General features: G+C 39.1%; 2 protein-coding genes across 7 annotated transcripts; one reads left to right on the forward strand and one right to left on the reverse strand.

The window, feature by feature from the left end:
• The first annotated feature begins 49,027 nt into the window (after positions 1–49,027).
• On the forward strand, positions 49,028–150,940 carry RAP1GDS1 (Rap1 GTPase-GDP dissociation stimulator 1). 5 transcript variants are annotated; one of them, XM_061477657.1, is made up of 16 exons: positions 49,029–49,295; positions 53,141–53,511; positions 82,666–82,773; positions 100,577–100,699; positions 105,213–105,338; positions 124,147–124,293; positions 132,508–132,636; positions 135,057–135,182; positions 137,740–137,883; positions 138,140–138,271; positions 138,682–138,816; positions 140,375–140,500; positions 141,436–141,575; positions 144,662–144,788; positions 146,591–146,719; positions 150,278–150,940. In XM_061477657.1, exons 4-16 carry the CDS (start codon positions 100,579–100,581, stop codon positions 150,403–150,405), a joined length of 1,710 nt encoding a protein of 569 aa, XP_061333641.1. In that variant the 5' UTR covers positions 49,029–49,295; positions 53,141–53,511; positions 82,666–82,773; positions 100,577–100,578; the 3' UTR covers positions 150,406–150,940. The 5 variants fall into 5 exon arrangements, with proteins under 5 accessions (XP_061333623.1, XP_061333641.1, XP_061333632.1 ...); XM_061477639.1 differs by lacking the exon at positions 53,141–53,511 and having other exon boundaries at positions 49,028–49,295; positions 82,663–82,773; XM_061477648.1 differs by lacking the exon at positions 53,141–53,511.
• A 3,175-nt stretch (positions 150,941–154,115) lies between these two features.
• TSPAN5 (tetraspanin 5) lies at positions 154,116–243,457 on the reverse strand. Of its 2 annotated transcripts, XM_061477796.1 has the most exons (8): positions 242,966–243,456; positions 179,619–179,669; positions 167,396–167,542; positions 165,399–165,569; positions 163,331–163,456; positions 160,204–160,251; positions 159,978–160,094; positions 154,116–159,400 (listed from the first exon to the last, which is right to left on the reverse strand). In XM_061477796.1, the coding sequence occupies exons 1-8, from the start codon at positions 243,044–243,046 to the stop codon at positions 159,335–159,337; spliced, it is 807 nt and encodes a 268-aa protein (XP_061333780.1). In that variant the 5' UTR covers positions 243,047–243,456; the 3' UTR covers positions 154,116–159,334. The 2 variants fall into 2 exon arrangements, with proteins under 2 accessions (XP_061333780.1, XP_061333784.1); XM_061477800.1 differs by lacking the exon at positions 179,619–179,669 and having other exon boundaries at positions 242,966–243,457.
• Positions 243,458–243,793: the final 336 nt, after the last annotated feature.

Genomic DNA, 243,793 nt, shown 5'->3' on the forward strand with positions numbered 1-243,793 from the left:
ATTTAAATGTATAATTCTGAAGTAAAACATGTAGATATTCTAAAAAAGCAGACTGGTAAAAAGGTATAATGTACAAAACTTCCAAAACATGACATCACACATCATCTGAAAAGAAGAGATGGTTCAAAGGACACAGCTAGTCATCAGCAAGTTGATCATACGATGGGAGAGAACAAAATGCTCCTTCCAAACCTTGCTTCATTTCCTTACATTCTAACTTCAAGTCACATAGAAGAAGTTGTTAAATATTTCCTACCCTCCTTTCACAAAAGATGCCCATCTTCACAGATCTGGAGGAATATAGCAGATCATTAACTTGTGTCACAAACAGTAACATAGTACATCCACAAGCTACTACTTTCTTTAACTATTTTATTTTGAGAAAATTAATCTTATATTTACCAGACTGGCAAAAGATATATCTCCAACACAGAGTCAGTAGTGGGTGACTTGTCACAGTGGCAAGTGAATATATTTTTAACCCCAGGATGCCCTGAATTTCATAGGACTCTACATATGTTGCATATTCAATACATACATATGTGTAAACACAGTAATGAAAGGGGAACCAAACTGACAACAAGTTTCAAGTGCTTTTGTCAGTGTTTAATCATTTCCCATTAGGACACTAGAGCTAATCAAATACAGTCATAATTTGCTTTTTGTTTTACAACTGACATACTGTGATTATGTCCCTCATCGTCTGAAATGCTCTTTTTCTCAAACATAAGGGAATCTATTCCAGAAATCTGAGTCTGAAAAAATCCAGCCAAAATCTGCATGGGAGAACAGAAGTTGATCAAATTTACCAGCCTCTGAGAACAACTCTTTTAAAAGAAGCACATTTAAACAAACCTGTTCTAGATCAAAGCTTTTCCCTTTTCATCTTGATTATAGATGGATTTAGAAATCACATTATATACTTTCTTTAGCAAGCTTTTGCATAGTTGCAAATTATGGTAATTTTCCCTTTGTTCTTTACATTAACTGATACAGCTCATTTATTTTCTCTGTTTAGGAACATTCTCTAAGTCTCTCATCAGACTCATTATTTTCCTCTAAACTGGCTCTGATTGTTTCCCCTTTTTTTTTTTACTTGAATTATGCTACAGGTGACACCATATGCAAGATAAAGTCTGCTCTGTGTAGCACAGCTAGCGAGAATAATTTCACATGCCTTGCAGGCTATGTTTCCATGTACATAACCTTATCTGGCATCTGCTATTTCCCTTTTTCATAACAATGTCACAATTTTGACACACATTCAGCTTTGAGATTGTTGTTCCTCGGCATTCTTCAAGTTATTCAGAACAAAGCTACCTAAAAGTCATCAGTATTAAGGAAGAAATGAGAAACTGACAGCACTTCTCCAAGCTGTGGTCATTTTTGTGGATACCATATTAGTAGTACTACCAACTAAAATCTGGGTCTCCAGTTCTTTCTCTGAAACTACTCAAAAAATAGTATTTTGCAGTTGCTCAGTAGAAGTTACTACAAGAAGCATCTTTAAAAGTCTAATTTCCTTAAGAAAAAGGTATCCTCATGATATTAATACAACTGAAGAAACAGTTGTATCAAGTTTTTGCCACAAAATGTGAACATAGTAAATTTTAAAAAGTATCCACATCAACGCTTTACCTTTTTTTTTATCAACTCCTCCTCTTTTAGGAAATAGTATGAGTCCTTTATTTCCTTTCCGACTTCCCAGTTTAAGAACAACCTACACATGCTTTTGAATTTATAAGCTACTTCATGAATTTCAAGGTCATAGTACTTTATACTAAGCATATACGCAACAATACAAAAAATTGACAGTGGGATCAGCAAACCATTAAGTACCCACAATAAACATGTACATACCTTACTTCATGCAAAGCCACCAATTATACCTCACAAAATGCCAAAAGTTACCCACTGAAGTTTTATTTAAACTTTATATATAGCTTGGGTTTCTCTGCTCTCTCAATCCTGCATGTGGTTTCAGTGACCAAAGTCTGCAACCATCACTCATTCTTCTGTCTGGGGCACTAACTGTTTATGGGGAAGGGCTCTGTAGAACGCAGGTATCTTTGGTATGATACTGAAGCCTGAAGCTAGCAGCAAGCAAGCAGCTTGTTCAACAGTTTCTGCAGCAGCTTAATGAAAAGCACTAACCTGATATTTTTTACCACTCTCAGACACATCAGACGGGGCCTTCGCTGGGACAGCACATCTGCCATGCTGAACTCTAGGCTTTGAAGCATGGTAGTGGACTTCAAAGAAACAGTATTTAATTAAGGTAAACAACCTGTATCTGACGTATTTTCTAAGAATTATGTAGTTAGTTCAATTGAAGCTTAAAAAAAGGCAAGGCAACTATTTCACCTTAAAGAACTGGTCAGGCTGTTACTACCAGCCAGCAATTTCTCCTAAGATGCTACCAATTCTGTCATATACTACAATGGAATGCAGTTTGTTCCCTTAAATTTCTGTTGTTTTCCTATACTAGGTCACAAGACCCTGTTTCATGACATTATGCAGCCTCACATTTCTTTATGTAATCATGATGCACAACTGCAATTAACTTGAGGGTAAGTACCAGAATTGCAAGTTTTCATAAACGGAGAAAATAAACATTTTGTGTGTAAGGATTATACGTATTCTTAGAACTGCAAAATACAATAAAGTATATTCATAAACAATTTTTTAAGACCATTTTGTATTGGGGATATATTAAAGAAAAAATATGTCTGTTCTTTTTAAACACATCTAATTTTCTGTTCAGGACAGTATTCTGAGCACAGAACACTAAACGCAAGAAGATGAGTGGGTAAAATGTGGGTAGAACACAGTAAAGCTTCCTATAGTTTGTGTTTGTACTTGCTTTATATTTAAAATGAAAAGTTAATAAAGCAAAATTAAATTTATAAGTCCCTCCATAATTTCAGAGATTTTTCCTGCACTTCCAGCAAGACTGCTACAATTTTACCTGTTGATAACTTTTTCCCTTCACATCAGTCCTGTTTTATTTTGCATCTGGTTTTGGTAAGAGATTCAGTTCCTTAGAAAATTTGGTTTCCCCACACACACCTTAAAAAAGTTGGGGAGGGTGGGAGAGGATCAGTGCATGATGAAACAGGATTATCGTATAGAGTAACAGTAATCCCATTCTAAAATCAGAGATCAATCCCATAAACTTCATTGCCTCCTCTAATTTCTCACTAATAAAACTATTTCTACAAATTTCTACATCAAAACAAGGAGGCAGGGGAGAATAACTGCTGACTGTAAATATAAAAAAAACCATTATATCCATTAAAATGCGTCATACAGACATTATGCAAAACCCCAAACATTCTCACCTCTAAAATCCTAACTAAAGTGCAGCTTGGGGAAAAAAAAAAAAAATCCAAATATTTTAAGACATGAAAACTCTCAATAAGGTCATTTAGAAAACTTTCCTTTTTCCCACAATGGACACTATGACAAATACACAATTATAGCTGAATGTTATAATATTTGTGAATTTAAATTAGAATGAACTGATGATTAAAAACACTGAGATTCCCAGCCTGGTTTTTAGATTAAAAAAAATGGACATGGTAATACTTTCAGGTATGTGAGTCAATTCATCTTGTCATGATAATTTTGAACCTATTAGTCATTAAACCAAATCTGACTCAGAACTTGCATATTCATTGACATTAAATTCTCACCTGCTTTGTGAAAAAGTACTGTGAAAGATACTGCTCTGATAGGCTGCATTGTAAGCTCAAGTTTTATCAGAAATCTGTGGATCCACAGGAAAGTATTATGCATGCCTTTACAATAGAAAAAGCATAAATTAGCATGCAATCTTTCCAGGACACCAGCAAATCAAATCAGGGTTAAGTTTGGTTGCAAGAACAAAGTTTCCAGTTACCGCATTCAATCCCAAAGCACAGAGTTGAGTTCCTCAAACTGTTCACGTGACTATTTCCCACACACCCCCTTTAACTGTGCGTATCATCCCAGCTAAAGACAAAAAGATGGTTTTCACCTGGTCAGTTATGCTTCCCATACCCTGAAGAACTGAACTCTCTTTAAGCTAATTACAACACACTGTTCATCAGCTCTAATTACTGGGGTGTACCCTCAACTTTCATTCTCACTTTTATCTGATAATTTTATTTCCATAATAAATTTTTATGCCTTAGTGCTTAACAGAAACCCCAAGAGAATGTTGCCATTAGGTATTTTGTGTAATTTGAAAATCTGAAGCAACATTCATTCCTCAATTCCTTACTGAACTTTGAAGCCAGATAGAGGAAATCAAACAAAGACATTTTCTGCCACTACCAACATGCAAAACCAGTCCTCTTTTCCCTTTTTACCACTTTCTGCCTACAAACACCAGTTTTCCCCTCCCTCCTCACCCTACCTAGTTTTCTGCATTGCTTCTTCCTCAGTGAAAAGAAGTACTAGATACTCTCAACTCTTATACACCTTTCCGTGCATCCCGTTCTGTCATCGTTTCTGTCAAGGGCAGCTTTACACACCCTAGAAAGACTGAGCTAGTTTATTAGGAGTTAAGGGATGAAGCATAAAAGATCTAAGAAGGTATAGCCTCACATTTAGACTTCCTAGCACGGCATGTGCCTGATCATATGCCAAGAGAACAGCTGCCTCCCACTAATGCAGTTCCACCCATTCATGTCACTGCTTGGTCTTTTGGCCTTACATGAGAGAATGTATTAACTTCCTCATTAATTATCACCTGAGAATATTCCAAATAAGAAACTGTGGTTCACAGTAAATATCCACACAACAACCTAATTATTTCAAGAGACCTCATCAGGCAGCTTTTGCAAGTTTATGCTATACTAATACAAAGTTTCAGGTTTCTTTGTATAATGATACAACAGTCATAGTATAATAGCCCTCAGTAGAAAGGCTGTGTGCTAAACCAGTATTTTTTTTCTCAGCTTTTCACCTACGTACAAAGACTTTCAAAATTCAGAAGTTGCTACAGAATTCGGCTATACTTAAACTTCAGTTCCTTGAATTTTAACAAAACTCTTCACATGCACAAAATGAATTATTTTATGTTTTCTCTCAAAACTACAAATGTTTCTGTCCTTCAATCCATCAGTGGCAGTTCCTTATTTAATAAGAATCCAGTGAGTTACTTCAAGTTGTCACAACTTTGAAAAATGCTGGTGGTGTTCTATCACTTAATCACCTCTAACTGGTAGTATCTATCCCACTCACTTTACAATTCTTTACAGTGACACTGAGTGAAAGTAGTAAAACTAAAAATGTACAGTAACACCTCAAACAGATTTTGCTGGAGACATGGAAAACTCAGCCAAAACAGAAATTGTGGTTGGATCTAGTGAAGCACTGATTTTATTTTAAACTGCAAACTCTAGGAATATAAATATATAAAGCAAATGTAAAACTACAGCATTTATACTGAAGAAAAAATAACATATGTAAGTTAAAGCAACTTCCTCTAGCTTAAGCCTTCTCTCTGCATGCATACCTAAAGGCTTCAAAATTCTGCCATTTCATATAAACCATTTGAAATATTCCATTTATTGAGTTTAAAACACACTTTAGACCAAAATATTAGCACAGATAATTTATTCTAAATATATATTTATATACATTTACTGAATCGATGAATTCTAAAAGGAGTTATGAGTCATTTGATTTCAATTTTGACATACCATTCCAAAAGTATGTGAAAATAGTCAGCTTCACAATTTCTACAAAGCTTATAAAAAGCTTATACTCTTAAATTATTTCACAGGATTTACAGAGAAGAAGGGGAAAAAAAAGCAGCTCATGAATTTTCATGCTTAACTAGTTGGGTTCTTTCCATTTTCAACATAAAGTGCAGTTTCGTGTTCTGGGTTTTTTTTTTTAAAACCTGCATATAAAGGCCTACACCTGAAATCCAGGTATATATTAGTTTTCCAATAGCAGGAAAAAGCTGAAGTGCCATTACCTCCTCTTCTTCCTGTAATTTTATTACTTCACAGTACTGTGGGATGAAAAGGTCCTATTTTTTCTTGCCCTTTTTTTTTTGTTGACATTTTCATAATGCAGTGCAATTTCACTTTAGAAAGTTAAAGGAAAGATTTATGAGTCTTCATTTTTTAATATTTATCTAAATACATTTAGTGAAAACCTATTCACCTATTACAAACAGCTGCTGTTTGCAATAACTAACAAAAGCTAAGATTGGTTGCTAATGGGAGGGGTCCCACAGTACCATACAATTGAGCTGCAAACCCAAGGAAGGAATATAAATCATGTTTCAAATGGCAAAAATTGTGTAGTTACTATCACAGTCTGAACTCAACTACACAATGGAGAAAAATAAAAAGCATACAGAAAAGACAGCATGCAATTTTACCCTAACACATATAAAACAAAGCTTTGAGTGATGATACTCTAACTGATATGAGACTTAACAGTGAAATTAGACAAAACAGACCTATCTATCACAAATTTTGAAAACACTTGGTAGAAGCAACTCTCTAGAGTGAACTTTTATGATTAATTTTAGGAAAAAGACTTCAAAGGAAATTACTTTAAATACACAAATAGTTGTTATAGCCACTCCTAATTACATTCCAACTAGTCTAGCCAAGACAACACAAAGAATTTAACCATGACAGATGCTTGCACAGCAAATACAGACCAAGTGGCCTAGAGATAATGCATGCTGAAATTTATTCCTAAAATATCTCTCTCCAACTTCTAATGGATTTACAGCTGTAGTCTGAAAACTTAGGACCCTAATCAGTTGATTACTTAAATATATGAACATAAGTAATCTTTGTGTTTAATTTTGTTCAAAAGTTCCACAGACTCAGGCCTCTGAAATACATGAAACCCCTCTATTCAGGCAAAACCATCAACATTTTACTAATATTACATAAAAGAAAGCACGTACAAGGCTTAAGAGCCTATACCAGGTGATCTAGGTATTTGTCATAACTACAGAGACGCAAACTGGCAATGCTCTGCAGTCATAGGCTTGGAACACAGTTCAGAGTTAATCTTATAACAAACAGAGTGTTACTTGCCTACAAACACCACTGACATTAGGCAGCATATTGATCATATTGCTTCTTAAGCCAGCCAGAAAAGTCCCTTAAAGAGATTCTAAAGTCTTCTTTAACAAACTTTTGATAATACCTTCCTATTTCACTTGAAGTTTGAGAATAGGATGCACAATCTGAAAGATTAAGTTTTTTTTTCTTGGGCGGGGGGCTGTTTTTTTTTTAATTAGAAGAAGTTATTTATATTCCTAAGACACACAGAGGAGGAAACAATGGTCATACTCACATTTTCTCGGATCTTAATGAGCACTCATACAGTAGTGAAATAGATAGCCTACAGTACCTTAATGAGCACCTCTACAGGAAGTTGCAGACACAAATGAGATGCCTTCCTCTTAACACAGGGCATTAAGCTCAACTAGGAAAAATACTTCCTTACATCCTTCTTGATGATAAACCGTTTGGAAGTCAAAAGAAGGGGCTAAATTAAGGATTCATTTGACTATTTGCCTTGCAACATTCAGCATCTTAAATTCCACCATCACTTTGACCTTCATGGCCCCAGTGAATTTGTCCTTTTTCCATCTGTAACAAGCCCAGCAGAGCACCTCTCCTACCTTTGACTTGCTCAGGAATCTGCTTGACTTCATCCCATTGGGAATGGCTTTCAATGGCCAAGGGGTTCAGGAGAGCTGGGTTGATTGATATTCAAGAACACTCTCCTCAAAGCACACTGTAATGGGCAAAAGGCTATCAAGTGTGGCAAAAGACCAGCCTGGATGCGTCAAAAGCTCAACTGTGTTACTGAAAGTAGATCACATTTTTTACAAGCCATCAAGTATAAAGTAAATTGGCTTTCAGTAAAATAAACCTTTCAAAATGTGTTCACTGCTCTGAAACCACAGCAAAATTAATAACTGTACGGATTATGTTTCCAGTGAAACAAGCAGTAATGTCTGCATATGTGAAAGCCTTCAAGAAGTATAAGAGCTCAGAAGCAGCAAATGAACCTGAGTGCTGCAAACAAAGGCTTCAAACATGAGACAAAACATTGGCACGATACAAATAAAACCAAAAAATAAACCCATTTTAAAGAATAGACATAAAAAAATAAGAACAGATTAAAAATATATATATATATCCTGGCATACTGTTATTTACTGAGTTATATCGTATTGCCCAGATCTAGCCCTTCCTGAGGTTTAAACTCACAGCTTTTACCATTTAAATTACACAAATGTATTCCTTTATATTTCTTGGCAGAGTAAGTAGCATCCTAATGTAAAGGAAAAGAAAATTAAAATAAGTCAAAGAATTTTCCAACTTTTGCCCACAATTTTGCCTTATTTACAAAGAACAACTAAAATAAATAATAGCTACCAGCCAAAATAAAGTATAAACATTACCTACTTGCCTGTAGGAAATCTTGTATGTAGGAGTTTTTTTGCTAGTTATACCACAGTTATAATATAAACCATGCAGCGGTTCAATTTTATTACATTACAAAGGCCTCCAAGCAGGTTTCACTTCATTTCTTCACTCACACAATCGCCACTCTCCACCCTCTTAGTCTCACTATTCTCTACAAATAGCAGTTGTGAAACTAACAATTCCCTAATAACATCAGTTTGTTTCACTAACAACACTGTGATGGGTAATGTTGAAGCTACAGAGAATAACCACCTTGGTTACCAGCTAAAGAGCTTCAAGGATTTACAGCTCTCATGCAGTCCAGCAGGTAGGCAGCTTGTGATTCCAGACAGTATATTCCACTGTAGAAAAAAAAAAATTGGTTCTGTTTTCTCACTTATTCAAGTTAGGTTTTTCATTTTAATTCCTGTACTTCTGGAGCTGCTTCCTAAATCATACTCAACACATCAAATGGAGCACAGATATTTCTGTGCATCCAGAGATGCAGTGATGACTGCCACAGAAAAAAGAAAGTGCTGACTGACAATTTAGCTTCAAACCATATAGACCAGCATGCATAAAAATCGCAAACGTAACAAAATTCAGGTTATCATTGTCCGCATCAGGCTGTTACAGACCTCAGCACTACAACCCTGCTCAATGGACCACTCATCTGTCCAATTCCACTTTCTGCATACATCTACATACTCATCTTTCAAGCTGTCAAACACACATACAGTCATGTTCTATTCAGCAGATTTTATAGAAGTTAGACCAGAAGCAACAGTTCCATTTAATGTGAGGTATATAAAAAAATTTCAAGTTCTATGTTCATATAATGTCATTTTGTTCTACTATGTGCTTGTTCATATCTCCCTCCCCAAGTTGGGGACTATATTGCTGGTTTCCAACATGAATACATTTATATAGTAGTCATGAATTGTAAATGGCTCAGGTAAATGTACTAAGCTGGACAGAACACATCTACTTTGACTCACAAAGGTCTGCACAAATATTTGCTTTCACTTCATTACTAACTTTTCAGCTTCATGTTCAACTCTATGCATATATATAAAATTCAGCCTAGCCTATCAAAGGTCACCCTGCATTACTTAAAATCATGCAAAACACAAACATTAAGCTATTGGAATTCATAGTAGAGCTTACAGGATTTAGCATGAAAATCAATAGGTAAAGCTCTTCAACCCAGAAAGTCCAGTGCAGATCCTCAACCAAAAATATTTTTATGATGAGAAAAGTGAAAATGATGAAGAACTACTCAGGATATGCATACACCCCAGCAAAAGCTGCTTCTATTAGATAGTACAGAGAAATATCAATGAAAAGTACCTCACAAAAATAATATTAACTCAAAATTACTCTCCCAGTTTCAATATTACTTGCTAAAAGAATCAATTTAGCATGCTCAATACACATCACACACAAACTGAATTAATATGCCCTGTAGGCTGAACATCTTTAGAGATCAGAAAACAAAACAGTTTACCAAATACATTATATATCTAAATTTCACTCACTAATTCTAAACCCATCAACATAATTCACAGCAATTTTTACATGATTTCTAACAAATCGATATGTTGACTGAGAACATTCTCAGAAACAAACTGGGGATAAGACTGGCTATCCACACTCAGCTTCTGTTCAAAGCACATCTGCCTAGTATTTTTGAAAAAATAAAAAAATAGAAAACCCCACCAAACTTTGCTACCATTTACAGAATCTGCATCCATGATGAGCATGCACTCGTAATTTTTGCACTGAAGTCAGTCTCATCTTAGAAAAACAACTTAGTCACATTTTTCCTTCATTATGCACAAATAAACTCAGAATCCAGAAAATATCTTTGTCTTCTTCAGATAGAATTCCTTTTTTTACACGTGTATCATCTCTATAGCCACTGTATACATTCTCACAATAAATATTTATAGGCTTACAGATTTCTTTCTTAACATGTTACCTTTTCCTGGCAAGAAAGGAAAAAGAAAAGAAAAAGAAAGGAAAACCAAAATCTCTTCCTTGCTTGTACAATTCCTCCTCCTTCACAATTTAAGCCATATAAGATGATCATTATTATAAAAGCATGAGAGCTAATCTGAATTTTCAGAGTAATAGGGTGACAGCACCATCAAGTGGTGCTACAAGGCACTATTTACTAGTGGTTTAATACAGGATATAAGAAAACATATTATTGTCCAGATAAATACAAAATGGACTTCTTAAAATTAGTTTAAATTGTGACATATTAGATCCTGCAGAACTCTAACTTATTTTGAAGTCTGCAATAGGGGTAAGCATATTGGAATTTTTTATATGGTTAATTTTGTGAAATTACCTACATTTTATAATGATACAAAGAAAGGAATAGCATTACATTATTATTATTAACAGAACAGAACCTTCTCATGGCAGGAAAAGTCTTGTAGATTCTGACCACACTGGTGGGGGGCTTGAAGAGCTGGACAGCTGTGATTTCCAACACAGCCTCTATGATCTGGGAAAATGTTGAGCAGATAACAGTGTCACAGCAACTACAGACAATTTCTCTGACAGCTAAAAAGTAAAATGAACTCCAAAGTGAATCCTACTCAGAGGGACGTAGCTCTAAAAAAGATAAAACAGCTTGTGTGTCTAGGGGAATGGGATTAAATTGCTAACAATAAACTGTAAAACTATAAAGGCCTGTTAAGGAGAATAATATGTGCAGATTGTCATCTTCTCATGAGATTACCTAATCTGTACATTTTTGCTTCTCTTTTCTGGGGCCAACACTTGACAACGAAATAAACTTTACTCAGAACAAGAGTTTGGAAACATTATATTAATGGAATTTGGAAACATTATATTAATGATATTAAACATTTTTAATACCATAATATTAGTTTCTGTGATAAAAAGTATATATTTCCAAGAGGTGTACATACCTCGTCTTCCATGTTCTGTAAATCCAAAATTAAAATCAAAACAAGTCATAGTTGCTCTCTCTTTTTATGCACATGCTGCTTTTTTTGTACACGTTCCCTACTTAGAGGGTAGTGATTATATTAAAATTATTATATTAAAAATAATATAATTTCACAATTATAAACAACTTCAAATACAACAGCTACTGCACGGAAGAGTGAAGAAAAACTCTGAACAGAATATCAGAAGTGATCTCTGCTTTTGTAACAGTAGTCATACTATGTAATCTTAGTGAATATAATTTATTAGAACCCCTTGCCAATTCAAACAAACATGTGCTTCCAATAAAAGTAATATGAAACAAAACTGATATAGAAATACATCATCCAATCAGATCACTGGCATTTCTAGCCATATTCTAGCATCTACAGAAGAAAGCTTAGCACAATTTACTCGATTTACTGTAAAACTGAAAAGCAATTTTAAAAGGAAATTTTAATACAGAGATAATAATAATTTATATACTTAAGTTTATGTATATGATTATCTTGACCTGAAACCTGTGCTTGCTGTTCCCTAGGAAGCTCTATATATGCACTATTATTCAACATTTCAAAAGATCCTAGGCACCTCAAAATCTCTAGATTGAACAGCCCGAAGCCAGTATGATATTTTATTAGGCATGATGCAGAAACTGAGAACAGAGATTTAGAGTTAAGAAAGAAATGAATTACAGTAATTAGATCATATGGTTACTCAGTTACAGTATATGCACATAATGATGACTCCATTAAAGTCAATTTTTATGGCATAGTAACTCAATTCTTAAAGGCAAAAACAAAAGGATTATATTCCTAAAAGATCTGCTTGAGGAAAGATGATATTTTGATCACTTTTTTTTTTTTTCCCAATGGCATGCAGCAAGTAATATTTATAGCAAAGGAACAATATCCTTCATAAGTAAAATATACTACAATTTAAACGCATCAAATCAGATGGTGAAACTTAACATAGAGCATTTTTGAAAGTAGTGGTATCTATGTCCTTCTACACTCACTAAGGTTCTTGAGCGCAGGTATAATTTAATATAAAAATGTGAGGAAACAGGAATTAATGATCACTCCCAGCAAATAAGGTGCATGAACTGGCGGTGTGATTATGTATGTATGTGGACTAAGACAGCATGCAATATTATCTTCCAAAAGGAGAAATATGATAAAAAAAAACCTGACAAGTTAGAATTATTTTTAGTGACAAAAAAAGACAGTTCATTACTGCACTCAATTTGTGCTAAATACCGTGCTTGAACTAAAATCTTCAAGCTAGCCCACTATAAATTACATTAAAATGCAAAGGGGTTTCATGTTTTTACTGAACCATAACTATGATGTTCTAAGCATTTCTAAACCACACAACTGTAATTTTGTTATACATCTTCATTTTAGATTATCAAGAAGCATTCATAAAGAATTAACATCTTATTCTGTTCAATCATACTAGCACCCTTTTTAACATACAGTGAAATAAATTTGACCATGATGAAGTGTAACTTCTGAAAGTTAAATTCAGTATCTAAATATTTATAAATGTATTTATATAAGTGACTTACAGCCAACAGAAATGTGACAGTAATAAATTGCATTCATATAATTAAAGCTACTCAATCGTAAAGACAACACAGTTCAGTATATTTTTTCAAACTCAAAGACAATAAAAGTGTTGTCTTATATATACATCTTTAAAATCTGAAGTTAAAACAATATAAATGGACTGTTACTTAACTTACTAGCATGTACATTATTCAGGTAAAGTACCCTATCTGTAATGGAATTAAGAAGCTTTCTAAAAATACTGACAAAGACTAAAGAATAAATTGATGTACTCTTAATAACTCTAAATCATCTAGCTCTTTATGCCAAGAAGTGTTGACAATACCAACTTCAAGGTCACTGTCAACTTGGTAAGTCATTAGCAAATAAAATATGGCTTAATTGGAGCAAACTCAGCAAGGAGCTGCATTATTTTAAGTGAACACTGCAATATAACTTGAAGAAGAATTACTAATCACCACTCCCGTTGACAACGAAATGGATGAAGAAGGTGCTTTGTAACTTTTCCTATGACTTTCCCGTAATTAAATATGGAAATAGATTCTGTGAAGAATTAAAAGGCCCCGAGTGCATTAATTCAGGCACTAATGGACTGCCTTCCAGTGTTACAGCACACAGGTAGTTCACAGCATGTTACCAACATTAGCTAATGTATCAGTGTCAGACTCCAGCAGTACCCTTTTGTTTGAATAACCAACTCTGTAAAGCAGATTTAGGCTGATTACACATATTTGACATTCTGAAATACTACCTGAAACCTTACATGCATTGACGAAATGGCTTGAGTAAGATATAGTCAGATGCGTTACATACATACATCCAATGCTTATCCAGCCTCACTAACCTCTAGCACAATAACTGTCAATGGTTTGGTTTACATTTTTCTTAAATATAACACCTTTCAAAAATAACCTCATTTCATACTTTTTTCTTTCCCAGCATAGTGTATCACAATCTCCCTAACACTATTATACCATTGAGGGTTATAACATTGAGACTAAGGGAGCTCCTCTCAGCAGAGACCTCTTAGTACCGCTGCCTTGTTCAAACACTTTTTTCTCACTTCATGCCACATACTTATTCACTTCCTCCAGCTCTCCCTCAAAAACATATTTTATAGGCAAGCAGCCCTAAATCTGCAGGGCTCCTAGGTCCCAGGCTGATATGCCAGTCCTTACACATATTTAAAGCAACTGCCAATCTATCAAAGCATGGTAATACTCAATATAAGAGCAAGTGAAAATGAACAGCTGTTTTTTTAAGCTAACTCTGTGATACTTATAGTATATAGCTAAAATATTTGTGTTATAAAATAGGATTTTAATTACTTTTATTTTTTAATTGAAGACTTCGGAGATCTCTATCAGTAGCAGAGGGCCTAGTTCAGTACCACAATGCAAACCTGCTGCTCTCCCTTGACTTTACATGCGGGCATCAATCCACTAAAGCACTTTAGTATGTCCATAGCTTAAAGTATGTAAGCAGTTCTACTGCAGGCAAATGCATCAGCTACATGTTAATAGTTAAATACACAGTTAAGTGCTTTGCTGGACTGAGGCCTATATTTGTTTAACAGTGAAGATGTGCTTTGGGGATTCATTGCTTATCCGAAATATGTAGCCACAGTAAGAAAAATCAGCAGCTTGAGGAACCTTAGATGAGTAGATTGGGCTTTGGAGGCACAATAAGGGAGATCTGACCTAAAAACAGTTATTCCATAAAATAAAAATAAAGATACAACCCAACAATTACTACACATACTCTGCCACTTCCCTAGAGAAAAGGCCAAAACAGCTGTTGAAATTGCTGAAAGAACCCAAAATACTTTCTTCCTCACTTAAAAACTGATATATTTTATCTGTTGTTTCTTGCAGTGTTATTATATTTTAATTGTGAAAACTCATTAAAGCTTATGTACTGCTTTTTTTAAAAACAAATTTATCATAGAATTAACTACATCTGAAAAGATCATCAGATTCAACCATTACCCCAGGACTGCCAAGTCCACCACTAAACGATGTCACTGAGGGCCCTGTCTACACAGTTTGCGAACACTTCCAGGGACGGTGACTCCACCACTTCCCTGGGCAGCCTGTTCCAATGCCTGATCACCCTCTCGGTCAAGAATTTTTCACAAGAGGCCGTTACCTCTTGTCCTGTCATTTGTTACTTGGGAGAAGAAACCAGACACCTCCTCCCTCCATCGTCCTTTCAGGTAGAGAGCAGTAAGGTCCCCACTGAGCCTCCTCTTCTCCAGACTACTAAACAATGCCTGTTCTCACAGCTGTTCCTCACCAGACTTGTGCTCCATGCCCTTCACCAGCTTCTCTGGACCCACTCCAGCACCTCAATGTCTCTATTGTAATGACGGGCCCAGAACCCATGCTGGCTCACGCTTGCTTTGTGATGTCACTTAGGATCACCTGCTCCATGACCTTCCCTGGCACTGAGGTCAGGCTGACAGGCATGTAGTTTCCACGGTCCTCCTTCCTGCCCTTTTTGCAGAGAGGCATCACGCTGGCCAGACTCCAATCCTCTGGGACCTGCCCACTAGACCAGGACTGCTGACAAATCATGGGAGAGTGGCTTAGCAAGCTCCTCTGCCAGCTCCTTCATTACACTTAGGTGGAATTCACCCAGCCCCCTTGACATGGGTATGTCGAAATGAAGCAGGAGGTCACTAACCATTTCCTCCTGGATTATGAGGACTTCAATCAGTTCCCCATCTCTGTCATCCAACTCAGGGGACTGAGAACTCTGAGGATGGCTAGTCTGACTACTAAAGACTGCAGCAAAGGCAGCACTAAGCACCTCAGCCTTTTTTCTTATCCTTGGTCACCAGGTTTCCTCCAATATTCAGTAAAGGATTAAAGGATTAAGAGTATATAATCAGGTATGTTTTCCTAAAAATAAATTATTGTCAAAAAAAAAAAAAAAAAAACAAAAGACAGAATTGTTTTCAGACTATTAGAAAGCTCTTTCCCTCCTGAGGATCATAATTCTTTAGTTTTATGTTGTTGGTATGTGTCTATGATACACTGGATAGCGATTATCACTCATATGTATCCAAACACAGTAACACACACGAAGTATTAACTGATCCCATTGATCCTGTAATAAGTATGAAGAAAAATGTGCATCTGTAGCAGGTTTTCAGCTATGAAGTGTAACCTTGCAAACAAATCCTTAGAACTAATGGAAAATTGTCTAATTCTAAGAGAAACAGGACAATGACAAGATTCAGGCACTATTCTCTCTACCCATGGCAGAATCAGAAACATATCAGGAAAATAAAATATGTTATGAAAACCAACATATAGAGCAAAAGGTTCAACCTATGAATGGCCTTCAACAAATCACTCTTTTTTCCCTCTAATCCTTAGTTTTGAGTACTTTCAAAGTATGATTTCAAAGAGTGACCAGTACTTCTATGCTGTACCCAACTCCAAAACTAACTAAAACAAGCCAATTGATCTGAAATAGAATTTAAAAAACCCCAAACTATGAACAGAATAGAGGAGTCCAGAGGAACTAAACAAGAAACGGACAAATCAAAACCAAACAGGGCCATCCAACATTTCTATAAGCTATTCATAAGAAAGAACAGTAGTTAGACATAGAGCCATGACTGCTAAAATAATCTACAGTAAGAACTTGACTTAGAAAAGCACTGAGCCACTTAAACATTTTGTTCTAATTATGGGTCAGTTCCTTTAATAGAAACTAGTAATTATACTCTTGAAAGATGCTCGTTATTTCCCCTAACAGACAGAAACAAAGCTCCTCTTTGTGCACAAATATCATTTTTCCTATGAAATTCAATATTTAGTAAGCAAATTAACAAAGTCCTTAAAGAGCTTTATGATTTTATTTATCCTTTCATGTAAAATAACTACCTCAGAAATAGGCACTCTTCTTTAAACACCACTGGCCTTGAAAATAAATGAAAGCTGTAATGGTGAAAGATCAAGGTATCTTAAGAGTATCTAGGATCCCAGATCTGACAGAAGTTTCTTACTTTTCTTACACAGTTTTTTAAGCTCTATTATACCAGTATTTGTTAATGTCTTCTGTAACAGCAGCAGTAGTTGGTATTTTACAAAGGAATTTGCATCCATACAAAACTCTCCACCTAAGAGTTATGAAATTCTTGTGCACTCACACACACCAGAATACAGAACAAAATGTTCAAGTTGTTAGATTTTTAACACTGATTAAATAGTCAACATTCCTTAAAACACAGAAGTGTTTCAAATGCTCATGTATTTTACCACCATCAATTAAATCTAGATTTCAAAAATTGTTTCTGAATAAATTACCTAAAAGAAATACAAATTTTTAATAAAAACTTCAGGTGCACATTCTGTGAGTTCTCTTGACTTTTTGTCTCTCTCTTCCTAAAAGATAATGTAGCTAAAATACTACCTGAAATCATCCAAATCTAGAAATCAGAGGCTTACTACAGATTGAAATGAGCACATTCCCAAACTTTTCAGTACACCTTTTAATCACCTTGCTTTAGTTCTCCATTTGTACAACTACAATAATTAGAGGTAGCTACACAGATTCTACATATGATTACTTAAAGACTATTCATTTTGCTCCTTCAGTGTTGAAAAACCTTGATGCATTCGCAGAAAAAAAAAAAGGAATTCTTAACAAAAACGCTGAACACTGAAGTGCTAACATGAAATACCTAGAAATGCTTGCAGCCTGGATCACTACATGACTCTGCTGCCCTCTAATGAATTTCTTGGAAAAAATAATTAAATGGGAAAACAGTAACCAAAAAGCAGTAATTCATTATCCTCTTTCTTATGTTGGTTAATTAGTTAATTATGAAATATAATTCACTTTATGCAATTAGTACTGTTCAAGTATCCCTTTTGTCACAAATGTTATATACAGCTGATGTTGCTGCTTGAGAATCATCTGTAATAAGGGACAGTGAACAGTACCTATTGAGGCCTTTTAAATGGAAGACATTTTTCATCTGCAATTTGTTTGAGAATATGTGACAGAAATATTGAAGAACTATTTATCACAATACTGTAAAAATTCACATCTTGTAACAGAACATAAGAGTTATAACGCACATCTCACAGGACTGGAATCTGTCATGTCTCAGAATGCTTATAAAGTAGAATTGCTAATCTGTAAAAGTTCTGATAATTGAAAGAATATCTTTTTTGTAGTGTAGATTTGATAGTAGATTTACAGCCTTTCAACTCTAAAAGTGATTTAGCAGTCTGAGAATTTTTAAAAATATAATTAATTCTTTGAGTGAGCAGTAATTTGAGCTAGAACTAAAAAATACACACAGTAAAAAGAGACTTCAGAAAAAAAAAGAAAGTGGTAATTCACAGAATTTTAAATTAGCATTTTTTTTTTGCCACAGAGTGATGTAAATCTGTCAACTATTCTGTTAGCAGGAGTCACACAATTAAATCCCAAGTACATTTTGAAAAAGACATTAATACAACACTATCCTGACCTACAATGATACACTTTCAATTAAAGACAAAACTGTCAAGAATGATGAGGAGATAAACATTATAAACAGGAAATGGAAATACCACAGCCAAAAACCTATCAGTGATAACAGCTACACAGCAGGCAGATTTCTTTGCAAGATAACTTTTCAGATATAGCTTACTCTCACATTGTGACACATTATCTATGCAGTATTATTGCAGGTGTGATGGAAAACAGTGTAGCACAAGAATAAATTAACAGAAGTATATAACATATCTCCTTTGAAACATGAAGAAAGGATGCCACTCCACAATGTCTGCCACCTGTGAATTTTTGTAGCATATTGTTCTCTCCACTACAATTTCAGAAAACACAATGGACAACCAATAATCAGATACAAGTGCCAAAATGAGTGTCTTCTACATTTACATTGCTAATTTCAAACTCTTACATCTAAAGCCAAAGTAAAGGTTCTCATATGTAACATCACTGCTTAATGAGGTATTCCATTACAATTTAAGATGGAGGAAGATTCAGGAAAAAGAAGATAAATACAGATGAACAATGAAGACACTTTATGATACACTGTATGACTGTGATTTTGTCATTCTAGTACAAAATTTAATGCCAGCAACTTTATCAACTTTTCCAGCTTGGGAATGTATATAGCAGTCAGCCTGTCTTATATGATTGGATTGTAAGAAAAAAAAACAAAACTAAAAATAAGTACACTATATGACATACACAACTATGTATTTTTTGTTGTCAGTTACCCCATGCTTTAGACAGTCTAAGTATTTCTGTAGTTGCATTGTTTTATGTATTTAGTAGCTATTGGCTCTGATACTACTTCAGTCATGCTATGGTCTTTTTCCATGAAGTTTATTCCACATATTAAAGCTTAAAAAGCTGAATTTACAGTTTTCTTCTTGACACATGGACTTAACTATACATCTAAAGATGAGTTCCATTTAAAGTTATAAGCATTATTCTTCTTTGAGAGTAATAAGAAGTATGGCCTCAGACAACCAGCATCCCTGCTCAGCTTCCAGCAGCGAGACACACTGTTCCCACACATTTGTCTTTGCTAGCAGATGTGGGGAGGGAGGGGATATCTCTCTACAATGCCCAGAGTAGGCAGGAAAGCATTAGGAAGACTTCTGCATTCGAAGAACAGGACCACATCACGCAAACACCTGCTGCAATCTCTGCCACATTTTGTCCCCATCACACAAAAACACAAGAATGACAGTACTGGATCAAACTAAAAGTCGACCTTGCCCTGTATTACCATCTTTCTTGCTAATTTGCTGTAGAAGGGCAAGCATGCAGCAATATTTCTCCTAAGACTGCCAGATTCTAGCAATCTGTACACCCAAAGAACCTCCTACTAAAAAAAATACGTTTAATATCTCTTCAGAGTTTCTTTTTCCACCAATTTGTCTAATCTTTGATCATGTAACTATGTACTCTTTTGTTCTGAACATTTCACTAGATTATTTCACATGATATCCCTCTTTTTTTGCATTAGGAAGAAAAAAGAAACCATAAACAGTCACTTCTCATCCATCTGTTCCATAAAACTCAACACTACACAGACTTTATAATCTCAATTGCAACTCTTCCAGGATTAAGAACCACAATATATCTAATGACTCTTTAACAAAGTGTCTTTTCATATCTATGATCATCCTTCTTTTCCTTCTCTGTATATATTTTAATTTTACAATACACTTTCTGAAGGGTAAACAAAACTTCAGGTAACAATGAATCTGCAGGCAAACTATGGTGTTTATGCAAGAGCACAATAAGGTTTTATGGTTTGTTTTCCACCCCTTTTATAATAATTTCCGATAGTCTAGTTGCACCCCCATGACAGATGCATGGACATAGCAAATCTCCCACTCTACCCTTGCCTATCGTTTACCCGTAAAATAACTATGGAACTTAAATATTTTAAACTGGGATCATTATGACCCTAATAAATATGGTAAGTAGAAAGTGTTAGATCAATAAAAGCACACTGAAAACAACTTTAAGATTGAATCTGGTTTTAAGAATAAAGGAATGCCAAACTGCAAACTTCTTTTCAGCTGAGATTTTGTTGTGCTCTACTGCGCTACTGCCTTCGGGGTCACTGGAGTAGTTTTCAATCTATTTGTTGCTATTTCTAAACTTCAGCAAAGTAAAGGCAAAAGAAACCAAGAAAGTGATAAATCATTATTTTATGTATTTCTGCCCATTTTCTTTCAGTAAATTTTTATATACATTCTTTCAGTGTATATATATATATATGTACCAGTGTGTACATATGTATCATTATTTCAGTAAATCAAAAGTAAAAAGCTTTTTAAACTTTTTTAAAACAGAACATTTCTCAACCTTAAGTATTCATCTTACGGATTTAAGTGGTTTGTGCTTATAAGCTGTACCTTTAATGCCCCTATTACCAGAAAACAAAGAATGTTGTACTTTCAAAACAGCTTTATGAGTAATCTGCTATAAAGGGCTTTTTAAGCCAAATAAAAAAAAGTGTATGTGCTACAAATATATACATCATCACTGAAAAGTTCTCAAGTCATTTTAAGGCTTAGTGGAGATGGAAAAATTGAACTGGCTTCATAATATTGTATTATTTCCATATTAAATGTACACAGTAAATTACATCAACGTAGTCGTTTCAACAACAAAAAAAAAAAGAAAACCTTGTTCCAAATAAACATTCACAGTCAAACATTTACCCCTCGCCGTGCACTAACTTCTATTTGAAGTTCACTTCTACTACAGGCTGTGCTGGAACTTCTCAAACCATTTGTAACCTCAACGAAAAGGCGTTATTAACTCGCTACGGAACAAGCTCACACCCGCTTCACACGAGTGGAGGCTCGGGGATGGGGGCAACATGCTTCTTAGGCAAAGCACGGTGCCCTCCAAGCCGAGACAAATACCTGAGGCACTGTCGCTGATGAACGGAGTAAGGCAAGCACGCTGCCGACAAAGCGTGTATGCCAGCGCATACACACGCAGGCGGTCACCAACGCGCGGACCGCCATGCCGGCCCCTCTCAGGTGAGCCCCGGCTCCGCAGTGCCGTAACACACCTCCCGCCCGCGGGCATTTAACGGAACGCGTTACTGTTCCTCCACCTGTACTTTTATGACGTTGAGCTCGACATAAGGGAGCGTGTCCCGTCCCCCCGCCCTGCGCAGCGCAGGCGCCGGTAACGCAGCTCAGAGGCGGCCGCCTCCCTCAGCGTTGTGGCGGCCTCAACGTGCGGCGGCCTCAACGTGCGGATGACTCGAGCCGAGGGGCCGCCGCGTAGGGCCGCAGGCACTGCGGCGGTGAGCGGGAGGAGGGCGGCTGCCCGCTGAGCTGAGGGCTCAACCCTCAGCCGAGAGGTGGGGCAGCTGCCCGGCACCTGCCCTTCGCCATGGCGGCTCCAGCCCTAGCTCCCCGCAATGTCTCCCGGCAGTCGCAGCGAGGGCTGGCGGCGGCCTTCGGCAGATCTCTTCTACCCTAAGCCTCCGCGTGGTCGGCACTGACGGCTTTCACAGCGGAGGGGTCGCGGGCCGGGCACCCGCGGCCTGCCCCATGCACCCAGTTACCTCCAAGCAGACAATCATTCCCATCCTATCATTTCCACCAACTACCCCTTTTATTAAAATTGTATTTACATTGCATATTAAGGTTTGAGCCGCCTGTTTACACACACCTCAGCCTTGCTGGGAACATCTTTCTTCCATTCACAGAGAGCATGTGTATAAATTTGGCACAGATGCCTCATGAACACAGCTGGCTTTGCAGGCAGTGCATTTAGCCCCCAGCCTGAAAAACTAAACATTCAATAAAAATACTTAAACTCAGAGGGATTTAATTCTCAATGGATTTTTTTTTCCTTAATGTTAGACCTGGATACGTGAAAAAATGGCAATATACACAAAGTTAAAAATATTTACTCCCCTTCACTGGTACTAACAGACAGAATTTCTTGATATGATTCTATATGGTTTTCACTAATACCTGTGTAGAAAACACATTAAAAAACAACCCAAAACATAGCCACAAGATACATGCTCCTGAGATAGCTGTAGATGGCGTATTTCCCCAATTTTCATCAGGTTATATGCGGTATAACCGAACTCTGCCCATTTCATTGCAAACATGATGCAGCAGAAAGCTTTCCCATTTCAAGTGCTTTCACCAAAAATAAGTATTTATAAATAACATCTTAAGGCTACTACAGCTCTGAAATTAAACGCATCCATCCTGTACTATCTACCCACATGAAGAAATCATGCTTCATCAACATCCATCCCAGAATTACATGCAATAATTATCACTTTAAAAAGCCACAAGTGGAAATCAATAATGGAATTCTCCTACCATAAGCGATATTCTTCCTTTTTATGTAAAGTATTCATTATTCAGGTTATGCATGTGAAATGCTAATGGAGATCTCGCATAAGCAAAGACTTTAAATATGCACAATGAGGATCATAGTTCACCTGAGTATGGGCCTCTGGTCCAGGACTGACAGTGACCCCTGTGCCAATAACTGCATTCAGAAATCTCTGCTCCTCTAATATTTTCTGGAAAAAGCTTCGTGCAGCAGAAACTTCGAGGTTTCTGCTCTTCTCTCTTTCTGGTATCATCCCTATTTGTATTGGATGTAGTTGTATATTTGTATCTGAGGTTGGAAAGAAATTGCTGTAGTATAAAATCTTGCAAGGAGAGAAAGCCAATAAAAGTAGATGTATTTTACATATTTAGAAGAATATTTAGAAGAATAATTAGAAGACTCACAGGCATCCCCATAAAAAAGAAAACAATTTCACAACATGAAACAAGCAGATAAGCAGTTTGTCAAAATACCATAATTTTTAAAAGTATTTTGGGATGGTTCAGATGGGCAGTCCCAGGCTTGAAATGCAGCCTGGGAGACGGAGCCATTAGACATGAAGGAAAGCTTCCTAGTGAAGATTATTTCATGACACTTGTAGAAAGTAAATAACGTAAATAGATATTTTTAAAAAAAAAAATGCAAGTACTCAAAATGCAAAGCATTAAATGTATAAGAGGTGCCCAAGCAATGTGAAAAGGTGCTTTAAAAATGCTGTGCTCCTATTATGTTTTACCAGAGATCAGAGTGCGAAATTTAGCCACTGGGAATTACTCTATAAAAAGATGCTCATTAAAGACAATGTAGCAGTGAGAGAGGACTACATTTTAGCAAAAAAAAAAAAAGAGGGAAAAAAGGAGGCAGGGGAGGGAAACAGGAAAAAAGGGCTGATTACAAAAGAAATAGTGAAAGGGAAGCTGAAGATGACCAGGAGGATAAATTATACATTTTAAATGGCAGAGGAGTTGGAAAGGACCTTAAGATCATATAGTTCCAACCCTAACTATTCTATACTAACTCAGTTTAAATAGTTCAGATTTATAATCCTAGGCCAGGTGTCTTTCTGCTAGGATTATTCCCAGGAGATGATTCTCCTTAGTCTAGCATTTCTTTCTATATCCTGCTACAAATTTGTATCTGTTTCATTTTTCAAGCCTGTCATGTGAAAATATCTAACCATAGTTTTCCACCAGGGTTCCTTCTGCAGCTCAAACCTCACACTGCTTGCATTATTGTCTTCCAATCTGCTGTGAGATTGTTGATTCATTTCCATTTCCAAATACGTATAAAGGCAGCAAGTTGAAGCTGAAACTACTGCTACCATTTGGGTTACCACCTTGACAAATTGCATGTACAGTGTTTTCTGGAGAAAAGGAGACCCTGGTCTGGCTGAGGACAGCTCTGACAGAGACAGACTTGTTCCAGTTGTTTTCCCTAGTTCCAATACCATCCTCTAATTCTTCATGCATGTTTTCTATTTATCATTATTTGTATCTATCCCAGTTGCATCCAAAACACCAAATCCAGGACTGAATTCTCAATGCATTAAGTACAGTTCATACACATGAAAACAAAGACTTCTGCAGATACAGAAACACCAATGCCATCACCAGCATAACTTTAAAAGCTGCATTGATAAACATGGTCCAACTTTTGCACTTCATACTGCTACAGTGTGTTAGAAACAATTGCACAACATCCAATACTTGCTGTAGGTTGGGAAAGGCAGCATGTTGCATTACTTAACTGAAACTGAATACTGGTTTTCTATACAGTGAAAAAAGCCAAATGTGGATTTTGGGGTAGTTTTGTTTACTTGTTTTAAGGAGAAAATATTATAAACAAAACACTATATTACAGCTGTGATTCAGAAGTTCTGATCTTTTATACCAGGTAATACAAATACATTATATATTGTAATTCTTCTTCCAAAGGGGTGATTATTACACATTAAATACATTGGAACACATAAAGTTGCCTTTACTCTAACCACTTCATATTTTCTGTCAACACCTGTAGTGTGTGTTTAATAATGCATCAATCTATCTTTGCTATCAATCAAAATGTCTCTTGACAGGAGCTAGTTAAAAGCTGGCTTCATGAAGAACAGTCATCACCTGCTACAGAGCATCATTATAGCAGGCTTGGTCCTTTGGAAACAAACTCCATCAGCTATCTCAAGCAGCAGAACAGTGAACACTAAGGACCATGGATACATCTTTAGTAGTTCAAAGTTTCTAGTTCTCTGTATTCAACCATGCACATGAAAGAAAGAATTGAAGGGCTTTTTGCTATTATGTCATCACATGAGCATTATTAGAAAATCACAATCTGTGGCTATAAACCATGGAGCCTCTGATAAAGAGTACTGGACCTGGAGTTGTATTTAGTAGGGAAATACATTTTTTTTTTTTTTTATGTTTAGTGGTGTCCAAAACTGTGGCAAGCAGACACTTCTCAAATAAAACTACTTAAACAGTATAATCTACAGAGCCAGATGAATTTACTGTGTTCTGTTGCTTTCATTAGATACTGGATAAGTGAACACATACTGCCAATATAAGTACAGAACCAGAGTTATGGCATCTGTAACATATCTTCCTTTGTTAATAAAGTGGTGGTATTTTTTCGCTTGGCAGCTGGGAAATTTATCTTTCAAGTTGAGTTCCTCAGTCTTACAAATCAGCTAAAATATATTTTTTAAGTGGTTTTTAAAATATCACTGTATTTAGTACATTAAAATTTATTAATTTTTTTTCTTTATTATGTTAAAAACAGTAATTCCAAAATAAAATATATCTATTCTGGCAAATACAACTAGCACTAAGTTTTATTAGGAACAAAGAGGTTGAATAAGACCACTGAAGTGTACGATGGAGGCTACACAAAATTTAAGAATTCAGTAAGGTGAAGTAGGAAGTCAGCTGTCTCATTTATAATGCAATTAAGTGAAAAGCAAGTGTGATGAAATCAATGCATAACTCCAAATTAATTGCTATAAATGAGACCAGGATCTAGCATCAGCAGTTGCAAAGGACTGGTAACTGGATACAAAGTTGTTCCGTATTCAAATGCAGTCAGGAAAAGTAATTAATAGAAGTTAGCTTCCCCTTGACAACTGTTCAGCAGGCTGTGGGAACTGAGACAGCAGTGTTCTTACTCCAGTTGCCAGTGAACAGCTGCCTGGCTCCATGAAAAGCAGCTTCACAAACTGGCAAGAGACAAATCAGCAGATTCAACAGCTTTGTCCATATTCCACACTGGCCAAAGCCACCAGCCCTGAGCTAATAAGCCCTCCTGAAATTCCAGTGTTAGCCTCAGCTCAAGACCATAGTCACACAAGTGGTAGTTGGCTTTAAGAGGAATTTGTGCTTGCCCATGTCAGCCTGCAACATACATTGTATGTATGGGCCATTCTTGCCTTTCATCACCTTCCATCAAGAAAACAGTGAAGCACATAGACCATTTTGTTCATTAACCCTTCTGCTACATGGGCATCCCCAAAGTCCTGGGTAACTAGGTCTATCTGCTGTTAAACCTTGAAGTTACCAAACTGAGTCTTCAATACATCCAGCAAAATAGGCCTTTTTCTAGTAACTTCTTACCACTGCAGAAACTTAAACCTGAGAGCAAGACAGGAGACAGAAGGAAAAAGATGCAAGCTTCCAGCTCCTCAGTGTTCTGGGTGGTATCGCTCCAATGCCACCCAAAATCCCACCCACGTTCAGAAGCAAAACGATTGCTGAGGCTGAGCTTGGATGTCAGCTGAGTTTCTGCAACATTCACCAGCTACATTCTGCTACATTCACCAGGTTTGCCAGGCTGCAGCTTTCATCAGCCTGTGTCTTTTGACTCACACAGTATGTGATCAGTCACACCATCTCTATAGATTGCTATTAGAGCAGCCTACCTGTGCTCAACATTCACATTCACCAGCTGAAAGCAGTAACCCAGACTCTAAAGCTGCAGAAAAATTAGCATCACCTCTTTTCAGAGGAAAAAGTATGGATTTTGTCTCAGAATTGAAGCAAACTGAATTCAAGCTAGTTCACGAGGCCAAAAATTTCTCATGTATAAGCCTGTGCAAATGCAAAGGAGAGCAAGAGTTTCCCCTATTAAAGCAAGATCAAAGCATCCTACACCCTTTCCATTTAAACTGTTGTGACTCTGAGGTGTTTTCTGACATAGGAGCTTTATCAGCTTCCATAACAGCTTGCCCAGACACAGAGACACAGATCAGTTTGGGAACATGACTCCCCCCCCCCAGCAGTGTGAGAACAGCTGGGCTGGAGCAATGCATAATGCATATGTTTATATGTTTCTTTGAATAATACATATTATTTGAATGCTACTGTACAGCACCTCCAGAATTCACACTTCCTGCATATGCATCCTGAACAGTTAGATTTGTTCTCAGCCCTAGACTTATGCTATTTTAGGAACTAAAAATCTTATCCCTTCCTCCTTGTCTCATCAGTGGCTTTATGCAGTCCGCGGCCAGTTTCTATGGTAACTATAAGGACAGCTGGAAACATACAGATGTCATGCAGGACTGCACTTCCAGAAGCAGTCAGGAATGGGTCAAGGTGCAAGGACTTAATAGATATATATTTCTCAGCTTTTAGAAGTTAGATCAGCGCTTTGAGGGTGAAGGGGGGAAGGACGGTCAACAGCTATATACAAAGTGATTAAAAGAAGAAAAAGAAGACAAAAATGTTGGAAAACTCGGACCACAAAACTGAAAAACTAATTGGAGTAGTAAGGTGGGAAGATGTGAATTATCTCTCTAGGAAAAATATTTGCATCAGTAAAGCCTACTATTTATTCTTTGCCCTGCAAAGATGCATCCATACTGAAATAAGAGAAATACTTGCACAATTGAGTGCAAGTTCCTTTCCACTTACTGATGGATTAAGTCGGGTTGGTTTTGGGCGTTTTTGTCATTTTGGTTTGTTTTTATTTTTTTTTTTTTTAAAGCACTGGTTATTAAATGCAGAGGCTTTTACTAAAATCCCTCTGCTAATACCCTTGGGGATACTTGATAGCATGCCAGCTGTATTGTGACCTCAGAGGCAAGCAATGTAGGCATTTTAAACAGCAGGCGCCATAGGCTCCAGAGCAGCATCCACTAACTTCCCACCCCCCCCCCCCAACAAACAGCACTTTAGGAGACTCCTTTTCCTGTTGATGGACCCCCCTACCCTTCATTTGTAAATGCTGAGCTTCTCAGTCCCATTTGTTAATGTATAACAACATTTGTTAATTCAGCCCCTAAATGCAGGCACAAGTTACATTAGAAATTATTTTTCAGGAAAAGTGACAGCAAAGAAAAAGCAAGCCAGCACAACTTGCCTGTTCACTTGTGAGGCTATGAAAGCTTTTGGAGCATTCCAGCTAGCAGCCGCATGCACATGTAATGGTAAAAGTCTCTATTAGAGCTGACAGGAAAGTGAAAATACATTGGGGTGAATCTAGTGGAAGGGCAAAAGGCTGCCATCATTCCTTTCAGCTTCCAGGTGTTGTCCTGCCCACACTTACTTCCATCCCTCCCATTCCCCTGGAAAGTGTAAATCCTCCTTTTGTCTTTCAGTTTAGTTCAGCTCCTTCCCAAACTCAAACAAAATTTCAACATTAAAAAATACACTGTGGATTTTATTGGAACACTTGCTGAATAATACACTTTTCTATTCCACTAACATATATACACACATAAAATGCATGTAAACATGTTATATCCTCCCTTCCACCTCTAGAAATGTAAATTCTTCAGGGAGTAGAATATTACAACATATTTGTGCAATATCTACCATCTTGATCTTAGCTAAGGTCTATATACGTTGCTAAAACACCTGCTTTGTAAACAAACTAGTAACACAGAACTTAATACCTAACCTACATGCCTGAAGGCTACTGGTGAAAAGGGTAATGAGCATTTCTTTTGCTTTAAGCACACTTATACAGACAGTTCAAGTCTGAGGAATAACTGATTACTTCTGGAAAGTGCTGACTGGAGTTCAGGTTATTCCCAAAATGCTAAGCAGCATTGTGCACTTCTGTTGTTTTGCTTTGAAAAATGTAATATGTAAATATTTCCTCTGACATAAGAGTAAACTTCTACAAATATTTTCTGACTTATGAATGCTTTCTAAAACACGTATTTGTTTTGCAATGTGTCTGTATGATAAAAGGTTTTTTGGATTCTTCCAATTTTGATCTTATATCTATAGATACTGGATTTGTTTCACTTATTTAGTTTTCAGTGTATGGATTTCTACAGACACCTTCACAAACATATCCAGATTAGTTCTACTTCATTATATTATTAAAAAGTTGTTGGTTTTGTTTTTTATTGTTGTTTTGGGTGTTGTGTTTTTTTTTGGGGGGGTGTGGCTTAGGCATAAAAAGTGCAATTTTAAACATTGAGTGAAAAGGAAAGGTCACATTAATTCTGGGATATCAGAGCAATGAAATATGCATTTACACTCATTAGTTCTTCTCTATTTCTCATTTGAATCTTCTGATTTCTGGTTACTTTCTGCGTCTAACTTACCATGGATAACCACAGCTACAATTAGCCTTTCCCAGAGTCTGTTTTCTTCTTGAATTAAATTTCACTTCCTCCCACACATGCATTCATGGCACAGGATACCAGGCAAAGACTTTTGAGTTTTTAGCTATCTTATTCAATAAAGTAATTTGACTCTGTCTTCCATTTAGCTTTTAGGAAGGATGACTAGTCCATGCACTATCTTGAATTAAGTCCACAATTGCTTCTGAATGCCTGTTCCCACATAATGCTGTTTCATCCTCTGCCTTGCAATTCTAGCCCATAACTACCAAATCAGTTAGTGAAGTACATGCTATTGCAATCCATTTGGCCTTTTGCAAAACCCTGGAAACTGAAAGGTTATTGTATTAACCATTGTATTGTATCACAATCCATTAAATGTTACTTACTGCTTGCCCTAAACCCTTAGAAACCATTTGACAGGCATCCAATCGATTGTGTACAATATATGTGTTCAAACAAAACAGTTGTACGCTTTGACCTTAGACACAGTGAATCAGGGAGCCCTCAGACTCTGCAACACCTTCTAGCTTCCTCCCCCATACGGCTCTTTCCTTTTCCTAATTACCAGACTAGATGCAAGCTTCCAGCAGCTCCTTATACAATCCTACATTATCATCTTATCAGTGAAGTGAAAGCAGTCTTCAGCCTGCTCCCAGATAAATACTGAGCTCCAGAAAGTGTGGTTTTCTGGGTTGGCATGCACTTAGCAGAATGATCATGGAATAAGAGCTTTTAAGTCTGGCTTTGCCCAAGTTAATTTCTTGTTGCATACGTAGGTGGCATGCTTCTAAGGGCTTTCTACTGTATAAAAGCCTCTACACATCAGGTGCAGTGCAGTGCGGATGCAGGCAGTCACCTTGGACCCAGTGCAGCAACCAGGCTAATAAGCTCTTTTTAATAATCTATTTAATAGGGAAGTCTGGTATTAATGCAGCTGAGTCATCTGATAACAGACAAAACGGAGACCTGGGCAAGGCTTCAAGCTTTGGCTCTTTGCCAATCTGCAACATTCTTAGATCTCTATGTTGTAATCCTCAATACCTGAGTTTGCCAAGTTTTTCATTCATAAAGTCATATTAGTTCTTTACTGCTCTCAGACGTTGAGACCAGACTGTATAAGAGTATATTCTGGCATGCTGTTTACAGTTGAGCATGTCATCAAAAGAAATAGTAGTTAACAGTTTCATATCCTTTTATTTCTCTGATGAAAGTGTCAGAATGGCCGATACTTATTTTTCATTTTAAACCTACTCAGAATTAAATATTTGTAATTCAAAACCTCCAGGGCAATGAAAAATTTAGTCAACAGAACACCTTAAGTACTGTTATAACATTTTGGATTCCTTTTGGCTAGACCACAAAGTAGTCTATAAATTACTAGCCCAAGTGTTAAAGAACACTGACTGCCAGACTCTCTCAAGCAAGGCCACATTGCATCAGTATTCACACAGACAGAGCGCTCTCCTTTAGTATTCTCACTAGCAGTTGTTTTGTCTTCTGCTGGGGCTTTTCATCTTAAGCTTTACATTCCAGTGAACAAGAAACTGGCCTGCTACCAGTCTACTCTAGCGTGCATCAAGTGCTTTTGGATATGCAAGGAACAAATACCACCTCGTACCTTTAATAGTTCAGATAAAATTTCTTTTTTCTTTTCTTCTAGTGCTCAAGTGTCTCTTGGCAAACCAAGATGGATGGGTAGTTCTAAGGTGCACATTACAGGTTCGTTTAAGCTTTGGAAGATGAGATTTCTTTTCCTGCGGGTAAATTTCACAGCAACACTCAGAGGTAGGTCACATAAGCTGTCTACTGATATCCCTCTTTTTGTCCATTACAGTCAAATAATCATCTCTTTTCAACAATAACACCATTTAAACTGACGCAATCCCATTTCTTGTCTCTGCCTTCTGCAGATAATGAATAGGGTGTAAAATAGGAGCAGGGCGCCAAAACATCCTTTCTTACCTAAGCCCTTGGGATGTTCAAAACATCTTACCCAGAAAACTATCTCCCTAATACAGCCCAGAATCTTTTTCTTTCTTTGTGATCTAGTTATTTAGTTCCATCACTACTTTCAGCATCTTATCTCAACATTTTCCAAGTTGGACAGTTAATTCCATGTCTCCTCCATTTCCTGGAAAACTGTGCCAGGTCACTGAGCACCTCATCAATCTGTCTTGCTTTTATAGACAGAGAGCTCTGATTTGGCTTCTACAGTCACTCATACACTTTCAACTGCATGGCTAACAGTTTTTATCTCCTCTGAAAAAGTATTGGAGGCCTCCCAGAACTGACTGGGAGATGATATCTTAGTTCAGTTTGCAAAAAAAACCTCTAATTCTTATGTTTCACTTCTTGGACTTCCTTTTATCATCTTTCGGTTCCCTCCCAATGCTGCCAGCATCTCTGTAACAGTTCTGTTTGGGCTTACTGGGCATATCACTTTACAAATTTCCTTCCTGGAAACTATCACTTTGGCACCGGCACACCAAAATTTAGTCTACATCTAATGGAGAAAATCATAAGGTCGCTAAGTAGGTTCAATGCCTTCAGTAGCACTTTTATTGTTTCACATATTACAGCCCTTAACAAAGAACAAGGTTAGCAAGATCCACTACTGTCCAAGTGTTAAATGCCTGTCTTCTGTCTCTCATTAACATAGAATCCGAGCAGCAGGCTAGCTATAGAGGGCCTCAGTAGATTGAGCTAATAGCCCAAAGTTACTATGCTAAATCCATGCCTTTTTTTACCTGCCAATACCCTCTGTTCTGGTTGCTGAGGAATGTAAGTCATTACATGAGCTCTGCATCATGCCTATGCTGTGATGCTACTGTTAAGACAACTGTAGGGCACAAAGCAGTGGCTGCTCATCTGCAGAGCAGCATTTCTGTTGAGTGTCAGACAGATCATAAAAAACAAACAAAAAAACACAAAAAAAAAACAAAAACAAGCATCACAACTGCACAACACTGAACTGACAGTATGCCCAGATAGGAATGAAGACTGCACTATCCAAGGACTAGCTCTTGTCCAGATGAGTCTGGATCAGTGCCAAAAAATATTATTAAATGTTGAAACAGACCAACTGAATTCTAGTTGCTTATTAGTATTATAAGACTACAAACTTCAAAGCACTCAAAACCTGAGTATCTCACCTTTCTGATGCTGATGAATAGTTGTGTCTAAAATAGTCATGGATTCAATGACCACAGTTCAAAATTTAATTATGTGTTCGCTAACTGGCACCTATACACAATGGTGTGGAGATATATAATTTAGATATTACCAAATTGGCTAATGAAGCTTTAAGGTTTAGGGACTGATTGCAAATTGAGGAAAGCTATAAACTTCCACATGATTTTGTAGCACAGTCATGCTTACAAGGCCACCCACCTCCATCTTAAAACCAGTCAGGTACTTCAACTATTCAGAAGGCTGCTCCAGAATCTTTTTTTTTTAATAGCTTCTTCTTCTTCTGTCTTACCTAAATTAATTAATGAACAAGCTAAGCTCCTATGTCCCTATGCCATCCCTGGTTCTGCTTTTCTTCCTCTCTGATTTTAATCTCACCTCAGTATGATCATAGGGAACAAACATGGTCTTTCAGCCTATGCTCTCAGGACATGGAGCAGATCATACTCCACTTTTATGTGTTCCATTTTCCTGTAAAGCTAATTTGAATTTGCTTTTCCTGAACATGGGGAATCATAATTATACAGAGATCCTAATCAAGATCTAACCACTAAGAGACACCTTACATCTTGAAGTTTCATGTTGAAAACAGCTCAAGAGACCTATGAGATGCTGAAAAGGTGGCACTATTAAGGATATGTATACTTGACCACCTACCAGGAGATGAAGCCCTGGATTAATGCACATGCTCCTCTTACTTAAAGTCTCTTAAACCCCATGCTATTTCTTGCAAAAGAAATAGAGTGTGGGGAGGAGAGGAAAAGAAAAAAAAAAAAAGAAATAGAAGCAGCAGATCCTTGATTACAGCCTAGAATGAAAGAAGTGCAAGGGGGTTTTTATACTTGTTTTTCATTTTTTGTTTGTCCATACAAATTTTGTGTTGCGTTAACTAAGGACCAATTGCAGCTAGAGATAAAATCCTCCTATGTGTATGTTTTTGTACTTATGCCAGGGCAACATCCAGGTCTAATGCCCTTAATCAAAATTAATGTTGGCAGAAAACTTACACTGAACTAGTAAATAATAAACTGTACTTAGTATTGACGCAACTGAAGTGTTATTACACAATTCTTTAACTTGCAACCATTGTTTGTACCATAATAAATACTTGATTTCACCAATTACCTTCTAAGTATTCTGAAAATTGTCTTCATTATCATTAGGATCAGAGTGCCTGGTATCTTTTAGATAATTTTCCTTCTCAGTCCTAGCTGTAGCATCCAATGCTTTTCCTCAGCGCTGAGTGCAATTACCCTCTACCTGTGCCTAAACCCTCATGCCAAGTCCATTTAATTTCTCTGACAATCTCCCATGAGATATAAGCGTAATTCCCTCACCGAACTCATTAGTATCTATTCCTGCTCCAGCAGGTAGATCTTGGACTTCCAGGCTCATTTACTTGAAAGACTATTTTATTGGCAACTGTATACAGAGAAACGGATTATTATGAATAAAAGATTAAAGGAAATCAGTGGCTATCAACTGTTAAATAAAAGTAACAACATCTATGCCAGCATAACTTTGTAGTGCAGATCAGACCTAAATGACTACTTGAACCAAATTCCAGAAAGAAAACTGGCGTTACATACTAGGATGTAATTGATATACTTACCTATATTACTAACACACTGATAGTCTATGTAAAGGTGATTTCTACTGCTAGCTATATATGTTTAAAATATATCTTTCACATAAAATTGCTTCCACACTAGGGATTTTACGAGTACCCAAGTTTTACACTAGCTCCTCCTCCCTGCCTTCCTTCATGCCATCTCCCCCCCCCCCCCCAAAGAAAAATCATATCTTTATTTACTAGACCAGAGTAACTACTCATAGCACCACATGATGTTAGAATCTGCTCTATCATGGTTTTGGGCAAGATATAACTTAAATGAAGCACCTAGAAGGAACAGGACAAACCCCTTTTCCCTCAGCTACAGAACACTTTCTATTTAGATGCTTCGATAGCTATTGTGTCTCTGACCAGAAAAATGTCAATTTCTTCTAAAAAATACACTTGCATCTCAGTACATATATATCCTTGATTACACTTAAGCTTTTAGTGACTTTTCTTAAATGAGATAAAATTCTATGTATTTCTCAAAATCATGCCGTACTCTTACATTTAAGAGCTTGTTAGGTAGCACAATATAAATATATACAGATCCATCTCTGAATTGTAAAGCATTACAAAAAGAACTCGCAGAGGAAGGGAAAATTCAGATACTGATTACGGAAATGATTCTAATTCATAGAGAGAGAGGAATGACTCATCTTTTGTGAAAAATTATCTGAATGCACTCAGCCAATACCAGCTTCATATCTGTCAGACTTAGGATATTTCTGGGAATCTAAAGAGCCTGACATTCCTGTCAGCTCTGGTAATGTGTACCCTTAATTAAGATATGCATACATACATTGATGAAACATCAGTCCTGTCAACTGATTTGAGGGCTTGTCTGCAGAGGGAAGCTATTCTGGAATACGCAAGAGTGTGAATGTAACCTGTCCACACCAGGAGCTTGCATTGAACTGGTATCCTGTGGCAGCTGTTTTATCCTATTCCCCCTTTAGCCAAGGACAAATATTAAAACAACTAGCACTTCACTGAGTTTTGTGAACTTGTAGTCATATCTCATGTCTCATTTATGTCCAACTGTCAATTTTGAAAAGATACTGTGTATGGGACATCAGGAAAGCATATTACTTACATAAAAGCAAAAGAAAAAAAACAACAAAAACCACATGTTCTCATTAAAAGACTCAATAGATTTAGAACCCTAATGGAAGAAGTGAGAACATGAACATATGTTTAATTGCAAACACATATTACCTGTGGTATTAACTTAAAAACAAAACTTGCAGAAGTAAAGAAGTCTATAAATCAGTTACTGAAATAAAAAATTGGGAAATTTTACTAAGGGTTTACATACAAAAAGTTTGCTAAATCTGTTGCTAGCTATGTTGGAGAGCTTGCAAGCTACTAATATTTGAAAAGAGGTCATCCTTGGGACAGTTTACAGACTAGCCTCCTATACAGCTTTTGCAACCATTTGTTTTTTGGGTTTTTTAGGTAGTTGAAAAAAAAATAGATAATTTACAGAAGAAAAATCTTATGTTTGTTTCCTAGAATATTTCTTATTAGTTAAACTCTATTATCTTTCATGTTCCATTTCTCAATTTGATAACCTGAATCTATAGGTCTGGATTTTCCTCCTCTGAATAAAATTACATGGAAATAGAGTATTGGGTTCATCCCTCCCGGTCTGGATACTTCTACCTGTGGTGCACATTCATTCCAAAATAGAAGCAGACAGCTTAATATGCCTGAAACGCAGCCGTCTGTTCTTTTTCTCATTGTGATTATTTTCTTGCACTGTCTGTGAAAGACGGTCTCAGTTTCAATCTGGAATTTCACTTTGGAAAGCCCAAGCATGACATGTTAATTCTATTATACAGAACATCTGCTGAACAGTTTGCAGAACTATGCTAACTGCTCAAAATAGCATCTTTGATGTGTTCCTTAGCATGACAACCAGGCAATAGCCACCCCTTGCAAGGGAATTACATTCAAGACCACCAAGAGCACTAGAACTGACCAAATACATAGAATAGACGTTGCTTTGATAAGTTACAGTTTTTCTATGGCTAACATAATTTACAAAAATTTAAAATGCGATTATGAAAGATGGTCACATTTCTTACTAAACAATTTATGCAGATGAAACAACCATAATTCAACATCTGCAATGAAGAATTGGAGGTAAAATTATGAGTTTTTATAAAAACATCTGCTCAAAGGCACAGTAATCACAAGTAACAAGACAGTGACTGTACCACATTGCATGTACCCACATGCACCATCATAAATGCCGTCACTAGGCAATTACAAGTTTCAATCTTCAGTAATGACTTTAAACCACTGCTACATGAGATACAAAACCAACTCTACGAGTCCGCTCTTCCCCGAGCACATTAGTTAAACCACTCAGGATCATACAGACCAGCTGTACCAGAAGATTTAAAAAAATAACAAAAAGACATTTCTTTTACATGGCTTAAATCAGGAGCTGAGAAAGGGGAGGGAAAAAAAAAAAAAAAGGGAAACCAGGAGCTGATGATTCTGAACAGCATGGAAGCTAAGTAAATTACCATCTTTTCCTCATAACCACGAGATAACACGCCCCACCGTCAAGGTACAGAGAAATTCCTTTTAAATAGGACTAAAAGGAGATGCACAACCTCTGGTTGCAGGCCTTGGCAACTGTGACAGAGTAAAATGTTACAGGGGAGGACTGCAGCGGAGCAGCATGAAAGAGATGACTGAAAATGTAGGAGTGTTGATAAGGTTGATAGAAGAAACAATCTACAGTTTAACGTATTTAGAATTTAAAGTATACACTTTGTAACATTTCATAAATGTAACATGTCATAAATGCTAATAGAAATATTTTAACATAGCATATTAGTTTTGTACACTTCAGGTTAGATTCTTGCATCCAGGCTTTTTCCAGCCTGTGTGTAAATAAAAGGTAACCTTGCCAACTTTACAGTAGAAACCAGCATGAAAGCAAATGCAAAAAAAAAGCAAGCTCCATTTTAGTCTTTAGCACATCCTATCTGTTGGGATTATCTCCTTTGATTTAATTGGAATTGTATCGTTTTCACTGAAAAAAAAGAATACTGAAGAGCACGGCTAATTATCTTTTGATTCTCTGGTTTTTATGGTGATGTCTCGTAAACCCAAAATCAATGTATGCAAACCTGGAAATTATTAGAAGCATTCATTCTTTTTCCAGACAAGATAATCCTGAATCAGTAGAAATGCATGGAAAGTTACAGTAGGTTATAAGGACTTCACAAAGGGGTTACTTAAGCTCATTTCCAGTATAGAAAACGATCATTTTTCACATCACTGGCCAATTAAATGAGTTCAAACAAACCTCTCATATCCAGGGCAATGCAAATTTGCAAGAAAAAAATACAGCACTCAGTCTTAGAAATCCAAAGTAGGAGATCAAAGGAAAACACATAACAATTCCACAATGCAAATTAGGTTTTACTTGGGAAATAGAAAGCTCTGCAAAAATGTCCACAACAGCAGAATTCCTAGAGCTCAGAGTTTTATATAGCCAGTTAGCAGGGTTTGACTCATCTTTTTGGTAACAGAAGCCAGACCCTTATGTATCTCTGCTGTTGGAGAGGCAGTCCCAGCTCCCCAGAGTTTGAAGATTGGTAAATATTTAATTTCTGCTAAATATTATAACTGTTTTGTTGTTGTTGTTCATTTTGAAGTTGTTAATTCCTACCTGCCCTGCACAACGCAGTATTTCCATTAAAGTAAGTAGCTTAAGGAACAGTAAAATTTTTCAGTCTGAGAGTATAAAGAGCTGGGTCCAAAAGCCTACAAGGAACCAATAGTGCAGTAGTCCCTTATTTTAGGCTCTCTCTCTGACAAGCAGATATCATCCATTTTAATAATGCTTCTAATTTGGTAGAGTAACATATCAGGGGAACGCGGCTCAAATATTGCAGTGAAACTCTGAGGCAGGAATTACAGTTGTTGAAGGCTCCAGTTATTTATGTTTGTTCCCTCCAGTAAAATTACTCATGGACTTTTTATTTTCAAGCCTTTCAATTTATCAGGGTAATATGCTATCACTATGCCATTCAGTAGTTATTGTTTGCTCTCACTTCCAGATATTTTATGTAGAGAAGCCATTTGTAATGCTGAACTTTGATAGCATTGAATCACACAGGCATCTGCGTGTGAGCCCATATGGAGTCTAGGAGGCTTGTCTTAGACTTCAGTGTGCATTGATGTTGTCAGCATAGCTGCTTCGATTAAGCCACAGATCTTATTGTTAGTCCAAGGGGAGAGGCAGAGGTCACCTGGAGTTAGACAACCACAAAGAGAAAAGGGAAGAGGCTTCCCTACAAACTACACATATAGCCGTACAGAATCTCTCTATAGGAGATGAACTAGGAAAAGTACAATATATAGGGGATAGTATGAGAAACAAACAAACAAACAAACAAGATGAGGTCTTCTCTCTATGCAGTGAGGCAGGCATAGCTCTCTGACCAATTTTAAGCAAGTGTTTTGCCTTAGAGCAGTTTCCAAACTTTTCAGACCTACATCTCTGTCTAATCTGCAGGTACAAAGCATACAATTTGTACATATTTCATTGTACCTGTGAATTACACTTTCAAGTCCACTATTTTCATATAATTAGCATTAATACACAGATGCCTCCATAGGCCCAAGCCCAGCTAATCCCTGAACTATTTCTGGCACATCACCAAGCACCAACGACTATACTGAATGACAACAGCAAAGAAATTATAGCCTTATCTTTCTCTTCAGGAAACTCATCATCACTGATGCAAACCCAAGAAAGAAGGGAAATGTGCTTTCACTAAGCAGCATTCTCACTGGGGCCTCCATTTAGGATAACACTCACAGAAGCGTAGAAAACTTCCTATAATAGAACAGTCAGTAAAAGATTCATGCAGGACAAACGTATCAAACAGGGAAGCAAACATTTTAACTATACTGGCTCATGACTTTTTATTATTTTTCAATTTCTGTTTCCTGGTAGTCGTTTATTCATTAGGTTTTTGAAAATAAAACTATCTGGGTGACTGTAATTTGAGGATGCCAGAGATTTTTAGCTTATTTAAAATATTTTAAAAACTTGGGCAATTTTATGCCAAAAGAAAAAGGACCTAACCTCAAATGCAACATCTAAAAAAAAATTAAAAAATATCTAAATTAAGCAATATGAAGCAGCACCGAGTCTACTTGAAAACTCTTCTTCCTCTAATACCCCTGGAGCCCTTGCCATCAGGAAGTTTGGAAAGTGCAGCTGTGGTCAGCCCTGCAGCAAGATGTTTAAGACTTCAAAGCTAATTTTTCAGAGGCCTCTCAGTTTCTTGTTGACAATAGTGTTTTGATTTCAATTCCAGAGGTCCTTATAACTAAAAATACTGATAAGACCACATATGTGGGTGTCCTTGAATGCAGACTAACATGAAGTGGGAGACATTTTTATATAAAAATTATCAACATGCACACCACAATACAATTTGGTGTGATGGGGAGGTCAGGGCCATATCATAGAGCTAGGAATAGCAATAGTAGAGAGTACTGGAAATCTGCTATTTAAATCAGAAGTACTTTTATAAGGCTAAATCATAACAAACCTCTCATAAAATTTGCATTTTAAAACCTTCTTCTTTATATGTTCTCCCCCCCCCATCACCTCTCCCCAAGCTTCAGCTCGTGCCCCATATGTTGTTGAAGGACTGTATTTCCTCTTACAAATTGCAGGTCCTATGCCTCTGCTGCAGCCCTCCTTACCATGCCAAAAACCGTTCAGAGTGCACCAAGTCAGCACTGCAGGCTCCAACTCCTTCCTTCCCCATTCTCCCCCAAGGGAAATCACTCCTAAATGCAATCTCCATTGCCTGAAGATCAAGACACATGGTAATTACCTTTGTTTCAATTTCCACTCCTACTTGCACTGCTATGGATAAAGTTTTCAGACATGACAAGTGCCTGCAGGTCTTGCAGTCTGTCATAATGCCTGACAGGCTAAATTAACAGCCATGGTGGGGAAAAAATGCTAACATTCATATGCAGTGCTAAAATAGGGTGATTCCCAATCAGTTCTAAGCTTCAAAATTAGAAAGCCTGATAAGTAAAACCAGTATATTAATACCCATTATGAGGAAAAGTGTGGATCTGGCAGCTTTTAGAAAGAGCTGTGACTGTGAACACAGGCGCATGCAGTACTTGTACGATAAACAGGCTACATCTATGCTGCTAAATGGTCGTGCTCAGTATACTCAGGAGTGTCCCCAAACATCAGAAGCACACCTGTACAGTTGCAGGAAAATCAGGTCTGAGTTTCATTACGTGGACTTAGAACGTGAGCCTGTCACAGACTCATGTCTGTCCTACAGTATTTGTCTCCATAAGGAAAAGAGCAGTGAAACTTTCCACTCTTGCACCTTCTTGTGTTATGCCAATTCAGAGACTTCCACACAATTGGGAATAACCCAGACTGCAGCCTAAAATGCTGATGGAAATAATCAAATAATTCAACAGTCTGTATTTAATTTCTTTTTTTTTATTTTTAATTTTTTTTGTGTGTGTGACAGTAGCCTGTTCAGTAGATAATGAAAACATGGAAATGTTAAAGGATCTCTGCATTTCTAATTGCATTGGCATTCAATTCTGCCTATAATCTGATCCTTTCTTGCTGCTGGTATAGCCTGGATGTCTTCTGGCTTGGCAGCTCTCCCTACCTGTCAGGACACTACTGCTGACCACAAATCTTTTCCATCATGCAATATAAGCATCAGATTTTTTTAAATCTTTCTATTGCCTCCTTTTCTCCTGATGCATCAGATCAGCCTTCCCTTAGTGCTTGGAGTATAATAGATAATGATACTATTTCTGTATCACAAGAGTAATTTAACAATACAAGTGCAACCTCCTCGCAGTCCTCTCATCATACTCCTTAGACCTTTCCTGGTGCAACTGCTGCATCAGCTACCAAGCTGGCTGCCCTATACTTGGAATCTTCATCCACCAAGCCCAAACACCCTCCTAGCCTTTTGAAGCATCATCTTAAAGATTCTAGACTAAGGAACATCTTTTTCACATTAATCAACAGCACTCATACCCTGTATTACTCAGTTGTCTAAAACCTAAATCATTTGCAAGGGAGGCACAAGTCTTACACACAGCCCGAGGAGCTTAGAGGCAACTGAACCTGTCCTCAAAGTCAAGATTATTTCTTTTAAACACTAATTTGCATTTCCACTGGGGAAAGTAAATAAATTTGTTTGGGCCTGGAATATCATTATGTTTGCTTTTTTACACAGACCAAACTTACAAATGTAAACAGTAAGAAGTGGGGAACCTGCCTCAATGAAGTTGTTTTAATAGTATTTTGTGGGAGACAATTAAAATTAGCACATTTCAGAATTTCTGAGCTCTCCTGATACAGTATGCAGGATTAGTGCCCTTTTTGGGGAAAGGGCATTAAGGAGGGAGAAACTGACACAAACATTTTGAGATATCAAGGCTTCTGTGGATGCAAATCCCAAGAAATCTGAAGAATCAAACATCCAGATTTAACTTAAGTATTTACAGATAATGAAATGATTTGACGTCCTGAAAGTAACTGTTGTGGGCATTTGAATGTCTCAGGATTGCCTCTCTGAAATTCTCAACCTCTGTGAACAGGCAAGCTTGCCAAGAGCTCACTACAGTAACAGCCTCACTGCTGGGACTTAGGTGCAGATTTCCCCTAATTCTAGTTTTGGAAGACACCATCGTACTATAAAATGTCTACAGTTTATTTTTGATGCTATCATAGATGTGATTTTACTGATAAAGTTATGGGTAGCAAGATTTCAACATAAAAAAAATATTTTAAAAAATATGAAATTCACACTAACAAAACTGAGACACTTGCTGATCCCTTCGTGAACACCACCAACACCTTTATTGCCTGAAGCAGCACTTACAGTTAATTGCTCCATCATGTGCCTTTTACACACAGACACACACCCTGCCTTTGCTGTTAGGCATTAATCACTTTAACAGCATAAATTGCTCTTCCACCCCAACCTCCAGAGCTGCACTGGTAGAAGGAAATACAAGGAAAAGAAGCTTGAGGGTGAACAGAGCAGACCAGAGCTCTACATCTATCTGAAAATTCTGTTTTCTCCTCAAATTTGTCCACCTGCATGCTTTCAGCTATAGAAAGTACTAAGTATCTTGCTAAGTATCTTGCAGCATCTCTAATACAGTATGAGTTTTGAGAGCTTGTCTGGGAAAAATAACAATCCAAAATATTACTTCAGATCATCAGGTTGTATCTGTAACTGCTTGGTTGCAAAGTGAGCTCTACTTCCGAGACCCAGGACAAGGGGGTACAATTAATTATTTATGTTGTGGAATTCAATCATAGAAATATGGGTTGCAGTTACTGAAGGGCTAGAAAGAAAAAGAGGTTTGAGAAAAGAGGGGGAGGGAGGAGAGCTCCAGCAAAATGGTAATTTCAACAGGAATGTGAAGACTAACATATTTAAGAAAAAGACAAATTCTGTAACATTGAAAAATTAATGTCTAAGGATTTTGTCTGTTATATTCAGAGTTATTATTTCTGACTTCCACAAGTGCAGAAAGACTTTTTAGTTTATATCCAGTTTATACTTAAGGCATCCCAAAATGTCTATGCATGTATACATATTTGTGTGTACATATACATATTAAATATACATGAATATATATATATGCAAATATATTTAGTGAAAGTCCTGTTTCTGAAATTCAGTGAAACCTGGAGCCAGTTTTACAGTCAAGACACTACAAAACATACAGGGTCCTGCATAGATAAACACTAAAGAATTTCTGATACTTTAAGATATAGGCTGGATTCCTGTACTAATAAAACAAAAATTAAATAATCCACATAGCTCATATTTCATATGCTTGAACTAAAGACAGGTTTAAAAAGGACACAGTTCAGACAGCTGGATATTCCCTTCTCCAAATAAATGTAACACTAGCACGCTGTGGGCAATAACACAGCAAGACACTGCCTCAGAGTTGCAAATTCCTCTGAAGGCATAGCTAGTAACTTGCTAATGTCAACCAGAATTAGTTCAGTTGTCAAATATGACAAAATAATTTCCTGACAGGGACAAAGCAAATGGAGTCAAAATAAAGAAAGAGTTAGAGTACTGGGGAAGCCAAGGCTCACTGGATTTGCAAGGTTGAAAAAGGGAAGGAAGATTTAAAGAGGAAAACATGGTGTGCACATCTCGTATTTAAATTCTGAGAGCTTACTGATGTTATTAAAGCACTGCAGTGTCAAACCTGGCACTGAGGGATGCACTGTGTGCTACAACATAGTGGAGTTTTTCCTTGGACTTTTGTTATTTGATTTTATTAGAATACATACAATGAACAATAGATCAGTTCTTATCAATCAGTTGTTGAAAGGCTGTCCTCATGGACATATGATCACAGACCAAAGTGACTTGTCTACATCACCTAGAAAGTGTAAAAGGAAGGGATTTCACTTTTGTAACTTTACTTCAAAATATCATTTTCTTTGTATTGCAATGTTTTAGTTTATGCATCACTAACAGTTGAATACAGTGGCCTTACTTAGCTATAACTTCACTCTTGCAATTATTACTGTCTAGGTAGAATTTAAATTATCTTCATTAGTATTATCAAGTCATAAGCTATTTTTACAATTAGGAGATTTTTATGGGCCTTATTTTTATTTGCACCAAAGCAAAGAAACTGTTGGAAGCAGAGAAATAAGTAGGACAGGACATAACTGTCCCACGAGAAATGTAACATTAATTATGTAGTAATAAATTATAGCACTTAAATATTAAATGCTTCAAAACAATTAAACACTGTAGCAACTCTGCCAAAGATGCATGCATTTCATCTGATTGAGTCCAAAAACATGTGATTTACACAAATGAAAATATACTAAAGGTACACAATAAAAGAGCATTGTATAACTGCTTTGTACATGTAACAACTACAAAATAAACATTTACCCAAGAACATGACTGTGTATTAGAAATAGCAGTATAAATCTATAAAAAGGGGGTTTCCCAATTTATTTCACATTCCTCCAAGTTAAGGAGGAAAATAACTAAAATTACATGATGAAAGCCAGTCAATCCTGGGAAGAATATACTTACAGAACAGCTTAGAGATGTCTACAGACAAAGCCCCACTGTGGTGAATATTTTAACCTCTTATTCTATAGCATTTGAGTTGACTGAGGAAAGTTGAGTTCCCACTTGCCTTTGAAGGATATAAACTACAATGCTAGCTAATCCTTTTCTACTTTTTTATTCCCAGCCCTCTCAGCTGTCTTGAATCACTTCCTTAAGCATAAAATGCCAGCAGGGACTATTAAATCATCTGGGTATCAGAGGCAAATAAATTTAACCTAGATGTTCCGTAGACTAGTCTGACTTTACTCAGCTGACCCCTAATGGGATTTAGTCAAATTTGACTGAGTGCCACCACTGAGGAATAGGAACCACCAAGTTCTCATACCAAAGACAGCTGCATGTCTAGGTGCTAATTAGGTGAGATTTACAAAACCAGTCCAGCTGGCAAACCACCTCCCACAGTGAAGGGAAAGGCAACTAGAGATAAGGCCCCTACCAGTCTCACCTGGAAGCAAAATCTTTACCAAGCCCAGATCTTCTGACTAGATCATCCAAGCAGATTTTATAAACACTAAATAATCTTGGAGCAATTCTTTCCCTCCACTTGGTCTCCTATCTCTTCTTGACAGCTGTAGGAAAGACAATAAACACAAAACCCTAGCAAGCAAACAAAATACAGTACAACTGCCCAGTTACATTTGAGTGGAAGACGGGAGCAATTCCTTCCCAACTATACAGGAAACCTCCTTCAGCTCTAAAATGTAAGACTGGCCTACAGCTACTGTCTTCATATGTTGTTAACATACCAAGCATGATATCCCATTTCACTCTCCTCAATGTAATAAAAAAGCAGGAGAGTAATACTGGGCATTCAGAAAGTCCCAGATTTTCAGGACAGAAAGTTACTGCAATAGCATAGCATGACACACAATGCATACGCACTTACACATAAAACACAGAGATTTCTCCTTCAAGCCAGATTAAAACTTCGCTTTTGCAAGCTGGGGACTGAGAGATACAAAACAAACATGAGTTTCTCAGATTTCCCTTTCCCAGGTCAGCCATTCTGATATTTAAATTGAACTCACAGCTAGAAACTTCTACCTTATGTCAAGATTGGAGTTTTCTAATTACAACTTCCCAGCACTTCCCAGCAAGGCTTTATCATGAATACTTAACACATGGGAACACGAATGAGTTATCATAGAACAAGGTTGGGTGTTAACTCTTGTATTAAGAACTGGTCTTATCCCATGGGAAATATGAGGCAGTTTACTTTCAGAGAGAAGGACATCGAGTCATCCCTGGCAAAACTATCCCTGTACACGCTTTATTGCCTTCCCATTCACATATGACAGGATGATCTCAAGAGACATAGCTTGTCCTGTTTTCCATGTGCAAGATAGCCCTGCACTATTTCCACCTCTGGTTTTATAAGAACTTGGGTTTCTCAATGTGCCAGGGCTTGGAGGTTTGTCTGTGCTACTAATAAGGAAACAAGGGGTAAAGCGCTGCCCACACTTCTGCTTTCTCTGACCTTCATTACTTAAGGAACAAGTTATGGTGACCTATTCCCATCAGGACCCAAATTCCAGTAAAAGTACTATATCATATCTCCCTATGTATTCTAGCATCCCAACAGCCTCCTGATGCTCATGTAGGTTTTCTAACATCAGTACAGATGCAATTAAAAATATATCCCTTAATGCAACTTTGTGCCAAATTAAATAACATAATGTATGCAAGAAGATTTTCACGGAATTGCTATGTCAGGGGTGAGGAGATGTGCCGAGAATATGAAACTGATGCAAGACAGGAAACAGAAAATTCATGAAGTAGTAAGCACTGGAAGGTCACTCTGACCTGATTTTCCATTTTCTTGCGGGACATCAGGCATAGTGTTTGGGAGTGCAGAGATAGCATTTGTTAATAACTTCATAATTTCTGTAGTCACAGCTGCATTACAAGTGCAGAAACAAGCACTGATCTGATAAGCTGTTCTAAAGCTTATTTTTATGGAAGAATCTTTCATTCTCTTCCATGCCGCTGAAATTAAATATCCCCTGAAATACATAGAATGGGCTTGTACAGGTTTCTTCCCAATTTCTATTGCAAACCTCATTGGTAACTTAATACATTGATTCTAGTTCCCAGTTTTCCTCAAAAACTTGCTTTTTCATTGTTTTTTATCTTGATGAATACATCCAAAAAAAAATTGGTTTTAATGAGATATTCTCACAGGTGCTCCTCAGCACACTGATTTTGCATACCATCTTCTGTAGATATGGTATCTAAGCCTAATGGCCCAAAGCTCTTCTGCATAGTCTCTTGGAGATGAAAATGCCCTCAAGACTCCTCTCCCTTTTGCACTATACCATGAGTAGCCACATATACAGGATCTTGCACTCAACTGCAAGAATGGTAGGGCTTTATTGGGATTTTTTTTGTAACACAATTTTTGCTCTGTGCAGACTCGTACCCACTTAAGAGATTGACAAGAAATGAAGTCCTCAGCTCCTCTGGAGGTTTCTCTTTCTCTCCTAGAATTAATAAGTATTCAGTCCAAAGATCAAAAAGTCTCCCTACTTTTTCACAGGGTTTTTGGATCCACTAAAACCAATTATAACCAAAGATGCTCTGTAGTGTCAGGCCTCTTCCTGGCAAATTTTTTTTGAAAGCAGAAGCCTTTAGAAGTCACTGGCCTCAAAATCCTCTCAGAGCATGTAAGAGTCTTATCTTTCTGGGTCCTGCAAAGATATACGTGTGCACTTCGGTTAGGACATGCGAGTAAACTTGTGAAACCCATGCATTTTACAGAATGCTCTGATTTATCCCAAATATCCAAGTGGGAAATAATGTGGAATAACATGTGAAATATCTCCTCTATGACCCCTCAGAGATGGATCAGGAAGAACAGAATTTCACTGCCTTTTTCCCCAGACAAATAGAGGAAACATTTGGGACAGTTACAAAACCAAAACAAAATCTATTGCTGAGCAAAAGAAATAAGGAGGCAAAAACATAGGACAAAGACGAATTTCAGGTAAGATTTTTAAATAGTTGAAAGCAGAAAAATAGAAGTTTTCACCACTTCGATTCATTTAAGAATCCCTATATTTTATCAAGTACTGAATTAGACAAACCCTGCAGTTAAAAAAACCGGACATGTTCTAGCTTGAGTTTTCTGCAGTTGTAGTGCAATGGAAGCTGTAACAAAAGTGTCTAGCAATTGTAAAAACTACTAATTTTCAGTACAAGCTGATAATAAAATCACGTATCTCCAGTGTCAAGCTCTGCATACTGGGACAGTGACTAACCCCGCTGAGGTGAACTGCAAAATTCTGCTGATGTCCTAAGGCAACTGCTGGTGAATCAAATAAAATAAATAGACAGACCCAAACATGTTCAGTCTGTACTTCACATGAGGACTGATGAATTATTCTTTGCTTGTCATATCACACTGCCCTTTTACAGGCATGAAAGCTCCTGGGGCTTCTTCCAGGGAACGCCCCAGCAGCTGCTGACTGCTGGTGTCACTTGTGAAGCCACTGCGGAGACTGGCTCATCTGCAACTTCCTTTTTGCATTGCCCATCTGAATTGTCCCTGGCTTATCCATTTCTATAGAGCAAGCAAGACCCTCTCTCATACTGTTTGATCCTATTCTATTTAACCACACTTTAGGAGCGACTCTGGTAAACCTGTGAAGAGGTATACATGGAAAGATTTGGGAAAAAGTGAAAAAGCTACAAAACCTACTCAATCTCACACCCACCCACTCAAAATGATTCCCAGTGAAAGCACTATAGTGAGGGCTGCACCAGCAAACAGTTCTTCTTTGTTCCCTGCATTATCAGGACTGAGTAGTCCACAGCTGAAAGGCAGGGGGAATGCTGAACAGTAATTTTCTTGTTAAAAATGCCTTCCACACAACTGCCTTCTGCATAAGCCTCTCAGTTCTGGGTGTAGAAGTCACGTTGGTTCAGCAATTGAGATTCACCTGGAGGTTTTCTCCACTGATCCACAGCCCACCTAAGCTTTTCCATCCAGCTTAACACTCCCCCCTGCTGCCCCCGCAAAATGCTCCCCCTTGGGTCCACATTCTTAAATATAAATCCAAACACCCATTTTAAACCACCCCACCTCCTCTTGGTAAGTCCAGCTTGCCCTCGACGAGGCCGCGGGCAGGAACTTTGAAAAGGTGTCCGGCTGCCTGCCCAGCGAGGCACCCGTTGCCCCACCACCTAACCCGGTCCTAGGCCCGCTCCTTCCCCGCAGCAGCCCCAACAGCACGCTGCGGCAGCCCACCTTCTACAGAACGCTTAGGGGTGACCAACACTGCAGAAAAATCCCTCTAATCGGTACAACCTCAGCCACTTCTCCCCAGACCTGGGCAGGTGCGAGGCGGCGGGAGAAAGGGAATACAGGCTCAGACACCCACAGCTAGAGATGTGTGTGAGCTTTATCCCTCCAATCGCAGTCATTATTTCACGGCCTCACCGGCGCCCCTCACTCGCTAACCGCCATGCCACCCCCATGGCCTCGCTGGCAGCCCCACCCCAGCCCCTCTAACAAAGGAGGCCCGTGGCTGCGGAGAGGGGTGGGAGTTATCGTTCTCCACAGGGACCCGCCCTCTCAGCTCCCTCCTTCCCAGCTGAGAGGGTGCTGCCCGCCCCGCACAGCCTCCTTCCTCCGTGGCTGCCCGCCCTATCTCCGGCGGCAGCAGCGGCAGCAGCACAAGGGTGCTGGCGGGCGGGCGGTGTCTCCCAGGCGGCCTTGCCCGGATGTGCTACCCTGACTCATAGTCGCGCCGCACGCAGGCTCCGCGCCGCTGCTGTGCTCGCCCGCCGCGCTTCGCGCACACGCCTCCCGCACCTCCCTCCGCGCCAGCGGAGAGGCGGTGGCTGCAGCAGCGGCAGGAGGGGAAGGAGGAGGAGGCCGCGGCGGCACCATGGGTAAGTCGCCCCAGCTCTGCGCTGTGTAGCCCCTGCCGCCGCCCCTTTGGCCCCAGAGGCCGCCGAGCGCTCGTCTCCTTTGGCGGGTGACTGGTGCAACTTCCTCGTCGGCTGCATTCCTCTCCTCAGCCCGGGCGGAGGACTGGGGTGCCAGCGGGGCTCCGCCGAGCTCCCCACCGGCGCTGCCGTGGCCACTGCCCGGCCCCTGCGGCGCAAAGTTTCCGCGGCTCCTGCGCTGCTGCTGCTGCCTGCTCTGCCCCAGCCCGGCTCCCGGCTGGTCAGTCCCGCGGTGCGCCCCGCACGGCGCTCGCGGTCCTAAGTGCGAATTCAAGTGGGGTACAGGAAAGATAAATTCCCCGAATGCGAAGGGGGCTTCCGAGCAAGGAGTTATATAAGGTACCCCCAGGACGCTTTCCTAGTGACTGTTTGCATAATGGAGACAGTTGGGGCAATACGTGTAGAAGATTATTTTATAATCTCCGTTAACTGTTTGCGGAAGACACAAGGATCCTCGTATTTCTCCAGCTTTTAGACTGAGCATTACTCATGCTTACAAATGCAGCCATATTATCTCTGCCTTTTTTTCTCTTAAGGTTGTAAATTAAGTAGTTTCACACTGGTCGCCACTTGTATGGGGCTTCCAACAGATGCCGTGTGAATCTAGGAAGTATGGCATTTGATTTTTTTCTACAGAGCACTCGGTGAATTTCTCTTTCTTTCTCCACCTTGTCCTCTTGCACAAACTATAGCTCTCCCGCTGTTAAAACAGTCACTGTAACACAGATTATCCGGTTGTAACGTAGATCCCAGGGATGGGTAGGGAGTGTCCACACTGAGCTGCCAAAGACCCATCCAGCTTGGCAGATTTAATGGGAGCAAGGTTGCAGATCCTGAGAGCAGGGAGCTATGGTTCGCAACCAGGGTAAGGAGGTGGCAGTTCCTGAATTCGGCTCAGGGGTTTGGCAGCGCTTCCTGTGGTCTTAGGTAGATCAGTAGTTTCTTTGCAGATCGCACGTATCTTTCACTTTTAACTAGAAGTTTCCATGAAAAGAAACAGTTGCAGTGCCTCAGTTTTGCTGGTTGTGAAATGGCAATAAATACTTACTTAACTCTTTTAAAGCAATGGAGAACTTTTGGAGAATGGTTCAAATTAGAAGCTGACAGGGTCAGGCTTGAGGAATAACTGTCAGGTTTCATCAGAATTAGGTAAAACTATAATGGTGTAGTGAAGGTCTCTCTTTTCATGTGGGTTGACCAGACAAGACACCAGGATTTAGTTTGTATGTTTCCTGTCTCTATTCACAAAATAGGACTATTAATCTTGTAATTCTGGTCAAAGTCTAGGTTTAGCTAACTCTGTTTTAGCTTCCAAAAATAAAAAGGACACCAGCTAAAATCTGTTCAGAAAAGCTGGTGTAGAGTGAGCGCAGCGCTCCTTTTTAAATGAGACTACTCTTCAGTTGCAGGCAAGTTTGTAAACAGCTTGAAAATCTGCTACATCTTGCTACATAAGTCAGAGTAGTTACAATTATTTTCAGGAAGACTGAAATAATTTTCCTGTAGAATCCGTCAGTACCCATCCACACTTACACAGAAAGAATGGTTGTGAAAATACAGAGGAACCTCCACACACACACACTTCACATATCAGGGCCAGATTCCACTGTCTTTAAAAATCAAGGCAAACTCCAAGTAGCCTCTGCAGCAGATCTTGTGAGTGGCAAAGGCTGAAAGCATTTTTGTCTCAGCTAGCAACTAATAACAACTTTCCATGTTGGAGATCTATGTTTAAGCTCATGAACTAGCTTCCCTCATTCAGCTTATAGTATTCTTTTTGGTAATGCATTGCATAAAAGCTGAAAATCCTTAGAATTGAATCAAGGATGAATGTGTTCTTCGTATAGCTTTTGTATCTTTCCATAAAGATACAAGCATTTATTTGTGGCAGAGTGCAGTAATGTCTAACGGTTAACCATATGGTCTATTCTGATTTATGAAGTTTGGTATGGTATTAGCTGGTTTCTATACCAGTGATATAAAACAGAAGCCCAAGCAGGTATAATGTAGCTCCAGTCATAAGGTTTTTGATGTTAAAAATACTTGTTTTGTGTGCATGGATCTACATTATCTTTACTGTGTAGAAATATCTTTGCTGCCACTGTTTCCAGGTGTGTATTCCTCTGAAGACCTTATGGCAGTTGTTTCCTCCTAGGGATAGTGATTTTCTCTCGTTAATATTAGTTATTTCCAAAGTTATAATTTTTGTTGCTTGCATTTGTAGTTTTTAAAGTTGTGCCTGTGTACAGTTTAAACAATACTCAACTTTTGGCTTTGACAGGCAAGTTGTCTGAAGTACTCCTGGCAGTAGAGTGTTTTGAATACTTTACATGTGCACCACCAGTACTTTACTTCTGGTTTTATAAAGAACTGTTTGCAAGAGCTAATGTAATGCTGCAGTTTCACAATGAGTAGCCCCTTCCCCAGTCAATTCTTATTTTTAACCTTGAAAAACACAACTGCTATACTCATGCAAATACACTGTATCCAAGAAAATCTATTTTAGAGCAGCGGCCCGTGGAAGTTACTGTAAGCAGGCTGCAGTTATTCTACTTACATAAATTAATAAAATGAAAATCAGGAACTTAGTTACATGTTGACCACTCAACTGTAATCCATTGGCCTGGAAAGATGGAGAAACACCACGTATGAGAGTTTCTATACAGAATACAAAACCAGATCACATTTATTTATTTTATTTTATTTTTGTTGGCACACATCACTTTGTTTCAGGTGCTGACATTGTGGTCTGCAATAGTGAAAGCTCATAAAAATATTCTTCCATTTTGACAGTACTGGTTTTGTTAGCAGGAAATAGATGGCAGCCTCTGCTCTGATGAAGCTTAATACATATTTAAGTGCTTAGTTGGGCAACAAACTGTGAAAGCAACCTACTAGACTCTTTGTACAATACGTAGCAGTGATAGCACGATTACAAGATATATAAGGTAAACAGGCTGTAATGTAGGTGGATTTATTTAAGTAGCGTCCACTTAGCTACACTGTTGTCAGAATGAAGATTTATATTGTCTCTCTCCTCCCACTATACTCTATTTTCTCTCCCAGTTTTCCTGAAAAATTACCACATGCAACTATGTATCAAGTCTTGGGGTCAGCCTGGTGGTTGTGGAACACCAAATTCAAACCTAACCACAGATCAGGGTGTAACAAGACACTGCCTGTCTTCAGGACATTGGTTCAGGAAATAAAGGAGTCAGGAGGATGTGAATCTTCAGGCGTGGCTGTGTGCAATATTGCTTTTGGGAAGATAGGGATAAACCTGCTTTTTATTAAAAAAATGTAATCAGTAGCCTCAGACACAAGGAGAAATGAAAGCTAATGAAAAAATTTCTTCCATCTTTAAAGCTCTTTTACTAGTTTTTATTACAAGCGATGCAAGTCAGACTAATAAACTGCTTGGCAAAGAGATAAATCAGTTGCACAAAAAGGTAATTTTTAATTATTTTGGTTTTGGTTTTCGTTGTGTTTTTTTTTTAATTAAAACAGTGATACTTCTAACAACACCAGTAAATTCTAGCCAGCCAGAATACACCAATTTAAGCCAGTATAAAATGTTGTATTAGCCTTTCCTAAAAACACAACTGATTTTGGCAAAAGTCTTGTCTTTGAGCACAAACACATAGGAAACTGCTTTTAGACTGCATCTCTCTTGCTTCAATAATGTTCCTTCAGGTAATGTTCCTATAATGAATATCTGCTCCCATGTTCAGGCCAATATTTATGTTCTTTTGTTATGTGAGACTGAAATCAACTGATTTTGTCTTTAGCTTTAGGTTAAAGGCTTCATTCACAATGTTTCATGAAAACAGAATATTCAGAGGTGGTTTCGGAAGTCTGTGAGGAATATCTGGCTTTCTACAGCATCAAACTAGAAGTGGAAAGAGAAAGGGCAAAAGAACAGCTGAAACCTGAGGGAAACGAAGCTTAATAATGGAAATGAGAAAGGTACCGAGACAAGAATAGAAGGCAACGAAAATCCCCTGAGGGAAATGTATCAAGGGAGAGAAATACTAGAAGCAGAGGAAAAACAGGGACAATAGATGGATGAATGGAACAACAGAGGACAGAAACAGGAGACAGAAATGAGGAAGGAGCTCTATTCTGCAGCCCATTGGGGTATAAACGTAAATAAAATGAGGTAATTTTTACCTTCTGTTTTTGTAACATCATTTGGCTGCTGACAGTCCTTGAGAAGACTCATTATAATTTTCCTCAGGTAAAGCTGATTTATTTATGAAAGTTCTGAGAATTTAATTATTTATAAATACGTAACCACCTACCACCCCCGAGATTAACATAAACTAACATTTGTTCAACGAATGGGAAAATGTCATCACCATTTGACAGGAGAGAAGGCTATGGAGATTCATCTACGGCAGCTGTCAAAGAGGTTGGTTGTCCCTTTTTAACTCCCTCTTAGGTTGTAGTTCATGTTTTAGGATCATAAAGGGACATTAGACAGTGACCCAGTTACTTACATAAGAGAAAACCCACTTTCCACTGTTGACTAGCCCACCTGGGTCTGCTCACTTGCTGTGTGTTCAAGAAAAACGAGCATCCCTGCTGTCTTGATACTGTTGAAGGCATTACATTTCATATTCTTACTTGTTTCCAGGTTAAAATAGATTAGGAACTGCACCTAAACTTCTGTATATTGGGAGTCTTAAAATGTGGATATCTGTTCTCCAGCTAATGGAGAAATTTTTTTTTAATGACAGTTTGAATTTTAATTAGACAAGGGTTTTTTCCAAGTAAGGGATTTTATAAGTAGCAGATTTCACTGCAAGGACAATCTCCCAGGTCCTCTTTTTGTTAAATACAGTCTAGAAAATTATTTCTGTTTACAAATTTGAATATAATCAAAACTAAACAAAATCTGTTTTGGTAGGGTAAGATGATAGTTAGAAGCTGCAGATTTCAGAATGTTGAAGTTCCTTTTAGTAAAAAAAAATAATTGTGGTATATTAGAATTTATCTGTACTCCAGATATGCCTAATAGAATTTGTAAATTCTCTGAAACAAATGGCTGTGTTTCAAAGAGTCTTAAAGCTGTGCACACAGCCTGGTGAGATTTGTTCGGCTTGAGAGTTGTGTGATTCTCGTTTAGGAAGCTTTGAAGTTATACAGAAACCCTGGTGACCTTAATACCATTCTTCAGCTGTAGCCCAAGTAGTTTACAAAGTGAGCAGATATTCAGAAGAATTTGTCCAATTTATAAATCAGATAACTGCTGTTCATTTTACTCCAGATAGAGGACAGAATTTAGTGCAGAATGCTTTGGAACCTGCAAATAAAGACAGCATACCTTACCTGTACAAGTGTGTGCTGGCAAGGCATGTGTCTTAGAAGTTTCTCAGATTTGAAACACTTTCAAATACATCTTCTTCACAAATTCTGATAAGAAATTTCTGGGAATAAGTGTGTGTCTCAAGTGGCTGGAATTCAACATACGCATAAATAGAGACAATGTAGATGCCTCAACAAAATTGTGTTAAAATTTGCAGTTTTAAATAATGAAGTGCTTTCATTTCATCCTTTCCATTTCTATGTTAGACACAAACTTCTTATAAAAATCACATTTACACATTTAAAAATCAGAGAAAATATATAAAAAAGAACCCCACACTTTTGCAAAGGAGATATTTTAAGTGGTTTGTTTCAATACTGAATCCCATTTTCTTCATATTTCACAGCTCTTACAAGCTTACTGCTTCCCAGTCATGTATTATAGGAACATCTGAGGCATAAGTAAATTCTGAGCTTTTATTAAAACACTGAGCTGTTCATTTACATTAGTGATAGCTCAGGAAAATTCATGAAAGGTAATCCATGTTATTTAAATTCATCCATTGGTTCTGATACTTGCCAGCCTGATGGACACAATAATTTTGAAGAAATAGGCAAAATTTGTGTAGGATTTTAAATTTTTGTTGACCCTTCTTATAAGTTGACTCAGATTTGACAAATCATTTCTGTATCTAGTTAAATCCAGTTAAGCAGGTGCTTAATTTCACCTGGTGAATAGCAGCCTTTCTTTCAGGCTTGTTCCCTGTACTCTGCAAATGTACTTCACTTGGGAGTAAGACTGGACAGAGAGATGGAGATTGAGTGAGAAGGCTGAGATTCATGGAGGAGAGCAGCTAAGCAGTATAGGATGGATGACATGATGAGGATTGAACAAAACCTTGGAGAAATTTGTCAGGGCTGCTAATGAGCCTGTGGGGAGCAGGCCTATGTTCAGGAGATCTGGAGAGATGACAGCTCAGCGTCTCTTGGCAGTCTCAAATTGTATATTCATGGTCAGTGCCTATGTGTTTTTTATGGCCTTCTTGATATACTAATATGGGAGCATCAAGGCACAAAAGCTGCAGTTGAAAACCCTATCCTTACAGCATTCTTCACCTTTCAGTAAGTGCCTATCTCTAGAATACAGCAGTCCAAGAACACCCTAACCCCAGATATAACAGAATACTTGTGCTTCTCCCATCCTATCCTCTGTACAGTAGAGGTCTATAGTAGCTTGGAAGTCTCTTGTAAGAGGGCTCTGTCATACCCAGAACTTCACTGTTCTAACCCTTTTGCCCTTAATTTATACCCAGGCTGGAAACTAAAATTGTGTTGTACCATATTAGGTTAATTCTGTGACAACATTTTGTGGATGGAAGCTGAAAAATTCTGCTAGCCTAGCTATTTAATGTGAATATCAAAAAAGCATAAAGTGTGACCACCTGCAAGCCTTCATGGTCTCTAGAGTGGTGTGTTTGCCTGGGGAGGTCTGCATGTTGCTGAGGTTGGCCTGTTCTCTGGCAGCTAGGAACTCCTTTTGGGAGCATATTTAAAAACACCTCTTGTCTTTGATGTTGGACGTGACAGTCCAGTGACTTAGATTAATGGGACTATTTTAATGTTTCTAGCCTGAAATGCAACCTTACAAGCACATGCTACTATTTAAAGGGGCAGTAGCACATCTTTTCCCTTCTCTAGCCTTGCTAAGTTTGTTCCTGTATGCCTTCTTTATGGGAGAAATCCCATCATGCTCTCAGTCAACAGCACCCAGTACCCTGCAGGCAAAACTTGAGTTGAGTTCAGTACTGCCAAATAGCTGCTTGTGCTACATGAAGGCTTTGGAACAATTCCTTAAATCAAAATGCTGTTTTATTTTGACAGTAGGAACAAAGCATAGGAAAAGAAAAGGGTTTTAAAACCAAAGCAGGATTCTGCACATCTCTCTTATCTAAATCTTCCGCCTCTACAGAATGTTTGACTTGCCTCTCCTGGGCCTCAGGAGGAGCCGACTGAAGTTAGTCTTCTGAGTCCAGTGTGCTTGGTAATAGCATCTTCATATCTCTTGGCTGCTTCCTTCAGCAATCTTCCAGTGTGCACAGCAATCTTCCAGTGAAAGTCACTGGATTGCTGGTATGTTAGGACCCATTTGTACAAATATTTAAGACACCCCCTCTGAACTTCAGTGAGCAATTTAAGAGACAATGCAGTGAGTGAACGTGACCATCAAGAGAAGTGGCAGCAGCAATGAACAGTTGTGAGGTATTTCCACACTTTTTCTCTTTTTTTTTCACTCTTCCTTAAGTAACTAGTAGCCATTATTTTCCCCTTTCTTCTCCTGTGTTTATGTATTGAAATGATTTTAGAATCAGGATGTTGTTCTATAACGGGGAAAAAAAAAAGCCAATCACAACAGAACACTGGTTTGTGAATACACTCATTGTAAAAATGTCTGGTATGATTAAATGAATTTAGAAATCCATTAATATGCTTTATAGGAATGCATTTGCTCTCATCCTGCAAAAATTGTTGGACAGTCCACTTTCTTACCTGATTCTCCACAAAGCTCAGGCAAAATATACAGACATGCTGGCTTCTGCCCTATGGAATTAGGGGGAAAGTGGGGAAATGTTGGCAGGTGGTTGAAAGAGATGGAACGTATACATAAGGGACTGCTGACAGGAACCAAGCAGGTTCAGTGTTTGGTTATTTTGGGGTTGTTTTTTTGTTTGTTTGGTTGTTTTTTTGTCTTTTTTAGTTTTCTTGCAAATTCCGTCACCCATTCACAGCAAGATAGTGCTTCAGTCCAGTCAAAGATACTAATCAATACCTTTATGTGCAGCAGTGCCCAAAATACAGTGTGCGCTTTCCAGGCAAAAAAACAGTCTTCTGTATCTAATATTACAATGTAATTACTGTCTTTAAAGTTTTTTCTATTTTACAAAAGAATCCTTTCTTACTCTTCACATTCTCTTCCACAGCCATCTAAATCCTTCAGGCTTCTCTATTTCATTGCCCATTTTTCTGTAATGTCTTCCTTGTCACTATCTCCTCCAATTATCTGTTCTTTTCTGGTGTTCATCCATCTCCCCCTCTGTCTTCTCCTCTGGTCTGTATTAATTATGTGACAGCTTCTTCCATTACCTACACTTTCTACTATCCTTTTTAGGAAAAGAATTAAAAAAGCCTGGTGCTCAGCTTTCTAATTTCAAGAGGCTAAGTGATTTTTTTCTTCTCTTCAGTTATGTATCAGTTGTTTACAATCAGTTCAAAATCATGCTTCAGTTTTGCCTAGTGTATGTATACAATAAGTGAGAATACATGAAAGAATGTATCTGGTAGGAAAGAAATGTACAGAATTGAGCCCTGTTCATGTAAATGCTATTTATACAGCATTCTTGTACCCACACAAAGCCCACACTGAGTACCACTGAAGTCATCAGGATCCTGCTTTTCTAACTCAGCTGTAGTAGAGTTTAAACAGTTTTGGTGAAACTGTGTAAAATGGCATGCATCACTCCATCCTTTCAAGAAGTAGTAAGACTGGCTCTCCAGTTTATACAGCTAGAGGAAAAATGGCAGACACTGGACCGATTTTTTGACCATAGAACAGAATAGAATCACAAAACAGTTTGGGTTGGAAGGGACCTTCAAAGTCATCTAGTCCAAAACCCCTGCAATGAGCAGGTGCATCTTCAACTAGATCAGGTTGCCCAGAACTGCATCCAGCCTGGCCTTGGATGTCTCCAGGAGTGGCGGATCCATCACCTCTCTGGCCAGCCTGTGCCAGTATTTTACCATCCTCGTAAAAACCTTTCTTTCCCATGTCTAGTCTGAATCTCCCCTCTCTTGGTTTAAAACCATTACCCCTCCAATCACAACAGGCCCTGCTAAAAAGTCTCTCCCCATCTTTCTTATGGGTCCCTTTTAAGAACTGAAAGGCTTCAATAAGATCTCCCTGGAGTCTTGTCTTCTCCCGGCTGAACAACCCCAAGTCTCTCAGCCTTTCCTCATAAGAGAGGTGTTCCATTCCTCTAATCATTTTTGTGACCCTCCTCTGGACCCTCTCCAACAGGTCCATATCTTTCTTATACTGAGGACTCCAGAGCTGGACACAGTACTCCAGGTGGGGTCTCACCAGAGCAGAGGGGTGGAATCACCTCCCTTGTCCTGCTGGCCACGCTCCTTTGGATGCAGCCCAAGATATGACTGGCCTTCTGGGCTACAAGTGCACATTGCCCGCTCATGTCCAGTCTTTCATTCACCAGTATCCCCCAAGTCCTTCTCCTCAATGGTACTCTCAATCCCTTCACCCTCCAGCCAGTATTGATACCAGGGGTGGCCCAACCTAGGTGCAGGACCTTGCACATGACCTTGCTGAATCTTGTGAGGTTTGCATGGGCATACTTATTGAGCTTGTCCAAGTTCCTCTGGATGGCATCCCATCCCTCGGGTGTCTCAGCTGCACCTCTCATCTGCAGACGTGCTCCATCCCACTATGTCACTGGTCATTGATTAAGATATTCAACAGTACTGGCGTATTTTATTCATAGGTATGATGCTTTAGTTACATAGCATCTGAGAGTACTTGCCAAATTAAGAAAGAACCATACCCTATGATAAAGAAAATGATTTGGTGAACTTGATTTTTCTTAAAAATTTGTGGAATGATACAGTTCATGTATTTTTTTTTTTAATATCAAAGAAGGAACCAATTTAACATGAACATAATCATATTAGAACACCCTCCTGTAAATGGAATAATAAGCACAGTGTTATAAGCTATTAATATACATACAGTGACCTTTGTTCTCTGGTAGCAACATAGTGAAAAAGAAAAAATGTTTTCAGAAATCCGTTTCAGAAACTCACTTTGTACCCATTAGATGATGGCTTTCAGTGCTTTCTGATATTCTCCAAAAGCGTTAAGAATCCCTCTTTGCAAAACTGCTACATATTGTGCTTCTAATGACACATACATTAGAGTGTGGACACTTAATGCTCCAAAGGCAAGATTGCTGGAGAGAAACAGAAAGCAATTTAATACACTTCTTCAGAATGCATCTTCATCCCAGAAATGATCTGAAGTGCTTGTTTATCTTTATGAAGGCCATAACTTCTCCCTTTATGAGGAGGGTGAAGGCATCAGAGTTCTTTTTTTGGCTGCTGAGAACAAGGCAGAATTTAAGACTTCTCATACAGTCTCTGGAAGAGACTGGAAGAGTTCTCTCATGAATGTAAAATTTAAGTGTATGCACCTGGTTTGAAATAGGTGGCCGGAGAGAGAAATGTCTTACATAATACAGCACTTCATGTTAGCAAGGCAGGGGGGACTGTTTTACTTTTGTTTTGGGGTTTTTTTGTTAAGTTGATATTAAATAGGCTTTCTGATAAAAAGCAGCAGCTGTGGACTACTGGATTGTTTTCAGCCTACCTAACTCTTCCAGTTCTGAACAGTTTTTGCACTTTGGTGATTACAACAGCAAGGTGTCACTTGGAAGCCAGCACACTTAGCAGCTATTGAAATTAAACTGCTTTCTTTTTTCTAAAGTCTGAAGACCTTTCTAAAGAAATGGTCATCAACCAAAGAGTGTTCTTGGCTGTACATAATGAACTTGCTGCATTTTTTTTAAAGCTGATTAATAGGCATATTTTACAAAATTACTTAATCTTTGGCAGGTTTTTTGGAACACAGGCTTTTCTGTTTGACCCTTTTCATGTCTCAAAAAGTAAATAGATAAGCCTATTAATTTTTTATTCCCCATTACCATAAATTTATTTCTTGCATTTAGGAATATGCTGAGGAGTCTGCCTGCAGATTAAGATTAGACTCTGTTTGGGCAGAGTTGTAGCTCTGAGATCAAGGATTAGATATCAAACTTGAAAATTCAGGAATTCTTGCAAGCTCGTGGCTTTTTCTCCTTCTTCCTCTTCCCCAGAGTCATGTACTACTTGCAAAAGCAGCCATTGTAACAAAACAGGCCTCTTCTGATTTTTGTCACATTTCGGAAATTCAGATATTTTTTTGCTTATCGGTTTTTGTTTTAACACTTAATTGTTGGCCTCTCAGAGAACAATCAGAATAGATTTTTGATGGCCACTATGGTTATTGTATTTATGTAGCAGTAAAAGATTCTGTATTTACTTAGGTTTTAATCATGTAGCCTGTGTTGGACTTCAGTGTTAATTTTTAACACCTTCAGGGGGTCAGTGCAAGTTTAGAAGCCAAATTCTGCTTGTTTACATGAGCATACTATTCTGCTCTGTATCTGTGGATGTCCTGAGAATTCAGCATATCATTTAATCTTTCCATTCTAGAGTTTTCTGCTGCTTCATCTACTGCAATCTAAAGGTAACATAAAACCATCAGACAAGAAAGTCTGGTTGATTTGACATGAAAGGTCTGCATGCTCAGCACAGCTTATAAAGAGTTATTAATATAATGAAAGTAAACCTTTTTATTCAGTACTGAGACATGACTTCTTTAAACTGAATACAGCAAACTCTAGTGAATGACAGGTTTAAGCATATGTTATAGTTTTAAATGCCGCTGTATTGCAGTCCTGTAAGTGACCTGGTTGCAGAGCTTTTAGAAAAGGTAATCTGTTGAAACCAGCTTTGCTGCTGAAGCCCCTGTGAAGTCAGATTATGGCCTCAGTCCCCATTGCCCTGTATTATGCATAAAGTGACTGCAAATTTGATTTAAGATGGTAATTGGGCCCAAATTGTAGCTTTTATATTCTGCCTGTGCATAAATGACCATAGGATAATGGGTTATAAAGTGATGGGTAATAAAGTGATGCCCAGGGTGCCTTCATATTTGAGATGACTTGTAGAAGTCTTGTTTTTAAATACTCATCATGGTTTAGTAGAATTAATGGTTATAAGATTGGTGTACAGTTTTGAGGCTGCAGTGACTCACAGCTGTAGAAGACAGAAAAAAGCTGCAGATGTTTGGTACACTGAAGAATTTGTCATACAAGGGAATTAGGCGTTCTATTCTCAAAAGACTAATCGGATCAGTTTATCATATTGTCAGACACAGATAAGGAGATCAGACTTGTGCATTAGAGAGAAAAGGTAGATGTGCTAGCCATGGGTGACAAACTTACTTGTTACTGAAAAGGTGAGAGCACTGACCTCTGTCATTTAAAAAAGTCCTCTTCAGAGGGGGTCTGTAAACATTAATTCATCTAAATAGCCTTTTAAGTGAGAGAGTGAAGATAATACTATGTTTAACTACATGAAAAGTGAATCATGAAAATAAAACCAAATTTAGCCCCTCCAATCTGTTTCTTTAAAAAAGCAAAAAGAAAGCCAAGACAGTAGATTGTAAGAAGGTGTCTTCATCCCTACTGTTTTCATGCAGGATTTAAACTTAAGATATTGGAGAAGGCTGCTATTGACCCAGATAGGGTTATAGGAAATAAATGAAAGCTAGTTTTTTGCCTTGAACTCTGAAATGTGAAAGTAAACAAGTAGCCTAATGAATGAAAAACACACTGTGCAAAAGAGATATTGGTTCAATATATGTGAAAACATTTGCTCCTAAAGTCTAGTTTTCTAGTGTAACATTTCATCATTAAAAGAGATACCAAGGTAGAAAATGTGTCCTAATGGCAACCAGCATTTTCAAAGGCCCATGTTTAGACCACAGCTCCTTACCTCAAAATGTGAAGTTCCTGGGTATTTTTATAATTTCATTTTATACATGTCATCTTGTAACAATTGATAGGCTGGGAAGTTCCTAATCACTTGTTTTAATAGGACCATGAAGATTTAATATACTCTTGTAGTTTTACTAGTAAACAGTTCACAAAATCACATTTATGGTACTTGTGCTCTATTTGTGTCATGTACACTGTAATCTCACAAATGTTGAGATTTTTGAACTGAATTCATGTTTTTAGTACTTTTCAGATAGAAATAATAATCTTTTCTTGGCATTAAAATATTGCTACAGAAAATGAGCCTCATTCAAGCTCTTTTTGTTTGCCTTTGCAACTGAAGACCACAGTGAAAAGGAGTCTGTCTTCTCTGGTCTTCAAAGTTTTGCTGAGATCTTCTTGGAATAATATGAAGGACTTACCAAATCAAGATAATTTTGCATCATACTCAACAATTGCCTTTACCCGATAGTAAGACTTAGCCTCCATCATATTTTACAATCACTCTGTCTTATATGTAGGAATTCAAGCAGTAACAAAAATAAATACAGCATTGAGTAAATGAAAGATGAGAATCTCACAATAAAACTTAACAGTATTTAGCAAGAAAAAAGAAATAATTTTATTCATGCAAAGGAATGCTCTCTTGCCAGTGTTTGAGGATTTTTCTTGAGCCCTAAATGTTTTGTAGAACAGAAGGATATTTACCTGTTTGGAAAGAAAAGGAAAAGATTTGTTACGTGAGAGTTAGACAGTAGGAATAGTCAGATCAGGGTTTTTCCAATCTGTGTTCCACTTATTTTTAGTAAGGCCAAGCAGTTGCATTTCTGTCACACAGCAGGACTAAGACGTACCTGTAAGAAGCATGTCCTGCCTGGAAGCACTGTAATAAGCCCTGTGGTGGAAACAGTGAAGGCGTCTTGAGCTGAATTTTGAACAGACTCATGGAATAATAGAAAAAATACAGAGCTGTCATTTAGAAAGATTTTGAAGCAGGACTGTTGCCAACACTAGAACTAGGTTAACTATGACTCTAGGTACTACTTGAAGCTTCTGTAGTCTTTGTAATGTCCCTTCAGGTAGCTGCAGGCTCCCCTTAGCCTCCTCTTTGACAGACTAAAGAAGCCCCCAGCCTCCCCTTTCATGTCATGTGTTGTCTTATAGGTAACACTGTCCCAGACTTTCTCCAGTTTTTCAGTATCCTTGTGATTTGGGACACCCAGAACCAGACAAAGAATTTTAAGACACACAAATCCTTGCCAGGCATCAAGCAGAGCCTTGATCTGCTGGCTGTGTTCCCAATATAACCAATATACTGTTTGCTTTATTTACCTTGAGAGCATGCTGCTGCCTCATGTTTTACTTGGCATCCACTGTAACCCCTGGGTCTTTTCAATAGTTTATTCCCAGCCTGCGTGGATGCTTGGGGTTATTTTCCTTAGCTGCAGAACTTGAGGTTTATTCTTGATGAACTTCAGGAGACTTTTGTTGATCGCGTTCACAGGTTTCTTCTGAAAGGTGCCTCTGGATTCCTATTTGGTGTGCCAGACATTCCCCCAAATTCAGTGTTGTCTGCAAAAGATTACAAATGCGTATCTGCCTTCAGGCTATAGTGGTTTCAAACACAAACTGCATACTCAAAATGTGCTATTTAACCAGTCCATACAGGGCTGTGTACACTCACATTTTACTTTGTGATACTAAGTAAAGCAGTGATAAACACTTAGTATGTGTGACTGCAGGAAAACTGAAAAAGTCAGTATACTTGAAAAAATCTCTAGGAGTATTTGTTAGACTAGCATTTGCAGTTTCAAGCGAACATGAGTTACTGGCAATCATTTAATGACAGTAACTGCAATAGAAGTTAATAGAGGATGGCAAACCTTAATTTGTAGACCTCCAACAGACTTAATTCTGCAGAATCACACTTACAATGAAACATGAATTCTCAGGTCTAGCATAAACAGGATCTCAGCTTTATCTGTGCAGCATTACTTAGCTGATGAGGAATGCGTTGAGACTGACGTGCAGGACCAATTAATGGGAAACCATTGCGTCCAGATCTCCCAATCATTCTCATGAGAGCCATACTGAACCCCTTCCTAGCTAAGCAGGGGACAGTGCATATGTTGAGCTTTCTCTGATATGGAATAAAATGGGCCAGGATGTGTATTTAGAAGCTCTCCTGAGTCCCCCAGTTTAGTCATAGCCACAGTCTGTCTGCCATGGCCCATATCTGACTTAACTATAGAGGTAAAAGCCCATATATAAGTTAGGTTCATTTATCCCAACAGTTTGCTTTTATTTGTGCATTTTATTTTGTTTTTTTTTTCTTCAGCAATAAATTTTTATCAACCTGGAGCAAAAGGAAGCTTTTCCAAGATAGATGAGTTTACACTAGTAGAGTTTTTTGTAGCATCTGCCATTATTTTTATCCCTTTACAGCAGCTATGGTGTAGACCTGAAATAGGACAATCAAAACTTCTCCTCAGCTAGAATAATTCCTTTTGACAGAGGCATTTAGTACTTCTCTAATGGGACATAACTGCACTGTCTTTCAAGGGCTTATCACAGTAGATCCTACTCACAGGATCATGGGGAGAACCAACTTCAGTATAAAATCTGGGCAATGAAGAGACATGCATATTCTGGGATGTGTTAGATTCTTCAGTGCTAACAGGGTTTTTAGTTCTCTCCCTCTGGGCCTTCCTGTAATCTTTTTCTTAGAGGAGTCCAGCTCTGATTACATGTGGGAAGTGCTGACATAGAATAGAGGAGGGCTTAGTCTGAGAAGGCCTAATGTCTAGATGAGATACAGGAGCTATGCATGTCCTGTCATCTGCTGGATTTATAGGGGATTTGAAATCGCCAGCAATTGCCAAACTGCTACTCATTGTGCCTAGCTGCCTATTTCAATGGGACATGAGGAAGGAGAAAGACATCTTTTTGTCTTGTGCTTATAGCCGAACATTAGCAATTTTCCTGATAAACATTGCTTTAAGGATCAGTTGCTGGCTGTATTAATTAATATTACCTCAGTAAAATTCCACAAGGCTTTTGTGTGTCAATAAAATGGGGAGGAAGGCTATTAAACCTGATAGTGCTTTTAAAGGAAGTTTTTATTCCTATATGCAGCTTCTGGAGGTAAATGGAGTATGGGCAGCAACAAAACTGCACTGATCTGTGCTTGCTGATACAGAAGGATGCTGGTCTTTTCCTCATCTCATGAAAACCTCAGTATATCAACAGTAGTTAAAACTGGCAGCAGCTCTTTCCCCCTGTAATGTGTGACAAATTCTGAACTCTTCTTTTCTCCGCTTCCCCTTCCTTCCACTTTTAAGGGACCAATTATAATTGAGAAAATAAAGTGTCAGAAGTAAAACAGAATTGGAAAACTTAATAGGAGAGATTCTTTCCTCAGTTGTGGCCCCTTTGTGGCTGGCATCTGTGGGAGTTATAAATTCCTTGAGAGGAATTTCCTTGGAGCAAACACTATAAACATGCAATATAAAGAAGACTGCTGTTCCTTAATGTCAGTGGAAAGATGCCTACTGGAGGATGGGCTAGGGCACGTTGTTGGAGTTTTTCAGATTATTGACAGACTGTTGGAAAGATTCTTAGTGTGCTAAAGGCTGCAGCATCCTCCTTACATGCAGGAGCTGGCCAGGAAATCACCTCTCAGAAAATCATGCTAGGTTTTGACTTCTCTGCCTTCTGAAATATCACTGCATCTTTCAGCCCTAATGGCGAAAGGACTGGCAGTCAATCAGTAGCTCAATCCTTCTACGAATCTATGTTGTCAGTAGTTCACTGACATTATAGACCAGAGTAACAGCGCAACTGCAGTTAACAGTGATACAGTTCTCTGAGACAATGATTGAAAGTGGCATAAAATAAATAACATGAATATCCTGAAATACTTCCTGACTTACTGCAGTGGAAGTTTCTCTGTAGATGCGTGGTTGTGACAGACTACATTACACATATGCTCTGGGTTTTAGGTGCTTCTTCCCAGTGTGGCATTCACAAACCTTAGCCAGGAGTTTTGGCTGTCTAAATAGTGCCTGGAGAGTTCAGAGTAGGATCAGCTACTGAGCTGAGCAGGAAACCACCTATAATTAATATGCATGCAGTTTTCTGTTCAGCACAGTTTCTGGCTTAAGCCCAGGGCCTGGAATTATTTCTTAAGGGTGGATGCCTGCACCTTTTCTATAAAAGTTTGAAACTTAATTCATTCTTTTCAAATGCAAATGGAGGAAGAGGCACATCTGGGTTACTACCTTCATCCTCCTTGGGATAGTCATACACTTATGCAGGAAAGTGAATAATCCAGGCTTTTTCTCTGTCTGAAATTGAAGCTGTGCCCTCAAACAGACCAGAAAACTAGGCCCAATAGTAGCATGCATTCATAGCATGTTAGTCAAGGCATATTTTTTAAAAGGTGGAGGTGTTTAGTTCCAGCACTTTTTCCTGTGACTGCTCATTTGTTTTATGCAATGACTGCTTAATATAAAATATATCTCAACAGAAGAGGTAGGAGATGTTTCAGTCATCACATGGAAAACATAATCTGATGTATGTTTCTGGGAAATGGTGTTTAAATCCTTTCAGGTAGAGGATAGCATTTGGTTAATTTTTGTATTTAGGCTAACATGAAAAAGGCATTTTCACATTTTTACCATTTGCTTTCTGCTGGATGCTAGTGCCTGTCTCCGAGAATTCCTGTATTGTCTGCGTGTATGGGGCACATTTGATAAAGGGCCAAGAAGTATTTCTTTCAGAAATCCTGATAAGGCTGATACATGAATTTGGTTATTAAGCTACCTGAGAGGACTAGGAGAGTTTCAGATTTGGGCTTAAGCTGAATGCATGTGGAACTTTAAATTAAATTTCTCCAAAATTTGGTGGCAAGTAAATGGGACCCTGAGAGGCAGGCTGTACAAACCTGAGTTGTTTTGTTTTTCTTCTCTCCCTGTGATTCAAGGATCAGTCAAGATCTGCTTGATTATCAGAGGTATAAGTGTCTTAAAGTACAGTGGACATTCTTGATTTCGGGGCCATAACATTTGCACCTGTATCCATTTGTGAAAGAACCTTGCATCCCTTGTGAAACACATCCCAAAGACTTTTTTGTCTTCCCCTCTGCTATTAGCTCTGCCCTTCATCCTTGAGACCTGCAGATTGTATGCAGAGCCTGACCCCTTTCAGTTTCTGTCAATATGACTCTTTACTTAGTCTGAGAGATGGTTATTAAGCAGTGAAAGCAAAACACTCCTCCACTTTGCAACACACTCAGATCCTGCTTGCGGGGGAAACAAATTACTTGCAATTTAATGTGGCAAGTGGCATTTTGCAGAAATATTTTGCCTTTTAAAATATATTTCTTTTTGGAGAAAAATACTCTAGGTTGCCTTTTTTATTGAGTTTCCTACAAATATGTGTGTCTTGGGAGCATTTTATTTGTTTTTGTGATGTTGTCCAAACACATCTGGTTGCAGAATGAGGGATTAATAGTTTAATTTAAAGTCATGTGGTACACGACATACAAAGCCTTTTCTTTTGAAGATTCCCCCACCCTGATTTGCACTGATTTTCAGTGGATACATGTCACATCTTCTTACTCATTCAAATGTTCATTGTAGTTGTCTCAAGTAATACTTGGGGCCTATAACATTTGCATTGTGATTTAGCCAGCTGTGCATACATACTGTAATGTGCTGCCTCAGTACGTCAGTATCATGTTTACTGCATTGTCACTGTTGTATAATTTTTACTTAATAAAGCTTTTAAATGGTGTGCAGAGGTAAATGATCACTTGTAACTGCAGCAGTCATGCAGAATACTAGTGGAAATCTTTCTTTAAAATAGGATTATATTCAGCATTTTCTGCACCATTTTGATTTTGCTATCTATTATGCAGTTTTATGTTAGTTTTAAATAAAAACTCAGTTGAATCCTTTAGAGAACGTCTGAGCTGATCCTATCACTGCAGAGTTTTTACTGATGCTCTACATCTTGTGCATTCCTAAATGAGAGCAAATAACTGCATTAATAGGTAAATATTAATAGAGGGATTAATGCCTACTAATCTTAGTAACACCAGGTTTAAGGCAGTACATGATATCTGTAAAAACAAGCTCTAGAGTACATTTTGGCCCTAAAAGCTTACAGACAAATGATACTGACAAACCAGTCTTCAAGTTACAGTATGTAGGCACCACAATCTGTCTCCAAAGTGCATATTGTTGATTTGGGGCCATTTTAGTAATTTGTGCTAAACTGCTATATTGAAGGATTAGTGGCATCAGACAGTCTCACCAGCCAAGCAGTGCTTTCCAGGATTGACTCAATTTTCTTCGTATCCATTAGAGAATATTAAAAGCCTTTTTCTCCAAGGCATGAGGAGACTGTCAAGCTTCTATCAGTCCTTCTATGATTAAAGGAGATTTTTGAATTACAGGTTTTAACACTTACGTTTTCATGAGGAAAGGCACATTGGTATGTGATAGTCTTTCCATCCCTTCCTTGGGACAAAAATGTTTTGCCCAGAGTAACTTTAGTAGGAGAATACAGGCAAATAAGTGCTTACCACCATATGAATTTTTAATTTTAAGACATTTGTAAATAAAGGAGTTTAGAGTCACGCATTAGATATGCAATCGATCTCTTTCAAACAAACTTGCCCTGAAAACCAAACAATAGAACAAATGGTAGGTCACTTCCATTATGAACTTGTTTGCACACACTCATCAAATTCAAACGGTGTATTTGCAGGGCTGAAGGCTTTCATGCATAGTTTGTAATTATCATGTAGCTTGTAATTAGAAGCCATGATTTTTTTTCCTTGTAATTTTGAAGGAAATTAAAAGCAAATTTTAAAAGTTCTCTAGAGAGCAACATAAAACACCATTAAAACTTCAAATCTAAGGAATATGTGCCCTTCAAGACATCATTGGGAAGACCCCCAGCCTGACAAGATGCAGAGGCTAAAACTCTCGGTCTTCTGCAGAAAATTGGTAAAAAAACCTGCCTGTTTACATAAAAAGATAACTGTGGGGACAACTATAGTAGATCAGCTGGTTTTAGATATGTGTTTTGTGTTGTCAAGAAGGAAAATGGAACTTGCACGAGTGTTGCATTACAGAATGTATTACACCTTTTTAATTCGTTTTAGCTAAGTTGTTTTATTTATGACCTTTTTTTAATTTGTTTTTTAGCTTTATTTTACCAGTCATAGATTTATAATTTTATATTGAGATCTCTGTATGAAATGTGCCCATAGAAGTTGTGGATACCCCATCCCTGGCAGCATTCAAGGCCAGGTTGAATGGGCTTTGAACAACCTGATCTAGGGGAAGGTGTCCCAGCCTGTGGTAGGGGGCTTGGAACTAGAAGATCATTAGGGTCCCTTCCAACCGAAACCATTTTATGTTTTTATGTAAAGGAACAGAATATAAAGTGACCTTTATAATTATAGCAGGATAAATATTTACTCTCCTTGCAGAGGTTTCATTGAAGTGTGCTGTGTGAGCCCTCAGTCTTTCGATGTCTAGTGTTAGGATTTGTGTCAGGTGTCAGAGAGGTTTCTCACAGAGCTAACGTGCTAAAGGAACTATATCAACACAGGATACCATGGTAGCAACTGCCTTGGAGAAACTCAAGTCAGCAGCTGGACCAGGAGAAAATGGGTTGCTAGAATCCTCTGATCAGCCTTGAGTTTAAAACTAGCTGCTTCAAGATCCAGCAAAATAAACAATTTCTTATCTTGGAAAAGGACTGGGAAATTCAAGCCTCTGTATTTTAACAGTTTTTAAAGGGCATACCATTCAGAAAGATGCTCAAGGTCCAGACTTCCTTCTAGAATGGCATGAACTTGCAGGCAGGTACAACAATTTATATCCCGTAATCACATGCAAAAAGACAGTAGGAAAACAAAGAAAAGTTATTAACTGACAAAAATGGAAGATTTTGGACCAGGAGCAGATTACATAAATTGTTTGTTTTCAATTAAAACTTTAAGGTGCGAAGATACCTTTAAAAATGTAGCACTAAGTAATTTGTAGAAAGATTATGTTCTGTTATTAGGTCTTTTATAGCCTTTCCTTAAAGCTTCACAGCTTTTCCTAGATTAGTCTATTTTCCACAACTGAGACCTATTTTATTTTTTGTAGTAGATTGCATTTTGGGTCCTAATAATATATGTTAGGGCTTTGAAGATTGGAGTAAATAGTTTTAATTAAGTCCACAGCCAAGAGTTGAAAAGAGAATTTCAAAGCAAAGATCTTTCTATTCAAATCTTTTCCAAAACTCCATTTTGTTGAATTGCCCACAAATTAATTAAAACAACAATTAAAAAAAAAAAAGTCTGTATTTTTGCAGTTTTATTCCCTTTAGTATCTCATTACATGTCAGGGCCTCCAACTGTTTATGCGCATATGGGAAGAGTACTTAAAAAATAATCCAGTAACAATGAAAAAGTTGCTCACATAAGTGGTGACAGAATCAGGCACTTACCTGTCTTCTGAGTGCTTATCCTACAGAGAAATAGGTGTAAATGAATCCCATTAATTTACAGGTTTTACACTTGATTCAGTTAAAAGGTCTGGAGAGATAGGAGTGAGGAGGGAGTGTTACTAAACCACTTTTTATAACTGAAATGGCATTTTTGTCTCACTGTATTTCTCACATCCCAGACCATTGATCTTCTAGCTGAGAGTCTGGCGGAGCATTCAGTATAGTTTTACCTCTCTTTTGATTCAACAGAAGTGGATCACCTAGATTACCTCTGCCAGTCTTGAATCCTCCCTGATAATTTGGTTATTGCTGTGATTATTTTAGGAGTTGTTTTCCATTGGAGGCTATAGACCAAGCCAAGATTATGATGTATACAGCCTTACAAGATAGATTCATAGCATCACAAAAAATGGGGACTTTGGGGACATCAGATGTTACCTAATACAGCCCTCTCTACCAAGCTAGGCTAACTTTGAAGCTAGATCGGGTCGCTCAGATTTATTTTTTTTTTTAACTGGGGGTAGATTTTCTTTTTTTCAAACCAATTTTGGTTTTCCTAGGCAAATTTGAATATAAATTACAGTGTAAAATTAATTTCTTTTCTATTACGTATTTTTTAAGCACAGTGTCTAGAGAATAAATCTATGACTGATTTTGGCAGTAAAAAAATATATACTGCATGTATACTGAGTGTAGTACCCATCTGTTCCTGAAATCTCTCTCACTGCTCAGAGCAGTTCTTGAGATTTGTTTCCCCTGTGAAGATTTTTGTCACTGAACATTTCTCTAACTTGCTGTCTACTAAGGCTGTAACTCCCCGTACCTACTCCTATTCTGTTGGCTCTGATCAGGTTGAACAGATTCTTGCTATATTTGCAGGTTTAGAACTACTAGGTTTTCACTTTCACTTTGTATTTGCCTAATAAGGAACTTGAAGCAGCAGCAGATTGAACAATCCTAAATGTTAGAAAAAATATATAAACCCAAGCAACAACCCAAAGCAAAACCTCAGCAGTTTACTTTCAAGGTTAGCTTCAAGTTTACATGCAAGTAAACTTGTTAGAACCTAGCCATCTGTACACTATTAGGTACATATTTGACAACAACAACAAAAAAAGGTAAATAAAAAAAGCTGTCAAATGACTCCTGAACATTCAAACAGCCCAAAGGCTCTTTGTGTGGTAATTTTGGCACAGCTCCTAAGTGACCAGATGGAATTTTATTAACACTCAACAGGACAAGGGCTGAGGTTTTATTTCTTAACTTACTATATTTGAAATGCTTGTAGAGAATGTGTCAGGAAGCTTGATATTTTCTCCTACTACGCAAAATTACACATACACCGTCCCTTAATGCAGAGATGTTGGCTGCTTCAGAAGTTGTCATTTCTGTAAGGTGGGTAAGAAAAGAGATATGAGATGTGTGGTAATTTAAATATCACAACTTTTTAGCGGATTTTTAAAAAGTGGTTTAAATACACAGTTGTGGTCATATTAAAAGCAGAATTTATCAACAGGCTTTTTAATAAACAGACTTAAAGAATGTATTTTTATGAGAGAGAACAAAAATATCTAAATATTAAAATAACCTTGTTTTCTGTCATCAATAACCACTGACAGTAGTGATGTCAGATTTCCATTTAAGGACTCTGGCAAACATACAAAACAATGTGAATTTATGTGAATCCTCCTTTTCTGGCTTCGTCATGGATTATCAGTAAGAAATACTTGAAAACTGAGAATCTCCCTTGTCTCTGGTAAATCGTAGGGTGATCCTCAAACCAGAGAGCTGTAGCAGCAAAGGAACAAAATCTGTTAACACTGGATTCATCATTTGCCCTTTGCCTTTAAAGTGCTTCCTTTCTGTATTCAAGATTTTCAGGAAACTCATAATAGCTAGAAACGTGCTGTGGTACAGATTTGTATTTCATAACATCTAATGGAAAAATATTGATGTGACATATAATTAAGAGTTATTAGTACTAATTTTGAGCCTAGGTGTCTTATTCAGGCAAAATTCTCACTTCTACTGGTAGAATATGAGCCTAAGGACTTTGCACAGAATTAGATCCTGGTAGCGTACGTATAGTTAGACAGGTGTTGTACCGTGTACTTACACTGTGTAATTTATATGTACTCACTTGCATAGTGTAGGCCAAAGACCAGATTCAGAGGTTGTTGAAGTCATTGAGAGTTTTTCTCAGCTGTTTCTTCAGTACTGTTGCCAGATCAGGAACTTTTTATTCTTACCCTTGTGTTGCCTGATTTTAATTAAATTTATCTATTGATTTTATTTTTATTAAAGCCTTATTTATTTTATGTATTAAAAAATCTATTTATTTTATTAATATATAAATTATTATTTTATTTAAAATACTTTATTACTAACGTATTGAAAAAGCTAACAGTAAATTAACCATGTTATATAGATTAAGAATGTATATATCAAATCTAAATTATTGTCCCACATTGTAGCATCTTGCAAATGTCTATTCAGACTAACTTTGGCATTACATTTGTGTTACTTTGTTGCTTAACAAGCCATATTTTATATAGAACTTGGAAAAAGTATGGAGAACTGGGAGCCCTAATAAATTATGCAAGGGAGGAAAACATCAGGTTTTGTTCTAATATGTATCAATTAAATCAGTTTATTCTAATATAATAAGGGAATAATTTAAAGGAAAATTAAAAAATAGTTTAGGAAAGTGTTATCCTCCTTATTTGAGTAATGCCTAGATTAGCATTTGCCATCTGTAGTCAGTTAACTTGAATCATGTTAGGATCAAGACTTTTACAGTAGGTATGGTCAGAAAAGGTTGCATGCAGTACCACAGGCAAAGATCATCCCAAAGGAAAGATCAATCTGAGAGCTCACAGTTTTAAATGTGCCGTTTCTAGACTGTACTATTTCTGTACATTAATTTTCTTGTGTTTGTTTTCTATCACCTGTTCTCTGTTCTTGCTGTCTTGACTTGACAAAGTGTCTCTTGCTTGCTAGATTAAAAGTACTTCAGGCAGAAATTATCTGGAGGGGCAGAAGAGGAAGAGGAAAGAAAGAAGACAAAAGAACATAATAAAACGGTTAATGCAAATGAAAAAAAGAGGCAGTAAAGAAATGCAAGCCCTACTAGTTGGCATGCATACATAAGCTTTTCTTTTCTAATATTCCTGCTCTTTATGGTTGTCTATTTATAAGTAATATAGCATTGTAGGGAATGATAGCATTGATTTACTATTAAGGTTACCTCTTTATTTACAAGATCCTGTTTCACTTGTTTACTGACTCTTCAGGAAGAGCTATATTCTATGCCAAGTATCTGCTTTAGGCTGTCCATTTTCATTTGGTTGGTGGGTGTTCTGTTTTAGTAGCAGCAAGAAACAGGTCTGGACTATTGTCTGAAGTATCAATAATCATTTTTTTCATTCTGTGCTTAGAGTGGGGAGTAATCCAGGATAATCAGTGACAGAGACCTTCTGTTGCTTCAAAGATCCTATGTTGGGTTGGAAATTGATGCTCTTAAGGTGCTTTCCAACCCTAACTATTTTATGATTGTATGATTCTGTGTTGCTTTAAACCCTCTTATGTTGCAGTACTTGGAAGCCTTGTCATAAATTAAGGAGGAGTGGGCATGTATAGGGAATAACTGGTCTGACAGTTAATAGTTGAATGTTCCCACGAAGAACTGACACACGGTTCCTGTAGGAAAATATGGTAGGCATTTTTTTAAAACAAATATATCTCTGGCAGTCTCTTATCATATCTCATGCTTTCTTGATACCTACCCATGATATGTTGCAGTCTGCTTGATGGAAATTCTGGGGATGATTCGTATCTGCATCTGAAGACTCCAAGGGAATCCAGAATGTGCAGTATCACTGGAACCTGAAAATCAGAAGCTATCTCATGTTGGAACCCTCAAATTCCCACACAAATATTTTTGACCTTAAATTTTCCAAGTTTCAGTTCTGCCATTCACTCACATAGTATATTGATTCCATCTTACCTTACAAATACTCAGTTAAAACCAGCACATTAATACCTTTGCAAAACTATGACGTAATGATACTAACTTCATAATTGCCAATGAGAAAGGAAATAATCCTTCAGAACAGGATTTTGTAACAGTATCTGCTAAAAAGACTAAAACCACATACTAAGGAGGAGGATAAGACATGAAGTAAATGTTCTTTGACAGAGCATTTGTCCTGTAAGAGATGGGCGTCCCTTGGAAAAAAAAAACCTCCTTATTCATCATGTGCTTGGCATGCACTGTACTATATGGCAGATATTTTACGTGGTTGAATACATGTGGGTTGATTGAATTCTGGAATTTTCTGTGTTTTTTAATACCCAACTATGCTCCCCAGCATTTTTCACATCAGCTGTCACATTATATTGCTGCAGATCAGCCTGAGGCAGGAGGAGGAAGTGTAATACCCATCACACTCAGCAAGCAGAGGTGTACAATAGTGCTCTTAAACAATGTGCTTTCAAATCCTTACTTGTGTTCCCCTTCTTTTTTCTAAACAACCTGTTCAGTGCTTTTGTCTAGAGATAGCCTTGCTTCTGGTCTCAGTGCTTCTACACAGTGTGGCCAGTAGCATAGGTTTAGACACAGTCTGTCAGTGTGAGAATATTTTATCTATTAAATAATACTATGTTTTTGTTAGCCAGTTAAACAGAGTAAGAAAAATCCATATACACCATGATCCACAGATGTTTGTCTTTTTATAATTTTCTTTTGGTTTTGACATACATCTATGCCTAAGATATTATTTCTAACGAGAGTGTGATCTCTTGACCAGGGAGAAGAGTTGGTAATTTCATCATGTAAATACAGTAGGAAGGGTAGGAAGACTGCTACTGGTCTGCTACAATACCTGCACAGATTTCCTTGGAAGAGGTTTAGAGACTCCACATAACCCTAAGTGGATGGATAAGAACTACGCAAGCTCCCGAGGTGCTAAAAAGTTAGGCTTTTGACTATCTTGCACCTTTTTTGTCTCTAAAACGTTTTCTAGAAAGTAAGGGTAAAGGGTAAGATCTATTCCGTAGGGTGAATCTGAAGAAATTAACTGTGATATGTATGAATTTATGAAATTAATATGTTTATTAAAAGTCATATGAGCATGTGAGAATTAAAGCAGACGACACAGAGAAAAATTATGTATTACCTGGGGTTGAAACAATAAGACCTTCTTCCATTTAGCACCCAATTTTTCTGTGAAATTTGGCTCTCTGAAATCTTGATACAACACTTCACGTAAGTTAGGTTAAACAGGCATCTTACTTTCTTTGTTATCAGTTTTATAACAGAACATTAAATAAAGCCACTGAAGTGGATTCAATTTCTGTTGCTGAAGATGTGTATCTTTACTGCTCACTAAGGACCCAATGAGAATTTTAAAGGCTTTTGTCTATTAGAAGTCCAAATTAGTATTTTCTATTACACTCTGCATGTCTCTTGGACCAGAAAAGATCTTTCCGTAAACTGAGACCCATATGTCTTGTTTAGTCAAAATAATTGCTTTTTCTATCATTATGTGATTTTTAAATGAAATTAATCCAGTACAGATTCTCTTTATCAAAAAATGCATTTCTTTTTTTTTTGATTATGAAGAAAATCTATTTAATCCTTCTTTTAGGACCTGTTTTAAACAAGATTTTTAGGGGCTTGTTGTGAATCAGTAGAAGTTGTTATGTTGGTTTCACTGAATTTTGATCAGTTTGGACATTAAGATAATTCCAGATCTTCAGTGTTTAATTATGAAATATAAAGATACCTAAATCTGTACAAAATTTTCCTAGGGAAGTGATACAAGTCTTCCAAGATTCTGCAAAATAATCTGAAATGTCTTTCTTGCACCTCATCCTTTGCAAATCAAGAGTTAAATTCTGGGGAAAGGATCATTAGCATGCAGAAACCAATTACAGCAGCTACAGATCAATATACCTTACAATAGTGTAAACATCTTTGTATTAATATATGTTATTTATTTATAGCTACAGTAAATAATAAACAAAATTATTTTCAAATATCTCAAATTTCTCCCAAGGCAAAAAAAACCAACAAAACAGAAAACAAGAAAAAAGTAATTTTAGCTTATCTCTGTTTCCGTTTATCTTTAGGATTGATCTGTTTAATTCTATTTATGGGCATATTAGTGAAGGAGTTCAGAAGTAGAAACCCCAGTACTACACCACTATTTTTGCTTAAAATTAACATGAATTTTATAACTAACTGGAAATTTTGCATTGGCAAGAGATTCCAGGTGAACTGAATGCTGGCTGATACTGCTTTGTTGACGTTTCTATCCTGATTTTGAATACAAACTAGGTAGTTGTTAGCATGTATAGTCTGACCTGATAATTACAAAAAAATAATTAGGTAGTTTACTGCTCAGGTGGCAATGAGTCATAGTGTGTCAGTATTTTCAGGTAATAAAGAAGAAACTCCATGAGAGATTGAGGTGTCAGAAGAACAGATGTGGAAGCAAATGGATAAATGAAAGAGTAACAAGTCTCTAAGACCAGATGGTATATATCTAAGATTTAGAAAGTGTTTAAGAATGAAGCAGCTGAACTGTTGACAAAAATAGGCACTCTCATTAAAATTAGTTACTATGCTAGAAAAGTAGAGCAAATGTACCTAAGTTAAAAACAGGTTGCAGCAGGAGCCCTGCAGTTAACGATCAGTATTTCCCTAGAACTAGTAGGATTAGTTGGAAAAGCAAGCAAACAAAAAAAAAAACCCACCTGAATGAACATGGTAGGGCAGAAACAAAGCAGGATTGCTGTTAAAAATCCCTGATTAAGATGTCTGGATTCATGGATTTAAGTGTTAATCTGGTTAGAGCCAGTATCAGCCTGAGGACCGGTTCAGTACTAAAGATGCAGCTAAGACAGGAATTACCTTACCAGCTGTGGAGAGATCACAGAACCCAAATCTTTTCCAGCTTGCTGGTTCCAAACATATGGCCAAACGTATACAGGGAAATTTATTTGTCCATCTTCTTTTCTTGGTCAATGAGATCACTGAGGTGCAATGTGACAGTGCAAATGCTGTATGTCCCACTTGCAGCCAAAAGACTGCACCAAATTGTCCCATTTCTGACAGTGAATAACCAGTAGCTGATGTCTGGGAAAACAGTTGGCAGGGCAGAAACAGGAGGTGGGCAAGTACGGGGTGGTCGTCTCCCAATTTTCAGTAATTTGATGTTTAGGAATTTCCTCATTCAGAAATTTTACACATATCATAATATTAATAGCCATGCATGGACTCTAGCTTCCTCATAATTTTTTTTTCTAATTGAATATATTAAAAGACTCTGTTTATAGTTCCAACCTCTTAACAGTTCCACAGTTAAATTATGTGTGGTGTGAAAATATAGTTTCTCCTCTGCAGAACCAGCACCAGGCTCATGCTACACCCATGCACCCTGAAGACATGTTGTGTCTCTCCAGAGAGTCAAGGGAGCAGGAAGCATACAAGAGCACTGGTGCAGCCAAAAGCATCTTATTCAAATGATGCTAAGTGAGAAGACCCACCTGCAGATAAAACCAGCATGGCCACAGCACCTATGCTTGTTTGTCAGCTTTCTGAGATGTGTTTCTCTGTGCCTGGCGATCCTACTTTGTACATTGCTGACTGAGCAGTGCCTGCAGAACAGAGTCAGTAATTCTCTGGCAGGCTAAATTTCCAGATGTAAGAGGGCCTGGTAAGGAAAAGGGACAATTGAGTGCTTTGATTGCCAGCACCTCCATCTCCCAGCTCTGACCTGGTACACCATTATGTAGCAGAGAAGCACGGTGGAGCAGAGGTTCACATAGCACACACAGATCCATTTTCTGTCTGTGTCAGGCAGTTACTAATCCAGTTTGTGAGTATGTCTGATGGGTTGACCCCGCTGTGTTCTGGCACCATGTAAAACTGCATTCGCAAGGACCCTCTTTCATCTGTTTGCCATCCCTGAGGCGTAAAATTCTGTGGGAATCCATTGAGTCACAGTGGACTTTGCTTTTTGAGAAGCACTGTTACTTCTATCACTTTTAGGAGGAAATAGCCAGCTAAGTTTCTTCTGGCATTACCTATCAAAAACTAATTCTTTACCACTGGCATCTGACAGAATATATCTACCTCCTGATTAGACGCCAAATTAAAAAACTTCCTGGATGGGATAAGAACAGCGAGTTGTTTCTAATGGTGGATTTGGGTGGTTTGACAGAATACACGGAACACTTGGGGAGCGCTTGAGGGCAGCTACTGCAAAGAAAGTGGGGGAGTACTTTTTGGCAGTGGCCTAAGGACGAGGACAAAGTTCTTTTGACCCAGTAAACTGTGTGTTCAGGGTATTTTGCATGTCTAGGTAGATAAACTGTTGTATGGGACTAGGTATCTTCTGACAAGGTATCCAATGGGAAGAGTCTTAGCTTTTTCTTATATGCATTTAAGGACTCATACTGTGCATACCTGACAGCACCTCCTACAAAGTAATGGGCTGTGATAATTTTAGGCCAGGCTTCGATGCTTTCTTTGAGGAAGGGATGTCTGAGGTCATTAAAGACCAAAGGCATGCTACAGACCTCACCAGCTGCTGGGCTTCCTACTGCAAAAAGTAATTCAAGCCAAATATGTCTACTCTTTAGGCAGTCAGCTTCAGGACCCGTATAGGTTAGTTTGTACTGAAATTCTAGGGAGTTAAAGTCCATACAAGTTCATGTAGGTGTATAGACTTAAATTTTTAAGACATTTATGCCTTTATAACACAAAGAGGCTCACAAAACAGCGTCATTCCTTTTGCTCAGTCTGGCGTCTGTTTCCTGAGGGACAGTGAAACAGCTCTGAGGCTAATAGAGCCACTACCCCTGTAATAGCAGAACTGCTTGAACTTCGTATCTGATCAGTCTGATTCAGTATTTCTCACTTCAGTATCTTTTAATTCCTTATCTGTTTATTTGCACATACAACTTAATAGTTCCTGTAATAACAACAGTATATTGTCTATCAAATGGTCTACAGTATTCCTACTTATGTTCTCTTTTGCACAAAAGAGTAGGTTTGAGGCTGCAGTAAGTTTAGAGTTGTAGGCTTGTTAGAAAGCCAAGGATAGCAGGAATTTATTTTAGAAACAGTTCATACGTATGGTTTCTAATTTAAGTTTTATTGTTTGAAAAGTATAGTATCCGATCATATCTAATGAAATAGCAATTTGACACATATTGCAACATAGTTTCATAAGAAAGTTTAAAAGTAACATGGCATACCACTGCTACAGGTGTCCATTGTTTCTTGAAGGCTGCCTAAAGTTGATGTTAAATGTCCTTGTATGTCAGTAGGATGTACACAGGCTTGGTACCATGTAAAACTGAGCTGGTTGTCCTAGGGAATGAAATACTTGGGTAGTTGCATTTGAAAATTTTGCCCAAAATGCGCAATTCTGCATATCATATGTAACTGTAGACTATTAAAATAGTGGGCTTTCCCCAGAAAAGTTTAAGATGACATTAAGCAGAAAGGGGCGGTAGAAAAAAAGACTGGGGAGACCTTCCTAATTCTATTGCAGGTCTGATGTGACATGAAGTAGAAGAAATTACAAGTATTTGAGGTAAACCACTTGTCCTTTTCACAGTAAAATAATAAGTGAGAACTTGTGATTTATTTGGCACATGTAAGGTAGAAGAGGCTGTAAGAGAGAAATAAGGGCTGGGTGTGCTCTCCCAAAACAATAGCCTCTCCCCCTATTGTCTGAAAAATCTGGTGTGAAAGTGAATTCCTTATCTGTGCATTTTCTTCTTCCCTAGACTGTGGGAACCCCTGGTTTTTTAGTCTTTCTACTATAAATGGTTGCTGCAGTTTCAAAGCTAAGTGTGTGTGTTTACAGGGAGATGAGATGCCTGTAGGATGGAAGAGAATTAGTGCTATATTAGTGGAAAACTGAAGAGAAGAATATGAGAGGGCTGTGGGTGAGGTAAGTATAAGAGGTCGAGCACACAATGTTAAATTGTAGAACTGGGTCTAGTCATTGGGTACCCTATACTGGTGTCTTCTGACAAATTCCAGTGATATTTCCTGAATAATTTATTTAAACAATGAGACTTTGCAGTGCCTGTTCAGCTCTGCTGTTAGTTATGCATCATTCAGTGAATGTGCTGCTGTAAGCCTGCTAGAGAGGAACGTAAGTCAGTACAAGGGAAAATTATAAATCTTTTTCTTCTTCTTTTTCTTCCAGGAGTTGTCAGTTCAGCATAGCAAGGAGAGATGGTAATGGGCAGGTTTAAGATCCCAAAGAGCACAACCAAGTGCAGCTGCCCCAAAGACTTTGACAGAGTTGCTTGCACACTGCTGGCTCTTTGTATTTAGGAGGAAAGGGATTCCTGGCTATAGTGTAGCTAAGAGCATGTTTGTTACTGAATAGACAAACTAACTGCCTGATAAGCAATTTTATTATAAATTTCATACCTAAATAATGAGCATACAGGATACTGAGCTACAAAAGCATATGCTAATAAAAAAATGGAGCTGGGACAAAGCCACAGCTTTGACTGAGAAGCAGAGCACCTCCAGGAGGAATGAGATTCTACCATCTTTGTGGGATGCCTGCTGTGTCTCCACTGAGCGGGCAGTGCCTCAAAGACCACAGGAAGTTCTTGCTATGCCTCCTTTCCTTTGCACCATCCCATATGTGGGCAAGTGAAGAGGAGACAAGGCACAGCAGCTACCAACTCGCCTGTGAAGGGGGCTTCCTACATCGGTGTGAAGCACTAAGCTGCTGTTCACACAAAGAAGATACCAATGATGTGCTGCAAAGAGACTGTACCTACGGTTCTGTAGGACTTGGATCAAGGCTTTTTGGTTAGTTACTGAGGAGCAAGAGACAGCTAGACACTATTTAACATTATTTGTTTTGAGTAACACTTTCTGCTTACTGACAGAGTTGGCATGGAAACTGAATCAGCACTCATTTTTTAAAAGGGTAGTCCATTCAGAGTGAGGTTAGTCATCAGCAGGCAAACCAAAGAGACTCAGGCTGCAGCTGCTAACACTTATACCTTGCTGATGAATAGGCAGAATATTCAATATGGTAGCAGTCATATTACCCTAACTTTTATGAGAAAAAATGTACATCTGTTGAGAATTATATTTTGTGATTTGCATTTGGGTGTTCATATTTTCAAGTGGGGAGAGTTATTTATCTAAAATCCACAACAGAACTTTTATGTTTCTAGAAGGTGCCTTATGTTTTCATGGATCAGTTGAATTTAAAGAGTTAACAGAGTTCATACAAACAGTGCTGCTTGTAACATTGTGGTGGAAAATGGCATAATACTTATAAGACTAAAAGCTTAACACTATGCATCTGTGAATGTATAGCCTAAATGGAAGCCTACACAGCGTGAAGAAAACAGCATTTTTGATTACTTTGACTTTATTGATGAAAAAAAATCAAGATGTGTTCGTTTCCATGCTATTTCCCCCCCCCACACACACAAGGACAGAAGCACAGAATCGGCTGCTGGTTTTCTGCTCGAACTAGGCTGAGAAAATATTGATGGCTAAATTGCTGTTCAGTGGCATTTTGTAAAGTGCCTGCTGGCATCCTGTTCTCAGATACAGAATGATAAATGTATATTTAAATTTGACAAGTTTAATTTCATCTATAACCTTTGACTCCTGGCTTTTTGTATCCTCAGGATAGAGACCATAAATGCCTTCTTCATTGATAAAGGATCTTGTTTACTTCACAGTAACTATTTACATTCAAGGCTATAATGCTGTTACCACATTGAGAAGACTGATTTCTCTTTTCTTTGTGTTTACCAAGCAGATAATCTAAGTGATGCCCTGAAAAAGCTGAAGATAACAACCACTGACAGCACAGCAGATAGCTTGGAGGGATGCTTGGACTGTCTGCTTCAAGCTCTGGCACAAAATAGTAAGTTGTATGAACCTTTCAATTTTTAAATCATATAATCAGTGAATTAAAGTGGAGGTAATAAAATGTGGCAGAAAACTGACACACAAGCAGTAGGCTGCTGGTTTGGCTGTTCTGGATTTTATTGTGGGGTTTTTTTTAATCCATATATCTGTAACATTCAAGTAACAATGAAGACAGTGGCAGGTATTTGGAACAGCTGTAGTCCAGTCCTTTTTCCAATATGACGAAGTAGCATAATTGCTTTTCCAGTTGATCACTCAAGAAACAAAGAACAGGGATGAACAAAAAAGCCTGATATGTTGGGGGCAGAATATGGAAGCTGCTGGCGAATTCTGGTTAGAAGAGCATAGTTTCTTATTTGTCATGTATTTTTCCTCATACTTCTGATTAAATATTTCTTGCTTATCAGTAGTTTCAATTAGAAGAGGTAGGCTGGATATCCAAATTTGACATGTGTTATAATAACAAAAATAACTTAATAATGGAATGAGATGTCTTTTTCACCAAACACTGGAATGTATGTCCCCACTCACAGTAGGCGGAAAGGTGTATGGTAAATGAAGATAACAATTTATAAGACTTTTCCGAGTTTAACTTTCTTAGCACTTCAGTTGGTGGCAGAAGAAAAATCTCTGTAACATCTCAGGTTAAAAAACTTGTCAGGATAGATACAAGCTATGATTAGAAATTCTTGATTTAAAAAAAGTGTTAGTCCTTTGTAAATATCAGTACACACAAAAGTACATACTGTTAATAAGACTTGTTTCTTTCCCAGTGATATTCTATAAATCACAGCCTTTTGGCTTAGTTGGTGTAAAATACGTCATGAGATTTTTGCACAACAGAATATAAGCACCATCCACGTCAAATCAAATATGAATTATAAGAGTCTGTGTATTTAATGGTAGTGGGGTTTTAATTCTGGTAATTTTGCAAGGAGATGCCAGCCAGGAAATAATAAATATTTGCTTATTAAATCAGTCTTTTTTTTTTTTTTTAATTTTTTTGAAGATGCTGAATCATTTTTCTTATGGATTTATTTAAAAGGTGTATCTGATACTTTAATCCAGCTTCCAGTTGGATTTGATATCTCCGGTACTATTAAGTCAAAGAAATGCTTAAATGATAAGTGCTAAAAAGAAGATGGTATGAAAAGTGTCAAAATACTTAGCGTAAATAACAGAGTTTACCATTTTGCCTGTGAAGGTCACATAGCTGTGTCACAGAACAAGTTTGGCAGATGCAAAATAATTTTGACTAATGTACATCAAACTTACCAAAGTTTACTTGCAGCCAGATGACACTTCCATTTCAGTCTAGGGATTTGCTCTTTCTTCCAAAATCTTTTCTCTTCTAGTCTCATATCTGCCATATCAGATAAACAGTTTGTTACAATTTTGACCTCTCTCTTTCGGGTAGTTTTGCAAAATATAGCTAGAATCCTTACATCATTTACCGTGTTCTTTGCATGTAAGTTAGTAACATGAGTATACGCCTGCTGAGCTGCCATATGATATACATCTCCACGTACTTTCAGTTGCCAAAGATGGGGGCAACTAAAATAACTTGCTGAAAATTAGATGGGTTAGATGAGACAGCTCCTTTAACAGCTTGCTGGTGATTTAGGAACCTGTATATCAATTCCCTTTCAAGTGAATTAGAAGCGTCAATACCTGAGTTTTGCTGAGTCTCTTTGGACAACAGGCTTTAGTTCTCAAGACAGTCTGAAGATTTTTGGGGAAAAAAAATCCTCATAGAATAGAGATTTCTGGTTTGGAATAAAATTGTGAGAACAGCAGTAAATTCAAAAGACTTCAGAGATTAATAGATAAATCCAAGAAACAATATAGAATCAGCTTTCTGAACACTACAGTCTCTGAGCTATTATTGGGCTAGAAATATATTATGACTGTCCTTACTTTGACCAACCAACCAATGGATGTCCTTTCTCACAGTTCTTGTCTGTCATTTAACATCTTAATATGAATTTTATTTGATTGACTTTTAGTTACAGTATATGGTAAATATATATATGTTAACATATAAATGTTAATATACATATTAACATACATATGTGTTAACATATGTAAATATATATATGTTAACATATAGATATACAATAGACACTGTACCTGTGCTGTGTATAAATTATTTTACAATAATAATTACAAATCAGATTGTTCATGTAAATCTACATGTTAATTGTAATGCAGAAATAACTTAAACAAGATTTCTCAAAAAATTCTGTTCTCCTTTAGTATATTCCCATGTGTATTATTATAGTAATAAAGTATTCATTCTGATTACAGTTCAGTAAATCATACAGAGTAACACTAGAAAAATAAGCCATGCAAGAAACAGAGTTTATTTTAAAAGAATTCTATAGCACTATGATTTCATTGTGACTTCGTGGTGGTATCTTTAAGTTAAAGAACTTAAAGTTTTATTCACTTCATTAAGACTTGGCTGTAAAAGTATAATTCTATCTCATATAAAATTTAGTATATTACAATAGATTAATGCAACCCACTCCCTTTTATTGCAAGCCAAAACCAGCAGTTAAACCCAGTGTTAACACAACACTGAGATTTTTTTAAAAAGGAAATAATTACCACAACTTCAATTTGGGCATATTGCATGTATATGTGAATATTTCAGAGACCATTACACTGCTTTTAATTGATAACTGCAGCATAGTGTTGTGGTTGCTGCAGAAACAGAAGTTAAATTCCTTAGTCTGTAACAATACAGTGCCAGTTGTAGTTCCATTTACTTTGCATACAATCTTTTAACTATTCATTGCATTAAAGCACTACAAATCTCTTCTCTTATTGTCTACCATATAGAAAGAAATGGCAAAGTTATGATGAATATTGTAGTTTTCATTTCTTTTTCTTTTGGTTTTTTTTTTCACACTCCTCCTGACAGCTGATCTTTTGATAATCCCAGGCTATAGTGCCTTGGAACATGGTACCTCCTGTCTGGTTTTACCAGCTATTCTGCCATTTGTCACATGAATCAAATTAAGGTGTATGCACACACATGCTATATTATGCAATGGTGAATCAAATAGTTTTTCTGAATGTGGTAACTGCTGGTAAATATTTGGCAAGCCAAATTCAAATGGCTTTAGCTACTGTTTGTCTAGGGCAATAGTTGTATAGCCCTTTGCATCTGAGACGCAGGTCTAAAAGTCCTGCACAGATGGTTTCTTTATGAGAAATTGTTTGGAAAGATCTATATTCCTGTTTATGCAGATATTTTAGTTCTTACCTGTCAGCAGCACTTCTGGATGATGCCAGTCATATATGGCCTGTCCTGGGGCACTAGATAAAGTTGAGGAATCCTGGATGAAAGAGGCAACAATGACAGAGGAATAAGAGATAAGCATTCGTTAGGAGTGCTTTAGAATAATAAGAACATACCTTATTTTGTGTGGACTTCTTCCTCCATTCCCAGTGAAGTCAACTGGCCTGCAGTAGTGATAGTGACCGGCACCATGAGACATGCAGTAACGTTAGTCTAAATTCCCAGCTAATGTAAATCAACACTGCTCCTTTGACCTAATCTGCCTCATTCATGTAACCTGAGATTCTTTCCACCTTACTTCTGAAAGGAAAACATGATTGCTTGATCTCTCTCTCTCCTCACCAGTGTTCACTGTCTATATTGCTAAACTTTATGTAATTTAGATTTTTAAAGAAGGCAGTGGTGCATGATCCATAAGAAGTTGTCGTGGTTTAAACCCAGTCAGGTAATTCGTTCGCTCACTTCCCCCCCCTCCTTTCTTGCCCTCCCCCTGCTCTCGGAGGGACGGAGAGGAGAATCAAAAGAATGCAACTCCCACGGGTTGAGATAAGAACAGTTTAGTAACTACGGTATAACACAAATCACTACTGCTACCACCAATGATAATAATGATAAAGGAAATAACAAGGGAACAGAATACAACACCTCACTACCCGCTGACCGATAACTCGCCCCCCAGGCCCGACCAAGCTCCGACCGATACCTCCTCCAACCCTGCAGTCTCCCAGCCCTTCCGGCTCACTCCCAGTTACATCCTGGGCATGACGTGCTGTGGTATGGAATACCTCTTTGGTCAGTTTGGGTCAGGTGTCCTGTCTCTGCTTCCTCACAGCTTCCCCTCCTCCCTGGCAGAGCATGAGGCTCACAAAGTCCTTGGCCAAACCAAAACATCTCTATCAGCTCTGTTCCCGAGCCGAAAGTCAAAACACTGCACTGCACCAGCTACCAAGGAGGAGAAACATGACTGCTACTGCTGAACCCAGGACAGAAGTGTTGCAGCAATGAAATAGTCATTCACTGAATGAAATACTTGCTCCTACTGAATAAGGAAGTAAAGTTCATATATCATGTGTATTTTCTTTTTAAAGCTATATATTAAAAAAAAGTACTCCATTGTCTGCTCTGTGGAATTTGTATTCTTTTTATAGAGTTATGGTTTAATGTTTTATAGTCAAGAAAGAATTTTGCTGATCTGGAAGCAGACTTTTAGAGTAATATGGAGCATAGAATGATCATAATCAGAAAACAAAAAAACAATGAATTACTTTGTCAGAGAATATGATTCAGCATAAAAAAACCCTAACACTCTGAGACTAACTGTTCATTGCAAAATGCAACTTGAGGCTTTTTACAAACAGGGGTCGTTTTCTCCTCACCCTTAATGGGCTAGAGTAGTAAACAGCTTGTCTAGCTTTACACACATAATAACATCCATAAAGAAGAAAAGAATTGAAGTCTGCAGAAAAATCCATAGGAGGAAACGGGGGGAAATAGAGCTATGGTAGGTGAACCCAGATGCATTTTTCTCATAGAAATGCAGTTGTGTCACTTCCCTGTGCTCACTGGAGAAGTCTGAACAAGTTCTGGCCCCCTCGGCTTCAGGCTGCCCTCTGACCAACACACAGATGTTGCGTACTTGTCTGCAGCCCACAGCCATCTCACTCAAGGTCTTAGACACAGTTATGAAAGCTGTATATTTGCTCTGGTATTTTTGCCAAGTTTCTGTCATATTTAGCAGCTTTGGAATTTAAGGGTATTTTGTTGTGTGTTTGGTTGTGTTTTTTTAATGACAACTTACAGAGGAGCGTTCTCTGAAATATCGCTGTTCTTCTAAGTACAAGTGGTACTGAAAGTTACACTAAAGATGGAAGGGAGGCATATTTGCTTTCCTGACCAACCAAAATTCTCAGTGCAAATACTGTAGAAAATTGACAGCATTAAACATCAGCTCCAGAGGCATCACTAGACTTGGTATATTAATGAATTCTATTGTTTTTTTGAATAATAGAAAGCAGCTGAATGTTACAAGCTCAAGTTACTTTCTATGTTGCAAGCAAAACCTATCTTATGAAAAGAAAAAATAGTGGTTTCAAGAGTTCTGTTCTAAAAGCACAATGTTACATGTTTTACTATCATAATTCAAAGAACATAGTAGTTAGAACTGAACTAGTCATATGTAGAAAAAGATCTGAGACAGTGGATACGTATTCATCCATTTATGATTTTACTGGCTCAGATATTTTCAACTGAAGCCTTAATCAATGGCAGGCTAAACTAACAGATAAAAATGTGATAGCTTAACATATGCTTTGCAGCTTGGAATCTCTTTCAAAAAGACTTTGTCAAAAGAATGAGTAAAGCGCTTATGCACTGGAGAAAAGATTGTGCACATACATTTCTGGGAAGAAGTAAATGCTTGATTTCTCATCTCACACCCAAAGAAAAATACAGGCGGCATGTTCTATAGGATTTTGGGAACAATAGGTAAATTGTATTGTATAGGGAAATACAACAGAAAACAATATTTGCCATCGTTTTGTATTAACATACACAAATTTATACCTATTAAGAGCTGTCTCAAACATTGTGCCTATCAAAAAAGCTTAGTTATCCAAAGATCTTTGAACAGAAGTCCACAAAAAAGGACTACCTGAGAAAAAGAAAACAAGAACAAAATAAAACCACAGGCCTTCTGGGGCCTAAGTTTTGCAGTAACAACTTCCCCCCCCAGTGTTATTGCTAGTCCAGACATGCTGTGTCTCATATACCAGAGGTTATAGCAGACATAAATAACCTGGCTTTGATAAATGAGAAATCTGAAAATCTGCTGAGAATATTATTTTGGGCTCTGATATACTCAGTCTAAGAGGCTGAAAATGCCCACTAATCCCAGCCTTCAGCACCTGGCTCTGAAAAATGTCTTAACATGTAATTGAAGCGCAAAAGTTAGAATAGGCATCTGAAGCATTTTTTTACATACACTTTTGGGGAGGCTGAGTATGCGTTTACAAGTTTGTGTGTAAAAATGGTTTAGCAAAATCATACAAATAAAGGTAAGTGAGAGGTCAGGTCTCCAATTTTGAAAAGGATTTAAAAATCTTGGAAAGCTCTTACAGTGCAAGTAAGGTTAAAAATAATGCACCTTGAAGATGTGGTTGGCTATGATGACCAATTTTCTATTTATTGAGGTATGCTGATACCATCAAATGACACATGAAAATTTTAAATTCAGTTTGAAACTGGAAATTTCAGCGTTATTCTAAGGCTTCTCTGGCATGCCATTTTTCTCCCCAGAATGAGCATATTTTCTTTATACTGCTTTTTGAATGTAACTCAGTGTTTTATCAGAGAAAATAACATTGTTTCAAACTTTCTGAGCAACTGATAGCCAGCCTTTGCCATTGCTTCCTGCTGTTTCAGCTTTATGGTGTTGAGATCATGAGCTCAGCCCTCCTACCTAAGGCTTCTGTTCAGGTTTTCTTTTGAAAGTCACCAGTGGGTTTTCTGAAATGCGTTGGTTCCTATTTGATGGCATCACAGAGGAGGATGTGTTAGCATCTGGAGTGCTTACAGAAATGTTGGATTTCTGCAGAGATTGCAGATCTCTCACATTCCTTCACTGGTGATGAAACTTTCCATCCAATGCCCTGAATCTTCTGTAGGCACTTGCTTTCAAAGGCATGTAGTTTCCTGTCTTTAATGTTTTGGTGGATTTCCAGTTCTCACAACCATATGTTACCACAGAGGTTATATTTAAGCTGGAAATTCTGAGTTTCATTCTGCTCTTTATAGCTGTGGCTTCCATATGTTGTTGAATTTAGTTAGTACTCATGCTCTTCCTATACTTGATGTTCCTTTTTCTGATCTTTGCTGGCCATAGACGATGGAACAATTCCTTCACTAGAGCAGAACAATAATGGAGAATTTAGAGATACCGTTTTGTAATTGTTAATTTCAGGGCTCAACTAAAAAAAAATATAAATAAATCTTTTTAATGTTTTGTTGTTATTAATGCCTTTGATTTGTGAAAAATATGAGAGCTTTACCTACTCCTGTCGATTTCCTTCTTAGACATTTTTGACAGTTCAGTGTGCATACTCTAATTTATTCATTGCAGAGTTAGGTAAGCAGCTATCTGCTTAACTTTTAGTACATGAGAGTGCTGTCTGATTTCAGTGAAATCTTGTACCTGTTTAGTATGCACCTGATTAAGCAATAATCACTTAACCTTTTTTCTCCTGTGATCCTCTCACACATTGGTATGAAAGTAAAAGATGTGCTACTCTCCCACCCCAACAGAAAAAAATAAGTTGTAGAACATTTTGTCCTAGCAGAGTTATTCTAACGTATAAATATTATCTGAAATCACTTTCATTTTTTTCCCATTGGCTAGACATTTTAAGCTTACTCCTTTCCCTTTCTGAAGCATAGAGAAAAAAACCTTCACATTTCACAGCTTGCTCCAGCAAACCTGTCTTTCAAAAATCACCAAACTAACAGTTATCTGTTTGAAGACTGTTTGGGCAGAATAAGAGTAAAATGAGGTGTAAGAGTAAAATGAGGTGACAATCATTTCATGTGGATTGTGACCAGTAACAATACTTTCATGACTGTGAATGCTTGCACAGCATTATAGTTTAAAACAAAACAATAACCATCTATAAGTCCCTGTTCTGACCCTCGCATATGGCATTAGCTTTTGGCTACTGTTGTTTCCTATCAATAAAAAAGATCACTCAGCATCCCCACGGATTAAATACACATTACTAACAAATAAGCTGTAACAACACAAGCCTGTGAACAAGCACATCAAGGTAGCATAGCACAAGCAAGTGGACATACAATGGCACCAGTTGGATCAGAGGCCAACCAATCAGTTGTTAAACCAGCTGATAAGTAGACGCATTAAGTCCAATGACAAATAGCGTCTCCCTGCTCTCTTATTCCTTCTTACCTTGGAGGACATAGGTCTTTATGTTCTGGTAGTCCCACCAAGCTCAAGAAATATATTTGTATGTATAAAGCTATATACATGGCAAAGCATCTGCATGTTCAGAGCCAAAATATGTACAGCTTCTTCTAGCAATTCCTTTGTTTTGGGTCACCATCAATCTTGATTATTCTATGACAGTAGATGTCAAGGAAAGTGTTCTGCTTAGGTATATTTTCAGTTTATTTCTTAATAGATTATCTCTGCTGAGCTTCAGATAGATTAATCAATAGATTATCTCTGCTGAGTTTTCTTGATGAAGAGTATAACTCTATAAAATTAAAGGAAAAAGTATGACTTAAACATTTAGCTTTTGCCATTGAATTACATTTTATACCACCTATATTAGTAGAAATTAATATAACATTTAACATAATTGGGAATATTTTGCATGACCAAAGACCATTCTGATTGGTGTGTGCATAAAGACTTGTGGTGATAACGGATTACAGGGGAATAAGTTTTTTACAGGAGCATTTTCACAGAGATAATTTGGTAAGAAAAGAAGATAGCACATAAAACTTGAGGAAGGTTTTATATCTGCTGATAGGGAAGGCTCAGGCCTGTTGTTGCATGAGCAAGGATGGAAACTGTCTTAATACAGATGCAGTTCCTATTGGCTAAAACATTCCTTTGCTACAACACCTTAAACTACATCCCTTAGAAAGTAACTAACAGACTTAGTATTTTTGTAGCTTTTGGCAGTATAGCTGCATCAGCAGTAAGGGTTTGCTGGTAGGAAGCTGTCAAACCAAAAACTCGCATCTTAGACCAGCTTACTCACACAAGCAAGAATTTATATTTTGCCTCCAATGCAGAAAATTTCTTGTAGCAGGGACAGACGTTCAGGTTGAACTGGGCCAGCTCAGACAATTAGGCTCATTGTAGACCATTAAGTTTACTTGAGAAGATTTCTAGTCAAATGCCTTTCTGAAAGTTGGGGATCCTGATGAATACTTTGTAAGAGGGAATTTTGGCTCAAATGTTGTGTTATAAAGCATTCCTTCTTTTTGCTGTTTGTTGCATTTTAGCTCATGAAACTGATGCCTTTTCATGGCACTGTATGCACATAATCCAGAAATGTTTCATCCTAAGTGTTGTATATAATGTATTATTACAGTATACCTATTTAATTGGAATGTACTAAATCAAGGTGACTGCTTTTTATTGGACTATTTCCCAGTAAACTGGCATACCCTAATGATACTGAATGGTAATCACCACTGCTTAGTGGGATTATATGTTACATAAATTCCTCTTAATAGTAATGTATTTAGTTAGTGCCAGATAGTTAAATGATGTTTATCCAAGTGTTAAATTCCAAGTGCTATTCATTGAATACACAATGTGCCAAATAAAGATTAAATATTGTGTATTTTTTCTTCACAGAAGGCATCAGTGAATAGCAGTTCCAGATAATGGAATTGACAAATTTCTTTTTAGATTGCATTTCAAAAATGCAGTACTGAAACAAAGGAAAAGGCCTGCCATTTTTAAATACAATACAGAAGCAAAGGAAAAGGCCTGATTTTTTACATAAGAATTGTATTTAGAGATCATGTAATTCACAATTTCAGATCTGAAATGTTGTTCTTAGTTTTGTCCTAGTCCATTATAACTTATAGATGTGATCTTTTTTAGATTAACTTTTCATTAAGGTACTTCGACAGCAAAGCTTTTAAAAACTTCAGTAGCTAAAACATTCCTTTGTATGTAAATGTACTTTTCCAATAAACACTGGGCAGAATTTTACGGCAGGCATTTCAGCTTGCTTGAGAGCATTCTTAAGAGATGGGTTAAAAGGAATATGAAGCATTTCCTGCATATATAATATTCAGCTTTCAAATCTGATTGTTTTTTTAAACTAAATTGATTTTGGAGAAGGGATTTTACACTATGGCCATAGTATTTCTGTTATACTGATTGAAAAACGAAAGCATGAGGATACTTAAGGCTTTACCCAGGGTCCTGTACTAAGTCCAATTAGTACAAGTAACAGAGAGGGCAGATTCAAGTGTCTGCACAGGCTGAATATAAAACGTGAAGATGCTAGTGAATGACATTTGTACTAAGATGCCAGAGAACGAATTTGGCAGTTGAGGCACTAATATCAAACTCCTTCAGCAACTGTGCTACCAAAGTGGTTACCTCCTGCAGAGGGTGAGTCAGAAAGGGGGAGTGGGGGAACTAACAGCTCAGATAAATCTGCCAAACTATGCGTCAGGGCTCTAAACTAGACCCAGTTCAGGAACTCAGGGGTTCCAGGCTGCGTAACTTTCATATTCTGCTTTGTGCTGTGACATGTCCATGCAAGTACTGATGTGCACGTTTCTTTGTTGAAGGCAAAGTTGGCATGTATTTTTATTGAATTACTTCATTGGTACCTGCAGCAGGCTATTCCAGGGGTGGGTCTCATCCTGAAATTCACTTTTATTCTTTGGGTATAGCTTTTGGAGAATTTAATCAGAGGGAATCATGCAGCTAGTTGGTTGATGAATCTGTCTCTCCATCTGTCCTTCCTTCCTTGTTAGAGCTGAGATTTTAATTACAAACATCTGTGTACTATCTCTGTTTCTTCATTAAAAATAGGAATTGAGGTTGCCCTGTTGTTGCTGGCAGAGACAGAGCAGAGCAAATACCATGATGGAAATATTTGCACAGCTAAGGCAGAATCCTCCCTCCCTGACTCCTAGGGGTCTAGTTTGAAGACTAGGTGAGCAAGCAGATTGCATTTGTGGGGATTTCTCCATGTGAGGAGGAGCATGCCTAAAGAAAATTGTATTTACATATTTATTTCTATCTATAAATTATTGTTAGAGTATTTTTTTTTTTTACTCTAAAAACAGCTCTTGATAGTGGCAACAGTCTTTTTGGTTAAAGTATGTTAAACAAAAGCCTCCTTATCAGTGGTGCATTCTTTGTTGCGTGAGAGCACATAATTTGTTTCATTGAGATTCTTTACAACCCACTTTTTGTGCTCTTGTAATCAAACTTGAAATCTCCAGTTTATGGTTTGGAAAATACAGTAGGAGGCTGTGGAGAGAGGGAGAGAGTGCTTCTTGAGGGAGGCTGTATATGGAGAAAACATCAATACTTACTCTCAGTTATGTGAACCTTTTTTACTGTGGTGGTTAGGAGGATGTGCCAATTAGAATAATATCACTTGCTTCCTTCATTCTCCTCCCTTCTGCCTTCTGAAAGAGCAGATGGAAGGTTCCTTTCATGATATACGTGTCTCATCATTATTTATTCATATGTTCATCTTTCTCTTTCTGATGAGAGTACATGTAGGAGGAACATTAAAAAGCCAAGGTAATTTTCTGCAGTAGTTTGAGGAGGTTTATAAAACATCTTTGCAGCTTGAAATACATACATTTTTCAAAAGAGTACATTGCAAACACAGTTGGCTTAATAAAGAGGACACTCACGAAGCTGCTTATTTACAATTCTGTGGTGTGCCTCATTTCTCATGTAAAGCTCCACAACATGGGCATTATTGCAGTGCTAGCCTTCGCTGCTGTTGGGTTACATCTAATAGTGTAACTTAAACTCATTGTTTAGAGAGCACGGGATTGGTGAACCCATAGTTTTCTTCTGCTAGCAAGGGAAAAGTAGTAGCACTCTGACAGATAATGCCTTTCTATTCCCTTCCCTTTCCGCTCCCTGCCTTTTCTTTCACTTGAAGGTGGATGAAATGATGCAGCGAGGAGAGAGTGAGTACAGAGGAGTGAAATTTCACAGGAAATAGACCTGAGAAGCGAATATAGAATTTCGTTTGAGACACTCAGTAGATTTTTTTCTTTTCCTATAGTGATTTCTGCTGCTTAAAGCAGTCTGATAGCCACCATGCTTCAGCTCTCCAGCTCTGATCTATGGCATTAAAGAATTTCCTGCCCAAACCCTTTATTATTCTGACTTTAGGCACTGCAAAATAACATGAAAAGCAAGAATATTGACATTTTAATCAGCCAGCTATGACATTAATCAGATTTTGGCACTATGTGATCTAACATATCCTTTGTCTTGATATCTAGTGATATAAAGAGACATCTAAAGCTGTAGGTTTAACCTTAGAGGTTTTTTCTCCCATTTATGCTGTCATGGCACATCACTGTATTATAATGTGTGCAAAAGGGCTGTTTCTAAAGCAGCATTATTACAGTCCTACAGTTTCTTTGCTCTTAGATAGGGGCATCAGGTGCTTTATGGAGGGTTGGTGCATGCAGACTCAGAATCAGGCTTTAAAAGAAAGCATTGGAAATCTAGATATCACATATTGCAAAAGGATTTTGAGGTGTGGACCTTAACGTCAGGCTACCTATATTATTAGGTTTGCTTAAAAGACAAATTGGACAGATTTGAAAGGGGTTGCAATTCTGCTAAAGGAGTTAAAATTGTAAGTATAAACCAACTTTTAAGCATGTGATTAATGTTGGCTATAATTTTCTCCATTATAGAAAGCATGGAAGATTGATTATGTGAGGGAGATCTTGCCTAAGTCTTTCTTACTCCTAGAGAAACTAAGTTTTACTTGCTCCAACTACAATTGACAATACCTTGAAATAGCAATTCAAAAGATGACAACTGAAATAAGTTATAAAAATAATTTAGCCTTTAATAATTTACTAGGAAGCCCAGAATGAAACTAGCATGCAGCAGATTCATACCCTTAACAAACAATACCTCTTTAGTGCATATAACACAGACAGGAAGCCAGGAAGGCTTTCTCCAGCCTCTGAAGGGAACAAATAAAGTCAAGAATTGAGGGTTGCCTATGCCAAAGGCATTAGCAATTCCTAATTCTCAGCAAACCCCAAACTTTTTCCTAGGCCTAGGAAGTGGTATGGGTACCAGCCCTTTGGCAACATTGGGAAGTGATCTTCCAGTCTTAGGTTAACATAGAAGTGCATGGGCCTTAATGGGTGGGCAGTCTAAATCCCTGCTTCTTAAAGCCCCTGCCCTAACAACCATGCCACTCTAGTTGCAAGTGAAAAAATCAAAGAAGAAAAGCTTGGCTTGTTTTAGGGTAGTTAGTTGCTTTTCAGTGCTGTCTGCAGCTGCAGTCCCCTCCTACCACAGTTTATACCTTCAGTGCATCCTGCAGAATGGGTCTAGAACTGCACGTATACATATGCACAAGACACACAACACTTAGCTCATGTTTTTCAAGTAGCAATGAAGTAATTGTCCAATTTGGGCACTTCGGAGAAACAGCCAAACTGCTTATATACCTACAGCTGTGCTGAAATCATCTTCAAAACCTCCAACTCTTGTGTTTTCTTCTACACCCATGAATTTCAATGCTTACTGCCTGCACTGAGTGTACACTTGACTCCTCAGACAAATGAAGGCTGAATGAAGATCTTCATTTGGACTTCCCAGTTTTCACAGGGCAACCCTGCGCATCATTTGCCTGTTAAGCCATCCACCTTTAAAAGAATTAAAAAAAAACCCTCAAAACAAACTAAGCAGAAATCCTAGATTTAACAAGGCAATTTTAGTTTTATATGTAAGGCATCTTGTTCCAATTAAGATGTGCTTCCTTGCATTTCAAAAGCCCACTAAAGATTGATTTTCTATAACTAAAATGTCTGCCAATTACATATGGCTTAAGAAATTAGTTTGTATATTGCAACACATTATTCTTCCCCCTCCCTTCTTTATTAGAACTTTAATGCAGTAAACACAGAATCCCAAGGCAGGGGAGGGAGGGAGGAAGGGGAAGGATTTATTCTGCAGATACAGACCAGGAAATTTAGAGTAATGTGTTTGAGGATGTAACGGTAATTTTATTGGCACATTCCTTTAGGATGCCTTATATGGAAGATGTACTATAAACTACCTGCAAGGATTTAATGTCATACTGTCATATCTCTGTTTTGACACTGGATTAATTTGTATATTGCACCAAGTGTGAATTAATTTGTATATTGCACCAAGTGTGAATGTTCTGCAGAGGAAGAGGAGGGCTTAGGTAGACTTGCAGTAGACAAGCAGAAGTGCTCCATGGCATTTTTTACACCCAAGGCAATTACTGGCAAGAACACCTAAGAGAGCCCAGCGGGCTGCATAGTTAGTAGCTATTCATCTGCCTGGTGCCAGAGCAGTGTGCTTTCTCCCCACAAACAGTTGTGCATGAGCACTCACTCAGGGTAGAGATGTCCCTGCCCAGCACAGGAGAGGTATACTTGCTGCTGGTCATATTAATCAGTCTTCCCTCTTTTGTGACTAGCAAAATTTTGACATTGGTGCTCAGCCTGGGTAACAAGAATCAGTGGGAATTTGGTTTGAGGGGGAGAGTATATGTAGCTGTGCCTCCTGTACTGCTCAAGAGCAAGAAATGTCAGTGGTTCGTTTTCATCTATGTGATCCAAGCTAGGCATTTTCCCTATTTCCCACAGGTCTGTTACGCCCTGTGCTTTTACTGGTGCTCACTTGCTTATCTTAATAATATAAATCAGTGCATATCTGCTATACACAACTGGCCTGGAGAAGCATTTAATTTTATTTTCTCACTTCTTGCAGGATATATTTTGTTCTATTTATGTGATTTATGCCTTGCACAGTAATGAGCCCATCAAACTACAGATCATAAAACTGAGACTGGATACTGTATATCTTGGCAGTGTGGCAGGAGAAAATGTCCCCTGCCTACTAATACAGGTTCACAGATATCTACATTTTGAATTCTGTACTTTCAGTTCTGAATTTAGGGGACAAGGAGGGTATCTTCTTTACTAGACAGCTATTTGGACCGGTCATTAGTCCTGATATGATTTTCTCTGAATTCAAGCTTTTTTTTCATCTGTAAAAATCCATAGAAAAATGTATCTGTTAAGTGTATGCTGTATGTCAGAACTTATGAAAGCTTCCAGATAATCCATAAGCTCCTTTACATTATATTTCACTGCATTTCAAAAATTGCATTTAACAAGATTGCAAACAGGTTAATGATAATTAGCACTTATATTTGGGGGTCCCTAATAGAATGCACCCACAAATGCTGAGGGAGCTGGCAGACATCATTGCTAGGCCATTCTCGATCCTCTTTGAAAGGTCATGGCAGTCAGGAGAGGACTGGAAGAAACCAAGTATCAATCATCCCAGTCTTCAAAAAGGGCAAGAAGGAGGACCCTGGGAACTACAGGCCAGTAAGACTCATCTCCATCTCTGAAAAGGTGGTGGAACCATCCTGGAGGCCAGCTGTAGGCACACTGAAGGCAAGGTGGTGGTCAGAAGTAGTAAGTATGGATTCTCTAAAGGAAAATCATGCTTAACCCACCTCTTTGTCTTCTATGATGGGACAGCTGGCTGGATTAGTGAGGGGAAAGCAGTGGATGTTGTCTACCTGGGCTTCAGCAAGGCTTTTGACACTGTCTCCTGTGACATCATCATAGGCAAGCTTAGGGCTAAGGAAAGGCTGAAAGAGCTGGGCCTGTTCAGCCTAAAGAAGAGAAGGCTCAGAGGGGAAGTAGGAGATTGTGGAGTCTCTTTCCCTAGAGCTACTCAAGAGCTGTCTGGACACAATTCTGAGTAATGTGCTCTAGGTGAAACTGCTTGAGCGGGCAGGTTGGACTAGATGACCTCTGGTGGTCCCTTTCAGCCTCAACCATTCTGTGATGATGCACAATGTGTTGAAATTAATCAATCTTCATTTTATGCCTAATGTTTGTAGTCAGATGTCATCACTGACATACTATCGATGAGTTGTCCTAGCCAAAGACCAACATCCCAAGATGGAATTAAATGCAGAAATAGATAGTCTCCAATACAGACTTGAAGTTCTCTCCCTTTAGTCCATTTTCTATCACCTAGACAGAAAATGGCTCCCAGCCACTGAATCATGTACTTACTGGATGTGAGTGACAAAATCCATGTGAGTTACCTCTGGCTTGTGCTGGCTTCTGTTCAGGGTCAGCTCAAGTGGCTCTCTTCTGTGCTCAGAGGCAGCAGGGGTTCTCCTGAAGCTGTCACAAGTAAAAAATCAGTTACAGCCCTGAGAATGGGGAAAGAGAGGAGGAGGTGAGCCCTGTGACATGTCATGACCAATTCACAGGTGGAGCACAGCTAAGAGAGAATGCAAACTGATGCTCTAGAAGACTAGCTAGTTGTGTACAAAATATGCATTTACTTGCTTAGAGAGAAAACAGAGAATGTTGTCTTGAAAAAAATGAAACTTGGATTAACTTAAGGCTTCTCCTTTGCTGTTCAAGAGTATATAATGTCCCTCTCTTTTCTTCCAGGTGCGAAACACACTATATAAACCCCAAATCTATTGATTACTACTATTGCTGCCCAGCCTGACTGTCTTAATAGCTCTTATACCAATGGGAGGGTGATTCTAAGAAATTGCAGAAAGTGGTTCTCAGAGGCTTGTCTTTTCAAATCTGAAGTATCTACATCTGTTTCTCACCATTACTGGCAAGCTGTGGTGATTTTTTAAATGTTAACATGCACTTTACAGTAAAGCTTTTAAATGATGTGAGGGGGTTTGCGCATGTTGTAGCACTTAAAAATGCCCCTGCAAGACAGGGTTGTCGAAAAATGGACTTGCATTCTGGTGGATTTGTCTTCTTTGTAAAAGTCATCAATTAGAGCATCTCACAGCCGTCCTTGGGGAATGCAACCGACTTCCATTATGAATGGCTTAAGGAGTCATGCTGCTTTATAAAGTGATAGCTGCCATCTAATCATATTGTATGTCACACTAATAATTGTCTCAAATATGCCATTATTTGAAAACTTTAGCAAAATGTTTTAGTATCTATTACCTCACAGTATCTATTACCTCACTAATCAATGTTAGTTTTCAGTTTGTTACAGAGCTGTTGGCCAGTCATGCTAGGTGGGGCCCCGTTACAGAGCAGCTGCACAATTCCTCACTATTACAGGCAGAAATGGAAGATTTTGTCCCAAATCTCTGATCTCTACTACAAGAAAAGCTCAGTGTTATTTGTGCCTTTCCCTTCTACTGAGACTATACTAAAGCTACTGTAGCTTAGCAGTGTAACACAGAAGATACTCAAGCTGAGTGTAAAAGGAGCCTAGACCAGTTTCTGACTCCTGTACTGCACTAAGCTGTGCCCTCAGCTGTAAGGACTTCCGTCATCATTCCTTGAACATTTCAAATAATTCATCACTTCAGAGTACTGTTCCTTGATTTTTACATAATGCTTTTAGGCTGCTGCACATCACTCCAAGACCTTTAGTGTTTCTACCATTCTCTTCAGTAGTTTCCCTGTATATGCATGAGTATGCAACTATATTTACTATATAACACAGAGTTACCTTATAAAGATAATTGATTAGGAATGGAAAAGTATTAAGTTCTGTGAGCACATCATATGAAATAAATACAATCATTGAAATAGCAGTTGGCTTCTTATATGTGAAAATAATTACTTAATAATTACCTTTGAGAAGACTTACCCTCCCTTTTCTTTCTTTTCTTCCTCAATGCAAGCTGATTCACAAGTCATTTTTGTGTGATGTGTTTTTCAGATATGGAGACAAGTGAAAAAATCCAGAAAAGTGGAGTTCTTCAGGTGTTCGGGAGTCTGTTGACGCCACAATCTTCCTGCACAGCAAAAGTAGCTAACGTCATAGCAGAAGTAGCCAGAAATGGTGAGGTTTTCTACAAGAACTTTTCTGCTGGAACATCTTCAGTTTTTCACCTCACTTGTCAGTATGTTTTACTTCATTTATGTTTTCATTTTGTAGATTAGACACCTTTCATATCCTTCCCTTTCACTCTTTTTGTTTTGTCAAATTTTATTTCTCTATTTTTTAATAAAATCTAAACAACATTTGGCTGATAATTTTTTTTTTAATCTTTTCAGGCTATTCAGTTTTCAAGACAGTAGAATTTATTGGGCAGAAGTAGCACACCACCAGCATATGAAATGCCTATAGAAAAACAGGATGTGCATCATTTGTGCATCCAGTAACATATAGTGCACATAGTTACAACACTAGTGAGTATACAGGTAGTTAAGGGGGTAGTAGATGTTTCTTCAGTCTGAGATTTGTGACAACATTATTATTATTATGAGGCATTTGATACCACAACAAAACCTCCTACCTAAGGAGCATTATATGCCTAGAATAAGAGCCCAAGATCCCAAATGAGAATCTGGTATGTTTTGGTATATATTATATACATACAGTCATATAATGTAAAAGATAATCTAAAACTTTTTTTTTTTCTTTAGAAAGAATAATCTTAAAGCTCTTAAAACCCAATACCCTGTATACCTTGAGCTCAAAAAATGGCCTCATATCTGCAGGCAGGCATGACTGGCACACCCTATGATGAGAGCTGAGGAGGTTTGTGGTTGACTGTCTTCAGTCCTTGACTTGCTGCTGTCCCAGTGAAAGAGGCACGAATTGCATTTTGCACTTTCCCAGAGGCCAGCAGAGAACAGTAGGATGCCGCTTAACTGCTGTCCACATGCATGCCTGGCAGCCATACTTCTCTTCCTCTATAAAATCTCATGCTGATGCCTCTTCAGAGAAGGTGCTAAATTATTGCTGACTATTTCACATCCCTTCTCCATATTTTCTTTGGAATCACAATACTACAGCTTCTTACTGATAGCCCCTGTGTGACTTCCTCTACCCAATTCACTGATTTTCAGACAATGTTGTATATGGATATTCAGAAACTACATTAACAAGAAAAGAAGATATACGTGGTTAGTTTTTAAGGTTTAAAATTATTTAGGTAAATAACCAGTTAAAAATTTAAACACAGAAATCTGAACTTAGAAACGTTTCAGAATGAGATTCATGCAACCATACCATATGCTTTTATGTACTTAATAAATTCATGAGTATATTTAGAATGTTGCTGTGAACAGTGTATCCCCACAGTAAGTCCTTTTAGCTCCTATCTCAGAAAGAGGAAAGTTAAGAATAAAAACAATGTTCACAATAGATTAACTGATTACTATGCATTGTTTTCTGCAAGATTCTCTTACAGAGCATTTTAGCTGGTATCTTTCAAATCTGAACTAATACACAAAATCTCTGAATAGTATCCTTTTCCCTGCCTTCTTTTAAATTGCTGTCATAAGTGCATTCTTCAGAAGAGCTGGCGTTTTACCTGGTTCATCATACAAAATAGCTTTTGTCTTTTTCTTAGAGTTATTAGCAGGTGTAACTGGACCTCTGTCAGCCAAGGTTAAAGTGAAGGTGTTCAGAAGTTATTTAAGGTGCCCAGTGCTTTCAAGACTGAGATGAGCAAGGGACACCTCATTTGAGTTTTGCTGTTTTATTTGTCCCCTTACATAACAATACAAGTATTTAACGTTTATATTGCATCTCTTTTCAACAAGCTTCTGGGCACTTTTTGAAATTTTGTGTTATCAACATCCTACAGATGGGCTTTAAACCCAGGCAACTGAACTGATTTCCCTGTGGTCATACCATGCAGCACTGGCAGAGCTGGGAGTAGTGCCTTTGAATCTGGGCTTTACTGATAAAAGAGCATCTTTTTTCTTCCCTGCTTCTTGTTTTTCTTTCTCATTCTCCTCATCTGGTCCTAGACACACGTACACACACGCACTCTGGTCACATCAAATTCCTTTACATGCCTCAGTGGTGTTGTCATGTTTCATCTCCTTTTCACCTCTTTGTGCTCTTGCTCTGTTTCACCTCTCCAGCTCACATGATTCTTCCTCCTCACAACATGAGCTCATGTTAGTCTCTCCCATTTTAAATATCCAAATACACAAAACTCCTTTCGGTCCCTCTTGTCTCTCCAGCTACAACTATTTCCCTTTCAAATGTGAGCATATTGAAGGCTCAGATGCATTTGCTGTGTGGAGTTTCTCTCCCCACTGTGGACCTTTTAAAACCTTTTCCAAGGTCTTTAGTCTCCTCTTCTTTGCCAGGTATAGGAGTGAGAACATCATCTTCACAATCTGTAATAATACAACACAATTGCATTTCTCTTTTGAAATCTTGTCCTCCTTTGGTTTTTGTTACTGTGTCCTCAGTGGTTCTCCTCCTAACTTCTTACTTCACTGTTTCCTTCAAGGATCTGCTTCATTTTCCTGCCAGGTTAGTGAAAACCTTCTAAATGCCTCTGTACTTGATTTACCTTCTCTTTCTTCTATTACTTCTGTCTAGTCATCACCTGCAAATATAGTTGTAATTGCCACATTTTTGTTGGTATCTCTCAGATCTATCTTGCTATATATGGCATCATTTCTTTTACTTCATGCCCTTACATGACCTTGACAAATAAAAGTTTGCTCAGCATAAGGCTTAATTATTTTGTTGCTGAATGGAAGACTGAAAGCTTCTGCTCACTCTAGAGGGAGGGAGGGAGGGAGGGTGGAGAAAGGGGTTCTTACTCCTTTTTACCACATGACCAAGAACCTGAAAAAACAAAAGAACAGGCTGAGACCTCTCAGTCATTTAGGAGAGAACATTTCCTGTGACAGGCTAAGATGATGTAGGGACTAGGGTAAACTAGTGGGTGTAAAAGAGATGCAGGGAGAAGCTGAGGTACAGAGCAGTTTTTGCAGTCAATTAAGAGAGGAAGAGACTGAGGGGACAGAGAAGATAGAGAGAGGAACATAAAACATTCAGTAAATAAACATTGAGATGAATATGAAAGTGGGTCATAAAGAAAGAAATAGACGAAAAGTTACAAGGACATGGCAAGACCAAGTTTAAAGAACAGATGTATCTGATATTTGTTCTGTTCATTAATATGGATGCCGTCACCATTTATCACAATATAGCATCTGTCTACAGTTTTAAAATGTGCTATTTTCTGTTGAACCTGTGCAAGTGTATAGATATTGCTGATTCTACTTCATCTGCTTGTTTATGTATCAAAGTTCATCATCATGTGAGGACTGCTTGCCTCTATGACAATTAATTCTTTAGCTAAAATAAAACTCCAAGGTTAACTACAAAAGAGAAAAGATTTTCTGTCTACAGAAACGTTAAAGAACATTGTAATAGGTGAACCAAAGGGAGCATTTAAGACGATGTATATGTACTTCAAGCATTATATGAAATGTTTGACTATTGGCATGAGGGTTTCTGTTGGTCCAGAATCAGAAAAACTGTGTCATATCTTTATGGGGTCATACACCCTGGTTCATTCTGTCTCATAACTGACTAAGTAACACAAAGGTAAATTGATTTTGGAAGATCCAACATTGTCTAGAATAAGGAAGAGATAATTTGCAATTCACAAATCAAAAATGTATTGACCTTTTGCCTATTACAGTGCTACCTCTCTGAAGGGTGCTCAGTAGTAAACTATTAACACTACGGGTGTTTCAGGTGGTTGCTTCTGTAATCTTCCCTTGTAAAATGTGCGTGACAGTGCCTGCCTAACTATAGCTTTGTCTGGAAACTAGTCCTTTATCTCCCTGACACCATGATAATTATCTGCCCATGACTATTGCACGGATGTGAAATAGTACTTTGGTTCTCTGTGGCTGGGGGACATAGCAGAAAGAAAGGACAGAAAGGCAGAAAGCTTCCCAGTGGATGGATTCTCTAGCTTTCCTCCCCTGGAGGGCATCAGTTAGAATGTGGAAAGGTACAGGCCTTTGGGCTCACTTAATGTCTCTTGTGTTTCTCATTCTTTCTTTTACTTTTCCATTCCTTACCTTCCAAATAAAAAGCCTGTTACTTAGTTTTAATGCCTTTTTTTTTTAGAGCAAAAGCTTTTAAAAAGTTCTAATTAAGGGAATAGAGGGTAAAAAAATGCTGCTCATTTTGGAGTATGATTACTAGTTTTAAGTAATCTTGTGTTATTTAGTAATTTTATGTTGAACTTGCTGGGATGAAGAAAAAGGTTGTGAATTTGTTGTTCTTTTCAGCAGTTCTTTATGATGCTAAAAATATGCTCGATCTGAGCTATGTTAAATTAGTTTCCGTGAAGGTCAATTAAATACTCTTAATTCCTTCTAAATTAACAACTAATGGAAAGAACATAAGCCCAAATCCTGACTTGGGCTTATTCTTTTGAAACCCACAGAAGAACTTACAGCGTTTGTCTATGCATATGTTTATTCTAACAAAAGTCCCATTTGCAATGCCAGTGTAACTAGAACGGATGAAACTGACAATAGCCAGCTTGCTTTAACAGGCTTTGCACTATTTGCAGAATTTATGCGAAACCCATGTGTGGATGCCGGGTTGATCCCTCCTTTGGTGCAGCTGTTAAACTGCAAAGACCAGGAAGTATTGCTTCAAACAGGACGTGCCCTGGGCAATATATGCTACGATAGCCGTGAGTGTTGAAATATGCCATATCTTGTAGCTGCTCTTGTAGGAGGGGGGGAATGTTTTAGTGTTTTGTACGTTATGTACCAGAGGGGTAGTTTTTGCCTTTTCTTGCTTTTTATTTACCATGTGACTTTCTGAGTGTATGGCACAATTGGATGTCACATTTGCATTGTGCTTTTGTGACATAGAGACTAAAAAAACCTGTTTGGATATGGTGATACAACTGAATGTAAAAACAGAAAAGAGTTGTGATCCTGGGTTTGTTTTTAATTGAACATAATGAATGAGGTTTTCAGAAAGCAGGTGCTACATACACAGAGGCCTGAATACTTAATTCTTCCTCAAAGAGAATATCTCAGAAGGGAACAGAGTCAGAAGCAAATATTCATATTCCACCAGTCTCAAAGCTGTGCAGAGCTACACATATGGCCGAAATGATGCCTGAGCTGTGTTGCTGATTCTCAAATGCTTGTGTGGACAGTCAACTGCTCCAATATTACATATTGGTATTTTTGGTTGCCAGGGGTTATGGGGCAGGGAGGAGGTTGGTAAGGTTTTTTTTTAGCTTTTTGTGGGCACAGTAATGTACTGCCAACCGAGTTTTGAAATGCGATTGTGACTCCATGCGCTGATTACGTGCATGGATTTGTCATTTGCAAAACCAAAGCCATGGCTGCAGTGATTTGAAAATGCAGCCTCATTATCCATTATTTTTATAAAAGCCAGGGCACAATAAATATGGTACAAAAGCAGAGACACCAGGAACATCTTTCTATGTACATGAAGGAATTAGAAGCCTATGGGTGTCTGCAGATGGGAAGTGTAAAAGCATTTTGTTATCTTCAGATTTAGTACCTTATTTCATATGGCAAGAATTTTTCTTTGTACTATGTGTTGCATTTACTGAAGTTGTGGTGTTAAGAAAACTGTTGAAAAAAATGGATTATTGGTAGCCTTTCTCTTTGCTACTTTTTTAATCCAAATTTGTAAATTTACATTTTATATTGTTTTAAATCACCTTGCCTTTGACCTCAGGGAAGTTAATCAGATTTTCCATGCTGGCATTTCTATTTACAGACAACTACTGCTTGAGGATGTTAATGTATAATTCTTTCATTTAGGATTTTCTTTAAGGTGACTAATCAACTGAACAGCTGCTTCCCCATGGAAACTTCAAGTAGAAGCTGTTGAGCTTTATATAACATAATTTATTTACTGTATTTTATTTCAGGATCATACATGATATAAAGGTTTTTATTTCATATAAGCAAAATGTACAGAACTATTCGTGTCATTGTTGTTCAACCCACATTTTTTCATGAAATAAAATAAGGAAACACAAAAAGTATTTTTGTAGTATCAGGCGTTATAGACTGCTGCAGGCTGTTATAGTTCAGGATTCATCCAGTACAGAAGATCTGTATTACATGCCCAGGATTGCCCTTCTGTGGAGCAAAGCTGGCACTGATCAAATCTACAGTAGGCAGTGGAGTGTTCTATATGCTATGTGTTGCTGTGCTCCTGTGGGAGGACAGTCACTAGCTTCCCTGTGTATTTGAATAAGATTAATGTAAAGTGTAATAAAATGTCACAAAAATCAAGATTAGCATCTTGGATTTGAGTAGAAGAGGCTATTTACAGTGTTTTATCACATCCTCCCTATCTGACTTTATATTATCTTAATGTGCAATGATTATGTAGTTACATACCCTATCCTAAATTCTTATTTAGGACAAATACTTACAAAATGCTTATCACTATGAAATTTAATACATTTTCATTTATGACTATTATTTTTTCCTAACAAAAAGCTTTCAAGTAAAACAAAGGTATGGAGGCCAATAGTTCTAGTAAAAAATGTTGTGTATTCACAGTCTTTTTCTTTTCAATTGAGATAAAAGCATACCTCTTCTGACAATTGGGACTCATATAGGAACTTGAAATACATCAGTAACTATGTTTTACCATATATATGAGTGTTTTTTCACTCCTACTGCCCATGTAAATATAACATGCTGTAAAGAAAAAGGTCTTTAAGTTCTAAATTGATGTTAAGCTGAAACTCTGAAATCAAGACCATACTGAATGGCTCATAGCAACATTTCTATTTATTGAAAGCCCCAATTATCCTGTATTTCATCCCAGCAAGCGTGCATCACCTCGTTTAGAGAGAGTGTGTGTGAAAAGCTGTTAATCAGGTCTCTATTTTTGAGAGAAGTCTGCATGGTTCAGGATGAAAGCTGTGGGACAAATGGCTTTTCCTCCAGGGAAAGCCCCTTAAAAGTGCTATGGCAGAGGAAAAGGATGGTCTGAATTTTTTTCTTCATGAAAATGGCAGTGGTTTCTTGGTATTCACAGATTCCAGAGCTGCTGCATGAAGGCAAGACTATTGCCACATAAGTTCAGGAGGGCATACTCCTGGAACACAGCTGCCATGGAAAGATAATTCATGGCTAAGTCATAGTGCTGGAAGAGGATTAGTACCTTCCATGAGGTAAAAGGGCAATTACACACTTGCTGGCCAGAGACCTTACTGAACAGACTTATCTTCTCACAGAAAACAGGAAATGAAAACCTCCTGAGTTACTGATAGATTTTCAGTTCTCTATTGAGTTTGAGGTACATATGCACAGTCTTATTGTCTGGGTCCTCATCAGTGTTGGCCCCCTGAAATAATACTGGATTGCCTGTTTGAGCATAGAAGAAAATAGAGAGAATTAAATGCATTTCCTAAACAGCTGAAGAGTTAAAAATAGGTCAAATTTGTCCCAAGCAGCCTTGAGAGCATCCTTTTTGAAACATTTATGTTATGAAGAGATCTGCTTTAGGAGTCTCTGAGCATCAAGAATACAGGCAAATACAATTGCAAAGCAGAGTATAAGGAACCTTTGTTAGTACTGATGGGGCTTTTAGTTCCCCCATCCTTCCTCTTGTATGCAAAGATGAAAGAAACAATTGAGGCAGCCAAAAAGATTTTAAGTCAGAAGCAATGAATTTAACTAACCAACAGCATGCAGACTGCTCAGTGCTGCCGTACAACTTGAGAACAGATACATTACTGCATGTTCCTGTACAGCCTCTAATTGTTCTACACACTTTAGTAAATGCCACATACACCTCAGCCCCCAAATCTTCGTCAAAGCAGAAAGTGCAAAGCAAGGAAATGGAGACGTGATCTCTCCTGCTCTTCCTCCTGCATTCTCCCCCACTATATCTACAGTGTCGTGGTTTAAACCCAGTCAGGTAACTTGTTCACTCACTCCCAGTGAGTGGTGCCGAGCTGACAACAATCGAGGTCCGTGTCCGTCTCCCCCCCCCCCGCACCGGGGCTCTCCCCTTCCCCGCTCCCGGAGGAACAAGGAGGAGGATCGAGAGAGTGCAACTCCTACGGGTTGAGACAAGAACAGTCCAGCAACAAATCACCACCGCTACTATCAACTGCAACAATGATAAGGGAAAATAACAAGGGAAGAGAATACGATACCACCGGCCAAGAAAGCGAGTTCCACCCGGAAGCCCCGTGTCCTTCCGGGTAACTCCCAGTTACCCCTCACCCCGGGCATGACGTGCTGTGGTATGGAATACCTCCCCGGCCAGCCTGGGTCAGGTGCCCCGTCTCTGCTTCCTCACAGCTTCCCCTCCTCCCTGGCAGAGCATGAGCCTCACAGAGTCCTTGGTCAGGGTAAACATCACTTAGCAACAACCGACAACATCGGCTTCACCAACACTGTTCTCAAACTAGAAGTCAAAACACAGCACTGCACCAGTTAACACAAAGGAAAAACATGACTGCTACTGCTGAACCCAGGACATTATCCACCCCTTATTCCATACAATTCACGTCATGCTCAGATCCCACATTTTCAATACACCATCGCTCTCCCACATATATACATCCATATACATACAGACCAAGAGGAAAAGATCATTTTCTTAGTGCATGGACCAATCCCTATAATGCTGCCGAGTCCATTCGGTCCATGATGTTCCAAGTTCATTCTCTGTTGGGATGATGGCTGGAGGGAAGTCAGGGCCAGTCCCTGGTGACCTGGAGACATCTAGTTGATGGGCTATAAAAGTATTACACAGCAGGCAACAGTATACAATTGAGTTCACTGGCTGTTTTCCCTAAAATCAAATCCCCTTGAGGTATACATCGGACTTCCCCATCTTCCCGCATTACCCACCAAGTATATCCAGGTCCCTGAGCAAAAGCAATCCCACGAGTGGGTTTGCCTTTACCTGATGCAGGAATAACCCAGACTGTCTTCCCCAGCAAATTCTTCATATGCACCACGGGAAGTTTGTCCCCCTCTACAATATGTAAAAGTTCTGACTGGGCTGGGCCAGCCCTGTTGGCAGATCCTCTGGTGTTGACCAACCAGGTGGCCTTTGGTAAGTGTGTATCCCAATGCTTGAAAGTTCCCCCACCCATCGCTCTCAGTGTAGTTTTTAACAGCCCATTGTACCGTTTGATTTTCCCAGAGGCTGGTGCATGGTAGGGGATGTGATATACCCACTCAATGCCATGCTCTTTGGCCCAAATATCTATAAGGTTATTCCGGAAATGAGTCCCATTGTCTGACTCGGTTCTCTCTGGGGTGCCGTGTCGCCACAAAATCTGTTTCTCAAGGCCCAGGATGGTGTTCCGGGCAGTGGCATGGGGCACAGCATGTGTTTCCAGCCACCCGGTGGTTGCTTCCACCATGGTAAGCACATGGCGCTTGCCTTGGTGGGTTGGTGGCCGTGTGATATAGTCAATCTGCCAGGCCTCCCCATATTTATACTTCAACCATCATCCTCCATACCAAAGAGGCTTTAACCGCTTGGCTTGTTTAATTGCAGCACATGTTTCACACTCATGAATAACCTGGGCAATAGTGTCCATTGTTAAGTCCACCCCTCGGTCACGGGCCCATCTATATGTTGCATCTCTGCCCTGATGGCCTGAAGTGTCATGGGCCCACCGGGCCAAAAATAATTCACCTTTATGTTGCCAATCTAAGTCCATCTGAGCCACTTCAATCTTAGCCGCTTTATCCGCTTGTTGGTTGTTCTGGTGTTCCTCAGTGGCCCGACTCTTGGGTACATGGGCATGTACATGACGTACCTTCACCACCAGGTTCTGCACCCGGGCAGCAATATCTTTCCACAGTGCAGCAGCCCAGATGGGTTTACCTCTGCGTTGCCAGTTGCTCTGCTTCCATTGCTTCAACCACCCCCACAGGGCATTTGCCACCATCCATGAGTCAGTATAGAGATAAAGTACTGGCCACTTTTCTCGTTCAGCAATGTCCAGGGCCAGCTGGATGGCTTTCACCTCGGCAAATTGACTCGATTCACCCTCTCCTTCAGCAGTTTCTGCAACTTGTCGTCCAGGACTCCATACAGCTGCCTTCCATCTCCGATGCTTTCCCACAATACGGCAAGAGCCATCAGTAAACAAGGCATACTGCTTTTCACTTTCTGACAGTTTATTATATGGTGGGGCCTCTTCAGCGCGCACCACCTCCTCCTCTGGTGACATTCCGAAATCTTTGCCCTCTGGCCAGTCCATGATGACTTCTAGAATGCCTGGACGACTGGGATTTCCTATTCGAGTTCGTTGTGTAATTAGTGCAGCCCATTTACTCCATGTAGCATCAGTTGCATGATGTGTAGAGGAGACCCTGCCTTTGAACATCCAGCCCAGCACGGGCAGCCGGGGTGCCAGGAGGAGCTGTGCTTCAGTGCCAATCACTTCCGAAGCAGCTCGAACCCCTTCATAGGCTGCCAGTATCTCTTTCTCAGTTGGGGTATAGCTGGCCTCAGATCCTTTATATCCCCGACTCCAAAAGCCGAGGGGTCAACCTTGAGTCTCCCCTGGAGCTTTCTGCCAGAGGCTCCAGGTAGGACCGTTCTCCCCAGCTGCAGTGTACAGCACATTTTTTACATCTGGCCCGGTCCGGACTGGTCCAAGGGCTACTGCATGAACTATCTCGCGTTTAATTTGCTCAAAGGCTTGTTGCTGCTCAGGGCCCCATTTAAAATCATTCTTCTTCCGGGTCACGTGATAGAGAGGGCTTACAATCGAACTGTAATTTGGGATGTGCATTCTCCAGAACCCCACTGCACCCAAGAAAGCTTGCGTTTCTTTCTTATTAGTTGGTGGAGACATTGCTGTTATCTTGTTGATCACATCTGTGGGGATCTGTCTACGTCCATCTTGCCATTTTATTCCCAAAAACTGAAACTCCTGTGCAGGTCCCTTGACCTTACTCCGTTTTATGGCAAAACCGGCTTTCAGCAGGATTTGGATTATTTTCCTCCCTTTCTCAAAGACTTCTTCCGCTGTATCGCCCCACACAATAATGTCATCAATGTATTGCAGGTGTTCTGGAGCTTGCCCCTGTTCCAGTGCAGTCTGGATCAGTCAATGGCAAATGGTAGGGCTGTGTTTCCACCCCTGGGGCAGTCGGTTCCAAGTGAACTGGACACCCCTCCAAGTAAAAGCAAACTGTGGCCTGCACTCTGCTGCCAAAGGAATTGAGAAAAATGCATTGGCAATATCAATTGTGGCATACCACTTGGCTGCCTTTGACTCTAGTTCATACTGAAGTTCTAGCATGTCCGGTACGGCAGCACTCAATGGTGGTGTGACTTCATTCAGGCCACGATAGTCTACTGTTAGTCTCCATTCTCAAGCTAGAAATCAAAACACAGCACTGCACCAGTTAACACAAAGGAAAAACATGACTGCTACTGCTGAACCCAGGACATACAGCCTGTACCAAATACAGCTGCTTGTACTTCCGTATCCCCAGACAACGGATTCCTCAGCCTCACTCAGGACAGAATTTTGTCTGAACTGTGTTACTAGATGCGAAGCTCCTAGCCCACTCATTCCTTTTAACCACCACTTATGTTCTTACAATCAAAGCTAAATTCTTAGGCATTGTCCAGTCAGAGCATAAGAACGATCCTTCTGGCTGCTCCACCACTCATTATCCAGGAATCAAACTATAGCTACTCTTCTACTTTCTTTCCAATCATGTTGCCTCCTCTCCCCCTGACCCCCTCCCTGCCATCCTCCCGAGTGCTGTTTCTTTAGTGAGTTTGTTCATTTACAGATGTTACAGACTAATAGGACATACCTCCAAAACTGTTCTAAGTTTCCCCTGCATCTTGGTTCCACATACAAATTTCTATTGTTCAGGAAAGGTTATGTTTAACATAACATGGCTCTTGCTACAAAAAACAATGTCTTAAACCAGACCAGATTGGTTAATTCTGCTGTAGATAAAGCCTTAAAATTATTTGCTACTATCAGCTCAGGTAGTTGGGATATTAAGTTAAAGAACAACATTATACAAATTGCAGCTTGCAATCACTTCATGAGCAACCTGATGGTTAGTACATGCCTCAGCTCTCTGCTGGCTTCTTTCCCAGTAGACTGGGAAGACGGTGGTGACTTGAATCGTGGCAGATTGGGTGCTAGGGGGACAGGGAAACTCAGACCACAGTTTTCAAATCAGGCCTGCCTTCTTGCAAGACCAACATGAGAATGAAGGAGAAAGACAAAACCTGTCTGTAGCTAGGTCTCTGTCCTGCTCTGACACCTCACACACTAATGTGGTTTGTCGAGATGAAAGATCGGGCCAACCAGATAAATTTCAGTCGAAAAAAATTAATGGAAGATGATGCTGTATTAAAATAGTAGTATTTTCGTAACAGATAATAGTGTCACAATATTTTTTATCATTAAGTTTGTGGTGTGCATCCTATCTTAATCTCAGTGATCTTTCCACAGGTAGTTTTTTACGTACTTCAGTTTTGAACTTACAACTATTTTCCTGTAGTTTTACATAGCATCGGGCACACTGCAGAAGCTGCCATAATTATGCTATAAAAGTGATACTTGTAAGAGGAAGCAAAAGGCTAGGACATTTAGATCCTGATTCAGTAGCCATTCAGATTAGAGGGAGTAATAATCCTCCTTGACTTCAGCTGAGATTAGGTTACACTCTTACCTCTTAGATAATAATTCCTTCTTGTTGTTCAGAGCATCCACATATTCTGAAAGCCATCAAATGAAAATAAGGTCTCCATATATGTTGTGAGAGAAATGAAAAATTTCCCATTCTGCCCCTCCATAATACTCATATTAATGGTAGTTCTTAGAGACCTCCTTGGGAATCTCAAAGCTATTGCTTTTTGTACCCATCCACAACCTTGTTTCTTCATGAAACCACCAAACCAGCTACATGTTCTTGCCAATTATACTTGATGAAATAAACAGCTATAGAATTGGGAAGAAACTGAAACTGCCAACTCATTCTGTAAAAGCTCTCCTCTGACAGATGCTTATCTTCCTTTTTCTGCAGGAAATTCACTGGATCCTTTTCCGATTTCCCAAACTGTACATTTCTTTCTTATCTACCCAGTCTTACTTGTATTGATGGTAAGACCTCCTTGCTGAATTTCAGCAATATGGCCTTTCATATAGACCCAGATCTTTCTTGATCCCAGCCTTAACACCATACCATGAACATTGTAGCACTTCTGTATATTCAGCTGCCCATCCTATAACGATGTACGGATCTCTTACAGAGGTCTGCTAAGAAAGGCTAAGTACAAGGATAAGAAACAACTCAATTGTACAGTTATATACATCTCCTCTGAGGAGATGAGATGAATTTCAGAATTTAAACCAGAAAACCAGATGCTTAAGAATTAAACATACTGGAAAGAAATCAAATTCAGTTTTCTTAAGAAAAAATAATGTCATAACCTTTATCAGTACTGTATAGAAAACCTTCAGAATCCTAGAACACAACTGGTGTTGATAATGGCATGCTATTGACTAATCATTGTTACGTAGGTCACCCTGACTCAAGCAGCATCTTACTACAGTCTTTCACTTTTCTTGGTACTAGATGCTACCAAACGCAAATGCCACCTACTAATCTGTTTCCCAAGCAATATAATGAAATTGAGATGAGAGGCTTTAACTTGTTGCTTTAATGCTGCTTAGAACAGCTTGCAGACAATTAAAAGTCTAGTTTTTAATTGTATAGTAATAATGTTTCACCCTTAGATCTTTCCTTTCCAAGGCATGTCAGAGTCTTAGAAAACTACAGCATTTTTAAGTTAGAAGACCCTGATAATGCAGTAATTTTTCCAAGCCTCTGCAGCAGAAGTATTGCATCAGCTAGAAACTGAGCATACCATATGCATGCTAGCACATACTTTCACAGTAATATTTAGTACTTATCAGCAATTAATCATGAATGTTCTTAGGAAGCTGTTCAACAATATTCTTCTAATTTACTGATTTAATAGCTGGCCTAACTGGAATCAAAATGATGAGGAAATCTTCCTAGAGCATCAAAAAGAGCCATTTGAGAGGTGATACGAAAAACATGAATTCTCAGTCTCAGGCTATGACTCTTTTAAAAAGTTTCATTCCATATATTAACTCTACTAACACAAGTTGCAAAACTCTCTTGACTTAAGCCAAAACTTTAAAAAAGCCCACATGGGGGTGAAAAAAATAATTTAAACCAAAACAAAACCAAATTACTTATTTTGTGCAGTTCAAAGATTTTTCCTCTTCCTTGTTTTTCCAGGAAGATTATTTGAATATTCGGAATAAATAGATCAGAATTCTGTACAAAGACAATAAAATCTAAGAAACAAAGCAAATTTTTTTCTGATGCCTCACACTTTCTGCCCCTCCAGCTTTTCATTCACAGTCTGTAAAATTTGTGTATTGCTCATATTCCAACAGGCTCAGAGACAGCTTAATTTACAGTCAAAATAGAAGCCACAGGAAACAAGGAAATCAGGAAAGAAAAAAGAAAAAGGATAAGAAATGGAAGGTGTTTTCTTAAAGAAAGTCATGAGCAGACTTGGAAAGAAATCCTGCATTATTTACTAGATCTTGCTGCCACCCTAACAGCAAGTTAAGGCTCAAACTTTTATTTAGGACTGATCTATTTCTTCATCCTTCAAAGCTAAATAAAATAGAATAGCAAAAATTTGGAATTCCCTGTTTATTTATGAAGACTTGGGGGAAAAAAAATCCTTATCAGGAAGAAAAGCTGTTAGAATTTCAGTAGCAATAATGAACAACACAAGATTTGTAACTCAGTCTTATCCTTTCAGTTCAAGCTCCCTTTTCATGTCTTTTTTTCACTTTGCCTTTTAAGATACTTGACAGCCCTTATATTTTATAGATAACTGCACAGTCACATGGTTTTGCTTTTAAGACCCACAGAAAACAGCTTGTTGACATGGCCAGCGTGTCTAGCTTAGTCCACTTTATTTAGAAAAATAGACATGATGTTAATAGAAATATCAATTGTCATGAAATCAACAATGGTGGAAAACAACTGGATTACCATGGAAAACTGAAGAAGGAGTCTGCTAGGGTCTTGCTAAGCATTGCTTATGTATAACTGGGAAGTAAGCATTTATTAACATTTTTTTATAAGCTCACAGCCATTATTCTTCTTTAAAATTTGTGGATTTGTGGCTTTAATGCATTCTAATTATATAATGATAGCTTCTTAAGTAATAACCTGGAATATAGTCTTGTACTCTCAGATCCACTTCTGCAGATTTTTGCAACGCTGCACCATGCATATCTTGCACAGGCCAAGCCTTTAGTTGTTTACATGATAGATATATAGGCATCTGGTTTTACACAGCATTTCATACGGTGTAGTAACAGCACGAAGTTAACATGCAAATCACCTAAATTCAGTTACATTTGTTTTGTTCATATCTAAGGAATAGTGCATAACTCTCAGAAACAGAAACTGGACATTATTGGCAGAGGACTATATTAGTAAGATGTATCCCTTAATGCAGTGAAGTTCTTGAATGTCTCAGCCAAGGGTTCAGAACTGTTTAGTTAGAGGGATTCTGTAATACTGTTTGCACACTAATATAATCAGGAGATAGTATCTACCAGAGGAAGCTGCAGCCTAAGTACTTGTTAAAAATGGTGAGCAAGTTATATAAACCTAAAGATAATAGCAAGATAGTTAGCATTAGCAATAACAAAGCCGTGTTCTTGTTGCACAAAGTGCCAGTGTGTATGAAGAAAGTCCCTAAGCCTCCTTGATCCTGAGACTGCTGTGTATCTTGTTAGCTGTCCAGCCGGCAGAATGGCCTGAGGAGTCAGGGTGGATCTATACAGCATTCACATTTCTCTAAGAAAAGAATCACTTACCTGAAACAATGTCCAGTTTATCAAGTGCATCTTGCCACCTCCTGGCTTCTTGAGCATAGGCTGTTCTGCAGTCACAGGCTAATTGCCCTTTGGTCAAATCAGTGGATTGCCTTCTGCTAAGGAGGTAAAAGATTTCCTATCAGATACAAGAATCTTCTGCAGGTTTGCACCTCCATGCAGACTGCACACTGCTACTTGGAGTTGCTTGAGAAGGCCATGTCCTCTTACTCCCCCTAGGCTTCATGAGTTGGCTCAAGGATAGCACTGACCTCAACCCCAAGAGTCACCGCAGCTTGTCCTAGATCCCAGGGCCACTTTGTTACTTTTTCACTTCTGTGAATAGTTTTCTTTGCTCCCAGGGTCTTGTAGGATCTGCAAATAGGCTTTATGGAGGATTTTGTTTGTTTCATTTTTTGCTTCTTGGACTTTTCCCAACCTCCAAATCTCCAAGGGTTACACACTTTCTGAGGCTGTTCCTCTGGCTGCTTTGGTGGGCACTCACAGCTGCAGCTAGCTGTACCACTCTCACATAATACCAGGCAAAGCTTTTTGCCAAGCTGCCTTCAGCAGCATCCAGCAGAATGCCCCTGTTCTGCCGCAGACTGTAACTATGCTATGCTTGGTTCACAGTCTTGGTGGGTTTGAAGCCAAGAGACAACATTGCACTCAAGACCTGGGAGTAAAAATTCTAAATTAATTGCTTTGTGCAGGTTTGTTTTATTAATAGCATGAGATGCTATAAATGCCTATTTACCAGTGTAGAAAAACTGCCTGGTGTTTTACTCTGTAATTGGATTCCATGATTTATTTCATGCTGTATAAAATAATAAGCATAGGCTGGCTTCAGCTCTGACTTATGCTCTCGTAAACCTAGAGTAATTTGTTTGACTGCAATGGAATTACCATGGAATAGGAATAGAGTTATAAAATCAACCAAAGAATCTGCTGTAAGCATATTGCTCAAGAAAAGGAAGGCAGAGGGAGGGAAGTGCTACATTCAACTCTGAGGGCCTTTAACAGACTTTCATATATATAGAACTTCCTATAGAATATATAGAATATATTCTATAGAATATATATAGAATTCTTATAGAATTCAGTAGTGGAAATTACACTTGAAAAGTAAAATCTCCTTCTAATCCATAACAAATCACCTCACAGTGCTGAGACTAGTAGTATTGTATATGTTGTTGCTGATAAAAATGTTTCTGCTGTTATATTGAAATCTCAGGTCCACTAGTAGAGTTTGACTGGAAGTAAAGTATTAAGAAGTCTTGAACAGTAAACTTGTCGCTATTCTTCGCTTATCTTTTGTCTGAAATCAGAAACATCTGATTTTTCTCATATATACCTGACATATGAGGAATATCAAAATAAGCATCAGGTGTCATTAGCCAGCAAATAAGGTGGCAACAGTTTTCTCAAAAAAGATTGATGCTACATATTTCCAGTTCTTGAAAGCACTGTATTAAAAGACAGCATTCTGTTCGCATTTCTAGTTTACTGTTTACATATCCATTATTTTAACAACAATTTCTAAAATAATAACTTATGAGACAATACCCTCAATGCAGCTGGAGTTAGGGCTAAAAATAGTTGCCAGCAATTTAAGATGAACTGATTAAAAGACTGTTCTGTTTATTTCTGAAACAAGCAGGACTAATTCAAGATTTTTTTTTTTCTTCATAAAGCAAAGACTTTAAGACTATATTCATTGATTTTAATCAATAAGCAAATAAAACAAACAAAACTACTTCTGGTACTCAGAGTCTTATAATTCCTGAAGGATTTAAATAAAGGGAAAGGAAATTTCAGTACAAGATCGACAGAGCAGTCTCCAAAATTATCTTTCAAATTATTAAAACATGAATTTCAAAACACAGTATTGCTGTGTTCTATCCCTTTTATGAATAAAAGACATGGAAAAAACAGCAAACAATAATAGTGCAATATAATTACATGAAGCTTACTTTCCTTGAAAACAAAAAAATAATGCAGTGCTTCTGTGTGTCCTGCAACAGGGTTGTAGTCTGGAGTCGTGCAGTCAAAGAATTGACAGGATCCAGAATCCAGTGATTTAAAAGCATGCAGAGATTGAACATAAAAAGTAGAGTAAAGTGCTAAAACTGAACGACAGCACTGTATTAAAAGTTTTATCTTTACAGTGTTCAGATGGGGAGAGTAAAGGTAAACTCACAGTTTATGTAAGTGGCAATGCTTTTCCTAACATCTTCATGGATAACATGGTTTACACTAGCTAAGGTTTGCCCCTAACAGTGGGTTTTTAATATTTTCTCTATTTTCCTAGTAAGAAGAGAGGAAAACATGTAAGCACGACCTTTCTTCCTTTGGAGTTCTACTCCTGCTGGTTTTTCCCCATGCACAGTCATAATTTTCTGTGTGTCACATTGTCACATCATAATTTCCTCTGCGGTAGCCAGTTTGATATCACAGGTGGTTATGACTTGAGGTGAAGGGGTAAGCAGCAGAAGCAGATGAATGCCTCAGTACAAAACCATGCAAAGAGGACCTAATTGAAAAAACAGTGGTAAATAAAAACAGAACGTGTAGAAAGAACTTTTTCCACCCCCAACTTGGGCTACTGTAAATCAGTTCATCAAGTTACCCACAGAGCACCTAGGTGAAAAAGAATGCAGGTTTGTATCCAAATGAAATAAAGATGAAGAGCTTAAAAGTAAACCGGCAGTGTATAATTTAAATCATTTCATTGTTTTACCCAATTGCAGAGTAAAAGAATGCTAAAACAAATACTTTTTTTTTTTTCATGTCACCAAAAGCTGCTGTCTTGGCAGCTCTGTTTGTGCAAATCAGGGACCTTGATCATATAAATCATCCTTTCCCTCACTGACTTGCACCATTTATGTCAGTGCAACTATGTACACCAATAAACCTGTGTAGAACATGAACTGGCAAAAGAATACGGAATGAATTAGAGCAATTTGAGTGCCCCTACTGAGAAATGCCAGTACATATGACATTTTATTGTGAAAAACAAAATTCGTATTTTAGAATGAAGATTCGGTAACAAAGATTTAGTAAAGAATTGTTGGGGAGAGTGGGCAGAGACACTATGGCCATCATGATGTAAGATATGATAGGCAAAGTTAATACAGAGTGTTCATACCTTACCTTTTTTGGTGAAAAAACAAAACAAAACAAAACTGGACAGGCTTTCAAACAACCATACAGTATATGACTCTCCCAAACATAATTTTCTGTGCTTTTACTCAGTCATTATTTAAGTAGCTGTGTTATCGTCATTACCAAAATTGGAGACACCTACCTAATTTTTACTAGCTGGTGGGTTTACTCACCATATACACATTTAAATAACGGTGTGCATTTTTGCAGGCCCAGGGACATTTCTGAAATGACTTCTGAACTCTAGTTTAAGCATTAAAGTTCAGAATAACAGAGGAACCAGACTGCTATATTTTAAAACTTAACTAAAATTGGGTAAAACATGAGTGTTTCGAACTGTCTAAAACTGTAGTTTGTTTGTTTTTTTCCTTGTGAAGACACAGCTCTATATCCTAACAGAACATGGATAAGAAACATTTTTGTCCTTATCTTTATGAGATGCATATGCTTCTTTAATATCACTGGGATTGACAGAGTTAAAATTTTATATTAAGAAAAGGGCCCAGTATGAAAACAACAAAGCTAATTTAAGGTTTGGATTAAAGATCACAAGGTGAGCTGTTTGCAAAAATGTTTTCTCTTATCTGCTCTGTTATGGCACGGCTCTTTGCCTGATATATTTCCAGATAATAAGCTTACAGTCGTGACAAAAATCAAAGTATTGGTACATATTGTTTAGAAATAACTCACTGGCTGTATATAACTTACACTTTGCTTTCATACTTAAAGTTGTTGCTTTAATCCTTTTTTCTTGTTAACCTTTTAGGACAGAGTGGTTTGGTTAAGGAATTAGTAAACTGGGAAGAAAACTCAAAGGAAAACTATGCAAATACATCTTGGGAAAAGCAGATTGAAACTACTCTAAGTGCTGCATTTTGAAGACCTGCCAGTCATATACACTAAAAAAATTGATCTTTGACTTGGGCTTCCATTGGAGTAGGCATGGCTGAGCCACAGGGAAATATGATGAGACTGTTGATAGGGAGAATATGAGCAGTCAAAGTAATTTGATGATCCACATTAAAACACAGCCTTGCATAAAACTCCTGTGAGCAACTCAGGATAGAAAAAGAGACTGTACTATTTCTTAGAGATGGTTGCATTGCATCCCAGCTAAAGAAAGAACATTGTGGAAGTAATAACTCATTCTGTAATAAATCTTACCGTACATTTTGTAGGGGGAAAAGAACAGTCCCTGCAGTCTTGGGTTGTCATTCTGGCATCTTTAAACACTATTATGTGTTCTGAAAGAAAAGAAAAAAAAGCTATACAACAGCATTGCCCTTTGTGAGCTGCTGGGAAGCATTTTTAATAGAAATGTGAATGCTCTCATTAAACTGTTCAATCACTGATCTCTTAGGAATAGCAAATGTTTATTTAAAAAGGTCACACGAAAAAACCTCAACATGGCTTCTGGGAGGCTGGAAGCACGTTAAGTGTGGGAGTTCACAGAGCTGCTGAACTGGAAGGTAATGCTTGGATTGAGTACAAGAAACAGCAACATGCTGTGGTCTTGTTTTGACTGTAAATGATTTGGAGTTTGGTGAGTATTCTTGTGTGCAAGATCTGTTTCTTAGCGACAGAGCAGGGAGAAGCGAGTCAGTAACAAGTACATGGAGCGTTCTGAGTCAGAAGTACACTTTTTGCTTGGGGATGCAACAGAGTGTCATAGCCTCAGCTTGGAGCAGGTAGTCAAGCTCTTCAGAATTTTCCTCCTACATCTGGTACAGGATTCTTTGTGGCCCTGCGCTAATGAGCTGAGTTAATCCTCTTGGGCATAAGAAGGCAGCAACCGGAGATCCTAATTACAGTTCTAGCCCAGGTCTGTTCTTCACCCAGCTTCCTAGGGCAGAGAACAGCTACACAGGGTGAGCTGTAGCATGGGAAAGAGGTAGAGCAACAAACTCAATTTTACGAATTTACATCAAAGTCTGGCACTTACAGCCTGCCACCTACTTGGGAGGGATGATGAAGTTCATTTAACCCTAACTTTTTGAGCATACTACAGAGACAGAGAGACATATCTTGAAATGAGATTTGTTTCTGAGTCTTTCTGCCTTACTTTTGCTGTCTGTACAGTGGAAGCTGATTATCAATCTAACAAAAATACTGTGTGGATAAGAATTTTGTCATGTATTTGAAGTGAGAGACTATTCTGTACCTAAGATACAGCAGGTTTTGATATGTAACTTCTTTGACAAACCAGAGAAAGGAAGTAAAAGGATGTACAAGTTAGTATCTTACAACAAATGAAAATCACACAATTATTTTCAGTGGAGTTGTGCCAAATTCGATGCAGGTAAGGAATGTGGCTTGTAATTGGCTTTTAGTTTTTTTTAAACCTTGCTCCCAAACCCTCACCCAACTCTACCATTGTACTATCCTTTGCTTACTTATTTTATATGCAATTCCATACCAAGACATAGGATCAAGCTCAACACCTGAATTCTTATCTTAAGCTTAATTTTATCATGGGTTTAGTTTGTTGATTTGAATTGCATTATCTAATTTGAGGACCAGATTCAGTCCGTTGGATCCAGAATTAGTGACTCACTTGTTTTGCACACCTGTTTTGACTCACAAAGCAGGTGAGACAAATACAAACCCATTATTTGCATAACTTTTGAAATTAAAAAAAATGCAAGAGAAGGATGCATAAAACAGGATACTGGAATATTCCAGCCAAGTTTATTGTTTTCTCTGCTGACTGGTAAACATAAGCACTGAATCTGAACACCTGACTATATTGTCTCACTATATTTTGGTGTAGGACTTACTTTCATGTCAGCATTATACCTACATTTGTCACTGAATCAAGAATGCGAGAGATTTATTTCTTTTATATTTCTCCTTTTTTAGTAGTTCCTCCTTGACACAGAATCTTAGCTTGATTTTTTTTGACCGTAAACAGATTTCAGTTTCTCCTTTTTCAAAATGGAATATACATACCTGCAGTGAAACACGGTCCCCTGATGTCACAGTCATGCCCAAGGCAGAGACAGTCATGGCAGAGATGGTTTTCCTCTGCTGCATATATCTATCTCAGTTATTCTGCAAAACACTAAACTATTAAATTTTTTACCAAAACAGTAAGATCCACCAAGAATTAGCCTTCCTCCTTCAGCTCCACTCAGCAAATTATCTGAAGTCCCTATATAAACCCCTTATATATGTGTATTTTTCTATTTATGAATATATACAATGTAGGTTTATATACAGTATTTGTAATCATTTTGTATATCTGTAGTAGGTAAAGGGTATATATGCCTCATAAATAGTATTAACAAGAATTGGAAGATTTAGAAACTTCTTTGTGGAGAGCTCTTGAACACTTTTAAGTGAAAGATCATATTATAAATGTGGGAAACCTTGGTTCTCATACTGAACACATTGCAGAAAACTTGGTAACTTGACCTGTATGTGATGGAGAGAGAGAGGAGTGACGACAGAGTAGTGAATAACAAAGGAAAGATGAGATTTGCTTTGGGGCCATTAAGAAATTGAGGAGAGGAGGTGGGTTTTTTTCTTCTTATTTTGCTAAACTTTTGCTTTAATCATATTTTTCCCCCAAGGTTTGTTTTCGTCCAGATTTTCCAGTTGATTCCCACTGTAACTCACTTGGAAATATCTCGTTTTGCAAGCCCTGGAATTTATGTTATTGACTGTTTTCTGTTGCTGATTACCTGCTGAGAAAGGAAGCAGTATTGTCGATTATTGTAATAGAAGACCAATTTTTCCTTTATTCCTAAACCAATATATCAAATCTGATTTGTTATACAGAAAGAGTTCCATATAAAGATTACGGTGTGTTATTTACGACACCTCAGAACGACACCTTAGAGATGCAGAGCAAATTTTTCTTTTAGCTATACAAAATAAGCTGATAGAGGTATTAAATTTCAGGTATAGAAGTACAAGGAACATGCAGTATGGCAGAACAAGTGCTTGAACAGAGTTTGTGACTGAAAATTAGTACCTGTTTACTTTGTCTATCACCCATTTTGGTTTTAAGTAACTTAAGCAGTCGGGTTTTTTATATTTCAATTTCTCGACCTGCATAACGGCACTTTACCTGGTCCACACGGGTGTATGGACTAGGCTTTGTAAAGTGCTGAGAACCTCCCTCTGGCAAAACCCAATATATCTTCAGAGTATTATTTATCAGCTCCAGTAGCTCTGCCTCAAACACAGAACTTCCTTACAAAGGTATTAGTGCCAGGTGGTTAATCCCTTTTCTTGTAGGTGTTTTCACTTTCCTAGCTCTATTGCACTAAAAGCTGGACCTCAAGCATCTCTCTAGGTGAATTTGACAACATTGGAGAATGACTTCACTCTGTTTAAAACCTTTGTTTTATATGATTACTGTTGTGTTCGGGACTCTACAATGGGTTTTGGTTTCATTTTTTTTTTAATGTAACTCTTTGTTTTACAGATGAGGGCAGGAACGCAGTTGACCATGCAGGTGGTGCACATATTGTAGTAGACCATATAAGGTCACTGTGCAGTAAAACAGATCCAGCCAGTGAGAAGCTCTTGACTGTCTTTTGTGGCATGCTGATGAACTATAGCAATGAGAATGGTAAACAACACCAAAAATTTGCTTTATGTCTACCAGGAGAACAACCCCATCAAAGAAAGAGATAAAATAAAAGTTAAAGTCAACTGTAGGTTTACACTGTGGATACTAACACTAAGTTATTCTGAAAAGATCAAGTACCTCAATTCATGTATGCAATTTTCTGTTCAATTAAAATTATATTCCCCTAAATACTAGATATCTTCCTGATGGAATTCCATATAACGTATTGTATAAAGTTCTAAAGTCAACATCTGAAATGTATTGCTTTGTCTAAAAACAATACAGGGAGATGTATCACACGCCTTAGGAAGAAACAGATTTACAGAAGTAAACTAGAAGGCTACATTAAGTCCTTTCTTTTTCATTTAGTATTAAGCACAACCATAAGGTTAATTTGCTGCAGGCATACAGCGTTGTCTTGATGATTTGGGGGTATGTATGCCAAGCAGTTTTCCTTAGTCATTTTTCTCCATGTGAAATGTATATAAAACCACATCACTTTTTCTTAGACAAATGAGGAATAATTTATGTGTATGTTCAACAGTGTTCTGTGTCTACAAATTACAAGTTTGTGTTCTTTATCCCATGAAATGGAGATGTTTAGAGACTGGGACAAAAACACAAGATAGTATTTTAAATGAGAAGTCCTTGACCATTGAGGGTAAAAAAAGGGAGTTCTACACCAGTTGTACAAATATATTGATATTTTAGTATACAGTTGGCTTCTGTACACAAGCGTTGTAATATGCCAAGGCATATTTTACAGTGTTCACACATTTCTGAGTTTTTCAAAATTTGAATCTCTGAGAAAATTGGGATAAATGAGGAAAGCTAAATAGAGGCTGTTCTCCTGACTTGAAACGGCACAGATTGCAAATGTAGTTAGCTAATTACATTCTTTCTTCAGTCATGCCCATTTCCTGAATTGTAGTGTTATCTTAGGAAGAAATAGCTTCTTTATTAGCTGCTCACCATTTTCTTAAAGTAACCGCTTTCTGTAATTCACTTTCCAAACCTGTGTCCCCCAAACTCTTCTACTTTTCAGGATGGTCTGTAGGCTTAACTTTTTGTTGGTTTTACCTTTACTGTATACATTTTTATCTGCTTTATAATCTCTTCTAGCATATTTTCCTTGTGTGTTTTCTGTGGCAATTCTCTGGAGCTCTCAGCTTTTAGTGTTACTTACCCACTTCCAAATACCACTGTTGCATGTGTTTCATCTCTTGTTCCTACATTCCTTTTTTCTCCTCTTTCACTGGTATTATTTAAGAATACTTCTTTACAGCACTTCTTCCTTCTCCTCCAAATAGCAGCTTTCTAGTGCCTTTATTTCATATGGTTTTCAGGAACTGTTTTGCTTGATGTCTGCATGAGTGTCACATTTTATCATATTTCATAGTGTTAACTCCCTGTTTTCTTTATTCATTAAAGCATTTGGAGCAAATAGATATTCTCACCTTTACACTTTCAGAATCATCTGGATTAATTAGAACTAGTAAGCATCCAGTATATTTGGTAGCTCAAGACACAAGAGTCCAAAAATGCTGTGTAGAGGTAGTGAATCAGTTTTGCTTCGGTGACCAAACTCCCCACAGATCTTCCCTATGAAAACAATTATGAGATAAATCTCCCAAACAAGCAGTTTCTGAACAGTATAAGTGTTATGAACATTGAATATATGACTTATTCCATCTAGCAAGACAGCTTATTCTGATGCAATCAATAAAGCAGTTGTGTAGTTCAGTGACAACTAGGAGGATTCACTAGCTGCTCTCTGCTCTGCTAAACAACATCTTTCATCTCACACAAACTAATGAACTGATGCAATATTCACAGGAGCCACTGAATAAGTGTCAGAAGTGAGAAATGCTGAAGTATTTCCAACTCCTGGGCCTGGGAAGACACAGGACACTACCCTGTCCTACCACCATGTCAGGGAGGAATACTGGGGGCTTACCAAACCTTTCCCTACCCCACATATTTGGTGTTCTCCATCCATCAAAAAGGGCCTTTTGGTGGGGACTCAGCTCCTCTTTGGCCAAGCACCCATGGGTATGCTGTGTAAGACTTGTGTCCTCTAGTTTCATTGTAAACTGGGTCACTGACTGGACAACCACTGAATTAAACCCTAAATAATCTGCCAAATCAAAAAAAAAATAAATAAATAAATAGTGAGTCAGAGGCTTAAATTTTTGGAAGAGATCTCAGTGGCCGTACCTGCAGCATGTGAATGGCAACACGGGCAGGTGACCTATCTTGCCAGCTTTGTCATAAGAGCTGCAAGTACAATTGGACCATAGTTGTGATCTGCTCTAAAAATATCACCTGTGGACCATTGTAAACTTCCAAGACAACAGTCAGTGTCACATGTGAGCCCAGGACAACCACTTGCTTCCATGCATTGCAGCATCAGATGGATAATATTCTGAGTAAATGCAATTCATTACTGACTTAAACTCAGATTGCCCCGACAGTTACCTGTGCTCCAGGTTAGCAGATTCACTTAAAAGACTTCATCCCATGTTACTTACAAAGAAGGTAAACACTGCCTTGGTTTTGCTGAAGGATGAGGAGTATGGGATGGCAGCCCAGTGTCCCAGATTGCTTTGTCTGTAGTTATGGAAACAAATTAGACAGAAGAAAAAATATTAGAAATGTAAGGTGGAAGTTTTAGCCTTTGAAATAGCACTTCTACCTTCTTTTCTTGTTTCTGTAATCTTTCCCCGCTTAGCATGCTATGTTACAAAATTACAAGCGGGGACTTTGAAGGTTTCTTTACCACTTTTAATGACTCGTGCTCTTATTAGTTGCACTAGCTATCCAGATAAGGACAATTAAAGCACATTGGGTTCTTAGTTGCATCTAGTTACCTTTGAACACCGCAAGTCCTTAGCATTTTACAATCAAGGAGTATCTAAGTTGTTTTATTTCATTCTAAACAGTTCATCATTCCCAGTCAGCTAATTGCCCACTTTTTCCAATAGCTAATACTTTATAATAGCTATCAACTACCTAATTTTTTTAACATTGAGACACTCTGTTTTGAGTACTTTTAAGTTTTTCAATTTTCATAGGGATTTGTCGCACAAGTTTTTACAAAACCAGCAACTAAAGAGCAGCTTTTCCTAAACTGAGCAAGTTAATGGAGCATTCTTGTATCTTGTCCCTATTCTGGACACTCAGCTTGAATTGTAACTACATTTATGATGCTGTTATCTGAGCTTTAAAACTAAGATTCTCTTGACAAGGTTCTTATGCCATCTGCTGTGTTCAGGAATTATTTTTGCCTGCTGTCTCTCTGTTCTCCCTTTGCCTCCTTGGTATTTTATTTCATTAGCGGCTACACAATGTGAACAGAACAAACTTGGCTTTGGCATCTCTCGCAGTTCTTTTAAGCCTAAAAAAAAAGGAAGTGTCAATTTTTAATTGCATTGCTAAAAATCAGAGGGTTTTATTGGATGGGATGCGTCCCTTTGTCTTCAGCCGGGATTATCTTTACCCTCTCTGTGATAATCATATTTTACTATCCAAATTCAATCTGGCACAAGTAGCTCATTCCTGCTGTCCATTAGTTCTTAAAATTCAAAGTTGCAGGTATGGGTAGGAATGAAACACACATGTCACACGCGTTTATGCATGGTTTTGCTCATAGCTTAATCCCAACAGAAGCAAACTAAAGCAAAACCAAAAGAAGGTTTTGACAAAACCCTAGAATAATTCCTTCTTTGACAAGCTATGCAAACTTTATTTGGCTTAAAGCTGCTGTTTCGACACCTTTAAGGGGGTTTAGTACATTGTCGTGCTTCTCCCATTCTGAAGACTGTTATGTATAGTCTGTGTGTAGCTATGAATCTGCTTAAGAGCAAGAGGCAAAGCAGACTTGGATAAAAGAATGAAAAGCTAATCTAATAAATAATCTAATAAAACTAACAATCATATGCAAATACTCATGTGAAAGAGCAACATGAATAGTTATTTTAGTGGGAGGTGTCCCTGCCCATGGCAGGGGGGTTGGAACTAGATGATCTTAAGGTCCTTCCAACCCTAACTGTTCTATGATTCTGCAGATCTCATAATCCTGTGAGCCAAGACTATTTACAGGTTAATGGTTTCAGTCTATAAGGTAACTAATTGTCTCTTGAGATTTATAAAAGAAACCACAAAAGCATTTTTAAAGAAATGCAGAAATAATGGAAGAACTAAGCCAGTTGGTTTATTAGGTAGTCAAATTGGAGATCAGAAGTTTACTGGATACAGCATGCATGTGTGAAAGTATGCATATGTTTATACATGGGTGCATATATGTAGATAAAAATAATTATGTTTATAATTGCTTCCTCATCTCATTTCATATTAAACTTCAGTCTGTCAAGGTCGTCTTTTGTTCGGTGCCTTTGTGAGATGTAACATTCTGATGTCAAATCGTACAACTGCCAAGCCCTTCTTATTCTCACAAAGCTGTTAGTGACTGGAATGAATGTTGGGGACTGATTTGCACTGTTTAGTATTTGCAGAAGCTATGTAAATGCAAAAGAAATGAAAGGGAGATTTATGGCACCATTATTATGGTCTAACAGCAATATTTCAGTAAAGCTTCTTTCTAAGACTTCTCTTTGCTGATTTTCATGCTTGCCATGGTTTTTGTTTCATTTACACCAAAGCTAAAGATGTCTAGCATGCTTTCAAGACCTAAGTATACTTAAATGCAAAGGAACCTAAAGCATGTAAGACCAAATAAAAAGTATGTTTTTTATGATAGTAAGATAATCAAAACAATTACTTATGCTATATGATGATTTAACATAGATGTGGGGATCACAAGCAGGTTTCTCTAGGGTATGAAATTATGCCACCAATTTGTACAAAATAAATTTTCCTTTAGCATTATAATCACAGTTACTGATGAAACACAAAATGACTTTTGTTTTCTGAAATTCTGTCCAAAATCATGAACTAGCCTAAATCGGCATTTTAAACTCAAATGCCCCCAATAAAGTTCTCAATTTGGGATATTCTCCCCAGATCTTACTCTTTGGAGCTTCCATGTGTGTCACCGAAGGACATGGAGCCATTGAAATTCAAGTTTTCGGTAGGTAATTCTTTGTGCTGGCGCATGTATTGATTGCCTTTTATCTACCTGTTTATGCATCTGTACAGCATCACTGTCAGTGCTTTTCACCCAGAGAGAACACAGAGGCATCTTACTAGTGCAACGTGTGATAGCGATGTAAAATTTGTGAGAGTTTCTTTTGTGGCTTTCAGTCATAAATTCAGAAGAGGCATTTGGTTTTCATGCTTCCTGCTCACTATGCATAAAGTTCTGCTTAGGAAGCTCATAGAAATGCTTGTTTCATCCCGAGACATGATGTTGCCTGGCTTCATGGCTCACTTTAGTCCTGTGCCAGGCAACTGCTTGTAGGATGGATGCATGTGGCCCCTGAATTTGTCTCATGCTCTAGTAGGGCCTTAACACTTCCTGCAGAGAAAGACTGAGGCACGCAGTTATTCCAAGTTACCCAGTCTGCGGTCTTTCACAGGACAGCCAGAGAACCGCTGGCAGTCCCTTCAGCTAAGACTGAACCACTTAGATGGTTTTAATTTCTCTGAACTAAAAAGTTCTGTAGGTCTCCATACCAGTGAGAAGCCTAACATTTTCCTCTTATTTGACTTTGCTTTTGTATTTACTAGAGAAAGAGCCTCTTACTGGTGGTAATGACAGATGAAAATGACAACCACAGAATTCGTATGGCCAAGCCAGTGTTTAGGAATAAACATCGCAAGTAGCCCCTGGCAGCCTTTTATTTTTGAAGGTTTTGCCTCTTGTGCAGCTTTGTGACTAGGAGACTGGTCCTGACCTAGGCAAAAGAGAAAATCTATCCTTTCACTTACTGCTGTTAAAGCATCGATATTTACCTTATTGGCAGTTCCTATAATCCCGTTCTTACCACTGTAGACCATTCCTGTGCTTAGGTGCCATCTTTTTACAGTCCAGGCAAATGAGAGGTACAGAGTCAGGTATAATACCTGACTTTTGACCCAGTACAATTGATCTTTCTTGCTCTGTTTTCTTTTTCCTTTTCTCCTACTTGGGAATTCTAGAGGCCCTTTAATCAGTGCGCTCATGCGCTCTTGAACAACAATATATCCTTCTACTTGCCTCTGAAAATTCCTATTATATTTCAAAGATGGATATGGTTTCCCTTTTTCTACTTGTCTTCTCCTCTGCTCTTTTCATATATTTTGTACTCAGAAAGAGACAGCAGAAAAAAAATGAAACCTGCTCAAAATAGAGTTTATGCTTCTGATGTCAGAACGTTTTGCCAAATGAAGCCCATAGAGATTGTTTCTTTGTCCATTACAGTTGGACAAAGTGATTTTAGAGTGACTAAAGGCATAATCTAGTAACAAAGCAGTTTCTTTCCACATCATTTTCTATGGCATTTGTGGTTTGTGTCTTTGTTCTCCTACTCTCCATGACTACCATTTTTCCTTCAAAATTTTTAAGTGCCTGCAGGGGACAATCACAAACCGAGGGCAAAACCAGATTATTTACCAGTAACTCGAGTTCTCCTACATGATCATTTTCTCCACAGAACCATTCCATCTACCCCCTCCCTGATTTTCCTATTCAGAGAGAGCTTTTTACAGTCAGTTGGGAACAAAGTAGGAGGGTGTGGTAGTGACTCACACATCTGCTGGAGGTAAAATGGCATTCAATGCATGCGCTAGTGCAATTTGTACTTACCTGAAATTTGACAACTTCAACAGCTCTTTGATGTCTGACATGGCGTTCTCATAAATTTCTCTAAAGACCACGAATCTGTGGAAGAGGTAACCCCTCCCCCCCCCCCAAAAAAAAAAAAAGAAATTCAGTTACTGGTAAGTAATACAGTTTTATTAACAATGTGAAGCTATAAGGATTCCTGCTTATCCCCGGTAACCTGTAGTAACCATGCCAGTTACTTATTTAGTGTACCAAACTGATCATCATTACTAAAGTATTTAACACTGAATATAAATGAACTAAACATTCCAGAATCTCTTCATAATTTTTATTATATGAAAATTTCAAAGCATTCTTGACAGAATCTTGAAGGCAAAGATTTTTCCGAGAGCATGAGATGATACTAAATTTGCTAGACTTAAGATGTAAAATGCTTTTATCTCCCTGTAAAATTTGCAACTTTTATGGCTCTGATTCCAGAAATACAAAATCTCCACCTGATTTCAGTTGCTCAGAATGAATTCCTTTAAAAGTAATACTAAATTCCCCTGTAGGCCTTCACCCAAAGCTAAATGAAGTAATTCCGTTCTCTTGAATTCACTGGGCTTTGGATCCTTCATTGAAGTCTGTAACATTTAAACATAGTTAAAGTGCTTAGAAACAAAGGAAAAAAGATGCTTAGGGAAATTACTAAACAACATCTGGTGTGTTCATGTCTGCTTCATTCTATTCAACTGTGAAACAATGTTTTTCTTCTTTGCTGTGTTATAGGTAAAATGTGTAAGAGAAAATATCATTATAAATAATCTTTTAAAACAATCATGTCTCTGCCTAACCATCAAAGCATCTTTCTATTTGCAGACATCTAGGAGCAATAACTTTCTTACTTGTAAATACTATAAGCTTTCATCCTATGCAAGAAATTATCAGAATGGCTTCTAAAGACTCTTCTTAAACCTTCCATTTTTTGTCCTTATTAAACTTTCTTTTTTCTCAAGCTCCTCATAATCTACATTGTGACTTCCTGTGTTTATAAAACTTTTCATGTTTATTTCAGTGCGAGTTTATATTCATTCTAATTTTAATTTTCCAGTTTTGATCTTTAAGGGAAAACAGTATATAGGAGCAAGCTCTCAAATAATTATTTCATTGACATAGTTTTGTTTGATTTCAGTCAGCTAGTCTCAGTGAGCTCAGAATGAAACCCAACCTGATAACCAAAAAATTATCAGTAGCTGCATAATTCACTATACCCTATGACCAGATTAGGAGGGAATATTTCTGGGAACACATCCATTGCGAGAGGCAGGGGAAATTATGAGTCTATAGCTCAAGTCTGGACCAAATTCTGCTGTAGAATAGTAGAGGAGACAGACATTGTAATGCTGCTTAGCCTAGAAGTTGCATTGTGTGAAAAATGCTTTTTTGGTTTAAAGAATGGTACTACGAACAGAAATGCTAACTCACTGTTGTATTTTCTTTTTATGTAGATACCCTGCAGTCACAGCTTATCAATATGGGTGTTATACCTACATTAGTGAAATTGTTGGGTATTCATTGCCAAAATGCAGCTCTGACAGAGATGTGCCTTGTTGCATTTGGCAATTTAGCAGAACTTGGTAAGTCTATAATATTAATCTCAAATTTATATCCAGTTTTCATAAAGTTAAATATTAAGACTAATAAAAGCCTTGCACTGATGCTTTTTGTGAATTCAAAATGTAAAGCAAACAGTTTCTGCTTATTGTCTCTAAAATCTATAGTTGTCTCCCCTCCCCCCCCCCCAACTGAAATTTATTTGGGTACTTAGAGCAACCTTATGGTTTACGTTAACATTTTTCAATGCAACTAAGCACACTTTAAATCATCTAAACAGTATTTCCTGAGCACAGCTACTTACTGTGAATTATTTATTAATAATATAAATAATGTATCCCAGTGTAGCTCCACGAAGTTATATCAAGATTAAATTTGGCTCATGGAAACCACTGAATGAAACTGAGACAGGCACAGTTCATAAATCTGCCTGTACAATATTGGTTCAGATGTAGAGTTTTAGCATGTTCCAGTCTAAATATTTGCATGTATAAGCCATGAATACTACTACTAAGCTGTAGATGTTATTTTTAGCAAGTTCAGTTACAGCTTCATGTAAATTGAAGTTTGTGGTCTTGCTTTGATCCAATGTCTTCTCAAGTGTAGTTTTCATTGGAATTCCACCAAGTGTAAACCAACAGGTTGTTAGGGCCTGTGTTTTATCATCACTTGTGTTGTACATTGCTGTTCTTTTGCTAAACAATTCTATGAAATTTTATTATACAAGGGTTTTTTTTTTTTGCACTGGAGTACAGTAATAGAGCAGTTATGATAACATCCTGTATTTCTAAGATAATTCAGCAGTTCAAAACATGAAAAATATATCTGTGAGTTTGTACTATTTGGTAGCCAAGTTACTCACAATTGAAGTTACTCAATTGTCCTAAATTCATAGATTTCAAGGCCAAAGAGAATATAACATTCTCCAGTGCAGTCTAATTACATGTATAGTACCTTTGCTTATAGCAGGCAAGTCTTCTTAACAAATCTGCAATAGAAAGAGCCATCAAAAAAGCACCAAAGAAATTAATAGTTGAAAGATCTTCAAGATGGGCACTATGTATTGTGTTTGCACAGCAGAAAATATAATGAGTTGTATACTGGAAATTCTAGTGCTTAAATGCAGCTAAAGCCATAAGGATATTAAATATAATAAATGCAGTCTTTACGGAGAACTGTATTTCCTTTCCCTGTTTAGAAAGATCCAGTTGGATAATAAGAACCATGGGAAAGAAGCTTAGTGGCAGCTGCTTGCCTTCCTGTTCCCATACACAGATAAAGATGCTTGTTCTTTAAGATTGGCACAAAATTAATTTAGCTTGTAATACTTTAATCTCCCTTAAGGAATAGCTTAGTCAATCACATCATAACTGTAATATTTTATTTTTGCCTTGTAACTTCAGGGAATTTTATTCTGAGGTTGTCAGTTTTCATCACTTAAGAGACAACTGCATTGCACAGATCCCTTGAGAAGCATTATATGAAACTTATTCTGTGTCAAAGCAGGGCAAGAGCCCAATAAATAGAGTGATGGTTCTGCTTTTAAATATACTGGAAAGGTCAAAAATCCACTTATAATATGCTATGCAGTCTTCATATTGAGAGAAAACAATAATGGGATGTGCACAAAAGGGTCTAGGTCTGCACTTTATGGTTTTCCCCAGTCCTTTGGGTCACTTCTACATTAAAATAATCCCAAGGCACTCATTAGAGCAGTAGCAAAGGTGCTGGAAGGTTTTCTAACTACAGATGGCTCTCAGGAGGTGGCAACTGAAGAATACAGAACACCAGCCCTACCACCTGCATCCCCTGTAATACTGCCAATGAGGAGGAATAAGATACAGGCAATGGAACAAGGGATGCTTTTGTTGAATCCATGTATGAAGAACTGTTATCTACTGGCTGACCTCCTAGTATTAAGCTAGCCCATCTGTAAAGCTGCTTTATGCTATCTGTTTAGCATGAAATGACCCTGCAACAGCCATGCACAGATTTCAAAGGAAGTGTCACTATCGTGAAACCATGTAAATGTTAAAGCATTCAGTATAACTCTTCCTCTGTCCCAGAAAAATGCAGTACAGAATCTGCTAGTTTTCCTGTTAAACTGAGGGCAATTAAGGACTATATATGTATTTTTGTAATGTTCCTGTTTCTATAGCTACCTTTACGTGCTGTTGGGCAGAAACAGCCCCAACAGCATTGACCATGTATTTATGTACTTTTAAAAGCCTTGATTATCATCAGTTCAGGTCAGTGCATTTAACTGAAGTGCTAGACATTTTTCTTTTCATTTAATGACAAGCCCAAGTCTATTGTTCTTGTCTGTGAAGAGCACTATTAGTCATCTTACTGAATAAACCTGATAACAAAGAGAATAAAATGAGTCCTTCCTTTTGATGTGGTTTGTTTACTTGATACTGATTTTTTTCCTTTTGCTTCACAGAGTCAAGTAAAGAGCAGTTTGCCTACACAAACATTGCTGAAGAGCTTGTTAAGCTGTTCAAGAAGCAAATAGAGCATGATAAAAGAGAGATGATTTTTGAAGTTTTGGCTCCCCTGGCAGAAAATGGTGAGAATTGGATTTTTCTTTTTCCTTGTGCTATTTTTTATTCATTCCCTTATATATAATTTGGTATAGTGGTGTCTTTTTCAGGGACTAAATGCAGAGTAACTGGCTGCCTTGTCCAGAAGCCACCACAGCTGATCCTTTTGATGATATTTTTATATAAAGTGAATAGGTCTTAATTGTCTGAGCATGTGACAGGAGCCAGCAAATTGTTCTTGGCTCCTGTCAATAACAATCAGCCACCTCTGATTCACTCTGTAGATTATATTTTATTTCCCTGAACCTGCAGTGGGAATATCAAAAGCCACTTTTTAGAGGGCTTTACAACACTTGTTTGCAAAACACTGGCTCAAGTGTCCATAGTCTGTTATAGCACCAGGACATCAGTCATTGCATCATTTCCTGGGATCATTGAGCCACTGGCAGTTCCATTACCCATGGACATTATTTTTTGCAGGGGGCACATTAATTGCAGAGCTAAGAGCTCAGCACTCTTCCCTCATTGTTCATTGAGAGATCATACAAATTTAATATGGGTGTTTGGTGGCATAAATTACGGTAACCCCAGGAGACTTGAGTTTCATTCACTGCTCAGGCTGGAGCGGAAAGTGGTATGTGCCCAGTCACCCCTCCAGGATGTACTTCCACAAGGAGTTGTATTTGATGGCTCTATAATCTTGTTTTAATCATCTCAGCATTAAAGTGTGTTTGAATGTAATAAATTATTAGGATTGTAAACTCTAAAGGTTTCGATTTCATCCTACTCTGTTGTACACATACACTCTGCCTGGGTCTGGTTTACGTAGTATAAATCAAGACAAATTTTTACTTCAGTCTAAAATTTATTTTAAGTGGTATATGAAAACAGGTTTCATTTTTTTAGTTCTAACAATGCACATTTTGCCAAAACATACTCATTTTTTATATCATAACTAGCAAGTTGCTCAGAAATAGTTCCATCCTTGGAGACTGACACTGAATTGGGTTGAACCTTTTGCAAGTTTGACATATTTCAGTTCAAATGCTTAATTTTTCTTAGACTGTGTTTTATGATTGCTACACAATTTGATAAGTTTACTGATGCTGAACATAACTCAGGAGCTTGAATGTCAGAGGTAGTCAGCCAAACTTTTCCATCCTAGATTCAAGGCATGCTTAAAACAAGCTCACTGTGTGGGTACTGTCTAGGTGCTTTTGATTATAGATAATAGACAATAGGTCAAGAAGTAAAACCATCTAAATGAAGTACTTACAGAATCTGGATTTTGGTGGTTGGAGTTTTTTGAGGGTTGGGTTTTGTTGCTGTTGAAGCACACTGCTGTAGCAATTTATATTTCATATCACAGAACATCTGCAACCTGGTGTTCTGTAACTAAGGGAACTCTGTTTTTTAAAGCACCTCCGTGCAAGCGTGCCTATATAAAAAATCTCAGCTGGATATTTTGCATTCCCTAACAAAGTTCATGGGAAGGTCAGGCACTCTTAGAGGAACAATGAATTTCACTCAGGCAAAAAGCCTTGTGATAACAGGAAATTGGGAGTCAGACACATCCTTCACCAGAGATTAAACACTTCCGCACATCCAGCAAGCTTTGGCCTTGGAAAATATTTGATGTTAGTTAAACTCCTCATTGTTGAAACACCATTCCAAGCAGAAAGCTGAGAGAATCCCATTTGTTTGCATATTTCTGCAGAGATTTGTGACTCTGCTGTCTAAAAATCAGCATGGAAAACCCACCAGAATCACTTCCACATAATTAAAAGACATCACACAGTGTCAACCAACCTGCCATTCCCACTTAACAGAAAGGGAAGTTAGGCATGTAAAGGAGATTGCTAGCTTCAAGTTCACAGGAAAATGTCTGTTAAAGATTGTGTTGTAGAAATAACAAAAAATACTGCTCCCAAGTCCTGTTTCACCACCTAAAAGACATGTTTATCACTTTATCTGTTGAGCCCTGTTGCAAATAACAACTAAGAAATTAGCTTGTCTCACAGTCCAGCCTTTTGGATTTGGCCTTGCAGTACTCCTCCTGCAGTCTTTCCAACAAATGGCAGAAATCTTGGCTCAGCTAAACAAAATGGGTGATTACTTGCTTAGATTTCATCCAGAAGTTTTGTATTTGATACACGTATGTCTCCCTGAAGTCGGTAGCTCTTCTGCATGTGAAATAGAGTAAGAAACCCTAACTTTATTCTGCCACACAGTCCAAAGTCTTTGGAAAGGCCAAACACAGCACAGTCCTAATGAGTCTGCTGCATGATGACTGAGATGACAGAAGTTTGATGTAAAGAAATATCCTCATTTTTGAGAGGGGAAGAGCGGCTCCGTACAGTGTCCAGTGGCGCTCTAAAGGTGGTCCAGAGCTGGGGAATGCCTGGTAGATGAACAATGGCAGAAGCTGGCCCTGAGAACTTAAATTAGTCACAGTTTTATCTACACAATCTGTCAGTGGCACCATTGACATCACTACTTCGTTTCATGGTCTGTCTTGTATGTATGTACAGTAGATGTATTTAAAATCATGATTCTGAGCCCATTATCCATGCTGTTCTTCAGATGTCATTAAACTGCAGCTGGTTGAAGCTGGCTTGGTGGAGTGCCTACTTGAGATTGTCCAGAAGACTGTGGACAGCGACAAAGAGGATGATGTTGCAGAGCTTAAAACAGCTTCTGATCTTATGGTTTTATTATTGCTTGGAGGTGAGTTCGCTGTGTCGCTATCTTCTACAAAGCAACAGCAGATACTTGGAATGCCATTTGGCTGCTGAATTTGACTGTTTATTAATTTTCTACCTGCTCCTTGCCAGTTAACGTTTAATAGGTCAGATTTTGTCTCCTATCCCACTGCAGGACTGAGTCAATTGTAGTGAAGCCAGCAGAGCTTCACAAAAATAAAGAAAATCATTTTCCCTAACAAACACTTTGGCTTGCTGACTGTCTATGCTTTTCACCCCAGATGAATCCATGCAAAAGTTATTTGAAGGAGGAAAAGGCAGCGTATTCCAAAGAGTACTCTTGTGGATTCCTTCCAACAGCCATCAGCTACAGCTTGCAGGAGCATTGGCTATTGCAAATTTTGCCAGAAATGGTAAGAATATGCCATAATAGCTTATGTAAATTTATCTGTGCCATTCTATTATTCTCTGTTTGTACAGCTACAAACAAAAACTGGGTGTCATGGTAAAAAGATGGCATTGAGCTATACAGCAACATCAGTAATTTTATATTTTACAATCCTGAAAAGCACCAAGCCTACATTAAAAATACTGTTTCACATTTGCAGAGAGGTACAGGGGATTTCTGCCTTCTTCAGCATTCCTTATATCACTCATCTAAATTTGTCATGAGCACTGCAACTGCCATTGATGATGGTGGTCAGATTCTCAAAAATGAAATCTTAAAAGGAGCAAGGAAATAATCCTCCTATTTTTAAAAAGATCCTGTAAAAATCTTATTAATAATCTTCTGCTCCCAAGTAACTTGCCTTCTCTTGTACAGATGGAAACTGCATCCATATGGTGGATAATGGCATAGTTCAAAAGCTGATGGATCTGCTAGACAGACATGTGGAGGACGGAAATGTAACTGTGCAGCACGCCGCACTGAGTGCTCTCAGAAACCTGGCTATTCCTGGTAAGCCTCACTTTGCATTGCTGCTTACCCGAAGGTGAAATTCTGTTCTCCCACTGCACCCGTCTAGGGGATGATGGTGGGAGAACTGACTGGCAGTCTAGAGGCAGGTCAGGCTGCTGCTTTTCATTCAGGCCCATCACTGCTTTCATGTCTTTCGCACAGCAGTGGTGACAAGCAGTTTTAAATACATCACAGGCCTACTGACTGTCATTTGCTACTTTAATCCCACAGTATTATCCCCACCAAGGAAAGGGCAGCTTTGTAAGAGGCAGAGAGCTGAGGAGGCCTCAGATATGATATCTCAGTCCTTCCTGTCCAAAGCACTGCATTTTTTTGGTTGTGGTTGTTCCATTTGGGATCTCTCTCAGAGCTGAGAGTCCCACCAAAAAGCAGTGGCCAACTTGCTGAAATACTGCATCTTACTGTAACTTCCTGAGGCTTTGGCAGTTCCTAAATTAGAGCAGGGCGTACACTGTTAGAATAGCCAGCCCACTGCAATTAGTTACTATTTGTAGGCGATGAACTGAATGCTAATTCTGTCATTTTTAGTAACTTAATTTGTATAAATTTTGATTACCCAAGCATAAAAGGCAGAGCACATGCACACAGTAACAAAGCAAGTCTAATACTTGTGTATGCTGTCTCATGCCAAGCCAAAAAATAAGTCTTTCATCCATTTTACCTTATTTTACTATTTTCAGTTTTGACAAATCATAAGCTTCTAAAACCAATCGTTCATACCTACCTAAACCCATACAGCTGAAGTGGTATGTTACTTGCTTACCTTACTCAGTTGAGTAATTCTATTAACTTGCATCAGTCAGCAAGCCTTCCTGTAGCCTATGCTCAGGGATGTCTGCCAGAGACCTACATAAAATTTCATGCCTATTATTAAAGAAAAATGAGCAAGTAGGAACAGGCCTCAGTGATTAACTGCTTGTTAAACACCACTGACTGTGAAATAAGTACTTTTGTCTAAGTACAATATTGGACCAAGTTTGTGCCTTACATACATTTCAGAGAGCTCTATGAAACTGGAGAACATAGATGAAGGAGTTGGGGGGAGAAGGGGGCAGTACAAGGACTACAGGCTCCAGACATGTCAGGCTACAATGTTGGAGCTGGGGGAGAGGTTATTTTGCCGATTGGATGCTTTAGTTCCTTTGCCTATGTGAAATAGAAAAGTGTTGTTGGGAATCAGAGAAGTTTTGTCATTTTGGGGTGCAAGTACTAGCCTGGGCTTCTACTTGAAGACTGCTCTGTAAGACCACTTTCCTAGGCCAAGAGGGAAAAGTCCAACCTTCAGTTTACGTTCAGGCTGAACACTGAAAATCAGATGCACATGGTAGGAGAAGGCACTTAACTTCACACCTGTGTCTTAGCAACTGTGACATCTTTCCACAACACAGTTCTGTCAGCGCTCACTCACATTCCTGGGGTCTGTGTTCCAAAGCTAGGTTTCAAACCATGCCTGAAAACTTGCTTCAAAACCACCTTGGAAATAAACTGCATCTTCCAGAAGTGCTCTTGAGATCATCCCTGTTCTTTATTCATGCAGTTGTAAATAAGGCTAAGATGCTATCAGCTGGTGTTGCAGAAGCTGTATTGAAATTTCTCAGATCGGAGATGCCCCCTGTTCAGTTCAAGCTGCTGGGAACATTAAGAATGTTAATAGATGCACAAGGTAAAAATAAACTGTTCTCTATGTTAAGTGATTCTCTTTGGTTCAGTCTGTCATATGCTGCCAAGATTCTTAAAAGGAAGAAGCAGAGGGGTTTTTAAGATTTTACTCCTGAAGTCTTGGAATAACTCTAATGCATATGGAAAGGGAGAGGAATGTGGGTTGATTTTTTTCCAGAACTCCTGAATTGACTACCAGGGACCCTCGGGATAGGTGTCAAATGCTTATTTACTTTTGTACATCAGAACTCTCCTACACTGTCACTTCACAACGGTGTATTGAGGCGTGTTTCAAGCTACCACTCCTGTTTTGCCGTTCACTTTCTGCACTTCCTGGGTGTACCTACCTCCCCAGAACAGACTAAAGCACTACTTAATTGATAAACTGTGATTTCAAAATGATCAAGCACCTTGAGCAGCTTGTTCCAGGATGAGGATTTATAAAATCAGAAGTATTTATTTTCAACCCAGCCCTGCAGATTTTCTCCAAAGATCCATTCTAGTTCTAGCAAAGGATTAGATGTGAAAGAGAAATTCACTCAAGAATCTAATGTGACATAGCCCATAAAACCAAATCTAACCAACCACAGCGCTCCCTCCTGGTTTTACGTTTTTGAGTTAGCTCACCTGGGAGTGACATCACCTCTGTCTTCCCTAATCAATGCACAAGCCTCAGTAACTGGCTGTGTTACTGTTGTGCCAGTAACAGTAACTGATAGACTGTTCCCAAAAACTCGATTATGACTGATTTTCTGTATTTTGTGTCCATTCTGACTGGCTGCATTTGCTTCCATTCAACCTAGACTCCTCCCACTGTTAGCACAAATTAGTAGAGTTCCACTAATTCCTTCTAATTAGTAACTTTCAGCTTATTTTTCTAGCGCTTGCTTTGAAAAGTGACAACTTTTTTGTTGTGTTGTTGGCTCTGGCATCATACAGCAGAAGCAGCCGAACAGCTGGGCAAAAATGTCAAACTGGTGGAACGATTGGTGGAATGGTGTGAAGCCAAGGATCACGCAGGTGTGATGGGGGAATCCAACAGACTACTTTCCGCACTTATACGACACAGCAAATCAAAAGTAAGTTAGTGGTGAAAAAAGGTCAGCTTGTAAGAACAAAGAGTTACCTTTGTACTCTGCATCGGTAGCTGAGCCCTCCAGTATGTAATCCTTCTGGAGAGCCAGGCTGGTTAATTCATGTGTTACATCTCCTCTGCCTCTGGGACCTGCCAGTCAGACATGACAGGTTTAAGTGCTCGCTGGAACTATGTAGTTAAAGAAAAACATAAAATAATGAAATGAAGCAGAACAGTTTCAGGGTGGCAGCAGGCCAGCTGAAGCAATGCTGTTAGGGTTCACATGGCTATGTCCTGATTCATTTTTATTTGCATTGTATCCTGTAGAAATTCAGCATGATGTTTTCTACATTTTAATGTAGAAAATCTTTACTCTTATATATGAAGAATCGTTGCACTCAATTGTTATGATCCTCCTATATATTTATATAAAATTTAGTTCCAGATAAAGTCCGTCCCCCTTTGCTCATTGAGCACATTTCAGAGCTTTAAGATTCTAACAGATTAGAAACAATCATTTATTCCAAATTCTAACAAAAGTTTGCTTGCACATAGCAAAAGGTACGATATTAAAAGAAACTCTGGGACAGATGATTTCTGACCCTTCCATCACATCTGCATCAGCCAAACACCTTTACATAAGCAGTCCAAGTCCACTGTTCTTGCTCAGGAGAGTATTGGACAACCACAGCCTGAGAAAGGACAAAAGCATCTCTTCTGGAAACAAGCTATTTCAGGCTCAGACTTCATTTCTCGCATTCACCCATATGAACACAGGCTGCATGACTGAACGTAAATAGCAAGTGGGATGTTGAGAACTCAGCCTTTAACAGTGACCTCTTCATTCATGCATGGCATTTGTGAAGTGAAAAACATATCATTGGCTTGATCTATACTGAGCCTGTCCCAAAACAAATCAACAGGTCTTACAGAGATGTGGGTCTGCTCATTTCTAATATTACTGTCTCTTTCTAATTTTATTCAGCCTCCAGAACTGATCAGGTTTCTTTTTTTCTGAGTTCTCATTTTCTATACACCCCCCCCACAGTCCCCAGGTGTCACGGTTTAAGTGCTGAACCCAGGACATGCATAAATGGCAAATGCTGCCACAGCATCAATACTCTCTACAGGAAAACAGAATTCATATCTAAAGAGAGGGACGCTATTGATAGCATCAAATACATATTAATGCAGAAGTTAACAGAATTATCACATATGAACTTTTGTGTGGTTTCCGTAGTCACAGAGGAAACTTGACTGGAAGAGGGAAAGAGCTGAGATGGTGGCGTTTTTAATGCTTTTACCGCCCTCTAGGTTTGAATACGAGTACAACTACTGTTCTTGCAGTACACCGGATTTGAATTGGCTTTAATTCTAAAGGATTTGGGGTAATATTTACAGAGGCAACAGTAGTTTAGAAAAATTATGTCTCATTCTAAAAAATGAAGGGAGTACTTGTGAGTTAAGTGTCTCACTTAACACCAAACCTGACTGTTGTCACCACTTCTGTCTATTGGGTACTGCCTTTGAGAGGGTAATGTTCGCCTACAAAATAAAAGATATTATGTCAAAGGTGGTGATCAATTCCCAAAGTTTATACAGCTAAAATTGTACACCAATCCTAACAGAAATTAGCAGTTCCCATATTACTCAGTGAAGTCTCAAAACTACCTTGGAGTTCAACCAGAAAATCACAAACAATAAAACACATCACTGCAAATAAGGAAGAGTATAAAAATAGTTACATGCATGCGCACATTATGTCATTCAGACAAAAAAAAAGGTTTTAAATGTGAAATTCTTGAGTCATTAGGCTGTGACCTGTGTCACCTTCAGTATGGTTATCTAAAACTATTTCCATTTTCAAGGATGATGATCATACTGTGTCTGCTTCCTTGCATGAAGGACGTCACTGCATAGTCTGTGCAAGCACTGAAATAGAAATCATTCTAAGCACATGTATCACTTCATGACTCTGGCTTTTGGCTGGTGTTAGAAAGGGATGTGTGCCTTAAATGGGAATTCACCACATTGATTAAAACTTTAAATCAGATTCTTATTTCAAGAAATAGCTACTATTGAAAAACTTTGTGCACCCACAGAACAAAAAAATAATAAAAGCCAAACCACATTTCCTTGAACAGTTTCCCTTCGGCATGCCAATACTTGATTTTCAGTCCAACATTTCTGCGAGCATTTTGGGAACATATAATTGTGAAAGTATTAGGTGCAAACTCACTTTATAATGATAATTTACAAGTAATCAAAGGCCTGCTAACACCAGAAATCTTTGCTCATCCTTTGTCGTATATGTAAGCTGGATCAAATTTTGGACTGTTTTTAAACTGCTTTAAAGCCATTTAACCAGTCAGCATTTTCATTGGGCAAGAGTTCATTTTAATTGCTGGCTTTAGAACAGAAACCAGTACATTGCAATCCCGTAACTATCCATCCCTAACCTGCTTTGTATTTGAAGGAAAATTCCACAGTGCTTCAAAAGAATGCTCTTCTTTTTAATGCCCACTTCCAAAACCATTTCTACAGCAGAGTAAGGTGTAACATTTGTGATCTCACACCTCTGAACATTTTAAAGAAACTGAAAGCTCATGGAGAGAAATTAAGGATTTTATAACTTTGTTAAAACTACTTATCCCAAAAGTATCTCCTTATCCCAAATATGTTGTTTATTGGGTGCTTTGGATAAGCTGCTCTGAACAGCAGAACATTAGTAAGCGAAAACTAATCCTTGTACCCAGCTGAGTTCAAAGATGACAAAAAGCGTTCCTTAGGTAACTGATGGCACAACATGGATATTTGAGTTAAACAGTGTAACTTGGAAAAGAGTTAGTTATGTGTGTCTTGGTTATGTGGTTAACTGCTTTGCTTTAACAGGTTGTATCTTAAAATTGCAGAGCAATGGCAGATCATTTATAGGCCCAAATGCATGTACGTTCATGTATAAAGTGTTTATATGTGCATAAAGCCAAGGAGTATCCTTACCCAAAGATAACACAGCATCCGCAACAATTTCATTGTTTAATACAGCCTGTATGCAACACAGATTTGTTTTTCCATTTCTGTTTATTTTAGGATGTAATTAGGACCATTGTACAGAGTGGAGGCATAAAGCATTTAGTAACCATGGCAACCAGTGAACACGTAATAATGCAAAACGAAGCTCTCGTTGCACTGGCATTAATAGCGGCTTTAGAGTTAGGTGAGTATCCCATCGGTGAACTGTTTTCTTTCCAGTCTGTGCCCAAGAGAGTTTGCAGCAGGAAAGCTGTGTGAGTTTGTTTTGCAATGTAGAACAGCCTCCTCCTTCCCCTTGCCTTTCAGTAGCACAGATATATAGTTCATGCAGACATAGGCAGGCAATCAGGTCATGCAGAAAACTGGAGTTTGCTGGTAATACAATGTCTATTCCATCATGGAAGTTCAGATTGGATATAAGGAAGAAGTTCTTTACTGTAAGGGTAGTGATGCACTGGAATGGGTTGCCCAGGGAATTTGTGAATGCTCCATCCCTGGCAGTGTTCAAGGCCAGGTTGGACAGAGCCTTGGGTGAGATGGTTTAGTGTGAGGTGTCCCTGCCCATGGCAGGGGGGTTGGAACTTGATGATCATAAGCTCCTTTCCAACCCTAACTATTCTATGATTCTATGATCACTCTGGTGACCACATGATCTAGAAACCACTACTGCTACCACCAATAATAATAATGATGATAATGGAAATAACAAGGGAAGAGAATACAACCGCTCACCAGCTGCCAACCGATACCCAGCCCAACCTGAGCAGTGATCTAGCATGTCCGGTACGGCAGCACTCAGTGGTGGTGTGACTTCATTCAGGCCACAGTAGTCTAGCATTAGTGTCCACTCTCCATTAGACTTTCACACTGGCCAAATGGGGCTGTAAAAGGGTGAGCGGGTCCTGCTGATCACTCCTTGGCTCTCCAGGCCTTCAACATAACTTTCAAATTTTGGGTAAAACCCAGAAGGCTAACAGGGAAGAAAATCGTATGTTAAGAGTGAAGACTACATGACCTGACCTTCACATTCCTACACTGGGACTGGTTAATCCCCTTTGAGAGAGCTTACCAAAGCAAAGCTTTCACCTACCTAATTGAGAGCCAGAGAATACACACAGAGATGGATAATGCCCCCAAAATGTCTTTATGATGTTCCACAGAAAAGGGTGCAAGAGTTGCCAAATGAAGGCTTTTGTCATACCTCAGCTTAACAAGAAGGCAAATGCCCACCAGAGGTTTTGTATATCCTATTTGCTTGCTTATTAACTAATGTAAGGAACTAAACAAGCAATATTATGTATTTTTGCTCTCGATTTCATCTCTTAGTATCGCATACTGCAGGAGTGCTATGTTCAGCTTCCAAATCACTGACAATACATCAAGGAATTGTTTTAATTAAAAAAGAAAAATGTTCCCGTTCAGGTGAACTCTCTAATCCTTCTTTGTCTTGTCTTCAGACATTTAAAGGTTTTGAGCCTGAATTCAGTATATAATGTTTCTTAACACTACAGAGGAAACAACTTGCACTCTGATCTTGAGAAGTTTTTCACAGCTTTTATAATGAGCCCTGAGCTCCCTCTGCCATGGAATTAAGAATTAAACCACCTGTATTTACTCAGGCAGAATTCCCAAAAACAAGTTCAGGCAGTGGAAGTCTTGAAAGCTGGAATGTTGTAGGTGTTGGCCTAAACAGCTGGAAAGCCTGATGGCTTTTCCATCAGCTCACTGCACATTTAAGATTGGATTTTATCACTAAACTCTTGTGATTGTCCTTTCAAGTGGTTAGGCCGTTTTACATTTTTTAGCAAGAGCTGTGATTCCTATCATCATACGTCTAATACACGCTTCAGTTTTCTGCCAGTGAGTCATGTACCACAAAAGCACTTTCACTACAGTGAGAAAGCCGTGTTTCAATAAACGGCTCATGCACAGAAGCATGAAAGCAAGCAGCACTTCCAGATTTACAAACCTTCACTTGTATTTCAGTCACCGCTGAAAAGGATCTCGAAAATGCTCAGCTTGTTCAGATTCTACACAGATTGCTCTCAGACGACAGGAGTGCTCCAGAAATAAAATACAACTCCATGGTGTTGATCTGTGCCCTTATAGGATCTGGTGAGTATTCAGCAGAGGCTGCTTTCTTAAGAGATATATGTATTTAAACTTAGCTCTCCCTTTTAGCCTGAACATAGAGAGCGTGCAACCACACTCAGAGACTGGTTCTCTGTTCACAATGAATGTACACAGAAGGATTCAATTTACTATGACACTTCATTTATAGTGTTTATTTATAGTGTCAAGAAAAAGACTCTTAACTCGGTTTTGGATACAAACTGCAGAAACTGGACTCTGGCTTCTGCTCAAACTTCAACTGACAGAAGAGAAATTAAAGGCATTTAAAACCATACTGCATCAGGCTCTCTGCAAAGATGCAGCTAGCGAGAACTTTATTTTCACCTTCAGCTGCAAGTTTCCATAATTGATGGTCAAGTAAAATTCAGCTGAATCTTACAGGGAGCCTCCTCACTCATAGTTTTAAATTCCTATGAGACTAGTAGGAAACAAAGATACAGGTAATAATGCAAGGACACAAGTGCACACAAATGGAGAGATCTCACGCTTACTCACACTAGTAGAGTCCCTCCCCTCAGCAGCACTCACAGGCTCAGCCCACCGGACTCAACTGTTCATGGGTGCTTTGAAAGACAAGCAGGCCATGCTCTAACACACATCAATGCTGGACACTGTGAACTCTAATCTTTCTGAGCCAACACTCTGCTAAAGGTCAGACTGTTTTGAGGATGGTGTAAGTGGGCCACAGTTTGATATTGCAACTTCTTACCTCTGCGTGGGCAAGCAAAAACCCTCACAAACAAAATGCCACCAAAACCCCCGTAAAACACAGAAGAGCAAGGTATCATGGGGAAACTTGATTTCCAGCTGAGGTTTCCAATGGTGGCTGTGTTTCTTTCATTTAGCTCTTTGAGAAGTATTTACTCTGTGAAAGGAGAACAAATTTAATTCCATAAAGGCTTCAGAAATTCACAGACAACTAAGATAAAGAACTGGATTGAGTCAGAAAGGTGGAAACTCAGGGCCTGTCTGCACATGACTCGCCAAGTGTGAAGCATCTGAAGGTTCTCAAGAGATGAGTTTACAGCAATTCAATTGAATTAATTAAAAGTTATGGCCAAGTCTGTGCTGCCTCTGTAAACAAAGCTGTTCGGTTTTTTTTCTCCTTAAACAGAGTTCACCATGCCTACTAAATGTAACTGCTGCCCTGTACACCCATGCAAGTGAATGCTGTATTACAGCCATCTTAAAGGAACAAGTATTTAGTTTTAGAGCAGTCTGTGCATCTCTGTGTACAAAGATTGTGCTCAGAAATTGCCTCAGCTCTCAGAAAGCATTCACTTTAATGTTATGATATGTAATTGAGTTGGTACTCACAACTTTCTTGAGCCATTTTGTGCTTGGGATTATCTGTCCATTTTAGAGCAGAAGCCTTGCTGCAGAGGTTCCTCCTCAGCCTTACCATGATGTTCTTATGTGTATTCCCACTGCTTCCAACTAAAATAATCATCCTCGGAAATCCTACCTGACACTTGCATTTTCCCCTCTTTGAAAATGAGGCCTGTCAGTCTTGCAGGTCTCTGTCACCTGCACAACTGACAGTTATTTGAAGTCAAATACCCTTGTGTCTATTCCACCAGAGTAAAGAGCACTCTTAGGAGTTTTTTCAAGGTTATCCAACTGGCAGAGTTCAGTCTGCCACCACACTATAAGCCTAGACATAAGGCATCTTAGCCTGCTCCAGGCTCATGGGAGCAGACAGCACATCATCACAGTACACAGCTGTACAGTTAAGGTCCAGCACTAGCTGACCCAGTCTTCAGCCCCGCTTCCTGATGGATAGACCTGTGTAAAATTGGTGACTACATGAGAGGAGCAACTAAGCAACTCTGGTATTAACTTTTTTACTATTTCAACCAAGGAGCGGGGCTCAAAAAGCCACGTCTGCTCTTTACATGTGAAAATAAATACACCTCTCCCAGTTTTGCCTCTAACTTCCTTTCACCACTGTCTCCACTCCACATTCACGTTTCCATATTGTAGTATAGACACAAATGCATAGTGATTTTAAAGTAACTGACCCCAGTACAGTTCAATAAAGACTAGAAATGGTTGCACTGGCTTAATTATTGCTATGTTTAATTCTCCAGTGACTGCTGCTGTTACTACCCTTTCTTACAGGGTATCTGGCATCACTTTTAACTTGATAGTGCCAACAGCTGTGTGTTAAACAGTAAATGGATGTCTGTTTACACACAATTTTTGCCATCTGGAAGTTGCTCTTGCAGCTGAGTGAATGGATGGAAAGAGGGAAAAATGAGAACAATGGAAAATAGAAACATTTAAATCATAATGTAAAGAATCAGCAAAAGCAAGAGCATTCATCGCTAGCACAGTCACTTCTGTGTTCGAGGGTCTCCAGGCTCACAGGAAGCTACACATTAAGCAGAACTATTCAGCTACTGCAAAAGACAGCAAATTCCTGAAATTCAGTTCAGTAACATCTGCTTAAACATGACGATATCTCAGGAGACAGAGAGCAGAAAGTGCTTACACAGCATAACCACCCCAACAGCTTTGCTGATACTGCTCCATACCTGCGGGTTCCCAGGGCACAGCAGCATCAGAGTTCCCAGCTCTGTATGGTAGGGGTTAAACTGCAAGAAAACTGAAAACATGCAAACAAGAAAGTATGTAGGGGAAAAAATGTCAACATTTGCTATTAAAAAATGTAGCAAATGTGCATAGCATACAGCACAGCTCTCTGAAACAGATGGTTGGGATTTCTCCTGGGCAGCTCACGGATAAGGGCCCCAGCAGCACCTGGAAAGCAAAAATATATGTAGGTATTTGTTGTTGAGTGGGAGTTCACTAGAGTGGTTTGAACAGGGCATGAAGCAAACAAGTTGGATCTTAACTGTGAGATGTCTGGAGTCCAGGGCTTTGTGAAAACTCATTACTTCTTAAAAATTGCTCAATTTTATGGGTTGTTTCCAACCTTTCCTTATTAATACAAAGCACAGAGCAATCAGGATCAGAAGCATGAAACAGTGTCGCATAGTTTCAAGGAAAACTGTACGTGCAATATACCTATGCACAATACTGGGCTATGCACCACATGATGTTTAAGAGCCAAACTGTAAGTGGACAGCTAACAGTGACCAAGTGGTGCCACATCCCTCAAAGAACCACCTCGCCCACTTCACACTCAACACAAGCAACCAGAGCTGTTCAATACAAACACCAGTGAACCTTTCCAGGCAAGCTCACTTGGCCAGGCTAGTTGAAAGGAATAAATCAAAAAACCATTTTCACTAGGAACACTTCCTCCGCATCTGCTTTGGCAGGCAATCCAGGTGGATTTTCTTAACTGCTGTGCAGCAGCTTTGTCATTCACCTCTACCTGAAATCCAGGGAGTCTGTGCATGCCCCTGACCCTGCAGTTTTCTCTCCATCCTCAAAACCAATCCATAAAAGTAAATACAAAGGTTATGGGTGTGTATGGGGTTCAGTAGAATAGTTTCTCACGCTCACCACGCTTTTCTGTTCTCTTGCCCACCTCATACAAAGCGCTGTTTCTTTTACTATTTCCTTTTCCAGAGCCTCTTCAAAAGGAAGTGCAGAGCATGGCGTTTCTAGAAGTCATATCAAAACTCCGCAGCCATGAGAACAAAACTGTTGCCCAGCAGGCCTCACTAACAGAGCAGAGACTTGCTGTAGAAAGCTGAGGAAGGTCTTGTTTCCAGTGCATCCCATCACAGATTTCACCTTTGTCCTCCGTCCTGCTGCCGCTCCTGCTGTGTTTTCCACTGTATCACTGTGCATGCGTGTAATGTTCCCACACAAATTGATGAACTGCTGTAGGTACCCATCCAAAAAGGTTTCTACAAATTCATAGGTGGTGTTAACATGAACCTGTCTCCACCTGTAACTGTTCTACTTGTATTCTTGTTGCTTGGGCCACATAATAGAATGTGCATGTTGTAGTCCTATGATGACGTAGAAGTGGTACTACACAATGACTCTTTCCTCACGCCCCCTAACTGCGTAACAATGTACTACTAAATTAGGGATGATACAAGATGCAGCAAGTCCAGACTAGTGTGCTGACTGTAGGATTAAGCAGTAAACCTAGCTCAATTTTTGGTGCTTTGGAGGTTCAGGTTTGAATGCAATGTACTGCTCATTCACTGGTCTTGCCTATTAATGTCAAACTCGTGGTACCCAGAGGTAACAAATAAAAATTTCAGTGCCCTCACTTTATCCTGTGGTTTGTCCTTTTTTGTAATCACATGTGGAAGCTGTGACTGACCTCGCACTGGCGAGGAGCCCTTGTCATTCCTGCCTCTGGCCCTGACACAATCACTGCCTTTCAGCTGGGCGAATACAAAGGAAACTATTCCAATCTCTTTCACTGTGTATGCTCACACAGCAGCACTGTGTGCTTTAACAATAGTGCGTTTTAACAGGAATACTCTGTACAATCCGAGTGCTCTCGAGCTTGCTTGATGTTGGGGTTTTGTGTGTTGGGGAATTTTATACATGGATTTTAAAGGTGCATCTTGCAGCTGCTTTTCAACAGAACTCCATCAAGTGATCCTTTTTTCCTGTCCTAGGTAAAGGAGTTGGGAAGTAGCCAGTTTAAGCATCTTATCTCATAGCTGCTCATTTTAGGTTTTTACCATGCCAGCAGGCAAGCCAACAGACAACTCTTTTGCAACACAAGGAGCAGTTGGGACAACAGTTTCCAGCAAGCCTGTGCATGTTGTTTTTGACTGTGTGGTGCCATTGTCTAGTTTGTTCAAGCCTACAGTGCAAACAGATCATAAGATCTTTAACACTTGAAGGTGAATTCAGCACTTCCAGGACTGAAGTGCCAGCCTCAGAAGTTCCAAGCTCCTTTTTTATCATCAGAGGTTAGCAATTCCAGAGTCCAAGCACCCATGTGATCCCATGCCGTGTGGTTGCAAAAATGCTGTTGAAACCTTCTCAAATCCATGAAACCACTGGCTATCCCACCAACACTGTGATGGGAAGAAGGCCAGCCATGATGGGAAAGGGATTACACAAGCTGGGTATGGAAAGAAACTTGCCTCAGTCAGTTTAAGCTGAGACACTACCAAAACACAGTTGATGCTACAGGAATATTTACACAGCAGAGATTCCCCATTCATTTAATCCAGTGCCAGAAACACAGGGAAAAAGCTGCTAATATTAAACCATACTAAAGCCTCTTATTAAAAAAAATAAATAGATTAAAAAACTATTTGCTTGTAATTGTGCAATAAAGCCACTGATATAGCATAGAGCTGTGCACACAGACCAGACCCCATGACATCAGACACCAAATAACACAGTACCTCTGCACCGATGAACATAACTAGCATGTTTACAATCACAGTTTACAGTGGACCCACGCAAGCCCAGGTTCTCTCAGGCGTGGAAGTAATTTCCATTGATTTAAGCAGATCCCAAAACACATTTGAACGACCAATTATCAGTGACTTACCTAGTTCTACAAAGGGACTGTTCATTTTGAAATCAGGATAAACTCCAAGTGCTCACACAAGCTGGTAACCAACAAAGTTGTGACAACAACAAAATTCCCCATTAACCTGGTTGTCTGGAGTCAGGTTAAGCATTAGCCATATCCTTATTATCAAATTTTTATTAGGGATACCACTGTCGCAGCAATCACAAAAGCCAACACTGATAGCCCACTTTCAGATGGTTTCCCTGGATGGACTATCAAGTGAATATTACATTTCTAGAAAAAAGCTGTGCTACGCCTATACATAGAAGTAAAGCCTGAACAAGGGCAAAGATGGCATTGGATGCAGTAAGAGGAGATAACTGAAGAGACTATGTCGACCCACACAAATGCTGCTGTGTGACATGGTGCTGTCTGCAGGTCACTTTACATAGCGAGTCAATCATTTATCCTCCAAGCCTCAGTAAGAGGAACAGGATCTAAGCTCGTTAGGATTGTATGCATTTCACTACTTGAGCGAAGTCAACTGAATCCACATTGCCAACAACAGTTCTGATTAGATGCTTAGTAGATGGATTACATCTAAGCAAAGCTCGACATCTCCTGCTCAGACTATTTTTATGACAGTGATGCCAGGTGTCAGGCCTTGTCATTAGTCTACTGCCGCAGCACACCAAGCTAAAGCGATCACTGCTGCAACACTGCACAGGGCAGGCAGCACCTCCCTGGTGTGTTACACTTGTCTGCACCTGCAATGGCTCCTGCAAGACCTAACAGCACACCAGTCAGGAAGACAAACAGCATACATGTTTATACATTTCACAGTGTGGAAATACAAGGCAAAGTTTCACTTTGGGTAAGGCACAAACCCCAACAGTATGGGCCTTGGATCCAGAGGACCCATTGGTCAAATGAGACCATGAGACCCAGAAGGGTCATTTGTTTCAGGAGCCCTAGAAATGGAAACCAGCCACAGCTTCAAGAAACAGTACACAAAGTCTGTTAAGAGTTTGACAGAACACAGGAAGCCACTCCAGTCTCCCCCTCCATCATGAAAATGGCTATTGATGTGTCACATCTCTTGCGCATTACAAAGATATAGGCGATGCCCTTGATTTTGCTTCTTTTTGGTGATTTTTTTTCTCTTTGATTTTCATTTTCCCCTCACCTACCTCCAAGGCCTCCACATTTGCATTCCGTATGGTCCGATAAATGTACATGCCTGAAATATGCAAAAGGCATTGGACTTCAGTTTGGATACAGAGATGTGCTTTTAAATCACAGTGGCATGTTGTGGACAAAACTAATTTTGAGATACTGGATTAGGTTGCTCTACAGTTTTTGAAATACAAAAAAAAGGAGGCTTCCTTCCTCCTCCTCTCTAAACAAGCACAAGACCATCATTACCTATTTTTACCTGCACAATAAAGTAAGTCAGCTCTCAGTGCTTCTGCTTAGAAAAGGGAAATGCCCACCTTCCTTTACAAAAGCTTAATCAAGTCATGAAATCCCCTTGGTGCTGCCCACTGCAAAGCAGCAACTTCTGAACACTTCAGGGTCACCAAAATGATAATGGGAAAGCTCCAACAGTTGTACTAACCAGCAGCTGCAGCACTCAGGAACACCACCATGTCAGAGAAAAGCAGAGCATGTTCATCAGCCAGAGACTTCAACAACAGCTGACAGTAGGCATGGGATCTCCTCACCTGGGGATGTGCTCTTCACGTATTAGCTTATTCATTTAAGGGCAGCCACTGGCCCCGTGATAACGTGTTTTGTGGCTTAATCAGAACACAGTATTTTATGCTGTGAGAGTCTTGGGGATTTATTTCCCCTATTAGTTTGGGGGAGAGGAGGCAGGGGATTTTCTCCTGGAGGAATTCTGCATGAACGTATCTTTGCACCATTAATGTTAAGTGCTACCACCAAGAGTACACATTCACAACATCAGATTTCACGCAATTTTATTTATAAAATTGTAATTATCTAACAAATTGCATAAAAAAATGATTTACTTCAAGTAAATACAGAATACTGCACAACTATTAAAACTATTGTATTGTCCATCATAAGTGTATTAAAACATTCCTAAAAAATGCCTCTATTAAAAAACAAAACCCAAAGAACACAAGTAGCATGATCAAGACCACTTTCAATAGCTTAAAATGAATTACCAGGAAGTTGCATTAACTTCCTAAGTAGACTCCAGTTACATCCATTGAGATCAGCATGTGATACAACACCACAGTCTAACGCTAAAGATGACAAGTAATATATTATGCACCTGATCTATGCTTTTCTCCTAGACTGAAGGTAACCAGTCCAAAATCAGAAAACTAAAGCTCAAGTCAAACTCTACCGGGCATGCAGTTCTGTTATAGCAATACTTTCAATTGGTAATTGTAGTTGGCTTTTACAATCCATTTTACAACTGATAAAAAAGGAACACAAGAGAATACATTCGTATAAAAAGGAATGATACACAAAGGGTAAAGATCGACACCTTGCTGTACACCTCGGGACGAACCAGAGAGAGAGAGAGAGAGATTCAGTTGGAACTAATCTGGAATATACATTTCAGAGACAGGGGTGAGTCACAAAACCCAAATCCCAATCTCCCCATTACTCAAGGTAGTTCCAGGTCTGTCTCTATTCTGTACACAGCATGAACATGAACATACATATAGAGGGATCTTTTTTATTAACACATCTATATTGTCAAAACACAAAAGACAGCTAGCAGTGCTACCTGGTGCACGCTAGGAGTCACAACACTTATACTGCATGTTAAGAGAGACAGAAAATTTTATTTTTTCAAGTGGCAAAATTTGGTATCTAACAGACCCAACAGGGTAGTTCTGTTTTGTTCGCTTTAGACAGTTTCATGACCAATTATAGGCATCTAAAAAGCTTCAGAGAGAAGACAAAAATGGGAGGGAGAACTGTAACCTTCAGTGGTGCTTGACACCTGTTTAGACCTAATCTCCTTCCTAGGTATTTGCAGAACTACAATTTCAATGTACCCAAAAGGCACACATCACAAGAAGGGAAACAGAAATTCACATGACAGTTTCTCTTGTAACCAACATTGTTAATCAGAATCAATTTTACCAAGGGCCTCTCTAAAGTAGTAAAATCACAGATTAGCATCAGGACAGGTCTTATAGCACCATGTTTAATCCTGCCGCAAGTGATGGCAACCTCCCGTAAGTGGTAGGGGCTGCTGACTCTGACCCTCCATTTTACAGTCTAATGCCGTTCTAGTGCCAAGCAGCAATGGGAAAAGGGAAGGCAGGTCCTACTGCTAAATCAGAGCCCGGGAGGCTGGCCAGGGCCTCACCACCCTCAGGTGCCCGCTGCACGGCGGCTGGGCGGACACTAGAGGGCAGGCGATGAAAGCACTGCCTCCCCCATCTCCAGGACCAGGTACAGCCTCAGATACCGACCACTTTTCTTCAGCAAACTCTCACGGTGGGACACGCTTCAGATCTATAATAAACGCTTTTAGGGTGAAAAGCAGTCATGTGCAAGGATCACTTAATCTGCATGCTACTATTTACATTTCAAACACTATTTACACACCAGAACTATGATTAGCATCTCTCTCAAAGGGGAGAGAAGGCAGCTTTCAGCACAGAGTACACTTGAGCAAGCATCTCCGTAGCTTCAGACTCTAAGGGGCACAATCAAAATTATGGGTTTTGAAGTAAAGAGATCCTACTGCAACTAAAACAGACACACTGAGACAAATCAAACATTTGCCCATTAGACTATTGATTAAAAAAAAATAGATCAAAGGCCTGTGAATATGGAGAGTATTTAAAAAGCAGAGGAGCAAGGACTGTGATGCCTTTTGGTAGGGCTCAGTGGGTAGTTTGGAAATGGCTTTAAAGCCAAGGCTACGGCTGAAGCTACCAGACCTCTCATTAGTAATGCCATCATCCCATACACATCACCCTGCAAACAGAGCTATTTCACACTCCACAAAGGCCTAACAACAAATTTCTGAACAACTACTGTGCATTGAAGATAACTAGACTGACCTCCAACCTCAAGTCGACTCTACCATCACACCAGGCAGGAACTGCCAAGAAGTCATACTGCCTATCATATCTTATTGCTTTAGAAAATGAGCGCACATAGCCAGCAGTTGTGCTTTAGTTGCAGCTCACCTGAAGTTTTCGCAAAAGTTTCTGGAAGAAAGCTTGCTTGCATTTGGCAGGCTCTGGCATTAATAAATTGATTTCCAAGGCCTCCCACAAACTTCCCAAACTGGACACCTAAGCTGCTGATGGTGCATTTCTAGGACATCTTACCCAATCTGCAGACAAAAAACATGGGATTTAAATGTGCAATATAGACAGCTAGTCCTGAACATTCAGTATGCAACCATCAAACAACTGCAAAAATGAGGAAAAGAAGAACAACTCTTGGGAGTGGGGAAGGGGAGTATCAGCATCTGCAGCAATAAATCAAGCTCTAGAAAAATAAGTTATTTAGTGGTTTTTATGAGAACAGTCAGTAATTCTGGGACTCAGCAGAAGTGTTGCACATTTGTGTGTGAGAACAAGATTTGCTCACCTCAGAGCATTTACCTTCCTATTAGTCTGACACTGCCAACAGCACGTCCAGCAGACTGGAACTCAGAGAACAGCGTGACAAGACAGAAGGACAGTGCAGAACAACTGCAGAAATTCAAGTAGAAAAATTAAGTTGTCTTCAGAAGCCCACTGAGCAGTGCTCAAGACCAGTAGCAACAAGGAATGTTTCTGTATTGTAGGCTTCATTTTTTTCCTTTTTCTCCAAACCAAAGCACTGGGTCACAATCAAGGCTCTGAAATGGATGGGTTAGCTCCTCAACCACGCTTCCCTGATTTCTCCCCACACCATTATGGCTCAGCACATCGACATTGGTGCTGATGATCTGTCTGCCCTGCTGCTGTCAGGCAAAATGGTCTGTCCCTTTGGGGGGAAACAAACACCAGCAACTCCTCAAGTCAGGAGTGGCTAAAAAAAAACATAACACTGTGGCAAAGTGGAACCAACTTTATTAAGGACAGTGATTTATAATTGTTTTCAAAGGCTTAAAAATAATAAAATAAAATAAAAAATTATTTTATGAGTCATAACTGGCCTTTAACAGCAGATACCAAAGGATATGGAGGCTGCCTGATTCAGAGCCAGTCAGTGAGAGTTAACCAGAAGATGAGGTAATGCTCAAAGACAGGAGGACAACAAGACTGAGGCATCTGTGGAGCACCAGTGTGCCTACCACCAGCATTCAGAGGGGAAAAACCTATGGCCGACTAAAGTACAGAAAGGCAAAATGTGCAAGGGTACATATACTATCATGGGTCAAGAGTCATAGGACCTGAAAAGTCCTTAATAGGTCATCAGACCAGCCTTCTATCCACCCCCCAGAACAAGGAAGCTTTGAAAGCAATGCATTCATCTCTTCTACTCCACACACTCAACAAAACTCATCTCAGAAATATGCTAAGCTCTTACAAAGAGGTGTGACACACTCTTTGCCACTGCCTGACCAAAGCAGGAGACAAGAGCTGACAGCTTTCAGGACTGGTTCTGCAGATACTGAGAAAGGTTGTACAAGAAGATATATTTATACAAAGTGCAATAAAACTACTCAAGCCATGGTCAGGTTTGTAAGTTCACTATTAGTGAAGAAGAACAAATCAAAAATTTTAAGATGGATGGAGTCTGATCTAATTCTTCTTCCACTATTTGTGCTTTATTCCAAATTCTACTCTCTTCTGTTTAATACAAAGAGTCTGTCCCGGCTGATCCCAATACACACTTCTACTTTAAAACTTTGATTCCATTGCTTCAAGAAAGCTTTTTGCTGCATTTAGAGCAACAAAGGGAGAATCATCTCCATAGATAGGATTTATTCACAGGAGGTAAGCATTTACTCTGGCAAAAGGTGTTCTCTCAAACTTCCAAGGGAATGGGATATGATCTTTCCATAATCACATGCATTTACCAGTTAAGTTTGGAATAGACTGTATTAAAATATATGCACATATTTAAAACACTGGAGTGTCACAGATTCTTACTCCACAGCTCATGCAAGTAAAAACAGTTAAAGAAAAATGAAAAATGAAAGACCAAAGCCTCAGCTAGGAACAGATCAAAAAAGAAGTTTTGCACAAGTATATCAAAGCACTAATATTAGTGAGATTCCCTAAATACATTAGGTTACACTAAATTCCAGAGAAACAAAAGATTAAGCCACCTCAAATACATATGTTTTCATTTTTTTAAGTTAATATATCATTCATTCTTTGAATAATATTATTCACTTGGACCCAACATCCACACCTCTTTCATACATTTATACAATTATATTCCATCCTTGCCTTAAGAGACCGATGTCCTAAGGTATGGCAGCAACCAAAGGCTCTTCAGCCCTTGTTTGTCAAATATAAAACTCCTTTCCCTTCATACAAGGGTGGAGAAGGAAGAAAGATGTCAATAAAATTAGGCAATTCTCCCTGTGAGCTTGCCGATTCCAACCTCAAAGTACTGCAGGGAGATGGCTGGAAGCTTGCGTAAAAAAAAAATTCCCTTGTTTTAAAAACAATCTCTTTTACTGTACAATAGATGCATAGAAAGTTGCTTCCTGCTTGATGGGTTTAGGCCTATAGCTATGTTTAGCTGTGGAAACAAGAAGATTGTTCCTTTACAGAGTGGTGAGGAGAGAGACCATCTCGGGAATATTTGGCAGCTATCGAAGAGCTCATGACACGAAGAATAAACAGCATATCCACAGACTACAACGATGCAAATCCGTCCCACTGAATACATCAACTTTAAAAGAAGTGTCCACTTGTTACTCAGGATCAATACAGTAGAGATTCACGGCTCAAGAGCTTTCAAACTGGTCTTGAAAAGCTTTCAAAAGCTTTTTTAAAAGAAAAAGAACTGTCAGTGAGCAGCAGATTTTAAATAGCCCACTCTTCTCCCCCACCCCCCCCACCCCAAAGAAACATGAGTTCACTGCAATATCAGGAACTTATACTTGAGACTACTTGGGAGAGAAGACTTCCCTGTCACCCATGTCCATACAGCTTGGTGTCGGAACGACACACTGGAGGTTTCAGAGGGTTTTGGTTGTCCAGTGTCTTCTTGTGGTTACTTCAGCAGTTTTACCAGCTGGCTCTGACAGCCTCAATGTCACTAACCAAATTCTGGGCTAAGCATATCCCAAATATCTGGAAGAGACAACAGTTTATTCATTTGGAGCACCGCACAACTCTTTTTACACAGGTAGAACTCCTTAGGTTTTACAGAACTTTGATATGGAAACAAGCAACAGAAAGTTAGAAATCAAATTAACAGTGAGTATTGGAAGAAGGAAGAGAATTGGAAAAAATCCTGTAACCCCAGTATTTTCATAGTGCCACTGGGTTCCGGGAAATTAAACAGTTCTAGACTTGCTTCACAAAAGCAACTGTAAAGGCTTTTTGCTGCTTACTTAAGCACCATCAGAAATAGCAGGCCTGTACAGACTTAAAAGTCCCTACATAAACTTTATCTAACAGAGAGCATTAGTTTTGACCTGCAGACAGTTGAAACAGAAAAAGAATGCACCCCGACAAACAAAAAAAAATTAAATACTCCTTAACACAAAGAAAGCCTCATGCATTTAGCTCCCCCTCAACAAAACCTACGGACATTATACATCTAAGTGTAACTATTTCTAGTTCTCTTATACAGTTCCCTCCCCTTCTATGTTCTATTTATCTGTTACTCTGCTGTGTAACTCATTGCATAGAATGTAATGTTTACCTGCAGTAATGCTATCCCAATGAATATACCAGCAACTATGGTAAGATTGTCTTGCAACCATTTCTCAAATTGAGGGACGCAGCCTTTAGTGTAGATAACAATCTGCTGATCAACTTCCTGCCAAGAAGAGAAGCAAGGGAAACAGATAGTTACATTCTACTATCCCGCCAGCAGAAAACCCTGCTCTTGCAAGAGCGGTTCAGCTCCTTAAGGTACCAAAACTTACTGGTTTTTGCCTTGCATCGTAGCCACACTGAGTATTAATAACATCTTCCTAGAAGACAAACAGAAGAGAGGCTATCAGTGAAGTGTATCCTAAACACCATCTCCTAGCTCCCAGAGTCGTTCCTGTATGTAATAAGACAAACACCCTAACTTTGGTCACCATATTGCGGTTTAAAAACCCCTTCCCTCTTCTATTCAGTGCTATTAATTATTTACAATAAACAAAAGCATGTGGTCGGAAAATATTTTCAGTTCTTAAGGCAGCAAGCTTGGAAAACTGGCCCTCCACCAGGGTGAACTCCATCTTTCAGATGCAAACATTCAGAAGTCAAAGTAAAGGGATTTGGGGACACCTATTTCAAATGAAAGAACCTTCTCCTGAAAAGGTTTTGTCTATACTGAAAAACACGCCAAGACTACTGTTAACATTTTCAGGATACTGTCTGTACGGTGTGAAGAGGTGAGAAGGGGCAGTTCTGTTGCAGAAGCTGCAAATTCTTACTGAGGATGTCTGTAGAAATATATACAGTAACTAATTCCTCTCCAAAAACTAGGGAGGAAAAAGAAGAGGTGGGGTAATGTATTCTTACTGCCTGTTCTTTCTTACAGAAGCTTGATGGCAATAAGAAAGGAGGTGAGATTTTTTTCCTGCTGCCTCTGCTTAAGTACTCCCAATGCACAGGTAATAAAATAGGCTATGGCAGACTTTTCCTAGTGAGCAAGCACTACCCATTAGAAGCTGAAGCTGCATTTACTCTTTATACATATTTCAGGGCAACAAAATGAAGCAACTACTTGCACCAGCCACAATGGCAGCAAAATATTAAGTTACTGTCTCATATAGCGAGCAGAAAAAGGAACTACCCAAAGAAGTTACAAAAATCAGCCATTAGCTAGGTGTACTGAACATCACAATTTAATCGAATTGTGGGAAGTGAGAAAGGCAGACAGCAGAGAAATAGATTTTAAAAAGCAGACGTTAGGAAAAATATCTCCCATCAGCAGTTAAAGCTCCTCTAAAGTGCTTCCTCTCTTTTCAGAAAGTACATCAACAGGTTGCATCCTGTCAGTTGCCCAAGCTGGACTCCCTCAAAGGACGTTCAAGACTTCAGCAATTCTTATCTTATAATGAGATGAATACTTCTGTTCCAGGATCTAAAATACAAATGCCATGCGCTTCAAGGCTGTAAAAGTAGATAAGATTCCAACAGAGGAATTTTAAGCTTTCTTCTTTGTAATGAATTCCTGCTTACTTTAGCATCGGTGTCTTCTGCCTTTAGCCTTGGAATTTGCTAACCAAAGGAGAGCATGAAGAATGAAATGGTAATAAATCAACTTTTCTAGGCCTCGCCTGTACAGGAATTTGGAAAATTTCAACCTGCTAAACTACAGCAAAGTGAACTATAATTTGCTTTAGGTGAGACTCATCTTGGCCTACCTTAAATTTGCTACTTCCTAATTCAAGCTAAACTAAAAGTAAGGTCTGTGCAGTAAAGCATCCACACAGCTTTTTGCACCACTCCAAACTGCATCCTAATTCCAAAAATTTGCTTTCCTACATAATAACCCCGTGATTATTACTGAAACTGAACCAGGCACAGCTTGGTTACATTAATTATATGCATGACTTCAAATATTTTTAGAAATATTAATTGACTTTAAAAATAAAGACAAAAAAAGAAAGTGTGCTGCTTCCCCACAGTGAATGAGACTTATCTTTAATTTTCTGGTTGCTGCATCACCCATTAAGAAACTGCATAACTATATACACAAATAGAGAGAGAGAACTTTAGTGGATTATGTATTTATAGGATTACCTCGTACTGCTGTCGCTAGTTTGGTTTTATAACAACTATATTTTTAAAACTGTGTTGCGATGACCTTTCTGTGTGGGTTAGCGGGCAGACTGGAATCCAAAAGGGGGATTCCAAAGCATAATGTAATGCTTGAGCCTAACCTATATTTTGCTTCAATATATCATTAAAACATTTTCAGTGATACTTGTGAAAAAAAATTCAAACTGCTGTGAAGACGTGTTCACTGCAGAGGAACCAGAACACAGCTTGTGCAACTGGCAGTGCCTTATGAGTAGAGGGAAAGAGCACCAGTAGTGACCAGATGCTGGGAGCAGCGACTGTGTTGCATTAGCAAGGCAGGAAGCACCTGAGGTGTTTGCCTCACTTAGTCAGTGCTAGAGACTCACACACTGAAGGAAATGTAAGTCACTCCAGGTGGAAAAAAAGCCATAGCTGAACAACTAAGTAATACAAGCATTCACAGGCTGCTCTTTTAAGACATATGAAAGTCAAATGTAAAACTGCAGTGTTAGCCATGTAAGTTTCCATGCACACACCCATCCCTATTCCAGGCCTTTCACTGTCAGTGAACTGCTTTCATTACACTTTACCCTTCATTCTTGATCATATCCATACTAGTAATGCATGGCTCCAACATTTTCTGCTTGATGATCCAGAACTATTTTAAAAGACATGGAAATTTATCAGAAAGCTGTTCCCTCAAACAATTTCTGACACTCGTCTGATCTTAGGTGACTGTAGAACAAGCAGTAATTTTAAAAATACCAAAAGAGTGTGTAAAGATGTCCATACCTGATTCAAGATTCTAATGCAAACATATGTCAGTTCTTCAGGGTACAGGCTGTCACTCATTACCATACATAGCACAAACTGGGTCAAACTAGCTGCAGCCTCTTGATACTGCACTAAATAATGAGTGCTGCTTTAGAGTGTCTGGTCTTAGAGTTGTTGTTCTTTAAGGCAGCGAATGAAAGACCCTGATGATATTTAATTGAAAGCTCATATCCTTCAACTCATTAAGGGTTTCTGGTTTTTATACTTGCTAAAATTAATATGGATGTTCAGCCAAGCTCATGGTTCTCTCATTCTAATGAAAAGAAGCAAAAAGCATACAAACAGCATGAAGACTGAAGCTAGCTAAAGATTTTTGCTGACTGCAAAGAAGTTAGTGGTTAAGCTGATCTGCAAGAACGAAAAAATACAAGTTGATGCAAAGGTAATGATCATGCATGACTTCTAGAAAAAAAATAATCTTAAAGGGATTTAAAATTGGACCAGCAGACTCCTCCTACCCTCCTGAATGTCACTTACAGCAGGGTCTTTAGTACAGCAAGAGAACGGAACACCACAGCGCTCTCTACTTGCGTTGGAATCTGTGCAATTGAAGTAAATATTCAGGTTCCAGTCATCAGCTCCAAAAGCCCCACAGCACTGCCACTAGAACAAAAAAAGAACTTCTTGACTTTCAAAACAAACAAATCTCAGCATTAGTAACATGCATCACTGCTGCCAGTTTCCCTCTAGCTTTCAAAAAATCTGAGATCCCCTCTGGTTTCATTGAAGCTGACTTGGGTTTGCATTTTTAAAAATCAATACTATGGCATACCTGTAAGTTATTAAAATTGTGATGCGATTAAAGTTATGTTCACACCCTGCAACACCACTCTCTGGAGCGAAACACACAGAAGTGAGCTGATACGCCTACAAAACCACCGCAGATTTGTACCTGCCTACAAGCTCAGGCCTCAGGGATAGTAGAGCCAAAAGTACAATATTCTATCCAGTTTAACGTACCCTGGGTTCTCAACATAACTAATCAACTCCAAGGGTTACACTGGTATAGGTACTCGTTTTCCCACTGTGGGGGAATCTTTGCCTGTACATCAGACAATATGAACACATTTATCCTGAGCATCACAGACTGCACAAAACATCTTTACTGAAGGCAAGCAGAATCCTTCAAAAAACAAATAATGCCCAATAGCATGCCTAGACTCTGGCAAAACATGCCAACACACAGGGAATTGGTAAGACTTGCTGAACATACAAAGAATGGATAGGAGATCAGTGGAACACTGATGGTTTACAGCATTTAAAGAGCTAGCTCAATGAACCCACCCATCTCAACTTCAAAACAAATATATACACATATATATATATATATATATAAAATCAAAAGAAACCACAAATCGCATTTTAAAAAGCATTTTACAACTCTCTCTAGATGTAGCACAGCTCCCTCTGCAATACCTGAACATGCTGTCTTCAAGCATTTTCTCTGCTAGCTGAAAAATTAGCTTGCTCTCCAGACTCATGCTGTCCCAGACTTATCTGCTAAGATGGCTTTAGGAAAGCAAGCTTTATGTACTGTCTGCAAAATCAGATTGTAGCCTTTTGGTTGCATACAAGTGGACCACTGCTTTCAGGCTGCGGTGGCCCCTGACCTTCTCCAAGCTGGACAATATTCAAACCCCCAAGGCTTATAGAAGGAAATCAAACACTGAATAAAAATACATTAATTGCAGAATGTACAAAAACCAATAAATGTGACGTTATCCAACATTCAACCATGTTAGCTACACAGGGTCAAATTCAAAACAACACAGGCCAGAACTGAGTACTGAAGTAAGAAGGCACTGACAAAATAACTTGTGTCCAGAAGTCACTACAAGACTGCTTTACACTGATAAATTACAGAGCTTAATCTACACACGCTTGTGCAGCTCTGGCTTTATCCTTGCCTTCCAAGTGCAAATGTAGCATCATTTAAAGATTTCCTATGAGAACTGTAAGTTGCCCACTTCATTAGGCTAATTGCATTACGCCTAGTTAAAAAGAAGTAACATTGTAGCTTCACCCAGACCAGCTAAATATCTCTGCCACTTTGCAGTGTGGTGTAGCGTCTCTAACATTGCTAGAACTACACCAACATTCATCATGGAACCAAATTAAGCTTAGAAAATTATATTTTTTCTTTTTTTCTTAACAGATGTGATAGCTCCTACAATAAAGTATTTTTAACACCTCTCTCCCCAAGAAGCCCAAAGTATCTCCATACACATATGGAATATGGTCAAAAATCTGAACACAAGACTGATTTATATGACTTGTAGATTTGACATACTATCATCTTCAAGAACAAGTCACCCCAACTCTCTGCCTTATCTTGCTCATACATCAACAAACAAACCACATGTCACAGGTGCTGTGTGTAGAAGTTCTGTAAAGAGAAATATACATATATACACACACATATTCAAAAGTAATATATGCTAGAATATTTCTGTTGTTCCTTGAAGAAACCAAACAGATGGAAAGTAAAAAATTGAGTACGTATTTTTTCAAAGTAAGCTTTACAAATAAATATAGTCCAACTTACATATTCCTGTGTGAAGTCTATGAGGTTTTGCAAATCAATGTCATCTCGGTATGCTCTGATGTTGTTGTTTATAAAGAAATAAAGCTGATCCTTTATCCAGTCTTTGAATACAAATGCTAAAACACCAGCAGTGAGCTCCAAGAAGAAAATAATTCCAAGAAACACAGAAAACTATGAAGAAAAATGAAAAGGTTAAAATTATTTCACTTTATGACCAAAACCATGTTCTTCAAGGCTCACAATTATGTCCAGCACTAGGGCCTTACCTGTTTCAGCGCAAGTTCAAGCTATTCCAGCACCCATGAAATCTTAAATTAAAAGTACCCATTTTTTAATTAGGGCTGTAGTACAGGAATCCTAATTCTATTCTAACAAATAATAAAAATGCCAAGGAATTTAAACTCTGGGCATTTCCCTGGGATTTTCAAAGGGATCCAAGAGAATTCACTGTAAATTCAACACACATGGCTACTTACCACCTGTAGGGCCCTCTGAAAACTCATCTTAAATTTCTAGATAGGCACTTACATTTTCAAAGGCATAAACAACCAATAGTGCCAGTGGAATACTAAGTGACTTTTTCTTTTGACACCCTCATTGCTGAAGTTTTGCCTAAGCAGACAAAGCAAAAACTGGTAACAGCAGAAATTAATTAATGACTAAATCAGAGCAGAATGTCTGTGGAATGACTCACATCCACATTAAAACCAAATGAGGTTCTATGATTAATGCAAATGCAATGGATGCCAAAGGCATTACTAATGATCTGCCACTTTCTCTAAGGATCTCCACTGAGTCTATGCTGTTTAAAATACAGAGGGGTCCTCATATACTGGAAGCCCATTCCTTTTGCAACTGCGCCTTTGGGTTTCATTTTAATATGTGCTGTGTTTGTTCAGATGCATTTTTAATTTATCCTGCAGCTGCCGTATAGGAAGCTATTTCTGGTACAGCAGATGGGCTCATTTTAGGAAAGCAAAGAGGAGTGAAGTGAAAAAAGGTGTTACAATACCTTCCCCCACTCCCCTTTTTTCAAGCAAGAGAAGAGCAAGTTAGAACTCTTCCAAGCTGTTTTATAAATGCCTCAAGAAGCCTCCTCCCCTTATCAAACGTGTCTTCGGGAGCCAAAAATGTTATTTGAACACAGATATTTCACTGGAAGCCTTTTCATGTATGTATTAACAGTTAATGGATATTAGACACAACTACTACCCAGGCTTGTGCCCACATCTGGAAGCTGGAGTGGTGGCAGAAAGAACCACTTTATCTTCATCTTCAACACTTACAGGAGGAGACCTTTCAAAAAACTAAACCAGCCTGCTTAGCTAAAGGCATTCTGAATACTAAACTACCTTTGTGTATCAGCAGCTTGTCTTCAACTAACAAATCCAGTCCAGAGTTCAAGAAGACAACATCTATTTTATTTACTTATCCTGGGCACACTCTTCTCCCTTTCTTCCTCTCAGGCCTCAGCACTGACAGGAAGCAAGCCTTTTCGAATTGGGTAAACAGTACAGAATTGAGGATATCAACAACCAAAGCCTCGCAACAGTCCTATCTTCTCTGTACCACAAGGGGCAATTGCACAGCAGAAACCACATGGGTCACATTCAGTGGTGCATCTACATGCCTCATATTTCATAGGCAGCTTGTTGTGGACTCAAGTTCAACATGCAGATTCCTTGCAGAAACTTCTCTCCATGACCGGAAAGCAAAATGTTAGGCTATATGCATATGAAAAGCAGTAGTTTCATGTTATGATTCTTACCATTGATAGTTTCCAACCTTAAAAAGACAAACCAGTAAGCACTAGAGACTGAAGTGTTGCAAAGTGTTAACAGTCAAGCAAAAACTATTCACAGAACAGTACCTTCACATCAGATAACACCTTCTATTCTCCAAAAGACATTTTAAAATGTTTACGCAGTTAAGCAGGAACAGAGACCATGACTTACACTACGTAATTAATGAATGCCAAAGTTGCAAAGGCTACTTACAAATTTGAGAAGAAAGGTATTTTCTCGTAAAGCTCCAATGCATCCTGCAAATCCCAAAATGAACATAACTCCTCCTACCACTAGGAAGAGCCAAACTGGATCAAAGCCTCCCAGGTCAGTGATGGAGGAGATATTGGACAGCACTCCCTGGGAAAGAAACAATGCCAAGGGGTAAGTATGTTCGGCTTTCAGTTGTACAAATTCTGTTGGCATTTTTCTTCTTAAAAAGGTAGAAGGGTACAGCAACTAAATGTTCTGCAGTACATCAAGCAAACACAATGAAGAAAATCTTTGCAGTTAAAGAGATAAAAGGGGTAATTATGTACAATATTTCTCAATCAACATGTGGAATGAACAGTAAAATGTGCTTCAAAAGTCTTCTACAAGAAACCCACAGGGCATTTTGCTGCTTCTGAGGCTATGACAATTAGTCTGCCAGAAAGTGAGAATAGACATTTGATGAAAACTTAACTCATTTCCTATGCTGAGATGCATTTTAGGTGTCATACACATTGTTTATGTGAACATGCAGTTACACATGTTATGATAGAAAAAGCAGTCAACAGCAAAAACACCAGCTTGAACTCAGCATTTATGCTCAGTATTTACAACAACTGACAGAAATTAGAAGAGAGCTCCTAGGCTGCAGCATCTTGCAATAATAAATTTGACTACCAAATTTTGATGAACTAGATACGTGGCCAACTTAACTTTAGGAATCTACAGTGCCAAAAACTCATTAAAAAAATAATAAAGCATGGGTACTGAGTAATCAGTTAGCAGGAAGAAACTGAAAACAATGTTAAGTCCCTTAGTAGGACATCAGGCAGTTGAAGGACTTGTCTTGAGAGATGGTTTGCACTGATTTAGGTGAGACCTATCATATGGTAAACCACATATGCTGTGATTTCTATATGACAGTCAGCATAGTCTGCTTGTAATGCCATTGCCCCCTTAGAAACAGAGCTTAGATTGTGCTGTCAGTAATCCTGAGGAACTTCTTTAAGACAAACAAACAAACAAAACAAAAAACAACCAACCAACAAAAAAAAACCAAACCAAACAAACAAAAAGCACAAAAACAAAACAAAAACCCAACCACACACATTTTAACCAGGGTTTGGCTGATGTTCAACAGATGGGACATATCAAGAAGCAAGTTCAAAGTCTTCCATATTACACTGAGTTTGTATAGGAATAGTTACAGTTTCCTAAAGCCTTTTGGCAGAAAAAAAGCTGAAGTATCACTATTTCTTCATCCATCTCCCCAGTGCTGCAGGTCAATGCAAAGCACACTGCTGTAGCAGATATTTCTCTGCATCTTTCCTCAAAGAAGCCTGAACCCAGGCTGAGTGCTCTGGACTACTGCTTTACCTAGCAGCTCCTCAGTGAAGCTGTGGCTTGGAAAACAATACAGACCTTCACCTCTACAGCTCCTTATTTACAGAATTCTGAAGTTCTTCATTCTCTTCCTTTTCCCTGTTCATATCCCCTTTGTTTCTTTGAAATTGTCCCAAACCAGCAATCATTTTGAAGGAAGATATTATAACCTTATTTCCAAAAGTTGATAGTAACGTTAACAGATGCCTGTTCACAACTATGGCTTTACACCCGTGATTTTTTTATTTCTTTTCAGTGTACTCAGTTTAGACCACTCAGAAGATAAAAATGTCATGCAACCAATATTTCTAATACAGTACTCCTCATAGTCTGCCACCACTTCCACATTCATCACTTTCCTCCTACATTACATACAGTACTAGTCTTACTGTCATTCATTAAAAAGAGAAAAATAGACATAATGCATGATATGATAGAATGCTGCTCAGAGCTAGTAGTGCTATCAAAGCAGACCAGTTGGCATGTCTTTTTCTAGACTAGTGATGAGATGATAAGATGTTTCAGCCAGGCTGAAACAAACTTATCTGTCATTAACACTTAAATCAACTTGTACAAAGGTTTTCCACGACTTTTGCTTCATTACATTTGTCATAGAAATCAAAGACATAACTTGCTGGCTAAGAATGACACACAAAATAAACAGCATAATGCAGTAACACACAAACCTTTGAAAAAGTCATGGCCTTGGCCATACACAAGTCAGGAAACATGAGCCCTTCCCAAGGGAAAGAGTAGTAAAATAACTTCACAAAGTTTTTAAGTCCTTTCTGTTTCCCCTGTGTCACTGGAGAAAGGGTGTTGCTTTTGTATGATAATTATTTTACTTTTTAAGAAAAATAACATTCAGTCATTCATTTATGTCTCTCTTCATAACACACTCTGTCTTTCTTTAAAAAAAACAAATAAACAACAAACCCCCCAAGCAACAAGAAGCCCCACAACAATTTACTACATTTAATCAAGTTTCTTCCATATGAAAGTAGTAAAACTCAAATGAAAGAAGAAATTCAAGTGAAATTCAGCTCACATTTGCAGACAGTACTCTTAGAGAAGATAGTCATAATATAAAGAAAGACACGTTAGTGAACAAATATACCACTTTGGATTTTGTCACGTTCCCATTAAGAGTTGATGACAATAAAATTCAATGAACCAGTTCTATATTGTCTTTTCCCACCTTACTTGATTTTCTAGCACTGCCAGGCTCTTTGTACCCTGGTGTGCTACACATTTGCTGGTCATCCAGCAGAAGTCAGTTACCTAATCTCTGGTCTGCTCCAGGCTCCAACTCCTCAGGGTAGCTATGAACTGATGTACTGAAATAGAACACCACAAGCCTCATTTGCTATTGTTTGCTGTCCCTGGAAAGCACCTCTGTGTGAATCTTTTGGTAGTCCACATCTGGCAATCATAAGCCTATTTTGGATAAATCCCAAATAATACATCCTGATAGCAAAAAAGCATACTGCATAATTCTCATTTGTACTGTGTTCTCTGCACATGAATCTCAAGTTATCAGTATTCTGGAGAGACTTCTCAAGGGTATACAATCTTCAGAGAGGCTTTGGCAATGAAACAGTAGCTAGCAGCAGGAATGACAAACATAGCCAATGCTCTGTGGTTACACATAAAGATGCACAAGGTAGCCCGACAGAAGTTTACGGCTCACTACTGAAATTAAGTTTTCCAGTCTTTGGGTTTTTTTCTGGACACTTACAAAGAACCTCTCTGAAGATACAGTGAAGCAACATTTTAAAGAGTATTTAAAACTTTAAAAGTATTTTGTTTCAAGCAGCAAGGCAACAACCAGGGTATATTATCTCACTTTACATTGCTAAGAAGGGCTAAACACATTGTACTTTAGACACACGCTTTTCCTATCCATCACAAGTTTCTGTAACATCTGCTACCATGGTATTCAGCATTTTTTGCCTGTAACACCTACTTCTGGGAGAGCTTGGCAGAGGTGTACAAATGCCTGGTAGTAACCAATTCTGTCTTCATCCCGTTTTTAATCAAAAGGAGAAGGGAATGTTTCCAGAGGTGCTTGAGCAGAAGATCAGTACTCTCATATTCCTACATAACCCTCCAGTGACACACTCTGAATCTTTGGGCTGAGCAGTGAGTCACAGAATATACAGTGACTGTCAACTGACCTCCTGCATCAATGCAGGACCTTAACACACCACCTGTAAATCCTTTCAAGTCAGGCTTTCTATAAACGCAAAAAGTATTTTTCCTAGAAACACTACTGCAGTAGTGCACTTCAACCTTTATTGTTAAGTAGTTGCAAGTACTATCACTGTTTTTAGCCTCTGAAAGGAGGAAGTTTATTTTTCCTGAACCCACATTCTCATTTTGGAAGCACGGTTATTTTTCTAGGTTATACGTACATCACTTTCTTGGTAGTTTAGGCAGTGCGTAATCTTTATTTGGCAGTAAATATTTTATGCAAAGCTACGTACTCTAATACTTCTCGTGATGGTGTCAACCCAGGGGCTCTGCTGTAGTCCCACAAGGAGAGTCAGCAGGATGTGTTCCCTGGCCGATCTCCAAATCATCTGTTTGCTCTTTCTCCCCCACCTTCATTTGCCTGATGTACATCACAACGCCTGGGTCATTTAACCTTTTAATCAACCACAAATCAAAACTTGTTTGAGGTAGTGAAGCAACAAAAGAATCATCTATAATCAAAGTAAAATCAATACTGGTAAAGTTATGAAAACAGTTCCTTTATTTGTAAAACCTTCTTCACTTCAGTGACAAGTATATAATGATGTAGGCATGGAAGAGGAAAGATGTTCCTACCCCACATCAAATTCAAGAGAGGAAGTCAAGTGAAACATTATAACCTGCTCTTTTCTTCAACAAATGGGTGGGGAAAAGGCATTGGTGACGACTTCTGCCACACCAAGAAACACGAGACAACCAAGCAAGGCCTGCCAGAAACACCTGCAGAACTAGAGTCTTCCCCTTATGGTAAGTGAGCAGAAATGCACTCTCTAAGGGATGCCTTAATCCAGTGACAGATTCTCTGCTGTCATGCCTTTTTTCTTCGTCTGTGGCAAGAGCCCTCCACCCTACACGGCTCAAGGGAGAAGGCAATAAAGGAAAAATACTGGACTTGAAGACTGTAACTCAAGAAGGCCCCTCCTGATACTATAGCTGCACAATTATTGCCATTATCCCATCAGTAAAGAAGAAGGAATCAGTCAGTTAGAAAAGCACCCCTTCTTTAAAAAGGGGTACACCCCTCACCCCTTCTCCATCTTGGACTCTTAAAGATCATCAGGACAATTTGTACTACTTTCCAGAGACTGACTCTAGCTTCCACCTTTGATGCACATCCACATTAGCATTTCAGGCCAGATCCAGGAGTCACACATTAGCTATGCTTCAGTTCACACTATGGAAGTGTCAGAGCACACAGACTAGATTACTTACAAATGAAAATGTGCCCCTGGAACATAACTCATGCTCCGTTCATGGGCATTTAGTCCACGAGATGAGACTAGAACTAGCCTGAAGAAAACTCAAACCTTTCCAGAATCTGGGTTTTCAATACCATTTCTGGTCCAGACTATTTCCATTTAGCAAACACAGCCTTTGTGTGCTGAACCCAGAAACTTACTTTTATTCCCCTAGAATGTATGGATGCTAACACAGTCATCTTGGAGCAGTGTCTCGGTGTTGGTACACCTATACAATTTAATTGCATTACTGCTTCCTAATGAGACAAAACAGAAGGGAGTCACAAGCGCATTAACAAACTAGTAAGACTTCCATTCAGGCTGACTGTGGTTAGTGTAGAGAATTGACTGCCATGTTCAGGTCTCAGAGATGTTCCCTGAAGTATGCTAGACTGCTTCTCTTTGAACAGCTCATCTCACAGGCACAGCAACATACTATAGGGCAAGAGAGAATGGCTCCAAGTGAAAAGACTGGGCAACTGCAATTTTGAAAAGCTAAGCCGGTAATGAAAATTTAAGGCATCTTGAGTCAGAGACAGCTTTGGAGAATCACCATTCTAGGGAATAAGGAGGCGATGCACTGTGAAAGTATATGGAATTTGGCCAATGGAAGTGCATGTAAAAGAATAGGACTCAACACAACAGTTCCCGTAACAAACAACATCCCAGAGGGCCTTTAAAAACAGTAAAAAGAAGAAACCAACACCAGTAAGAAAGGAGAAATTGGCTTTTTTTTTCCTTTCAAGATGGAAAAAGGCTTCTCTGCTGCAGAATCCCATTACAGAGGGGATATGGGAGAGGGAGGGGGAGAATGGGGGGATGGACAACAAAAAAAGCAGATGGCCAGAAAAAGATTCAGCAGTATAGGAACTTCTGAAACATTTATTCTCTGCGAACAGAGGATTAGCCTTTCCACAAACTAATCTGCAGCACTAAAAATCACTGGCAAATAGAAACACATGGTAGTGATGGGAAATAAAAGTATTTCCAAATGCATGATTCTGAGACAGAAAAATGTCTCGCTACTTTGTTAGTCATAAAATCCATGCAGTTTCTCCATGTTGTGCATCTGAATGAGCATGAAGAACAGAACAATAGTCATTGAAACATGCCAAATTAATTCCATTCCAGAATTTTGCCTCTGCAAGCAAGAAACTAGCTGGGGGATGTTTACAAATCTTATTTCCTTGATTTTTGTTGGGTTTGCATTTCCCACAGTAAACATCAATAGCAGCATAACTTTATTTTTCAAGTGTCTAGTTAAGGAGAAGACCTAGTCTAGTTTTCTTGCCATGACAAAGCAAAGTTCAATAGATGAATAACTGGCATGGATACACACAAGATTTTTACTTTTCAGGATTAATGGTTACAAAGTGTTGGAATATTAGTAAAATTATCTAACCAGCCTCTTTAGATAATGCACCCTTATGTGCTGAAATTTAAATTAAATGTAATAGTGAATATTATTATCCCTCTCCTCCCCAGACCTGTAAAATACAGAGTCCTGGCTTAGAAGCAAGGCACATGCTTTAGTATCCTTCAGTCCACAAGGATCTACAGGATATGCTCACCATTTTCTTGTCAACACTTGATTTTAAAAGAACTGTATGATAGACATGTATGCACAACAATTATGGAATATCATTTCCTCTTGATGTCTGCCACTCACAGGGACAGTTGAAAAAGTGAGAATTTTTTCCCCCAAGAACAACTGTAGTTTTCACTGCAGGGCAGGGAGAGAGACTTGGTCTGACAAATTGTGACTGTTTCTATGTAGGGAGTCTAGCCTATCCCAGAACACCCAAGCAGACCTAAATCAATTTAGATCAACACCTAAAACTCTAGGTTAAAATGTAAGATCCACATTTAGAGCTCTTGCTTGGTAAGAATACTGTGCTGGCACACAAGGTACCATACTGGTGCTCCAAACTGCACACAACTCGACTTCTGAGCTGGAAGAGGACCGCTTCATTAAGGGGAAATCCCGCCTGACCAATTTGGTGGCCTTCCATGATGGGGCTACAGAACTGATGGACAGGGGTAGAGCAGTTGATGTCATCTACCTGGACTTGTGCACTGTCCCGCACGACATCCTTGTCTCTAATTGGAGAGACATCAATTTGATGGATGGACCACCCAGTGGATAAAGAACTGGCTGGATGGCAGCACGCAAAGAGTTGTGGTCAATGGCTCAATGTCCAGCTGGAGAACAGTAACGAGTGGTGTCCCTCAGAGATTGGTGTTGGGACCGGTCTTGTTTAACATCTTTGTCATTGACATGGACAGTGGGATTGAGTGCGCCCTCAGCAAGTTTGCCAATGACACCGAGCCGTGAGGCTCGGTTGATACCCTGGAGGGAAGGAATGCCATCCAGAGGGACCTCGACACGCTTGTGAGGCGGGCTGATGCCAACCTCATGAAGTTTAACCATGCCGAGTGCAAGGTCCTACACCTGGGTCGGAGCAATCCCAGGCACAGCTACAGGTTGGGCAGAGAAGAGATTCAGAGCAGCCCTGCGGAGAAGGACTTGGGGGTGTTGGTCGATGAGAAAATGAACATGAGCCAGCTTCAGTGTGCGCTCGCAGCCCAGAAAGCCAACCGTATCCTGGGCTGCATCAAAAGGAGTGTGACCAGCAGCTTGAAGGAGGTGATCCTGCCCCTCTACTCTGTTCTCGTGAGACCTCCCCTGGAGTATTGTGTGCAGTTCTGGTGTCCTCAACATAAAAAGGACATGGAACTGTTGGAACAAGTCCGGAGAAGGGCCACGAGGATGATCAGGGGACTGGAGCACCTCCCGTATGAAGACAGGCTGAGGAAGTTGAGGCTGTTCAGCCTGGAGAAGAGAAGGCTGCGTGGAGACCTCACAGCAGCCTTCCAGTATCTAAAGGGGGCCTATAGGGATGCTGGAGAGGGACTCTTCATTAGGGACTGTAGTGATAGGACAAAGGGTAATGGGTTTAAACTTAAACAGGGGAAGTTTAGATTGGATATAAGGAAGAAGTTCTTTACGTGAGAGTGGTGAGACACTGGAATGGGTTGCCCAAGGAAGCTGTGAATGCTCCATCCCTGACAGTGTTCAAGGCCAGGTTGGACAGAACCTTGGGTGACATGGTTTAGTGTAAGGTGTCCCTGCCCACGGCAAGGTGGTTGGAACTAGATGATCTTAAGGTCCTTTCCAACCCTAACAATTCTATGATTCTATGAGTGTATTCTAGTCACACTGACAAAACAACAAAAGCCTAGAAACTGAACTTATGCACATAATCAACCTCTTCCAGTTCTCCCTCTTCATTTCACTCCATTTTACACCATAACTAAGACTATTAAAACAAATTTTGCAAGGATCTGCAGACTTTTTTTCCCCACTTTAGGATCTCTGCCTTTGCCACCTCCTACTTTAAGTATACCCCAAAAGCATAGTACTTTTCTTCTAAAAACTTCCTCTCCATGGACAGTCTTATAAGGTCTCAGAAGACATAACAGCAATTTACCTCTTTGTCTCATGACTCTTTAATATAAATCTCCTGCAGGTAATGAGAGCACCAGGAAGCTTATTCTCCCAAGTACCTACTGTCATCATACTATGAACACTCCCAGTAAGCCCACACTATGTAATACATACAATGAAGGAAGGAAATAGACATTTTGTTCAAGCCTAGTTTACTTTTAAAAAGTCAATGGAAGAAATGACTTGAAGTGGTTAAAAAGAGCCAGTGAAATATAAACATCTTTCCCCTGCTGCTGAGCAAAGGTAGTTGCTTGGGCTTAGAACAGACTCTTTGTAGGTTAACAATGTTCATGTCACTGTTGGGGGTTGTGAGGTGAAAATCAGCTGCCACAGATGAACTTTTTTTATGGTACAAGCTCAAGTCTAATGTGCTTGAAAACACTGTGAGATTGTGAGCTATATAGTGCATCCATGTATAGATAGCTTTATTCATCCTCTGAGTTTATTGCCCCATTCCACCCCCCCAGATCTCTTTCAGGTTCATGACTCAGAATGCTAATTGCCTAGTTTTTGTTTCAGGCTGGCTGACTGACTGTCAAGCCAATTCTATTGCCTATTTGACAAATGAGCTCTTTTGCCTCCCTGCAGAGACTGTAAGGAAGGTCATGAGACTGTATAGCATGCTTTTTTAATTCTTTACAACAAAGTTTAAAGGACAGAATTCAAGCCAACTTTGTAAAAAAGAGAAACTAGCCACCAAACCCACAAGTCTACCCCAAACTGGTTTTAGCAGGCAGCAAATGGGGTTCCGGTTAAATGTAGGTTATTTCTTTACATCCTGCATTTTTAATGTGGCCTGGCACACCCTCTTGTTATCTTAAAAAGGTTCTGTGAAGTAGCAAAAGTATATATAAGTTGATGGCCACATTATAAAACATCATAGCTGGACATAGCTGGATATAAAGCCACATGATTCATGACAAGATATCGAAATCCTCCCCACCACCAAAATCAGTTTACAGTAGTCTTTCTGAAAATCCAATCCTGAAAAAAACCCCTTACAAATTTCTGTTTAATAGATTATACAATAGCAGCACCAAGCTCAACTTTGATAAAGACGTACTTCATTGGGATAGCAGCAGTCTTCACAGAACAGTTGAGCTTGAAGGGCACCTCTGGAAGTCATCTGGTCACCTAAACCTGGCTCCTATGACCATTTCTAGACTGCTTTTGAATATTTCCAGAGGGAGACTCCACATCATCTCTGGGCGAACTGTGTGTTTACTGATATTCAGGAACGTGCCCATTGCCTCTATCACTGGGCACCACTGAAAATAGCCTGGCTCCATCCTTCAGGTATTTATATACCTGAAGATCCCTCAAGTCTGCTCTTCTCCATGCTGAACAGTGCTCTCTCTCTCAGTCCTTCCTTGTAAGAGAAATGCTCCAGTCTCTTAATCACATAGTGATCACATAGCCCTTTGCTGAACTCTCCAGTATGTCAATGTCTCTCTTGCACTGGGAAGCCCAGAACTGGCCCAGGTGTGCCCTCACCAGCGCTAAGTAGAGGGGAAGAATCTCCTCCCTCAATCTGCTGGCAACACTCATAATACAGCCCAGGGCACTGTTAGCCTTCTTTGTCACAAGGACACAGCCCTTGCTCATATTTGAGCTCATACCTGGCATACAGCAGGACACTTGGTTCCACTCTGCAAAGCTGCCTTGCTGCCTTACAGTATACCACTACAACAGCCTGTAATGCTCAAGGATATCCAGGCTAGCCTTAGGCAAAAAGCAGTCCAGCTCAACAAGTACTTTTCAGTTAAATTACAGATCTCTCAAGTCTTAAGCTTCACCTACTTGGCTTTCACCTCCAACTCCCCAGCTGCAGGAAGAACAGCTCTGTCTGGGATGTAACTGATCTGTCCCCCACTAAGCTGCATGGGGCCTATGAGTCTCTGGAACTTGATCTTGCTGACTGCAGCTTCTAGCCATTGCCTCTCCCACAGAGAGCTGAGTGAAGGAAAGGCCTCAAATTGGCTTGACACAAGTCCATTTTTCAATAATTCTTGCTACAAGAATGAAGTCTGTCTATGTTCAAGAGTCCTGCATTTAAGCTATACATTCTGGTTTATACAACCATGAACTGCAATAGTCCACACGAAGCACAGCAGAACACAGCAGTTAGAGAAACTGAGAAGAGATACTAATTTTCAAGGAAGGACCTGTGCTTTAAAACAAACTTTTATTAATTTCTACAGAAAAACCTACTACACATGGAAGCCTGAGCTAAGGCATATTAAATTGCTCTCAGTGGCTTTATTTGCTTAAGAACAACATAGCATTTTCTCCTGCTTTCATGATCTGATTAAAAATGTTTTAAAATTAGTTGATAACAGACTTGCTAACAGATGGGAGAGGAAGCTTTCCCATATAGAAAATACATAAAACTTAACAAACCATTATTCTGCCAGAACACCCTCAAGCTGTAGGACTAGCATACTTTAAAGACTAGACTATACCAGTTTTCCCTTTACCAGCTCATTCATTCTAAAGAGGAATGATTTCTGTTACCTACTGAAATGATACAAAAGTGTTAAAATATCTTCTAAAAAGCCACTATGAACTAAAATTCTCTGGAACTTAGACACAGGTATAAACTCTGTGAGTATGCTCACAATATCAAAAACAATATCCTTTTACATCTTTCCTGAATGAAAAAAAAAAAAAAAATCACAGCACCTCTTTCCAAGCCTATTCAATCCAACACAAGTATCATATGGCATGCAAATATACATACATATAGGTGTGTAATATGTGAGTTAATATCCCATTACTAGTTGCAATTATCTATATCCAAGCCACATGCACAGAACAATTAGAATCTAAGTTAGCAACTCACTTCTGAACCAGCAAAATTTGTCCTGCATTTTTAGAGTGGCAACACTCCAGTGCATCCAACGTGTTATCTGTTCTGCTCCAAGTGCTACTTACTATGTCTTAAGTGAACATCAATTTGTAATTTACTTGATGTTTTCCATTACAAGAAAACAAACAAACAAACAAACGAATTTCATAGCACCACTTATCAGCCTATATTATTTTCAACCTTTTAAACAAAGAAGAGAAGGAAACTCTGGCTTTGATTTTACTTGTTGTCTTTTAGCAAGCAAACTCTTCATCCACTAACCCAAAATATACAAAACAAGTCAGTATGCAATGACTTAACATTTCATCTTCTTAACAATATTTGCAATAAGCAAACTAAAAATTAGGCTTTGGTTCACAAATGCTTTCTCTTTCCCTCCCCCTTTTATTTCCATTTCAAAGTTGATTTTACAGTCTTGCAACATAGTGTTCCAGTGGACAGCTTTATTTGAACAAGGAAAAAACAACAGTTATTCTGTCTCGGGCTTGGCTTGGGTTTTAGGGTAGGTTTTTTTTTCTTTTTTGTTTGTTTTTAAGAGGAACAGCAATTAGCATGCTGCTATGTTAAGGCAAAGCCAAGGAGGCTTGTTTTCAGGAAGCTGCCCTCTTAGACATGTAGGCTCCCTGGATATGGTCTCTGGTGCATCCAGAGACACACTGCCAATACTGCCTCCAGTAGAGTGTTCTAGTATCTGACCTGCAGTTTGAGCATGCACAGATTGAAATGGTTATTTCATGTGCAAGTGTCAGCCATAATTTGTTGCCAAGGCATTCCTGGGAAAGATGCCGACGAGCTTCCTCTAGGTGAGCTGAGCTAAGGTTTTATTTGACAGACTTGATTTTGTTTCAGTAGAAATCATGCGTGGACTCATAAAATGTTTGGCATATTACTATTCCAATATTTCATTTTAAAAAAAATAACCACAAAAACAGAGAAAGAGTGAAAACACGGAGTTTGGTGATATATTCAGCTTACCTTTTCATTCCATGCCCACAATCCAATCCCAAGGAACGCTATGCCAAGGAACTAAAAAAAATATATATATATATCAGAGCAGGAATTATAAATCTATAGATTCTTCTTTAAATATGCATATTGACTCATTATCTTTGCTAGATAACAGCTTTATAGGGGCTGTGGGGGCTTACATAGAGTTTTAAAATACATATGCAGGTGTTAATTTTACAACTCAATCACTGTAACTACAAGAACTTAAAACTCGCACAGTTCATTCAGGGGCATTCCACATAGGAACAGTAGGTGTGATAAATGTCACTTTCTCAGCATCAAGCAAGTAAGGTTCTTCTTGAGTTTGTCAGACCCAAAGCAAACTCCAGAGTCAAGCAACACGTTATTTTACTGTTGTACAATACAACTGTCCTCGCACAACCCTCCCAGTGAGAGAAATGATTAAAAGTCCTAAATACACATCTACCATAACTTTTAGCAATGTTGTCCGCAGAAACACAGAAAGCTTTTTAAATATAACACATGATTTTTGGGGGTGTGGGTGGGGAAGAATAATAAAAATACCGGTTTAAAAGACTAAGATCTTTTAAAAACCTTGAAGTCAACATTTTATAACCTTTCTGGTGCTGCATGTTTCTGTACTTTGCAAAGTACAGAAGTTTGCAAAGGAAGTTACAGTCCCTTTCTCCTCCAAGGGTCTCAAAGGCACTTAACTGAAAAGACAGTATCTTTCCCATGTGATGGGAAAGGGAACAGCACCTGTGACTGTTATACCCTGTATTCTCCGTTCCATCTGAATCATCTGAATGATTTAGAGTGCATTGTTTCCTTCCAGATATCGCAGGGTTTCCATGCAAAATGCACACAAAGGACTAGTGAAACAAGCAAAACAGGTAGCATAAGCACTGTCTCCCAACATCACATCATACAGCACCAATCATGCAGAATGATTAAAAAATACATAGTAAGTGTCTAAACACACCTCTTTCTGTCCATCTGTGCAACTTGCATCTCCACTTTTTAAAGCTAAGTGCTGGTTAAAAAAAAAACCCAAAACAAAACAAAAAGACCCAGCACTATATTCACTCTAGTTTTGGGGCATGTAATGCAATGTTGCTCAAACATCAAACTCTTTCTTTGTGGTTTCTTCACTCTGCAGTGTACAATTTATTTTGGCACACAGTAGACTTTCTCAAAGTTTGTGTAAACATAAGTATCCTAATGATTTTTCCTTTGCAAAACAGGACAAAAATGTTTTTCTGTTGAGAAGCAGGAAGAGGTAGGAATATCAACTTTAAAATCTTTCCCAGACGTTATTTCAACAGCTTCAAAGCAAGATTCCTTCTTCCTTATGCACACTTTAAAATGCAGGTTTAGCTTTATGCTGCTTCTTACTACTGTTGTAAAGCATAACATCAAGTGGAATACGCTCACTACAATACGCTGAAGTTCCCCAACACACCAGCATCTGTAACTTTGCTCTTCCAAGTGTTCTTTGTCAGCTGACCAAGGGATCATACATACTACATCCAGCCAGCTCACCCAGAAGTTCATTCATACTAACTGAGAATAAAACTCTCCTTTTTGACTTGAAGAGTCATGAGTCGTCAAAATTACACAATACTACAAGCCAGTACTCTTCAAAGGGAACTGTCACAAGCCTGGCTGTATTTTAATACAAGATAAATGGAAATTATCTCTAGGTGGAAAAACAGAACTGCTGGTCAAGAATGTCTGTTATTTCAGCAGCCTTAATTGTCTATGAGGTAACAAGAGATGGACATGGGAATGTCAGTACAGCCTCCTGTGATACACCACATGAGCCAGAAAAGGTCATTGTACCTGCATCAAAACTGCTTTTTTCCTATGGTTATAAGCTTGCTAGAAGAGTATGTGCATTCCTCCTGGCTGCAGTGATTATCTGAAACTTGAGATAAAACTGTACAAGTTTCTAATCACTTTTAGACATGCATTTAAGTTCTTTTTTGCAGTAACAGGCTCCTTTCCTTATTTCTTACACAGCCAAAGGCACCAGGGTAAAAGGAACAGAAGTGAGCGAAAAAGAAGCTGCGTTACTATAAAAATCCATAAACATCATCTGGAAGTGGCAAACTTTCAAAGTGGAAAGGTACAAATCATTATGTTTTACAAACAGCTTAATATGCTTTTGAACAGAATAAGCACGTAAAACTAGAATGAAATACTTTAATCAGTGCACACAAATGTAACTTAACAGCCATAGACATCAGCTGCAAGTCTGGCTCAGATCCAACAGCTTTATTAAATTCAATATAGCCAAATGTCCTGATCCCTCACCAGAATTTGAGACTTAAGAGTAAGATTACCTGATGGGTTACAAAAGGTGACATATAGTAGACTATACAGGTCTCAAGCCAGATCAAGCTCATCTCAATTTACTTACTGGCTAGTAAGACTGTGCTATGCTAAGCTGAAGCACCTTCAAAAAAAAGTGAGATTGTCAAGCTTCTGGAAAACCTGTCAAGAAAATAAACAGGAAACAGTTCTCTTGAGTTTTCAAGAGGATCAAAGAATTACATGCTGCTCAGTCCTTTCCATACCCCAAAGAAGAAATTTCTGTTCAGTTGCCTTTTGAGCAGCTGAGAAAACAAAAACAATGGACAAGATCCATTAGGAGAAAAAGGTTTAGGATGGAATCATGAACTCTTTATCACAGGATACTGTGGAAATCAAAAGCTTAGTGGCATTCAGGAAGGGGAAAAAAAAAAAAAGAACACACAAAAACCCCAAAACAAACAAAAAAAAAACAAAACAAAATTAAACAAACCAACAACAGCACACACCAAAACCAAATGAATTTAGATTAATGGAAGATCCATAGATCCATAGCTATTGCAAAGTGATTTTGATACAGTGCTTAGCTTGTGATTTTTTTTACACTTTTGCTCATTAGGAGATTATAATCAGGAAAAGATCACTGTATGCATGCTTTCTTGCTTAAATGCTTCTTGGCTTGAACAAATTCTACTTGTATTGTTTGAGACAAAATACTGAGCTAAGCAGACCACCAACCTAACCGTCTACAATCCTGCCTTAGAAAGGCCCACCCTTGCACAAACACAGCCTGCTATAGGGATGAAACTCTCAGTAATCCTCACTAGCAGAAGACAGCTTGTTCATGAGGAGACTTACACCTCTCACCAGGATTAATTTTGGTTGCTCTTGACAATGATGAAAGAAACTCTTGCAGAGCCTAAAAAAGAGTTGAAAGTGCTTAGCAAAAACCTCTAGATTTTTGCTGTTATAACCAGAAGTAAAGCAGGATGCATATTCTGCTTATCTTGCAGTCCTTACGCAGATGTCTCCTAGACATTCTTGTTCTGCTTGCTTGTAACCAGAAAGAAAATCTCTTTGCATCTGTAGCACATGGGGAGATGATGAGATGGTTTATACATCATCTCTGTTAAGTCTGGAAAATTTCATTTGCAACCATCAAATTATTCCAACAAGTAATAAAAAGGTGGAAGTTTGCCTCATTATCTATAAAACACTCTACAGGCAAAAAGTCTCAATTCTCCACAGACATCTAAGCAAGACCATTTAGCGTGACTATAAATGGTCACTGGAACTAGGGCAGAGCTTGTAAAATCCTGATACTTTTCTCTTTTAAACAATCATTTGCAGGAGAAAACATTCCTCTGGTGTATTACAGCCTTACAGAAGAACTTGCACAGTAGTACTTTCTCAGCTATAGGTTTTCTACTCACAAACATCAGACAGATATATTCAAATTTCACTTCTATGAAGATTAAAGGTATTTAAAAGTAGAAAGTGTAGCAGCACTTGTACCCTTGCCTTACTTTCAAAGGTGTTTTGAGCTGCGCATCTCTTATTTCCTGTATTGACTTTAATTTTTTTTATTCTTTGTTGCTAGGGATATAGCATCACAGAGCCCAACATTTCATTTAAGGGATGTTGGGGTAAATACTAATGCAAATACTAGAAAAAAAACTGATAGAAAGAGAAGAGCTTAATTGTAGAGTGATCAGACATTACTGCACATACTGAATTTTTCATTTCAGCTGACATTCTTAGATAACTGGTACCAGTTTTCAACCAAGCAGTATAAGGCTGGATAATGTGCCATGTGCATAAACCAATGTAAGTCCCTAAATTGATATATTAAAGACTTCTGTGAGATGGAACTGTAGTACAGCCACCTAATTTCACCTTCACCACCACAATACAAACACACTAGCAGAAGCATGTCAAAATCGTCAGAGTTCAGAACCAGCATTTCCTCACAATAGCTTTTATTTTTTTGAGCCCTGTATTTAGACAGCGTGAAAACCTCCCACCTGCCTTTGCTTTGAGCTGCCACAAGAACTGTGCGTATGGCATTAGCAAGGAGACTATCAGGATTCCTATGGGCACTGCAATGTTTATTCCATAGCAACACGCTGCAGGTTATTCACAGGATGAGACACCTACCCTTCCATGCGATTCAAGCCAGCACAGCACTGGAACGCAAAGTACAGTATTTTACTGACAAGCACAGCAGTGATCAGGACAACATGAAGTATAATATTTCATATCCTGAAACACAATCAGGAAAACACAGGACTCCTGAGCTTTGTACATACATGAAACAGCACTGACAAGTTCCTAAATGACTAAAACCTCAGGTGAACTATTTTTCCCCAAGCACTTCCTCTGTAGCATTCTGCCCTCAGACTCACTCAGACGTATTTCAGTCAGAACACTCACTACTTTCTTTAAAGTATCTTATGCCAAATCAGTCTTTTTGCTTTTTAAGCCAGGGCAAAGAGGAGCTTAATGTCTGTGTCAGAGCACTAAGAATAAGCACTTGTTTTTCAGTAGCCCTGACAGAGAAAGGGCACCAAAACAGAAATTAAAATGAAGTTTCATGTAGTTTTCTTCTTCCCTTCATGCCACTGATGTGTATTCTGCTTTAAATATGTCAGCATTCTTTCAGATAAAACAAATAGGACATCCTCTAAACTCTCCAGCTTTCACCTGGACCAGTATCACAGGGAAAGTACCAGAAGTCTGCCCTGTTCCTTCTTCCATTCACCCCAGAACCGATAACTTTTCCTTTCTCAACACAAATTATTACAGCATTTTATTTTCATGTGGCTAAACATATGTGATGACCATGGGAAAGGCAAACTGCTCGAAGCATACATATGCATCTACACATTTATGCTGATGCTTATATAAGAATGAATTCCCTTAAAGCCCAATTCTTGTTTGCCCTGAGACACTGCCAGCAGGAAAACTCCAGGTCCTCACAGTCAGTGAATGAAGATGCTGGGTAGGTAACTAATTACCATTTTGGTTCACAGGGACATTCACATACAGATTGAATATAGACTGAGACATCAAAACTCCATTTCCATTTTATGTGCGGCTTTTAAAAAACATTAAACTATATTTCACAGATAACTGCCTCAGTAATACCTGTTCCATCCCAATACAAAACATACACAAGTAGAAGAAATAATGTTCCAGTTTCCACACATTTTGCTCGGCTGAATCAGAGACACAACTGATTTTATAGCATCATCCAAAGTAGAAAAACAGACCTGAAAACACAATGAGAAAAGCTCCATCTTGCACAACTCTTCGCATGATGCTTTCTAATGAAAAATTCAGCATGTATGACCTGTATTTTCAAAGAAAGGTACTGTGGCTATTAGTGTATCTCTCATTTTCATGGGTTTTCCATTTTGTCTGACAAGCAAAATATATATACTCCCTTCCCACCCCCCACCCCCCAAAATGTACAAGTCAGTTACCATTATTTTCTGATTGCCTTCTCCAGTTCTTAATTGCAAAAGCAAGACATCTGCTTTTGGTTACTGTTTCCTTATGTATTTATTTTATTGCTTTCTGGTGGTGCAGTTGAAAGCATAGCCAATCAGCTTGGAGCAACAGCCCCTAAAGAATGAAGTCCCTTCTCTTCTTAGCCACAAAAATTGATATACTAGAAAACAGAAAAAGGAGGATGAATTAAACCCTGTTTCCCCTGCTCTAACTTTTTAACAACTCCCCTCAAGCCAAGATAAAATAAATTTAACTCTTTCCAAGTTCACAATGAGACTCTCCAAACTCGGGTCCCACTGTACAAAGAAAAATACTTTATTTGGAGCAGATTTTTTTTTTAAAGCACACAAAACCAAAGAAGCATACATAACAACCACTCTAAATTTCTTCAATAAAAACTTATGGGAGTTTAAAGTTTTTGTTTATATGAGATCTAGCTGATTTCCTAAAACCAGTACCTCTTCCCCATACAAAAATTAAAGATCTTCAAGGTAATTACCCCACCACTACCATACAGAAACATTTGAAAAGCCTACAGAGTTGGATAACAAGATTCAACTTCCACATTCAACTCATTGAACTCAATACATTCAACTGTCACTTTGGTACACTCATCTTGCACAGATCCTTTCCCTTCTCTTCTACTCTTCTGTACACACCCTACCAGTCTCCATTTCACCCACCGTCCTCTATTTCTCTGCTCTCCCTCAGCCTAAAAGACTACGCAGGAAAGCTGAGAAATTCTGCTATACACACCTTTCTGTGGGCCTCTTCCCTGCCTTCACTTCTGAACTACTTTAAGTCCTCCACGTCCCTCTACTCTTCCTATCCAGTCTTGTTCTCTCCATCAATACCATTCCATCTCTGGCTCAGCCCTCTTCACTGCAGCTTCTCTGCCTGAAGTCAGTTTCTATTTTTAAAACCATCCAAAATTATGTAAGTGGTGCTGTAGCAGTGTATGAAAACAGTATAGGCTTAAAACACAACTACAAGCAGCAGAAAAGTGCAAAGTGAAAATGAGAGAACTGCGAAAAAACACCCTGAATTTCATATCCTATATCAGGACACTGATCATTTTTCCCAGCCAATTTGAAAATGCAACGACATAAGTCTTCTCATTCTGGCCTGCAAATAAGAAAAAACATGGAGGCAAACAAATCACATTCTGCTTCAAGCTGAAGTGAAGCAAAGTGTCTGGAAGCATTATTGCAAATACAGTATTTTCAAGGTCAGTCCTTCAGGGTAGCAGCTTCCTACCCCAAAGGACAGGAAGACCTCTTCCAGCTGTCCTCTTCCTGCTACTGTCTTAACCCCATTCACCCCAAATCACCCTCCTTTAAGTGTAGCCCCACCATGACTATTTTTCATATTCTTTTTCTGATGCTCTTGTTCCAGTAAAAGCAGAAGTTTAAAACACCAAACCAAACAAACCCAACAAAAATCCTCCAAACAAACAAAACCCACAAAACAACAGAAAACACCCCACACAACACAAAACAGAGCACACATTTAATTCTCATTATGAAACATACAAACACTCATTTCAGCTACAAGCAGTGAAGCTGTAAGATCTAATTCAGGTATTTGATACAGAAAACAAAAGATCTAAAGCTAGTCTTTTTCCTTGGTAACAAATGGGCAATTACATTGTCTACACAGTTGATTTAGGTAGCTGAAAACAAAGACTGCAGAGTCAGGAAACACAAACAGGTAGGCTTGTCAACACAGCACCATACTCTGAATGCTCAGCATTTCCTTTTGGAGTCTCGGCTCCTAACTGTGCTTGGAGCCCACAGCGAGGGAGTCCCAAAATCTTCTATCCCAGCTATGCAAGCTGCTGCATTCCAGACTGTTTTGTGGACTATACTCAGAGATCCATTCTCTTAAATGCGTAGAGAAGTGAATGCAACTGGAAGATGAGGGAAGCATAAAAAGACTGAATAGGTCTGGATGGAGAAGCACACTAAGTGAACACCACCAGCTGTACAAACTTGGGCCAAACAGTTTACTCTTGCTCAGCGCAGCAGAAAGAATGAACACCAAGCAAATGGTGAACATGCACCCAACCTGCATATCCAGACAGAACTTTTTTTGGCAAAATCTACCATAGATTTATTACCTCTTCACCAAATGCTCATTCCTTGGTTTAGAGGCCCCCCCAAAGTAAAATGCGGTTTACATTTATTTATATTAAAAATGTAAGTTTACATGTTTAAAATGTCATTTACAAAGAAACCACATACACAAAGAAACCACAGCCTGAAAAGACAGGAAGTGATTCACTGCCAGAAGCCAAGCTCAGGTATCCAAAATCTTGATACGATTCAATTGTATAGCCTATCACATTTTTCCCTAGATCAAACCCAACTCAGAACTATAAACTCTGTACTGGCAAATACACATATATATGGTATATGTTAATATATGAAATAAATCAACTTCTAGTAGTTACAGCACCAGGTATTAAGAGGGGCTGTGGCAGGATTATTAAGAGTTTACCTGACAAAACTCTTCACTTTACAGAGACCAGTACTACTTTGTCAACACAACACAAGCTCAGAAGTCATACCAGCTGTGTGTACACCTACCAGTGCACAACTTGGTTTTTGAGAGAGATGTGGGGAAAAGAAACAAAGCCAGAACACTAATTAGACAGGTATCAGTTATTTTTCAACATCCACGCACAATTACTGTTAGCAATCCAGAAGCAAAAAGCCAAATTACAAGGCACCTGTTCTGTAAATAGTGAACAAAATTCCTTACTATTTTGCTCCTTGTAGTTATTGCAATAGAGGGAAATGTCTCTAAACACAGTAATGTTTTTAGCCATGGTCAACCCTCAACGTTTCCTGTGTACTACACTGTAACTGCCCAGAACTAAAACATTCAGAGTATGCACTAAAAATGGTTCTGTGGAACTCTCAGTGCAGCTTCCAGGGGCACCAGAAGTTCTGTCAACCAGAGCTTTGAAAAATCCTGTTCCAGACAATAAGGTTATTCAGCCCTGCATTTTGTCTTGCAGTGCACTGCTACAAAATTAAGCCCCATTTTTACTTATGTCAACATTAACCAATGATTTATTAGCTATTTTTATACTACAAGATATCTTTCTAGTTGCAGTAAAAGTAAAATCTGTCATTTCTGCAGTAACGCCATTTGGCAGGGGGCAAACCAAACAAACCTGTGATTTCGATTTCTTTTCAAACAAAAGTAACACAGAACAAACCAGAGGCAACAAATGGTCACGATGTTATTTACCTGAAAGCTTTATGCGTAGGCAAAAGTTCCACAGTTTGGCAGAGGGGGGCAGGGAAATGCAGCAATAAACCAGATGCTTGTCTAAATGAAACAGACTGCTTATCTTTTGTCTAGCTCCCAAAAGCTATCAAAAGCACTTCTATTATTTGTCATTCTCTAAAAAGGCATTATCAGGGGCTTGACTAAACATGTAAGCAAAATGCTCCTCACTTCTGTAAAGGTGCCCCTTTAAATCACAGTTGCTTTATGTGATACAGCAGCCTGGGGAGGTTTTGCTGCCAACACCTTTGCTGGACTTCTGCTAGAGGTATATATAATGCTGTCACTGCAATTTAATTTGAGGGTATTAAACTTGTTTTAGGAATAAATGTATTGAAAAAACAGAACAATATTGCAGGATGCCCTGCTCACTACGACAGAGCCTGCTCTTCTCATGTAATTTCAGCTTGACACAGTAAATAAGCAACATCAGCTAGATTATACCAAATGCTCATTTGCTAAGTACTTCTAGTCCCAATTTTACTGCCACTTTGAAGTAAATTATTTCTATAAACTGTAGTTCTTAATGAATCCATTACCTTTGCCTACTGTTACACTTCTCTAGTTTGCACAAATAGCTGATCCCTCTTGTCAACACCTATCAGGAAAACAATGATTAGAAAATGTCTTTGAGGGATGTGGAAATGCAGTCATAGTACATACAGATGGCTCCTTAAGAGAAAGAGCTATAAAAAGCAAATGATGCTGCCTCACTAAGGTCCTTCTGCTGCATAGCTGTGCTCTTGCAGTCAAGCCTTTGCCTATCACTCTTCCAGGATGAAGGAGGCGTTCTGGTATTGCAAAGATGACTTGCAAGAGAGAGTGCACGTGCCAACCTGATAATCTCATTTTCTCCCTTATCCGTAAAAGCAGAGCAGCTGCTTTTAAGATCCCACCTTATTTACTTAGAGGTAGTCATTACCAAGGAGGACAGTACCTCAAACACTTTTAAGAAAACCCTGGAAACATCAGAATAATTTAAAAAATAAAGTCATGTCACACCTCAGTTTTTAAACAGGGTCTCATTTAAAAAAAGAACACACACCAACAACCACACCAAACAAAACAAAAACCATGCATAGACAACTGGATTTGGTTTGACTTTCTGCATTCACCCATCATTTTAACTTGGTCCAGCAACTTCTCCTTACATACAAAAAACATTTTCTTACTTTCTGCTCAGTCACAGAAATGTTTCAAGGCACGAGGTATAAAAGTAGCACAAAGCAGCTATTTTATCACAAAAATATGAATACTGGGTAAGTTCCCATGCCCAACTGGACATTCTTATAAAAGAGAAGAAAAGAAAGTACTTAGTTTTTACTATCTAGTGCCAGCAGTAAAACTGATTTAAACAACTTTAGCTGCTTCCCACAGAACAGTTGCCCTAGAATCTCAAAAGGGACTTTTGCAAGCCACAGACTCTCAACTCAAGCCTTCCAGGCAAAACCCACCACAGTTGGCTTGATCAATTGGAAGATAACATGACTATAGGGAATTCTGCCTTTATAGTCCCACAAGATCTTGTTTGAAAAGTGTTGTTTTGGGCACATTGTTACACAACAGCAACTAGGGCACAAACTGAATAAAGCATACCCCTGTCGGGCTGAGAGGCTCAGAAAGCCTCCTGACCACCCCGACAGCAAACTTTTCATCACCAATATTAAACTCAAGAATAGGAGATCAAGAAATGTGTGTTCTAACAAAGCTGTGATGGAAACAAAGGCAAAAGCTCAAAAAAAAGATTTTCTCAGCATTGCTGGAAAGACTCATCTTTTAAAGGAGTATCTCCATGCTACACAACAGTTTAATGATGCATTTATTACAGCAAAGAAGATGCATCTCACCTGCTAACCAGACAATTAATTCCTGCTATAACACACCAATGTAAAGAAGATACCCTGGTAGAGCAGGGGTAAAAGCTTGAGCATAAGTGTAAAAGAAAACATGTGCAGCACCAAACTGCTAAACCAAGTTCAACACCTTCCTGCCTGCACTGTAATTTGAATCCAAGCTAGCAGAGAAAATAAACACTTTGCAGCACGAAAGTGCAAGCAAAACACTGTGCAAAAACACAGCTTACCCGAAAAACATTACTCAAGTTTTTCCCCTTATCTGGAAAAGGCTGCCAAAGTTTTACCCGAAGTGTTTAGCAACATCTTCCCGAAGTGTCAAAGTTTCACTTTCCAGCCATCAACCACGACAAACACACAAACAGTAGAGGACAGAATTTGAAAGACAATGGCATGCTTTCCCAGAGAAGGATCTGGAAAGGAAACCACTCTTAACATAGCTTCTCGTGCTTCACCCCTGCTTTTGTTTAAGAGCAAGTATATTTGGAATCCCCTTCTAGACTCTCAAAAAGTAAGTGCAAACAAAAGAACCCAAAATGTGAATTAAGCAAGGAAAAGTAATATCAAACATTTTTCCTGTTTCTCAATAATAGAATCTATTGACCTCTTTCTGAAACTATCTGCATCCCCATTAACATGCCCACGAAAATCCAGAATGCTATTTGCCTTCTTCATTTCTAAACACTTTCACCTGGGAAATTTCCCCATCAACCTATGTTGTAGTTCATCCACTACAAGGACATAAGAAACTTTTTAAAGCACGATTTGCTTTCAGTTGTACCGCATATTTTTTCATTTGATCTGAAACACTGTGAGACAGGGAAAGACCTTTGAATTTAGCCCTCGCCTGCTGCACAAATGCTGCCATTAATCCTGCACTGGGCTACCCAGAAAAGGAATGAGAGATTTTCAGCAACACACAGCTGTATGAATTGTCACCACAACTGCAGAGCTATCAGCAAGAATCCTTCACTAGTACCTCATGTCTTTTCCTTCACATAGTGAAGAAAGGTGACCACAAACAAACTAGAACAGTAGGAGGGCTGAACATATGGGACATACAGATGGAATAGAATTTAACAATCCAAACACAGTATCATATACTTAAGGACTAAGAAAATATCTGTTATAAGCTGGAAATTTATTCACTGGAAACACTACAGAGCCTTGGAACTGCATCAGTCTGCGAGCTAGCAAGTTGATGGAATACGCAGAAAGGCAAAATAAGACTTCGTGACATTTAATAAAACATTCTGAGAAAGAATGTAATTGCTTTCTAGAAGCTTCTCTTGATTCCATTATCTCTACAAAACTCTAAAATGGACAGCACCACTAGCATGGCTGTAGGCTACTAAATGATTGCAGGTTCTTCTGTCAAATGTCACATCAACCCTGGCAGTGTCCAGCTGTACAAGTTATGGTACGCATCTCCTGTATGAGACCCCACTGTGACCCATCAATACTCAGCAATGAAACTGGAAACTGCGTTCTCAGGATTGGTGTACATGAACACAAAACACTTAATATGTAGTAGCTGGGCCCGTTAGCATAAAACTCCAGGTTCTTTAGCTATACTTCAGCCTAAATAATGCTAGCGAGACAAGTGCACACTCACTGGAATGCCTCAAATTCAAACACACAAATATAAGTATACAAGATGACACTTCTAACTCTTTAGGATGTCAGGGGTTTGTATTAGAGAACCTGTCTTCCCTAATAAAGCCCCTTGTGTGACTGTTAAACTTAGGTCTCCCTGGTAGACAGCTTGTGCCACACAAACAGCAGGTATAGGGCTTTCTAGGATCAGGCCCATAATTCTTTGCCCCAGACAAAGTCACTCTCACCAGTACCCTTGCATTTGAACCTTTGTTCAGCTATCTGTGGTGAGACATTCCCACATGCCCTGGAAGAACAACACGCTGTTTCCAGCTTCACTTTGGGTTCCTCAGTGTGTGCCATGTAGATGCATTTCCATAAAAGTCACAAATTAATTCCATGACATTTGGGTACAGTGCTAACCCCTGTTCACACAGACGGCATGAAAGGAGCCCAGTGTAGTGTAACTGTGTTCTCGGCACTACCACGCTCCTCTGGCTGCACTCACATGACCTCCGCTTGGTTTCTGTCACTGCCAAGTGGGCAGAGAACGAACAAGTGCAGGGTGGCGTGTCAGATCCTCTCTCGATGCACCGAATTGAGCAATTATACTCTACAGCAGTCACCCTCAGGGCATTAAAAAGAGGGAGAAAGGGGAACAGTGCGTGTGAAGACAGAGACACATCACCAATGGCTTTTTGTCTCTCCTTCAGTTAATACAGTAATTGGCACTACCCGCTCTTGCCTCAGGCACAGCATAAGGAAAAACCGTGTGCATGTTGAAGTGATATGCCCCAAATTAAGGAAAGGGGTTGCTGCCCTGCATTACAGTCAATATATATGATGTTTATATAACAGTGCAGGACAACAAATCTATCCCATAGCTTTCTTCATTGTCAGTGTAGTCTATCACCAACTTGTTCAGCGCTCCTACTCTTGCCTCTCCTACACAACTCCTGACAAGATGTGGATGTCTGAGGATGTGCTACAGGAACTTACAAGCCCCATTTTGTAAAATAAGCCCCTGCACTCTCAACCAACATAATCACATATATGCACAAACAAAGAGCTTCTGATCAGCCATGAGGCCGTATGGAGGCTGGAGCTGTGAAAGAAGCAGCAGAAGGAGAAAGCCCACACTCCACAATGTTTCCAGTGACTAAGAGATTGGGTTTGGCTGCTGGCTGAGCTGACTATCTGTCCCTAGAAGATGTTGCATCTATTATCAACCTAGAGATATAAAATAGAACTGAAAAATGTTTGAAAATTTCATTTTTTTAATGTTAGAAAAATTTGGAATCATTAGTTCTCCACGCAAAGGATGAACAACAGTTGGTATATACGAACGTACTGAACTCTGGCACAATTCTCTGATTTCCCTACTTTAACAGTAGCTGAGAACTACTGGAAGCTTTTTTAAATTCACCCCATAATTATTACTAATGTCCACAGTACCGGACTTTCAAGAACCAATTTATTATCATATATGTAGACAAACTGACAAGTGGAAAGCAAAGTCACTATAATGGTAAGCTGGTAACCTTTCCTTAATTCAGACGCCATCCATTCATACCACTGAATCGGTAGGCTAAAAATAGTAACACTGTGTTTGAACCTACTTGCTGCACCTCCTCTGTAAAAATAGCTCTTATTTTAGAAAGCCAAATTTGAATGAGAATACCTACCAGCCTTAACAGATCTTCTGCTTTGTCAGTTTAAAATGCAAGCACCCAGTTTTGCAACTGAAATTGTTTCACCTCTCCATCTGAGAATAGCTATGTGTATTTTTGTATTCTCTCATGGAGTGTACCAGTCCAGTTTCTTTTTTCAAATGGTTATCCTCCTTGCAAAATTAAGGCATCTTACAGATCAGTTTTCCCATCTTTTCATCACTTTTAAAAGATTCCCTCAGTTCTTTGCTCCCAGCAAACATGAAATCATTTGATCGAGTCTGAATCATAAGAAAAATACTCATACATTGACTTACTTCTCTACAAGTTCACTGATCAATGTAATACAAACAGAGGCTCTAGTGCTCTTCCTACTTCTGCCATATGAATCAGCAATAACTGTGGGCGCAAAACCAAAGACCCTAAGGTACCCAGGAGCATGTCCTACACACTTAAGACAATAGGGCTTTTTGCTACTTCACTATATTTCTATGCAGCCTTTCCAGGAGTCGGGGCCGAAAACACTAAGTTTGCACCAAAGTAAGAATACAGCTAATATATGGGTCAATCTCAACCAACAGAAGCAATACAATTAAGAGCTCAGCCTAAGCTTTGGCATATACTTTCTACTTAATTCACTCTTCCAAATCCCATCACCAAGGGCTTTCCAAGTAATCCAGCCATCCCATTATTCCAGATATATACAAGAAAGGCAATAATACAGATTATAAAAATCATCATGCATATATATATAAGACAATAATACAGATTTTAAAAATCACCATGCCCATATATATACATATATACTGACCACACACATGCACACAGAACTTTGTACAGAAGTTCTTCTCCCCGATACACAGAGATACTAGTAAATGAAAAATAAGAACCTTGGTACATTTTTATAGGAATAAGATTTTTCATATTGATCAGAATATTTCTCTGCCTCAGAGACAAAATATAATCAGACACTAACAAAAAGAATACCTCCTGGACATCAAACTCTTCTACCCCTCCGTTCTCTTTTCCCTTCCTTAGAGTGCGTAGCTCTGAGACTTTCCTAATATTTACACTGCAGTTAAACTCACAAACTGGGATTTTTCTTCCTTTGTTCAATGACCTTGAAAATTGCCCATCTGAAGAACTCCCTTAGAATTACAGTAAACTACTGCTATTCTTAGCATGTACAACATACGGCTTGGTAAGCTGCACAGTAAGCATCCAGTTAAGTTCTCATTAAGATGCCTCACTTCAGAATGCAAGTTAACATGCCACCCTGTCATAACTTGCAAAATGAAATTAAAAATATCACAGAGAAGTACAGAATCTGTTTGGAAAATTTGAAGTGGTGGGTCGCACTCAATGAGTGACTTCTACACTGAGCAAGACTCTGACCTTGGCCCTGTTCCTCAAGAAATTATGTGCTTCCATTTTTCCAAACCTATAGTAAAAACTAGCAACGTTTAGGCACATGTGCTGCTGCTCAAGACCAGCATGATCTACCACAAGTCTTGCATGACATCTGCGAGTCCCAAAGCAGTATCTTGGATGCCCTGCATTTTCTGAGACGATACATTTTGGTACTCCCCATAAGCAATCCATGCCTCCCTGACTTTCTGCAGTACAGTCCAGCTCATGATTTAGAAATAGCTGAGGTTCTTCTAATGCATCCTCCTTGAATGACAGTTTTCACTTTTAGGTTTTTACCCAGAATGTGCACATTAGAAACTTCATTAATCATTAAAAGAACAAAAATCCAGTAATATTGTCATCTTATCAACCCTGACACAGCTTAACCAGTTGTCCCTCATCTATCCCTTTCATGTCTTTAAGAAAGGGCACTGGAGCAACCCCTTATAACCAAAGTGTATAAATTGTTACCATGCAAATTGTAGAAAGACAGCTGGTTTTATTACTTTTGAATAAAGCCACAGCTATTCATTTTGCATTAAAAAAAAATTCCTGAAGGAAGTATGATTTTTTTTGTCCCACTCCATGAGCCAACATCAACTGGATGGTTTTACTGACAAAGTGCAAGAAAATGTTTATACAGAAGCAACCTCATGTCCCCATCACCACTCCATGCCATTTACACAGGAGCAAGAGTTTTGCCAGAAGCAAAAACTCTTGCTTAGTAAGGTTCCATGGGATACAGCCCTAGAGGGCAGGGGGGCCCAAGACTGTTGGTTGACATTCAAGGATCACCTGCTACAATCTCAGGAGTGTTACATCCCAACTAGAAGGGAGAGCAGAGGAGAGCCACGAGACCTCCTTGGATGGATAAGGAGCTGCTGAGGAAACTTAGAGGGGAAAAAAGAGGCTTATAAAAGCTGGAAGCAAGGACAGGTGGCCTGAGAAGAATACAAGGATGTTGTCCAGGAAGCTAGAGACCAGGTTAGGAAAGCTAAGACCCAGTTAGAAATAAACTTGGCTAGGGATGTGAAAGATAACAGGAAGAGATTCTATAGGTACACTGCGAATAAAAGACAGACTAGGGACAACATGGGCCCTCTCCAGAAGCTCTCAAGAGAACTGGCTATTTGGAGAAGGCTGAGGTTCTTAATGACTTCTTTGCCTCAGTCTTCACAGGCAAATGCTCTGACCACACCACCCAAGTCTTGGAAGGCAGATGCAGGGACTGTGAGAATGAAGACCCTAGGCCCACTGCAGGAGAGGATCTGGTTCGAGACCATCTTCAGAATCTGAATGTGCACAAGTCCATGGGACCTGATGAAATCCATCCGTGGGTCCTGAAGGACCTGGAAAATGAAGTTGCAAAGCCACTGGCCATCATATTTGAGAAATCATGGCAGTCAGGTGAAGTTCCCGATGACTGGAAAAAGGGAAATATAACCCCCATTGTCAAGAAGGGGAAAATGGATGACCCAGGGAACTACAGACCAGTCAGTCTCACCTCTATGCCTGGCAAAATCTTGGAGCAGATTCTCCTGGAAGGCATGCTAAGGCACATGGAAAACAACAAGGTGCTTGGTGACAGCCAGCAGGGCTTCACTAAGGAAAAATCCTGCCTGACCAATTTGGTGGCCTTCCATGATGGGGCTACAGAACTGACGGACAGGGGTAGAGCAGTTGATGTCATCTACCTGGACTTGTGTAAAGCGTTCGACACTGTCCCACACAACATCCTTGTCTCTAAATTGGAGAGACATCAATTTGATGGATGGACCACTCGGTGGATAAAGAACTGGCTGGATGGCAGCACGCAAAGAGTTGTGATCAATGGCTCAATGTCCAGCTGGAGACCAGTAACCGTACCCTGGGCTGCATCAAAAGGAGCGTGACCAGCAGGTCGAAGGAGGTGATCCTGCCCCTCTACTCTGCTCTTACGAGACCTCCCCTGGAGTATTGTGTGCAGTTCTGGTGTCCTCAACACAAAAAGGACATGGAACTGTTGGAACAAGTCCAGAGAAGGGCCACGAGGATGATCAGGGGACCGGAGCACCTCCCGTATGAAGACGGGCTGAGGAAGTTGGGGCTGTTCAGCCTGGAGAAGAGAAGGCTGCGTGGAGACCTCATAGCAGCCTTCCAGTATCTGAAGGGGGCCTATAGGGATGCTGGGGAGGGACTCATCATTAGGGACTGTAGTGACAGGACAAGGGGTAATGCATTAAAACTTTAACAGGGGAAGTTTAGATTGGATATAAGGAAGAAGTTCTTTACTGTGAGGGTGGTGAGGTGCTGGAATAGGTTGCCCAGGGAGGTTGTGAATGCTCCATCCCTGGCAGTGTGCAAGACCAGGTTGGACGAAGCCTTGGGTGACATGGTTTAGTGTGAGGTGTCCCTGCCCATGGCAAGGTGGTTAGAACTAGATGATCTTAAGGTCCTTTCCAACCCTAACTATTCTATGATTCTAAGCAAGTGCAGAAGCTCAAGTCACCAACGTTTTTACACAAGACATATCCCTGATCCACTTTTCAGTGGCTACTCTTTGAACAACCTGTGTGCAACACAGCACAAATGCTCATTTCCATTGTCATTGCCTAGCAATTGCTCAATTCCATCCCATTAAAGGAAGGCTGCAACTTGGGCAATAATAAGGCTCAAGAAGTGTTTATTGAATTAGCAAGGGGAATACTTTACCAAGTTATTATTGAGTAAGAGTACATTACATTAATTTACAAAAAACAGGACACACTTATAGTATGGTATTTTAATCCCATAGATTTTTCACAAGGAGGGATTAGGAGCAATAGATCAGTGCCACATTGGGGGGGTGAGGGGAGCTTATGGTAATGAGATCTTTTACTATATTTTAGAAGTCATAGAAAAACACTAACAAGTGTTATAAAATTGCAGCTAAGGTTCTGGTAAAACTGACGTGAAAAACAAAACCACTTTAAGACAAGGAGTACAGCATCTAATCAATTTATGTTTGGCTGAATGAAGAACAGATCTAAAAATAAACTTATTTCATATTCCCACATTCCGTTTAACATTCAGAATGCTTTACGCAATATTCAAAAGCATTATCTATTGGTATTAATTTGTAATTTTTTCATTATTAAAATTGTATCTGCCTACCAAATTCAGCTAAGTGGGGATTAGGCCACTAAATTTTAAACATATTTCCCTTCAAATTAAGAGTAGCACAGGCAAATCAGCAGGAAGTTTAAACTACATGAGGAAAAAATCCACACTTTCAGCTATTTTTATTTCTTCTGTAAATCCTAAGTAGAGAATTTATTTAACATAAAGAGCACAGACAGTTCTCTAAGGTTTATTTTCTTTTTACTGTCAGTTACAGACACCCAGGACCAAGGCTATAGCTGCTCCTTGAGAGTTGTTTCCAAACATTTGTTTTAATTTTCACTGCTGTATGAAACACGGAAGACAGCAACTGCATAAAGACAAGACACTGCTGTTGAAATTCCAGGGGAGCTATAGTAACTGTGACCATCTGTATTTGTTTCTGCACCCAAGCTACTACACTTCACACACAATCCAAGATCTCCTTTCAGTTCTGGGTTGTATATCACAACCTACCTCAGTCTGAAAGCAGTGAGCCTCAGGGGGGAACAGCTGTTTTCAGAGAAAGGCTCTGAAGTTTCTACAATTTAGATGCTCTCAAGCCCTGAACTGGAAGAGGGCTATTGAGCAAAATGCACTCTGTTTTGATGTATAGATGAGGATACTTTATTTTTATCTAAGACCATCTAACACATGACAAAGTGAGAGCTACTCAGTTTTACACATGCAAAGATGCATATAGTTAAACTTCAACTTCTGCATTGCGCTTATACTGTAAGTAAAAAAGAGTGGAAGAGTTTGCTACCATTAAACAAACAAATACTTGAAAATACACTCATACTGTTTAAATCCTTGTTATGTTAAAAAGGAACTTGAAATAACTTTGTAAGATGAAATCACCAAAACCAGGATTACAACATATGGAAACTGTTGCATGCTTAGCAAAACTGAATATTGGCAGCAGTGCAATGCTGATAAAAAGCCTTGGGCATGAACTGTAAGGCACTGTTTTCTTCACCTTTCACTGACCTTACAATAAAAACAACTGCAAAACCATATATAAACCTTTCTTATTTTTTAGCTGCAGTAACCCAGATCAGGAACTTATTAGCATTTCTTAAGGCCATGAACTTTCATTTACACACTAGACTTTTTCCCCATGTAGTGTCAATCTGCTGATTAAAGGTCTCTCAAGTCCCACAGACACAATAGACCATGACAGCTAAATGACCTGCTTAATATAATCTGGTGTAAAACAGTTCTATAAATTAATATTTTCTCATTCCAAATTAGTCTTCAAGTTTATGAAGATTAGAAACAAGACCAAAAGACCTGAAGCTACATACTAGATGAAAAACTGAAAGAACAGAGATAATAGCATCAGCACCACAAAGTCAACAAGAAACACAGCCTTCAGTAAACTTCGCAAGTTGATTATCCGGAGAGCCTGGGAAGCAGCAACCCACGGTGGGCACTGACTGACAGAGCAGTGCGACAGCAACTACAACATGCAAGTTCATGCTATGGTTTTGTCACTGACCTGCAGCAAGACCCCGCACAGATTATGTCCCTTCTGTGCCTCAGTTTTTCCTATCATCTTTTGTCTTGACTAAATTCTTCAGGACAAGGCCTGTCTCAAAGCTGACAGTTGAGTACAATACCATCGCTATTGTACAGGAGAAAACAGTAGTTTCTCAGGCTCAGCAGGGTAAAAGTGTTGATGAAACACTGGTTTCTTATTGTTCAATTAAATGAAACTGGATTTGGAGTTTTACAATGCATTATTGCTGGTTCACTTCCACTTTAACACGCTGAATGTGTAAGAAAGAAAACGGCATATGAAAATGCATTTAGCAAAGGTTTTATTTTAGCAATACTGCTAAAACTCATTTGGCTTTAGCTATACACTATTACAACAGGTTACAAACCCACTGTCTGACAGATTTTAGGAAGTCTAAAAGACAATTCCAAAGGAGGGAAAAGGGAGATAAATGCAGCTGTAATGGAGTGACACTGTTGCCATATGATAAAAATATCTAAGAAAAACCTTGAACAGAAGCAAGAGAAATGCAGGGGCTCATCTTTTCTAGTGTCCTCTCTTAAATGCCACTAGAAAATAAACCTAACAGCAGCCCTATCAACCATTCACACCTGACATACTTTCATCAGCATCAGGACATTAAAGGCCGTTTTGATGCCTTTTAGTCACAGCAGGCAGCTGTATTCTAAAAAAATGCAATTACCTTGTCTGACAAAGCCAGACATGGTTGTCTTCCCTCGATAAAAGCCTGAAAGTCAAAGGACAAAGAATAAAAAAAAAGACAAAGCAAAGAACATAAAAAGCAGGATAGAGGAGGTTCATGTGACTCATACTGTCTTTTTTCCTTTTCTCCCTGCTTGTCCTAATTAAAGTGCATTTGGGATCAACACAAATAAGTCTAATAATGCCACAGAGGATACTAAGAGAGCAAGGGCACTAAGCTTGTTTGCTACAAGCTGCATGCCCCTGCCCAAGTAATCTGAAGTGCTGACTACACTGAGAGCTGCCCCTTGTGATATTTTTGCCACCCTCAAACATCACGAATAAAAACGAGAGAACTCCAAGCTGGTTGGAGCCGAGATCACAGATGGAACCTAGACAAGACAATAAAAAGATACTAGCGGAGTGAAAACAAAAGAAACCCCTGAAACTGTTCAAAAGTTCCTGTTAATATTTCTCTCTGTGGCAGTATTAGCTATCCATTATCTTGCCTGTTCCAGATTTCCTCAACTGTTTTGCATATCCACCCAGTTGTCAGAAGAGGAGAAATTCCGCAATGAAATGAGGCTTGGAACACTCTCTGTCCTGAGAGGCAGTTTTCTTCTGTTTTGTTTCCACTGCAAACAGTATACAGTGAATCAGATTGTTTTAAAAACAAAAAAATCCAACAAACAAGAACAAAAACTTGTTACAATGTGCCTTAGGCAGCAACTTGCTTTAATTGGCTCCTCCAAAGAAACACACACCCCACTTACCCTCCTCAATATTTAATGACCATTCCGTGCCCTGCAACATGACATCCTATGAAGTTACGGGTCATTCACAAAATGGTAATTCTTTAAAGTTCTCTGACAATGTTATTAGCAATGAAGACTGCAAAACAGATTTACCTAGAGTTTTCCATCTGAATTATCAACTTTAAGCAGCTACTAGTAATTTCCTATCATTCTGAGTGTTTACTGTACAGTCCCAATGGTTACTGTATTTAAAAGATAATTTCAAATTAGAATGTTCTTGTCTCTTTATGTTGAGGGCTGGTTTTTTTTGGGGGGTTTGGGTTTGTTTTTTTATTTTGGAAGTCTTTGTTTTATTTATTAGGAAAAAAAGTTACACTTACAAATAGCAGGATTTTTAGAAGTTTTATTTTTCTTTCCAAAACATTGACTCTGCTCAAATACTTTAACTGCTTCCCATAAATTGTCAGTCATCACAAGACATCAAAGTAAATTTTACATCAAAATTGGCAGAGTAGTTAAAGCATATCAGACCACGAAATAACACTCAATTTTTAAAAGCTTGAAAGCTTCAGAAGATAGTGTCGCCTTAAATATTTTTACGGGTTTTTAGTTTACAGTCCATTAAAGCATTTTTGGGAATCAGTAAGAAAATTTCAAAAAAAAACTGGTTCTAAGCTCCTGTTGTTCAGCTTATAGAATAGACCAGAATCAAAACACAGGTAACTGACAACCAGCTATATCATGTTTGCCATGTACCAAGGAAAACCTCTGCAAAGTCTTGCTCCACTTGAGAAAGCAATAAAGTAACCATTAATTCAGATATCTATCAAATTTCCAAAGTCAATAATAACGGCTCTGAAGCAAATCAAATAATGATTAGTAGCTTCTTTTCCTCCTTTCAGAAGAGGACAAAAATAATTAGGGAAAAAAAAAAAACAATAAATCTGACATCTGTCTTAGTATTTCTTATAAAATAAAACCTGACAGATGTTAGGAAGACTGTTCTTATTTCACGCCCCAAGACTGCACTTCCATTGTGCACTCTGAATGTTCTTACAAGACACCCACCACATTTTGATCAAAAAAGTTCCCCTGAGGACATAGACACTGCAGCTGTTCAATGTGAAGTTGAAACTATTTTGATTAGTGTCAACATACAACGTAATGATTCCATTCTTACAGCAATAACCACCCACAAGTTCTCTTGTACCTGTTCTGGGCCACATTACCTCCAGCAAGGCTAACTAGTCTTGAGCATCTTGCAGGAATTTGAAGACACCCTTATAATCAAGTCTGGGGAAAGTAGTTTTAGGGGATCTACTAGGATGACAATAGGAATGAGCAGAAAAAGCTAACTGAGTAGTTAGTAATACCTCACTGTCAAAACAGAAGAATGTGACGAGTTTTCCATGTGTGTGTCCTATGTCTACTATCATTCAATATTTTTGTTATCAACCAGGACAAAGGAAAACAGCATATTTATTAAAGTTTTCCTCTTGCAGTTAGACTTCAAGCTTATTTTAACAGAGTGCAGAGATCTAGACAGAATGAAATCATGCATTCAGTGGAGACAACATGCAAGGAGCTGCTCAAAAGCTGATGCAGTCAAGTGCAGAAGTGCAGTGCACATGGCAATTTCTCACTGAAAAGGATCTAAGGATCTAATACAGAATTACTCAAATGGCTGATGCTTGTTAAGACTCTCATTGCAGTAAATTCTGCCCAGACTTCAAGGTCCCATATATATATATATATATATATATATACACACACACACACACCTAAAGCACTTACACATTTCTCCCACAGTTTTCCTCAGTCCAAGACAACAACAGCATAGCACTGCTGCAATTACACAGTAACTGTGTGCTTCTCTGGCAGATCCAGAATCATACACTACTTCCTTAATGAGAGGGCATAACTAAAAAAAATTAAAAATAAAAAATAACAACAGATGTTTTAAACACCTGTGGAAATTGTAAGTTGAATGACTCAACAATAAAAAGCTACTACAGGAAAACCACAAGCTTCATACAGAAGCTTAAAAATGAAGCAACATAGCCTGCAAAACACAGAGAGTAATCCTAATGCTATATTTAGTCCCTGTACAGCTTAGCTGGGTGTTACATCTTGTTTTAGGTACTTAACTCTACAAAGACATGGATCATCTATAGTATCTAAGAAAGCAAAGAAATGACTGCTGGCTTGAAACAAACAGGCTTAGGATCTTTATTTACAGACACAAAGGACAGCAAACTGATAATAGCATAACTGTTGCTTAAGCAAAAAGATCTACTTGTAGTCTGTGCTCACAACACAGTTTGTTCACACACACACGAATCAGCAATAGGCTGATATTTAATAAAGGAGGATTCAGATGAGATATCAAGTAAAGCTTTTTAATAGGAGAACAGTAATACACTTCAGCTTTTCTGAGGAGTCCCTGTCCTATTGCTTTTCTTTGGCCAGAAACACAGAGTATTTCAGCCTCGCCTGTATGATCCATCACTAAGTTGACTCCCTATTTAACAACAGCCTGGTGCTTTCACTGAACTTTCTTTTCCTACTAGTATATTTGTTAACCTTTATGTCCCTAGCTAGTCTGCACTGCAGCTAGCCTTTGGTCTTCTTGATAGCATCCCTAGAGCCCAAAGGATGCTTTCATGCATCTTCTGTCTTGCCTAGCCTTGTTTCTATTTTCTTCTATGCCTTCTCTTTACATTTGAGTTCATACAAACTCTTTCATTAATCAAACATTTCTTCCCCTGAAATTCTTAACTCCTCCTGCACAGCGGGATGATTTGTTCCCGACTTCTCAATAAGCTTTCTTTAAAGACCTCTGTCAAGTCAAGCTATCAGCACATTTCTGTTATCAATGAAGAATAAGTGAAGCTGATTTGACTTAAAAATTTTTTTGCATGTTTCCGAGATTCAAGTGACAAGTTAAAAGATGGGGTTAAAATTCTAGAAAAGCAAATACTGAAAAAAAAAACAACTTGTGAAAATAAGTCATAACTGAAGCTACTATAAACCAGCTCACAAGCTGTCATCGTAATTACTTTGCCATCTCTCACCCCATCTCCCACGCCCTCAATGAATATGTATCAGCTCTTGAAGGTGTTTTATGGACCTTGTAATAACTATGGTTTTCCACAAAGTTACTCATTATTGTTAGCTCTAGCTACCTTGTTATTCATTACTCGGGATTCTCCGTTTTGCTTGCCTCATTAGTTTGCATAGGCAAAGAAAAATTCTTAGTCCAAAATTCTCACAATATTAGCTTAAATTATGACTGAAAATCCAGTCTTGTATCTTGGAGCCTTGGCGCCTTTCAAGGCTTGCACTGGCAATGTCAGAAGTCATCTTGTTGTGACTTTATCACTCCATCTTCCTGGGGAGATGATGTTTTTATTAACTGATAAGAAAGCAATCTTGTTACACCTAAGAGATGAATCTTCTCTTGAACTTGTTTGTCCTTCTTAAGATGTGATATTCAATTGTCAGCGTAAATTATTCCTGTCTCAGCATCACAAAACTTTACTGGACATGTATAACTAAATAGTTAATAAGCACACAATTAGCACGTGTAACATTAAGCAACAAAGGAAGAGATGCAATTTTCATTTTGTGTTAAAAGGTCATTAGCACAAAAGCTGTAACATTAGACAGCTCATGCCTAAAAGCTCTGAGGCTTCTAGTTGCTGAATCTCTAGTGATCCTACTGCACAACCAGGTCTTGCAGAAAGGTCTGCTACTCTTCTGAGTCAGTTTGCAATGATTTCTGCTGATCAGAGGTGTCCTATTCCCAGCCAGTTCTCTCCAAGCAAATAATACAAATTACAAACAAACACATGACACTAAGGCACCAAACAGGCAAACAATCTAACAATAATTCAGGAATTCTTTAAGGTGAAAAAACAAAACAAGTGTTCCAACAGTTCCCAAAAACAAACAAATCAACAAGCATGTAATGTGGTCTCACAAATATAAACTATGTGCCATGCAACTTAATTTATATACAAACAGCACTTAAGCAAGTTACAGAATGACCAAGTGATCATATACAGAACAAAACACATCTCATTTCTACACAGGCTTCATATAAGACACATACCAAAAAAAAAAAAAAAGGAATACCCCAAAAACAAGCTATGACATTTTAATGCAAGATTTCTGTACTTATTTGCCCAATCATAAGCCAGACCTCCATTCAAAAAGACAAGACTGAGAACACTGGAGACACCTTAATAGGCTGAAATGAAGTAGGACATGAAGAAAAGGTCAGGAGCAGCTCTCCATTGTAAAGGGAATGTAGTTATTTATACCACTGGTTTAGAAATATTGATTTTGATCATCTTGGAATACCACTTTATTGAACAGATGTTTAATAAAAACCCACCAGTCCTGACAAATTGGAAAGGGAAAGAAAAAATACTAAAAAAAAGGAAAAAATGCCATATAAAATAATTTAGACCCGAGATTGAAATCTCACTGCCCTTCCACATAACACAGTTTTTAATCCTTGAGTATGTATATTAAACACACATTATCAGTCACATTGCTTTTAGTGAGAGAACAAACCACATGGAGCACTGGGGGCAAGGATAGTTGGGGGTTGATGAACAGAGAAGCTGAGACCAGTCACAAGAAACTGTAATTTTATGGTGAGGACCTCTGAATCAAGAATGAGCTCTATACAAACTAGCATTTGGAGGACGTCAAGGGTAATTCACTGGTCAACTGCATTAAAAGCAGCTACACTGTCTTGCACAGGTAAGCAAAGACAGCAGCCTGCTGACATCGCTGATTCAGAATGACTCTACAGTGAAGACTCAGGTCATACACTGTTTACATGCAAAAAGACAGCCTAGAAATGAGCTAAAAGCTCAAAATGGATAATGTGAAAAAACACTTTAGAGTTTTAAAGCAAAAAAATCCCAACATATTAGACATGGAAGGCAAGACATTTTACTACCCTGAAACTTAAAGAAAGGTTTCCCATCCAAATTGAGAAATCAAAAGATTTCTTTCTTAGATAATCATGAAAGTTATCACCACAGAGTAATCAAGAACTTAGTTGCTGGGAAACCTGCTTAGGATGCTAGAGATCCTGTTCTGTTTAATTTCGCAATTTGCTTAAGCCAGGGGCTAAATCTGATCTGAATCTCTTTTCCAGACAGAGCAAGGAAATTAACCACATTACCAGTCAAGCAAACAATTCTATATTGTAATAACAAGGAAGTCAGGGGCATTCTTTTTCCTAAAATCAAATAAGAAGTAAAAATTAAGATGCTTTCTTGGTAAACTTTAATAAACTGGCATTTCTTAACTAATAAATTCTCAGTAAGTTGGTCAACTGTAGAAATGGAATTTTTCCTCCGTTTAGTATTATTGAAATAGTTTAACATGGCAACCTACGAAAGTTACCAAAGAGCCTCTTCTCCCCTTCCTCCCTTCCCCAAAACCCAGAATACATTCCCCATCTGTGCTTTCACAGGTGGATGCACAGCCTCCAGGATCCTTGCCTGGACAGATATAACAGCGGCAAGCAGAAGCCTCTGATCAGCTTCCAGCTGACTGCTCAAGAGGATTTGTTTAGGGCTCACACTGTTGTAAAACAGCATGAAAGAAAGTTACTCTGTGCGTAGGGTCACATGAGAGACACTCAGAGTAATGGCCTGGCTAACACAAGCTCCCTCAACTACTTTGCAGTCCCAAGCTGCTCTTGCTATGAGGAACTTTTCTGTAACATAAGAAAAATTGTCAAGGGCCAGCCTGACTCATCTACCACTGAGAATAAAGTGTGTCCCAGAGGAACTCACTATTAGTACTTCTCCAGCTGGGAAACTGTAGTGGCATTTACTGAAGTACTTTTGCTGCTGTATTTCCTATAATTACTTTTTCAAATCCTAATCTGTTTTGTTTGGTATAGGTCCATGCCTAGCAAGGAAGCTATCGATGCTTCCTTTGGGGAAGCAAAGGAGTAGAGTTTCACACAAAGAGGCCTTTAAATAAGAAGCACACTTTCCAGACAAGTTGGCCAGTGCTCAATATATGCTTCTATTTTTGGTTAGCATCACTTGAAATACCGTGTTAGCAGAATTCTGTCCCTCTTCACATTTAACACCTCCTTAATCCTGGCCAATCTACTTAACATCACCTGTAGCTGAATCCCTGTCCTGAATACTACCTTCAACAGAAATTGCAGAGATTAGCATGAACATGATACAACAAGAAGCAAGAAAAAGCTTCTCTCTGCCTCTTCTATCCAGGATGATGCCAATCAAGGAGCAATCTGTGGCTTTTACAGAGCTGGCAAACTGCCTTTTGGACACAGAAAGCAGATGGGTTACGAGTTACTGGATACCAAAAAGCTTAGACTTAGATAGGGAAGAAAGGACATTGATTATTAAATCCATCCCTGAAAATCTGCAACAAAGGGCAACTGCCCTTGCTAGCAGGCAGTCTGTCTTGCTGTCAGATCAACTGGGGCCACTGGTAGGTCAAAGGCTGCTCACAGATGCCTCAGAAGTAGCTGTCCAGCTCATTCCCAGTCCTAAAGACTTTCAGTAATATACACAGCTTTCCAGTCTACTCAAGAGTCATGCAAGAAACAGCCAAGATAACAGCTGAAGAACTGGAGATAAAACCTTGGATGAAAGCCAGCAGTTCCCAGAAAACAGATCTTAATTCTGTACTCCATTCCTCCCAGGCAAACTACAGGGAAACATGCAGTAACCAGTTTCTTACGGGAATGTTAAACCCAGTGGACAGAGACTGGGAGGAGTAAAACACAGAGTCCATGCAGACAAAGAAAATAACCTTGAAAGAGGCAAATGTGAGGGAGAGGTGACATACGTTTCTCCTGACTGGACAGAAGCATGGCCTCAGTTGGGCTTTATGGGGAGAGCAAGGGAAGACCGAAGATACCAAGTTAAAAAAATAACCTAAAGAACAAATTCACCCTAGAGTTTGTGTGAGGCTAAATTACACCCCTGTACTATTTTTTGAAATAGAAGAAGACTTAAATGACTGGCTACTTATGAGTAATTATCACAGCTATTATAAAAAGATTTGTTAAAAGAATTTTGCCTGTTATATAATTATCCTATGGGTCACCATCTGTCTAAGTCTTCATAAAATTAAACATATGTTGTTTCCACCAACTACTGTAGTAGATTCACATTCTCATCCTTCTTACGTGCTGCAACATAAGAAGTCTATTAATATCACTGGGAATGTGTCAGAGCCAAGTATCAAGCAGTGCTCTGCTAGCAGTTTCTTTTGAAAGCCAGGCCACTTCCTCCCATATTCAGCTAATTACTCAAGGGTGTAGACCTCTTGCTAACTAAAGCCCATTGCTTTGCTTCAGCTTTCCTTTGGTTACTCTTAGCTCTACCCTCCCCTTTTCAAGTTCTAGAAGAGGACAAATCAGAACTTTGCTCAGAGTCCCCGTCTGTACAACAAGATCCTCTGTGACAGGTTCCTACTCCACCCCTTTGGGCAATGTGCTACTAGTGAGAGCTCCCAACACTGCTCATAGTCAAAGGTATATATTCATTTTCCTCCCGATAAATATTGCAGCTCCCAACAAATATTGCAGACCAATGGTTTTCAGAATTTTTAGAGTGGACGGAGGAGGGAATAACATGTTTAGCCCCTTACTTCCACTGTATTCTTGACAGCAGGTCAGCAAAAACTTAATATTACTGTCAAAACCCACACAATCAAAAGCTAGCTTCAAGCAGTCACAAATATTACTGGTTGAAGCAAGGAACTGCATGGAAGAGCTGTCTCAACTTCAGAAGCAAGACCACATACAATACAAAATAGAATCCCTTAGCTATACCTGCATGTTGTTTTCAACTCAAGAGCTCTCAGAAACAGACTATGCATCAAAATGTCAAGCTAACAGTGCTGCTGACAAGTGAAAGTTAAAACAAACCACATTTTATCAAATAAAGCCAGACCTTTGCATCAAGTCTATGTTTACATTTCATTTTTCCCCCAACAAGTGCAGGAGAGTTGAAACAATTTGTCACAGCCACTAGGACAGTTACAACACAGCTAGCTGAAGTGGGCTGTCCCTCTTTCCATGTGCTTACAGAAGGAGCAATAACCTCAGAAACTGTACAACCAAATTAATTAGTTTTCACTAAAAAAAAAGCTGAATGACCATTTCTGAAGTGATGACTGGCAATTTAAAAACTGCCAGACAGAAAATAATCTTAAGTTGAATAAACTGTTGATTGGGCACTACACTTGAACCATTAACATGTTAGAACTGATGACAAGTCCTCCAAATTTAAGTCTCATATACAAAATTGGCTATAAACCTTTAAACAAAAACTGTGCAATGCAATGCACCAAAATTATGTACAGTGAGAAGAAACAACAGTAACTTGATCCCACCACTGGACTCTTTCAGCAAGGATTATGAAATGTGTCTTACACAGAGCCACACATGTTAACCAGTACTGAGGGAAATGATCTTCACAAGCCACCAGGTTCTGGTCCAAGAATTATGAAGCGATCACTTTGCGTAGTCACATACATGATTAATAAGTACTTTTTATTAGCATTGCACTCAGCTGAGAAGGAAGGACACAGTATGTATGTTAAGAGTCTGGTTTTGTTTTGCAAGAACAAAAGAAAATTACAAGCACACAACAAGGATGGAGCAGGAGCTGTCTGGGTGCCAAGCCTGCAGAGGGTGGGTGAGCAAGGCACTCTCGGGCTACCTGTAGTGCTTTGCATCCAACACTGATCAACTCAAACCACTACAGTTTTGTTAACGGCACCAGGTGGCATGAGACTGTGCTCACCTCACCTTTCCTCTTGTCCAGCAGATCTTGCTGTGTCAAAGAGCTAGGTGACAAAGCAGCCTACAGAATGGCAATGTTATCCTTCCATCTCCAAGCTGTAGAGATATATTGCTTCATTACAAACCCCAGACATCAGCCCAATTAAATCAGTTTGAGTTAGGCACTGGGACACTTGGCCTCAAGAGGCCCTTTACCTTATGGCATTGGGCAGCATGGAAGGAACCAGTCTGCTATCCAGAAATACACCCTATTAAGAGATGCTTTGGCAAACCTCCATCAATTTTATCTTTCTTCCCAGGTTTAAATTAGTTTATAATTGTTTTTGCATTTCATCACTCTAATAGTGAGTAAAGATGAAGGCAGGAGTTGAAGAATTTTTTTTTTAAATCCTCTCCAACCTTCAGCACCCCCTGTTTAGAGCTCAATACCTAACAGCAAGGTAACCAGGTAGGGTTTCATCATCCAAACTGATTATGTATCAAGTGCCTGTGGTTCTGTCAATTGCGGGAGAGGGACAGTGGGAACAGCTGTACATCCAGTGCACCCAGCAAACTGCTTCTCAGTGCTACATCTTAAGAACTCATATACAAAGTAGACATTCACAATACTGTAACCCAAAGGGCTAAAATAATCCCACTTATAAGTGAGCTGCCCACTTACAAGGACAAGAAAAAAAAATCTCCAACCAAACAAGAAACCACCACCACACCCAAAGCCCCAGAGCCTAGCTCATCTGCAAACCAACACTTTTTTCAAAAACCTTTGCTATCAATGTTAAGTTTTCCCATGTTAATCCCTTTCTAAAGGTGCATCACTTCTAAGATACTTTAAGTTAACCTACCCTTTGGTTACCAGCTGAATTAAGATCCACAGCAGTAGATACATTAGCCAGAGCAACAGCTACCTCTACTTAAGGTATAATGTGCAGCATAAATCCACTTGAAAAAGGTTTTCGATTCACAAATTATCATGATAAACTTGATGAACTTCAGTTTTTCAAATCACATGCTTTGTAGGTTTCATTCTCTATCACACTGAATTCCCATAATGCAAAGCCTCTGAAACAGAAAACTGTTCTGTAAGAAGGGGAATTCAGGAAAGCCTATCCCCCTGCCTGCTACTGCTGCTACATCTCCCCAGCCACAGTCATTATGGTACAGCAAAGCAGTAGCAGAACAGTCTCGGGACTGCCAGCTTAAGGAAGCTCCCCTCATGGAGATAAGGAAATGGATGCTCATGATCTTTGTATTAAAAGCTCAGTCTCCAGTGCTGATACATATACTCCAACTTGATCAATAAGCACAGGACTGGAGCACAGCAATATTTCCAAATGTATGAATAAATCATCTCAAATGAATGAATACCGGGGAACAATACTTAGATTCAGCAACAAATCTATTGTTAGAAAAAGACTATTTCTTTATGACTAGCTGCTATAAATGTATTTTGATCAGCACTTGTTTGCTGATCTTCAAACTGCTTTGCTTCCCTACAGATTATTCAAAGAAGGTGAAAAGCAATTTCTTTGAAACACAAGCCAAGAAAAAATTACAGCATTGAATCTCAGCTCTTGTGAAAGATTTTAAAAGCGTTCACCTAAATTTACTATTATGCTGTCACGTAAAATCAGTTTTCGATGGCTTCAGCGCCGGTACATCTCCCACAATAAACTAACTTCTAGCAGACTCAAAAATACGACTTTGAGAAAATATTAAGGCAAGAAGGTCTCACTCCAACTGATTAGAACAACCCATCATTCTAGAAGCAAGAGTACTGGCCTTCTCACATGCAGGGAGCTCTGCTGCTCTTCTAAGTGAAAAATAAGTTCCACCACATCACTCTTCCCAGCAGTGCTGCTTCTTTCCTTGAGGTCTGCAGAAAGCATGAGCAGCTCAGAATGCTTAGCAACAGGAAAGCTTTGCAGGTAAAGAAGGGTACACCTAACCATATTTGAAAAGAAATGCGGCGTGATCATGGATGAATTAGCAACAAAACAATCTTTGCAGCAAGATTATGTCCATCTGCTTCTTCAAAAGCATAGGGTCACATTTAATTCCAAACACAGAGCACATCCCTAAGAACAGGGTAGGAATGCAGTGTTTGAAGCTAATCAAGGAAGCGTTGGAAGAGAGTGACTCAGGTATGAGCACAAACATCAACCACCCTACACTCAAAGTACAGGGAGAACACAAGGATTATATATCATCTTCAGTAGGTTTGGGTACCCCTGACCCATTCAAAAAGCTAATAAAAGTGAAAGGGCTGCACACCAGCTACCTATTCTCTTTGCAGTGTTAATGCATTTAGCTCATGTACTACATACTTTATCAGAACAGGCGATGAGATAAACTGAGATTGGTACTGCTCAAGAACAAGCATTAACCTTCCAAGTTACTAGCACTCTCACATGCCCTGCCAGTGAGGAGGGACACAAAAAGCTGGGAGGAAGCAGAGACAGGACACTTGATCCAAAGTAGCCAAAGGGGTGTTTCATACCACAGCATGTCATGCCCAGTCCATAAATGGGGGAGAATCACCTGGAAGACTCAGATCACTGCTCAGGTCAGACTCTCGATCGGCAGGTGGTGAGCAACTGTATTGTGCATCACCTTGTACTTACTGGTTTTTTCCTTTCCCTTTTCAGTTTTATATTCTCTCCCCTTGTTATTTCCCTTACCAGTAGTAGTAGTAGCAGTATATTATACTTTAGTTACTGGACTGTTCTTAACTCATCAGATTTATATTCTTCAATTCTCCTCCCATCCCACCAGGAGTGGGGGGAAGAAAGGAGGAAGTGAGTGAACTGCTGCACGGTGCTGAGTTACCAGCTGGGCTTAAACCACTACACCAATTTGCCATATTTACCTATCAAAAACTGTGCCTGATAAATACAGTATGAGTGCAGTAAGTTTAAAACACCAATTCTCTCTTCCCTGCAACACTGCTAAGGGTAATCTTGTATAGAGATAGGGCAAGAAGGTCCTGCTATCCCATTCATGTATTAGTTGCTGTGCAAGTGAAAGAAAAATCAAGCAGTAATGCAATGCTAAAAAAATTCCCCAGGAATTTCATGTCAAAATAACCCAAAGCAGACATTACTCTGCAGATCATTCAACTCTATTTCTAATGTATAAACTAAAAATGCAGGTCACATTTGAAAAAAAAAAACCTCAAAGCAGGCTGCAAATCCTGTAAACGCCTGCACTTCAGCATTGTTATGAAGAACTGCTGATTTATTGAAATGAAGCAAGCAACAAAATGAAAGCTCGTTGTGTAATTACACTCATATACAGCAATTTACTTGAGAGAAAAAAGGATTATGCAGTCCTGCAGCAAGCAACTTGCATTAAATGAAGAAAAAAACAGCGGAGGACAAGCAGAAACTACAGGTAGCTAAAAAGCAACTAAAGCAAAAAAAATTTAGTACTCCCATTAAAAACCACAATCTTTAATGAACTTGTCAAACATCCACCTATTATTACATCTACATGCAAAAGAAGCCTTTTTAAGTCCCTACCACTTCAAATTCACTGTGCCGTTGCATTTAGCTAGCAAGCAAAAAACTGACAGCACAGAGCAGCTCCACTACATTCTCTTACACTTGATTCTGATTTTCCTTTCAAAGGTCATACATGTGCACATACTGACATCCCTCCTGGAAAGGGTTCAGTCTGTGGTTATGCAAATAATTTTTCCATCAGCTACAGATCTTAAAGTTCAGATCCTCCTTCCATTGCTCATTCCTATTTCATTGTGGGACAGAGGCTGCCTCTTCCCCAAGGCACTAGCACTACTCTTTCTTTAGCTGTTCCTGAACTGAACTATGAATTATTCAGGTTTTTAAAGGAGAAACAAACAAACAAACACTCCCTGTATGTATGTTACATATGACACCCAGCTGAAAGTCACTGAAATTTTTCAAAAAGTTAAGATGTTCCTCAAAACAAACTAAGCCTCATTAAAAGGAACAGGTTTTCCTATTTTGCTCTGCAAGCAGTTACTGAACATAACAGGAAGCACAGGTAAAAAAAAAAAAAAAAAACAGTATCACTACTATAAGAAGATTTAGAGCTTCTTAACAAAGAAGTACTTTGAATTAAAGCATCACACACATAATTCACACCTAATTGCTGCCTTGTGGATCCATTCTTCTTGGACTAGAACATACTTGACAATAATCCAGATGCAACACTTAAGCACTTATTTTGCACACACAGCATTTAGCACAACTCAAGTTTTGATCAACAGAGAGTAAATAGTGATGAAGAAAATACAGAGAAACAGCACACTCGAGAAAAGTCCTTAATTTCTGCTTATCACACCACCACCATGTCTCAAAGCCCTTCAACACCCTAGAGGGAAGCCCAGTGAGGTACGCAATCTTTCCCAGTAAGCACTGCCACATGCAATTCACTCCATGCCATGGGACCCCATCAACACTAGAGGTGTTGCGAGAATACATACCCACACCATCAGTGCCAGATCACATCAACATGGGACAGCAGCACTCACTGTTTTATTAGATGGCCACCAGTTTCATTTCCTCACAGCACCTGACTTCCAAAACCTTGGAGAAAAGTTAATTTTAGCAGTGGTAAGAAATCTTAACAGATTTCAGGAACTCCCTGTGATTATGCTACAACACCATTTTCCAAACTTGTAAGTGTCCAACTGGCTTCTCCATGGTCTGTACACTAGAATACAGCTCATGCAAACAGCCTTCTTTTTGTTTCTCCTCAACAAGCTACAGCAGGTAACAGAAAGAAAAGCAAAGGGAAATCATCCTGCAATACAGCCACCAAGGCGGAATGACATTTGGAGTGACTGCTTCTTTATGTACACATCTGCCCCCTCCTAATCAGAAATGTAACCCGGATAGTCAAAGCTGAATTTAAAAAAATAAATAAAAAAACAATTGATAAAATTTCCCTATGCTCATGTCATAAAGTACATGATGACAAGCATAGTAAAACTAAATTCAGTTGTAACTCTCAGGTAAGTGTAGAGTATCTTAACGCTGCATGGGAGCTGCTGAGATTCACACTACACACTGTAGAACACCTAGGATGACGGTAACACACAAGGACAACTCTACAGGTTTTTGGCTTTTATTATAACAGCAACCAGATACTCTAGTTATGTAATGAACTCTTTAAGAGTTACACATGCATATTCTACAAGAGTCAAGATCTTGCCCTAAGTGACAAAGTTGGTTGTTTTACAGCAGAGAATGCCTTTACTTTGCATTCACACACACAATCAAGTGCTGCTTTACACAAGCACCTCAAATACACTACAGAGGTTTTTATACTTGAATACAAATGCTCCAAGAGCAGCAATGGATGTGCATACCACGTACTATTAAGAAAAAACACGCTAAGTAGGTGACAGAAATAAAGTATTAAAGATCCCACAGACAGGAATGCTTAATGTACAGAGAGAAGTTACAGCCCTATTTGCAATTGTTGCTTGCTCATCACAGCCTCCTCAAATGTTCTCTCAAGAAGTGACCAGAAGCAAGTGACCTCCCCAAGCATCAGGTCTGGGGAGGGGAGAGCACTGAGTATTTACAAGAAAAACTAAAAAAGTGCATTTGTAACAGTGATAACTAATGTACCTATAGAACAGGGACTCATTGACATGGCGTGCTACAGAACTTGCCACAGTCACAGTTCACAGGCTTTAACTTAATACCAGGTGGAATAGCAAGGAAGATCCTTCCTGCCAGATGTTTGGCCATTTGTACAGTGAATAGAGTTTATGCACCCATAGGTACTAATAACTGAATAGTCAAGACACAGAGTTCTCCCCAGTACTCTCTCCCACAGTCAGCAGGTGAACAGCAAGCTAACCAGCAGCTTAGAATCATAGAATAGTTAGGGTTGGAAAGGACCTTAAGATCATCTAGTTCCAACCCCCCTGCTGCGGGCAGGGACACCTCACACTAAACCCTATCACCCAAGGCCTCATCCAAGCTGGTTTTGAGCACCGCCAGGGATGGAGCATTCACAACCTCCCTGGGCAACCTATTCCAGTGCCTCACCACCCTCACAGGAAAGAATTTCCTCCTTATATCCAACCTAAACTTCCCCTGTTTAAGTTTTAACCCGCTACCCTTTGTCCTGTCATTACAGTCCCTAATGATGAGTCCCTCCCCAGCATCCCTATAGGCCCCCTTCAGATACTGGAAGGCTGCTATGAGGTCTCCACGCAGCCTTCTCTTCTCCAGGCTGAGCAGCCCCAGCTTTCTGAGCCTGTCTTCATATGGGAGGTGCTCCAGTCCCCTGATCATCCTCATGGCCCTCCTCTGGACTTGTTCCAACAGTTCCATGTCCTTTTTATGTTGAGGACACCAGAACTGCACACAATACTCCAAGTGAGGTCTCACAAGAGCGGAGTAGAGGGGCAGGATCACCTCCTTCGACCTGCTGGTCACGCTCCTTTTGATGCAGCCCAGGATACGGTTGGCTTTCTGGGCTGCGAGCCCACACTGAAGCTGGCTCATGTTCATTTTCTCATCGACCAACACCCCCAAGTCCTTCTCCGCAGGGCTGCTCTGAATCTCTTCCCTGCCCAACCTGTAGCTGTGCCTGGGATTGCTCCGACCCAGGTGTAGGACCTTGCACTTGGCATGGTTAAACTTCATGAGGTTGGCATCAGCCCACCTCACAAGCGTGTCAAGGTCCCTCTGGATGGCATTCCTTCCCTCCAGGGTATCAACCGAACCACACAGCTTGGTGTCATCAGCAAACTTGCTGAGGGCGCACTCAATCCCACTGTCCATGTCAGCGACAAAGACGTTGAACAAGACCGGTCCCAACACCGATCCCTGAGGGACACCACTCGTTACTGGTCTCCAGCTGGACATTGAGCCATTGACCCCAACTCTTTGCGTGCTGCCATCCAGCCAGTTCTTTATCCACCGAGTGGTCCATCCATCAAATTGATGTCTCTCCAGTTTAGAGACAAGGATGTCGTGTGGGACAGTGTCGAATGCTTTGCTCAAATCCAGGTAGATGACATCAACTGCTCTACCCCTGTCCATCAGTTCTGCAGCCCCATCATAGAAGGCCACCAAATTGGTCAGGCAGGATTTCCCCTTAGTGAAGCCATGCTGGCTGTCACCATCACCTTGTTGATTTTCATGTGCCTTAGCATGCCTTCCAGGAGAATCTGCTGCACATGCCAATTGTTTATTATGCAAAAGGACGGTTCAGTCAACTTGTATGAGCCATGTAATCTCGATATTTTACTATTTCGAGAGATCTATGACACAGATCTATTTTTCTCTCCCTCTCTCCAGTCCTTATTGTTGAAAGAACTACTCTAGATGTCTTAACTGTGTGAGAACTAGGGGTTTATGTTTTGTGTTGAAACCTTAAGTTGCTTTCTACTATTTTTCTTAAGAAAAATCATCATTTCCTTTCCTTCATAAAATATGCTGTTCCAGGAATCCACCAGAAAGGATTGTGTAGATGCAGCACTTCAGGACACAGTTTAGTGGTGGATTTGGTCATGTCAGGTTTACGGTTAAACCCAATGATCTTAAAGGTCTTTTCCAACCTAAATTATTCCATGATTACCTTGGATTCCTTAGCTTTGGAAGGTACCATGAAGATTGTACTGCCACTTCCCCAACACTAAGCAGGAAAAATTTGTGAATAATACTTAGGGATGTATAAAAGTGTCCCAAATGACATACAGTAGTCGTCTGAACTTCACCAGGTCACACATGATCACTGATGCATGTCATATGCCATTGCAACAGTGACTTTTCACAGACCTGTGATTGCACTTTCTGAAAGCTAGACCAAAAGCTCTGCACTACCTTCATACTTTGTACAACTGTAATAACCATAATAGCCGAGGCAGCAGCCACAAAAGAGCCACTCTGCTCGACACAGCTCAAAAGAACTCTCTCCAGCCTCCAGCAGCAGCCCAGCATCACAGATTCATAGCTTTATCATCTAGAAGGCCTTGCCACTGCCAGATGGATAAGCTTCTAGACTGCTGGAGATGTACTTGATTAGGTCTTCACCCTGCTTCACTCTCCCTTTGCCAAAAAAAAAACACCAAAAAACAAGCCACCACACACCTTAGCCAGAGCCTGCAGTGCAGTTTATTATCAAAAGGTGTTTAGCCTTTTGAAAGCTATAACCCTTAGGGAAGGCTGTAAGCATCTGTTATATCTATATTACTAGCAAATACGGACAAAGGATTAGCTCTGATGGATTCCAAACCCCAAAGCAGTAACAAACTAAGCTCTATTCCCTAGCACATCCACTTATTTTGCTAACCTTTGTAGAAGGCTCATGATCATACACTGCTGCTGTTAGCTACCTGTCCTTCCCTCAGGCTGAACAGTGGTGCAAAATGAAGCTCTGGCAGGGAATCATGGAGCTACGTGGACTTCTCATTCTGTCACTACTCCCTTCCCAGCACACTCTAGACTAAGAGAAAATAATCACAACAGCTACCAAAACCTGAAATAACATCGAGAAAAGAACTATCAAATTGTGAAGACGCAAACAAGCTATTTATGTCCTTAAGCACCTGCGTGCACATAGGGGCAGGATCACCCACCCACAGCAAGCCACAGCCCCAGCACCATACAGACCACACAGCCTGAAGCACACAACTCAGACGTCAATGATGTATGTACTCTGCATGCTACACGCACAGTTCAAGCAGTTCAAAGTCACAAAATTACAAGTACACCTTTAGGTTACTTGTACCATTGATCATTGGTCCCTACATGACAGTTTTTGAAGCCAGTGTAGAAAGACCAAAGGGGAACTGCACAGCACTTTCAAAGCAAAGAAATCATCCCTATTTGTCACACACTACCAAAAACTCATAGATCCCCCTTATTCTCTCTCTGAAAATTTGCACAATATTCCCAAATCTCAACATCACTCCCCTCACCATTCTCATCAGTTACCCAGCCAGGTCAACCAGTGAGCCAGTTTCTGTTTTCTTTCACCACTCAGTCAGATTCAGCATTAACAATCCCAAAACCATTCCTTACCATCACAGCTTCAAAATTAATATTGCAACAATTACACCTGTTTTTTCTTAATGTTGCAACAATAAACATTAGACCAAAACATTAAAAAAAATCCCAATCACACAAAAGAAACAGCAGCATGACAAACTGAAGACAGTTTTTTACGTTTAATGAAAGGTTTCTTACCTCTCTTGACTTACTCCATTAATACAATACCATTCCCTGAAGTTCACTCTAACCTCAAAATCTGCATTATCATTTCCATTCCAGATAAGTAAGTTTTACAAATATGTATCTGCATGGTGCTCAGAGATGAGAGATACAAATATTTATTAGTTACTCATTCAGCTTCTTTTAGCGTGCCTTGAATGGGAACACGTATAGTAGCTTTACCAGATAAGCCATTACAACACAGATACTCCTACTGAGGAAAATATACATATATTGAGGAGTTGCACAGCAGTGTGAAACACACGCTTGTGCTATTTTGGTTAATAAAGATATTTTTGAAAATGCCAACTCTTTGCCATTTAAAGCGTTCCCCCTACAAAAGAACAATGCTTCAGAGAGACACCAGTCTCTATACAATAGCTGTTCTCTACTATACCAGGGCACTTGTTTCCTAGGAAACAAGCAATAAAAAGACAAAAACTATCCAGTATGTTAAAATATGCAAATAAACTAGGTCACACCAGTCATATTTCATTCAATGGAGCAAAGAATCCACAACTCATTGTATTTTGGAGCATAGGATTAGTTTTTCAGTAACAGCTCAAAACTAAATAATCTCTGTTTTTCCACAGGCACCTCTGAAGTACACTGCTTTTTAGGAATGCAGGATCAGCAAGGGCTTTATTTACAGCAGGAAAACACATGTTTCAGTGCCAAAAAAATATTCTTAATGCAAGTGTATTCTAACTAGCCAACTATAGCCTACCAAATTCTGAGCAAAGTATTGCCAACAGCAAGTCACACCAAATCAAAGCCTATTATTCCAGTCCAAAAGCTGACCAAATTCTAGGCAAATTTCCACTGTACTTGTCCATAGCCCATAAGAGAGCTCCGATCTTGAGTAATTGGCTTCCTAATACACAAACCAGGCCAGCTTCACTGCAGTAGGAAGCAGAGGAAACAGAACAAGGTACCCTTTTGAACAATACTTTTCAATGTCCTGACAGTAATGCATCAGCAGTTTTTTCCCAAGCTCCCATAAAAAAAACTGAGAGGGTCCAGGGAGGGGTGAGCTGATCAGTCCCAACAACTGCAAAACAAAAAAACAACAAACCAACAAAAAAAAAAAAATCACACCCACAAAAAGCCCCACCAAAACCACACCACACCCAACAGTTGTATGCACCATTCTTTCTTAAGAAGTCCCCCACTTCCCACTGGCTTCCAGAGAACTCATTTTAGAAAGGAAAACCAAGCTGCAGAAGCAAAGCAGAATGTTGTTAGTAACTTACTCTTCATTATTACACTTGGAGTGACATTTCAAGAACATGCTTGGTCAGAAGGAGGAGCACAATTATGTATATTATTTCAGCACCTGCCCTAGTACCCACAAGAAACACAGGCTAGTGCAGTCAACTCAAACCAAGCATCACAAAACTTGAGATATCATCATGCTGTTTGAAAACATGGCAATCACATAGCACGCTATTAAATTAACAGTGTCCTATACTGTGAAAGGGCCATGCCAGCAAGCTCAAAAACTGTCAGCTGAATCATACCACTATCAGTTTACAGAATAATGAATTCTACATTGTAGTTACACACTGCCTCTCTGACACTGAGCTACTGCTAAAAGTCTCTTCAACTCACACTAGACAGGAAGCTGTAACAAATGTGCACTGCTCATAACTGAAGGTGGAAAAATATTACTCAAAAGAAAAACAAAAAAAAACCAAACCCAAAACGCCAATGCTGCTTATATTGTTTCTACATTGTCTGCAAATCACAGTGTGACAAGCAGGCAATTACAGTCTACCAAGCACTTCTGGTATTGTTCCTATTTGCTGATTTTTCCAGCCTGCAGAAGAGACTAGCATGAACATCAAAGGTACCCTCACAAACTCTTGACAACCGTTTTGTTAGTTATGGTATTAAAGAGGAAGAGGATGCAATCCTGCTGCTCAGTCCTCTTCTTCACCTTTAAACGATAACACAAGCAACGGTATGCCAGAAGTTCAGGGAAATGTTATTTATTTAATCAGCCAGGGAAGGACAGGGAGGAGCTTTATACAAAGCTGATCTTCTGAACCCACAAGAAAGTCAAGCAACAGTACCTCACAAAAAATGCATTCAAGGATGATACAATTTAAGAACTAAAAAATAACAGTAAACACCATCAGCTGACACAAGGGTCCAACTCCTGCAGTTAAATTTACCCCAAAAGCTTACTGCGGACTCCTATCTCACCGCACCCTCGACTCCATTTACTGTTTGGGGCGGGGAGTGAGGTGGAGGGAGGAAGAGTCAACTTTCCAGAAGAACAGCTAATGAAGAAAGATCAATTTACTTAAGCCAAGCACTAGTTGGCAAATTCACATCACAGACCCATCATGGTTTATACCAGTTGGGGTGTGATTAACAGGAAAGAGCTACCAAGCACCCCACCACTGCTCTTCAGCAACAGTGCTGCATGGACACTTGCTTTCCCACTCATCCTGCTATATACAACACAAATACAGGTTGCCAGCTTACAGAACTATTACTCTGGCAGCTGCTAATAGCCCTAAATTTACTGAAGAAAAAGCTCACATTTTTCACCACGTATGCATTTGTTTGCTTCCACGTAACAGTTTACTTGCATGTCATCCTCTTGCCCCATCATCAAGGTGTAGCTTTCAGCTGCCTAATCAGCAGGCAACAGAAAGATAAAAGGAACAGCATGAGCAAGTCTTGCTACTTCCTTCTTTCCAAATATATAAAGTCAGTTATACAAATCAAGACATTTTAAAATAACACAATTGTGGACAGAAAAGTTTTAAGTTTAGGCATGTTTTGGGTTTCAGTTTTCACAATGCAGAAGTGTGACAAAATGGGATAGCCTATGTATTAATTCAGGAGAGTAACTTGAACTACCATTGGCATTTGTTCATTGCTTTCAGATTTGGGGAATTAAGGCAAAGAAACACGGTTAATAACTTGATCCTGAACACTATTCAGTTCCATTTAGTGAGGCCTCCCATTATCCCCAGGAGCAAGGAGTCACCAGTCCCATTATAGTCCTTCTCACCTAACCTAGCAGCAAGATAATTCTTTTCTGATCAACCGTTAATTTCAATTACCACAATAAGCAAAGTCTGCTGTAAGAGCAATTCATTCATTAAAAGTTAAAGGCTAAAGAAGGTACACAAGTGAAAACTGTAATTAAAGATACGGGAAAGTTAAATTTTGCAGCTCATTACTGCATGCATCTGCACTAGGGATTACTGAAGATGTTCCAGATACCTAATACACAGGGAGGAGAAATCCAGCCCCAGGAAGCAGCAACCCCATTAGTAAGCAGTCTGGCAACACCACTGTTTCATAAAGCAGCAAGGAAGCAGTTAAAGCACTCAGCAGTTGATTCCAGAGGTATTTAATTCAAAGACATAAAATAAATCTAATTATGAACTTAGTAATGGCATTTTGTTCTTTTTAAGTCCTGTTGGTAGACAGAAGCAATTCCACAGTTGGCCCCACGATTATTTCCAAACACTACTATATGCTTATACAATTTCCGTAATTACTATGATACTTTTAAAGAAAAATTTTAAAACAGCCCAAGTGTTCAAAGAGCACTTACATGATTAGCATTCAATATGAACTTCAGTGTGCTGTATTAGCAATGAAAAATTCTTACAAGCCTCCATGAGTCTGACATCACTTTTCATGTTGGTCACAGCCTACATTACTTTTGACAGTTTTATCAAATTGTCTTTCCTCTAAACTCAATCTTTGAAAATTAAGACAATATTTCACAGTACAAAAAGGCAGTGACTCTGATTTTAGGTAAGATTCTAAGTGCTTGAAGTCTACCCTTGTTCAGCTAAGGCCTAAATAACTTTTCATAAAAAGGTAATTTGATGGCCACACTTAGCTTCATTAAAGAGCTCTGGAAAAATACTGTTGAAAGTGTTCTCTCTGGAGCCCACTGAGAAAATGCAGATAATCAGATGAACAGTTCTATTAATGGCCCAGTCATAGCTCAGAGCTCACAATTACATGCCACAAGAGGACTGGTGAGGGGGGCGGAGAGTTGCGGGGGGTTCGGAAGAAGTTTGGTCAACTTGAAAAGAATAAAGAAAATGGAACAGCTGGAAAAGCCTTTATGGCTTAACATGCTGTCCTGAAAATTAAGAGGATGTGAAAATCACATACAGAGGTATTAAATACTTTACACTCAAGTTATGGTTTTTAAACTATTTTCCATGAGGCAATCTGAGTAAATCAAAGATGGTTGCATTGCTGTGCAGGCTTGCACTTAAAGCCAAAACATATCTACATTAAAGAGAAAACATTGAATCACTGCACAAATCATGGTAAACCTCCATATCCATAATCTAGAGAGCAGTGGACCAGATGAGCAGAGGACCAGACTAAACCTGCATTGAGGACTAGCTGTCAAGTACATAACTGGAAATACAAAGGAACAGTTTCTAATGTCTTACATGATTTTCAGGGACTAAAGATGAAGCATTTACTATAATGCTTTTCCTCAGGACTGACTTCCAGTTCTAACAATACTCTGAAAAGAAATCCATCATGACAGGAGCCATCACAAGGAAATGCAAGTTTAACAAGGCTTTTTCCACCTCATGGCATGAGCCAAATTCTGCTGGCCAACATAAGGCCCCCGTGGGGCCTAGAGCAGGAAAAAAGCAGAGGAGGTAGGCATAGCTACTTTAATAAAAAGAGTAATAATAATCATCACCACCATGAAATATCACCTGCAAGGAAGCAGCCTCACATATAAGTACATTGAGCCAAAAAACATCTCATGTCAGAGACACACAAGGTAAACTCAAAACACCCCCCCCCCCCCCCCCCCAACATACATACGCAGTTGGGTCAGGAAAACTACATAGGCAAGTTTCTAGCATTCCATCCTGCTACCAAGCGGCTCCCTCTCTGCCCTCTAGGAATTACATACACACATACACACCCCCATACGAACATTGTAAGACACCAGGTTTCAAGAAAACAAAAACCCATCAAAGAAAACCCTGTACTCACTGCTGTGCCCTCAGTCACACACACATACAACGGCAACACAATGGTTCTGCCATTCCTAACACATTGCCTGCCTTCATGGGGAGGCGAGAACAGGAATTAGCCCTGTATCTTCAGCAATCATAAAAAGCACAAAAATAATCCCTCTTCTCCAGGCAGTATAAAAAGAAAAAAGATTTGAGCTTCTGGTGAAACCCATATTGCTAATTCTTTTCTCCAGAAACTGCTCCAGTCACTCAAGTACATAAAACATTTGGAGTGAGGACTGCTGTCCTATTCAGCCCAGTGGTAAAAGACTGTGACTGATACAAATGCAAGGGAAGTTCTTGAGAAAAAGAAGAAAGTCAAGTGAAGATGATGTAGGAAGCTCTGGTCTGCCATTGCACTGTCAGCCAAAAGTGGCCACAGGAGACCTTTGTATTTTAATTTATGCTCTCTCAATCAGGCTGAGGAGCAGCAGCTGCTGCAGGAAGAACAGAGAACGCATGGCTGCCAGCGGAGCAGACAGCAGGGCAGTTCTTAGCCTGCTATCCTGTGGAGAGAAGAAAGATAGCAGGAAAAGGTTTCCCTAGAGGGACCCCTTACTGCAAAAAGAGATTCTGGCTGCCAAAAGCAAAAGCTGTCCTTTTCAATGAGCCTCAGCAGTAGTGGTATGGAGAAGTGAAAAAAGAACGGAGGGGACAGGCAGAAAAAAAATATATATATATATATGCACACACACATACACACAAACATACAAATGTCCTAACGTACACTGCTCATATTGGATTTTATTAATGTTGTAGGAACCCCATTTTCCAGCAGTTACACCTTTGTGATTACACCTAGCCTAAAGCATTAAATCCAGTTTGCAGATAGGTTTGTTTCTCATTCAGTAGAATCTATCACATCAAAGACTGGGGAATGATGCAGAACAGTTATACAGAAAGCACCAAGGGGGGACAGAGAGCAGAGAGGGAAAAACTCTTTGCTGCTGCTCAGAAAATAGGAATTAATGCAATTACTTCACATATAACAAAAATACCTCCCTCCCCCCCCCCCAAAAAAAAAAACAAAACCCCACACCCAAAAACTTATAAAAATCAAAACTATCAACACCCCCCCAAAAAAAAAAAAAACAACAAACCCAAACACACCTTTAAGTGCTAAGTCTTAAAGTGTTTAGCTCCACTGTCCACGTTCTCATTGAAGTACTTCTAAAACAGATACCCATGCAGCAAATAATCCAGGTTTCAGGATGAGTAGCTACCAAACTGTTTTCTCAGGCTTTTAGGATTTCCTATAGCAAGAGGAATTTAGACTAAAAAGTTGTTTGCCTGGAAATCCAGTTCCCAATGGGATCAGATCACAGAACTGAGCCCTGGGAACAATTTACAAAAGCCTTCAGAAGTATTCGTTTATTATTTCTTAATAAAACAAAAAGTCTTAGAACTCTGTAAGCTTATTCTTCCTCTCCTCCCCCTCCCCCAAGCCTAGTAAACTAGCTTAAATCTGAAGTCAGTCTCTGCATAGTCAGCTAGCTTTAAAGGATCTGATACGGTTTTGGCCAAAATCATATGATTAAGTTCTGTTGCTATCCTGCCTATCACCTAGTCTGCTCTTTGCCAGCCAATAAATAGTAGTAGTCATCCATGCCACTTACGTTCTTCCTCCCTTCCCATGACTTAACAGTGAACAACAAGAGTCTCACATTTTATGTATCAGATGTCAAAAGCTGTGGTATAACCTAAGACGACTTATATAAGTTTGTCTTCATTAAAGAATTTGCTCAGGCTACAGTACAACCTTAGGGACTTGAGGATGTCATGCTTATACAGCACCAATGACCCCCGCTATACTGTCTGGCTACTAATTTATCTTATGCAAATCTTCAAATTATACTCCTAGCACAACACTGGACTCAGCTTTAGAGAAAGCCTAGGCAGCAGGCAGCACTCCCCAAAAGCCAGATTTGTTTATGGCCCAGACAAGCAAGGAACTTACCACATTTCCTCCCAAAATAACAGCTAAGTGCTACATTTGAGCTGTTAAGTTAAAGCTAAAGTGTTCCAACACAGTCATCAGCCTGGTGCCTGCCTGAGAATACCCTTCAGATCCACCTGCCCATCACAGAATTCTCATCCCTCCTACAGTATTTTATTACCGAATAAAGATCCACAACAACCAATGGCAGAATTAGACAAGAATTTGGACAGTGTAGGCTTGCTTGTTTCTTGCTTTTGTGAGGCAAGGGGAAGAGAGGATGAAAAAGGACAGAACCGCAGAAAACTGCAATCCTAAATAAAAGCTACCAACTACATACATTGCTGTTAAACATGGCCTGGGCTGAAAATGGTTAATTCATTATAATTGGAAGAGCTGTGTAAAGATCCAACTAGGTCACCATCTGGAAACTTACAGCTCCTCTTTCCAGCAGCAATCTTTTTCATCTGTGACATCCAGCTGTAGTTGCCTTGGACTGGTACACTTAACTTGACACGCCTCCAACATTTGTAATTCAACCATCTGAACTACTGAAAAGGAAGGCATCCAAAATTTGTTTCTTAATGGTATTGTGTGGAAAAGTCAGGGCAATGTACGGGAGGAAGCAGATAAAAGGTGTTTCTACATTCTACTGCATTCTTCAGATGCAGGATTTTCATTGTGGTTTCACAGAAGCTAAGCAGATGAACATGAAAGTTAATTTACTCCAAGCTGCAGAATGCTTTATTACATGCCTGTTGGAGCTCCACCTCTCCCCAAAAGTAAGCCAAAACTAAGAGGGAAAAGGTACGACTTACAACTGGATGTCACGTACTTCAGAAAGATATTCAAGGGCCACACATACAAATTCACAAAGAAAAATCCATACAGGGACACCTAATTCTGTCTCTGAAATGCTGAGAGCTCAGAGCCTTGGTCTTACACTTTTCACTAGATGCCTACCTTTGGCCACTGTTTTAAGGATACTTACCTTAAACGGACCTTTTGTCTGGTCCGGTATGATAACTGGTATATTCCCTTTGTCGCATTTCTAAAAAAGTTCTTTGAGGACTGCCTTGACAATGCCACCTTATTTTAGTTTCTTCTGTATCAGAAAATGCTTCAAACCAAATATAACATCAGATATCTACCTAGGAGAGAAGAAAGGGAGCTCGACTGGAACACCTCACAGCACATCACCCATAAAAGCTTCAATACAGCTTTCTGTCCAAACCTCTGCAAGATTTCATTCTGGTGCTGTAACCAAATCCAAGAATGCTCCCTTGTATTTTAAATGCAAAATGCCCTTTATTAACCATTAATTTATTAGTGTAGTTATATCTGAACGTAAATGAATGTTTTAATTCTTCTATATGTTCCATTTAAGTAAAATAAGTCCTTGAAAATATCAGAAGCACCTTTAATACAGCTCACAAAAGTACCTCCAGTACTCACTTTGAAACTCTGAGTATTACTCCTTTTGCTCCCTGCTTCCTTACTGATGATTATAGTTTGTTATGAACATTTCACAAACAATTTCATAACCTCACCCTACACTCATTCTGAACACAGAGAACTCATTTTGAAATTCATAACAGTTTACAGATGCCATGAAGTCCAAACTACTGGCATAATCTCAAGTTAAATCAGAGTTTTCATTAGACACACATTCACTCCAAAGCTCAGGGGATAAAAAAGAGCATTCCTTTACCACCCTTCAGTAAGTACAGTAGAAATACCATTCCAGGCAAACTCATACTGGGTTATACTGGACACCTTTATCTGTACTAATGGCTTCATTTTCATAACTTCTGTAATAATTGTAGCTCTGAAGATTTCAACACACTTTTCACTATTTATGCTTTCTTAACTTGGTGGGGGATTCAGCAAAGGTATTACACCCTAAAAACAATAGGGAAATGATAACACATCCACAAACTTTATAGCTAATTGAGATTAAATATTTCCAAAGGGACATCGTTCAGGCTACAGTGGGGTTTTTCAGATATGATCTGTGTGTGGAAATGACTAATTACACCAAATACTAATTGCAGAGCTGATGTTTGACATGGATAGCATTCAATGAAACCACAGAGCTTTAACTCAAGGCAGTTAAAAAGTTAGGTATTTCAGTAGCAAAATGGTATACCAAGTTCCCTTGGCCACATCACCTGAATGGAGTTTTCCTCCCACGTCACTCTTCACCAACCCGTAAGTTGGTTCATGAAGTCATTATTTTATGTTGCACACTGGCATACAGTTTTAAACTAGTTTTGCTGGCAGATACCACCCTGAAATGTCCTCTGAGACAAAGCCATCAAAACTTCAGACTACCTTTGAACTGCACTGGACCTTAGCCAGAAACTAAATAATAATCAGTAAGATGCCTTTTTATCATATTGTTCACACCCTACAAAACATAGCCCATTAATGTATTTTTTAAAGTTGTCAACCTACACAAACAGAAATCCAGACTACAGCAATCTTCTAAGAAACATTTTTTCATATTCCTTGCCATTAAAACTTATCTTCAACTTGTTTAATAGTGTGGTAAGTGCATTGATACATTGTTTCTACACACACTAGAGGAAAAAGGAGCAAGATTCTTTCCCTTAGGGAACTTCCTTGCAATGAATCTAGTCAAAAGGCAAGGCCTAGCACATCTCCAAAACCTTGGAGCAACTTCTGGCTCTGTAGGATAATGTTTCATTAGAAGGTGCATGACAATCTAGCAGATTAAGGATTCAGCACAATAGCTCAAAGAAGTCCTTCATCTCCCTTGGTGGGGTGATGAGTCTAAGAGCTGGGAATGTTAACCCTCCCCCTTTTTTTTTTTTAAAAAAAAAAAAAAGAAAAGCCATCAATAAGAATCAGATTTACATTTCTTTTTAAAGCCTTACTTAAAGGCAAAAGGAAAGGCACATTTTGCTGTTTACTTTTAACAGTATTGAAACCACTGGCATTACCACAGACTATATCTACTCATGTTGCATGACCACAAACTGCTGAAACAAACAACAGTAGAAAATAAATGCAATATTCATCAATTTCTGCATTTAGACAGACTGTTTTTACCTTCTATCAATCACCAAAGCATAAGCAAAACTAGTCCAAGATGTTCAGTTTCCACTCTGCTATAAGCTAATTTTCAGGCTTGATTTATATACATAGCTTCTTTTATGCTTTGTTTACAGAAATTCTTTTATCTGTCACACTAGCTTACTCACTTAAGACACCATTAGCAGTAATGGAACATATTTCATGCAGAAGCCATTATCTTTAGCCTAAGATGTTGTAAAGTTCAGAAGCCATTAATAAAATGTAGTGATTTCTTACATGGCTAATGGTAGACCACTTAAGTAGTGGTACTTAACAGATGAGCATTAGTAGCTCCATGAGACACAGATTTATCAGTAAGTTGCTGCTATTATATGTACATGCCTGGCAAAAGCAGGACTTGGTACTCAATACAGTACTATGCATCGCTAGTTATAAAAAATGACAGTGGTGACCAGCTTGCTGCCCAGAGTAGTGACAAGGTATATAGCCTGCAGAAATCACTGTTAAGTGATATTTCAGCACATGTAAAACTATTTCATATGAACACATCACTACTCTAGAGAGACCACAATCACAATTGCCTGCTGTGGATGAACTCCATGTGTTTCAACAGCTAAGTTCTCTGACTGCTACAAGTAGCTCCTATTACCGAGAGGAATTTTCCCTTTAAAGGATCAAAATGGCCAGATAGGATGCTCTACTCTGAGATGCAAAATAGCAGAAACACTACCTGATAGGCTCCACTGTTCTCTGCCAGTGTTTTGGTTAGACAAGTGCATCACCCATTTTGTCAGCTCTTAGCTACTCAGGCAAGTGAAGTAATTGCTTCAGTTTTTTGTACAGGAGATCTCTTTGGGCTTTCCCACCACAGACCCCTATCACCACCCCCTTTTTTTCCTAAGACACTGCTTGCAAACGATTATGCAACTGCCACCAAGTGATTCCGACTGAAGTCAACAGGAGCTGCTCTTATGCAGAGGCATGTAACAACGGCCCCAGCATTTACATTGCTGAAAGCCTTTGTGCTCTATATGCAGGGGGCTCATTCAAAATTAATGCTACATCAGGAAGCAGATAAGGGAGAGGGAAGGCACTTAATAATTGATCCACAGTTTGTCTTCTGTGAATTCTGAAACATCTTTATGTACATGTTTGGTTTGGTTTGCCTTTTTCTGTTTGTTTTTTTCAAGCTGGAGAGTTTTTAAACTAGAGAAAAGTTCAATTAACAAAACAGAGTGAAACAATGACAAGAGAGCTTCCAAAGTGGTGCTTTGATAACAACTGCAGAAAAATATCTAGCCAGAAGGCAACATGGAGATGGAACAGAGGACAAGGCAGGGTTTATTCAGACAAAATACGATTACCTGCTCACTTTTAGATTACATTCTCAAATTTAAATATGTTCTGCTTTATGAACAAATGGCATATTCCACTCGCGCTCTGTGAAAAACTTCCAGGTTTCTTTTCTCACCACCATTTACGCAGAAGTCCAATCTCACCCCATAGTGCAGATAAAGTCCATCCTTCCAACTTACAGTCCTTCAAACTCCAAGCTAGGAGTCTATTCCTGCTCACATGAACAATTTTGACAACACAGCTACACCAAAATTGTTCTGCCTTTCTCTGTAAGTATTGCCTGAAGTAATTTTTAAGACATGTTACAGTAGTAGGCTGGAACAGGATAGCCAATTAGAGTAAATGAAAAAATCTGACCGTAGTGCACTAAAAAGATTTAAACAAACAGGATGTACTTACTGAAATTCTGATAGTTCCCCAAAAATACAAAAAAAACAAAGGAGTCCTACTAACTCTCAAAGTACTTGAGACTTTATAGGATGCTTCTAAACACTACAGCAACAGCAGCAACAACCACCACCAGCTTCTTAATGTTTTAGACATATACTCCAGCCTCAAGTAACATCACTGAGACCCTATGCTTCAAGAGAAACAAGCCTTCCATGTGGTTCAAACAAGTGACACCACATCCCTCAAATCTTTGCTGACCGTCCAGTCTCCATCATAGCCCCATCCATTCCACCTCACCTGATTCTACATGCCCCACTCCTGCAGCAGTTGTTAATGAAGTTCAAATGTGAAATCCTTTACACCAGAGCCAGAGTTGTGTGTAGTTTTGATATTCACCATCTTATAGTTTGACACATCAACTAAAGAAGGATTATCTCTGCAGGTGTTATTTGGGAGGTCTTGCATCAACACTGAAGCTTGCTGTTTCAATAAGAAATGCTTGCATGTTACACTGACAAAAATTTGTCAAGTAGTAACAAGTCCCTTATAAAATTGTATATAAAAAGCCAGTGCTGGGGACTTTTGTTTGATTGGTTTTGTTGGCTTTTGAGTTTGGGATTTTTTTTTTCTTCTTTGGTTTGTTGTTGTTGTTGAATTGGTATTTTTTGTTTATTTTTACTTCCTCTCACTTTCCTGTGGACTGGTGGCTGGACTCCAGTACAGAGCCAAGGAAACTGTACCTCAGAGCATGGCAGTAACCATGAAGGGGGTCCTGGGGGCTAAAAACACAGAACCCAACTGAGTTTCAATTTCAGGTGACAGGAGTGAGACCAGGCACAGACACATAGTGAGATACAAAAGGGCTCCTTGGAGAACAGAACAGAGAGAACAGCCTCTGCAAGCTGGAATAGAGCACAAACAGAAAGGAGAGCAAAACCAACAAGAAGCAGGTATTTACAAGGGGCATGGTAATTTATCCAGGCAGTAATCAGCTGCTATTGACAAGAAAACCACAAGCAGCTGAACATATCACTGCTGTCATTTATTAGGCATGACATTTAAAATAATATACAAAATATTAGGTGATAATGAGTTCACCAGAAATCACACATACACAAAGTTCAGCGATGGAGAAAGTTGAAGGCAAAACCTGCTGTTACCCACAGATGTCCTTTTGCCTCTGTCAGAAGTTACCACTTCTGCAGAACAGCCAATACAGTCACAGAAGAACACCTCAAACAGAAGACAAAACCAGCCATATAGCAGCCACAACTCATTCACCTGCCTCAGTGGCAAGAGCCCTTCACTGTAAGTCTCATCAGGATTAATACTGGTTTTCTTTAATATGCAAAGCTATCATCTGTGCCTGCTCAGGAACTACTTCCTCTCCCACAGGTATGAGAGTGGTTTAGGAAAAATGAAGGACAGCAAAGCCCAGCAAGGATGTAGACCATATAGAAATGTAATTGGCTTGTGTTTTTGAGTCAAACACACTAGCTACTTGCATGGAAAAGATTCTGCAGAATAAACATTGATTCAGATGCCACTACAAACTTTTAGACTACCCAGGCAGCAGTTCTGCCCATCTTCAAAATAAAAGGACACCTTGTAATAGGAAGGAAACTGTTTACATGTAAAAGAAACCAATGTTTTTAAACCACACTCTGCCCTGCACAGCTGAAGTGGAAGCACTACTGGTGGGTGACCAGAGGTAAATGATACAGATGCCCACTCAAATTCAAATTAAGTTCACATTACAATAAACTTGGTAGACTATCACTGCTCTTTCCTTCTCCAACATCACTGAGGAATCAGGAGAAAACACGTAGCAACCATAAATCTCACTAAAATAGAGAAGATAAAAGTGCACTGGAGGAGCATTCTAAGTAGCACATAGGTCTACATAACAGTCCTTACTGGACTGAAGTAATCATTAACACAGCGTCATGTCAGATGCCTCTGTGTACTCCACAGCCCAAAACCACTTTGCCTGGAGTTGAAATAAGCCGTGTTGGCACAATCATTTTAAGTTGATCTATACACAAAAAGGAGGAGACAGCCCTACCATCTTCCCACACTTCATTCTTGGCAGCCAAACAGCAAGTCAATAGAAATTGACCCAGATGAGCAAGTTCTCAGTCAGATTGGGTAACTGACTGTTATCGGTCCACTGAAGTTGTACTAATACATTTGGTTCTGCAGCCTAGTGCCAGCCTCAGCCATTTGCAGCTCCCTGCTCTCGTTTTGATACTAGAATTTGCAAGGCAGCACACCAAAACCAGTCATGAAACCACTGTCACAACCAAGGCAGGAAGTGGCCCTGCTACAGAAACAGGCCCTTCTAGTCATTCAGAGAAGGGGATAAAAAAAAAAAAAAAAAGACTATTAGGAAAGCAGCAAGACTTCACATCCCCTGGATGCCCACTGAAAGAGAAACAAGAGGATGTCTGTGAAATCAAGCAACACTGATTAAAAACTTAGTTATATTTTAACTGCAATCATGCATATTCTATATTTTTTTAATAGCCTTCATGTCAAATGGCTGAATTTTTATCTAGAAATTATGTAACTCTTTGGAAAACAAGGCTTCTAATTTTAAAAGTTTTTCTTCTTTTTTAATTACGTATTTAATTATTGTTGCACTGACTGAAATCACACTCATTCCTTTAAACATATACCCACATAAACTGGCAAGTTCTATGAAATGCTGTCTTTTACCCACATGGAAAAGGGAACCTTCTGGTTTTATATTTCAGTAGCAAAATTTAGAATATTGGAAACTCCTGCTTTGAGCATAATAGAACACCCCAGTATACTCCCAGCCCAGCCGAGCGTGACCCAGGATATTTGCCAGCCCTCTTCTTCATTAGGTGGTATGACCCAATGTTTTACATTGTCACCTTTCCCAAATTCTGTTGCCCAGCCTGAAACACCCTAACCACAGGGCATTGCAAAGACGAACTCTCAAGTTCCTCCACAAGGTGACATGGTTAATTGAAGTATGGTGTGAAGCAGCAAAACCTTTGCCACACATTATCTGCAAACTTTTTTCTTCAGTGTCTCTGCTTTTATGTAAACTATTTATATCACCTAGAGGGAGCCCCCCTTCAAAGAATTTTTAATCACTGCTGGTTGGAAAACAAAATGCACCAGAAGAGACGCAATGTAATGACAGGGAAGAGCAGAGAACCCAGCCTTACAAAGGTAGGTTATGTCCTGCACACGGGTACATAAAGGAAAGGCATCCAACAGGGAGAACCTGTGATACAGGCTCTGAAAATGACAGATACCAGGTGGATCTGTTAGGGGTGACACCCCATTCACAGGGCTGCTGCATCTTTGCTTGAGGCACCAGAGCTCAGTTGAGAGTCTGCCCTCCTGACACAGAGGAAGTCCTGACATAATGTTCCACATCACAGAAGATTTGCCCCTAAATCAAAGTAAATTAAGCTGGACTCTCATTAAGTGTAGGATACTAATGCTAGGAAACACCCAATAGGCTGAATTACTACAAACATTCTTGCAGTCTCATTTATATCATACTCACTATCCTATAACAAGAACTTACCGCAGCTATGACAGCAGACATCCTCAGGTTTTAACTCATCAACACTATATTCAGGAATGCAAAACAGAAGCCTCTATGCACCCAAAATATTTCATGTATCCACAGGCATCTAGTCTCCTTTTAACTCTTTCTTTGAATACAATATCATTAAGTACCATAAAATACTTTTACAAATAACTTTACTTGCTTATTGATGAGTGTCCTGGGTTCAGCAGTAGCAGTCATGTTTCTCCTTCTTGGTAGCTGGTGCAGTGCAGTGTTTTGACTTTCAGCTTGGGAACAGAGCTGATAACAATGATGTTTTGGTCTGGCCAAGGACTTTGTGAGCCTCATGCTCTGCCAGGGAGGAGGGGAAGCCAGGAGGAAGCAGAGACAGGACACCTGACCCAAACTGACCAAAGAGGTATTCCATACCACAGCACGTCATGCCCAGGATGTAATTGGGAGTTAGCCGGAAGGGCTGGGGGACTGCAGGGTTGGAGGAGGTATCGGTCAGAGCTTGGTCGGGCTGGGGGGAGCGAGTGATCGGTCGGCTGGTGCTGAGGTGTTGTATTCTCTTCCCTTGTTATTTCCTTTATCATTATTATCATTGGTGGTAGCAGTAGTGATCTGTGTTATACCTTAGTTACTAAACTGTTCTTATCTCAACCCGTGGGAGTTGCATTCTTTTCGATTCTCCTCTCCATCCCTCCGGGAGTAGGGGGAGGGAAAGAAGGGGGGGGGAGTGAACAAGTTACCTGACTGGGCTTAAACCACAACAATGAGAAAGACAACATATTTAGGCAGAAGTTCCCACAATTCTTTGATTTTTCTGTAAGAAGTTTTGCTGTTGAGAAAACCAGATGGCAACAGACACAGAACAGGTATACAAACTGTTTTCATAATATGTATTTGCCTCATTGCAAAAAAAAGTATATTTTTTTATATATATATATATACACACACACACACACACACGTATATGTGTGTTCCATCACCACACATCAGAAACTTTGCTTGAAATGATTTTCAATATTATTTGATGTAATGGAGCCTTCACTAGGAGCAGGGGGATTTTCAAGGCCTGGAAGACGCATATTGATTTTTCCCAGTTCTGTGGGAAACTGACAGTTTATTCATAGGATCCTCTGTGTGTGCTGAAACACTTATTCTAAATGCTGTCCAGAGGAAAGAGCTGAAGAATCTGGTACGGAGTTTGATGTGTATTAAAATAAATACCACCCCACTGCCATTTACCTCATTTATATTATACAGCTAAAAAAGTAGGCTCTGACTGTTTTTAGCATCTCCACGAGTCAGGCCATCTGGAGGGTTATACGAGATCACACTGAGTCAGAGTTTGATACCACATCAAGCACCCCTGACTGCAAGCCTCAGTGTGTTAGTGACATTTTTAAATACCAGCGTAAGAGAAGGCTGGACTGCTCTAGATCTCTGTGTACATTACAGAAACAACTATACAGCATCCTGTGCCACCAGTGACATCCACACACACCAACACTTATACCTGTACATAGTCCTGCTGAAATCAGTGGAAATCTATATTCCCAGCGGTCCACAAGAGAGGATATTTTTTGGCAGAAGCAGCAGCACAGTCACAAAACTTGGGATGCTATCCAAGCTCACACAATAGTACAATAGAAAAGAAACAAATTAGGCCTCAAATCAGTACAGAAGAATTTATGTTTTCCTGGATTTTGCACTCTAAAACCGCGGTGGAATGCAATTCAGCACATGGCAAAAACGGATAAGCTTTTCTGGTTTCTTTCTTTACTGCATTGCAACAGTATCTGCTAATTTTTAACGAGGAAATAAGATGGAAAATGGTACAAGAGTATGAAGTCACTATGAAATGCTAGCTAAAGAAAAGGTCAGATATTTGCAAGTTTAAAAAATTACCATACTGCAAGGCACTTTAATAGTTAATGCTGATTGTGACTTCTGGGTCATTTCTAACAGAGCTGGGTTACTTCATGAGCTGTTCAGCTTCTTGCTCCTGCCTATATCAATAAACCAATTTCAGTCCTGTTGACAGGCTACTAGCCATGCATTTGGCAAGCACGCTGCATATTTTGGGCAAAGCAAAGTACAAAGACTGAGTCTATCCTACACCACTATAGTTGAAGACTAGAATTAGGTCAGATTTCTTTGGGTCAAAAATATTCTCCCTCACCTCCAGCTGCAACTGGAAACAAACCATTATATGCTAAATGCTTATAGCAAATCTTCACAGATTACTGCCCTTGGTTAATGGAGTATGAACTGTTGAAGTACCTAGACCGAGCATTTAACACCACATCAGCTTCTTGCTCCAAATTTATAACCTGTAGTAGCCCTAGTGCCAAAGACTTTTTAACTCATTTTCAAGAAGAATTCTATTTGTAGGAATGGAGCCCAAAAGAAAAGCAAGTGTTGTTTTACTAACCATAAGCTCAAGTTTCTTATCCTCTGCTAATCATTAATTATTGCATCTTATAGAGTTTAAGGAATAAAATTTGCTAAGAAGTACTTCAGGATTATTGCAATATATGGAACTAGGTCTTAAAGAGTGTTCTTTAAGAACAGATTGCATACATGCTTCCAAGCATACTTCCAAACTCCTGTCCACTGAGACACAAGTTCCTTACATTTTTCTTTTCTGTCCCCCTACCCACTCCTCCCCTACATTTTCCATTTGAAAGTACCGTACATCTATTGCAATGCCTGATAGAAGGGTTTTGGGGTTTTTTTTCCTCTTCAAAAACATGGGTTTGGGTTCCCATTTGGAAAATAAAAAGCCCTTCTTCCCCATCATAGTTCATGGTTGCTTTTTCTGTATGACTATTATATCTTATACTGTAGCTGAATGTGTACATATATTGTAAAAAAGCCAAAGAGTTTTATCAGGAAGAGAGTGTCTTACTGAATTAAGGTAGCATGTTCACCTTCAAAATCAATGTTACAGGACATGGATCTGCTGCCTTTATTAAAAAAATATTATCAACATGAAATGAGGGGAATGGACCAGGATCAACAATAACTTGCTTTTTGCACATACAAATGTTCATAAAATGTGTCACTTGCAGAAGTATTCTGCTGCGGTTGCCTAAACTCTGGGTGCCATTCACATGCATTTGACTGGGACACTAAGGATTCATGAGACACATGTGCCAGCAAGCAAAACTCACTATGACTAATTTAATCAAGATGGGAGACTGGTAAATACTTGTATCAAATTCATCTTTAACACAGAAAAAAAAATATGTAAGCTGCATTTGATAGTTCCAAAAATACTCATTTGAAGTATGTTGATATCAAACAGAAATCATCACACAGCTAGTCACGATTATTTTTTTCTATTTCTTGTGCCCTTACGTTTCTTCAATCTTTTATAAACTGTTTCATAAAAGTTTCATAAACTTTTAAAAATAGCTTCAAATAATAATATTTACAAACACCTGGTTCTGGCAAAACAAATACTCAGGAGAAAGGAAACAGCTTCACCCACGTCCCTCACCTATTTCATTTTGTGCAACCAATAATACAGCCTGCCACAAAGTTAAGAGGAAAGGCAGGGCAAAGAAAATGTTTGTTCCAAGAATGACCTCTACAAACCTGAATTAAGTCCCCTGGAGACAGCAGAGTTAGTATATTTTTATATGCATTTAAAAGAGTGGGGCTACATCTGCTGAAAGAGACACTGAGAAATTCAGGAATCCCAAGCTCACAATGCTACATCTATTTCATCAGTATGTACATCACTGCCTTTCACTGCTACGGAACAGTTGTGTATTTTCCCCAGACAAGCATTGTTCTGTTTCTGACAAGACTACTTGTGAAAAGCTAAGTTATCTCTGCTGTAAGAAATTTTTAAAAAGTAAATAAACATCACTCGATTGCAAAAGGGGAGTGAACAGAACACTTCCACTTCCAGTGCACGGCATCTTCCCAATGCAGTTTTTTAAGAGATCAAATGCCACAGAACAGATTTGAAAATTCCATGGAACAAGCTCCATAATGAATCTTCTTTTTTTTTCTGTTACCACTGTGGCAAGGGAGAATTACATAGTCAAATCTCCCTTATGGATATCTGAAAACCAGCTGACATTGGAAAATGATCTTCCGCACCTTCGAAAACAAAATATCAACAATGTACAAAATTTCATAAACAACCTATTTGATGTCCCTTAAAGGTCAGTGCATTTCTCCAACACTTTTCTCATAGCACATTTCTGTAACCTTATTCAGTTTTCTTTTTGCTATCTTCCTGTAATTCAGAAGACAATGCAGACTCCCATATGGCCGCCATCAAAACTAGCAGATGCCAGCAAATTAAAACACAAATTATGACTTGTAATATGCTGATGTATCATAACTGCAGCATCTCTCACAACTGAATCATCAGATAAAGCAAAGGTTTCTGAGGTGTCAGTGCTTTTATACATCTGTCCAATTAGGCTAGGGTCAGCGCAATCAAGTGTGGATTGAAACACAAACACCAGTATCTATCCACAGTTTCCATCAAGTGTAATAAAACACAGAGAGCAATTTAAAACAGTTCTTGGAACCAAAAGTTGGCTTTAAACTGTTTTGCAAAAGTAGAAGGGGTAAGAATGGGAAACAGTTCTTGCCTTTTGGGAAGTAGGGCAGCCTACTTTTTGCAGTGTAACTTTGACACCATTCTACACAGAAGTCTAAGGGAGAAGGGGCAGAAGAGGCATTATTTGTTTGCTTTCTTTAACAACAGAAAAATGTTTTTCTGTTACTTTGCATTAGGGCTGCAGCCTGTTACCTAAATCAAATTACATTATGGTTTACCTAGACAAAGACATAAAGGCTCATTAAAAAGAAAAAGCAAAGCACTGTCTATTCCACCAGCCTAGAAAGGCAGCAAACATTACATGGTGCTTTTTCACAGCCATTATGCTACTCAAGTTAAAGCGCACACACTCAAGTTAAAGCACACATGTGTGCTCTAATCAAAATCAGCAGAACGAGGCAGCTGAGCAATGGAAAGAGAAACATAATATTGAGTTCTAACTTTCTCAGTTCCTAAACCTTACTTTGTCAACTGCCAAATGACCTTTCATTTTCCATAAGAACACAGTAATTTCAAAATATTTTTTCTGAACAAACACTTCCAGCATATTTACCAACTTTAATACTGAATTTAAAAAAAAAATTGTAAGTACACCTAAAACATAAATTAAGCATGGACTCAGTGGATAATACCATCTTTTACAACAGTATGAAACACAGATACATTTACCTCTCAAGACTAAGAACTACCTCCTGAAGAGCCTACAAGTCACCTTTAGTTACAGCTACCCACCCAGCATCTGAGTGCAACTTTCCTATATTCATTATCCTAATAATTCAGTTGTGGGTTTTAAAGAAAGAAATAAGAGAGCAGCACAAAACCAAAAAACTGACAAAAAAAAAAACCTGATCATTTATTTTGCCCATACTCTGTGGCATATAAAGCCTCTGATTTCTTGTAGCATCCCAGGTGTACATACTAAGTGGTATGTACAATCATTCCCAACATAATTTCAGCAGGTCTACAATATTCCTCTGCTCAAAGCACTGACAATTTCCTTGTCAAAACCATTACTCTTCCAACTGGTTCTTTTTATTTATAGTCCAATGCTGTATCATGCAGACTAGAGAGTATTTTCCCATTTGTTTACATTAAAGTCTTAAAAAGTGTGTTAAACCCACTGTATAGTAATGCTCAGGTAGAAGTTTTAACAAAGGTGTTCTACATATCTCCATGTTAGCAAGATCCCTGGAGGACATCATGGGGTTAATACAATGCTCTCTTCATCATTTCAGTGTATTTACAATGACTACATCAGTGGCTATTTTTGATTATAACTTTTTTATGAACAGCCAACTGAACTTGTAATTTGCATTTACAGCTTTTCTCGCCCAGTTTCATGATAGAATATTGAAGGGTTTGCTATTAATTCAGTAAAAACAACATTAAAATGTATTCTACAAGAGTAACTGCCTGTGTTTTCACTTGAAATCATGAGAGACATGGTAATAACTGCAGGCTCCCTCATAAAGAGATTACAGTATTCTGAAGAAATGACTAAACTCCTATGAAATGCTTTGTCTCTGTGGATTTCAAGAAGTTTAGGCAAGGACACGAATGAGACTATTATCATTTTGCAAAAGGGGAAATCTGTAAGCAAGGGCCACACATCAAGCAAATGGCAGAGTGGGCGATATAGTCAGGTCTTCAGATTAGTGTTCCAGCAGTATAAAGCCATGTAGGCTTGCAAAATATCCTTTAACCCATTCAGTTACAACAGAGAAACATCTGCAGCCATGCAAAAACTATGCTGCATCAGCCTCAACAGTATAGGAAAACAACTAGCCACAAAATACCTAAAAACATACAGCTTCCACACCGGCACCATCCCCACACTAAACTTCAGAGAAGATGAAGGAAATTACACGGTATATAGCTTCTTATAAACTGATGGTGCCTGAAGGAGCAAGATCACACATTCATGTATATTTCACCATAATCTTTCTCTTCCAAGGACATGGCACACAAGTGTTCCTCACACAGCTCTGTTCTCTGCTGAAAAGCATCTGTGTTCACAGCAACATATACCCAGAAATGAAAAACATATACCCAGAATCAAAATGAAAAACCAGACATGTGAAAAGAACCATGGCACACTCAACCACTAAAAACTGACTGAACAATAAAAAGAGGCACTGTAGGGTCAGAATACTACAAAGCCTGCAACCACTGATCTCCACAGGTCAGTCTTGGGCCAAGTAAACACTGACATGAAACCACAGCCACCTTCACTCCATCAGCTTACTTGCTCAACTAAGGAAAGGTATTTCAGTATAAAAGTGTAATTAATCACAACTCCTGCTCTTCCAAAACATCTTCAAGCATCTTTACTTTCCAGGAACACAGATATGAGGTTAGCTAAGAACACCAGCTAGCCATGTAACCACCCTCTTTTATTCTCACCAAGGTGACAATCACAAGCTCAGTACTGGTTTGGGGGTTTTTCTTCTCTATTCTTCCCCACCTTCATTCAGAAAACTTCAAGGGGGGCGGGGAGGGGGGAGTCCCCAATTCATGTTTCTAGTCAGAAGAAGCAACTCCATGAGATATGTATTCAACTTGCCCTCAAAGCCCCTCAAAACCACATTCACCCTACCTTGATTTATGCCTGTTTCTCATTGCTGAATGGAATATCTCATGAAAAGAGGGGAATTGCACATGTAAGAGCCTTCACCCAACTGTAACATTCTATGAAGTGATAAAACCTCATCATTTATTTGTGTGAGAGAATGCTCATCCCCTCCCCTCTGTGGTTATCAAAATTTGGCATGTAAATCTAAAACCAGCTGCTTCTCTTTCAAATCCAACACATTGAGAAGATGCTAGAAAAGCTACTATATGCAGGTTACATTTCACTATGCAGTCCTGCCTACTCTACAGCCAGTGCTAGAATGGTGCAAGAACATACTGTGCAGTCAGGAGATCGAGCAGCACTGCCAGGCATCCCAGCGAATGCCCAACCAAGCCTCCCATGGGTTTACACTTTAGGGATGGGTGGGAATACAGTTTCCTCCCTCCTCCATCCTATTATTGCTACTACTACTATGTCTTCATAGATAATCATAATAAATCCGTGCTGTACACAACCTCGCCATTGTGCAATCATTGCCTTAAACTGCGCTGTTTAGAGAACTTGAGCCGTGATTTTATTACTATTTGTATTTAACAGAGATACCGGCAGGAAAACATACAGATCAATTCGCTCTCCAGGCCCGAGTGTCTAGCTGCTCCCTCCCCCACCACAAAGCAGACGAGGGGGAAGGGAGCAGGAAAAGAACGGAGGAAAAAAAAAAGAGGCAAGAAACCCTGTTCGCACCTACAACAAAAGCAATTAGGAGGGCCGGAAGGGAAGAGGAGACCGCAGCTTCCCAAGGTGCGGGAACGCAGCACGCCAACTTGCCCGGCGAAGGGCTGCCTGGAGCCGGGTGGGCAGGAGGTGACTACAGGGGGGGAGAAAGGGAGGGTTAAGACGGCACCCCCGAAAGCCCCATTCAAACCCGTAACCGCCGGCCGCGCGCCCAACTGTCAGGCACGACCCCGGGGCTCTGCTTTTACACGGTCCCCCCGGTTTTCATACCTGGCCGTGCCCAGCCCGCGATCGCGGAGCGGGAGGAGAAGGTGGCAGAGAAAGACACGCAGCGCCGTGCAACCGGCCCACTTACCCAGAAAATGACATTGAAGCCGAAGATGAAATACTTGATACAACAACTGACTTCAGGCCCCTTGTAGTGCTTCCCGGACATCCTCTGCGCTCATGAAGACACTTTGCTCGCAGCCAGGTTGAGAACCAAAGTGGGGGGGGGGAAATGAAAAGAATAATAAGAGGGGGGAACAGACGGAAGGGATCTATACAGAAGGGGGCTGGGACGCCGCGGCGGGCAGGGCTCAGCGCCGGCTGTTCGCCGTGGGGAGATGTGGCAAGAGCGGCGCGACGGCGGCTCGACTCCGACTTGCCGGGCGCCGGGGACGGCCGGCGAGCAGCTCCCACCTCCTCCTCTTCTCCCGCATGGAGGAGGCCCCGGCTACTCGCAGCGGGAGGGGAGCAGACAGAAGAAGAGGGGGGGGGGCAGGCAGGGAAGGAGCCGCCGGGAAAAGGAGCTGCCGGGGCAGAGCGGGGAGCTCGGCGCCACCACAGCCCGCCACGGCTCGGTGGGCTCGGCACTGCCCTGCCGGAGCCGCGCGGTGCCCCAAACCCTCCCCAACAACGCTCGTTCCTTCCCCCGCCCCCACAGCGGCAACGGCGGCCGTGCGCGCCCCGCCCCGCGGAGAAGGGGGGGGGGGCGGGAGGCGGAGAGAGGATGGCCACTGGCAGCCGCGGCGCTGTGATTGGCGTCGCGCCTCGCCAATCCGACTGCGCGGCAGCGCGCTGAGGGCGGGGCAGGGGCGGCCCGGGGCGGCCCCTCCTCTATCTCACCACCGTCCATCCACCGCCCCACCGCGGTGTGTGTGCCTCAGTGGCAGCGTGCGCGGGTTGTTGGGGTGGCGGTCGT

Source organism: Pezoporus flaviventris, unplaced genomic scaffold (genome assembly GCF_033815535.1).
Source record: "Pezoporus flaviventris isolate CSIRO_AGI_PZ_B2104156 unplaced genomic scaffold, CSIRO_AGI_Pfla_v1 ptg000002l, whole genome shotgun sequence".
In the NCBI taxonomy this organism is placed as follows: Eukaryota; Metazoa; Chordata; class Aves; order Psittaciformes; family Psittacidae; genus Pezoporus; species Pezoporus flaviventris.

Coding starts and splice junctions, on each gene's coding strand:
- RAP1GDS1 (XM_061477639.1), top strand. Junction 138,817..140,374: donor CAGAAACCTGGCTATTCCTG/GTAAGCCTCACT, acceptor TTATTCATGCAG/TTGTAAATAAGGCTAAGATG. Junction 146,720..150,277: donor CTGTGCCCTTATAGGATCTG/GTGAGTATTCAG, acceptor TTCCTTTTCCAG/AGCCTCTTCAAAAGGAAGTG.
- TSPAN5 (XM_061477796.1), bottom strand. CDS start 243,046: ATGTCCGGGAAGCACTACAAGGGGCCTGAAGTCAGTTGTTGTATCAAG. Junction 165,570..167,395: donor ATACCTTTCTTCTCAAATTT/GTAAGTAGCCTT, acceptor TTTTCTTCATAG/TTTTCTGTGTTTCTTGGAAT. Junction 159,401..159,977: donor TTGGGATAGCATTACTGCAG/GTAAACATTACA, acceptor TGTCTCTTCCAG/ATATTTGGGATATGCTTAGC.